Source organism: Heloderma suspectum, chromosome 14, assembly GCF_057233095.1.
Source record: "Heloderma suspectum isolate Gila_16-S chromosome 14, 16-S_ref, whole genome shotgun sequence".
NCBI lineage: Eukaryota > Metazoa > Chordata > Lepidosauria > Squamata > Helodermatidae > Heloderma > Heloderma suspectum.
The window spans coordinates 13,476,430-13,764,787 of record NC_139471.1 but is presented as its reverse complement, the minus strand read 5'-3'; the positions used below and the strand labels follow the sequence as shown (position 1 = coordinate 13,764,787).

The 288,358-nt window shown below is 47.0% G+C and overlaps 3 protein-coding genes across 5 annotated transcripts in view; 2 read left to right on the top strand and 1 right to left on the bottom strand.

Annotated features, from left to right (window-relative positions):
* The window catches only part of WHRN (whirlin), a 132,463-nt gene extending 30,662 nt beyond the window's left edge, over window positions 1–101,801 (top strand). The window contains exons 2-13 of the mRNA XM_084821455.1: window positions 22,489–22,704; window positions 38,872–38,997; window positions 57,229–57,431; window positions 59,508–59,544; window positions 67,420–67,632; window positions 68,865–69,077; window positions 74,174–74,206; window positions 83,966–84,037; window positions 87,045–87,633; window positions 89,890–90,068; window positions 93,336–93,458; window positions 99,745–101,801. Of these exons, the coding sequence (XP_084677581.1) occupies window positions 22,489–22,704; window positions 38,872–38,997; window positions 57,229–57,431; window positions 59,508–59,544; window positions 67,420–67,632; window positions 68,865–69,077; window positions 74,174–74,206; window positions 83,966–84,037; window positions 87,045–87,633; window positions 89,890–90,068; window positions 93,336–93,458; window positions 99,745–99,927 (2,187 nt within the window). The 3' untranslated portion in view covers window positions 99,928–101,801. The remainder of the gene's footprint in view (window positions 1–22,488; window positions 22,705–38,871; window positions 38,998–57,228; window positions 57,432–59,507; window positions 59,545–67,419; window positions 67,633–68,864; window positions 69,078–74,173; window positions 74,207–83,965; window positions 84,038–87,044; window positions 87,634–89,889; window positions 90,069–93,335; window positions 93,459–99,744) is intronic.
* Window positions 101,802–133,425: 31,624 nt separating this feature from the next.
* AKNA (AT-hook transcription factor) lies at window positions 133,426–194,589 on the top strand. Its single transcript, XM_084821029.1, has 22 exons — window positions 133,426–133,652; window positions 142,366–142,891; window positions 144,899–146,103; window positions 148,280–148,354; window positions 152,533–152,689; window positions 153,953–154,125; window positions 159,241–159,300; window positions 160,651–160,778; window positions 161,967–162,189; window positions 163,931–164,085; window positions 169,932–170,111; window positions 173,109–173,400; window positions 175,061–175,167; window positions 176,516–176,736; window positions 177,552–177,705; window positions 180,712–180,882; window positions 181,653–181,762; window positions 182,163–182,276; window positions 184,314–184,454; window positions 187,747–187,866; window positions 188,230–188,404; window positions 190,466–194,589. Exons 2-22 carry the CDS (start codon window positions 142,582–142,584, stop codon window positions 190,761–190,763), a joined length of 4,569 nt encoding a protein of 1,522 aa, XP_084677155.1. The 5' UTR covers window positions 133,426–133,652; window positions 142,366–142,581; the 3' UTR covers window positions 190,764–194,589.
* On the bottom strand, window positions 192,000–274,245 carry LOC146335710 (syntaxin-binding protein 1). Of its 3 annotated transcripts, XM_084821030.1 has the most exons (20): window positions 274,067–274,245; window positions 248,738–248,787; window positions 247,971–248,052; window positions 246,579–246,655; window positions 243,726–243,804; window positions 240,886–240,989; window positions 235,138–235,286; window positions 232,633–232,717; window positions 230,829–230,959; window positions 226,724–226,831; window positions 225,670–225,730; window positions 224,642–224,707; window positions 222,662–222,742; window positions 218,099–218,237; window positions 215,489–215,598; window positions 215,183–215,284; window positions 210,038–210,123; window positions 208,762–208,916; window positions 203,993–204,123; window positions 192,000–200,712 (listed from the first exon to the last, which is right to left on the bottom strand). In XM_084821030.1, exons 1-19 carry the CDS (start codon window positions 274,101–274,103, stop codon window positions 204,014–204,016), a joined length of 1,812 nt encoding a protein of 603 aa, XP_084677156.1. In that variant the 5' UTR covers window positions 274,104–274,245; the 3' UTR covers window positions 192,000–200,712; window positions 203,993–204,013. The 3 variants fall into 3 exon arrangements, with proteins under 3 accessions (XP_084677156.1, XP_084677157.1, XP_084677158.1); XM_084821031.1 differs by lacking the exon at window positions 203,993–204,123; XM_084821032.1 differs by lacking the exons at window positions 203,993–204,123; window positions 208,762–208,916.
* Window positions 274,246–288,358: the final 14,113 nt, after the last annotated feature.

Genomic DNA, 288,358 nt, shown 5'->3' with positions numbered 1-288,358 from the left:
ACTTAGTTAAATTGTGGAATCCACTACCACAAAATCTATTGATGGCCACCAACTTGGATGGCTTTAAAATGAGATAAGACAAATTCTTGGAAGAGAAAGCTATAAATGGCTTTTAGCCATGATGGCTTTGTTATCTCCAGTATCAGAGGCAGTATGCCTATGCACACCAGTTGCTGGGGAACATGGGCGGGAGGATGCTGTTGCATTCGTGTTGTGCTTGTGGACTTCTCATAGGCATCTGGTTGGCCGCTGTGGGAACAGAATGCTGGATTAGATAGGTCTGATCCAGGGCAGTTCTTACCTAGCCAGCCTGATGAAGTCACACACCAGCTGGATTTGGCTATGTGATGACATCATGAAGCCAAGTCAGAGGGAGAACAATGTTTCCTATCCTCACTCTGAACAGGAGAACATTTTCACCCTGTTTTGCAGTAATCATCCCCCACCGAAGCCCAATTATTGCCAAAACAGGAGGACCTGTCAGAGACAGTGGATTTGGTTCGTGAAATACACCCTGCTCAGATTTAGGATCACCCAGGCCTAGAGCTGTCAGAGATATCTGCAACAGAACCAAATGAGTTTGGGTTTCATGAATCAGGGCCATGGATTCCGCAGTGGGCCAGCTTTCCCCCCAATGGGTGGATTCCATGGACTTGCAGACCGGTTTTCTATTTTTTCCAAAAGTTGTGCAAATTTCGTTTTAGAAAAATGAGCAAAAACAACAACAGCAACAACAACCCTGGCCACAAATGTGCATTTCCCCCATAGGCTAAAGTGTGAAAATGCACATGGGGGGATTTGTGCATTTTTGCACATGCAAAATTGTGCAAAAGCGAATTTGTGCAAATTTGGAAACAAAAAACTTGCGATTCCAGCAATGGGTGGATGGCAGAACGAAAGGCACCTGCCAATCCATGGAACACAGACAGGACAGATTTTACACAATCTGTACATCTGTACCCGGACCATATGCAAGTAAATAAACATGTATATGGTACTCTGACTTCATGTGCGTCTAGCATCACCCTGAATAAGGCTACCACCCTGATGCCGCCTGCATGCTAACCATGGTCTCTCAATCACACATCTGAAGGTTTGTTGTGAATGGAACTGTTGGCAGAACAAAGTGACACGCTTTGATTTGTCCCTCTGGGCCTTTATTGTTTAAAATGCAGGGGGGGGGGATCATTATGCGAGAGGATGCATTTACAAATCCCTTTCTCCCAATGGGTAGTGCTCTGGAATCCATTGTGGTTAGATCAAAGGAGATTTTGTGAAGGAACAATATGTTGGGCTGTAGTTAAGGCTGCTTGCATCCCACTGTGAATCATGGAGGCATTGCCACCGACCCGATGAATTGCGCTAAATTGCTCATTTCATTAAGGGTGTGATTAAGCAACTGGGCTGGCTCCATGCAAGAGCGGGTGGCAGTGCAAGGTGGTGGGGGGCTCATCAGGCCACCAGAAAAGCACCCAGTGATTAATAGGCATTGATTTATGGCATCTGCAGTCCTGCAGAGGGAAAATACATCAGCGATATGAAAAAGGCTCTAAGTTCTGTTTCCAAAGAAGGTAGGAACTGTTGGGGAGCAAAGAGGAATGTCAGAGCAAAAGGAAAGAAAGAAAGAAAGAAAGAAAGAAAGAAAGAAAGAAAGAAAGAAAGAAGCCAGAGCAGTACTGAAACTAGAGCAGGAAGAAAGGGTGGGGTTCTGGCACAGTCCGAAGAAAAAAGCAAATTGGGAATCAAAAGGCATGTAACATAATGAGCTGAAAGTTCTAGAGGAGGAGGAGAACTTCCAGATGGAGAATTGAAGGGTTGAATTTCAGGGGACTTCGGGGTGGTGAAACTGTGATTGGGGGTGGTGATTTTTTTTTTAAGAGGTTTGGCGAGGGGCTTCCCATTTGTGGGCGGCATAGATCTTTTTATTTTTAGGCTCTTCTTTTGCCAGCTCTGGGACAAGCAGGAGCCACTATTTTTTGGTTGTGGCTACTGTTCCTGCCCACATCCAGAATGCCTAGAATGATGTAACATGCAGGGAACTTTGGGAAATAGAACATGGCGGCCAGCAGCTGCCTTAGAAAAGCTTTGCTATGACCGTCGTCTCAATAGCAGCAAAAATAATTAGAAATGGAGTGATCTGGTTCCATCCACCGATGCTTAGCTCCTCCCCACCGAAACTCTTCTGAAATTTTGCCACCTGCCCCAGAATTCACCAACCCCGCCCCTCCCATAAAATTCACCAGTCCTCACTGGGGTAGAAAATTCCTGGGAGGGATTTGGGGCTCAATGCTATGGATAGCTACTAATACCATATGTAACGTCGTATTTTCTTATAAGTTTGGGAACAAATAGACATATTTTCAAGATAGCCAATGAGAAGCCAGAGAACAACCAGCAAAGAGGCCACATCAGAGAAGAAGGTTAGGCAGAGAGCAGTGTCATTTTAACTTCTCATGGGTTCTGTGACTGTAGCCTGACACAGGACAGCACACGCTGCTGCTGCATGTTGTCGGTGGGAGAAGAGAAAATTGGAGGCCTGCTGTTGCTGACTGAATGACAGCCTCAGACAGGATTTGGGGAGGGCAGGGGTATAGCTCAGTCACTTCTGCTGGTTTACTTGAGCTGTGTGATCACTGGCAGTACACATGCTTCAGATAAAGATGTTCCCAGGTTCAATTCCAGGCATCTCTAGTTAAGAAGGCATCTTGGATAGCAGGGCTGAAAAAGAGTTCTTCCTCAGAACTCAGAGAGCGGCTGGTAGTCAGAGTTGAAAATACTAGGCTAGACGGACCAATGATCTGAGTTGATCATGGCATCTGGCCCCATCACTTCCTGGCATATGGAAGGGGAAGAAATGGAAGCAGTGACAGATTTTATTTTCTTGGGCTCCAAGATCGCTGCAGACGGTGACTGTAGCCATGAAATTAAAAGACGCTTGCTCCTTGGGAGGAAAGCTACGGCAAACCTAGACAGCATAGTAAGAAGTAGAGACATCACCTTGCCGACAAAGGTCCGTCTAATCAAAACTATGGTTTTCCCAGTAGTAACGTATGGCTGTGAGAGCTGGACTATAAGGAAGGCTGAGCGCTGAAGAATTGATGCTTTTGAACTGTGGTGCTGGAGAAGACTCTTACAAGTCCCCTGGACTGGAAGGAGGTCAAATCAGTCCATCCTAAAGAAATCAACCCTGAGTGCTCATTGGAAGGACAGATACTGACTCTGAAGCTCAAATATTTTGGCCACCTAATGCGAAGAGAAAACTCTCTGGAAAAGACCCTGATGCTGGGAAAGATGGAAGGCAAAAGGAGAAGGGGACGGCAGAGGATGAGATGGCTAGATAGCATCACCGGTGCAATGAATATGAACTTGAGCACACTCCAAGAGAGAGCGGAGGACAGGAAGGCCTGGCGTGCTATGGTCCATGGGGTCACAAAGAGTCAGACATGACTGAACAACAACGTTAGGATGACTTTTTAGGAAGTGCCATAGCAAGGAGGTAGTCCACATGCTTTGCAGGAAGATGTCCCGGTGTCTCGATCATCTCCAGTTAAAAGGGTAGGGAAATTAATAGGCAAGATGGTCTTTATCTTCAAATATTTCAAAGGCTGCTACATAAATGATGGAGCAAATCCATTGTCCCTTGTTCCAGTGAGTAGGACCTGAACCAACAGGTTATAAGAAAGTGGCTTTTGACTAAAACTTAGGAAGAACTTCCTGGCAGTACAAACTGTTCAGCAGTGGAAAGGATGGCATGAGAAGGTATTTGGAGTTCGTTGGAGTTTTTAAGCAGAAGTTGGTGAACTCAGAGATGGATAGTCTGTTTCTGACCTGGCCAGTTTTGCCTGAGTTCATGCATTACATTTTTCTCCCTTTCTCTTAATACTAGAACCCAAGTGGGTCATCCCATGAAGCTGATCATTGGGAGCTTCAGGACAGATAAAATAACTTCTTAACACAGCACAGAGTTAAACTATGGAATTTGCTACCACAAGATGCAGTGATGGCCACCAATTTGGATGGCTTTAAAAGGGGGGTGGACAAATTTCTGGAGGAAAAGGCTATCAGTGGCTACTAGTCCTGATGGCTGTGTGCCACCTCCAGTATCAGAGGCAGCATGCCTGTGTACACCAGTTGCTGGGGAACATGGGCAGGAGGGTGCTGTTTCCCACATGTCCTGCTTGTGGGTTTCCCATCAACAGCTGGTTGGCCACTGTGTGAACAGAATGCTGGACCAAATGGACCCTTGGTCTGATCCAGCATGGCTCTTTTTATGTTCTTATAACTCCGTTCTGTCCCGGTTATGCATCAAAGCTGATTATTTTTAGAGTCATGATTTTTTTTTAAATGTATCTTTTCACAAAATACACATTTTGGTATGCATTTTATCCTAAAGTGGTTAAGACGCCGAACTGCAGACCGGAAGGTCGGCAGGACAGCAGTTCAAGACCCCAGTGCTGCGTGACGGAGTGAGCTCCCGTCTTCAGTCCCAGCTTCTGCCAACCTAGCAGTTCGAAAGCAAGAAATTGAAAGTAGATAAATAGGTACCGCCTCGGCGGGAAAGGTAACAGCGTTCCGTGCACCTCGGTGTTCAGTCATGCCGGCCACATGACCACGGAGGCGTCTTCGGACAGCGCTGGCTCTTCGGCTTAGAAATGGAGATGAGCACCACACCCTAGAGTCGGACATGACTGGTTGGGGACACCTTTACCTTTACATATTATTGTGTGCATTTGAACCTCAAAGACACCTTTTTAATGTTTCTTGAGCTGAGAACTGCATTTCAAAATCCCGAGAACTGTGTAAAATGAAGGGTAACTGAGTTCCACGCATCGAACTAAATCTTGTAGCAATTGGTCTCCCTTTGCACTTGCCCATCTGTTAAAAGGAACTTGCATTAAGGTCACACATTTCATCCCCCTTCCCTTGCTCCCACCTCCTTTTCCACAATGACCAGTTGTTCGGCAGCTTCCCAACTTTTGTGCAGTTTTTTTCCCCATTCTAAAAGGTTGGAATTTCTCTCCTAAGTGAATGACAGTAAGAGCTTTAAGCTAAAATATGCTGGTGTTTGGAATTGTTGCTCTCAGGCTGAAAGAGGTTCAATGCTCCTGCTTTAAAACACACGCTAGCCTGAGTTGCTGGATGGGGATACCATTGGGAGCTTACTCTGGTGATAAAACTGACCAATTAATTATGGCATTAGGTTGGATTCCCTGCTATCGCTGGGTACCCGGCTGGTGAAAGTGTTTATTGACATAAATGAATCTGCATGACGGATGGCAGATGTCAGAGCCACTGATCCTAGCAAATAAAAATGCTGTATTGCAAATCCATTTAATAGAGCCTCAAGCTGCCGACTGTCAGTCTATTCCTATTTATGACATGACAGAGTAAAAGGGAGTCAGAGAAAAGATGCTATTTTAAAAGCATGCACTGTCTTATTTCCTACACCAACTCTCTCTCTCTCTCTTTAATGAGGAAATTTGCTTAAATCATAGTAGACTTGACAGATAATTAAATTATTGCATTTTGAAGAGATCAATAGCCTTCTGAAATCTCTCTAACACCTCTCCTTTTTGGCTCTCATTCCTCCTAATTGGGCATCCTGGCTGTTATAATCTAGCAAAATGCCTGCTACCATGCCAGTGAGGTTGTGGGGTTCAGGGGCCAGGTTGTATGCTGGAAGGACCCCTGATTGGGGGAATGCAGTACATTATTCTACACACAGGTTCATGATGCCCGTCTGCAGGATCTCTGGTGGTGAAAATCTGGGCTCCTAATGTCAGGGGTGGCAGTTTCCCCTTCTTTACCCATGTGTCTCTGCACACCTAGGCTGAATCGACACATGGCAGTGTTACCATTATCATAGTGCAATGATAACTACTGGTGCACATGACCCAGTTCATCATTTTCCCTATAGGAGTTAATTGTCACATAGGGACAAAACAGATGACTTACTGGTGATGAGTGGTATAGAATCATAGAATAGTAGGGTTGGAAGGGGCCTACAAGGCCATCGAGTCCAACCCCCTGCTCAATGCAGGAATCCAGGTCAGACGTCAGAGCATCCCTGACAGATGGCTGTCCAGCCTCGTCTTGAATGCCTCCAGTGTGGGAGAGCCCACCGCCTCCAGAGGGAATTGGTTACCATTATCATAGTGCAATGATAACTACTGGTGCACATGACCCAGTTCATCATTTTCCCCGTAGGAGTTAATTGTCACATAGGGACAAAACAGATGACTTACTGGTGATGAGTGGTATAGAATCATAGAATAGTAGGGTTGGAAGGGGCCTACAAGGCCATCGAGTCCAACCCCCTGCTCAATGCAGGAATCCAGGTCAGAGCATCCCTGACAGATGGCTGTCCAGCCTCATCTTGAATGCCTCCAGTGTGGGAGAGCCCACCACCTCCAGAGGGAATTGGTTCCATTCTCGTACTGCTCTAACAGTCAGGAAGTTTTTCCTGATGTTCAGCTGGAATCTGGCTTCCTGTCACTTGAGCCCATTATTCCATGTCCTGCACACTTTGGGCTATTTTTACTCTGGGCTTGAGAATATTCCAGGGAGGAGGGAGCTGTTTTGATGGCAATATGTATTACTTTGCTTATTTTAAAATGTGGTAAGCCAGCCCTCCTGTTCATTCTGCTGAGTAGGGCACTGGCCAGCTGCCCGAAGGTCCTACTGCTGCTGCCAGGGATACATGAACAGTTCTCCCACCATCTTTATTGATGTTTTCAGCAGAAAGATGACAATTAAATAAACGGGACTGGCAAAACAATAAACGTTGCAAACTGAAATCCATCTGTATCAGTCAACCATCTGTATCATTGGGAAGATCCGATTCACAAAATAAAATATTCAGTTCAACAGAGACCACAGATGGTGAACGTTTGAAAGAAAACAAGAGAAAGAAAAGAGGAAATCACTCCTTCTAATAGCAAACTCAGCTGGTCAGTGCTGACAGGACTGTAGCCAAAATGGGGGCCACTGACAAACAAGAGGGAAATATCATCAGCATGGTTGGGGAACCCCAAGGATTACAGAAGTACCCCCAAAAAAGCTTTTTGGGGGGGAATCTGCAGGGAGCAGGTCTAAAACCCAGAATGCTTTCTAACTGCTGGGGGGAGAGAAACAATGAAAGATGGGGTGGAATGGAATGGAACAGAGTATCATGGAATAGAGCAAGGCTGGCTGGAACACTGAAGAGCAATAGAATAGAATAGAATAGAATAGAATAGAATAGAATAGAATAGAATAGAATAGAATAGAATAGAGCAAGGCTGGCTGGAACACTGAACACTGCTGGCACTCCACACTGCAACATTTTGTTGCAGCTCGCTACATGCATTTTCAATCAAAGGGGCCTCCCACAGCTTGCTTGCTTGCTTTATTTATTTATTTATTTATTTATTACATTTATATCCTGCCTTTTCCCCCTTTTTAAGGAACCCAAGGTGACATACATAATCCTCCTCCTCTACATTTTATTCCGGCAACAACAACCCTGTGAGGTAGGTTGTGCTGAGAGTCTGTTACTGGCCCAAAGTCACCCAGTGAGCTTCCATGGCCAAGTTGGGATTAGAACCTGGATCTCCCAAATCCCAGTCCAACACTTACTTACTTACTTACTTACTTACTTTATTAATTTCATTGCTTTACTGCCCAATAGCCGAAGCTCTCTGGGTGGTTCACAAAAATTAAAACCAAAGAGCACACAATAAAACAATACAAAATATATAAAACATTGAAACCACAGTATAACAGTACAACCAGAATCAAACCTAGCAGCAATGCAGAGATTTAAAATACAGATTTAAAATAGCAAAGATAAAAGTCTAGAAAGCTAAAATGCTAAAATGCCTGGGAAAATAAAAAGGTCTTCACCTGGCACTGGAAGGAATACAATGTAGGTGCCAGGCGAACCTCACTAGGGAGCTCATTCCACAGCTGGGGTGCCACAGCAGAAAAGGCCGTCCTCCTAGTAGCCACCCACCTCGCTTCCTTTGGCAGGGGCTCATGGAGCTTAGTGGTTAGGACTCTGAACTGCAGACCGGAAGGTCAGCAGGACAGCAGTTCGAGACCCGAGTGTTGTGTGATGGAGTGAGCTCCCGTCTTCAGTCCCAGCTTCTGCCAACCTAGCAGTTCGAAAGCAAGAAATTGAAAGTAGATAAATAGGTACCGCTTCGGCGGGAAAGGTAACAGCATTCCGTGCACCTCGGTGTTCAGTCATGCCGGCCACATGACCACGGAGGCATCTTCGGACAGCGCTGGCTCTTCGGCTTAGAAATGGAGATGAGCACCACACCCTAGAGTCGGACACGACTGGTTGGGGACACTTTTACCTTTACCTTTACATTGAGAAGGATCCCTGAAGATGATCTTACGGTCTGGGCAGGCATATATGGGAGGAGGTGATCCTTCAGATAACCTGGTCCCAAGCCGTTTAGGGCCTTGAATGTTAATACCAGCACTTTGAATCAGACCCAGAAATGGATCGGTAGCCAGTGGAGCTGGAAAAGTACTGGCATAATATGAGCTCGTTGGCTAGTCCCAGTTAACAATTTAGCTGCCCTATTTTGGACCAGGTCACACTTTTCATCCCAACATGCTTTCTGGACCAAGCTAAGGGGCTTTCTCTTGGAATCAGCAAAATGCCTTGACAGCTCATCTGTTACATCATCTTGGTGCCTCCCAGGCTTCCCACAGAACACACCAAGGGCGAACTTACACTGCTGGCAAAATCCTTAGAATGACAGCAGCATAAAACTGGAAGGGTCTTCGTAGGGCATCTAGTCCATCCCCCTGTTCGATCCAAGAAATCTAGAGCCATCCAGTGGTGGCTGGTGGTTCCAATTTCGATGGTGCTTCAGGTTTCAGTCAGAACCAGCCAGAATTCTAAAGAAGCTATCCAAGATGCTGAAACTATTATGGGGATATGGGTCAGCAACTTGGATAGCTCCTTTGGAGGTCTGGCTGGTTCTGACTGAAACCCAGAATGAATTCACAGCCCCACCGAAATTGGAGCCACCAGCTTCTGGCAGCAGTGGTCCAGGCTCTCCAGCAAAAGTCTTTTCCACCTGCTACCTGGATCTTTTAACTGGCAATGCCCGGGACTGAACCCAGGACCTTCTGCATACAATGCGTGTGCCCTGCCCCTGAGCTGTGGTCCTGTCCCATACACTCTCCTGCGGTTCTATCAGCTCTCCTACCAGCATATTTACTGTTACTAGATTCTGCTTGCCAGGCCCACAGCCTGCATCAAGGGTAGGCATGGTTGGGCACCTGCCGAAGACCCATGCCTCCACAGGGGCCCACTGACAAGGACCCCCTGGTCTTCCTCTTCCTCTTCATCTGCCTTGTTCTCCTTCTCTTGTTCTGGCCCAGACAACGGTGGTGGTGGTGAGGAAGAAGAGGAGCAGGAAAGAGGAGAAGCAGGAGAAGGAGATGTCACTGCCTATTTATTCACTGGTTCTCTGCCTGTCAAGCAAGCAGGTGGTGGCAATGATGAGAAAGAGGTGGAGGCAGAGCTGTGCGCAAATGTCCTCTTGAAATTCTCCAGCTGACTTAAGGGCAGAGAAATTTGGGGGACAATTTCACTGAATTTCACTCCTCCAGGGAAGGAGAAATTCTCCACAGTTTCTCCCAGGTAAGGCTCCCCATTGGCAGGGCTTGTAGCACAGCTTCTTTCTTCTTTCCTAAGGGTTTTTTTTTTGGGGGGGGGTCTTCGTGCTGCAACAGCATCAACTCTCTTGGCAGGCTGTTCCACAGTTTGCAGTTGCATCCAGCACAATGCAGGTGGGGGCAGTGTGGTGTCCAGCTCCAGGGATGAGGTGGAGTTCATGCTCTGCCAAAATCCGTCCTCCAATTTCCCAAAAGTTTTCTCTCCCGATTCTCTTCCATTGTTCTGCCTCATTCTCAGGTCAGCCTGTAATTTATGTTGAACTGCTTTTTGTGGGGGTTTTGAACTTCATCACAGCCAGCCTCCCAGGCTGCCTGCACACTCTGATCTGAAAAAGGCCCTATGGGACGAATTACCCCATGACCCCTTCTACTGGGCTTCAACTGAAGTGTGGGAAGCTGAGGAGAGATGATTGTACGATGAAAAACAGGACACTTGTGCTCAGTCCTCCACCACCTCCTAAGCACGGTAAGCCCCCAAAACCCAACCCCAACCCAGGAGAATTTCTCTGAAAATTCTTCACCATTGAATTTCTTTTCGAAAGCCATTTCTCTTCTATCAGATTGAATGGCTGGGAAAAAATGGCTGGGAAAAAATGTAGGAGAAATTTCTGGCACAGCGCTAGGAGAAGGAGCAGTTGCAGGTGGTGACCATGGTGGTGAGAAGGTAGACTCACTGAGGGAAGGGGCCCATTGGTGTCATCCACAAAAACCCAGAGCTGGTACTTCCAGGGCCAGCCCAGCCATGAGGCAAAGTAAGTCATCTGCCTCAGGTGGTGCCTGCTGGGGAGGATGGGGAGCAACTGCAGGGTGACCTTTTCTTTGCTCCCTAAGGTAGCCTCCTGTCCTCAGGTGTGGTGGAGGATGCTGTTGTGCAACAAGTGTTGAAGCATCACAGCTGCCAGTCCAGTTGGATTCGATATATGGAGCGGGAGGGCATGCCATCTTGTCCTTCACTTCAGGCAGGAAAATTAACTCGGGCCAGACCTAATGCTTCCTTGGTATGTTAGCAGTAAAAGACCCCTGGCTGGAGGACTCCACATCATTACCCTTGTAGTTAGCCAGAAACTGCCCCCAACAGATCCATTCGCATCCTTTTCTTCTTTTCTTTTTTTTGCAGTTTAGAAGCCAAAAGAGATGAGCTCAGAAGATGGGGAAGGGGGGAATTGGAAGGGTTGATGGCTGCTATATTTGCTCAGGGCGATGTATCTGACACAGTAGAGAAATGTTCTGGGGTCTAGGTGAAATTGCTGCTCTTCCATTTTGGCCTTCTTCTCCTTTAGCAATTGTTCTCTAAGGATATGGAGCACACTGTTCACTGGGTAAGAAAATGAACAGCAGATGTGTCCATTAGTTCTTCTTTTCTTTGTCCACCTTGACAAGTAAAGTATGTTTCTTGCCTTGCCATCACTCTCAGCTGTTCCCTAGTTATCAGTGACTAAAATAGAATCAACAGGAAGTAAGTCGGGGGGCACACAGAGAGAGAGAGAGAGAGATGAATGCAGACAAAGGAGGACATCAGTTGACAACGGATACAGCTCTGCCTAGGTCCTGCATTTGGCTCCTTTTGTCTTGAACCACAAGGCATGAGAGTGGTTGTTCAATCAGATGCGTATCTCTCTCCCTCTAATGTCAAACTCAGATGGTAAGTGCCAACAGCAATGTAGTCAAAATAGGGCCACAGGATGGGCAAATCAGCATATTCAGAGAAAACCCAAGGTTTGCAGAAGTACAAAAAACAATAAAAATAAGGGGAAAATACTGAAGAGGGCAAGGAACAAACAGCCCATTGAGGTCTGAGCATGCTTGGTGGGGGCAGAATGTTGTAGAAGCTAGTAGCTAATGTGACTGGTGAGTGGAAAGTGGGTCACCAGAGGTGGAGCCAAGAACACCTAGCTTGCTACACAACCCTCACAAGTGTAGCCACACAAGTCTTTGTTTACACAGTTCAACCCACCAACCCCACCTCCCAGATATTTCTCCAGAGTAAGAACACAGAGAATACAATTTCCAGTGGAGCCCACTTCTCCAAAATTGAAAGCAAAGGGGTGTGGGAGAGCAAGAAACCCATTCCACACACTGGCAAACTGAGGCAGCAGGCAATTAGAGCCAATGGCCTGGTTCATGGCTCGTCATGTCTCACAAACCCGGCGAGGGTGGTTTGTTGGTGTGGTTAGCAAACCACCAAACCCCGTGGCTTGTTTCAGGATTGTGGGTGGTTTGTTAACCATGCCAACAACCCACCGGGTTCGCATGACATGACAAGCCATGGTGCACCCCTGCTGTGGCTTGCATATGCAAAATGGCAGCCTGTGCATGTCACGGAGCCCTGTGTGAATGAGCCCAGAGTGACCTGATGTGACATGCAGACAGTCCCAATGACTGCAAGAGAGAGTTTGGGCATGGCCCAGCAAGCATTAAACTGAGGAATTTAGGCAGGAATATGTGTTCTAAGGCATTAATTTGCACCACCAAAAGGAAGGAAAGGATTTTTAAGCCCACATGTTCACAACGTGACTGAGATGGCAGTATGCCTATGCTGAGATGGCAATACGCTGACTATACAGCAAAATAAAATGGTACTCAATGAGATTCATTAGTTGAGCCAAACAAAATGGAGGCCAAAACCAGGCCCGAATTTACAAACAGTTCAATGCAGAAATGCCCCACACCTGACAAATTTATCCAGAGTAACAACACAGAAAAAGCAATTTGTGGCAGAGCCCACTTCTACAAGAAAGCCATTTGACACACAGGCAAACGGAGGCAGCAGGCAATTAGAGTCAATGATTGCAAGAGAGGGATATAAGCCACTTTAAGCCATTTTATGATTTTTCCAGGTTCCCAAATGCATTATAAGCCATTTATGATCTATCTGGATTAACACATGCACTATTGGCCAGTTTATGATTTATCTAAATTCCCAAATGCATTATAAGCCATTTTATGACTTCTCTGGACTAGCACATGCATTATAAGCCATTTTATGATTCCTCCGGACTAGCACATGCATTATAAGCCATTTTATGATTTCTCCGGACTAGCACATGCATTATAAGCCATTTTATGACTTCTCAGGACTAGCACATGCATTATAAGCCATTTTATGATTTCTCCAGACTAGCACATGCATTATAAGCCATTTTATGATTTCTCCGGACTAGCACATGCATTATAAGCCATTTTATGATTTCTACAGACTAACACGTGCGTTATAAGACAGTTTGTGATTTTTCCATTCTCACACATGAACTATAAGCTAGTTTGTGCCCTTTTCCATTTATCTCACAAAAATATCAGCTAGACTCACCAGTTGATTATATACCCCTGTCCCCCACCCTGCTGAAATTAATTTACATACCAGGATCGTCCTGGGCTGGGCTGGCTCCTCAAAGTGAATGGAGAAATAGCAAGCAAGCAAACAAGCAAATTATCTCTCTCTCTCTCTCATTCTCCTTTTCCACCACTTTTCCAGCTTTGATTGCCTGGCTTGGCTCAGCCAGTAAGCTAGGTAGCATTGGCCCCATGGGCGACTAACCCGTCACACAGAAGATCCCTTCCCTTGCAGAGGGATGGTTCTTCTCTGATTGGCTATAATTTTCTATAATTATGTATATATGTGTGTGTGTGTGTGTGTGTATAAATTTGCCCTAAGGCAGCTGAATACACCCCACCACTGGCAACCTCAAAAAGCCTTTCCCCTGTGAGGAAAGGCCTTGCACATGCACATACATGAATGTCAGGGTGGAGACTGAGCCAATAGAGACCCAGAGCTGTTCTGATTCTGAGAAGGAACAGTGATCCATGGGAGAGGAGCTCGCTCATCTCTCACCAGCACAGCAGCTGGCAGAGATTCCTCCTGGCAGCATTCCTGGGAGAGATAGTGACCCTGGCAGTGAGAGAGCACTGGAGGAAAGCTTGCTGGACGCTCGGCACAGATGCAGGGAGCGGCGACAGATGGAGGGCGCCGAAAGGAGGCACTCTGCTCATTTGGCCCTAAAACAGCGGTCACATCCCGAGGACCCAAGGGTAAGAGGGAGGATCTCTCCATAGCCCATAAGTTCAGAGTCTTCCTGCACTTCTCCCTCAAATGGGGACCAACTGCCTTGCCTGGAGCTTAGGCTACTCTGCTATCTATCCCCAGTGCACCTCCTTGCTTAGTCGCTAGTGATTAGTATCTGAAAGAGTCATAAAGGAATAAAGCCTTGGAAAGAATCCTCGTCATCTGTGTCCTGAGTTGGCTATTGGAGGGGACTGTAAGAGGCAGCAAGGGCGCTCCTGAGAATGCACAGTTTAAAAAAAGAAGTTGTCAGACTGAGAAAGAAAACTCTCGATGCAGTGGCAGCAGAAAGAGGAGGAGCAGGAGAAGAAGGAGAGCAGCCGGCTTCCAGAAAGGAAAGCCTGTGGCAGCACGGCAAAACATTTTTTTAAAAAGAAAGGAAATAAAGATCGGGCAGGGGGAGGGGCAGTGGAAATTGAATGGAGTATCATGGAAGAGGGCATGTCTAGCTGGCTAGAAATAGGTCCACCTCACACTTTGTTGTAGATCATGTGTGTAACCTGTGGCCCACCAGAAGTTTCTGGGTTTGAACTTGCACCATACGCAGCCAGCAGAGCCAATATCTAGGAATCATGGCAGTTAGGAGTCGAAAAATATCTGGAGAGCTACAGGCTCCCCACCCCTGATTTACACTCTCAGTCAGGAGATGGTTATGATGGCCTTCTTGAGGGGAGAATGTTTTGTAAAAGAGCCTCATTTTTTTTAATGGCCTTCGCATACCACCTTGCCAATACACAGCCATCTCAAGCCCCTTTCATCAGCATGCCTAATTATGTTCTTAAATGCAACGTTCTCTGACAGATAAGCCTCATTGATTCAGAAACGATTCCTGTGCATTTAGATGCTTGCTTAAGTGTTCTGTTGAGAATGGGACAATGAAATGCACTCATTCCCATGAAACTGGCATCATGGATAATAGCACTTCCTGTAACGAGAGAGAGATTTGCACCTCTGCCACCACCACCCCCAGTTATGTAGTGTTATGTGCATCCCACATCCATGAGCTACAAAACATTCCGGGGACAGATGTTCTCTTTCAGGCAGCCGAAGAAACTGCTGAAGAAACCGTCAAGCCTAGTTGGAGCTGTGCTAGGAGACTGGAAGAGGGGAGGTTCCAGAAGTGTGGTCAGACAGGTCCAGGGTCAGATCTAGGATAGGCAGAACCAAGAAATTGACAGCATTGTGGACAGCTCCAAGCTGGCTGGAAACCAGACAAGTTTATCTGTTGCTGTAACAGCTAGCAGACTCAGAATGGGTCTTAAATAGGGTTTTGGCTTCTTTTAAGTCTGGGTTCTCCAGTGTGGGGCCCATGAGCGCCAGTGTGCCCACAGACACCTCCTTTGGTGCCCACCAGGTTTTTGCCCTGCCTTATTTTATTTCTTAAGCGCTAAAAAAAAAAAACGGGGGGGGGGGGAGACTGGCATGCTGCAAAGTGAGATGCTGCCCTCCAGTGCCATCTTTATTGGGGTTAAAAATAATGGCTTTGTCTTTTGGAGCTCAGACCCCCCACCTCTGCCTTGTACTTAAGTTTTTGGACACGTTACTTCTCATTTAATCTCAACAGTTTGCCTTCTGGGAAATGAGTGTTTAGTGACTGGACCTGCCCCCCCCCCCATGGCAGCTACTTTGTGACAGAATACACAGCACCCTTCTGTAATTCCAAATGTTCCTACCAACCAAAAGGGCAGGGGACTCCTGGTTGAGGTTGTTAACTCTGCTCTCACATACACACTGAATGAGATCATCTCCTGCCTGCTCTAGAAGCTTTTGACTGCAATGACATGGAGGCGACTGCAGTGTGATGGTGACTTTGGAGCTGGAGACCTTCAGGTCTGAGGGTGGTAATGTGGCCTCCTGCAGATGGGCTTTTCTGGGGAAGAGGGATCTGAAGATGTAGTGATCTGAAGATGTGGGAACCTTGAAATGTGCTTCTGGAGGCCAGTTGCTCTTTCTGGTCTGAAATCTTCTCTATATTGGAGGCCTCTTTCCGTGAGGAGGGGGAATTGGAGCACTGGATCCTGACAGCGGCGCCATCAGGCTTTGGCTTGCTTTGGTGAAGGGAGCACTGGAGACGCGTAGTGTTATTGTGATGCTGAATTTATTTACGTATGAACAAGTTGGGCGCAAGTGAAGGCGAGCCAGCATGCACACTCCTAGCAGGCAGCAGATCTGCCGCTTCACATCTGATCTCCAGAGAGAGGCACCCTGTGCACAAAATGCCTCCACCCTTCATCCAACCCTCTGCCTTCCTTTCAGTTTCTGTCTCTCCCAAGAAGGCTTTGTTGCTCCACACTGGCGAGAGCTGCTGGGTCTGTGTGCAGCTCCCCCGGGTGGTGAACCACTGCATGGCGGGTGGCTGCTTCTCGGGGGAGTTCTTTCAGGCCATCGACTGACTCCGCCCACCCAGGCAAGCCACTGGACAGGAAGAAGTACACAAGAGCTTCCTGTTTCAGTTGAGTCAGATCAACTTAACCCAGTATTGCCTGCTTCAGCTAGCAATAGTTTTCTAATATCTCGGGCAGGAATTCTTCCATGCCCTGCTGGCTGCCTCAAATCCTTTAGATTCCTGCATTGAGTAGGGGGTTGGACTCGATGGCCTTGTAGGCCCCTTCCAACCCTGTTTTGTTTTTATTCAGTCATTAAGTCGTGTCCGACTCTTCGTGATCCCATGGACCATAGCACGCCAGGCCTTCCTGTCCTCCGCTCTCTACCGAAGTGTGCTCAAGTCCATATTCATTGCATCGGTGATGCTATCTAGCCATCTCATCCTCTGCCGTCCCCTTCTCCTTTTGCCTTCCATCTTTCCCAGCATCAGGGTCTTTTCCAGTGACTTTTTGCATTAGGTGGCCAAAATATTTGAGCTTCAGCTTCAGTATCTGTCCTTCCAATGAGCAGTCAGGGTTGATTTTAGGATGGACTGATTTGACTTCCTTGCAGTCCAGGGGACTCATAAGAGTCTTCTCCAGCACCACAGTTCGAAAGCATCAATTCTTCGGCGCTCAGCCTTCCTTATAGTCCAGCTCTCACAGCCATACATTGCTACTGGGAAAACCATAGCTTTGATTATATGAATCTTTGTCGGCAAGGTGATGTCTCTGCTTCTTACTATGCTGTCTAGGTTTGCCATAGCTTTCCTCCCAAGGAGCAAGTGTCTACTATTCTATAATTCTATGATTCTATGACCTAGAAGTGCCAGGGACTGAACCTGGGCCTTTCTGCATGCACAGCACAGACTCTGCCACTGAGCTATGACCACAACTCTCTGGTGCCTAGTAACTGAGGAAGGGTCTTTCAGGAGCTGCTATATCTGTATGCAGCCCCCCCATGTGATCAGCCACTGAACTGCACTTGGCAGGTTTTCAGTAAAGAATATCCTGGTCCTGACTCTACCCACCCAAGCTAGCTATTGGATCTTCCTAGACAGGAAGGGGTAAGAGAGGGTTTCCTGTTCCAGTCACTGGTGCAGGTAGGGCTTGACCTTGGGGCCTAGGTCCAGAGCCCTGCCGCCCAACACACACACCCCATGACCACGCAGAGAGAAGTAGATGAGGGGGGCGGTCTGACAGAGCCTGTCAGAACTTTAAAGGAGCTATCCAAGGTGGTTTGGCACCTTGGATAGCTCCTTTGGAGTTCTGGCTGCTTTTGACTGAAACCCAGAGCAGATTCACCACCCCATGACATCGGCACCGCCGGCTTCCACTGGCCAGTGGAAAACAGGCCCAGGGCACATGCTGGAGCCCACTAGGGCTGTGGTTGTTTGTCACAGCTTCCTTTTTTCATATATATATATATATATATATATGGTCAGCAGGTGGCCTGGGGGGCAAGCCCATGGCTACAGATGTTCATTTTACTATTTATACTTTAAAAATATACTGTCCATTTCTATCACAAAATGGTACTCGTTACCAAACAAATATGTTTAGCATCAGGACAGCAGGGGCAAAGTCCATTTTATTCCCATAGCCAGGATGGTATAATATAAGTGAGTCTGAAATGTGAGAGTGTACATGGTCAGCGTATTTCTTTCTGTTTTTATCAAGGTTGGCAAACAGTGGTTTTTGTTATTTTTTTCTGCCTGCCTGCCTGCCTGCCTGCCTGCCTGCCTGCCTTCCTTCCTTCCTTCCTTCCTTCCTTCCTTCCTTCCTTCCTCCTTCCTTCCTCTCTCTCTCTCTCTCTCTCTCTCTCTCTTCTTTTCTTTTCTTGGCACCAGCATATCAGAAATGATGTCAGCGGAAGCACTTTGGACAGCTCCTTTGGAGTTCTGACTGGTTCTGACTGAAACTCAGAGCGGATTCACCACCTCACTGACCTTGGAGCCACCAGTAGGGATGCTGGAGAAATTCAAGATGGACTAAAATGAGCTCAGATTTCTAAGAAGCTGACCTGCAGAATCTACTGCAGAGCAACCCCCTCGGGCAGCGTGGGGTCCGTGGACTTTCGGATGACTTTTTTACTTTCCCAATATCTACGCATATAAATTTGTAGGAAAGTACATAAGTTTCTGCTGAGGAAACATTGTATGGAATGGGGGACAATTTGCTAAATGTTACGTACTAAGGTAAATTCTGTAAATACTTACATACATACTTTCGTAATTATTTGTGTATTTTTCCGCATGACAAAAAAAAGAAATTGAATCCATCTGTGGACGGAGGGCAGAACAAAAGGCACCTGACAATCCATGAAACACAGACAGAATGGATTTTACATAGTCCGTACATCCCTAGCCACCAGCCTGCACTGAATGATGTCAAACATGGAATGGCGATGGGGGTGGGGAGAAGAGAGATGTTACTTCTCTGCTTCACAAGCATGGATAACTAAATGGATATCTACACATGGGTATCTAAAGACCATCCACCACCCAATAAGACCATTACATCCATGGTCTAAAATCCCTAGCTATACCACCATTTCCATTTGAGCCTTTGGTCTGAACTAGCATGGCTCTTGGACAAAATTGTAGTCTGTCCACAGCCTTTAACATGGTAGATAAGAATATCCACTATTCTCAGTGTGCCCTTGAATACTGGGGAAGAACAGTATCGCCCTCATGTCCAGCATGTGGGCTTCCCATTGGGGGATGCAGTTGGCCACAAACGGAAGCCGAATGCTAGGACTAGATGGACCTTTGGCCTGATCCAGTATGGCTCTTCTGATGTTCTCATGCTTCTATTGATATCTACAATCCTTACCCTGGGGATATGATGTTTCTCAGCTCCGCTCACCCCAGCTAATAACAGAGGGAATTGATGGATCAGTTTTCTCTGGCAATTAACTTCTCTGCCTATCACTGCAGGCTGAAGTAAGCAAGAAAACAGAGTTTGCAAGGGCTGGAACAGGAGGTTTTTTCCAGTGGAGACTGGTGGCTCTGACATCAGTGGGGCAGTGAATCCACTCCGGGTATCAGTCAGAACCAGTCAAAACTCTGAAGGAGCTATCCAAGGTGCTTTGGTCTGATCCAGCAGGACTCTTCTTATGTTCTTATGACAAGGAATCACCAGACATTGGGACCAGAAAATAGGGACAATGGGAGCTCTTCCAATCCATCTGAAGTAGGTACCCACAAGGGAAGGCCACCCCATGGCCAACTCCATGTGTGGATCAAAGCAGGCCTTGCAAACACAACTGTCCTTTATTGCTGCATAACAAGTCTGGGAAAAACTCCTATGAGCCACTGCAGCTTGTAAACTCTAGAGGTTGGAAACTCCGAAGTATAGCTCAAGGGGTCCAAAATGTGCCAACTTTGAACCACAGCACCCCTTGGCATACGTGACACTCCACTCCACCCTTACAAAGCTCCACCCCCTTGCTGGAAAAAGGTGGATCTTAAAGGACCAACCCCCTGGCCTGAACAGGGGCACTGGGTTATCCGCTCCTTATTTTGAGGACCAAGGTCATGACAGGAATATGCAAACAGGCCAGAAACAAGCCTTCTCAGCCTTCATGGACTCCATGCTTATGGTGATAAAAAGTGGGATCATGGGCAAGACACACCCAATGGGTCCCCTCCATCAGTGAGTCTGCCTTCTCACCACCATTGTCACCAGCTGCTATTGCTCCCCCTTGCTTGCTTGGCATGGAGGGAGCTGGTGAGCAAGTAGGTAATGGCATCTCCTGCTGCTTCTTCTCACCACCACTGTTGTCTGAGACAAAGTGAGAGGAAGGTGAACAAGCAGGTTACCAGAAACTCTCATCAGTGGGTCCCTTCTGGTCTGGGGACTCTCAACAGGTGCCCAACCATGCCTACTCTTGATGCCAGCCCTGTAGCATAGACCTCTGGCTGGTTTCAGAAGGAGATCTTCCACCACTGGAGGCCATCTAGCCCATGTGGGTCCTATTCTATTTGACAGTTGCCACCAAAACTCACTGTGCTCATGAGCGAGACTTGTTGTGTGAGCAGCAGTTGGGAGATACCCCAGGGTTACCTTCCTAACATTAATTTTCTTTTGCCAGGAAATGAGACATCCTGTCATTTGAGATGCACACTGGAAAGTCACAAGGACATCCAGATTTTGTGCCTGGCTGGAGCTCAAGGGCTGTCTTTCAGATGGAAGGGAGGGAGAGGAGGTTGGACATATTGTCAAAATTCTAACTTATGGACTAAGAATATCCACTATGTTCAGTGTACCCTTGAATACTGGGGAGGAATGGTATCACCCTCATGTCCTGTGTGTGGGCTTCCCATGGGGGGATACAGCTGGCCACAAACAGAAGCAGATGCTAGGACTAGAAGGACCTTTGGTCTGATCCAGTATGGCTCTTCTGATGTTCTCATGCTTCCATTGATATCTACAATCCTTACCCTGGGGCTATGATGTTTCTCAGCTCCGCTCACCCCAGCTAATAACAGAGGGAATTGATGGATCAGCTTTCTCTGGCAATTAACTTCTCTGCCTATCACTGCAGGTTGAAGTAAGCAAGAAAACAGAGTTTGCAAAGGCTGGAAGGTTTTTTCCCAGTGGCGGCTGGGGGCTCTGACGCCAGTGGGGCAATAAATCCACTCCGGATTCAATCCAATTCTTACTTCTAGACTAATAATTTTAGATCTCTCGCCCACACACATATCCTCCAATGTTTCACAGGAGAAAGCAATGACGCCCCTGTAACATTTCTATTGTCCACACAATGCTCAGTCCACACTGGGCTGTTTTGGGAGTCCTCCCTACCCTTTGGGGCTTTTCCTGCCATTTTTTCTTTTGTTGCATTTCTGCAAACTGTAGGCTCTGGTGAACCTGCTGATACCTTGTACATGGGTGCTGCTGTGTTGGCTACATAAACCCCGGCGCATCAGAATTTAGTCTGATTTTTATTTATTTATTTATTCATTCATTCATTCATTCATTTCATTTCTATACCACCCAATAGCCGAAGCTCTCTGGGCGATTCACAAAAATTGAAACGGATCCCAGTTAGTTTGATCCAGTGCCCTAGCCAGGACTTCACACTGGCTCATAAACAGTTATCTTTGATCTGATTAAAATCTAAGGACACTCCAACTGACTAGCAATCAGACTTGTACAAAAAGGAAAAATCTAAGCATGTCGGCGACAAAGTTTTAAAGCAACTGAATTTTACAGCCGATTACACTCATAGCACGTTATAAGACTAGCTGGAGATGAGTTCAATTGAGTTTTAGAAGTCAGATTGCTGCTTGAGTATCTTTTTAAATTGTAATAATATTTTTGGTCATATTATTTCCCCCCCAAAATACGTTTTGCTGATTCCTGTGGGATTTGTGCTTTCCGTATTGCGAATGAACTTTTTTTTAATTCCCGATTTATGATTTTTGAAATATTTTTGTGTAATGTGTTTGAAAAGAGCCATTTGTGGGTTTATGAAATTTTCAGAGTGAACAGCTTGCATCCAGAAGACTGAGTGGAAGGAGAAAATGCACTGGGATCCTTCTGCAAACTCTTCCACAACCTAGCGGAAGACTTCTGACAGCACAGGGCTGGAAATGCAAGGATGAGGGTTGCGTTACCTTATGAGAAACTGTATGCGAACAAGGAAGCTGCACTCTGTACCGCAGCCTTACCTAACCTTGTGCCCTCCAGATGTTTTCAACCACAACTCCCAGCATTCCTGACCGTTGGCCATGCTGGCCAGGGCTGATGGGAGTTGAGGTCCAAAACATCTAGACAGCACCGAATTGTGGAAGGCTGCTGTAGCATATAGGCACAAGAAGAAAGAGACATTGTCTACTTCATTGGTCCACTGAGCTCAGTATTGTCTACACTGACAGGCAGTGGTTCTCCAGGGTTTCAGACATGGTTCTTTCCCAGCTTTGCTTCTTCAGGCAAAGCAGGGGCTCTACCACTGAGCTATGGCCTGTTCTCAGATCAGGAACATATGAAGCTTCTTGATACTATGTTAGACCTTCATTGGTCCATCTAGCCAAATATGGTCTATATCAGGGACAGGCAACCTGGTGCCCTCTGGATGATTTGGACTATAACTCCCATAAGCCTGAGATAGCAGGGCCAATGGTCAAGCATTATGGACTGCATCAACCAGCAGCAACTCTCTGGGGTCGTAGACACAAGTCCCTTTCCCAGCCCTCTCAGGTGACACCCTTAGAGCTGGTTATGCAGGAGACTGAACCTGGGAACTCTAGTATGCAAAGCCCCTGCTCCACCACCACACTACAGGTTTGACTGGCATCTAGCTTCCGTTTCAGTTGGCTGGCTCTCACTTTCTTGCTGATGTGGTCCTCTGGCATCAATGTCTTTCTCCACATCTCTTAGGCCCTCAAGGGCTCCAAGAAGCTGAACCTGTCAGTCCACTCAGTGGGGCGCATCCCTGGCGGCTATGTTACCAATCACATCTACACATGGGTGGATCCCCAGGGCCGGAGCATCTCTCCTCCAACAGGCCTGCCGCAGCACCAGAGCAGCTCCCTGCGTGAGGACAGCGAGAAAAGGAGCCACCTCCAGCTTCTGCAGGAAGGAGATGAGAAAAAGGTGAGTGCTGCGGAGACTGGGGGGGATGCATGCAGAGCACCACTGGACCACTGTAGAGCACCTGTTTCTAGTACGATACGTCATTAATCATCAATCATCAATAATTAACAGGATGCACAGAGTGCCAGTTGCTCTGTGTTGCACCATCCATATGACCTTGCTTGCATGCTCAGGTTATCACCTGAGACGCCAGGTCTAGGGTGGGCCTTCCACCCTCAAGTTGCTGCTGGACTACAACTCCCATCATCCATGACTGACTGGGGCTGGTGGGATTTGTAGTCCAAGGAGATCTGGAGGGCCGCAACTTCCCCAGCCCTGCCCTACCCTACACCAGGGGCTGCTGTCATTGGAAGTGAAGTTGTTGACCCTGTAGCTGTCAAGCAATCCCAGGCTCAAGAGCACAGTGTGTTGTTATGGGGTCGGCTACCTCTCCTGCTGCATCGCTGGCAGCAGAGTTTCCCCCTTAGAGACAGCTGGGGTCTATAGGATCCCTGGGACAGACTACTTCTAAACCACATCTGCGCAAGGCCCTCTCTCCCTTTGGAATCAGTCCCTGAAGAAATAAGACATGCCACAAGGCAGTTCCTGTTAATGGTGTCATTGGGATACATTTGGAATACATATTTGTTCAGCACATACTGCTCCCCTCCATTATAAATTGCACGCCATCCTCCCTCCCCCCACAAAAATCCTTCTTTGGCTCAGATTATGGTTCAAGCTGGTGTGCCTCCTTTATGCGCTCTTGAATACTGCAACCATGACAGCTGAGTGCTTCTAATGGACTTAGGTGCTTGGATACTACATGTCCCAGGTGCTCCTTGTGCCTGGGATACTTGCTCAGCTGTGTCCCAGACTCAAGGAGCCCTGGGAGTCCATGTCATTTCTAGCATACTGGATCTCAAGCATGGACTCGGGAGTCTTGGGAAACTATGTTTCCTAGGCACCCTGGAACCCGGGATGCTGCTATGGTAGTGTTCTAGGCACCAGGAAGGCATTTGAACAGAGGCCTCTAGCAAGGTCTTCTCACCACTGCTGCTGTCTCCCCAGCATTGACACCAGGGGCAGGGCAAGAGGGGCACAGGGCAGGGTTTAGGGCAGGGGGTGGGCAGGCAAATGTGGCCCTTGGACTAATTTCAAAAGCTCTCTGCGAGAGACCAGTTCAGACATCTGTCATTCCCCTGGCAGTCTGTTGAGTAGAGAGGAGAGGAGAAAGAAGAGGAGAGGGGAGAGATGGTTGGCCCTGACAGATTACCCCTGAGGGAAGGTGGTCTTGGCAGGAAAAAAAAAGAAGTTGTTCCCTATCTCTGGTTTAGGGCTGCAGAGCTCACCTGGGGGCTTCCAGGAGTGGAGTGGGCTCATTTGGACCCCGTAGAATCCTGACAACATCATAACTGGGAGCACAATGGCTGTGAATTCAGTGTTTTGTTTTGTTTCCAAAATGAGCTGTTTTGAGGGAGGGAGAAAAATGCCTGAGCTGAACTCAGTGTTGCTGTTTTCAAAATGAGCTGTTTCCTATTTTGGGAGTGGGGGGGGAGTGTTCATTTGCCAAGCCCACCTCTTAATCGAGCTGCAGGGAGTTTGCCCATCCCTAGTTCTCATGTTTGTCTAGCTGAGAAAAGGGTGGCAATGGGCCCAGGCTGAAAACTCCTGCATTAAAATGGACGTTTTCCTTTGTGCTGGAGAATGCATCCTTCACCAAACACATCCAGGTCGGTCTCTCTCTCTCTCTCTCTCTCTCTCTCTTTCTCTCTCTCTCTGTTCTTCCCTACAAAGGAGAGGCAGCTCAGAACAACAAAGCTCAGAATCATTGAGAGATGTTTGGTTGTTTTTAGATTAGTCTACTGTTTAACAGAACCCTGGCCATGCTCTTCTCTGATGACATAAAAAAAGAGATCCCTTTGTCTCTTCTCTTTTTTAAAAAAATCTCTGTCAGAGCTTGAAATGCAAACACATCAATGTGCCATCACCCATTCCAAAATAATAATAATAATAATAATAATAATAATAATAATAGGAGGAGGAGGAGGAGGAGGAGGAGGAGGAGGAGGACACTGTGGTCTTCTGGTTAAAAATGTGGGGCTTATTCCAAGGCAAAGCAGGAGTTCATTTTCCTAGAAAGGAAGTGCTTTCTTGCTTGCATGGGCTAATATCCAACATAAGTCCTACTTAGAGTAGACCCATTGAAATGACTGGGATCTAGTTAGTCATAACTAACTTAAGTCCCATTCATTTCAATGGGTCTACTCTAAGTAGGGCTTACACTGGATTTTACCCCTGGTTATATAACTAGCTCAAATTTCTCAGAAGACCACCTTGCAGATTTCTCTCCAAAGATGCTCCTCTTCATCCCTGATTCTTCCTTGCAGCAGCAGCAGCAGCAAAAAATTAGGAAAAGAGAAGGAAGCTGTCCTAATGGTGAGCTGCATCCTTGCAAAACTGTTGAAGAATTTTGGGAGGCTGTTTGAGCACAGCTCTAGTAATATCCTGATCAAGGCTTCTTGAAAATGGGAGTCATTTCTCAGCCTTTGGCACCCAGTATATAGACCCCATTGCAAGGATAGACTGAATTTCAACAGTACTCTGATGACCATTTAATCATCCACTTTTCCTCCCACCTTCCCTCCCTCCCTCTGACTCTCTGTCACACATACCACATTACATTATAGCCATGAATGAGCTCTTATTGATTTGTTTGCTTTCAGTGGCTTGGTAAATTCTGAGCAAAGGTTTTAGAAATGTCAGTGATATTTCCTTCCACTGCAGTCATGTCCCACACTGGAAGAAGGTATCGAGCATTTTTTATTCTGCCTGGGGAAGTGAACTATTTGACTGACTCATACCTAACAATGGAGCAAGGAAGACTCAAAGCTGAATAACATGTTGAAAAATATCACCTTTTGTAGTATAGCCCTCCCAGAACAGATCCCTTGCATAATTTCAAAAAGCACACCTTGCACCTCAGATGAAAGACAGGGATGGAAATCTTCCTTGTATGCTATCTTTCCACAGGCAGGGTTTGTTTGATTTACAGAGTTGCCCAAGAGTAGGTATACAGTATAGTTTATTTGCATTTATTGCATTTATTGCATTGTTTATTACATTTACATTTGTTTAACACTGTTTAATCTCATAAGTGCTCGAAATGTATTCCATCAACGTTGCAACTTTCCTACAACATGTCCTACAACACCTTCACTGGACAGTGCACCCCCCACTGTGACACCTGGCTGGTTCAGTTGAGATGTGATAGTCAAATGAGAATTTCCATCTGCCCAATACACACAGTTATGCCTGTTCATGTGGCCTGACAACTTGAAAGAAGCCTCATCTGACTAGATTATCTTATCAAGAAGGTCTGGTTCATTAGAGATTTGGTTATGCCTCCTCTCACAGAATTGCAACCGACTGTCTGGGTCATCCTCCAGAAGACCAGGTAACAGTCTTGGACGGTACGGCTTCAATTTCAATTTACGCATTAAGCGTTGCAAGGACGTTGTAGGTATGGATAGCTGCTTAGACGCACGTCGTGTGGACTTTTCTGGACTGTTCACAAATGTCAGAGCAACTGTCATCTCATTTTCCTCTGTCATAGACGTCCTAGGATGTCCAGATTTCGGTGCATTAGCCACTGCACCTGTTGCTTCAAATTTATCTCTAATATGATAAATTGTCAGACGTATTGGTGGAGGAGTGTCAGATGCTTTTTGGCGTGCTGTGCGCACCCGCTCGGCATTTTCAGTCTTCCAGTACTGCTTTAGAATCCACTTTCTTTGTTCTTGACTCAAGTTTGCTGCCATCATTCACAATATCAGTAAAAAAAAAAATCAAAACAACTACCTACTTGAGGGCCTCAGTCCCCTCACTCTCTACACTTAACTGATTTAACTGTCACTCCCTGTCACTCCCTCTCCCCAGCTGTCATTCTGACTCCACCCACTCTTCTTCTACTCACACATTCTGTCCCCCTCCCATCAACATTCTAAACAACTGTATACCTACTTTTGGGCCACTTGGTATATTGATGTAGAGATCCCCCACATGCATTCTGAAGTGGTATAGTTCAAGGAAGGCTGTACTATGTAATAGCATTAACTGATCACAGCCCCCAGGGCTCATCCAGATGGCAGCATTCTCCCAGAGGGGTTTATAGGTTTTAACACTGAACCAGAAGCAGTAGAAGAGAAATGGTTAAAACACGGAGATACCGAGTTGCTAGGGAAGGATAGATTCCACAGCAGTCACTGTTTCACCTGTACATTTGGGCTAGCAATGATAAGCACAGAGCTCGTTTTGGTCTGCATGGAGCTGGGGTAGCCTTTATATGAAAGCACCCTCTAATTCAACCATCCTCCAAACCTGGTGCCCTTCATAGAATCATAGAATAGTAGGGTTGGAAGGGGCCTACAAGGCCCTCGAGTCCAACCCCCTGCTCAATGCAGTAATCCAAGTCAGAGCATCCCTGACAGATGGCTGTCCAGCCTTGTCTTGAAGGCCTCCAGTGTGGGAGAGCCCACCACCTCCCCACGTAATTGGTTCCATTGTCGTATGGCTGTTACAGTCAGGACGTTTTTGCTGATGTTCAGCCGGAATCTGGCTTCCTGTGACTTGAGCCCATTATTCCATGTCCTGCACTCTGGGATGATCAAGAAGAGATCCTGGCCTTCTTCTCTGTGACAACTTTTCAAGTCCTTGAAGAGCGCTATCCTGTCTCCCCTCAGTCTTCTCTTCTCAAGGCTAAACATGCCCAGTTCTTTCAGTCTCTCTTCATAGGGCTTTGTTTCCAGTCCCCTGATCTTATTTGTTGCCCTCCTCTGAACTGTCGGACTGGAATTCCCAGCATTCTCAGCCATGATGGGAGTTGCAGTCAAACATATCCGAAGGGCACCAGGTTGGGGAAGGATGCTCCATCTGAAGGGCTCTCCAGTCCAAGTCCATTTTAAAGATAAAGAAACCTAAGAAGGGAGAATGCTTGGAGTGGCCTATTGAGAGCACCCAGATAGCAGACTGACCAGCAACCCTGGTGTCACCTGACTTTATGGACCAGGAGCATTCTGGGCTGTTATGTGAGCATCCCAGCTAGAACGGCCTGCTGTTCCATCATCCAATCAGCAGCCCCAGTGGCTCAGAGAGACAGTGGCTGCAGTACAATGCTACTGATTCGAGACCACAGTGCCTGACACCAGCAATGATGCAGAGCACCTGTGTAATACCACAGAAGTCTCTGCTTTGGGATGAGGAGTATGAAGCAGTACTTAGGCAATTGTGGGGAATACGCATGTGCAACAGCATGCAGCCTTTGGGTCAGCAATGCGAAAACCGCATATCTCACCGGGACTGCCCAAAACACGCAACTTCGGCATGCTGGCAGGTGGGAATAGTGGAACAGGTTGTTTTGCACGAGTGCAAAGAATCTAACATTTCAAAGTTGTTATTTTTTTAAAAAAAAAAAACACCCTCAAAGCTATATGCTTGAAAATGATGATTGTATATATCAAGACATCTGGGCCTCGCTCGTTCATGGGAGCATCAAAATGCAGACCAGATTTCATCTTTCTAGCTCTCGTATAAGCACATTAACAGTTTTGACACTTAGTCATGTACTTAGGCAAGTGTTAGATAGGAGAAATCCAGGGCACGTGTCGTTCGAGTTACTTGATCGCCAGAAAAAGACTGGAAACACGGCTTTGGTTGAATGATGTTTTTGCAAAACTTGGGGACATGACGCCTCCCTCACCATAGGGTATTCCAGAAGCCAAATCACTCCGATGACAGAACAGAAGGATCTGCATGCTCCCCTTTTCCACACTTATTCATTCATCCAAAGATAATTTTAACTTGCCTTTGGGGGCACTCTGCCCTCACAAGGCAGTTTAAATAAAGGTTTAAAGCACACAAAAATAACAATTACAATGAGCAGAGCAATCTTAACCACAAAATGTAAGGTACTGTTGGGTTCATGCCAGCAGGGCAGAAGGAGAGGGGTATTTTTCTTCCCACCACCACCACTTTCTTCTCTGATCCATCCTTCCTTCCTTCCTTCCTTCCTTCCTTCCTTCACTTTTTCTCTCCCCTTGGTTCCAGCGGGAGACAAAATAAGCATGTCAGCTCCAAGACTCCATTTCCATTCCAGGGACATGTCAGTGTTTGGACCCAAAGCTTCCCTCTCTGCCTGCAGTCCTCCATCTCCACACTGAAGAGAGAGATTTGCTAAATCCTATGGCCCATGCATAGGACCATAGGTCCCATAGCTCGACCTTAGGGGAGCTGGGGGTGGCGACGGCCGACAGGAAGCTCTGGCGTGGGCTGGTCCATGAAGTCATGAAGAGTCAGAAGAGACTGAACGAATAAACAACAACATGGCCCATGCAGCACCCTCCTGGGGACCATCGGATTGCATTAACCATTAATTTTAAAAACATGAATTTGAAACCACCAGCAGCTAAAATGCTTCAAGCAGTTTAATCAAATCAAAAGCAGACTAGATTTGCAGGGAGGGTTAAAAAGAGTTTTCAGGGTTTTCCTTAAAAACCAGTCGTGACAAAGCCATACATATTTCCTTGGGAGGGAGTTCAAAAAGTGTGGAGTGCTGGTGATTCCAGTTCCGGAGGGGCTGTGATTCCGTTCAGGATTTTAGTTCCCACCAGCTGAAACTCTAACAGTGCTATCCAAGGTGCTGAACCCTATCCTCAAAATGGGTTTAGCACCTTGTTGTTGTTGTTCAGTCGTTCAGTCGTGTCCGACTCTTCGTGACCCCATGGACCATAGCACGCCAGGCCTTCCTGTCCTGCGCTCTCTCCTGGAGCATGCTTAAGTTTTAGCACCTTGGATAGCACCATTAGAGTTTTGGCTGGTGGTAACTAAAAACCTGAACGGAATCACAGCCTCTCTGGAACTGGAGCCACCAGCCACCACTGGAGCCACCCCTGAGAAGCCCCTGTACACACTTTCCTCCAACCTGATAGCTCTTGCCAGTGGGCCAAAATGCAGAGCCACAGAAGCCTATCTCAGTGCTCAGCCATGCTCAAAGAGACACAAGCGGTCCTTTAGAGAACCTGGTCCCAACCCATTAAACGATGTCAACCAGGGTTAGATTTGATGAGCAGGCTATTGCATTAACAGCCTGGACAATAGGGGAAGCCACACATATGACAGAGTGGAGGGATGGATTTCCATTCCTGTGTTTAGCAACCCACCACCAGCCACCTGCCCTCCCAGCCAGAAGAAGTGGGGCAGGGGATGCTGCACCGCCATCGTTGCCAGCACCAGGGGTATCTGTGCCACCTCGCTTTAGGCAGCAACATGGCTGGGCCTGGGGCTGGCTACACCAGTTTCTGGGGAACATGGGTGAGGTGGGGGCGCTGTTGTGCTCATGCTTGTGGGTGTCCCATGGGCAGCTGGTTGGCCACTGTGTGAACAGAATGCTGGACTAGATGGACCCTTGGTCTGATCCAGCAGGGCTCTTCGTAGGTCCTTATGAGAGAGATCTATTGGCAGCCAGGACAGGATGCAGGACTCAAGCTTGATTTAAAAGTATAAAATCAAAGGCAATTTCAAAAATTATTTTTTAATGGAGCTGGAAGGTTGCCTTTCATCAGCATTCAGAGCAGGGAAAAAGGCCTTGGAGGCAGCCAAAGTTTCTCAGCTGACACTGCTCAGTGAAGTATTAATACCAAGGTGGGCTTGGTTTTGTCAAGCCACAAACCAGCCTTGTTTTGCTGCTTTTGATTGCTACCACAAAAGACACCAGCAGGAGAGTGGCCCAGCAAGAGAACCAAAACATGAGCACAAAATGCAGGAGATTTGAGTCAGTTCCCCAACTATTGCCCTCTAGGGAGAAAGCTCAATGCCGCACTCACAACATGCATCTAAGAGATGGTGGTTCCCTCTTTGTTCTCAGTGTCCCATCCTGCACCACCACCCCTTTCTCCTTGTCATGCCAGTTCTTTAAATTATCCCATGCCTCTGAATTCCATTTTATCCAGCTGTCCTGCTGAGAGGTCCAATACTATCCCAACGCACTTCTGACTTCCTCAGCATGGTTAGAATGGGGCTCTCCCTACCCCATACAGTTTTGACACCTAATCAACTGTTGAATCCATGGAAGCATCCTCCCTCCCTCCCTCCCTCCCTCCCTCCCTCCCTCCCTCTTTCTTTCTTTCTTTCTTTCTTTCTTCTGCTTTTAATTGCACAAAGCATCTTGAAATTAACAAAGACACTTTCAAATAAGTTCTTGAAGAGGAGACTGGGGAGGAGTCTGGGATTCAAGCTGAGAGACAAGGGAAGGGCAACAAAATGCAAAACAGCCCAGCAGTTGAAGGTAGGGTGATTGATCTAATTAGGTTTATGTACTGCTCTATTCCAAGGCCTCAGCGTGCGTCACACAAATCATATCATGAATTATCTGCATCCCCATCCATCCGAAAAACCTTCTATCCTATATTTCAAGTCAAATAGGCCCCCACAGGGCCAGCCTAACCAATAGACAGAATGAGCCCCCACCCAAGCCCACCTTCAGGCAGCTGCTTTGGTATGTCATGAAAGGGCAGCAAATCATTAATGATCAAATACCGCCCCATATGTGGAACTCCCTGCCTCAAGAGGTCACATCATTCTTCCCCAACATGGCAGACTTTAGATGTTTTGGCCTTCAGCTCCCATCAGCCCAAGGCAATATGTCCAATGATCAGGAATGCTGGGAGTTGACTGCACTGTGTGAAAAGATTTTTCTCACACAGTGCACAGTCAAACTATGGAATTCACATCCACAAGATGTAGTGTTGTCTGGCAACCTGGGTGGCTTTAAAGGAGGATTAGACACATTTATGGAGGATGAGGTTAAAAATGGCTATTTATTTATTATTTATTTATTTATTTCTATACCACCCAATAGCCAAAGCTCTGGGCAGTTCACAAAAATTAAAACCAAAGAGTGCTGAATAAAACAATACAAAATATATAAAACTTTAAAACTATAAAACTTTAAAACCACAGTAAACAATAAAACCAGAATAAAACCTAGCAGCAGTGTAGGGATTTAAAATACAGATTTAAAACAGCAAAGCTAAAAGTCTAAAGAGCTCAAATGCTAAAATGCCCGGGAAAATTAAAAAAAAAGTATTCATCTGGCGCTGGAAAGAATACAATGTAGGTGCCAGGTGAACCTCATTAGGGAGCTCATTCCACAACCTGGGTGCCACAGCAGAAAAGGCCCTCCTCCTAGTAGCCACCCGCCTCGCTTCCTTTGGCAGTGGCTCACGGAGAAGGGCTGCTGAGGATGGTCTTAAGGTCCAGGCAGGCACATATGGAAGGAGGCGATCCTTCAGATAACCTGGCCCCAAGCCATTAAGGGCTTTGAATGTTAATACCAGCACTTCGAATTTGGTCCAGAAGTGGACTGGCAGCCAGTGCAGCTGGAAAGTACTGGCATAATATGAGCTCATTGGCCAGCCCTTCGTAGTGACTTGTAGCCTAGTCTCATAGGCTACTAGTCATGGGAGCTAAATATTACCTCCAGGGTCAGAGGCAGTATGTTTCTCACACCAGTTGCTGGGGACCACGAGTGGGGGTGGGTGCGGGCATTGCACTCAGGTTCTGCATATGGGCTTCTCATGTGGACATCTGGTTGGCCACTGTGGGAACAGAATGCCTTTGTTCTGATCCAACATGGCTCTTATGTTCTTTTCTTTTATGTTTATTTTTGTACGGTTTGGAGAATTTAGTAAAATTAAACTTGGAGGACAATTTAGTAAAATTTGGGATATCTTTATATCATCTGTCCATCTATCTATGTATCTATCATCTGGCTTTATATCATCTATCTATCTATCTATCTATCTATCATCTACCTACCTACCTACCTACCTACCCATCCATCCATCTATCATCTACCTACCTACCTACCTATCTATCTATGACGTGTATAATAAAATCATGGTTCTCCATGCAGCTATGTACCCAGTTATGTGATAACATGGCAGGGAAAGGAGCACAGGGAACCAATCATAATGCATTAGCTCTGCAGAAAACTGTAATGGTTTTCAAGGAAGCGGGTGGCAGCGGGAGTCACACAAACATTCACAGACTATTCAGCAATTTCAAAATGAGGACATTTTGCATTGAACATTAAATCTCATGAAGATTTCCTAGCAGTCTGTGTAGAATTTAATCTCAGAGCTGAATACATCAGCGGCACGATTCATGGTCAGAATCATTGACAGAAATGTTCCCTCCATCCATCCTTTCTAGGATGGTATCTGTTGCCTCGTTTCACAGGTGTACTTAGGTGAGAGTGTTAAATCTTGCAAGGCAGGTGTTAAATGGAAGTGTCAGCTGCTGCTGGGGATGGGGGGAGTATACTCCCACCCCACCCCATGAGCTAGAAGGAATGTTTCTGGAATCTGTTAGCATCTGCTCTGGCCCTCCATCCCTCATCACTTTCTGAATCCATCGGCCATGAGCAAATCTTTGTATCCTATGCTGGGGATCTCGCATTGGGAGCCATGGTGTTCAGCTGCTGATTGATTATCCCCCCCCCCTATCACCAGGGCTGTACTATTGATCAGGGAGAGAACTGCAGGCATTTCACACCTGTCCAGGATTTTCTGGGTCTTGGAAATCATGTGATCTCAGAAAGCCGATCCCTGACCACTGCTAACTACAAAACTCCCAGATCAGCACCACTCCCTTAGTCTGGACAGCTCAACCTTGAGAGAGGCCACCAGACTACACCTCTGCACTGCCAGCCTAACCATGCATATTCCTGCCTGCCTGCCTGCCACAGGTACCTATTGGTAGAGGAAGTGCGCTGCAATGGTTGGAGTGTTGGCTTAAAGCAAGGAGATCTACACTGTCAGATTATCAGTTTTGCTATCTGCCACTTGCCTGGGTACTGCATGTACTTACTGGTAGAGCTAGCAGCTAGAGTGCTAGACCGAGACTGTGGAGACATAGATTCAGGGGCACCTGATGACTTCAGTTCCAGAGGGGCTGTGATTCCACTCAGGGTTTTACTTAATACCAGCCAAAACCCTAATGGCACTATCCAAAGTGCTGAACAGCACTATCCAAAGTGCTGAACCCATTCAGCAGATGGGGTTCAGCACCTTTGATAGCACCGTTAGAGTTTTGGCTGGCGGTAAGAAAAACCCTGAATGGAAACACCGCCAGTCTGGAACTGGAGTCACCAGCCACTGCTGCCTAGATTCAGATGTGTGCTGCCTGATTACCTATGTGCCTGGCTGCCACCTGCCTCACACTTGCCTGCCTGCCTCACACAGGTACCTACTGACAGGAGCAGTGTGGTATAGCGGCTAGTGCAGCCTTCATCAACCTGGTTCCCTCCAGATGTGTTGGATTACAACTCTGATCATCCCCAGTTAGACTGACTCCCCTGACCCCTGCCCCCCCTCTCTCTCCCCCTAACCTGCCTGAAATAATTGTTGTGAGGATAAAATGAGAGGGCAGAAAGCCTCTCTCTGCTTGGAGAAAGGGACCCCAAAGACATCAGGGAGAGGCCCACCTCCTGGCATCATCTGGCCCCCAGGCTGGAACATTTCTCCCAACCCTGAGATACAGCATCCTGAGCTCTTGGGAAGAAGGGGAGAGCCATTGGCTCTGAGCACCTGAGACCTTATTAGACATGACAACACCTGTGTCGCCAACATGAATTCTTGGATGTCGGAGAAGTCCAGAATGGGTTCAAATGAGTTTGGATTTATATGAATCCAGCCTATGGATTCTGCAGTGGATGGCTTTTTCCACATCATGTGGATTCTGCACATTTGTGGACCAGTTTTTCACTTTGGGGAAAAGATTTGCACTAATGCCCATTGGCACTAATGTTCATTAGTCCATTAGCACAACTGTGCATTAGTACTAATGTGCACTTGTGCAAATGTGCTAATGCACACTAGTTAACTAATGTACATTTGCACATTTGCACAAGTGCACATTGTGCGAATGTGATTTTACACAAATGAGAATTTGCACTGATGCAAATGCACACACAAAGAATGAAATTCTGGTTTTAAAAAGTCCGATTCTCTCAGTGAGTGGACAACAAAATGAAATATGCTTGACAATCTGCAAAACATGGATGGAACAAATTGAACAAAATCTGTACAACTCTAATTACCACCAATATAGCTTTCCCTCTGAATGGCATAATTTCACCATTAATAAGATCAGAAGTAGCACAGGCATTGAGAAAAGAAAGCATCTCTCCAAAATCAAATCTTTTTACCTCTTCTTCAACTTATCTGCAACTTCAGTTCTGCTATAATGTCTACTGGCTGTGAAACTCCCTAATTAATATGGGATTAATGCACTTCTGTCCCCAGTTTAGCAATAAAGGGTGTCTGTCTCCGTGGTTGCGAGCCTCCTGGAAAAGGTTTCATAATTCTTCCATCCATTTTGCTCAGATAATTGCTCCCCAGCCTAAGGAGAAATAAATTCACTCCTTCGGTTATCTGATTCCTCTGAGCGCCTCGGCTTGGAGCCCACAGACGCGTTTTGTCAATAAGGCATATGCCGTAATATTTAAAGGAGGGGGAGGGAGTTTTTCTCAGTGTCTGCCAAAGCTGTACCAAGCTGGAATTTTAATCGAAATCAGATCTGTGCCTTGGGCTTTCTCTCGAGAGCCTTTGGTATATTAATTTGACTGCAAAAGGCAATTAAAGTATTTGTCATCCCAGCTGGGACTGCAGTCCCCGCATGTCATGATGGAGGACTTGGGAGTTCAGCGACACATATTTGTACTTTAAGTGGAAGACTCAGTTGCTTGAACTACCCTCTGGAGCAGCTTTCCCCAACCTGGTACCCTCCAGATGTTTGGGATGTTAACTCCCATCAGCCCCAGACAGCATGGCAAGTGGGCAGGGATGCTGGGAGTTGTAGTCCAAAACATATGGAGGGTGCCAGCTGGGGAAAGGCTGCTCAACAATTAAGTATGGTTTGCTTACTCATCCTCAGAGCTCTGATTCAAGCAGGTAAATGTCTGAAGGAAATATGACAAGGGAGTGTGCCTGATAGAAATGTAAGAACTGCCTGGAGAGGGTGGAGAAAATAGTTCTCTCCTTCTCTTTCCTTCTTGAAACAGTAGGAGCCATTCTACACTTGCATAGCAGCAAAGTCAGAATTACAGTCCAGTATATCCAGGATGGCTGATAAGAGGAATCAGTTTCCTTCCCTTATTGAGAGCCAGTGTGGTGTAGTGGTGGGAGCTGGGAGATCCAGGTTCTAGTCCCCACTCAGCCGTGGAAGCTCACTGGGTGACTTTGGGCCAGTCACAGACTCTCAGCCCAACCTACCTCACAGGGCTGTTGTTGTGAGGCTAAAATGGAGAGGAGGGGGATCATGTACTTCTGCAAACCATGGGGTTCCCCCAAGCATTCCCAGAACTCCGTCCTGTGTGAGGCGGATTCTGTTTCGGCTACGTAAAGAGTGGCACTGAGAGAAATGAGATTACAATTCATTTGGACAGCCATCTGCCAGGGATACTCTGACTTGGATTCCTGCATTGGGTAGGGGGTTAGACTCAATGGTCTTGTAGACCCCTTCCAACCCTACTGTTCTATGATTCTGTGATTCATGTATTGCTTGCACTGGCTACCTATATGCTTCCAAGCTCAATTCAAGGTGCTGGTAACTTATAAAGCCCTACATGGCTTGGGACCACAATACCTGATGACATGCCTCTCCCAAAACAAACCTTCCTGTACTCTCCATTCAGCATCTAAGGTCCTCCTCCAGGTGCCTCCTCTGAAGGAAGCTTGGAAGGCGGCAACAAGGGAGAGGACTTTCTCAGTGGTGGCCCCTCATCTGTGGAATGAGCTCCCCGACAAGGCCCACCTGGCACGAACATTGTTTGGGTGTCTCTTTTCCCAGGCATTTGGCAGTACGTGCTGAGTTTTAATCAGTCCTGGATGTGCCTTATGTTATGGTTGACTGTTCAAAGTTGTTTTTAGTTTGTGTATACTGTCTGTGTGCTTTTATGTAAATGGCTTTTAAACTTTGTATGTTGTATTTAATAAGTTAATTGATGATGATGACGACGATGATGATAATAATAATGTATAGGATGATTCTTATTTAGATTTCATGTACCCTCACTCTGCAGAGTTTCAAGGGGGCAGGAATAGGTTGCCCAGTGCTGCCCAGTCTCTGTGGATTTCTTGACAATGCTCCATAGCATCTTTTCCCATTTCTTATATACATGATGGTCCTATATTTGGGGGAGATGCTTCCTGAATCATTCATCTCTCCCCCTCTCCCTCTGCTCAGCTGCCTCCCTTTTCCTCTTAGATTAGGAACAGCTCTGCCTAGCGACTGCCTGAAGCATCCAGTGTTTTGATTCCTGCCGCCCTTCCCACCTTGGCTTCCAACTTCAAGGATCCTTTAATGCTGTTATCCTTTGTTGTTTTGTTCAAGGGGGTCCTTGAGGGTCACCTGTGTAGCTACGGCTTCTTTCTCAAGTCTCTGGCTATGAACCGGCTCGGGGAGGAAGGGAAGATGGGGTCAGGTTGCTGCTTACATCAAAACTTGGCATTTTCTTTTTTGTCTGTGATGACAGGTGTTAACACAAGAACAGGTCCTAGAGAACCAGAGTTGGAATAAATCAGAGTGGCATGGATTTTTCTCATTCTGCTTTGCTCTTCTCATGCTGACTTTGCACTTTGCAAAGCACCCTGCACACTTGCGCCATGTGGGGTGACCTATCAGCAGTGGAGTCTGGTGGCTCCGATGTCAGTGAGGCCATGAATCCGCTCCGGGTTTCAGTCAGAACCAGTCAGAACTCTAAAGGAGCTCTCCAAGCTGCGAAGTAATGCACATTCCCATCTAAAAAGGGGGGATAAGATAATTAAGTCCAGAAAGGGGCCCCCATAAGACCATTATGTTCCGAGTCTAAAATTGCCTAAGTAATTTACCTAACACAATTATGCTTGGGTTATCATGCTTCTCCGAAACTTGTGACACAGTTCTCTGATCAAGGCATGCAAATAAAAACGCACCCCCAATATGTTAGGCAATATTGCACACAAGAGGAAAGGTGCTTGCAAAAAATGTGTTTATTCAGGGAAATTGTGTACAGAAATGCATATGCCGGGATGAGGTGGCCAAACTTGTGCTTGAAAAAAATGTGACTGCTAGAGAAAGCAAAACTTCTTTACATGGCAATGTGCATTATTTCATTCCCTTCAAATGGTCTTATGGGCAGGGGCTTTTTAGATGGTAATGTGTATTTCTGCACTTCAAAATATGAAAAAAACAGGCCTACTGAATTTGGGAGGTGTATCAATCTGGAGACCTGATCCACTCAGGGTCCAATTAGAACAGATTCTGGATGAAACAAGACCACTTGTCTAAAAGAATGAATACATTGATTGAATACATGGTTGTAATATGGAGGCAGAATATACACAGTAAATACAGGAGAAAGCTTACATACTCCCCTACATTCAAAATCCCCTCAATGGGTGCTTCCCCTACAGTTTCTGGGCAGGTGGGCACCCTTCCTCCTCCCAAAGTGAGATCAAAGAGCAAACCAGCCTGATGGGTTTTATAGGTGTCTCTCCTCAGTTCCAGAAACTGTCAGGAGAATCAGAGGCTGGGAAATAAATCACTCCTCTCTCAAAAGAAGGGGGACCTCTCCTTCAGTTTCTCACGGGATTATGAAACAACATCCTTAAGAGGCCAATGACTCTTGTTCCCCCTCTCTGACTCCCTAATATGCTGTGTGCAAAGAAGAAATCGACTTCTAGCATGGCCACAAAAAATGCCCAATATACAGGGCTATACAGGTCTCTGTGCACTACAAACGGTGTATCAGATGCTGTGGGAGTTCACACCTGACTCCTTGCCCTTGTTCCAAAACCAAAACCAGTTCAGGAGGCCCCCTGCTTATTCTGCTGAAGGTGTCCTAGACACCTGCCCCAAGTCCTTGCCCGAATGAGACACTGCATTTAGGCCCCCAAAGAAGCATTTCTCTCTCCCTCTCCCTCTGTCTAATTAAACAGAGTAATGAAACCTTATGTAAGGGCGGTCTCTGAATCTTGGTTGTGTGATCAAGACATCACCCAAATCCCAGGGTCTGAACAAGTCACTTCCCTGCAAAGAAATGTGTGCAAGCTGATGGGAGCTCTAAACTTAATCCTTTCTTTCTTGGCACAGGTGAACCTAGTACTGGATGAAGGGCGGTCTCTGGGCCTCATGATCCGAGGAGGAGCTGAATACGCTCTTGGGATTTACATCACGGGGGTAGACAAGGGTTCTGAAGCAGAAAGCACTGGGTTGAAGGTGAGCTCTCTTGTAGTGGAAACTCTTTCCACCTTGTAGTGGAAACTCTGGGACTTAGATGGCACGCAGCAATCTTGCTACGGGTTCTGGCTGCTGTACAATGACCATGTTATGCAGTGGTAGACTCCTCTATGTCTTCTTGGAAAAGAGAGTTAATGTTGGATTAGGGTTACTGGGGATCTGCACTGTTGGTTTCTCTCCTTCCTATTTGTTGTCACCGGAATTATGGCTAGCTAGGTGGCCAAGTCAAATGTAAACCAATAGGGACTAGTGAACTCCACTGACGAGTCCTGGGTATAGTAGCTGCATCACTCCCTCTATTTCCAGTGTCCCGAGGTGAGTGCCAGTTGCATATGTTGCCAAAACAGCACCACCCACACAGAAGATGAGGGTGTTGGCAGGCACAGGGGGATCTCAAGGTTTGCACAGCCTCTGTTTGGCCTGCCTCTAGTAACTGGCTATACGTGTACCTGTGAATCAGTACTGGGGATTGGGGGGGGGGACTTGCAAGTGGACGGAAAGAACCAAAAGCCCCCCAAAGCACTGGTGCACGAGTTCTAGAACTGATTTTAATAATTCTTCCAAGTTAAAACGGAATTCGGGAGAAGTAAAAGCACAGAGCACACCCAAAGAACATACTAGAATGGAACAAGTGGGATCCTGCAACAAAATGTGGCAGTATGAAGTGCTGCTGTTCAGGATCCCAGCATCTCCATTATATTCATCCTCCCCCAGTTTTCTGCCCCCCATCAGCAGTTTTCTGTTTTCCTCCCCACGCGCCCACTCCTCCTTGGCCAGGGAGACTGGTGGGTCCAATGTCAGTGGGGCAGTGAATCCACTCCAGGTTTCAGTCAGAACCAGTAAGAACTCTAAAGGAGCTCTCCAAAGTGCAAAGTTCTGACTGAAACCCAGAGCAGATTCACCGCCCCACTAACATCAGAGCCACCAGCCTCCACTGTATATATATGGCAAATATGCAAAGCAGCTTGGGTAGCTCTTAAGAGTTCTGACTGGTTCTGACTGAAACCCGGAGCAGATTTTCCACCCCACTGACATCGCAGCCACCAGCCTCCATTGCTCCTTGGATTGTTCCAAGGACGTCCGCCACCCCTGCCACCTTTTTACCTAAAGACTTTCCCCCCTAAAGATTTTATTAGTTTTCCAAAACAAGATTAAACAAATCAACAGAAAGAGAGGAAGAGAGACAGAAAGAAAGAATAAAAAGAAAGAAACCTCAGTATGTTTCTTTCTTTTTATTCTTTCTTTTGTTCTGTCTCTCTTCCTCTCTTTCTGTTTAGATAAGTAGATTTAAATCTACTTATTGACAGAGAGTCATACATTTAACATCCATCCATCTTTTCCCTTTGCCTCACAACCCAAAATATGGGTGAGATCCATATGCTGCTTGGAGTTTTTCTTTCTCATTCTTCACCACAATAGATTAAATTTAGTCTTTTTTCCATAGTCTGAGGAAAGACTTTGACACACGCTGCTGTTTATGTCCTTGAATAGTATATAATATCCTGCCATATTTTATAAAAGTCAGATGTTTAGCTAGTTTCAGTTGGTACATCAAGTTTTCTGCCATGGCTATTTACCACAGTTCCATATATCAAAACTTCAATGTTAGAATTTCTACAGTTTTCCAATGTTTACCTATGGCTCTTTGGGCTGCCATCAGCATGAACACAATTAAAGGAGCAATCCTAGGCACGTTTAGATGGAAAAAAATCTTACAACTCCCAGCATGACCCAGCTAGCCATGTTGGCTGGGGCATGCTGGGAGTTGTAGGACATTTTTATATCTAAACATGCATAGGATTGTGCTCTAAGTTCTTGGATGTCACTTTGCATGTTGTTTTTCCCATATTGTTAATCCTGTCAGTGCTGATGTAACATGTATGGTTTGATATGTACCTGACTGGGCTGGTTCACCCTCCCCCCGATGCACAAGTGTGTGTTCTTCCTAAAGATTTTTGGTACTCCTGAAAACCTTGGGGTCCCCCAAGCCCACTGATCCCTCCATTTTGGCATGGGTGGTTCCACTCTAACTACATCAGGAGCAGCTACGGATATACGGATTGTATAAAATCTGTTCCATCTGTGCTTCATGGGTTGTCAGGCACCTTTCATTCCATCATGCTCCCATCAATGGAACTGGGTTTTTTGTTTCCAAATTTGTGCAAATTTGCACCTGCAAAAATGAGCAAATCCCCCCAAGTGCGTATTTTCACACTTTAGCCTATGGGGGAAATGTACATTTTTTGGCTGGGTATTTCTATTTTGCGTATTGGTTCAAAATTTGGTAAAACTCGAAAGCTGGTCTGCAAGTCTACGGAATCCAGCGTACAGAGGAAAAGCCGGTGCACTGCAGCGCATGTGCTTTCATGGGCTGGACGCATGAAAATCTGAACTCATTTCATTCTGTTGAAGATTTCTCCAACATTCCTAGAAGAAGCACACAGATACTTTGCTGTTGGTATATATGATGGGGACAAGAGCTCCTCTGTATCTAATCCCCAGAGTTGGCTTCTTGTGAAGCCTCTCCCCTGGATTCAAAGCTGCCTGCCCGGAAGGTGTATCGACAGTCTCTGCCTGGCACATTTGTTGACAAGATTCTAAGAAGGATTAGCAGTGATGTGTGGAGCAGCCTCCATTCCATTCATTTCAGCCCAAATGTCATGACAATTTTCATGCAACAGAGCCAGAAAGTCATCAGATGCGTCGTCTCCTGAGCTCCCTTTCCCAAATCTTAAGGATGCTGACTTGAATTCAAACCTATTTTTAACTTGTAGCTGCTATCTTTATCTTCCATTTTTGATAATACCAAAATTGAATACAAAGAGAAAAAGTGGGGAGGACAGCTGGGGGGGGGGGTGTCACAAAGTGTTCTCACTACCCAATGGCACTTTTCTGTTTATTTCTTGATCCATGTCTACCTGACCCTTCTACTTCTTCATCTGCCTGAGAGGAAATTGCTTATTTCCTTCCTGGTCCACTCAGTTACCTGTCTTTGTAAAATGACAACCTGTCTGATGCAGGCAGCAGCACATTGGTTTCAGGGAAATGACAGAAAATTATAACTGCAGGCATATGAATAACATGACCTTCTATGAGCAATAGCTTTGACTGATCATTATATTAACCATTGTCTCCCCATCCATCTTTTCTTCTCCATATCAGAAAGGAGGGGGGACGGGAATTCATAAAGATTCTCTTGGTCTAATCTCTCTGACATCCTTTCCCAACCTGGTGCCCACCAGATGTTTTTGAGTACAAATCGCATCATCCTCAGCCAGCCTGGCCAATGGTTAGAGGTGATGGGAGTTGTTGTTCAAAACATCTGGAGGGTGCCAGGCTGAGGAGGGCTTCTCTATGCTCTCTCTCTCTCTCTCTCTCTCTCTTCTTCCACCTGCTCCCTTGAAGTGATTGAGGATGTCTTGCTGTTATGTACAATGCAAACAGTGCCAGAATATGGGTTGCTTTGCAAACTGGGGCTTCTGCTTCCAGATCTTTTATGCTGCTCTCCATCAAGTTATTTTCCTGATTGTCAACCTTGAGTGAATCTGTCCTGCAGCGATTTGTCTGCTGAACAACCTTGAACATCCAAGGGAGGTGGGCTGGATACCTTAGGGTGTGTCCTCGGACTATGGGTGGAGTTGACCAAGCTTTTTGGCCTTCACCATCACTCCACAGGAATGAAAACCTAGTTTTCTCCAATGTGGCCAACTTGTGGCTGAACTTTATTATTTCTAACAGCGGATATAGTTTGCAGGAGGTGAGTTGCAAGCAAGTCACTCATATAGCTCATGAATAAATGTTGCTGATGGAGAAGAGGAAACGGGGGAGGAGAAGCCAGGTTGAACGTTTTCAAATTAAGTTTGGTGGTAGAACATCTGCTTCACATGCAGAAGGTCTCTTAAGGTCAATGTCTGGCATCTCCAGGTAGGATCCTTGCCTGAAATGCTGCTAGAGATGTAACATTTCTGGAAATGTTGAAGCCATGGGGCGGGGGGAAATCCACCCCCCTCTGTTTCAGGGGTAAATTGGAAATTTGGAGGGGGGGAAAAGCAATACTTAGTTTTGGCACGGAAATAAAGAATGGAAAGAATAACTCTGCTGAGAATCTTACAGAGAGGATTAAAAAAAAAATTCCCCATGGCTTCATTATTGCCAGACATTTTACATCTCTAGTCTTTCTATAAAAGTGTTCTTATTACATAGTTTTTAGAAATCATTTTTTTGGGAGGCGGGGGGAGTAAAGGTTGGGTGACAGTATATAAACACCCTGTCCTAAATTCTTCAAGAAAATATTTCATAACCTAAACCTGTTCAATTTTCCCAGGTTTTTTTTTCCCCTAAGGGTCCTTGGAGAAAAAAAATGGGGAAAAATAGTCCCGTCCCCCCCGTATTTTCTGTTTTTTGTTTTGTTTTGTTTTTTTCCAGGGCCTTCACACCTCTATTGGCTGCCTGTCAGTGTGGACAATACTGCCCTAGATTGCATAAGGCACCTCTATATCTTCCTCAGACTGTTAGCTAAATTTGGTGTGGGCGGGAAACTGCCTTCTGTTTTTATTTTTATTTTTATGTTGAATTGGGGGCCAGGACTCACTAGCTGTTGACCCTTTTTATTCTTCTTCTCCTTACCCAGAATGCCCCAGAATGGCTTTCCTGCACCTGCATGTCGAAGGGAACAGTAGAGATGATGGGGTGGGATGGGATGCTCATCCTTCATGGCTGGTTTTGTCATTGAGGAACTCCCGCATTTCACGGAGCACAGACTGAACACCGCTCTGGCAGACTGCTTGTGTGCTTGCCTTTCTCTTTGCCTTACTTCCCACAGTGTCATTTGCTGACTGCAAACAATGCTTCCAAGGATGCACATGAGGGACAGTTCCTGCTGGGTAGCATGGGAGTTGTTGCTTTTCCATGTTCCCTGTGGGAAAAGGACAGATGGTGGGGGGGTTAGTTTCTGCAGCAGAGAGCCAGATCAAGATGTTACAGCACCTGGCTTGGCAGGAGGGAGGTGGGCAAAGGAGACTGTATGGTCCTGTCGAGCTGCTTTTCTGGCTCCTATTGCTGAGCAATTCATTCCTTAGACACACACTGAGTTCTCCTGTGTGTCTTCCCTCCCGGCACCCCTTCCCTCCCGGCACCCCTTCAGACAAGAAGGCCTCGCAAAGGGTTGGTGGAACTTTCTTGTGTTTGGGCCCCAGGAAAGTATAACGAGAACAGCAGCTCTTCTCTTTGGGAATGAAAGTGGATGGTGGAGGCTGGTGGCTCCGGTGTCAGTGGGGCGGTGAATCCTCTCCGGGTTTCACTGCGGACCAGTCAGAATGCTACAGGAGCTATCCAAGGTGTGGAGGCACCTTGGACAGCTCCTTTAGATTTCTGGCTGAAACCCAGATCAAATTGGCCGCCCCACTGACATCGGAGCCGACAGGCCCCCACTGAAAGTGGATCTCACAGGGCCTGAGTGGATCATTAGAAACCAAGGCAGCACTTTGCAGTCTGTCTCAGCTGTGCATTATTAATTGCTACAAGGCCTTTTATAGCATCGCACACTGCTTCGTGTCACTCCACGGCATGAAGTTGCAAAGCAGTGCGATTTCCGTGCTGGGTGGGTCAAAGCTAATGGGGATACCAAGTCTCCCAACACGTCCTCATCCTTTCTCCTTCCTCTCGCCATCCCTAGACCTCTTGTTACAAAAGGATAACAATGCAAAAAAAAAAAAAAATCTAAGGCAATTCATTGAAACTCCATAGCTGTCTTCTTTCCTTTTCTTTTCTTTAAAAAGAAACACACACACCATGAAAATGTAGCACTTCTTAACAGGAAAATGATTTAAAGATTTACAAGGGCAATACCATCCTTTATTTTGTAGGACTACGATGTCGTTTTAGGATATTTATTTGTTTGTTTGTTGCATTTCTATCCTGCCTTTTTTCCTCCAAGGAACCCAAGGTGGCGTACATAATCCTCCTCCTCTCCAATTTATCCTCACAACAACAACCCTGTGAGGTAGGTTGGGCTGAGAGTCTGTGACTGGCCCAGAGTCATCCAGTGAGCTTCCATGGTCAAGTGGGGACTAGGGGCCCATGAAGGATGTCTGTATTCACATGGTCCTAGGCTGCTAATGGCAGTGCAGGCCTAGTTCCGCACTACGTGCAGAAGTTAAACATTTCCCCCACGTCGTGGCATGGGGTATCTAAATGTTTCCTGCCAGCTGCCTCCTCATTAAGGAAGGCTCCCATCTCCACATCTCTATTCCGTATTCATTATTTGGTATAATGGATCTGTCATTTCTCTGTGTTCATGTCTTCTGCAACCTTCCCTCTCCCTCCACTTGCCTTTGCCACCATGTGCTGCTGATGGGTTTCTCTCCCCCAACGCCTCCCCACTTCCTACCACCCTTCTTCTGACCTCTTTTACTTGTATTTTATGCACTGGGAGAGAACTGCGGAGAATCTCATTTGTGGCACACCATCAATGTGAAGGAAGGCCTTATTCCCTTTCCTTTACATAATCGATCACCTGCCCCCCTTTAGGAAACCACCTCCCATAAATTGAGCAAATGTTCTTTATACCTAATTTTTAAAGCAGTGGTGGTTTGCTTAAAAGATGAGTGGAAATTCTCCATTTCGGGCAGGGGAGGGGAGAGTTGTGGGTTTCCAGATGTTGGGCTGCGATTCCCATTACCCGTGACCAGTGGCCATGCTGGCTGGGGCTAATGGGAGTTGGAATTGAACAACATCAGAAGGACCCCCAGGTTCCCTCTTCCTACTTTACTGTCCTTAGGGTTGCCTACTCTGCATCTCACTCTTCCCGAACTGCAGTGTAACTAGAGCCCTATTCAGGCACGACACCCACATGGCTAATCACCATGTGAGCAGGGAGCACATTTCTAAATTTGCATCTATCCATATGCAAATTAGCCTATGTACAAACATAAGAAGAGCCCTGCTGGATCAGACCAAGGGTCCATCTAGTCCAGCACTCTGTTCGCACAGCGGCCAACCAGCTGCCCACAGGAAACCCACAAGCAGGACATGAGTGCAACAGCACCCTCTTGCCCATGTTCCCCAGCAACTGGTCATGTAGGCATACTTCCTCTGATACTAGAGGTAGCATAGAGCCATCAGGACCAATAGGCACTGATACCCTTCTTCTCCAAGAAGTTGTCTAAGCCCCTTTTAAAGCCATCGAAATTGGTGGCCATCACTACATCTTGTGGTAGCAAGTTCCATAGTTTGACTATGTGCTGTGTGAAGAAGGACTTCCTTTTATCTGTCCTGAATCTCCCACCAATCAGCTTCATGGGAGGACCCCTTTGGGTTCCAGTATTATGAGAGAGGGAGCCTTTGAGGGCTTTCAGCAATGTAGAGTGATGGGGTGGGGGGAATCCATTGGACAGTGTTGCTTGGTATAAGAACATAAGAAGAGCTCTGCTTGATCAGGCCAAGGATCCATCTAGTCCAGTATTCTATTCCCACAGTGACCAACCAGCTGCCCATGGGAAACCCACAAGCAGGATATGAGTGCGACAGCACACCCCCCCCCCCGCTGCCCATGTTTCCAAGCAACTGGCATACATAGGCCTGCCTCTGATACTGGAGGTAGCATAGAACCACCAGGACTAGTAGCCATTGATAGCCTTCTCCTCCAGGAATTTATCCAACCCCCTTTTAAAGCCATCTAAATTGATGGCCATCACTACATCTTCTGGTAGCCAGTTCCATAGTTTGACTATGCACTGTGTGAAGAAAGACTTCCTTTTATCTGTCCTGAATCTCCCACCAATCAGCTTCATGGGATGACCCCAGGTTCTAGCATTATGAGACAGGGAGAAAAATATTTCCCTCTCCATTTTCTCCATGCCATGCATAGTTTCGTACACCTCTATCATGTCTCCCCTCACTCTCCTCTGTAAATGTGATGCATTTGTGTCTTCTTTTGTCCTCCCTTCTGGTGATGCATTTCCTCTTCTTTGGCAGTGTCTATGTGGTTTCCACAGGTGTGCCAACTAGATCTGCCCCTTGGCATCCACCTAGGCAGCACAGACATCTGCAAGGAGGGACCCTCTGGGTGTACAGCTGTGTGCACGTAGGCTCCATGACATTGAGAATCCTAGGCACCCAACCTGGTGCCCTCCAAATGTTTTGGACCTCAACTCCCAACAGCCTCAGCCAGCATGGTCAATGGTCAGGAGTGCTGGGGGTTGTAGTGTGAAATGCCTGGAGGGCACCAGGTTGGAGGAAGCTCTGCTATGCCATCAGTCTCCCCATGGTGTGGAAACATTTGGCTATGCAAAGGGTCCCTTCCTGCAGATATTAATGTTTTATGCGTGGAAACCAGGGGCAGGGCTGGTCACACATTGATTGACCAGGTGGCCTCATGCCTGGGTAGGACTTAGGAGGATTTCAAACTTTGATTCTGGTACTGGAGCACACACAGTTTGTCTTAGCTTTCAGGTCATGCTGTTCATTGCATTTGTTTCACACACACACACACACACACACTCACACACACTTACCGATGCACATGTGTTCATTGATAAAATGTGGCAAAAATGGCAGTGTCGTGTACGCATGGTTTTCATGAAGGTGTTTTTTTTGTGCAGTGCTTTACTAATACGTTCAAAAAGCTTATTTATTTACTTATTTCATTTCTATACCTCCCAATAGCCGAAGCTCTCTGGGCGGTTCACAAAAATTAAAACCAAATGGCACACAATAAAACAATTTAAAATATATAGAACATTAAAACCACAATATAACAATACAACCACAATAAAACCGAGCAGCAGTGCAGGAATTTAAAATACAGATTTAAAACAGCAAAGATAAAAGTCTAGAAAGCTAAAATGCTAAAATGCCTGGGAAAATAAAAAGGTCTCCACCTGGCGCTGAAAGGAATACAATGTAGGTGCCAGGCGAACCTCACTAGGGAGCTCATTCCACAGCTGGGGTGCCACAGCAGAAAAGGTCCTCCTCCTTGTAGCCACCCGCCTCACTTCCTTTGGCAGGGGCTCATGGAGAAGGGCTGCTGAGGATGATCTTAAGGTCCGGGCAGGCACATATGGCAGGGAGCGATCCTTCAGATAATCTGGCCCCAAGCTGTTAAGTGCTTTGAATGTTAATACCAGCACTTTGAATTGGGCCCGGAAATGGACTGGCGGCCAGTGCAGCTGGAAAAGTACTGACGTAATATGAGCTCACTGGCCCCTGTTAACAATCTTGCTGCCCTATTTTGGGCCAGATGAAGTTTCTGGACTGTTTTCATACCTTAAGAAAGACTGCCATTGAGTGTTTCTTCCTTGGACAAGCCACTGCTGTCTTCCTGAGCATGGATTCTGTTTTGTAATCTGCGTCTGAATTGCCCAAACCAACCCAGCCAGGAAAGCAGAATGAAAAAGAAAGAAGGAGAGAGAGTGCTTTCAGTGCTTTAGGACTTGGAACAACAATACAATTGCTATTGGCAACCAGTAACACACACCTTGAAGGACCACATCAGTTCACAGAACAGTTCATGGCCACCTGATAATTTGAAGCTCAACAGTTGCATTTTAAAGTACTATCCTTTGGGTTTAAAATGTTATCATCATTGGCACTGGGCTCTAAGGCAGCTGGGCATACACAGCACTTAAAATCCCATCCGAACTGGCTCCAGGGTCAGGGTTCAGTTCTGGGGCAGATCCTTTCTTTTCTTTTTTTTAGTTTTTAAATATGAATACATAAATTTCCCTATATCCATAGCAATGAATACATGTGAAATGCATATATATGAAAAGAGAACTTAGTAGCAATTAAACATAGGCTTCAATGAGAGTGCACCAGTTCATCAAATAAGCACCCCTGTGGAGGTGGTGTCTTTGTGCCATCCATTCAAACGTTGAAAGCGTTATAATGTCCTCAATCCATTGCATTAATGGAGGTGAGCCTTCATCCTTCCAATGTTGTGATATCAGCCTTGTAGCTGTCAAGAGGGTGTGAAGAATCCATTTATGTTGACCCTTCATGCTAAAACATATGTTTAAAGGAAGTATTAGCTGCATTGCACCACCAGCAATTAGCCGAATTAGACATCAGAGACACATTGCAGTGTCCAAAAGACACAGAACAAAAGTTTTGCTGAATAAGACACAGCCTAAGATTCATAGATGAGATAGGTACAGACACCAAAGCGACATTCCACTGACTAGGCAGAAGGGGACAATCCAATTGCATATTCCTGCTTAAAATCCTGTATATAATATTCATTCACCAATAACAAGTATTTATAGACATGGATTGTGGGCCGCTTTTCCTGACCAGTCTCAGTAAGTGAGAGCCAGTATAGTGTAGTGGTGAGAGTGACGGACTGGGAGCCGGGAGATCTGGGTTCTAGTCCCCACTCGGCCATGGAAGCTCACTGGGTGACTTTGGGCCACTCACAGACTCCCAGCCCAACCCACCTCACAGGGTTGTTGTTGTGAGGATAAAACGGAGAGGAGGAGGATAATGTAAGCCACCTTGGGTTCCTTGCAAGAGGAAAAAGGCAGGATATAAAGGAAATAAATAGATGATGATGATGATGAAGATAGATAGATAGATAGATAGATAGATAGATAGAGCTTCCAATAATGACAGAGACTCTGGTGCTGTAAAAACAGCTGGGCCAGTCCTAGATACCAAAAAATGCTGCCATATTGCCATTCAGCCCTAGCTGGCAAATCATATTTGGCACACAAGAGAGAAAAGGACATAAACCCCTGCTCTGGGACAGATCTCACCATTCTTTGTCTAATGACTTGAAAGAGAGACACCAGAGTGAAACTGCTGAACTAGAATGTTTCAGCAAGTTTGACTTTAGCCACTTAGGACTCAATCAAGACTAGGGTTCTTGCTCCCAATTGTTATGGATGATGGTATTGATGATCATTTCTGCCATAATCATTAGCATCATCCACCTTCATTGGAGGAAGGGCAGGATAGAAACATAGTGTTTGTTGCTGCTGCTGTTTTATTATTTAAAATGTATTACGGTGCAGTCCTAAAGCTGTCCAGATACTGGCTGAGGGGCCATGAGATGTGCCTGCTCTGCTCTGCTGGTGGACCAGGATGCCACTGGTGGAATAGGACATATCCTGCCAGAGCATGCACACACACCCCAGTATGTCTGCAGAAAGATTCTCAGGTGTAGATGTCTTGCCAGCAGTATCTCAACAGCATTGGGGTGGAAAATGGGTTTCAACTGTTTTCAATGCGGCTCTCTCCCTAGTAAGTATGTGTAGCCCACATGATGGGAGTTGTAGTCCAACACAAAAGAAGGGCACCAGGTTGGGGAAGGTTGTTGCAACCTGGGCCAGTTTTTTTTCCAGCTGCTTGGCGGGTCGAGACAACTCCCAAGCAAGAAGAATCTACTGGCAACTTTCGTGCGTCAAGGTAGATGAGACAAATAGCGTGAAATGAGAAAAATAGGAACCGAGCAGGGTTTCTTTTAATGGACTTGTGGGGTTCTCAACAACAACAACAAGAACAAACAACTCTCAACACATCTAATCCTTAAAAACAGAGTTATTTAAAGTAACAAATCATTCAGCTCAGAATCAAAGCATTAAAGAAGATAGATCATGGTATGTTCCCCCTGCTTTTAAATGAACAAGAAAAAATCAGTTTAAAAAAATCTGGCTGAATTGAAGTCTGCAGTTAAAGCAGAGACATTTTTAGAGCACGGATGTTATTTATAAAAAGCCATGCGAAAAGGAGACAAGGGAGAGGATGTGATCTCAATTCAGTGCAGCCCCAAAGCAAGACAGGATGTGGTGGGGGAAGCAATGTCAAATTGAAATAATAATAACCATCATATGACTGATTAGTATCACAGTTCCCTACAGTGCCCCAGAAAGCCTTCGGCTACATTGGAAGCACATGCTGTGAAATGAGAGGAAGAGAGAAGGAGAGTTTGGGCTAATTTACTTGTTGATCATTCTGAGTCTCCACATACCAATCCAGCCCACTCTGTATAATTCTGCCCTGAGCTGGTCATGCTAGAGTGTGACAGCATTTTGAAACAGAGTCAATTAATTCATTGCTTGACAGATACAAGTGAGACCTGCAACAAAATGTTGCAGTGTGGAGTGTTCTTGTTGGGGGTTCCATCCAGCCATGTCCTCTTCCAGGATATCCTATTCTATTTCCCTTCCCCCCCCCCCGTTTTTTATTCCCACCACACACCCACACATCCCTTAACAGTCAGTCAGCATTCTGTGGCCAGTAACCATGCTGTTTTTGATGTGTTCCCCTCCGCTTTAGGGCTTTTCCCGGTCTTTTCTTCTTCTTCTGCAAACCATGAGGTTTCCCTGAGCCTAGTGATACCACACTCTCGTGCATAGTTGGTGCCATTTTGGATACGTAAGGATCCTTGCTTTGAGTGTGAGTTCACTATTAGGAGGAAGGGTTGCAAGAGGAGTGAAGTGTGGTGTGGTGTCAAGAGAAGAAAGGGAGAAGAACCATCTGCAGGCTTTCATATAGCTAAATGTATTTCCCTGGTGGACCCACATGGTCAGCTGCAATTTTGAAAAGTTGCTTGATTAATGGCTTTTGATGGCTGGTGGCAACTAGCTATTGCTCACACCCCACCTGCTTGAGTGGCAGATGAAAAGAAACAGTTTTGGGGACTTGGGATATAGCCAATGAAAGCATTTTTGCAGCTGACTGGTGGAGGTGGAGTGTGTGTGGGGGGTCCCAAAGGTGTGCCATTTGCTTTGGGAGGAACTGATGCTGCTCAAAGTCTTGCACTGTCTGTCTGAGGTGCCTGTCTGTCCCCCACCCCACCCAGTTCAACTTGTTTGCTATCACAAAAATGCCAGAAGTCTCCAGTTTGCCTCCCCATGTTCAGCCTACCTCCTGTCAATTTTCCTCACCCCACCCCCCTCATGCCCCATGATTCCTAGAAGGGAGCAGAAGAACACTATGTATAATGCTACTGGGAAGAGTCCAGCCTTTTTCTTTGCAGACCCAGGCTTGGTTTGTTTTGAAATGGCAGCATTCATCCTGCCTCCTGCAATGATTGACTGGATGGCACTAAGCTTGGCAGATGATTTATGGCCCCACTGACTGAGGAAAAGAGCAGCCAGTGCTGAAAGGTTTGCCCTGTCACTCCCCTCCTTCAACAAAAGGAACCCCCTGACACACAGCAAAAGGTCTTTTGGCTCATTGCATTGCCTACAGATAGAGTAGGGGAGCAATGAACAAAAGGGTTTTGGAGTTGTTATGATGTTAGCAGGGAAGGAGGAAGCACCATGTCTTCGGGTCCTTGTCAGGAATGTGTTCATTCTCTGCTCCATCTCCCTTCCCCTCCAAAATCCACCAAGAAGGGGGAGAAAAAAGCAAAGCAATACAGATGGTCTGCATGAACAATGAGAATCAAACCAAATGTCTCCCATTTCTTTGTCCGGTGTTCTGCTGCTGAGATCAAAGCTTCCAAAGAATGTTTTCTTTTAAAAAAAAAAAAAAAATCTGCAAGGACAGTAATAAAATGCAGTGTGGAGAAAACACAGAGAGAGAGAGAGAGAGAGACCCCCCCCTCTCAATCTCTCTCTCGTAATACTAGAACAGCTTTCCCCAACCTGGTGCCCTCCAGATGTAGTGTATTACAATTCCCATCATCCCCAAAGACCACAGTGGGAACGATGTCCGCTGAAGCTGATTGGCGGGAGATTCTGGAGGGAGAACAGAAGGAAGAACTTTGTGCAAAGTGCATTAGGGACTCAACGAAACCCAAGATGTAGTGGCAGCCAGTAGCTTAGATGGCTTTAAAGGGGGATTAAACTAATTTATGGAGATAATGGCTCAGTGGAGACATGAGGCTCAGGGTCACTCTGCCTCTCAGCGGTGGTTGCTGGAGGACAACAACAGGGAGGGCTATTGGCTTCGTGTCCTCCTTATGGGCTCCCTGGAGGCATCTTGGTTGTCGACCCTGTGAATCAGGATGTTCGATGCGATGAACTTCTGGTCTTATCCCAGTGGAGACTGGTGGCTCTGATGTCAGTGGGGTGGTAAGTCCATTCTGGGCTTCAGTCAGAACCAGTTAAAACTCTAACTTCACACCTTAAGAGTTCTGACTGGTTCTGACTGAAACACGGAGTGGAAATAACTGCCGCCCTGGCATCGGATTCACCAGCCTCCACTGATCCTGATGGGTTCGTGCTTGGGAGGGGAGGGGGCAGGACAGAAAACCTGGAAGAAAGAGAGAGAATGGAATGGAATTCCATGTTGCAGCATTTTGTTACAAGCCTTTGTGGATAAGAACATCAGAAGAGCCCTGCTGGATCAGACCAAGGGTCCATCTAGTCCAGCATTCTTTTCCCACGGTGGCCATCCAGCTGCCCACAGGAAACTCAAAAGTAGGACATGAGTACAACAGCACCCTCCCACCTGTGTTCCCCAGCAACAGGTGTACACAGGCTCACTACCACTGATACTGAAGGTAGCACATAGCCATCAGGACTAGTAGCTGCTGATAGCCTTCTCCTCCAGGAATATGTCCACCCCCTTTTAAAGCCATACAAACTGGTGGCCATCACCACATCCTGTGATAGCCACCAACAGGAGATAAGCTGTTCTAAGGTTTTCCCCTCTTGCCATTTCCCAGTGCAAAGTCAGCCTCCCAAGTTGCTGATTAACCCCTGGGGTGGGATGGAGGGAGATACAGGGTTCCTGTGTCTTTCCTCCCATGAGCAGTGGTGGTTGATGACTCCAGTTCCGGAGCGGCAGTAATTCCTTTCAGGGTTTTAGTTACCACCAGCCAGTGCTCTCAAGGCACTGTTCAAGGTGCTGAACCCATTTTGGGGATACGGTTCAGCACCTTTAGACTTTTGGCTGGTGGTACCTAAAACCCTGAATGGAATTACTGCCCCTGCGGAAGTGGATTCACCAACCGCCACTGACTGTGAGTGAAAAAGTGGTGTGTGTGTGTGGGGGGGGGGTGATTTTGAGCTGGAAGGGGCCCAGTCGAGAAATGGTGATGGGGTCCAGTGAAGAAAGGGTGAATCATTCAGGGTTTCAATTTTCCACAGCTAGGCTTGTTACGTCCTGGTTCTATCTATGCAACCTTCTCCCCACCCCTGCAGCCCACAAATTTGTACCTATTCTTGAGTGCATTTTTCAAATGTGCACATTTTTGTATGCAGGCACACATTGACTAAAGCACATCCATGCACATTTTAGAAATGTACAGCGCTTGTTGCTGTTGTTGTTGTTGTTGTTATTTTGCAGAAAACATTGCACTCTCGGGAACGTATAGATTTCTATTTGCAAATTACATTCACATCCATGTTCAGGTCTGTGAGGCAGGCATTAGGCAGTCTCGCATAAAAATGCAAACCCAGCCATTTCTCTCCCACCCCTAGTTAATCACCTTTTCCCCACCTGCCCTAATTCTGTTCCACCTCAGCATGCCCCAGACTGCTTTAGGTTTAAAAATCAATATGAAGGAGGGAACAAAGAAGGAACAATCACAGAGAACTCCACACAGTGTGTAGTTTGAAGTTTAGGTCAAATTGAATTGTGAGGCGCTGGGGGCACAGCGCAAACGTAGGCTGGAGAAAAGGCAGGGGCTGTTACTGCGAACAGTTGGAGAGCCCTGAATGGCATCAGCAGGTGTGGCGAGACACTGAATGTGCAATTCTGGACTTCCACAGAAGTCTAATCAGAATCCCTCCCTGCAATGGAGGCTGGAGGCTTCAAATCCAGTGGGGCAGTGAATCCATTCCAGGTTTCAGTCAGAACCAGTCTGAACTCTAAGGGAACTATCCCAGAGTGTTCCAAGCTGCTTTGCTTCACACCTTGGAGAGCCCCTTTAAGGATTCTGACTGGTTCTGACTGAAACCTGGAGCAGATTCAGCACCTCACTGACTTTGGAGCCCCCAGCCTCCACTGTCCCCCCCCCCCCCGATTTGTCTGTGTGACTCGACTGTGGCCTGAAAGCCTCATTTCCAAGAAGCGAGAGAAGTTCCCAAATGACTATAGTACATTAGCATGTTTATTGATACTTCGAGGAGGCCTTTCTCCATACTCCATCTCTGAAGGTAATACATTTACTATTGACAAATGAGAGAGCCTTCTCTGGAGTGGGGCTGAGACATTAGAATAGCTTCCAATGGGTGGAACGCTCAGTGTCAGCATTGGCCTCTTTTGGGTGCCAGGTTAAAACCATTTTTAAAAATTTACCTGGGAGCTTTCCATATTCAATTTAAATGCTTGTATTTTAGCAGGTTGCAATGGATTATATGTGTCAGGAATGCCCTTGCTGCCTTCTGTAATCCTCAGGTAGCCAGAATCAACATGCAGACAAAAGGGCTCTTTTCCAAGGCTTTATTTCCATTCAGCCTAATGTCACTTACAGATGCGAATTGCCTGAGCCTAAGTGGAAAACTCAAAGGAGCAGCCTACCAGGGGATTCTAGCTTTAGGGAAGCAGTTGGTCTTCGTTTGGAGGAAAAGTACGGCAAGCCCCTGAACTTAAGGAGTAGGAGGGAAAAGTCCACCCCTTTCCCGTGGGGCATCGGGGCGCAGCTGTTGTCATCATGCCAAGTGGGCTGAGCACCTCCTCTCCGTGCCCGCAACCTCCCGCTTGTCTCTGTACCTGTGCCTTGCATCTAGAAGCTCAAGTTGTCCCTCCCTTTTCCCTGCCAGGGTCACTGTCACTCTCAGGAATGTGAGCGGGGGGGGGGCTCTCCCTCCAGCTGCACCTCTGAAAAACAAGCGGGTTCCTCTTCCATGGATTGTATCTCTTCCTAAGGATCAGAACTGCTTTGGGACTCTATGGGCTCAGATCCAACCCTGACATCATGCCTCTCACTGGTAGTGGGTGTGATCTGTTTAGGTTTTCTGTGATCTGTTGTGTCCCTGGGCTCAGAGGCTCAGCAGCTGCCCCCCCCCCAAGGAGGACTCAATGAGCCACTTGCCTTCCCACTTCTGGAAGAAACCTTAGCACCCCTTCATATACCTGCCAATCCTGAGGATGTAGCTGTCCCCTCAACCTCAGTCTCTATGGATGACTTCCCCACACTTCACTTGTTTCCTCAGCCACACAGGAGCTTGAGGCTGCAGAAATAACCATGGGCCTTTAAGGGCTACGCTTGGCATCCCGTGAGGGTGGAGCTTCTAACATTTCTCACCCTGCAAGCCTTCTTAAGGCCTCAGTTGCCTGCAGTCCCTTGCTGGGACAATAGCTCTCCCTATGAGCAAACACTCCAGTCAGTCTGCTGTCCAGGGTCCTGACAGTTCAGACCTTGCTGTGACCCTGCAGGACACCTCTCTATCTGCCACTGAATCATCCAGGAGTAGAGATGCATGGATTTTGTTAAAACAGCTCCAGTACCAGTTCCCCTCTACTCAGCACTAGTTAGGCCTCATCTGGAGTGCTGTGTCCAGTTCTGGGCGCCACACTTTAAGAAGGATGCAGACAAACTGGAGAGGGTTCAGAGGAGGGCATCAAAGATGATCAGGGGACTAGAAACAAAGCCCTATGAGGAGAGGCTGAAAGAACTGGGCATGTTTAGCCTTGAGAAGACTGAGGGGAGATAGGATAGTGCTCTTCAAGGACTTGAAAGGTTCTCACAGAGAGGAAGGCCAGGATCTCTTCTCGATCATCCCAGAGTGCAGGACACGGAATCATGGGCTGAAGTGACAGGAAGCCAGATTCCGGCTGAACATCAGGAAAAACGTCCTGACTGTTAGAGCACTGTGACAATGGAACCCATTACCTAGGGAGGTGGTGGGCTCTCCCACACTGGAGGCATTCAAGATGAAGCTAGACAGCCATCTGTCAGAGATGCTTTGACTTGGATTCCTGCATTGAACAGGGGGTTGGACTTGATGGTCTTATAGCCCCCCCCCATCCCTACTATTCTATGATTCTGTGATCTGTGTTTTGTGGATCGTCAGGCATCTTTTGTTATCTTGTCCTCCCGGTTTTGTTAATGAACAAGCAATAATATCTATTGAACTGTTGGGCTATAGCTCAGTGGCAGAGCACCTCAGTTGCATGGAACAAATCCCAGGTTCAAGCCTCAGCATCACAAGGTAGGTCTGGGGAAGACTCATGTCCAAAGCCCACAAGACTCACTGCCAGTGCTGGATGGACCAATGGTCTAACTCAATGTAAGACAGTTTCCTGTGTACTCATATTGCCTTTTTAAAGGCCTCCAATACCTTCTTCTCCCCTCTTTGTTCACGCTCTCCACAGGTTGGAGACCAGATTCTGGAGGTGAATGGTAAAAGCTTCCTCAGCATCCCCCACGATGAGGCCGTCAAGCTCCTGAAGTCCTCACGTCACCTCATAATGACAGTCAAAGACATTGGGAGGCTACCTCATGCTCGGACCACAGTAGATGAGACCAAGTGGATCGCCAGTTCGCAGATCGGGGAGACTGTGGTCAACCCATTAGGGTTTGTATACCTTAAAATATAGACTAATCAGACTGTTCTCCCTTTGAGAGAGAAAATTGCACCTGTGTCTTAAGTCCCAGCTTGTTAGGAGTCTTGGAGGACTTTTATGTGAACAGAGGGCCTGGTCTCTTAAACGTTGATGTCCACAGGTTTATATTTAAGGTAGGTTTTTTGTTGTTTCTTTTTAAGCAAGACTTCAGGGATGGCATTCACATGCAAATCTTTGAAATCCAGATCCTGGAAATGTTGCAAATTCTTGTACAATACTTCATTTCGGCTGGATCAAGAGGACAAAATTGTGAGTGTGGAAGGAGGGGAACAGTTCCCCTTGCTGATGGGGCAAGCAAGATGCACTCCCTGAGTTGGCAAATTCTGAAGGATGTTTCATGGCCCCTTGCAGTGCAGGAAGAGATAGAGTACTGTGGAGGCCAATCTGACTGGCTATGTAGCACCATGACATCATTTCATTAATTACATGATCCCTGATTGGCTAGGACAGGGGTGAGGAACCTCAGACCAGGTGCCAAACACAGCCCTCCTGGAGGGCAATCTGGCCCTCTGGAGTTTCCCAGATTGCCATGCCTCCTTTCCCTGGCCACACCCCTTTCCCTAACAACTAATCATTTGGTGGTTTCCTGGCTTTTGCATTCTGAAAGGTTGAAATGCCTTCCATTAGGCTTAGTTACTGCCAATGAGAGCTTTCGGCTACAATAGGTTGGTTGGCCGGTTGGCCCCACCACTTTTGCCTTCAGCTCCCAAAAGCTTCTCAAAAATTGTATTCAGCCCTTGGGCTGAAAGTGGTTCCCCACCCCTGGACTAGGACCACATAGTGTGTTACCAAATCCATCTTATATGGGGTGATCAGTCCCACTCAGACCGGGCATCTAAAAAGAGTTGGGGTAATGCGGCTGCACACAAGAGCTCTTCTCATCTGACATTGCTTTATTGATTATGCCAATAGCACATAGAGAATTTGCACTTCAAATCACAGCTATTAGATATCCTAGAAACAGAATTTGGTCCCTAGCCAATCATACTCATCTCTCACTCCAATGGGAGGCCAACCCCACTCAGTGAGACTTTGCTCCAGAGATTATGGGTTCTCAAGGTGTGCCCCTTCCTGATGTTACAGGAACTCTGAATTGGGCTGATCTCAGGCCCACTTTTATATCTGTCAGTCTACAGTCTCCGCATGGCCGTTGACCTGGCATGACCTCAAGATCGGTTTGGCTGTCGACCTCCTATCTATTAATCCACAGTTGCTGCAGTCTCTCACAGACACTGAACCACTGATGCACAAGTCAAGAGATGGTCTTATTGCTGAGGGTGGAATGAGCTAGGATGAGCTGCCCACAGACCTAATTGTTACTCCACAGGATGTTGCAAGGGCTATTTTGAGGATGCTGCGATTGCTGACATGGCAGTGGTGGATCTCACACAGTGAGGGTCTCTTCACCCTGCTTTCAGAAGTGCTTATGGCATGGCTTCTGAGACCCCCTAATACTCCCAGCCTTGCTGGAACCCATCATCATCCATACTACGGGAACCCATTCACTTAAAAACGAATATGAACTATGGATACATAAATGCTGATACGTACACGATAACACACAAAATCAAATGTGACACGCAAAATGCAGTGTGTAGTCTCACAGGCGATAGACTAAAATGGTGCTGGAGAAGCAGGAGAAGAGCAGTGGCTACATAGTATCATGACATCATTTCATTCATTACATAATCCCTGATTGGCTACAATCACATAGTGAGAAAGATGGAAATGGTGCTCGAGAAGCAGCAGAGAAGGAGGAACAAAGTAGCTATAAGCAGTAACTCCCCCTGTAAAAAGTATATTGGGTTTCCAGTGAGTTTTGTTGCTTTTCTTTTTCATGAGTGAAAATTAATTGCAGCCCTAATTTATGGGACAAACCTTGTTATGGCTATAATGAAAATAATGATTCAAAGACACACGGTTTTTTTTTCATATTCAATTTCTTTCAAGACTCAGTAGCTAAGATCTCCATCCACTTTGATTTCCCATCTTCAGCTTGGTGCTAATGATGGCTATCTTCGCTCTAGGGTCTCTGGGCATCCCACGGCAGAGGTGACAGCAAAGGTAAGGAACCTTCAGCCAGGAGAGGTCAAAGGAACACTTTGGAGGTTCTGTTCTGTCCTTCAGATCAAACAGGTTGAGAAACTAGACGCAACCCAGGTCAATTGTCCAATGACAGTTCTGTTCCCAATGGAGATAATTAAGATCTCTCAGCTATATGTGACATTAAAGGTATCTTGGCATCTAAACTGGAATTCAGGTGGGGTGGAACTAGGGATGAAGGAGAAATTAATTTGGTTCACATTTTAATTCGAACTTAACTAATTTCACACTTTCAAACTGATACATGAACCAAAACCCAGTTATCCTTTGAAAATTGCATATCTCTGAATTTTGCAGTGGAAGTCTCTGAAAACTATACATTGGGGGAAAGTGCACATAAAATGAGTACACTAGAGAAAATAGCATTAAAATGCATTGTATTAGGAAAATCATTTGCCAGAAATGTGTATATTAGGGAATATTGCAGACAAAAATGCACGTATTAGAAGAAATGTGTACGGGTTTTCATACACCCTTAAAAGACAAAAAAAAAAAACCCTCAAAGTTCAGGATGATCAAACTTAGAACTGGAAAAAAAAAAAAACTATAAGCAACTGAAAATGACAGATTTGTCCATTCCTAGGTGGAACACAAGGCAGAAAGAACCCAGAATGGGATAAATCCACTAATCCTGGGGTGAGCAATTTTGGAGGGTTGGGGGGACCATGGTTCTGCAGAGAAATGAGGCGTGTGTTTCTCTTGCACCCCATTTGTCTGTAAAGCCAGCAATTCTTAGCTGTACCTGCATGCTTCTCACAAAAGCTCCCCAGTGCTCAGGTTTTCTTCCATCGGGACCGCGCGCAGAGAAGAGAACATCGGCACCGCCATTCAGATGTTTGTCCCCTCACCCGCACTTTGTCAGAAGCTGTCAAAAAAAATCTGCAGTGGTTGGCTGACCCAAGCCTCATGCCCCCAAGCACCACATGGAAAATTCCAAATCACCAGCAGTTTTGGCAGTGTCCAAGCTCTGCTTTCGCAAGGATTTGCCCTTTTAAATGGAAATTGGCCGCTACATCGTGCAGGTGGCACTCGCTGATAAAGAGATTTACAAGGGTCTTTCTTTGGCGAGTTGGGTTTTGCAGTCTGAATGGTTTGCTGGCACTGCTTCTGATGCTGCCTCCCTGGCAAAAGTCTCATTACAAGCTGTTTGCATCCTTAGTATGTCGGGAGGCAGCAAAACTGACGTTGGCCCACTCGCAAAAACATCATCAGGTTTGGAGTCGCTTTGAAGACTCAGGCTGCAATCCTCTCCGCATTTACCCACCTTTTAGAGTAAGCCCCACCTTTTAAAGTATCCTCCTCCCGGGAGACTAACAAAAGCCAATAAAATACATATATTGGGCAATGAAGCATTTAAAAAGGGCCAATAAATTAATGACTAAAGGGGCAATTCAGAGAGCCAGTGTGGTGTAGCAGCTACAGTGTTGGACTGGGAGTTGGGAGATCCGGGTTCTAGTCCCCACTCAGCCATGGAAGCTCACTGGGTGACTTTGGGCCAGTCACAGTCTCTCAGCCCAACTGTCAGGGTGAACACTGAGCCATAGAATCCCAGAGTAGTTCTGATTCTGAGGAAGAGCAGTCACTCCTGGGAGAGGAGTGCGCTCCTCTTTCCCAGGGCCAACAGCTGATGGAGATTCCTCCCACCAGCATTCCTAGCTTAGATAGCAGTCCTGGGAGTGACAGAGCGTGGGAAGCAGACTTGATGGACGCGCGACACCGACGCAGAGAGCGGCACCAAATGGAGGGCGCAGAAAGGAGGCGTAGTGCCCAGTTGGCGCGCAAACAACGGCTGCGCCCAGAGGATCCAAGGGAAAAGGGGAGGAACTCTCCCTAGCCTTTAAGTTCAGGGATCTGCCAGTGATTTCAAACTTTCAAAAATCAAACTGCCAGTGATTTCCCTTTCAAACAGGGACCAACTGTTCCCACTTAGGGCATAGGTACTCTGCTGCTCATATCTAGTTGCTAACGGTAGAGTTGTTAAGTTGTAAAAGAGGAATAAAGCTTTGAAAAGAATCCCTTTGTCTGTGTCTGGACTTGGCTACTGGATTAGACTGAGAGAGGCCTCCAAGGAGCCCTTGACACCAACCTACCTCACAGGGTTGCTGTTGTGAGGATAAAATGGAGAGGAGGAGGAGGATTATGTATGCCACCTTGGGTTCCTTAAGGAGGAAAAAAGGCGGGATACACATGTAATACACAAATAATAAATAATTAATTCTAAAGTCAGCTGGAATCTGGCTGAGGGGAAAGGTCTTGCATCCCTCCACTAGAGGAGACAGAGGTATGCTGGCAGGATGACACTCGGGTCATTGGAAATCCGGGCACACCAGTGGGTAATGCCATGTGTGTGAATTGGGAAACATGTGGAATGTCAGCTGTGGGTATGCAGACACCATGTCCAAAGCCCCCTTGTTTCCCCAAAGTGTCCACAGGGACCCCAGGACTCTACACCAGCCCTGGGACTGCTGAAGTTAATTCCCTCTCATTAGCTACAATGGGGGGAGGGGAGAAGAAGTTGCCCTCCACTTCCCACCCTGTCTGCAGCGAAATGACAGGGCAATGGATGCAGCATTGCTCCATCAGCAGTTCTCTCACCTAGGGATGTTCGGACTGTGTAATGTCTGCTCTCTCTGTGGATCGTCAGGCACCTTTTGTTCCATCATCCGCCCACAGACGGATGCTATTTTTTTTTTTTTTGTCATGCACAAGAGTCTTCGTAAGAGTTTACAGAATTTACCTCAGTACGTAACATTTAGCGTATTGTCCCCCATTCCACTCGACTTTTCCTCGGCAGAAACTTGCGTAACTTCCTACAAATAAATATGTGTAATTTTCAGGAAAGTAAAACAAAAAAAAAATCCGAAAGTTGGCAGACTCCACGCGGCCTGAGGAGGTCACTCCGCAGTGGATTCCACAGGTCAGATTCATAGAAATTCGAGCTCACCTTAGTCGGTCCCGAATTTCTCCAGCATCCCTACTCCCACCCTCGCCACTGCTCTGCCCAACAGCAGCAGTTCACAGATGGAAGACAGTACAAAACCATCAGACATATGCTAAGTGAAACCAACAGGCTTTTAAAATCCATTTAAGAGTCATAAATGAAGGGTTGTTCACACTTCCTGGGGGAGAGAGTTACAGAGATGGCGGGCCACCATTGCAAGGGCCCTGTCCATGTTATCCGCCAATTTGAAGGTGCTTAATGGTAGGCCAGACAACAGGGTCTCCGAGGCTGGTCTTGGGACCCTTACAGGTGAGTACAGGTTCAGCTGGCCCTTCAAGTGACCTTCAAGTGACCCACCACTTGAAAGCTTTAAAGGTCCAAACCAGCACTTCAAAATGAGCCTGGAAGCCAATAGGCGACAAGTGCCATGGAAACCAGAACCTCCCCAGAGAACTAGGACCCCATGATCAAGAAGATCCCCACCCTCAAATGAGAGGGGACCTGACCCATAGGGGAGAGGCCCAAAGCCCAGTATTAGAGCAAAGGCTATGCAAAAATATCCTGTCATTGGCACTCAGCGGTGCAGTGATATATTAGAAGGAGATAGATAGATAGATAGATAGATAGATAGATAGATAGATAGATAGATAGATAGATAGATAGATAGTTGTTCAGTCTTTAAGTCATGTCTGACTCTTTGTGACCCCATGGACCGTAGCATGCCAGGCCTTCCTGTCCTCCACTCTCTCCCGGAGTGTGCTCAAGTCCATATTCATTGCATCAGTGATGCTATCTAGCCATCTCATCCCCTTCTCCTTATGCCTTCAATCTTTCCCAGCATCAGGGTCTTTTCCAGTGACTTTTCTCTTCGCATTAGGTTCTGCCATCTTCTGTGGAGGTGCTGTTTTGGCCATGTATGAATTGTTCTGAACCGCCCAGAGAGCTTCGGCTATTGGGCGGTATAGGAAATAAATAAATAAATAAATGTAAGGATCCACACTCAGAGAATGAGTTTGCTACTGTCTGTCTGCTGCCTGCCACAGGCCTCCAACAAGTGTCCCTCCCCACAAAATTAGGCTGCCACAATTCACCCAGCAGGAGATACAATTATTCCCTGGGAACAGGGCTTACCTATTAGTATATAGGACTCTTTCACAATCAGGCAATAATGATATAGGAGACAGACCTCCCTTGAAGGAACAGTTCCTATGCCATCTTTGCAATACCAGCAGCTCTTTCAGGTTTGTGCTCAGGGAACAAAAGAGAAGGGACCACACTAATAGTGGGGAAAACAATGCCAGAGACAAATCCAATTAGGTCAAATTATAATTTCATGAATAATTCCTGACATGTTCTGAATAACTTTGTCGGAGAAAATTATTCTTCGGTTGTTAAACAGATGCAAAGTTTGTATTTCCTTTCTAAGCATCCCTAATCATTTCTGAGAGTCCCCCAGACCAGTTGCTAGGAAGCAGTGAGGGAAGATGGCTTTGAAAGAGGATAAGATACGTTCACAAAAGAACGGTCTATCGACACCTATAAGCCACGAGGGCTTAATGGAGTCTCCATGCTCAGGGGCAGGCTATCTCTGAATACCAGCTGTTGGGGAGTAAGGTGGCCTTGTATCCTCCTTTATGGAGGGTTGTCCTCTATTTGAAAGGCTGCCCAGTCCAAGTCCAGTTTAAAGATAAAGAATCCAAAGAAGGGAGGGCAGACAGGGCCATTGTCTTTGCTCAGCTACAGGGAGTGCTGAACAGCAAGCTGAGCAACAAGCATCAGTTTTCTGCCAAGAATTCTGGGAGTTGTAGTCCCACCCAAGCTGAACAGAAAAGATGCTTTGCCAAGGACTGGAAGTCACCACTGTGGAAGCCTCTTTCTCCCAAAGTTAGGTTTGGGGTCCTCGGGGTAGGAGAAGGGAGAGAGGGAAGCAGGTGCTACAGGAGTCTTTTTCTTTTTCTGAGCTCTCAAAAAACCTGGACCCCTTTTGGGGTGAAGGGGAAGGATCCTAAAACCAGCATCCTAAAACCAGCAGTTGGCAATTTGTGGCTTCCAGATGTTGTTGGACTGCAAGTCCCGTCAGTCCTGGCCAGCATAGCCAGTGGTGAGGGAACGATGGGAGCTGTCGTCCAACAACATCTGGAGGGCCATAATTTGCCCACCCCTGCCTAAAACAAATTTGCCTGCATTCCAGATCTTTTGGAATCTTGGCCAGCAACGAGGTCTGGATCCATCTTCAATGCCACAGCAACCTCCTGCATCAGCATTGGCTCGCATGATTCTTCTGAAACCCAAAAGATTGCCGAGAGGCCACTCACTCTGAAACCTCTTGAGGGCAATCAGCTTGGTTTTAACTGAGGGGCGCCTTGCAATGACTGCTCCCGGCTTAAGGACCACAGACTCCGCTTGGCAGCCTTCTGCTGATCTCATTCCCATTTGTGGTGCTGATGTGGTTGTTCTGTGTGGTTTTGTTTTTTAAGGTGTCTCCAAGCTTAAGGTGAGGCAAAAAATGATGTGAAGGTTTTCATTTTAAAATGAAGAGGGCTCCCTCAGATACCTGACATTGGAACGCAAACCTTTTGCTTTTAAAATTGGAACAGTGGAGGCTGGTGGCTCCAATTGCATAGAATCATTGAATCATAGAATAGAACGGTTGGAAGGGGCTTCTAAGACCATCAAGTCCAACCCCCTGCTCAATGCAGGATCCAAGTCAAAGCATCCCCGACAGATGGCTGTCCAGTCTCATCTTGAATGCCTCCAGTGTGGGAGAGCCCACCACCTCCAGAGGGAATTGGTTCCGTTGTCGTATTGCTCTAACAGTCAGGACATTTTTCCTGATGTTCAGCTGGAATCTGGCTTCCTGTCACTTGAGCCCATTCTTCTGTGTCCTGCACTCTGGGATGATCAAGAAGAGATCCTGGCCTTCCTCTCTGCGGCAACCTTTCAAGTACTTGAACAGCACTGTCATATGCACAGACCCACCCATTTCAGTGGGTCTGTGCATATATTCTGGGTTTCACTCAGAACCAGCCAGAACTCTAAATGAGCTATCTAAAGTGCTGAACCCTTGTATGCCTCGGCTGTGGGCTGCTAAGGTTTGGAGGTGCCGAGATAATGATAAGCCAGACCCAGGTTTGCTTACAAGGAGACTTTACTGAGTACTTACAGCACACAGGCGTACCCAATGGTTGGATCAGACAGCTTCTCTGAACCCAGAGCCATGGGGCAGAATGGGTTTTATACCATACATGTCAGCAGTGAGGCAGCATGGCAGAAGCAAGCGTTAATTAGCGTTCATTTGCAATTTTCCCAGTATAGACTAACAGTGTTTGTTCAGGAGGAAAACAATCAGAATTTTCCCAGCACAGCCACCTGTAACTAGGCATAAACGTAGCCTCACTTCCCAGGCACATCCCAGGCCCTGAAAAGATACTAGCCTTTGCTAGTATGGAATGTGCTGAGGCCATGCTATCGACCTTTGACTCATCTCACAGGCTCAGAGGCCCACTAGCAAGGAAATTGCATTGATAATGAACCTAAGCCAAGCATTACGGAACTCTAGGCCCCTCTAAAACTACAGATGACTTGGTGATACTCCTGGGGCCATTACACTCCTATTCCCCAAATAGGTTGACTGAAACCCAGAATGGAATCCCCACCAAAATCAGAGCCACCAGCCTCCACTGGTTTGAAATTAATCTGAGATGGGAAGGACGAAGAGATGGTATATTCCAGAGGATGGCTTCCTGTGGGAAAGAGAAGCTGTAGTTTAGTGGGAGAATGGATGTGCTGCATACCAAAGGTCCCAGATTCAATCACCGGGCATCTCAAATTAGAATGAACAAGTAGCAAGTGATGGGAACATGCTCTCTCGCTCTCCTGTGTCAGAAATAAACTCTTCACTATGGTACCTTATGTTCTGCAGCTATCAAAGAGGAATTATGTAACTTTTATGAATGATACAAATGAAGCTATCTTGCACAGTGTCATGTGTTGCAGAATTAATTCTGCAGTGTATATTTAAATTCTCTTTTGCAGAATCTTGTCTGCTACTGCTAGTTATTTTGGGCAGGGTGGGAGGAGATCAGAAACTATACAAGGCACTGAAACCCCACTGTCTAACCACTGGGAATTCTATTTAGGAGGCAACCGTATACTAATTTACTCAGGAATATATCCTCATGGAACTTACTTCTGAGTAGATATGTGTAGGATTGAGCCCGTCGGGCTTCTCCGATGTTTCTAGGAATTAACCAAATGGTTTTAAGCATATCTGCACAACATAGGGGGTCAAAACTTTTTGTTTTTAAAGGAAAGATTCTTACAGTATTTCTTCACAATCATCAGAGCTAGAAACCTGATTTAAAAACAAACAGAAAACAGAAAACAGAAAACAAAAGCTAAACCTCTTAGCTCTATGGCTGAGTGCATGCTTTGCATGCAGAAAGTCCCAGGTTCAATCCCTGGCATCTCCAGTTAAAAAGATGTTGTGAGAGATGCATACGTGTGTTGCAGAAGGTACCATCTTAGGAGTTGACTCCATTTGTGCATTAAAATAAAAAAATGACAATTAATCTGATCTAGTGGAAAGAAGTTTCCTCTGGTATTGCCTACATATTGTATGTTGCTGTTCTTGTATGTCACCTTGGGAGGACATGGCCTTTAAAAGGAGCTTATACATTCTTACAATAAATAATAGATAAGCGATATCCCTATTCTTATAACTGTATGCGTATTGATATATTTATAAGTATGCTTCCTTCTTCAGAAGCATTGCTTCATTCATATGAGTACTGATGGAGAGGATTGGTTAACTGATGGACTTGGGTTTCTGTCTGTATTTGGGTGATGGACCTAATAAATACATTTTCCATCCCTGTTGTTTCTTCTTCACCCAGCCATCCTTTTATAGAGGCCTGGCAGGATCCCAGGTAACCTTGAGCAGTCTGGTGAACCAAAGCCGTGTGATGTTGGAGGAACAAGCACGTCACCTCCTGAACGAGCCTGAGAGAGCCACCATGGGCTACTACCTGGATGAATACAAAGAGAACAACATTCCAGTTGATGCTCTTGTCATGGCTCTCTTTGAACTGCTCAACACTCATGCCAAGGTTAGATAGCAGAGACTTAGAATGGGGTGGGAAGGGCAGGATTAACCAATCAGGGTTTAGGGCTTATCCAGGCAGGGAGCTTCATCTTACCTGACTTTTCAGCATGAGGATTCATTGAAAGCAGGAGAATGGAATTGCATACGCTTGGATCCATTGATCCCATCCCCATCCTTCTATGAGCATTTGGCATAGCCTCTGAAAGAGCCTGTGCACATAAGTTCTGTACATGCAATCAGGGATCCTTTGGTAGGCCAGGTCCCTGATTGTTTGGGCAGAGAATCACCAAAGAATAACCAAGGTCTTCCTGAGCTCCGGCATGTTCCTATATACTTGGTTATTCTTCGGTCCTGACTCCTGGCTTGCTCTTCAGTCTTGACATCTGGTTTATCCTTCAGTGCTGACTTACTCTTTGACCATGCCTACTGGCTGGTCCCATGGATCCGGAATCCCAACTCCTGCCTCACCCCAGACTTCTACCTACAGCCCAGCCCTGACAAGTTTAGAGCTCAGCTCAACTCAACTAGTTACGCAGACTGAGGGGTCCAGCCCAGGTTTAGCACCTGCATAAACCCAGATGGAACCCTACTGGCTCCTCAGAACATCTCATCACCACTGGGCTAAAAGCTGCAGCACACTGTCTGGCCTGCTTCAGGGGTGGAGCTGCAGAGTTCAGGCTAGCACTTCCCTCTCCTTGCAGTCTGTCCTAGAAGTGTGGTGCCTTACAAAACATGAACCTAACCAGTGCTAGTTGAACATGGCTAATGTCAACTAAAGCAGCCTTTAGTTGTGGGAATCAGAAGGAATCAACACTTGCACTGAGTCTTTTTGTGGGGAGGGGGATAGAAAGGTAAGTTTTGAATGTCAAAATCGATGAAACAGCTCATACAGCCCTGCAGTTTGCAGCCATTTGGATGAGTCCTTTAAGAGTGTCCTACTTACCTGGTAAATGCTTGCAGGGTGAGTGTGCAACTGGGTCTTTGCAGGGCTCTGTTTAAAGATACCCATCTAACAAAGGGATATCCTATGAAAGACGTGTGAAGGGATTCCATGTAGCGCAGCCTTCCTCAATCTGCTGCCCTCCAGATGTTTTGGACAACCCCAGTATTACTGATCATTGACCATGCTGCCTGGGGCTGATGGAACTCCTAAACATCTGGAGGGCACCAGGTCGATGAAGGGCTGTGATAGCAGGCCCCATGTCAATACTCAGTCTTGCTGTCTTTGCTCCACAGTTCTCACTCTTATCTGAGGTGAGGGGAGTGATATCTCCTCAAGACCTCGACCGTTTCGACAACCTGGTCTTGAAGAGGGAGATCGAATTCATGAAGGCCCGGCAGCCCTCGGGGACAGGGACAGTTACAGACTCCTACTCCGTGATGTCTTGCAGTGACACCGTCTCTTCCACCGGGAGCCATTTCACTTCCACCACTGTCAGTTCGGCCCGGGTAGGTGTGTTCACCTCTCTGCTCGAGGCCTGACATGTGCCGTGGTTATCCATGTCCTCATGCATGATGCTAAAACAGGAACAGTCCAAGACTTTTTGCTGCCTGTGGTGAAGAACGAGCCAATGCTCACCTTCCCATTCCTGTTTCTTTGATACTGGCTATGGGACAGCATCCCCTGCTGCGCCTGAAGGCAGTGTGCTAGCTTAGGGGGCACAGGGCAAGCGGTATGGTACACAGCTGTCTCCTTTAGCCTTTTGCTGCTACCTCCCAGCATCTGCCACCTAAGACAGGCACCTCATTTTGCCTAATGGTAGGGCCGGCCCTGTGCTAAAAGTGGCCCCTGGTAGCTTTACCTGGCAGTGGCAAGAGCAGCAGTGCACCAGATGGGGGGCGCTGCACTACCACCATTTGAATTTCCCACAGTGCCCCTGGGCAATATTATAACAGGGCCATTGTGGGGAATTAACATAGTAGCTTTGTGCAGCCACCCTAGTGCTGCCCAGTGTGCTGGGAGGGGGAAAAAATGAAGGGGGTGGGGAAGGTGTCAGTGACAGGCCCTGCTGAGGCCCTGGCAACTGCCCAATGATGACAGATAAGAACATCAGAAGAGCCCTGCTGGATCAGACCAAGGGTCCATCTAGTCCAGCATTCTGTTCACACAGTGGCCAACCAGCTGCCCACAGGAAACCCACACGCATGAGCGCAACAGCACCCTCCCACCCATGTTCCCCAGCTACTGGTATACACAGGCATACTGCCTCTGATACTGGAGGATGCACATAGCCATCAGGACTAGTGTCCTACTTACCTGGTAAATTGATAGCCTTTTCCTCCAGGAATTTGTCTAACCCCCTTTTAAAGCCATCCAAGCCGGTGGCCATCGCTACTTCCTGTGGTAGCGAATTCTATACTTTGACTCTGTGCTGTATGAAGAAGTCCTTCCTTTGATCTGTCCAGCATCTCCCACCAGTCAGCTTCATGGGAGGACCCCCTTGGGTTCTAGTATTTTGAGAGAGGGAGAAAAATGTCTCCGTATCCACATTCTCCACATCATCTCCACATTCTCCACATTTTGTAGACCTCTATCATGTCTCCTCTTATCTTCCTTTTGGTAAGGGTAACCACAGATGGTGGCACCAGCCCTGGGGAAAGGATCCTGCTGAGCAACCTCTGGCTTCTTTCCACCAAATCACCCCCCCATCTCCTCCCCCACCCGCTGCACTGTTTTCCGAATGTTTGGTGCAGACCCAAGTTCCCAGACCTGTGTGTTTTCCACGGAATGTCCAGTCTGGCTCTAGAAGTGAGCTTTTCCTAAAACCTTTGTAGGGTAGCTCTGGTAGATATGTAGCAGTGGGGTGGGGGGAGGCCTTTTCAGGCTCCGACCCATTTGTACATAATGTGCACATGGTCACCTGTGCCTGCTGGATCTCCCTCCACCCCCTGTCCCCTTCCAACAGCCTTCTCATAGCGCATAACTGTATAAACCTCTCTCATGTCCCTCTTTAGTTAACTTAACTAATAGTGGGTCTGTGCTGGTGCAGCCACGAGCTTGAGCTCCTCGATGAGATTCTTCTCTCCACGCCTCCCACCTCTTTAAACTGTTTCCGCTCACAACCTTTTCCTCGTTTCTGTGCAATAACACGGGGAAACCTAGACATCTGGGTTTTCGTCTAGCCTCCCTACATCCCCCCACCCCTTCTACCCTCCCAGCAGGCAAGCGTCATTGTTGCAGCATCTCCGAGACCTCAGCCCATGCACCCTCTAATTAAGCAAGCATCATTGTCACAATATCTCCGAGACCTTGCCACACGCACCCTCTAATTAAGTTAGCGCAATCACCTCTAAGTGTGCAGCTTCGAGGCCATGAAATCAATTTTCCGCCCGTAAAGCACCTTTCATCATAAATGCATTAGCAGGCTTGGAGACTGAAAGCCTCTTTTAATCAATGGAGGTGGCTCAGAGGAAGGCATTGCTAAGGGGTGGTAGTGGAGGTGTGTGTGGGGAGGCAGTGTCCTGGAATGTGGGGTGGAGATGAAATGGGGTATGTGGCTGGTGGCTTTCCTGCCTATTCCCAGGGAGAATTCCCCTTCTCTAAGGCCTTTCCCACCCCAGCAGGAAACACCGTCCCCACACACAGGCACGCTGCCGCCACGAGCTTTAAGGCTCAGGTCCAACCCACATTCAGTCCTCTGTCTGCGGGGACACACTTCTTTACAATATCACCTGTATTGTTTCCTTTGTTACCTTCTCCTTACATAGCCAAAAGCAGAGGTCGTTGGATTTGGTTAAACAAATGAACTGTATTAACTGCAGCAGATAAGTTACATGGGAAGCTGCCTTATACTGAGTCCATTTAGCCCAGTATTGCTGACACTGATGGGCTGCGGCTCTCCAGGGTTTCAGGCAGGATTCTTTCCTTGACCTACCTGGAGAAACTGGGGATTGAACTTGGTGTCAGGGTGGAAACTGAACCCAGAGAGCCTCAGAGCAGTTTGGATTCTGAGGAGGAACAGCAATCCATGGGAGGGGAGCCAGCTCATCCCTCATAGGCTCAGCACCTGGCAGAGATTCCTCCTGACAGCATTCCTAAGATAGATAGTGACCCTGGCAGTGAGGGAGTGTGGGAGGGGGGCTTCTTAGATGCTCGACGCAGATGCAAAGAGCGACGAGCGATGGAGGGCGCAGAAAGGAGGCGTAGCGCCTGTTTGGCACGCAAGCAATGGCCGCCTCCCATGGACCCAAGGGAAAGAGGGAGGATCTCTCCCTAGCCCATAAGTTCAGCATCTTCAAGTGACTCTCTTTCAAATGGAGATCAACTGCCTACTTGAAGCTTAGGCCACTCTGTTGTTCATTGCTTAGTCACTGGTGATTAGCATCTGAAAGAGTCATTAAGTTGTAAAAGGATTAAAGCTTTGAAAAGAAATCCTTTCATCTGTGTCTTGAGTTGGCTATTGGAATCTACTGAGAAAGGCTGCCAAGGCGCTCCTGACACTTGGGACCTTTTGCATGCCAAGCATGTGCTCTATCACACTGAGCTATGGCCCCTCCTATTATTATTCAAGTTATTGAATAATAAACCAGTAACTCTTAATGGTTCTATTAATATATGTTCTTTCATACCCAGTACTCTAGATCACACTCTCAAACAATCACTTCACAAATCACCACAGACCTCTCTCCTTCAATTCTCAGTCCTAAAATCTTATCTGTATCCCTATCTCTGATCCCTATCAAGTCATATCCCTGTCTGACTCACACAGCACAGCATACAGTTTATATAACACAACACTTCACCCCACCCCCTTCACTCACACAGCACAGCATACAGTTTATATAGCACAACACTTCACCCCGCCCCCTTCACTCACTCAGCCAATGATCACACATATGCAAATCCACCATTCTTCCTGTCACTCATCCCAGTCTGACCCTGGAGATACTCAGGATAGACATAGACTTATAGCAGGAATACATTATTATACTTACAAACTCAATAGATAGAGATAGAGATAGAGATAGAGATAGAGATGTAACATCACATGGCCCTTTCTCAGAGGTACACTAGAAATATTGCTGGCCCTTTCCATCTCTCCCCATCCCAATATTTGTTTGTTTAGAATGGAAGAACATCCTGTTGGCTCAGAACATTGGTCCATCTAGACCAGCCTCCTGTTTCCCACAGTGGCCAACAAGATGCCACCGAGATGCCCACAAGCAGAACATGAGTGCAGTAAACATCTCCTTCTGTTCTTCCAAGCAGCTGGTCCTCAGTGGCCATATACTGCCTCTGTATGAGGAGGCTGCATGTAGCCATTGTGACTAGTAGATATTGCTACACTGATCCTTCATAAATTGGTCCAATCCCTTTTCAAACAGAATCTAAAGCTAGTGCCCTCGCCAAATCTCATGGCAGTGAGTTCTATCTATTATGTGCCATGTGAAGAAGCATTTCCTTTTTGCCCATCCAGAATCTCCTGCCCGTCAGTTCTGTCAGATGACACACACACACCCCACCCCAGGTTCAAGCATTAAGAGAGATGGAAGGAAAGCATCTCTCCTTCCACTTTCTCCACACCATGCATCATTATTTGTTGGTTGTTCTATACATTTCTGTGCCACCCTTCAGCCAAAATGGATCCCAGCAACAAAAGCATGCAAAGAGCAAAACCATCGATACAATAAACCAAAAACAAATCAAATCACAATTTTTTTAGAAAACAGCAATTCAAAAGCAGCAGCTTCAAACAGTTGCTGTATGAAATACCCATAGTGCTTATTAATTCTTTTTCATGGTGGCACATTCAGAACAAACAGAAAGACTTATTCACACATAGTTAAACGAGATGGTAGGATGGCCACTGGATTAGATGCCTGTAAAGGGGGTTATTCATGGAGGATAAGGCTATGAATACCTACTGGTCATGAGGCTGTGTATTTACCTCCAGCATCAGACACAGTGAGCTTTTGTACACGAGTCATTTATGGTGTGCTTGTTATTCCCTACTCACAGTTGTTTACAGGTTCTTTAGATTACAATGTGACCCCCCATTTTTGCTTCTGTTTGTAAATAGCACTTTTGGCAAGGTTTTTTTTTTTAGAGCAGGGGAAACAGGGTATTATTTCTGATGTTGGAAAGAAAATGTTGTTTTTACTAGTGCATTAGTGCTATTCCGCTATACTGCAGTGCCACCTAGAGGTTATCTAGTGGAAAAGCATGGAATACTCCTCATGTAGTGTTCAGATATCAGTTCTGCCATGAAACTGAAAAGAGATGCAACGGATTAACGGCCTTGTGTAGAAAAGCCCAGTATGTTCCTATTTGCCAGTTGCTGGGGAACATAAGCGGGAGGACACTATTGTCTCGCTAGTGTGTTTTCCATGGGCATCTCATTGACCACTTTGGGAACAGAATGCTGGACAAAATAGGCCTTCAGTCTGATCTAGCAGGGTTCTTCTTGCTCAGCTGATGATGGTGGGGGAGTTGATACACCACATCTGGGGCTTGTATTCCTTGCTTGTTTTACCTAGCTTCTAACCTATTTCTTTTCCCACACCCTTTATTATTATTTTTTAAAATCCTCAATTCATCCTCCCAGGAGCGACTCTTGTGGCTAATTGACCTCATGGAGGTAAGCAACTCTTAATTGGCACTGTTGTGGTTTGGTGTCTGCCAGCGAAGTGTGGGGAGATCTAGCTGGATGGAAACTTAGGGCCAGACTAGATGTGATGTTTGTCATTTAGGGCGCAATCCTATGGCCGCTAGACCATAGCCATAGGATTTTTCATTTTCTGGGAACCAAGCTCGGAGCCAGAGCTCTGAGGTCGGTTCCCAGAAAACCACCTCCCTGTCCCCCTCCACTGCCACCTTGTAGGTGGTGCCATTCGTCCCCAGCTCTGTGCTTGGAAGAGCAGTGTGGAGCGGGGAAAAGGGGGGCATTCCTGGGGGCGGGGAGGGGAGGGGATGGCAGAAGCACCATTACGACTCTTCCTATGTGCCGTCCAGCCTCCCCTCGCCCAAGATCCAAGGTGCCCCAATTAGCCGAAATCGGCTGTCTAGCTGCAAATGCAGGGTCGCCAGAATGCAGAGGAGAAGATACCCTCCGTGTTCTGCCTGCCCTGCATTGGATAGTCGGTTGCCTCTGAGTTCAGAGGTGGCCAAGTATCCCCATAGGATTGTGTCTTTAATGAGCCCTGGTGGACAAGATTTTTTTTAACAAATACCATGCATAGGGGAGAGAGGTTAACCCTTTGCCCCTGCCATAGTCCCAGCTGGAACTGGGGGCGGGGGCTGCACCTGCTATTCCATGTGTGGGGCGGCATCTCCTGAACTCCCACTTCAACAGGTGCATTTATGAACACATTGCCCCCTAAAATTCACACGTGTGTGCCTTTTCTGAGCCGAGAACTGCATCAAACAGAGAAGTGTCTAGTCCAAAGGATAACTGTCTTCTGATCTGTGTATTGGTCTGGAAAGTGCAAATGAAAAATGCACACCAAACAAAATCCCGCAAGTTCCCTCATTTACACCTGAAAAAAAATCGTCTTCTTGCAGACAGCCAGTGTTTCCATGGCATTTTCTTTCTTGCACTGTTGATACCTACAGTGCTATCAATCCCCCCCCCGCCCCCACAAATTGGTGTTTCACTCATTGTATGGTTTACACAGCTGAGGGGTGGAGGGGACAGGCAGGCAGATGTACCTTAAACTGCCCCCTTACTTCTTTCTCTCTGTGCCTGACCACATAGAAACCATGTGGCCAGGCCTTCTCATCACCTCCCCACCTAATGGTTTTTCAGATCACAGGCGGGTCCTGTAAATGGGCCATTAATTGTGTATGGTGATCATTGGCAGCTCATTGCTCAGTCATGGGGCGGCATTGATTTCTAATTGGCCTTAAATGGAACAAGCCTCAAAGGGGACAGTGCAAGAATGTTTCTTCTCTTCCTTGTGTTTTTCCAGCTATGGAATGATGATGCTTGTCGGTTGAAAGATTGACAACGATTTTTTTAAAAACGATTTTGGGACCTCGGAAGCTGCCTTCTGCCGGGTCAGACTGTTAATTTATCTAGCCCGGTATTGTCTGTTTTAACTGGCAGTCACTCTCCATGCCTATTAATAAGCTCACTCTCTTGTATAGGTCAGTGACAGAGCACACACTTTGCATGCAGAAAGTCCTGGGTTCAGGGCCTGACATCGGCACTTAAAAGACCTCTTGTAGTGGTTCCGTGAAAGACTCCTGCCTGAAACCCTGCAGGGCATCTGCCACTCAGTGTTGTCTAGGATTAGACAAGCCGGTGCTCTCCAGATACTTTGGACTACAACACCCATAAGCCCTAGCCAGCTTGTCTAATATCAAGGATTGTAGTCTGAAGTTGTAGTCTGAAACATCTGGACAGTGCCAGGTTGCCAATTATTTTATCAATAGGCAATGTTTCTCTTGGCTATTCAGAGGCAATGAACATACCAGTGGGGGAAGGAAAGAAGTTTATTTACCTAACAAAGGCTAATATAGCAAGAAAAGATCAAGACGATTCATTCAGAGCATACAGCATATGTTCCTTCAGTCACTGGGAACCCCGTATTCTTATCTTATGTTCAGCAAATCAGATAAGAGTGGTGATGAACAGCTCCAAAGGGCTGGCCCATGGTATCTGTCAACTCAGCCCATGGAGAGGTTCTCAGTCTCAAACTTCCCTCTGAGATCTATATTAGTGCTGTGCCAAAAATTTCTCCCACATTTTTTTTGACGGTTCTCATTCAATCTGATAGAAAAGAAATTGCTTTCGAAAAGAAATTCAGAGGAGGAGAAATTTCGGAGAAATTCCCATGGGTTGGGTTTGGGGTTCCTGTGCTTCAAATAGACGTAAGCCAGGCCTGCACAAGAAATCCAGGCATAGATGTAAGCCAGGCCTGCACAAGAAATCCAGGCATAGACGTAAGCCAGGTCTGCGCAAGAAATCCAGGCATAGATGTAAACCAGGCCTGTGCAAGAAATCCAGGCATATTCAAGCGTGGACATAAACCAGGCCTGCGCAAGAAATCCAGGCATGGACGTAAACCAGGCCTGCGCAAGAAATCCAGTCATGGATGTAAGCCAGGCCTGCGCAAGAAATCCAGGTGTGGACGTAAACCAGGCCTGCGCAAGAAATCCAGGTGTGGACGTAAACCAGGCCTGCGCAAGAAATCCAGGCATAGACGCAAGCCAGGCCTGCGCAAGAAATCCAGGCGTGGACGTAAACCAGGCCTGCGCAAGAAATCCAGGCATGGACGTAAACCAGGCCTGCGCAAGAAATCCAGGCATGGACGTAAACCAGGCCTGTGCAAGAAATCCAGGCGTGGACGTAAACCAGGCCTGCGCAAGAAATCCGGGCATGGACGTAAACCAGGCCTGCGCAAGAAATTCAGGCGTGGACGTAAACCAGGCCTGTGCAAGAAATCCAGGTGTGGACGTAAACCAGGCCTGTGCAAGAAATTCAGGCGTGGACGTAAACCAGGCCTGCACAAGAAATCCAGGCGTGGACGTAAGGCAGGCCTGCGCAAGAAATCCAGGCATAGACGTAAACCAGGCCTGCGCAAGAAATTCAGGCGTGGACGTAAACCAGGCCTGTGCAAGAAATCCAGGCGTGGACGTAAACCAGGCCTGCGCAAGAAATCCAGGCATAGATGTAAACCAGGCCTGCGCAAGAAATCCAGGCATGGACGTAAGCCAGGCCTGCGCTAGAAATCCAGGCTTAGACGTAAGCCAGGCCTGCGCTAGAAATCCAGGCTTAGACGTAAGCCAGGCCTGCGCAAGAAATCCAGGCATGGATGTAAGCCAGGCCTGCGCAAGAAATCCAGGCGTGGACGTAAACCAGGCCTGCGCAAGAAATCCAGGCATGGACGTAAACCAGGCCTGCGCAAGAAATCCAGGCATGGACGTAAACCAGGCCTGTGCAAGAAATCCAGGCGTGGACGTAAACCAGGCCTGCGCAAGAAATCCGGGCATGGACGTAAACCAGGCCTGCGCAAGAAATTCAGGCGTGGACGTAAACCAGGCCTGTGCAAGAAATCCAGGTGTGGACGTAAACCAGGCCTGTGCAAGAAATTCAGGCGTGGACGTAAACCAGGCCTGCACAAGAAATCCAGGCGTGGACGTAAGGCAGGCCTGCGCAAGAAATCCAGGCATAGACGTAAACCAGGCCTGCGCAAGAAATTCAGGCGTGGACGTAAACCAGGCCTGTGCAAGAAATCCAGGTGTGGACGTAAACCAGGCCTGCGCAAGAAATCCAGGCATAGATGTAAACCAGGCCTGCGCAAGAAATCCAGGCATGGACGTAAGCCAGGCCTGCGCTAGAAATCCAGGCTTAGACGTAAGCCAGGCCTGCGCTAGAAATCCAGGCTTAGACGTAAGCCAGGCCTGCGCAAGAAATCCAGGCATGGATGTAAGCCAGGCCTGCGCAAGAAATCCAGGCATAGACGTATGCCAGGCCTGCGCAAGAAATCCAGGCGTGGACGTAAACCAGGCCTGCGTTAGAAATCCAGGCATAGACGTAAACCAGGCCTGCGCAAGAAATCCAGGCATAGACAGAAGCCAGGCCTGGGCAAGAAATCCAGGCGTGGACGTAAGCCAGGCCTGCACTAGAAATCCAGGCTTAGACGTAAGCCAGGCCTGCGCTAGAAATCCAGGCTTAGACGTAAGCCAGGCCTGTGGAAGAAATCCAGGCGTGGACGTAAGCCAGGCCTGCGCTAGAAATCCAGGCTTAGACGTAAGCCAGGCCTGTGCAAGAAATCCAGGTGTGGACGTAAGCCAGGCCTGCGTTAGAAATTCAGACTTAGACGTAAGCCAGGCCTGTGCAAGAAATCCAGGTGTGGACGTAAGCTAGGTCTGCGCAAGAAATCCAGGCGCAGACGCAAGCTAGGCTCCCACGTGCTTTTGGAGCACTGAAGAGAACAACTGTGATGCGCCCCAGGCTCCTCGATAGGCAATCTTCCGCATTTCCTCTACACCGTGGTGTAGGTGATGCAGAGTCAGATGGGACAATGGTCTGATTTGGTGCAAGTCAGCTTCCTACGTAACAAAAGCAGTTCTCCGCTGTCACTGACCTACGATCCCTCTGTCCTGGGAGTATCCATTCTGGCCAGCTCTGGCTTAGGCTCTCAGGCAAAGAGTGCCCTCTCTCATCCCTGCAATCAAATGTCTGTTTTAACTGAAGATATGAGGGGTTGCAGTCTGGGACCCTTTGTATGCAAGGCATGTGTTCTACCACCCAGCCAGATCTTTTCATGGAACTAGAAGCATAAAACCAGCTAGGGAGGCAGTTGGACCATTGGATGACAGTGAAGTTAAAAGACAGCTGAAGGACAAGGAGATCGCAGAGAAGCTGAATGAATTCTTTTCATCCTTCTTCACTGCAGAAGATATAGGACAGACACCTGTGCCTGAACTGATGTTTTCAGGAAGGGAGTCTGAGGAACTGGGGCAAATAGCAGTGACAGAAGATGAAGTTCTCAACCTTATTTTTTTTAATACAAAATTTTATTGAATTTCAGTAAGATTAACAAAGCACAGTAAAACAAAACAAAACAAAATAGAAACTAAAATAAAACAAATCAGGTTACATCTTCTTACCATATAGTTATATCTAATGGGTATACAGAGGTCACAGGTAATTCTTATCAGTGCTACGAGATATTTTATCAGAACTATGGTAAACTTTACTGATAAATTGAAAGCAAAAATATCACCAGCCCCAGATGGTATCCATCCTAGAGTTCTCAAAGAACTCAGACATGAAATTGCTGATCTTTTAACCAAAGTATGCAACATGCCCCTAAGATCAGCCTCTATACCAGAGGACTGGAAAATGGCTAATGTAACATCACTTTTCAAAAAGGGATCCAGGGGGGATCCAGGAAATTACAGGCCAGTTAGATTAACGTCTGTTCCTGGTAAATTCGTTGAAGGCATTATGTGAGAGTCAACGCGGGTGCTGAGACGGGAGCCATTTAATATTCTGCTTTTTGCTTAAATGACTACAAATGACAGGAGCCAAAGAGTAGAGCAGAACTGAATAGACGGTGACAGACATTAACGGACTTGTTTTCCCCTGATGCTGGGCCACTGAGCATCCAATTGTCCTTTAAAAAGAGAGTACCTGTCAACATGCAGTCTCAAAAAACCGCATCAGCTCTTCACGGCACAGCACTTTATTTTAAAGGCATTGCAGACAATTCCTAGCCACAGGCTGTTTCCCTTTAATGATGTCTTGTTCTGCTACTGTGAAACAGTCTGCAAAAGAGAAGTTGTGTGCTATATGTATGGGAGGGAAGGAAGGAAGTCACAAAGAACAGGCGGTTTGTATGCAGGAGATGTATCTAGAACTATGCACTAGGAATCATGACAGCCAGTGTGGTGTAGTGGTTCAAGTGTCAGAGTAGGACTGGGAAGACCTGGGTTCAAATCCCCACCCAGCTGTGGCACTCATTGGATGACCTTGATGCAGTCACTCTCTCTCACCCTAACCTACCCCACAAGATGGTTGTGAGGATAAAGGGGGGGGGGACCCATGTATATTCCTCTGAGCTCCTTCAAAGAATGGTGGGTGGAATTTAAGTAAATATTTTAGAACAGGGGAATATGTTTTCCCCAGGTAATGACAGATGCTCTGATCCAGAGGCTGCAATCCTAAATGCCCTTACCAGGGAGTAACCCCGACTGAGCCTGAATGGGGCTTCCCTCTAAGTAAACATGCCTAGCATCGTGATCTAATGTTGTGGTTTGTCTTAACTGTGATTAACTCACTCTGGATCAAAGCTTCTGCTACTACCTGGGGAAACATTCTTATGTGTTAGACGTTCACTTAGATCTAGAACTTGCAAATGGCAGGTGAGGTGGACGACTTGTTTCTTATTCTGAACATTTTGGGGATAGGGTTCAGCACCTTGGATATCTCCTTTAGAGTTCTGACTGGTTCTTGCTGAAACCCAGAGTGGATTCACCTCCTCACTGACATCAGAGCCACCAGCCTCCACTGGTCAAACACTGGCTTTGAGATAACCCTGCAGGAGGAAAAAAAAGTTCAGTGCCACAGGAACCTGACAGTTTCCCTGGCTTCTCAAGAATTAGAGCTAAAAATAAAACACTCCCTGCATAAGTAGGTGGCCTATTTGGCTGATGGGTTTCCAGATCCCAACCATGATACCCTCAACGTTCAGAAGGGAGCTTTTTTATTCTCTCCATGTAAGTTTGGTCTTTTAATAGATCCATGTGGATGTAGGGTTAAATTCTGGCCAGTCAGCATACGGATGACATTTTGGTGAATTCCCCAATGTTAATTAAATCAGCAGGAGGTGTCTGTCTTCTCTGGTTGTTCATTTCTAGCAAACTAGCTCAAAGTGGGCTAGATGAAACAACAATCAAGTGGATCCACAGTTGGCTACAGAATCGGACTCAGAGTACTTATCAATGGGATCTCAAACTGGGGAGACGGAATGAGTGGGGTACCGCAGGGCTCAGTCCTGGGCCCAGTGCTCTTCAACATTTTTATGAATGACTTGGAGGAGGAGGTGCAGGGAATGCTGATCAAATTTGCAGATGACACAAAATTGGGTGCGATAGCTAATAACCTGGAAGACAGAAACAGAATTCAAAGTGATCTTGATAGGCTGGAGCGCTGGGCAGAAAACAACAGAACGAAATTTAATAGGGACAAATGCCAAGTTCTGCACCTAGGAAAAAGAAACCAAATGCACAGTTACAAGATACTTGGCTCAATAACACTACAAGCGAGAAGGATCTTGGAATTGTTGTAGAGAATATGAGCCAACAATGTGATGTGGCTGCAAAAAAGGCAAATGCGATTTTGGGCTGCATTAATAGAAGTAGAGCTTCCAAATCACATGAAGGACTAGTTCCCCTCTCCTCAGCATTGAGCATTGGTTAGGCCTCATCTGGAGTATTGTGTCCAGTTCTGGGTGCCACACTTTAAGAAGGATGCAGACAAACTGGAGAGGGTTCAGAGGAGGGCAACAAAGATGATCAGAGGACTGGAAACAAAGCCCTATGAGGAGGGACTGAAAGAACTGGGCATGTTTAGCCTTGAGAAGAGAAGACTGAGGGGAGATATGATAGCGCTTTTCAAGTACTTGAAAGGTTGTCACAGAGAGGAAGGCCAGGATCTCTTCTCGATCATCCCAGAGTGTAGGACACGGAATCATGGGCTCAAGTGACAGGAAGCCAGATTCCGGCTGAACATCAGGAAAAATGTCAGGAAGGACTGTTAGAGCAGTGTGACAATGGAATGAATTCCCTAGGGAGGTGGTGGACTCTCCCACACCGGAGGTGTTCAAGACGAGGCTGGACAGCCACCTGTCAGGGATGCTCTGACTTGGATTCCTGCATTGAGCAGCGGGTTGGACTCGAGGGTCTTGTAGGCCCCTTCCAACCCTACTATTTTATGTTTCTTTTTCCCCACCCCCCTCCAGTACATACACTTTTCTGATTGACAGTCGCCCTTCTCCCTTGCCTGCTGGAGAGGCGAACTGGCTATTTAACATTTGCTAATTTTTGCTGGGCTCCGCTGATTCCATTGATTCATTCTCAGCCGTATTTTGACATCTGAGACTTGCATTGCGGCTGTAATTATAATTATAAAGTTGTGGGGGGAGGAACATCTGGCACCCATGTACAGCTGAGATGCGCTGATTCAGGGACAGGGAGAGGGTGATGTGGATGGGAGGGGAGGGGAATGCAAAACATGGGCAAGAAGAACATAAAAATGAGTGCTGTGCCGAAAATTCTCCCACATTTTTTTTTTTTGACCATTCTCATTCAATTGGATAGAAGGGAAATTTTCAAAGAGAAACTCAATGGTGAAGAAATTTCAGAGAAACTCTCGTGGGTTGGGCTTGGTAAGGACTTACCTTACTTATGGGGTGGCTGAGAAGTGAGCACAGGTGTCCTGTTTTTCACTGTACAATCATCTCTCTGGCCGGCTGCAGCCTCCTCAGCTTCCCACACTCCAATTAAAGCCCAGTTTAAGGTACCATGAGGCAATTCCTCCCATAGGGCTTTTTCAGATCAGGACATGCAGGCAGCCTGGGAGGCTGGCTGAGATTAAGCTAAGCTCAAAAACACCACAAAAATACATTATAAAGCATCCTGAATGAGGCAGAACAATGCAAGCCTCTTTCACGGGGGGAGAAAACGTCCAGGAAATTGGAGGACAGATTTTGGCAGAGCACTACCTCCACCTCGTCCCTGGAGCCGGACACAACACTGCCCCCACCTGCTTTATGGTGGATGCAAACTGGGGGCCGGCCTGCCAAGACAGTAGATGCTGTTGCAGCACGAAGAGCCTCAAAACCCTTAGGACAAAAGAAAGAACCAGTGCCCCAAGCCCTGCCAATGGGGAGCCCCACCTGGGTGAAACTGCTGAGAAAGCTGAGAATTTCTCCTCCCCCTGGAGAACTTCGGTGAAATTGTCTCCCAGATTTCTCTGCCCACAAGCAAGGTGGAGAATTTCAAGAGTTTCAATTTCATTTGTGCACAGCTGTAATAACAATTACAGGAAGGGCTATAGCTGTCTGTGCTAGAGTACGTGTTTTGCATGCAGAAAGTCCCAGGTTCGATTCCTGGCTTCTCCAGGTAGGGCGAGGAAAGAATCCTGGCTGAAAACCTGGAGAGTCGCTGCCAGTCAGTGTCGACAATACTGGGCTAGATGGACCAAGGGTCTCACTCAGTATAAAGCAGCTTCCTGTGTTCCTGTGTTCCTGTGTACATTGCTGGATCAGGCCATACTCCTTTCGTTACAGCCAGTGACCATCAAGAGGCCTCTGGAAGTTCACAAGCTGAGCATTTATTTGTTATTATGCTTGTATGCTGCCCAACCGTATAAATAGCGCCCTGGGCGAGGAGCGGCTTTGCTGCCCGCCCCATGGTCAGTTTTGCAGGGCCACCCAGAGGATTTATGGGACCTGGTGCAGATGTGATGTCCATCGAGAACGACGTTGCTCTAAACCTTGATCTCTCAGCCACTTTGCTTCAGTTTGCGCAAGCCAAAGTTCGAAAAGCCACATTCTGAGCGGTGGCAGTGCGCTGTGCAACACAGCAGAACCATCACAGGTTTTACTTCCAATATTATTATGTTTTTCTTTTGTAGCAGTTCCTATCTTTTGGTAAATTTCTTTATTTTAGAATATCCATTATTTTTTATCTTTAATGATAACAAAGAAAATATATAATTATGGAGAGCTCCTTTAGAGTTCTGACTGGTTCTGATGAAACCCGGAGTGGATTTGCTGCCCCACTGACATTGGAGCCACCACCTCCACTGTTCCACACTGCAATATTCTGTTGCTGGCCTGATCTCATGTGTAATATAATCGTTCCTTTCCTTCCCTGCTGCTAGAATACATCGGACTTGGAAGGGGGCGGGAATGGAAGCCAAAGCAGTGTCAATGCCCTGCCAGACATCTCCCTGGTAAGATGCGTTCTTGTCTTTCTTTTTCTCCTCCTCAGTAGTACTCCCAGCTCTAGCAGGATCACGAAACGTAATCAGGCTGCCACACAAGACGCAGCAAAGCTGTATGTTTTAACACAGAGAATTAACATAAATTGGTATTTCATTTCCATGAACACAACCGACACTAGGGAGAACATCTGGCATTTATCGCACAATTTTCTTTCTCTTAGACGCATTTTTTACTGACATGGGAGCAGTTTTATTCTGTCCCTAAAAAATCTTCACTGTGGACTAGAGTGTTTATTTAGCCAGATGTTGTGCAGACAATGGAATGGCACAAGCTTGTAATGCACAGGTGCCTTAGTGGCACAGGTAGCATGGTTTTGTGATTCCCATGGATTGCTGAATTTGAGCCAACAATGTGATGTGGCTGCAAAAAAGGCAAATGTTATCTTGGGCTGCATTAATAGAAGTATAGCTTCCAAATCCCGGGAAGTACTGGTTCCCCCTCTGCTCAGCACTGGTTAGGCCTCATCTGGAGTACTGTGTCCAGTTCTGGGCACCACACTTTAAGAAGGATGCAGACAAACTGGAGGGGGTTCAGAGGAGGGCAGCAAAGATGATCAAGGGACTGGAAACAAAGCCCTATGAGGAGAGACTGAAAGAACTGGGCATGAGAAGAGAAGACTGAGGGGTGATAGGATAGCAGTCTTCAAGGACTTGAAAGGTTCTCACAGAGAGGAAGACCAGGATCTCTTCTCGATCCTCCCAGAGTGCAGGACATGGAATCATGGGCTCAAGTGACAGGAAGCCAGATTCCAGCTGAACATCAGGAAAAACATCCTGACTGTTAGAGCAGTACAACAATGGAATGATTCCCTAGGGAGGTGATGGGCTCTCCCACGCTGGAGGCATTCAAGACGAGGCTGGACAGTCACCTGTCAGGGATGCTTTGACTTGGATCCTGCATTGAGCATGGGGTTGGACTTGATGGTCTTATAAGCCCCTTCCAATGCTCCTATTCTATGATTTTATGATTCTGTGGTATGACAGGTGCAGGTAATGGAGTGATCCCCAAAGTAGGTGCCTGCCAAGCAAATACGTTTGGGGAAGGCATTGCACATTTTGGATGCAACCATAAAATAGGCCCCATCTCTGTTTAACTAAACATCTCACCCCGGATGGGTAAGACATTCGTTGGGTTGGAATTTTAATGTGAGTGCTATGAACTTGCACTTCCCAAACCTAAACACAACTGGAATGCAGTTTGGAGTCAAAATCCATACATTTCCATAGTTTGCAAGTGTTGTGCAGAAATTCATACATTTCCAAAACTGTGAGCAGAAAACGTGAACATTTCAAAACATGCACATAAAAAAGTTCTTATCTGGGAAAACATGCAGAAAAATGGCTCTGTCCATTGGAAACATCACTTTTTTCAAAACTGCGCACATTTCCAAAAGTGTGTACAAAAATGCACACAGTAAAAAGGCATACCAAAAATATGCAATTAAAAAATGTTCATGAAAATCCATATGCATTTTCATGTGTATGGTGAGGAGTGGGGGTGGCGGGGAGAGAGAGATAATTCACCATCACATGTGGAGACAAGATGGAACAAAGTGAAGACTGGGGAAAAAAATGAGAACCTGAGCAAAATCGAAGCTTGAGAGATTTGCCCATCCCGACTGGTGCCTGTGTCTGGGAAGCATTCACCTGCTCCCACTTTGGGGATTTAGGCGGGTAGGCCTCCAAAAGTGCAGGCACCCGGGGCAAGGCGTCATTGGATGATCTCAGTATATGAGACATGGGATAGAATTCAGGCATGCTTACTGCAGGTAGCACGAAAGCTCAATGGCCAAACACCTGCTGTGTTTGCAGAAAGTCCCAGGTTTGGTCCCTGGCACGTCCGTTTGCAAGAATCATGTAGCAGGTGGTGAGAAAGGCCTCAGCCTGATATCCCAAAGAGGTGCTGCCAGTCAGAGCAGACCATATTGGGCTGGAGGGGGGGGGGGGCAACTGGCCTGACCTAGTATAATGAAGCTTAATTTGCTAGGGAGGGGCCATAGCTCAATTGGCTGAGCACTTGCTTTGCATCCAGAAGGTTGCAGGTTCAATTGCAATAGCTCCAGCTAAAGGAAGGGGGGCAGTCCAGGGACCAACTACCCCTGCACTGGACCACAGCAAACCTCACTGCCCCTGCTGCTGAAAAAAAAGGGGGGTGCTTAGTCACAGTCTGCCACCGAAACAAGCTCAGTTTGTCTATTCTAAGCCTCTGTAGCTACTATGGGGATGTAGAATTATGGATGAAAAATGGACTCCGCCCTGCTCAGCCTGCCAGAACGGTCCATTCATGCCTCTACTCTTGCGTAAACAGTGGCTTTTCAGCCACCATTTACGTAAAAAACCTTATGCGCAGAATAACGGGCCTCCCCATTTACGCAAAATGGCTCGCTGGGGGACCAGGAGGCCGCACACAGGGGTGGGCAGGGATGGCAGTTCAGCGAGTGCTCGGCGAGCGCAAACGGGGGTGAGTCCATCCATCCTTACATGGAATAGACATGAATAGCTTGAAATTGCCCATGCCAAGCCTCCCTAACATACATAGCCTTCAAATGGACCATTTTACCTTGTTTTCCAGCTACATTTTCCCTTCTCAGCCTCCATGGAATGTAACTATTTAAATTCTTTTTCTAGCAAAAAATAAAATAAAAATAGGAGTGGCAGGGGGTGATGGGGGATGACAGGGGCCCTATTGGGGGGGCAGCACAGGGCACATTTGGCCCATGGGGCACACATTGCCCATCCCTGAGTTAAAGGCTCAGGTCGCAGGTGGAGAGAAAGGCCTTGTCCTGATATCCCCAAGAGCTGCTGCCAGTCAGAGCAGCCCGAAGTGGGCTAGATGGGCCCATGGTACTGCTTGGTCTGAGGCAGCTTCATGACTTCACCACTTTTGGACCTCGAAGACAGGCAGGCGAGCTACGGCCAGACTCTGCAAAACCGTTTTTGTCTCCGGTTTCCTCAGGACGATGTCTCCTCCTTCCCTGAGGGACCTCCTGCCTTCAAGCCTCCGCCTCCCACCTCTTCTCCTCAAACGGCAGCAGTCCCCTCTGCAGGGAAAGGCACCCTCAAGCGGCCGTCTTCCGAATCCTCCCAGTCGGGCCTGTTCTTCGTGGCACCCCGGAACCCCACGCCGCCTCCCAGCCTCTCCGAGAAGGACACGGGCAGCACCGCCTCCTCCTCTACCACCACGTCCTCCACAGAGGATTCCATCGCCAGCACCATCTACGCTTCTGTCTCCCACACCTCCAGAAAGCTCCTGGATGCCCACTTGCTCTTGGTCAACCAGCATCCCATTGGGCCCTTCCCACGAGTCCAGTCACCAACTCGGTTGAAGAATCCCTCTCTGGAGAGCCTTGCAACCGGGCCCCTCCCCAGCCCCAATGCACTTTCCCCTTCCCCTCCGCCCCCTCCATCCCAACCAGCTCCTCCCCCTCCCCATGAGAAGGGCAGCCCAGAGGCCGCGACCGCCCAGCACTTTATCATGGTGGAGGTACATCGGCCCAACAGCGAGCCAGATGTGAACGAAGTGAGGTCTTTGCCCCAAGCCAGAGGTGAGATCGTCTTCTGTAGGCACTGGTGTCCATTTGTTACTTTGCTGCTATATTTATATCCTGCCTCACAGCTCAGACACGTCGATTAAAACACAATGCAATCAATAAAAGGATAAAAAAGCAAAGGGCTGGACTAAAGTCAGCAGGCAGCTAGGGGAATCACAGAAAGGGGGAGGGAACGAAACCAGACCAAATGTTTTGGACAGGACACTGAGATGCCAATAATGAGGGGGCCAATTAGACTGCCTGGCCTAGGGAGTTCCACAGCCGGGTGCCACACTCAAGAAGGCTGGCCGGGGCATGCTGGGAGTTGTAGGGCTTTTTTCTGTCTAAACATGCATAGGGTTGCATCTTACATCATTACATGATGTAAAGCTGTCATCATTACATTAGCAAAGCTGTCTGAGCCGGTGACCGTCATCCCATTCTTGAGGCAATGAAACACATCCATTAGCAGACAAACAGAGGACTCGACTCATTCATATCAATAAAAGGAGGGGTGAAATTTCTGTGCCCACCAACCAAGGGTCTCCAGAGAAGTACCGTCCCTAAAAAGAACCAGCTCCTTTTTTTGTCTGTGTGATGAACTTTGCAAAGCAGATTCATACGTCTGACTCTTCTTCCCCCTGGTGGTGGTGTTTGCTGACTACATCCCCATCTGTTTTTTCTTATAGATGTTTTTAACTTCCTGCTAGGCTGGGGTGGTTCTTTCTTTCTTTCTTTCTTTCTTTCTTTCTTTCTTTCTTTCTTTCTTTCTTTCTTCCTTCCTTCCTTCCTTCCTTCCTTCCTCCCTTCCTTCCTTCCTTCCTTCCTTCCTTCCTTCCTTCCTTCCCACTGTTCTAACACAACAGAAAAGAGGACAGGCCCTAAGATACATAGCATGTCAGAAAGCAACGATCACAGGTGCCAGTGTTCTGTGGTAGAGCACATTCAGTGGTACAGCCCTCACCCGTAGTCCATGGTGGTACAGCCCCAGATGCTATATTATTATCAGGTGAAAAGAAAGAGGCATTCTAACCCAGCCTCATCCCTGACATGCTCATTTTCTAAGCAAAGGGAATTTATTTATTGGGGGGGATGAAAGAGTGATGCCATGTGAAGCCCCACCTGCATTCTGAAGTGGTACAGTCCAGCCTAGAGACGGCTTTGGTGTGTTTGGTTGTTTCTTAAAAAAAAACAACCTCAAGTTCTTTCCATCACATTTATGAAGCAATCTGTGAATTGTGGTAAGTTCTTACCAAAAAAATGGAATAAGACCATTTCTCCCTCATCCACACAGCTCCTTTCGAGTTCTGACTGGTTCTGACTGGAACCTGGAGTGGATTCATCACCCCACTGACATCGGAACCCAGCCTCCACTGCGCTCTTGATCTGATTCAGCAAGGCGCCTCTTACGTTCTTAAAAGCATGACCTACAGTAAAATGTTGCAGCACAGAGTACAGCATCTGTCAGCCATGCCTGCCTCCATTCCGTTTCCCCTCCCACCCAGTTTTCTGAGGGTTTCACTCCCAACAGTCAGCATTTCTTGGCCACTGAGCATGCTCAGTTCTCATTCAGTAATCTCCCCTCCACCCACCCCTTTTAGGATTTGTATTTCCGAAAAAAAAAAATTGTACTTCTGCAAACCAAGGGGTTTTCCTGCGCCTGCTGATATCTCCCTCTTATGTATGCTACGGAAGGCACCATATCAGCAATATTAGCAATGGCACTCATCCCTGAACATCATAAATAAAGGGAATGATAAAAGATTAGATAAAACTTTGGTCTGTCCACAGCCCTTAGCCATGCACACACGCTCTCGCCTGCTGTTCATTTACTCTGCAATGGCATTCCTGCGCTCGCTGCGGAAGCAGGGATTTTATCTCTCTTGACAGGGAGTAATAGGTGGGAGAGGGGAGGGGAAGCTGTGCAATGGCAGTGTGCATCCATGCGCAAGCATTGATGTATATGCGCACTAGAGCCAAGGCACAACTACAGTCTTGAGGAGGGGCTGATTCTGAATCTGTCCACTAACAAATGGTACTAAATACATCTCCATCTCCACAAAACAGGGACAGGGGGGCGCTGAACTTCGGGATCATGTCAGGACAGTCAGTAGATGTTGACAGCTTGCCTAGTGCTAAGTTTGGTTAATTTAGATTCTTGTGCAGGGCGTGATAGAGATCAGAGCTTGTTCTGAATGCTGCGTCTCTCTGTCCCGCCTCATCTCTCTCCTGTGTGGCTTTCCTAACAGCCTTTCTCCCATTGTCACCCAGCTTCCACGCTCTCCCAGCTTTCAGACAGTGGGCAGACCCTCAGCGAGGACAGCGGCGTGGACATTGGAGAAGTGGAGCTCAGCGCCAAAGACAGAAGCCGGCTGCAGGGTGCCATAAAAAGCCGGAGCCCCCAGGAAGCACCAAAGGCTGATGGGCCAGTAGAGGCAGGACCCAAGCCGGTAAGGCACATCCCTGGGCACCGGTTCTAAGCCACCATGTGAAAGCGATGCCTCGCTCAACTTGCTTTCGGCTCTCTTTCAAATTTAGTAGCTGCCTCCAGCTTCAGATTATCTCCAGTGAAGCTGAAACAGCTGTCTAGGGGCCAAACTATAGATGCAGGTCTGTGTCTTGTGAATAGGTGAGCCACCAAATTCTTGCAAACCAGGATGGGCTGGTCGGGGCGGTGGCAGTGGCGGGGGTGGGGGTTAAATGCAGCATGGGCAGACCGGGAAGGGCTGATCTAACATGCGCGTGCGCGCGCGCGCATGTGCACACACACACACACACACACACACACTTTAGCTATTTTTCTTCTGGGGGATGCTAGCAGCTTGAAAGGGATGTGTGGCCAGAGGAAAGGTTCAACACCCTCCACTGGCCATTTATGTGCTTGAAAGACACCTCTCATAGCATCAAGACTTCGCTGTAAAGATTTGGCACACCTTGGCTTGCATCACAGAAGGGAAACAGGCTATGAAGCCATTCCCCACAGCACCTTTTTAGGTGTACACCAAAGATTTTTAGGTGCGCACCTACAATTGTAATGTATGAATGCAACAAATGCGCTCATTGGGCAGCTGAGATTGGCTCCAACTCCGAGATGGGTGCACACTCCATGGTTAACCCGCTGTGTTAATGCTGCTGTGCAGTGTGTGAAGGCACCCTGTGATGTTACAGACATATTATACAGGAGTCTTTCTCCAATAGCAGGATGGAAGCTAGTAGAGGTAAAAGCCCTATATGGTCTGGCCCAGCCTATCTCAAGGAGCGCCTCCAGCAACACCAGACAGGCCGCTCAACAAGATCATCCTCGGATGGCCTTCTTTCTGTCCCATCCACCAGGACAGCTAGGCTGGTGAGGATGAGGGAGAGGGCCTTCTCTGTGGTGGCCCCCACTCTGTGGAACGCCCTCCCTAGGCAACTCCGCCACGCCCCCTCTTTATGAGCTTCCGCCACACATTAAAAACGTGGTTGTTCAGGCAAGCATTTGGGGTGGGTGAAGGTATTTTTAGATGATGTTTTAATGTGTAATTTTACTGTTTAAAATTGTACTGCTGTACATCGCCCAGAGGGGCTGGGTGACTGGCCAGATGGGAGATTAAGAAATTTAATAAATAAATAAACAGACTTGGCCACTAGAAGGCAGCATGGACCATGTTTTTAAGTTCTAAAGGCGGCGTGGCATGGAGCAAGGGAAGAGATGGTTCACACTCTGTTTACTCAAAGGTGATGGCACTGAGAGCATTCTGCACATGCCTAGAAGCACTCTGCTCCTACGGTGTTTGATAGGGTGATGAGACTCTTAGGTTGGGAGTTTTGATCTTTCCAAAATATACCTGAACCGGTGTTTGGAGATGGATCTGGAATGGATGTGGGCAAACAAAATGAGACATAATCCAGATATGACGGAGGTTCTGCAGGTAGGGAAACTGACCAATCTGGACCGAGGAATACATCTGACCGTAGATGGGGCTGAACAACTCTGGAATGATCATGTGCGCAGTTTCGGTGTGCTCCTAGACTCTGCACTAATGGGACACTCAGGTGGCAGTGGTGGCCAGGAGTACTTTTTACCAGCTTAAACTGGTACGCCAACTGCGACCCTATCTGGAGAGGGAGGATCTGGCCTCAGTCATTCACACCATGCTGACATCCAGGCTAGACTACTGTAATGCGCTGTCCATGGGGCTGCCTTTGAAGACAGTTCAGGAATGTCAGTTGGTGCAATATGCAGCCACCTGGATCTAGGTAGAAGCTAGACGATCTGCTCATACGACACCGATACTGCGCCAGCGGCATTGGTTCCCAGTGTGTTTCTGAGCCCAGTTTAAAGTGCTGTTTTTAACTTTTAGGGAGCAATCCTATAGCTGCTAGACAGCGGCTAGATGGCCATAGGATATCTTATATCTTATATAGAGCCGGCGTTCCAAGGTCGGTTCATGGAGAACGGATCTCCCCCCAATTCCGCGCTGCCTCGCAGGCAGCGCGGAACAGCCCCGTCCTCCGTGCTCGCAAGAGGAGCGCAGAGCAGCTGGAAAGGGGCGTGTCAGGGAGTTCCAGGGCGGGGAAGGCGGAAATGTCTGTACGACACATCCAAGCCTCCCCCGCTCTGCCCTCCTGCAGCTAGACAGCTGCAACCGGCGGTCTAGCCAAAAATTCAGGGCAGGAAAAGCACAGAGGGAGTAATCCCCTCCGTGCTTCTCCAGCCCTGCATTGGATAGGCGGTCGCCTCTGAGTTCGGAGGGGACCGCCTATCCCCATAGGATTGCGCTCCTAAAGACTTAAATGCTTTGGGCCCAAGATATTTGGACTGCTTTCTCCTGTACCAGCCTGTCCACACTTTGAGGTCATCAACAGAAGCCCTTCTCACTCGCTCACCACCAAGGGCAATTAGGCTGTTGAGTACAAGGAAGAGGGCCTTTTCAGTGGTGCCCCCACATCTCTGGAATCAACTTCAATCAGGGGCTCATCAGGCCCCTTCTTTGCAGGTCTTCAGGAAGGCCCTGAAGACCCACCTGTTCTTATTGTCTTTCCCATAATCTGTGGGTTGTAGGATATATCGGTGTAATTTGATTTTTATAGTTTTTATAGTATTTTTATTTTATACTTATTGCTTATTTGTATATTTTTTGGTATGGTTTTTATTCCATTCGCTGCCTGAAGAGGGTTTTTACTCTTAAAGGTGGCCTACAAAATGTTTTAATACAAAATAAACACATACATAAATAAATAAATAAAATAGACGGAATCCCAGCAAGGTGCCTCAGAGGGTAATGAACGAGATCGAGCGACATGTTTTAACATGTCCCATCTTGATTTGTTTTCTGTTTTGTTGATGGCTTATTTGCAGTGGAATGTGTTGCCCTCACAAACCTGTGAAAACCTCTTATCCCATTTCCCAGATGGAGAAAACTGAGGCTTTGATCCCAGAGGTACCTACTAGGAAGCAAATCCCATTTTGAGGGTAGTGGGAGATACGTCCAAGTAAAAATACATGGGATCGGGCAGAGAGAGAGAGAGAGAGAGAGAGAGAGAGAGAGAGAGAGGAGGAGGACGAGAGGTGCAAGCAAGAGACAGTGTCATATGCTCAGGAAAGGTTACCCAGCAAGCTGCACATCTTGGTCAGGGGACTGGATCCGGGTGCCTCATGTCCGCCACACCGCTCTCTCTCCAGCCACTGCCCTACCCTCTGGCAAATGCTCTTTTTCTCCCCTGCTCCACCACAGCCAGGCCTCCTGGAGCCCACGTCCCGCCTGATCCGTGTGGCAAAGAGTGCGCCGACGCTGGGCATTGCCATCGAGGGGGGAGCCAACACCCGGCAGCCGCTGCCTCGGATTGTCACGATACAGGTAAGGGAGGTAGAGATTGAGGCCACCAATCACAGGTAATGCCTTCTTGGGGCAACGGCACTGCTAGCCATGGACCTAGGAGAGCTCCTTTAGAGTTCTGACTGGTTTGGATTAAAACCTGGAGCGGATGCCCCACTGACATCGGAGCCAGCAGCCTCCACTGGCTGGCACAAGAAGGCTGCAGGAGCAACCAGTCAGAGCGGAAGTAGCAGCAGCATCTCTGCTCGGACTGGCAAGCCCGAGCAGAGCCCTTCTCACACTAGTAGCGGTGTGCATTGCTGGTCAATTCATTCAAGCCAAGTGAGCAGTGACTACATCGGGAAGCCATTGATCATACACACACACACACACACACCCCGCCACAATCACATCCTCCCCTAGAAGCATTGAGATGAACTGAATGACGATTGCTCGAAGCGGTCCCTGGAAGGGGAGAGGGGAAAAGAACCGGCGAGAGCACAATCCTAGGTATATTTACTCAGAAGGAAGCCCCACTGCGTTCAATGAGACTTGCTCCCTAGTCAATGTGCATAGGAGTGCAGCCAGAGGCAGCATGGTAAGGCGATCAGGCAGCTTGCAAAGAGTCATCCTGTGGCCACATCTCCCCAGCCCTTTCCTGGCAGCCTTAATTCAGTACAAGTAACTGCTGAGGAGGGATAGAATCATAGCATCACAGAATCATAGGGCTGGAAGGGGCCTACAAGACCATGGAGTCCAACCCCCTGCTCAATGCAGGAAGCCTGATTCCCAGGCGGTCTCCCACCCAAGTACTAACCAGGGCTGACCCTGCTTAGCTTCCGAGATCAGACGAGATCAGGCGCATCCAGCCCTTTGCTCATGTCGGAGGACTCTGCAATGGAACCAAATGAATTCGGATTTTCATGAATCTGACTCACAGATTCTGCAGCAGACCAGCTTTTCCCCTGTCAGGTGGATTCTGTGGACCCGTAGACCAATTTGCAAACTTTCCCAAATTTTGAGCAAATTTCGTCATAGAAAAATACACAAAAATTTAAAATCCAGACAAAAATGTGCAGCCCCCCCCCCCCCCGCCGATAAGTTAAACATGAAAATGCACATTTGGGGGAATTTGCGCACTTCTGCACGTGCAAATGTGCGCAACGTGCATTTGCACAAATTCGGAAACGAAAAAACCCTCATTCTGTAGATGGGGGGACGACGGAATGCATGGTGCCTGACAATCCACCAAACAGAGATGGAATGGACTTTACACAACCCATCCATCTCTACTGCTGAGTAAACATGCAGGGCACAATCCTCTGCATACAACAAAGTGCAAATGGCTATTAAGGAGCATATGTGTATAGACAGAATCGTAATCACAATTTCACATATATCGCTTTTCCACAAAAAGTGCCCCAAATGGCTAACGAAACCGCAATTCAAAAACAAAAAGCACAGCGATACATCATTACAGTAGTACATCAATAGTACAATAGTATTTACAGTAATAAATGACTTATGTCACTACTACTAACACTATAACATTTCAAATTAATTACAAAAGAGGCAACACCAAACAATACACTATATTAATTATTACTTTTCAGTAATATGTAAACCAAAAGCAAATAAACTAAATCTTTCCTATGCATTCAGGCTTTAATAAACACTGCAAACAGCTACGCCAGGAAAACAAAATTTTACAAATAGAAAAATGGCAATGCAGCCACCCCAATTTTTGAGGCGACTGTGCCTTTAAATATCCAGGGACACTTTTCGTTGGTTCCATGGGAGGGGACAGGAACGTGGCTGGCGATGGCATTTCCACCAGTGCTGCATTCTGTGTGTGTGTGTGTGTGTGTGTGTGTGTGTGTGTGGAACCTAGGGATGGGAGAACCAGGGAAGCTCAAGCTCACAGAAATTGTCTGTACTTTACTACAATACTCAGCTTGGCTCCCTCCTGTTCCTGTTTGCAACCTGTTTTTTTTAGGTTTGTTCAAATGGGGAAAGTGCACATTTCAAACAGGACTAAAGCATGGAGCTGCACAACTTTAAAATGCACAACTTTAAAAGTTGTGCACTTTAAAAGTTGTGCTTTTTTTTAAGTGCATGTTTTGTGAATGCAAATGCAAGTTTGGGAATTTGCCAACATTTTCAGAGAATGCGTGCTGCCATTCTCATTCACATTTGGGGTTGTGAACAGGGCGTTTTCAAGTGAAACAAACTTCAAATTCTCATACATCCCTAGGCAAAGCAGATGCGAACAGCAGCTTTGGAGGGAGTCCGTTTTTTGTTGGGAGTGCAGTGCAGAGTGAAAGCCATGAACCCCACCTTCCCTGTGTGCTACTGTCTGATCCCTCCCATCCGATTCCCCCCCGTCTGATCCCCCCCGTCTGTTCCCCCCACACGCACCCATAACTGCTCTTTCTTCTTCTTTTTAATAAGACCCATTTAAGACAATCACACGTTTAAAGTTGGGCCCTTAGTTTTATTGTTTTTATCAATTGTTTAGCAAATTTTTTTTTGGCTATTGATGGTAAGCTACGCTGGTCATTTCTGTAAGAAAGAGAATGGCGGGATACACACATACGCACGCGTGCATGCACACACACACACGCATATATATATATATATATATATACACACACACACGCACACACACACATACACACACACACACACAATTTAAAGCCAATCTTGCATTCAGGGAGAGGCTGGCTGTGAAAAGATTAGTCATAACTTTATATATACACATAGTCTCTCTCTCTCTCTCTCTCCTTCTCGGAACTCTTGGGCCTGCAGGCTGAGAATTATTCATCTCTAACCTTTGAGGCGTGCTTCTGACTAATAAGTGACATTAGAGATCATACCTGCTAATTCTTACCCAGCTTCCAAATGCAATTTGTAGATCGAAAGTGGAAGAACGATTTACCTACATTCAACGTCTCATTCTTGATTGGCTTGTTCATTTCTTTGTAACAGTGAAGTGGTGGAGTACCAAGTACCGCTACTTAGTACCGCTACTTGTGGGTACCAAGTACCGCTACTTAGTACCGCTGCTTGTGGAGTACCGGTTGTGGAGTACCGCTGCTTGTGGTACTGACACTCAGAAGAGGTCAGTTTTCTTCAACCTGGTGCCCTCCAGATGACTCAGGTGACAACTCCCAACATTGCTGACCATTGGAGGGCACCAGGGCACCATTGGCCAGGTGGACTAGGGCTGATGGAAGTTGTAGGCCAACAACAACTGGAGGGCCACCAGTTCCCCAGCTCTGACTTATGGTACCCTTGTATTTTTTATTATTTTTGAGCATTCAAGTGGAGTTTATTGGAAGCAAAGAAACTCATATGGCAGTTCGGGAGGGAGGGATGAGTCTATTTTTAGTTGCTTATGTTGAAGCATAAGGACATTGCGTCCAATTTCCACATCAGTCTGCAAACTGTGTTTCTTTCTTTGTTTTTTAAAGCACAACATTTTGCAGTTATTTTTGTATGCAATTTTCTCTAATTAAACATTTTTATATGCAAGTTTCCCTATTATGCACATTTTTGAATGCAATCTCTGAGCCGAGGACTGAATCGCAAAACTCAGAGAAGTGCGTAATCTGAAAGATAACTGCATTCTAATCTGCAGATTAGTCCAGGAAGTGCGTATTAGGTAGCTTCTTTTAAAAAATGTGGACCAGATGAGATTATCCCTGCTAAATTTGCACCTGCTTTCCAACATGAGCTTCGATCCATTCCTTCTTGAGAATGTCTTGATGGCAATGATGCCACAAGATGATGCAGTCATTCCCAGGTAGGAATGCTGGAGAAATCCACTGCAGACTCAAATAAGGCTGGATTCCCAAGAATCCGACCTGCAGCATCCACAACGGACTGGCTCTGCTTACCTCTGCACCCACCAGACTCCACACAGGACAGCTTCCAGGTTTTACAAAGACAAGGTTGCAAATGGCAGCCTTGGGAAATGACAGCCTTGGGACCTTGGGAGAATTTTGGGCGGTGAATTGCTGCTGCTATTATTGTTGTTGTTGTTGTTGTTGTTATTACATTTCTATACCACCCAATAGCCAAAGCTCTCTGGGTGGTTTACAATGGTTAAAAACATTAAAAATAGAGTACACAGACATTAAAAGCCATTTACATAAAAAACACATGAACAGACAATATACACAAATGAAACATCTATCTCAAACAACTTCAAACAAACAGTCTCAAAACAAACAACCATAACCATAAGACATTCCAGGATCGATTAAAACTTATCATATGCCAAATGGCTGGGAGAAGAGAAAGGTCTTAACCTGATGCTGAAAAGATAATAATGTTGGCACCAGGCAGGCCTCATCGAGGAATGATCCATAATTGGGGGCCACCACCAAGAAGGCCCTCTCCCTTGTTGCTGTCTTCCGAGCAAAAAAATAAGTACTTGTAGAGCTGCAATTTATGTAGATGTAAATGTTTTACAGCTGCAAATGTCATAAAATACACAATTCACTGCCATAATTTTCCCAAGGTACTTGAATGGCAGCTGCCATTCGCAGACCTTGCTTTTTTTAAACCGGAAAGGTGCCCTGCAAAATCTGGCAGGCACGCACAAGGCTCTGAGGAAATCCAGTGACCCCAAGCAGCCCGGATTTTCCCCCAGCGGACCCCATCCTGGACCAGACTTCGGGGGGTTCACCCATCCCTATTCCCAAGGGCATTTTGGGGACAGGATTTAAAAAAATATATATTTTAACCGAGAATGGCACTGCGAGTGATGCTCCATCATTCCCATTGGGCCATTCTCAGTCAGGAACTCCACTGATGCAATCTTCTGCCCCCTCATACCTATTGTGGTATATCCCCCTCCCCTGATTATTTTAAAAAAGAAACCTTTTCTGACTTCTGATCACAAAAAACTTCAGAGTCTGTTTCCACACACGTACACCCTGAAATGCTAGAAAAAGCTGGGCAAATGACCACAATTTATATCAAGGATAGGCACCCTGGTGTCCTCCAGATGGTTTGGACTACAACTCCCATACGCCCCAGCCCTCATGGCCAATAGTCAGGGATTGTGGGAGTTGTAGTCCAAAACATATGAACGGCACCTGGCTGCCTACCACTGTTTTATACAGTAGATCTGTGTGGATTTTGATTGTAAGCCGTTTTGGAGCTGGGTTTGGCTTAGGGATGTACGAAAGTTCTGCCACGGATATCGGGGAGGCCGAATGCCAGCGCATTCAGCCCCTCAAAATCGGTGGCGGAATGGCTCGCCACCCCTCCGCCACCCCCCCCGGGATGGGACTTACCTGGGGCGGATCTTCCTGGCGGCGGTGGCTCCGGCAGCGGTTTGGCGGCTGCGGCTGTGGCGGCCGGTCTTCCGACCGGCTGCCGCCGCCACCATTTCCAGGTTTTTGTTTTTTTTAAAAAAAGTGATAGGCTACGTAAAGATTTACATAGCCTATCACGGCTAAATTTAAAAAAACCCACCGTGATAGGCTACGTAAATGTTTACGTAGCCTATCACGGCTGATTAAAAAAAAAAACACGCGCGTACGTAAATGGCGGCGCCCATGGGCGCCGCCATTTGCGTTCCTTATTTTGGCACGTCTTAGTCTACGTAAACATTTACATAGACTAAGACGGCGAAAATAAGGGGAACGCAAATAGCGTAGTGTCTACGCTATTTGCGTTCCCCTTATTTTCGCCGTCTTAGTCTACGTAAATGTTTACGTAGACTAAGACGTGCCAAAATAAGGACCGCAAATGGCGGCGGCCGTGGCCACTACCATTTGCGTACGCGCGTTGTTTTTTTTAAGTCAGCTGTGATAGGCTACATAAACATTTACGTAGCCTATCACGGCTGACTGCAGGGACGCAAACGGCGGCGGCTACAGCTGCTGCCATTTGCGTCCCTGCTAGCCAGCGGCCGGATGTCCGGCTGCTGGCGGAGCCAGCCGGTGGCTCCGCAGAATCGCTGCGGAGCACAGCTGGCCAGCCAGGATTCCGGGGGGGGGAGGAACGGAGCGCCTCCCTCCCCGGCGAGGATTCCGGGGGGAGGGACAGAACGCCTCCCCCCGCACCATCAGCATAATCCCTGAAAGGTAAGTGATTTTCGTACATCCCTAGTCTGGCTAGAAAGCAGGGTGTAAATATAATCAGTGAACAAAATGCTCTTTTGCAAGCCCCTCAGCACTGCCAGGTGAATTACTCCGCCAGGTGAAACGTTTGAGATAGGCTCCTTCGAAACAGCAAAACCCTTGACCATAAATGAGCTCTTTTCATCTCCGTCTTTTCTCCTTCTTCTTTGTTCTCTCCTGACGGACTGCAGAGAGGAGGCTCTGCCCACAACTGCGGGAAGCTGAAGGTGGGTCATGTGATCCTGGAAGTGAACGGCGCAGCCCTACGAGGAAAGGAGCATCGCGAGGCGGCTCACATCATTGCCGAGGCCTTTAAAATGAAGGACAAGGACTATGTTGATTTCCTAGTCACCGAGTTTAATGTCGCACTTTAGGGGTGGGGCAGCTGACAGCCCCAAAGCCAAATGAGAGTGAGAGAGCGAGAGAGAAGGGAAATAGTAGGGGTTTCAAGAGGGCTGACGCACATAGCTTGGCGTCTGTGCACCGTCACACCCTCAGATAACTCCCACGTGAAACCCAGCACCCAAAACACATGCAGGATCTCCTACCAAATAGGCTTTGGGTTGGTGCACCGGCACTCAAGGCAACTGCTCTGCTAAGGTATCCCACCGCTCACACCACCCCAAGACTGATCAGCCTGGCTAGAGAGTCTGAGCAAAGGAATGTGGAGAAGAAACACAGAGAGTTGCTCCTGGTCATCATTCTTTCCATAGATCATCCTCACCTGGTTGGTAAACCATTATTTTAGATGCCCCGTCTCTGCCCCTTTGTGCTTGAATGACTTGTCCAGCCACCCGTCGGAAAGCCTCACCTGCCCTGTCTAGCTCCTCCTTCCCTCCCTTTGCATCTTACGGAAGCACCAACGAGCTGGAAGGGGGAAGAGCCATGTGTTGCCCCAACCCCAAGAGCCAAGCAGTGCTAGGGGATCAGAGAGAGCAGGAATCCCGAGAGGGGCGGCCCATGATGTCAGCATCCCTGCCAATCAGAAGTGTAGTGGCACATTCAGAAGTGCTAGGTCCCTTCCTGACAGTCCCAGCCATGCCCCCTCACAGCCACGCCCCTTCTACGATGGTACAACCTTGTAAGATAACACAGCCTTCAACTGGGATCCAAACACAGTGCAGCTGAGAGTAAGGCGGGGTATTTCAATTGGACGGCTGAGAAAAAAATGCAGGGGTGCTAATCTTTTTCACCCACTCACTCACTCACTCACTCACCTGAAACATTTTAGATTTTCAAAATATGATACTCTGTGGAAGTTCGAAAGCAAGAAATTGCAAGTAGATAAATAGGCACCGCTTCGGCGGGAAAGGTAACAGCGTTCCGTGCACCTCGGTGTTCAGTCATGCCGGCCACATGACCACGGAAGCGTCTTTGGACAGCACTGGCTCTTCGGCTTAGAAATGGAGATGAGCACCACACCCTAGAGTCGGACACGACTGGTTGGGGACACCTTTACCTTTACCATTTATGGAAGCTTCACCCTCTGAACTCAGCCGTCACGGACAGATTCCTTCTCATTTAAACAGCCTCCTTGCACGCTCCCTTAGCGCCCCAGCATTACCCATTAACCTCCCCTAAGCTCCTTCATTATATCCCCCCTGCCAACAGAAATGTCCACACACCCAGCTGGATTGGAACTACATACACACACACACAGACACACACACAATGGTGTAGTGGTAAATTTGGAAATGCAGGAGCTCATTGTGACAGCCTCCAAGGGCAGTCCAAAAATTTCAGGCAGCTATGTCAATCCATATCAACAAACCAGTTCTAGGAGTTTTCATCTCCACCAGGAGAATGTCTTTGGTGAAGCTAATAGGTCTTAATTGCCCGTTCCAGACTAAGTCATCCCAGATACTTTCCATTCCGACATGGAACAGTATATTGTTGCTTGGAAAATTCATTCCCCCCACGGCTACAGTGAGGATCGCAGGTAAGCTCAGAGGGAACAGGGAATTTTGAGGGGGGTGGCAGATGACATCAGAGTCCCCGCTAATGAAAAAGTGCTGGGGCTGCGTCCCTGCAAGAGGATGCACCACTGTAGAAGATGGAAGAACCTCCAGGGGGCGCCACCTCTAATGTGTTGAGATGTAAACTCAGTGACCCACCTGGAGTGAGGTTCCCCCAACCTGTCTTCAAACATTCACAGCCAGCAATGGAGGATGCCTTGTAAATGGCCAGCAGTATCACTGTATTTATATACGAAAGAGCTTGTGCTTTTAATTTTTCAATAAAGCGAACACGTTAGAAAAAGGCGACTGGTGTTTTGTCTGATGGATCCATTTAAAACATTTATGAACCCCTTTTCTATTCAAATGATATTCGATGTGGCTTAATATTCAAAACGGGTTCTCAGGATGCAAGATAGAATTTATTATAAGAAGCCTGACGCATTTTGGCCTTTTTCTTCTTATTTTAGGCCTTCTTCAGGGGGCTGTAACGTAAATGATAATACAATTTACAAATAGGACAACACATAGTTAAAGCATTACTGCAATACAAATTGCCACAGGGGCTAATACATGCATAACATTATTTTAAAAATCATATAAAACCTACTTTATTCCTAAAAATAACAATAAACATACAAAATATTAATAATCAATAATAAATGATTTTTAAATTAATGTTATGCATGTATTAGCCCCTGTGGCAATTCGTATTGCAGTAATGTTTTAACTCTGTGTTGTCCTATTTGTAAATGTTATTACCATTTATGTTACAGCCCCCTGAAGAAGGCCTAAAATAAGAAAAAAAAAGGGCCGAAATGCGTCGGGCTTCTTATAATAATTTCTATCTTGCATCCTGAGAACCCATTTCTCTTCTTTGTGATCTACTTTGGATGCTCACCTCCTTCTGTTTTCTTAATATTCAAAACAGCAGTTGTAAAAACAAACAAAACAGCAGAAACGCTGACTATAAATTGTTCAGATCTTTTCAAATTGAAAGTGTGTGTGGGGGGGAATAACGAAACTGACAGTGACAAAATGGCAGCTTTCAGATACAGGTGGTATAAGCTGTTAAGAAGCATCAAAAGTTGTGGTGAACAGAAAGGTTCCAACTCTTACGCTGTAGCAAGGTGGGCTACATCTGACTCAAACATTTCATTGATCAATCCATGCAAACTCCATGCAGCAAAAGCCTTGGCTTGGAAGATTCACATGAGTGGAAGCAAGTAAGTGTTTCTTTTTAGCTGCCGTTAAATGCATGAAAATGCGCAGTTTATAAAACCAGCTGGAAACGAGGCCCCCAAGACTCCCCCGTGTCCCACCGAACAGAGTTTGGATGAATTGGCCTAAATGTAACTCAGAAATGTAATGCATCGTGAGAGGAAATAAAGCTATGGTAGAAAGAAGATTTGCAAAATAAGGGTGCAATCCTATGGGGATGGGCAACTGCCTATCCAATGCAGGGCAGGAGAAGCACGGAGGGGATCATTCCCTCCACACTTTTCCTGCCCTGTATTTGCAGCTAGACAGCTGATTTCAGCTGTCTAGCCATGGGAAGGTGGAGCAGGGGAGGAGGCTGCCATAGGATGTGTCTCATCGGCATTTCCGCCTTCCCCGCCCTGGAATGCCCCATTTTGGCCGCTCCACACTCCTCTTCCGAACACGGAGCATGGGGCCGTTCCATGCTGCCTGCAAAGCAGCGTGGAAAGGGAAGAAGGTCGGTTCTCTGGGAACTGACCTCAGAGCATGGGCTTCGAGGTCGGTTTCCGGAAAACCACATATCCTATGGCCCTCTGGCTGCTGACTAGTGGCCATAGGATTGCTCCCTCCCGGTCTTAAAAAAACCCACACCTTTATGGAGACATGTTTTATATGCTTAACTGTGCAAAAGCCTTAACTGAGTTTCAAGCAACAAAACCTTAATAACAGCAAACCTAAATATACACTCAGAGAAACAGAAATAAACGTTGACACAATGATGTTTTTTAATGGGAAATAGGAAAACAGAACCACAGTTAATTGAAAGTTCAGGGCCGGCTGTAGGGGTGGGTGAGCTGGGTAATTGCCCTGGGTGCCGAGCTGAAGGGGGGTGGGGAGCTAAGCTGAGATGAGGGGAGATGCCAAGCGGAGCTCAGTGGATGTGGTGTTTTTTTTAATGTACTGTCTGCAGTGAGCCAGGGTGGCAAAAAGCAAGTGACTGCAAGCTTTCTTTCAAGGTTGTGCAGGTTGTTGGGGCACTAAGCACAAAAATGATCTTCCTTCAATTAGCTTGAAAGTATGTTTCTTTTTCAGTTTCCACTTTGATGTCAAAAACTAAGATCATGGCATCTGGCCCCATCACTTCCTGGCATATAGAAGGGGAAGAAATGGAAGCAGTGACAGATTTTATTTTCTTGGGCTCCAAGATCACTGCAGACGGTGACTGTAGCCATGAAATTAAAAGACACTTGCTCCTTGGGAGGAAAGCTATGGCAAACCTAGACAGCATAGTAAGAAGCAGAGACATGACCTTGCTGACAAAGGTCCGCATAATCAAAGCTATGGTTTTCCCAGTAGTAATGTATGGCTGTGAGAGCTGGACTATAAGGAAGGCTGAGCGCCGAAGAATCGATGCTTTCGAACTGTGGTGCTGGAGAAGACTCTTACGAGTCCCCTGGACTGCAAGGAGGCCAGATCAGTCCATCCTAAAGGAAATCAACCCTGAGTGCTCATTGGAAGGACAGATGCTGAAGCTGAAGCTCAAATATTTTGGCCACCTAATGCGAAGAGAAAACTCTCTGGAAAAGACCCTGATGCTGGGAAAGATTGAAGGCGAAAGGAGAAGGGGACGGCAGAAGATGAGATGGCTAGATAGCATCACTGATTCAATAAATATGAACTTGAGCATGCTCCAGGAGAGAGCGGAGGACAGGGAGGCCTGGCGTGCTGTGGTCCATGGGGTCACAAATATTCGGACACGACTGAACGACTGAACAACAACAACGTGCTAGGCAAAAATCAGCGGAACACAGCTTTACCTTGAAGCAACGTTCCTGAGCACTGAGCACCTCAACTACTGTAAACAATAGAAGCACTATATAAATCATAATGAAATAAAGCCGTGAGCTGTAAGCGGTCAGCTGGGTACCTATTTTATTTGTAACCATTCTTTATTATTTTTAAAGATAAAAATAATGGATATTCTAAAATAAAGAATGCTTGCCGAAAGATAGAAACCGCTACAAGACAAAAAGGATATTGGAAGTAAAACCTGTGATGGTTCTGCTGTGTTGCGCAGCACGCTGCCGCCACTCAGAATGTGGCTTTTCGAACTTTGGCTTGTGCAAACTAGCACAGCAGCTGAGAGATCAAGGCTTTGAACGGTGTCGTTCTCGATGGACATCACATCTGCACCAGGTCCCATAAATCCTCTGAGTGGCCTTGCAAAACGGGGGGTGGGGGGAAGCACCAAAGGCACTCCCTCTCCAGGGCACAATTTAGCCTAGGACCAGCCCTGTCGATGTTCATCCCTTTTTGTTTTTCCATAAAATGAAAAACAACCACAATAGAAACAATCAATAACCTGCATAAGCTATTAAACTCTGTGTATTGATTTCCACTCTGTATAAATTGTGTATTAACTCTGTATGAACTCTTATTATTTTTCTAATAAACATAAATATGCGAGAGCCCTGCTTCCTCAAACCCAGGGTCCACCCAGCCCAGAATCCTGACAGTATCTTCCAAGCCACTGGTGGAAGTCCAGAGAGGTAATAGCCTTCCCCTATTATTTGCCTTCCAGGAAGTAGACGACGTAGAACCTCCAGGCTCAGTGGCTGTCTACCTATAAATAAGAACATAAGAAGACCCCTGCTGGATCAGACCAAGGTCCATCTAGTCCAGCATTCTGTTCACACAGTGGCCAATCAGCTGCCCACGGGAAACCCACAAGCAGGACATGAGTGCAAGAGCACCCTCCTGCCCATGTTCCCCAGCAACTGGTGTGCATAAGGTATACTGCCTCTGATACTGGGGGCAGCACATAACCATCAGGACTAGTAGTCATTAGATACCTAATAATACCCAAGGCTCAGTGGCTGGGAACTTTTGCCTCTATGCCCTGTTTGTACAGACTTCCCAGTTGCCTCTAGCTCAGGGGTTGGCAGACTTCAGGCTTGCGTGATCTACTTTGGGTTTTATTAGAACCCTAAGAACCACCAACAGAAGCCTGGTGGAAAATAGTGGCCCAGGCAGGTGGATGTACACTAAGCATTAAGGGGCAGGGTGCCTCTGAGCACATGCTCAACCCAGGAATGTGCCATCGGTATAAAAAGTCTTGTCACATGAAAATCCGCTGCAGTTTTCCCTCAAGCATTCTTTTTCAGCAACCTAGTGTAGAAGCAATGGGTCTTTTCAATTGTTGGTCTCATTAGATAACTGGGAGTCAGAAATCCACGCCCACCTAGTGAAAATCACCCAGAGATCTATTAGTAAAAGATTCTCATCTACCTTCCACCCATCCCAGCTTTAGATGCCCACAGTGGAGCTACCAGCCTCCACTGACATATTGTGGTAGCAAATTCCATAGTTTAATTACACTGGGGGGGGGGGAGTGCAGAAAAAGGCAACTACAATGATCAAGGGGCTGGAGCATCTCCCCTACAAGGGAAGGTTATAACAGACAGGCTTGTTTAGCTTGGAAAAAAGGGGGGTAAGGGGAGACATGATGGAGGCCTCCAAAATTATGTACAGTGTGGAGAAAGTGGATCGGGAGACATTTTTCTCCCTCACTCATCATATTAGAAGCAGGGGTCATCCCATGAAGCTGATTGGTGGGAGATTCAGGACAGATAAAAAGAAGGACTTCACACAGCACGTAGTTAAAACTATGGAACTCCCTGCCATAGGATGTAGTGATGGCCACCCATTTGGATGGCTTTAAAAGGGGTTAGACAAATTCCTGGAGGAGAAGGCCATCAAGGACTACTAGTTCTGACATTCCTAAGCTGCCTCATCATCAGAGGCAATATGCATGTGTAGCCCAGTTGCTGGGGAACATAGGTGGGAGGGCGCCTTTGCACTCGTGTCCTACTTGTGGGTTTCTGGCCACCAGTGGGCTGGCCACTGTGTGAACAAAAGCCTAGACTGGATGGACTCTTGGCCTGATCCAGCACCGCTCTTCTTACATTCTTACATATGCATGGTGGGAAAAAGGACCTCTCTTGCTATGTCCTGATCATCCCACTAAACCATTGCAGTGGTTAATCAGATAATCCCGTTGGGTACTAGTATGATGAGCGAGAGAGACAAACACCTCTGATCCAGTTTCTCCGCACAATTTGTATACCTCTAGCCAGTCTCCCCTTACTCGCCTTTTTCCTAAGCGAAGTAGCCCAACCTTTCCCCACAGGGGAGTTACTCCAGCCCCTGCACCCTTGCCCTTTTTCTGCCCCAGCAGCAAGGCCCACTGAAATCCGTAGGGCTTTTGTTGTTGTTTATTCGCTCAGTCGCTTCCGACTCTTCGTGACTTCATGGGCCAGCCCGCGCCAGAGCGTCCTGTCGGCCGTCGCCACCCCCAGCTCCCCCAAGGTCGAGTCCGTCACCTCCAGAATATCAGCCATCCATCTTGCCCTTGGTCGGCCCCTCTTCCTTTGGCCTTCCACTTTCCCTAGCATCAGCCTCTTCTCCAGGGTAGCCTGTCTTCTCATTACGTGGCCAAAGTATTTCAGTTTTGCCTTTAAGATCATTCCCTCAAGTGAGCAGTCTGGCTTTATTTCCTGGAGTATGGCCTGGTTTGATCTTCTGGCAGTCCAAGGCACTCTCAGAATTTTCGTCCAACACCACAGTTCCAAAGCATCTATCTTCCTTTGCTCAGCCTTCCATGTGGTCCAGCTCTCGCAGCCATAGGTTACTATGGGGAGCCCAGTATAGGTTACCCAAAGGGCTTACACCAGAGGAATCCTCCTGGAATAACAGCATCCCCTCCACCGCCCCCCCCCATTAGCTTCCACGTGAAATAGCCACCTTGGAAAACTCCCACCCCCTAGAAAGAAAGAAAGAAAGAAAGAAAGAAAGAAAGAAAGAAAGACTCTGATTGGCCCGAGCGTCAGCCTGCAGGCAAATAGGGCTCCGCCCCGCTGCCTCCCCCGCTGCCCAACCCTCAAGCCGGGAAAGTCCGACAGCCACTTTCTTGCGCGCCGAAGACAGGCTCCCGCTTTATGCTAACGAGGGCCGGCTCCGATTGGAGGAGCGCCTTGTATTATGCAGATGACCTTGCAAGCTCCTCCCTCTCCTTCATCCCCGGCCATCTGCCTAGCTCAGCATTGGGGAACTATTGTTAGCCGCCAACTTACAACTCCAGGAAATTGGCTAAGCGGGCGCAAGGAGTTGCTTTGGGATTTTGTCTCCCCGCCCACCTTTGCAAGCTGCAGCTGGAGGAAGAGGAGGAGGAACTTTGCAAGGGGGAGAGACCCCCCCCCCGCAAAGCTGATTTATCTGTCCAGGTGAGCAACTGGGTGCGTAGGGGGCTCAATCCAGCGGTACCCCCGGGTTCCTTCCCTTCGCTTTCCATCCTTCTCTCTCTCCTTCCCAAAATTGCTTTTTGTATTTGGATGGTGTGGAGAGAAGGCAAGGGTCTCTCTCTCTCAATCTCGCTCTCTCTCTCTCTCTGCGCCCCCCCCCTAAAAAAAATATCTAGCGAGGCTTTGGTCCTCTTGGTATCAAAAACCTCAACCACTTGTAGAAGCGGGACAAAGCGTGGCCCCAATCTGTCCCCGATTGGGGAGTTTCGCTCTCCTCGTGATGTTCGTTTGGCGACCGTGTCTGACTTCCCAGAACGCAAGGATTTGGTTGCATTTTAAAAAAACGAATGACTCCTTCTTCCCCTCTTTTAAAACGCGCAATCGCTGCCGCATAATGCTATGCCTGCTTATTATTATTATCATCATATTATTATATTTATTCATATCCCGCCTTTTCCCCCATACTGGGACTGCTTACTCGGGAGTAAGCCCTCGCCGTGTTCAGAGGCGGGGGCTGGCTCCCAGGTAAGCGTGCAGGCTTCATGAGGGCTAGGAGCGTGCGCTGTCTCTTGGGTGTGGTGCGTGTGTTTGTGCGTTACTCGGGGCTGGAATCGAACCTGATGTTGCTGTAGCTACATCTTCGAAGGCGGGGGGGGGGGGGGAGGAAGGCATCGCTGGCGGAGAAGTTTTGTTAGTTGCAAGCTTGCTAAGCAACCGAAAGGGACACTCCGGGGCTGGTGAGTTAATCAGCTTGCTTCTCCTTGTAAGAGTGTTAAGACTTCCCTTCTTAACCACAAGGGAAGAGGTGTAGAAAGGAGAGAGAAAGAAGCTGCGTAGTTACTAAGGCTGTGATCCTACACACTTAACTTGGGAGTAAATCCCACTGAACTCAATGGGACTTTTCTTTCTTTTTTTAGTAAGGCTATTGTTCAGAGACACCATGGTGCTGTGGCACGTCGCATGCATATATTGCTTAGCCACAGTGAATGACCCTGGGCTGTGTAGTAGTATTAGCTAAACCAACAGTTCGTGCATAATTACTGTTTCATTTTTGATAAGCAGTTAATGTAGCTAAGAGAGCAATCCTATGTCCCCTAGACAGCATGTGGGGGTCATAGAACACTTCAGATTCCCGGACCCGCAGTCGGACACACCGCGCCGACTTCGGAGCTGGGAATCCGTGCTCCCCTCCCCCCTCGCAGCCACGGCGGACAGAACCGCGTCAGCTGTCTCTCCAGGATCAGAAAAGTGACCTCGGAGATGGAGCAGGGGGGTGTTCCGGGGGAGGGGACTGGGGAGGCTGGGATACAAGCTATCCTGAGTTGCTTCTCCCGCTCTGCTTGGAAGCTTAGATGCATCGGGTGAAGAAGTAATAGAATTATGCCCGGATAATACTATTATCTCAGCATTCCCCAACATGGTGCCTTCCAAATGTTGTAGATGAGACTGTCCTTCAGCCCCAGCCAGCATAGCCGATGGTCTGCGATGATGGGAGATGTAGTCCACATTTTTAGATGTTTTCCGGTGCTTCCAGATGAGGCTTTTATTGTGCAATTGTCCTGCCTCGTTGGCTGAATGGAGTGAGTGTGTGTCTAACCTTCCCATGTTTTCCCACCCTTTCTTCCATCTTTTTTTCTTACCAGCAAAAATCCATTTGGGGGGAAGGATGGAATGGCTGCACAGTGAATGCGCTTTGATCAGCAGTGCTAGGAGCTGTCTATTTGAAAGCACCTTGGCATGGCAACCCAATGCAAGTTTACTGAGAAATAAGTTGCACTGTGTTCAGTGGGGCTGACTCCTAGGTAAGTGTGCATAGGATAGTAGCCAAAGGGACCAATCCTATGCATGTTTAGATAGAGAAAAGTCCTACAACTCCCAGCATTCCCCAGCCAGCCCTTCTTATTTGACTGTATGCATGGCTGGCTGGGGAATGCCAGTTCAGGAATATAAGGAAATATAAGGGAAAGCATGTAGGGTGTATTCTACCCAGTTGCTCACTAGGAAGTATTATTAGTATTATATCAGAAGTATACTTGGCACGTTACAGAATACCAGAGGACGGATCTTTGCTCCACGAAGCTTACAATAAAAAAATTCGGCACAGGAGAAATGGAAGAGGAGGTAAATAGGGAAAAGAATGTTCCATTGTTTCAGTTACATCATATCCTCAGGCGTAGTTGCGGGCATACAACACAATCCTGTATGTGTCTACTTGGCAGTAAGTCTCCTTGACTGCAGCAGGTCAGACTCCCAGGAAAGTGGACATAGAATTGCAACTTTGCAGGTGGGGATGGGAACTGGGCGGGGTGTGTGTGTGTCATAGGAGCCATGGGTTTTGAGGAGGGGCTTGAAGGAATTGAGAGAGGTGATACCAAGCATACGGACAGCAAGGGAGAAAAGGGCAGAGTCTTCTGAGGGACTAGGATACTTTGGGGCAACGGTGAAGCTAAAGAAACAACTATCGCAGTCAGGGATATAAGAGTGGTGTTGTATTTATGCTCTGGCTAGTCTGCTGAGGTTCACCATCCCATAAGGCCCCCTGCTTGCAACATTTCTAGTTGGGGGCCGGGCCACTCAGGTGAGCTTTACTGCTGGGTGGGGATTTGAACCCAGGGCTACCTGGTTCAGATTTACTTTGGAAACACTTGGGGATTTGCACGTACTCACAGGGGGAGGAAGGATTTATTTACTTGGTATGGCAGAGCCCTCCCCTCTCCCACCCCATCCCCTGCTCATGCCTTATCAAAAACTGCTTCTGAAACTCCTTTCAGTATCAAAAGTTGTTTGTCACGAGGCCAGCAAGAGGGGCGGTAGCTAGGGAGGAAATTTTTTTTATCTGAATGGGCATGTGGAACAAATAATGGGATTCTTTGGAGAGTGTTTGACAGCCTTTGAAACATTTTGAGAGGTTGATTGCTGCTAATAGTCCTATTTTACAGACGGGGAAACTGAGGCTGACAAATAGCAGCTTGGAATCTTAGCAGGGTTGCCAACACAGAACAGACCACCCCCGTCTCTGCTTTTAAGCAAGCCTTTTCTCACGGGGTCTCCAGATGTTGGCTACAACTCCCATAATCCCTGACCATTGCCCATGCCGGCTGGGGCTTAGGGGAGTTGTAGTCCAACACATTGGGAGGATACCAGGGTAATAAAGCCGACACCCTGGCTCCACTGGTTTCTAAGATTGTATCATATTTTTCAACCAGCCTGTCCAATTGTTTCGGATTTATTGAAATCTGTCTATGCTTGGTTAATACTCCCCACTTACAGCTGGCTCTTTCTGCCTGCAGTGCACATATTAAGAATATCTGTCCCTTGTAAGAAAGCATGGAAGATGTGGGTATTTTTAAGATGTGAAGGGCCAGATCATTGGCAGCATTGGGAGGAGTAGTGCACGTAGGCTCTGGACTTAATGGCCACCCCCTGTAGATGGTAATGTGCAGTTCTAGGTTTTTGTAGGCCTGTGAATAACACTGGCTCCTCTTCAGCCTGCTTCTTCAGCACCAGCCCTTCCTATTCTTTATTAAGCCCTCGTTTCTGGGGGCCCTCCTCATTTACTCTGCTGAGTGGACACCCAGGCATCTGCCCCTAGGTCCTGTCCTGATGGCGCCGGTGATGGGGCTTCCCTTGAAACGCAAATCGCAGGACTTTGGTCAGCTCCCCCTCCCCGCCCCCCCATTATCCTAAGGCTGCTCAGACTTCCCCGTGGCTGTTGGTGATATTTATACCCCCCCCAGTGTACACGTCAGTTGCATATACAATTAATGTCCCGCCTGGTTTGGCCTGAAGAATCGCCTCTTTTCCTTATGTTTCTTCTGAGGCCCGTTCCCAGTGTCCCTTAACTTAGGAGGGTATCTGCAAGAGCCTTCCCTGTGTTGGCCCCCTTGCAGACTTCCTTCCCTAAGGAGGCCTCCCTGACTCTTCCATAGCTGGCTTTTCTTACATGTGGTTTTTCCGCCTCTCCCTCCTGCCTCCCATGCTCTCCATCCCCCTGAGCTCCTGAAGGCATACAGCTCTAACTGCCCCTAGCGAGATGAGTTGTTCTCCTCCTTTTTGGAAACTCGCCTTCTGATTCTCTGTAGAAGTTGACACTGGTTTTTTGTTTTACTGTTCTGTGGCTCAGCCCTTCCTTCTCAGCAGCCGGAAGTTCATCACAACATAGGACACTGCCAGTGGAGGCTGGTGGCTCCAATGTCAGTGGGGCAGTGAATCTGGGTTCCAGTCAGAACTCTAAAGGAGCTTTGGATAGCTCTTCTGGAGTTCTGACTGAAACCCAGAGCAGATTCACTGCCCCACTGACATCAGAGCCACCAGACTCCACTGGCATCTGTCTCAGTCTGACCCTTGTGGTATAACCGTCCCTCCAGACCAGTACAGCCTACTGTGAAAGGCAGTGGTTCTGCCGGGTCTCGGCAGAGAAAGATCCTTCCTAAACTGGAGATGGCAGGGACTGAACCTGGGACCTTCCACAGGCAAAGCAGGTGCTTTCCCACTGAGATACACTGCCTCCCCCATGAACTGTGACATCACAGCAGCTGACTCAATGTTTTCAGGTGGAGGCTTGCAGTTAAGTTGACTGGAAGTTTTAAAACCTCTTTCTTTCTTGTTTTCTCCTGAAATTTTATTTTATCTTGAAATAAGGTTAACAAAATAAAGGCTACCAAAAGAAGACAATAGGGGGAAAAAAAGCTATGCCAATATATATTTTATATATATATATATATATATATGTGTGTGTGTGTGTGTGTGTGTGTATATATATATATATATATAATCATTTGGGGCTCTTATTTGCCTGTTCCTTCCTTCTTTAAATTGGCATAGTGGTTAGAGTGTTGGACTAGGGACCAGGGAGACGAAGGGTCAAACTCAGCCAGGAAGCTGACTAAGTGACCTTGGGCCAGGGCCGGCCCTACCATTAGGCAGAGTGAGGCTGCAGATGCTGCTAGGGGGCGCAGAGCAGCGGCAAGACAGAGCCGTGTTGCCAAATGGCCTCCTCTGTGTTCCTAAGTCTTCGACAGTCGATGCTGGGAGTGTGTTTGGGGGGGGGGGACTGATGGCAGCCAATCCCCGCCCCCCCGCCTGCCCTGTGTCCCTTGAGTCAGACTGCTGCCATGAGGTGCGGTGCAGAATGCTAACCCATTGCCACTGGTGAAGCAAGATTCAGCCGCCAGTTCATCTTCTCCTTTTCCGCAGGCAGAAAAATGTCTTGGGCCAGCTCTGTGTTGGTCCAGTGTGGCATAAGCCTTGGTTCAAAGATTCTCTCAAACTTTGGTAACTACCGACAACCTGTTTACTGTGCATACAGACAGATTTTTCTTACAACTGGATGCCATCTAGAGGTAGTTCAGTCCTTCACTCTGATATGGGTAGTACAGAATTCTGTTTCTTAAGAAACATTCTCTCAGACGAGATTTGTCTTTTTCCTACCAAGTATTAGCATAACGTACAAGAGTGTATGTATACATAAGTTCAAACACATGAAACATCTAACATCCGTCTTAAACAAGGTCACGTGCATCTGCTAGTTCTCAGTGATACTCAGTATCAAGCTTACCATGTTGACTTTACAGGCAACACATTAAGAAAAGCTGATCTTAAAGGATAGCTTCCACTGATGCGTGTTTTGAGTCTCCTTGGTATACTTTTTGGATGCTAGACGATATGTCTATGCTATTCTTACTACAGTTTATATTTCTTATCCCCAAATTCTAAAGGTAACCTTTCTGCTTTAAATCTTCATATGTCTAAATAAGATTATCGATTTTTGAAGTTTCTTATCGAGATTAATGTGCAGACCAACATACTTATGCAAACATGTTAGCATTCTTTGACATGTTACAGGTAATGTTTCTGACACAAACATATTCCTTGGACATCATCGTGTCTTGTGAGCTTGTTTTTCTGACATATTTACTGTCTGGGATGAGGCCACTTGGTCATTTCTCTGATGGCCCATCTGGCCTTATAGTTTTGTGATGTTACTACTAAGTGAGAGCCGTAACCTTAAATTTAACATTGACGCTTCCTTAATCTGGATTCCTTTTCAATCAGTGAAAGGGTACTAATGATCTATTTCTAATATATAATGGTCTCTCATCTGACAAACCTCAGAGATGAGACTTTTTTTATTACTCCTAGGTCAGAAGACTATACTGGGTGGTATTGGGCAGTGATTTTATTTTCCATAAGTCTCTTGGAGGCATTTGATTATAGAATTTCTTAACTGAGTAGCAGGGGTAAGGCGATGAAAATATGAAAGGTTTGCTTGATCTGCCATGCCAGTCTCTCCGTCATTCTCTCTCAGCCTAACCTACTCTGGAGGGTTGCTGTGTGGAGAAAATGGGCTGGGGGCAAAGAACTGCATGAGCTACTTCGAGTTCCTTGGAAGAAAGTTAGATATAAGTTGTAATAATTAAAACTAATACATAATCGAAGGTATGTCCCTGATGATATACTTCCAGCCTTAATGGGATTGCATAGACTTAGAAGTGTTTCTGTTTGCAATCAAAACCAGAATTTTATCATGGGTTGCTCAGCCAAGAGAGTGTTTTGCGTTTGGTCTAAACTTGAGACTCAGAAGCTCAGATAAGTGGCGCACACTGCGAACCTTGATTTCAGTTCTTAATGCCTGGGGTGACGTGTGTATGTGTATTACTTAGGCTTTGTTCAAATGAATGGCAACCCCTGCAGTCTACCCCAGAGGTTTCCAGATGGTACGCAAACATGTTTGGGAGAAATTATTTAGGACAGAATCCACGTGAAACCCTCTCCCCAGAGCAGTGGTGATGAAACACACACACACACACAAACCCCAAATAATGCAATGTTCATATGAACAGCTGGTTATAGAAGAAAGGAGACATTGTGAGTTATAATGTCCTGGCTTGACAGTTGCAAATGCTGCTACAGTTTCCCCAACCTGGCATCCTTTTGATGTGTTGGGCTGCAGCTCTCACCATCCCTGAGGCTGTGGGTGATGGGAGTTGTAGTCCACACAAATCTGGCAGGCACCATGTTGGAGAAGGCTGGGGCGGTGCTGGGAGGGAGGGACCAAAGCTCTGGCTCAGGAGGTGACAGTTTGATGTGTCCGTGCAGTGTCTGCAGAGGGCTCCTGGCTTGATGGGTGAGTAGCTGATTTTCCTGGTCCCGGGTTCAGTTCCCCACATCTCCAGGTAGCAGGCAGGGCTGGTGAAGGCCTGTGGTTTGCTTGAGACATTACAGAGCTGTGGCTACAAAGGAAGTGAAGAGACAAGAGTAAGAACGGAAAGAATGTGAATAAACTGGTAATCCCCAAACTGGCGCCCTGCAGGTGTGTCAGACTACAGGTCCCATCACCCCAGACAATGATTGTTGCTGGTTGGGTGATGGGAGTTGTAGTCCACCAGCTGCAGAGGGCACCAGGTCGAGGAAGGCTGAAATAAGCATAGTGGGCTGGAACCAGACTAAAGGCACAATTCTAGGCATGTTCAGACCAAAAAAAAAAAAGCCCTACACCTCCCAGCTTTCCCCAGCCACTGCTGGCAGTTGTAGGATGTTTTTCTGTCTAAACATGTGTAGGATTGCACCTGAGGTTAGTTGAACTTCATTCTTCTCATTGAGATCAATAGGGCTTTAGTCGTGACTAACTTGTCCCAATGGGAGGGTTCACACTTAATGCTAACCCATAGCTTTTAGCACTATGTGCACATGCAGAAAGGAACCCAAAAGAACTCTGGGGCTTGTGTGCTCCCCCTTCCCTCGCCTCTCATAGAATCACAGAGTTCGAAGGAACCTCAAAGGTCATCTAGTCAAACCCCCTGGTGATGCAGGAAATGTACTAATGCAGCATCCCTCATAGGTGGCCATACAACCTCTGCTGAAAAACATCTAATGAAGGAGAGTCCACACGCTTCCGAGGCAGGCCGCGTGGCCCAGGATGAGGAATAAAGCAGGATCCAATTCCTGGCTCGTTGTTATGTGCAAACCAGGACTTGTGGTTTAAAATAAACTCTGATCCAACTTTCCCCAACCTGTACCCTCCAGATGTACCAGAATAAAGCTCCCATCATCCACACCCAATGGCTGTGGATGATGAGGGTTGTAGTCTGCCCTATTTGGAGGGCACCAGGTTGGGGGAGGCTGATTTAGTCCATTGCTGAACAAGCCAACTGCAAACCTGGGATTGTTTAGCCAGCTTCTTTTAAAAAACACAAAAACCCAAAGTAACGTTTATTTGTAATGATGATTCCTGGTTTGCGCGTAATGACAAGTCCGGAATCTGCAGAAGTGCAACAGAATCATGGTGTATTCCTTGTCCCGGCCATGCAGGGCAAGGGGAACAAACCCTTGAGTCTTCACGTGCCCTCTTTTCTGTGTGCGCATGCTGAGCCAAACGATGGCTTAGCATTGTGTGTGAAGCCATCCACCGATTTCAGCGGTACCTAGGTTCTACTAACTGAATCTGGATCCAGCCGAGTCACAAGACAGGAGAGAGAGAGTTTCAACTCTGCACTCAGTGTCCTACTTTTCTGTGATTTCATTAATTGACACTGGGCTGTGTTTTGTTTCAAGTTAAATGGTTCTCCGAAGGGAAACTGTGTGCCTTTTTAGCGTTTCTGAAAATGTCAGGAAACGAGCACAAATGAGCCGGCTTTACTGCTCTCATGTGAGAGCTGACCCTCCAGAAATGTGCAGATGTGGGTGGCTTAATGTTTTAGTTCTATATTTAGCATGTAGCGTGTGTTTGTTTCTGTCATGTAAAAAAATCTCATTGAAAAGGGATTCCTTTAAAATGAATGAGAATGTGAAAAGGACAGCCGTGCTGGATCAAATAGCTCTTACCCTAAGGATGTTTCTCCTAATGTTTAGCCAAAATCTGCTTCCTTGCAATTTCCACCCCTTGGTTTTCATCCTGCCCTCTGGAGCGGCGCAGTACAGGTTTGCTCCATTTTCTGTATGTCATCCTTTCAGATATTTGAAGCAGAGCTGTGCGCAAATGGCCTCTTGAAATTCTCCACCTTACCTGTGGGCAGAGAAATTTTGGAGAACATTTCACCAAATTTCTCCAGGGGGAGGAGAAATTCTCAACCGTTTCTCACAGGTAGGGAGGGCTTGTAGCATAGGGGTGTGTGTGTAAGGGGTGGGGGCAGTGTTGTGTCAAGCTCCAGGGATGAGGCAGAGTTCACACTCTGCCAAAATCTGTCCTCTGATTTTCTCCCCCCCCCCCCGCGCCACCATGAAGGAGGCTTCCATTGTTCTGCCTCATTCAGGATGTTTTATAGTTTATTTTTGTGGTGTTTTTGAGCGTACCTAATCGCAGCTACCCTCCCAGGCTGCCTGCGTGCCCTGATCTGAAAAAGCCCAATGGGAGGAATGTCTTCATGGTGCCTTAAACTGGGCTTCAGTTGAAGTGTAGGAAGCTGAGGAGACCACAGGCGGCCAGAGAGATGATTGTACAGTGAAAAACAGGAAACTTATGCTCACTCCTCGGCCCGAGAAAGGTAAGCCCAAGAAACCCAACCCCAACCCAGGAATTTCTCCAAAATTTCTTCCCCACTTAATTTCTTTTCAAAAGCAATTTCTCTTCTCTCAAATTGAATGAGAATGGTTGAAAAAATGTAGGAGAAGTGTTAGGCGCAGTGCTAATTTGAAGACCGCTATCATGTCTCCCATTAATCTCCAGACTCCTCAACTTCCTAGTCACTATCCTGGATATGCTCAAGTTTGTTAAGGTGCAGTCCTATGGAGATAGTCAGATGCCTCCGGACTCGGAGGCGGCCGATGATCCAATGCAGGACGGGAGAAGCATGGAGGGGATCCTCTCCTCTGTGCTCTATCCACCTTGCATTTGCGGCTAGATGGCCAATTTTGGCTGTGTATCTGGGGACGTTGGAGTGGGAGGGGGGGAGGCTGGGCGGCGCATAGGAAGCATCATAACGATGCTTCCGTGGTTCCTTCCCCACCCCCGGGAAGGCCCCCTTTTTACCCGCTCCATCCTGTGGTTGTGAGTGCGGGCACAGGGAAGAACCATTCTGCCTGTGAGGCAGCAGGGGAGGGCTGGGGAGCACAGTTTCTGGGAACCAAAAAACCCTATGGTGTCAGGCACTGCTTGCAGCCATAGGATTGCTCTCCCCATGTCCTTTTTAAAAAGTGGTATCCTCTCCTCTCCTAGACTTAGCCTCCATGAATTTCCATCCTCTTTTTAAAACTATCCAACGCTTCTCTCCCCCCTGCCCGCTTCCTGTGACACTATGTTCTTTTTTAAAATAATGACTCTTCTATCTGAAGAGTATGCTACTTTCTTAACAGGCTGCTCATAGCTTTTCACATTAAAGATCCCCAGTGCGGGGAAAATGGGGTTTCCTTTGGATGGAGTGTGACTGGTTTGAAAATCAAGGTTTTTAGATGGATTATGGTTTGGGATGAAACATGTGGTTTAATGCCGTTAGCTTAAAAAAAAATATTAAATCATGCAGAGATAATGTGTCTGGGTTTTTAAAAAAGCGTTCCTTGCCAAGAAATTACAACCATGTCCTGATGATGTTTCCTTGGAAGTAAGCTGGTCTCAAACAAATGAGACTTAATTCCCAATAAATGCTGTTGAGATCAGGCTGTTGATGAGGTCTAGAAGACTTCTCCAAACACACTTACATACTCACAAAGTATAGGTTTTGGATGGAAATGCTGACATGGGGTTAAGTGATAGGAGACGCAAGCTAAGTGGAGGGGATGTGGTAGGGCAATTCACAACTTTGGAAGATGGTAATTATGGCCTGGGAGAGAGACAGAGAAAGAAAGTTTGCGAGTGCAAGAAGTCTTATCCTCTGTTCAGTGCTGACAGGGCCATTTTCTGCAGGCTTCCAAAGTATGTCAGGGAATTTCTAGGCCAGACTTCCCCAACCTTGTACCCTCCTGGCCATTGGTATGGAACTGGGTATGGTAGCCAGGAGAAAAGAAGACTGATGGGGTATGGGGCATGTTCCCCACCAGTTGCTGGGGAACATGGGAGTGAGGGCGCTCTTGTACTTAAGTCCTGCTTGTGGGCTTCCCACAGGCAGCTGGCTGGTCACTGTGAGAACAGGATGATGGATTAGATAGGCCTTTGGCGTCAGACCCTTTCTGCATGAGGCATTTATTGTGCATTCGTGATTCCTCACTCACTGTAATTTACATGATGTGATGTCTTCATCCTGCAGGGCCTCTCCCATGCTTTGCAAACATTTGCATGGGGGGGGGGGTTGATCGGGGAAAGTCTGTTATATCAGGGAATGGCAGAATGAAACCCTAGTGTAGTTGTGCAATTCTGCTGTACCACAGCACCACCTAGAGGTTATGTAATGGAGCATATAGAAAGGCAAAGAAGGAAAAAAACACACACAGAAAAAATGTGTTGAGGATCCAATCTTAAACCCACAAAGGATCCAGAAGCAGAAGCTTCGGTAAAGTGGCAGGATAAAAGTCTCATGTAGAAAAGCCCTGATTCAGCAGGGCTCTTCTTATGTTCTTATGGGAGACATAATAGTACTCTTCAAATTCCTGAAGGGCTGTCACATAGAAAAGACAAAGACTTGTTCTCAACTGCCTCATAAAGCACAGGTAGATCTAATGAACTTAGGTTATGGAGGTAGCTTTTGGTTGAACGTTAGGAGAAACTTTGTGATGGGCAGAGCTGTTGAACAAAGGAACCAATTAGCTACAGAAGCAGTGAACTGTCCCTCTCTGGAGATCTTCAAGCAGAGACTGTTGGGGATTCTGTAGTTCTGGAATTCCTGCGTCGAGCAGGGGGCTGGACTAGATGGCCTTCAAGGCACCCCCAACAATACTGTACAAAGAAATGCATCATCCCAATTGTGCTATATAGTGGGCCTGGAAGGGAAAATATCCCCCCACCTTTGGATGGATTGCAACTGGTTTAAATCAATGTTTAAAAAATCAACGATGGTGTGGGATTTAATGTGTATGTCACAGCTGCAAGTTATCCCTTTTTTGTTTTATAAATTATACACAGATAGGTAGGTAGGTCTTCCTGGATTTTAAAAATGTCCCTTGCCAAGAAATTGCAACCACATGTCCTGATCTTAAATCCTGTTGAGCTGGAAGCCAACTGGCCTGAAATCAGTGAGACAGACTTCCAAGTCTCTGCAGTCACGACTGGGCGATCCGTCTTCTGAATGTGTGAATTGCAGAACCCTGTGACATCATTTCCCAGATAATGGAGCAGGGAGTGGTGGGAGATTTTAAGAGCCCCATGTGAAAAGCAGGATCAGCGACAGGAATGTCCAGAGACTGACCGTGAGTCATCGCCGTATCATGCCTGCCGACTGTTTTCATGTATCGACAACAGTCCCCATCATCTGGGACCTGTCACAGGTAAATCAGTTTAGAAAATACAGGCTAGTCAGCCCGGATCATAAGATGAGCCCTGCGGGATCAGATCAAAAGTGTATCTAGGCTGACATTTTGTTCCTACAGTAGCCAACCAGTTCCCCACATGTAGACGTGGATGCAGTAAGCCTTCTCCTGTTGTTCCCCAACAACTCGTATTCAGAAGCACATACCGTACCAGTGGTTGTAATTTAGGATGCAATCCTGTGCACGTTTAGACAGAAAAAGGTCCTACTTTTCCCCAAATTCTCCAGTCAGCCACGCTGGCTGGGGAATTCTGGGAGTGGTAGGACTTTTTTCTGTCTAAACATACATAGGATCGTGCCCTTAGAGACATTTCTTACAGGGAACATAGAGAGGGGAGTTCCAGCCCTGGAGGTAATACATGGCCATCATGACTAGTAACAGTTGATGTCTTTCTCCTCCTTGAATTTGTCTAATCCCCTCTTAAAGGTGCGCAAGGTGGTAGCCGTCACTAGATCTTGTGGTAGCAGATTCCATCGTTTAACTCCGCCATGTGTGAAGATGTCCTTCCTTTCATCTGTCCCGAATCTCCTGACAGTCAGCTTCATGGGATGAGCCCACTGGGTTTTATTATTATGAGAGAGGGAGAAAATTGTCTCCCTGTCCATTTTCTCCACACCAGCCATAATTTTGTACACCTGTATTATGACCTGATCCTGGCTAAAACTCATGGTTTCCCAGAGTCTTTAAAACGAAAAAAAAATCCTCCTTCTTCTTTCCTTGCAACTCAGACACAAAAAACATCTGGAAAGGAGGGGGATACGAATGGGGGTTGTGTGTGGGGTGCTGCGTTATCCTGCTAGGATTTCCTCTTTTTTATTTGGTGCCTCTTTGGCTGACACAGAGCTTGGCTGCTTTGTGGAACGCTTGTCTGTGGATGCTGGAGATGGATCTGTGGCTGGGGAAGACAAATAATCAGATTAAGGCAGCCAAGCTGACTTCTCTGAACAGCCTACAAATGGGGGGAAGGAAGGGATTTCCTCTTGCTGGCTTTTTTTTTTTTTTAATCACGCATTGAGGCCAGAGGGAAGAGAGGTTTCTGGGTAGAAACCTTGTGTAGAAATTCACAAGTGTAGAATTTTGTGTAGAAATTCTTGGTAGTTATTTAAAAAAGCTTGGCATGAAACAGGGAACTGAATCAATCTGTATTTTGGTAGTAAGAATTTTACTTGCTTGATAACTGGTGTGCCCCTGATCTGAATGTGAGAAATCAAATGCTGGTGTTTTGGATTGTCTGAACCTGACATTGAGCAAACAATATAGAGAAGGCAGGATAAAAGGTATTTAAAAACTTGGAAGTACTATATAATTTTGTTACACTATTAGAGTAATATAGCATAGTTAGGAACATAAGAAGAGCCCTGCTGGAACAGACCAAGGGTCCATCTAGTCCTGCATTCTGTTCACACAGTGGCCAGCCAGCTGCCCATGGGAAACTCACAAGCAGGACACGACTGCAACAGCACCCTCCTGCCCATGATCCCCAGCAACTGGTGCGCATAGGCATACTGCCTCTGAGACTGGAGGTAGCATAGAGCCATCAGGAACAGTAGCCGCTGATAGCCTTCTCCTCCAGGAATTTGTCTAACCCCCTTTTAAAGCCATCCAAATTGGTGGCCATCACTATGTAGGAAGTTGTCTTATACCAAATCTGGCTCAGAATTGTCTCTATTGACTCATAGCTGCTCTCCAGGGTTTTAGACGGGCATTTTCCTCGTCTTCTCTGGAGTTGCTGGGGACTGAACCTAGGACCTCCTGCATGAAAAGCATGTGTGCTACCACTGAGATGATTATTTATTTAGGGCGCAATCCTATCGGGATAGGTGGCCGCCTCCGAACCCGGAGGTGACCGCCTATCCAATGCAGGGCAGGAGTAGCGCAGAGGGGATCTTCCCCTCCGTGCTTCAGCCGCTCTGCATTCATGGCTAGACAACCGATTTCAGCTGTCTAGCCACGGAAAGTCGGAGCGGGGTGGTGGTGGACGACATATAGGAAGCGTCGGAAAGGCACATCCGCCCGCCCCACCCCTAGGAACACCCTGTTCACGCTGGTCTATGCTCCTCTTATGAGCGTGGAGTGCGGGTGGAGCCCACTTCCATGCTTCCTACGAAGCAGCGTGGGAGCGGGTGGAGGTTGGAACTGACCTATATATCCTATGGCCATCTAGTCGCTGACTAGCGGGCGTAGGATTGCACCCTTCAAGTGTTTTTATCCCGCTCCTCAGCCAAAAAAAGACTCCCGGAGTTGCTTACGTGCAATGAGTAAAACAAGACAGTCCCAGCCCACAGGAAAATAAAGTAGGATGCTAGTCTTCACGGTCCTGAATGAAAAAGTAACATCGGAAGCTGCCTTACACCCGGCAGACCATTGGTCTATCTAGCTCAGTGTTGTCGACACCGCCTGGCAGCAGCTCTCCAGGGTTTCAGGCAGGTCTTTCCTAGCCCTACCTGGAGATGCTGCCAGGGATTTTGAACCAGGGACCTTTGACATATGAAGCACGTGCTTCACCACTGACCATTGCACTGGCACATCTAGGATTCTATTGTCTATTTATTTAATGCTTTGAAACATACAAATGATACTCTCTGATGTGGTGCACTCTTCCTGATCAGCAAGCTGAGGCTGGTATTTTTTTACCCTGTCAGGGCCTCTGGAAAGATGAGTGTGATAACCAATGAGACTAGCATCTGATCACGCAAAAATGCATTGTATGTGAACTGTTAATTACACTGACGATGAGGAAGGTGATGTGCAATGTTTGTGGTGGACCCATTTTTCGATCCAAGCCAGTTTCTCAGAATGGCTCTGGGTCAAATCACAGGTTAGCCCTAGCCTTCCTCAACCTGGCACCCGCCAGATGTTTCGGCCTCAGTGGAGACTGGTGGCTCTGATGTCAGGGGTGGTGAATCAGAACCAGGTTTCACCACCGGGTTTCAGTCAGAACCAGTCAGAACTCTAAAGGAGATATCCAAGGTGCACATCAAGGTTGGAGAAGGCTGATCAAAATCAACTTCTGGTTTGCTTCCAGATTCGTATTCTGGAGAGTCCCAGCCCCTCTGACTACAACATTACGGGGCTATTGTGTTTTATCTGCTGATGTTTGAAGGTTGCTCTGATACTGACAGCAGCTGTGATAAGTCACCCAAAAGCTCTGAAGCAGGAAGCTTTCTGTGCGGTCCCCGCTGCAGTTGCTGTCGAGGCTTGCAAGAAGTGATCCGACTATACCGTTCTGCTGGTATTTTGTTGCTTTTAGTCATGGCCTTCCTTCCTCTTTCCCCATCCACTTTCTCTGTCGCAAGCATTGGCAGTTCTGCTTCCCAGTTTCATTTTTTTTGCATTTTGGTTTGACCCATCTCTGCAGCTTCAGTCCAAGTAGCATTTTACTCCTGTGCTGTCCTTGACGAGAAAACAGGGGGAGATGCCTTAGACCAGGTCAGACTCTTTGTCTATCTAGCCCAGTATTGTCTCCTCCAAGGGGAAGCAGCTCTCAGGAAGAGAGCCGGTCTTTCCCCATTCCCCACAAAAAATCCCAATGAAGACTGAGCATCCTCAGTAGCTACAGAATCCAGTGACTGTTTGAGAGTGATGGGATGGCGTATTGGAGAGCAGCAGAGCAATTCACAGAGTGCTCTACTGTTTACAGAGAAATCAGGAGAGGGGATCTTTGTGCCAGATGTACGGGACAGGGGTTAGCTCAGAGCGGGGCTGGGGAACGTATGGGCCTGGGGAGCATGGGCTGGGGAATGTGTGGATGATGGGAGTTGCAGTGCGACAATACCTGGAGTGCTGCACGTTCCCATCCCTGGTTAAGAGAAATCAACATTCTCTCTCAAAGCCCTAGATCACGGCCAGATCTGTCTCTAGCCATAGAATCACAGAATTTTAGAGTTGGAAGGGATCTTGGAGGTCATCTAGTCCAACCCCCTGTTCAGTGCAGGATCCACAATGCAGGATACACCTACAGCTTCCCTGACAGTCTGCCTATGTTTAATTACATCCAAGATGCTCAGCGTGCATTTGATGAATTCTGGGCCAGGATGCGCATTTGCATCTAACATTTGGGAAGCACCCCAAATAGGAATTGCCAGAAGGATGAACATTCATGCCAGCAGTGTGCATGGATCCCTCCCTGAACGTAATTCCTCAGGCTTCAAGGCAAACTCAAAAGTACTGTGGCACAATCTGATCACAGTTTTGATAGGTTTGTAGGGGGTCTAATCTCTCTCTCTCTCTCTCACCACGCGATGCTCATAGCAAACGGTCCCGGCGTGGATGAAGTTGTGATGGGAACAGAAAGCCAGAGAATTCTCTGTCCCTGATGCCACTGATTACGCAGCAACTGGTTTGTTTCATGAGTGTGTACGTTGAGTGTGCCAAGAGGATGTGATGTGTCTCATGTGAGCAGCAGCTGCAGCACTCCTGCTCTCCACAGAAGGCCCAGCTAAGCCTCCCCTCTCCACAGCTCTCCTGCACCGTCCGTATGTGATAGCAACATCCTTTCTGCAGCTCAAGACTTCCTCTGGCAAAATGGCCCTCTGGTGCTAAGAAATATTTTACTTCAAGGGAGGGGGCAGGAATCTCACAGCTCAGCAAGCAGTCGCCACGTTGAACTTTTGACAGTTTCGTTTCCGAAAATAGTGACGGGGAGGAGAAAGAATGATGATTCTGGCCTCTTCAATCTCATAACGCATGAGAAAGCTCCCAAAGATTACTGGTACTCAGAAAGTTCCCTCCATGATTGTTTTCTCCCCGGCCTGGGGTGGGGGAGAAGCAAGGAGGGTCATTATTAATAAATAAATATGTAATATTCACAATCCATAACTAATAAATACCATTACAAATGAATAAATAATATTTATAAACAAATAAATAATAAACAAATAGTGAATACAATTACAACCATTACATTAATTAATAATAACTACGTATTAGCTATTTATTAAGTGATGGTGACATTTCTGTGTACCTTGTCTTTGTTGCTGTGGAGATACCCTAACCCCCTCTGTTTCCCACATACCCCTAAGTACAGGATTCGATTTTTGAAAATCTAAATAGCTGCTGCTTCTTTTTTTAATGGTAACTGGGATTCTTAGCGATAGGTTTTCTGCCACCACAATTCCGTTCTGTGTCATTTTCTGTGCTCCTGCCAAATCACAGTGTAACTTGGCCAAAAACGTGACTACACCTGCTGGCTTAGTTTGCCCACTTCTTTCATTGGGTACAGCAAACCTCCAGATGTTTTGGACTACCCTTCCTAGCATGCCTGACCATGCTGGCTCAGGCTGATGGGTGTTGAAGTCCCAAACATCTGGCGGGCACCAGGTTGGAGAAAGCTGGCGTTCAACAAGTGGGAGTTAAAAAAAAACCATAAGGGGTCGTGTATTTGGATATAAGGAGGAAGGGGGTAAAGAATAAGAAATGCAGTTAATGCTTCTAATGAGGGTCAATGCCTCCGCACTTGATCTGGAGCGAATCGGCAAATGAAGCGTTTCATGTTGGACACAGTGACCTGCATGCTGGCGTGTATTCAGTGGCTGCTTAGAGGACAGCCAGTGGTGTTGGTCCAAACCCCGGCAAACTTAATTGTATTGCACCAAATTTAACAGGACTAAAGGTTCAGAGACAGAAACTTCCCCCACCCAAGGTTTGGCAAGCATTAAATACAATAATGGTCAGCTTTTTGTAGTGTTTATATAGCTGATTGGTTGATTTTTTTCCCATTTAGCTGGTGCTCTGTCGGTGTTGGTTTGGTTCCTGTTGAATGTTTGTCTGTCACCCCACCGTTAAAAGGCACAGAGCCATGAAAACATGAGGAGAGCCTTCTCGGTGGTGGCTCCCAGGTTCTGGAACTCCCTGATAAGGGAGACCAGGTTGGTTCCCTCTCTGTTGTCCTTACACTGGCAGGCAGAGATGTTTTTTATCCAGGTAGGCCTTTGGCATGTAAGCTGGTCTGCTGGGGTGAACTAGCTGGCTGCTGGCTATGTCTTTTATTCTTGTGTTTCTAATTGTGTTTTTAATTGTGGAAATGGTTCTGGAGGAATTAATGCACTATTGATTGTGCTGTCCACTGCATGCTTGTCCTCAAGATAGTGGTTTTGGTCTCACCTCATGTCACAATGTAGTGGGTGTCCAGTTCTGAATATAATAATCCACCTGCTATCTGATGAGCAGGACTACATCTCTTATCAAGTTGCATTGTATGCAAGCGCAGCAAAGAAAATTAGAGCAAGAACTTTGAATGAGAGGGCCGTCGACTGTAAGAGGGATGCAACGATCTGATCCGACTAAGCTTGTGAGGAATTTTAGTAAGTTTCAAGGTCTGTTTGAAACTTGAGCGTTTTTTTTAGATTGCAAGTGTACTTTTGTCTTATTTTTATCTCCGTGTTCTTATCGGCGATGATTTCACTGTCAGACTTCATCAGAAATTTCAGTAAGATTCGAAGTGTATCCAAAATGCGAAGGTTTTAAGATGTATTTCTAAATGCAAATGGTTTTAAATTAAATGTGTCATTTTCCCCCTTTCATTTTTATTCGTATTTGTATATTACCCTGAAGGATGCCTTTGTGCTTTGTTCTGAGATGGCCCTGTGCCTAAAAGCAGTAGACATATGACGATATTGTGTTTTTTAGCTGATTTGTTTTTTGTTATTTATTCCATTTATAATAGCCCAATAGCTGCCGTTCACTTTTTATGTTATGTTTTAGCCAAGATTTTATTTGAACGCTGTTTTTGGTGGAAAGATGGGAAAGATGCTTTTTTCAAAGAAAGGAACCCTCCTGGAGCGCACAGGAGTGCCATCTAGTCCCGCATCACTAAACCACCATGCTTAGCGAGATGCCTCCAAGTTTCTCACAAGTAGGACACGAAGGCAACCACTTTCTCCCATCACTGCTCTCTAGCCACCAGTCCTTGGAGGCCTACTCCTTCTGAAGCCTGAGGTTGCATGTAGCCATCATGACTAATAGCTTCTCAAGAGTAAAAAGGTGTCCCAGCTTTCTCCAGCCCTGATTGACACCTGCAGATGCCAACTCTGCCAACTGGCTGAGCTTCCATTGCCTATGGTTTATCTCTGCCAGTCACCCTGTTTTTGCTTTGTTTTTGTCTTTTGTCTTGTTTATAAGCTGGGAGATTTTTTTTTAATGGTTTCCTTGGAAAGCATTGCAATAAGCAAGCTAGCCATTCAAGAGGTTGGATTTCCCCGAACATGAGAAATTGATTTTGACCTGTCGTGCCACTTTTATGGGTACCTTTAATTTTATTTCTTCAGTTATTTACAACACTTGCATACCGCTCTGCATCGAAACAGATTCCGGGGCAGTGAACAACAAAAAGATGAAATGATAAAAAGATAAAAAAGATGAAACACGATGTTAGAATTATTCCTTAAAAAAACAGTGCCAATAAAACCGAGGCTGGTCAACCAAGGAAGGCTTCCTAGAAAAGAGCAGTTTTCAGGAGGCGCCGAAAACAACCCAGTGTTGGCACCTACCTGACCTCCAGAGGCAGGGAGTTCCACAGGAAGGGGGCCACCACACCAAAGGCTCTTCTCTGGGTGGACTCCAGTTGGGCCATAGGTCCATGTGGAACCACCAGGAGCATGCCCTCTGATGACCTCAGTGATCGGGCAGGTTGATAGGGGAGAAGGTGCTTTCTATGGTATCCTGTTCCCAAGTTGTTTAGGGCTTTATACACTAGGACCAAAACCTTAAACCTGGCCCGACAGCTAATAAAAAACCTGACTGAGTATGCCTAGGACTTGGACGTTTGGTTATTATTTATTTACAACATTTATATACCGCTCCCCATCTAAAACAGATTCCTGAGCAGTGAACATAAGAGTTAATAAAGAAGATCAAAGATGAAAACACCATATTAAAATGATTAAAAACAGAATGTCAATAAAAACTGTGGCTGATCATTGAAGAAAGGCTTCCTGGAACAGAACAGTTTCCAGGAGGCGCTGGGAGCAACACAGTGTTTGTGCCTGCCTGACCTCCAGGGGCAGGGAACTCCAAAGAAAGGGGGCCACCACACTGAAGGCTCTTCTCCAGTTGGACTTCAGTCGGGCCATGGGTCCGTGTGGAACCACTAGGAGCATGTCCTCTGATGATCTCAGTGACTGGGCTGGTTGGTAAGGGAGAAAGCGCTCTCTTGGGTTATGCAGCTTTTGGCCTGTTATGCAGCTTTTAATCTCTTGTGTTGGAGAAATCTGACCTGTTGGATTTAGGAAAGTAGGAACCAGCCTTATCTAGACTCAGGCTACTGGTCCATCTAACTCAATATTGTTTACACTGACTGGCAGTGTCTCTCCAGGGTGTCAGAAAGCCCTGCCTGGAGAGGCCAGGGATTGAGGATGGAATCTCCCGCATGGAAAACAAGTGTGTGCTCTGCCATTGAGCGATTTCCTTTCGCCTCAAGATAAAGTAAGATTCCAGTCCTCAAGATTCCGGATACAGGGCTGAACTAAATAGAAACATAGCAGACTGCCTTATACTGAGTCACACCATTGGTCTATCTAGCTTAGCATCGTTTACATTGACCGGAAGCGGCTCTCCAGAATTTCGAGCTGAGGTCTTTCCGCTGGAGATGCTAGGGATTAAATTTGGGACCTTCTGCCTGCAAAGCAGGTGCTTTGCCACTGAGCTATGGCTCTTGCATGTAGGTAGTCCCCCCACCCCACCACCAAATTCACAGGTGGCAAAAATGGGGGATGAAGCATTTTGTTGATTTTTCAGGGTGTGTGATTTTTTTTTAATTGTTTTGCAACATTTGGTGCGGGGATGTTTACCATTGGTGGCAGGCAATGGTTTCTTGTCCCATCCCCTTTCTTGCAGGTACCACAAAGAGCCCTGCTGGTACCACCGAAGGCAGCAGCAAAAAGTTAAAAAAAAGTAGAACAGGGGAGGAAGAGAAGCTGTTGCAGTTGGCCCAGAACAGTGAGCCTTGCTTCTGAGTAAACATGCGTAAGATTGTTCCGTAAGCATGATTCAGCCGCCTGCAAACCTTCCAAGAGTAGCTTTAAAAAAATCTAGGAGGCAGATTTGAAGACAAGTTATCAGCATTAGTGAGTGGAAATTTTTGGTTTTGCATGTGTCTTATTTCTTAATATTAGCTCTGCTGCTTCATAGATGGGGCAGACCACGGCTGCAACCGGAGAAGTTGTAAACGGAGAGAGGGAGAGGTCAGCTGCCTCTCTGAGCAGAACAAAATATGGTGGGGGCGAGCTCCTGCAGAAAGACATCAAAATAGGCCTCTCATTGGCACAGAGTCACCTCTTCTCAAAGGCTACTGTGATTCAAGCAGCCGGAGAAAAGAGTACAAGAAAAGCTACACGCTTGGGGCTTGAAGAAGGACAAAAAGGGCAAGTAAAGAGGGACACAGCAAAGGTTTGTAAAGTTAGGTGCAATGTGGAGAAAGTGTCTGGAGCTGTTTTGGGGAGCCTGGGGCCCTCCAGCTATTGTTGAACACCCACTTCCATCAGCTGTAGCCAAGCATGGCCAGTGATCAAGGCTGATGGGAGTTGTTGTCGACGATGGTCATTGTTGTCCAACCATATCTGGAGGGTCACAGGTTTCCCATCCCTGGGCTAGAGAGACCACTAGAGCAGAACTAGAACCACTGGGTGGAAATGGCGAGGAAACAGATTTTGGCTAAATAGTAGGAGAAACATCCTAAGGTCAAGAGTGGTTTGGTAGTGGAGCAGACTGTCCGGGAAAGTAGTGGGCTGTCCTTCACTGGAGGTAGTTAAGCAGAGGCTAATCAGTCATCTATCAGGGATGCTGTAGCTGCATTGCAGATCCTGCACTCAGCAAAGGTTGGTCTAGATGACCTTTGTGGGACCTTCCATCTCTATGATTCCAAGTTTCCCTTCCTTTCTCATAATCCTAGAACTTGGGGTCTGGCCAATGAAATGGATGGGTGGTAGATGCAGGACAGACAAAAGAAAGGAGCGCTTTTCATAAGGCGGGATGAACCTAGGGGAATCGCTGTCACAAGATGTGGTGATGGCCGCTGGCTTAGGCAGTTTTAAAGGGGAATGGACAAAATCATGGAGAAGAGGTATATCGATGTGTCTTAGCCATGGTGGCTAAACGGAGCCTCCATGTTTAGAAGAAGTCTGCCTGAATACCAGCTGCAGGGATGTTTCAGAATGGGAGGGAAGCTATGTGGAAAGCCTGCTGCCCTCTTCTTCTGCTTGTGGGCTCTCCATTGGGGCATCTGGCTGGCCTCTGTGAAGAACAGGTGAACTCCAGCAAAGTAGTGAGATCTCCTTGCAGGGGAAACAGTTACCTGTTGGGTTTCTGCCTGTCATACAGCTTTCAAAGGCACAGAAACTCTGCCTGAAGAAACAGTGGCATCCCTCCCTTATACTAGACTTTTTCCTAGTCTTTAACCAATCGTTATGTTCACGATTACAGTAATTGAAGAATGCTGAAAAGGCAATTATTGTAGCTCTTGGACCTTAAAAGCTGTGGTGTGCAGGTGGCAACCAAAGGCCCCAGTCCAGCCCACCTATGGCCAAATGTGCCCTCCCGGATCAGGAAAATCCTGTCCGGCGTTCTGCTTCCAAGATACCTTAGGAAGCTCACAAGCAAAGTGGGACGGCATCAGGGCCCTCCCCCCCATTTTTCCCCAGCAACTGATACTGAAAGATATACTGCTTTTGCACATGGATGCTTCATGTGGCTAATAACCCTGGATAAACTTCTCGAATATGTCTCTTTCTATTAAAAACAAAAAAAGGGGGGGGGGTTACTGCTGTCATCTCCCCTAACCTGGAACCCTTTTCTACAATCTCAGATGCAAATGCACTCTGTTCATACTCTGACATACTTGCTTCACAAGACTGCAGAACTGAGCTGCAAATTCTAGGGCTGAGCCCTGTCACAGGTTAAGCCTTGCATGGGAGAGGTGTGAGTGAGGCCATCCAGGAGGCATTTGGATGAGCCATCCTTTTGGCATCTCAAGGTTCCTCTCTCTGAGGGCCATTTACCAAATCCTGCTTGTGCTGCGGTCATATTGCTGGCTGTCCCTATTCAGGAACGGCCAAATCCTCCCATGCCCAGCCTACAGGTCGACGCTAAGTCCCAGGGTTGTGCCTATGTCACCGCTCCACTGAAGTGCAGAATAATCACGGAATCCAACTTCAGAACCTCGGCATTCTTCTTCATTTCTTTTTTTTAAAAGGCAAGTTTCTAGACCTTATCATTTTGGAGATACATTCAGAAGTGTTTGTGCCGTGCCTGCCATAACCAAAAGCAATAGCTGAATCAGTCAGTGGCTGATGCAGGGGAAGGCAGGGAACTTAGGTGCCTTGACAGACTCCCTTTTCGGAAAGAGCAAAAACAAAACCAACCCCAACAACAAACTACATCCAATAGTAAATACTGCAAGAAAACATTTTGCATAATAAGAGACATTTTTGATGTTGGCTTGATTCATGCAGGCTGCACAACGATGCTCTTCTGATTGCCGGAGCTTGGCTTACTTTGGCAAAGGGCTTCTGACTGTTGAACCAACACCAGTAGCTGTCTCTGGAACCAATATTTGATGTGCCACAATGAACAGGTGATCATGTTGACCTCCATGCCACTAAACGTTTTTCATGCTGTGTTCTGCAACTTAGTGCTCTCCAGATATGGACTACTGCAGCTCTTATCAGCCCCAACTAGCGTGGCCAATGGTCAGAGGTGATGAGATTTGTAGTCCAAAACATCTGTAACTGCACCAGGTCAGGGAAGGGTCAGTCGGTGGCTGGCCGCCTAGGGCGCTGGGTGGTTGAGTAAGGATTTGAACTTGGATCTCCCTGGCCTTTGTCCAATGCTCTAACCACTGCACCACACTATTTGTACCTTCACACAGACGTTTGACTGAGTTCTCCTCTTCCACCGCCTTGGAGACAGCCAAAAGCAATGAGACATTGATGGAGAGGTTTTCTGTGTGAAAGTCCCTGGAGATGAACGGAAACAGAGTCTCTCTTTAAAAGAGTCTTCGAGTGCGATGATATGCATGTTTATACAGAAAAAGTCCTACAACTCCCAGCATCCCCCAGCCAGCATGGTTTGTAGGGTTTTTTTTCTGTCTAAAAGGATCGCACCCTTTATGCATAGTACTTAGAGCTGTGCCGAACATTTCTCCCACATTTTTTTCGACCATTCTCATTCAGTTTGGTAGGAAAGAAATTGCTCTCAAAAAGCGATTCAAAGGTTAAGAAATTTTGGAGAAATTCTCATGGTTGGGTTTGGGGGTTTTGAGCTTACTTTACTTATGAGGTGGCCATGGAGCTTAATTTACTTATGAGGTGGCCATGGAGTGTACAGAGATTCATTGTACAATAATCTCTGTGGCAACCTGTAGCCTCCTCAGCTTCCCGTACTTCAATTAAAGCCATCCTGAGGAAGACGGCATGAGGCGATTCCTCCCATGGGGCTTTTTCAGATCAGGAAGTGCAGGTGGCCTGGGAGGCTGCAGAGCGATGGAAAGATGTGCGATGGAGAGAGAAAACACACACAGCCCCCTCGGCCCCCTCGCAGGGATTCGGTAAGCTCAAAAACAAAAAACCAACAGAATAAAAATAAAAATTCCGCTTCAGAAAAGTGGAAGCCTCGATATAGCTGATGCTGCTGCCACCTACAAAAGCAGTGCAATAAACCAAAAGACCCCAGGAAAAAAAGAAAGAAGCTGTGCTACTACAACCCCTGTCAATACTGAGCCGTCTCCGTGAGAAACTGTCGGAGAATTTCTCCTGCCCTCGGAGAAATCCGGTGAAATTGTCTCCTCAGTTTCTCTGCCCACAAATAGGCTGGAGAATTTTGAGAGGCCGTTTGCGCACAGCTCTAGCATAGGTATGCCTCTTTAGAAACTCTTGCTTCTGAGCCCTCGATGGGCTGAATGGTTTGGAACAGGCACACATGCGAACAAACAATACCCAAGAAGATCTCGGAGGGGGGGGGCATGTCTGTCTGTCTGTCTCTCTTTAAAAGAGCTTCCTGCTTCTGCTTTTGAGAGACACCAGAGGCGGAAATGTGGGGGAAGAGAGAGGAGAGAGAGACACCCACGGTCTCTTTTGCTTCTGACAGCACAGCCGCTGAAGAGTTTGAGAGAAGCTGGGCTGGAAGCAGACTTCGTAGTGTTAGGGGGGAAAGTCGTCTGTGATGGGAGCTTTCAGGGCTCTGTGGTCCCAGAAGCAGCGAAGGAAAGGTTTCTACAATTGCCTCGTATCTGGGTGTTTCTGCTTGGTTCCTCACCAGCGAGTAAGTCGCTCTGTCTGTCCTCCCAGCCTTTTACTGGCTTTGCTTATTTCGTTTCTGCCTTTTCTCCAAGGAGCGTAAGGTTGAGTTCTCCTCCTCCCTCCACTGCTGCCGTATTTTATCCTCACGACAACCCTGTAAGGTAAATTGGGGAGGGGGGAGGAGACAGAGAGAGTGTATGTCTCATCGGCCCACAATCATCCAGAGAACTTGATAGCTACATTGGGGTTGAAACCTGTCCTTGACCCAGTCTTCCTCCCCCTGGTGCCCTCCAGATGTTTTGGACTTCAAATGGCCTTCATCCCACACTCCATCTCCTACACCACACTGTCTCATTTCCTAATCGTTTCTCGGGTGTCCGGTTGGGCGAGGGCCCACTCAGATATCGGAGTCCTTTCTGCAGAGCTGACGTGCTTGTGGTTTTGCTACGATGCTTTCAGAGCTGGTTCTGCGACACAAGAAAGGGAAGCAGCCGCGAGAAGGGCCCTACAGAGGAAGGGAAGGCAGTATGTGCAAAATGGTCCTGGAAGAGCTTTAAAAAAAGACTGGATGGGTTGCTGGAGGTGGCAAGCAACCTGCTGAGACCTTGTTCCCCTGTCAGGTTCTTGTGAATTTTAGTTTCTAGGCAGCCCTGCCCAGGGGATTCATAGTTGGTAACGTTAAAAATGGTGCACGCACGATAATACTTTGAATTTATAGGTGTAGCTTTTGCGCATTCAAGAGGCATACGTGATCAGAGGGCCTATTCGCACATTACGTGGCAGCAGATCCAAGTTTGCCTCTGTAAACAGAAGAGAATACCACATCCACCCCTCATGCCCTGGCAAATGTACCTGTATGGCACATGTACCTGCTGCATTTAGCCCTTGCACACTGGATTCATACATGCAATATTTGGTGTGTATACTTTTAAACGCATTACATGAAATGGATGGATTGATCACACTGATATCCTGCCTTTTCTCCTCCTCAAGGAACCCAAGGCAGTGCACATAATCCTCCCTCTCTCCGTTTTATCCTCACAACAAACCTGTGAGGTAGGTTGGGCTGAGAAGTCTGTGACTGGCCCACAGTCACCCAGTGAGCTAAGTGGGGGGTTAGAACCCGGGTTCCCCGACTCCTAGTCCAACACTCTAGCCACTACACCACACTGGCTCTCAAATGTATTTATTTATTTATTTATTTGTTTGTTTATTTATTTATTTAATTTCTATACTGCCCAATAGCCGAAGCTCTCTGGGCGGTTTACAACCCATTGTGAAAAATGTACCCATTGTGAAAAGCAGATGGGTGGGGAGGTTGATTCGGATTGGGATCGTGGTGGAGGCAAAGGCTTAAAGCCCATCTCCCCCCATGCCACAGTCTCTATCTGGCTCCCCCCTGCCCCCTGTTTCCACGCTGGCAGTTTTAAAAAATCAGACGCTCAGTGCCAAACATGTGACTGACATCACATCTAGTTTGGGCCTTACATCACATCTAGTGTGCAAAGGACTGCAGCCAGAGCAATGGTGTGTGACGTGTATTAAATGCTTTTGAATCTATTGAGTGTTACTATTTCATTCCCTTAGAAGAAATGGACAAATGGGGCTTAGACATATTAAGACTCAGAAGTTCAAAACAAGTAAACAGGATCTTCTTAATCTAGAAGTCCTTTCATATATGTTAGGTATGAATGAGTGTGCAACTCACATGTGTGACCCTCACAGAGTTGTATTAAGGTAGACATGTTGGCTTCCTGGCCAAACACGTGTGTGCTCTCATTGCATGTGATTATACCCACAAGAGCTCCATGTGAATTTCTTCACATTATTTATTGCTGCAAAGGAATTTTGAAGCGTGTGGCTGGGATAGGATACAGTGGAATTTACTTAGGAGTAAGCATGTATGTAGGCTTGGGCTCCTTGTCACTTTTATACTGCTGCACATTCTGGCTGAACAATCTATATTTACCTCTTCAGGTCTGCCTGAGAATTTTAGTAAATATTGACTTGCAGTTGAACTCTTTCAGTGCTTATGTGATCAGTCTTCATTAATGTGCAGAGGAGCTGAACTCTTATTCGCAAATAATTCTGGTCTGGTTTTTAGTTTCTTGTTTTTGTGCTCAGCTCTTGAAAAGACTGTCTCACACTGACATTTAAATAGTCGTGAATAGAGCAATTAACTGCTAAAAATATTAACTTGCAGTTGAACTCTTGCAAAGCTTATGTGGCCAAGTTTCATTAATGTTCAGAGGAGCTAAACTTTTATTTGCACAGTGCTCTGTTTTGGGTTTTGTGCTCAGCTCTTGCAAAGATTGTCTTCCACTGATATTTAAGAAGCATCAGTGGAGCAATTAAAATGATCCTAATCAGAAAGGAAACAAACCTAACCCCAAAGTGGGTGGGAGAATGTAGGTCAATGTTGTTAGCTGTAATTTATCCACAGAAGTTAAGTTGAATCTCCATTTCTATTTTCCGTATGCTAAGACAGAATGATAAGACAGAAGAGAGAATGTTCAACGTTCCCCTTAGCATTTTCATGAATTAACTCTCTTGCTTTAAGTTATTACATGTGTTCATTCAGCATGCCAGAAGTCTGTCCAGGCCTGCCTTGCCGAGCTGTTGTTTGCCAAGCCATTGGTTAGAACAGTGCCTGAATGTTCTTCCGTTATATCCAGTGCCAGGCATTTTGAGTTTCCCAAATCCAGTAGATTTTTCTTGCTGCAAATTCTGTCAGTGTGGATTTTAATCTGCAATTAAAGCTTTAGTTGTTCCTTTTCTGCCTTTCACTTCCCTGTCCTGGATTGGCTGTCCCCTTCTTAAAATACCCAGTGAGGTCTTGTTTGCAGCCATAGAATGGTTTTGAGTGGCTCTGTTAGGTTTTATTTTAGCTCGAGGTTGCCACGGTGATAGGAGGGACCGCACAAGATGTCGCTGGGGATGCGAAAGAGATTATGGTACTAGATCCGACCTACTCCAGGTAGCATTCTAAAATTTACATGAAGGAACTAAGATGAGGGGGATACAGAGTCACTGTACCTGGCATTCTTTTTCTGCCTGGTGTTGTTTACGCTGTCTACCACCGCTCCAACGAATAGATTCACATTATCTTTTAGGATTCTGGAGTCTCGGCAGCAAAGGTAACATAAAGGTAGGAGAGAAATCAGTTTCTTTAATGGTTGTGTTCAGGTGTAGGATGACTCCCAGAAAACAGGATCTGATGTGAGCACCTGGGAGGGGGGATCTTCAGAAATCTTGTGATTTCTGCAACAGGCTGCTGCTTTTAACATCACAGCAGTTTGTTGAAATTCCTGCCTGCCCAGTACAAATATCCACTTAAGGATACAACAGGGTGTTTGCCATAATTCAGAATAATTTATGAGATGGAAAATCTGGCATTATGATAATCCGCTCTGGCCTTCCCCAACCTGGTGCCCTCCAAATGTTTTGGACTACAGCTCCCATCAGCACCAGCCTGCATGGCCAATTTCAGGCATGATGGGAGTTATAGTCCAAAATATCTGGGGAGCACCAGGTCGCAGAAGGCTGATCCACACTTCCTCTAATACACACACATGAGTGCACACATTTCTCGCTCTTATGGAGGCAAAGGCAGGCTCAAAATTTTGCAGGCCACGCTTGCTGAATCGTCAGGAGCTGGAGCAGAGGGTGGACAAGATTTTGCGGTGGTTGAGAATGGAGCTTCAGAGCCCTGATAGCTCCTTGCTTCTGTCTGTGATGGGTGATAAAAAATCTAGTTTTTTTGTACAGGCTTCAGAATTTGACTGTGGGGAATTTGGGTTCCTTGGTTGCAAAATTGTATTTGTTCAGGCTATGGAGAAAGGGGGTGCATTGTATAGTACCATTATTATTATTATTATTATTATTATTATTATTATTCTCCTCCTCCTCCTCTTGGGAGGGGTGGGGGTGACTTGTGAGGGGTGGGGCTTTAGGGAACATAAAGGGAAGGCAGCGTGCAGGATTACCAGAGCTGAGGTGACACTAGGGATGTCAGAGAAATCCACAGTGGAACCAAATGAGTTCAGATTTTTATGAATCCAACCTGCTGTTTCTGCAGCAGGCTGACGTTTTCCCTGTCAGGCGGATCCCGTGGACTTGCAGACCATTTTTCTAACCTTTGGGAATTTTGTGCTCATTTTGTCATAGAAAAATAGGCAAAAATATCCCTGCTGAAAATGTGCCTTTCCCCCATATGGCAAAGTGTGAAAATGCACATTTTGGGGGGATTTGCTCATTTGGGGGATTTGCGCATTTTTGCATGCGCAAATTTGCGCAAGTGCAAATTTGCGTGAAGTCGGAAACTAAAAAAAAATCTGATTTTTTCGATGGGCGGATGACGGAATGAAAGGTGCCTAACAATCCATGAAACACAGATGGAACGGATTTCACAGAATCTATACATCCCGAGGTGACACTGAGGCAGGGTGTGTGTGCTGCATAAAGAAGAGTTGCACAGGAGAGAGAAATGCAGTACATGCAGTATTATATTGAGAGCACTGAACACACAAGATGACAGTTTCTTAAAAGCCTCCTTGGGCGATGGGGCAAGAGAAAGAAAACAATAGCGAATAATGGAGGGTGAGCGTTAATGGATCCTTCTCAGCCAAGCTAGACTGAAACAGCCCCAGCAGCTGAAAGAGGAACCCAGCAAGGGTGGATGTCTGTCTTACTTTACAGAGGACAGTCCTATATTTGAAGAACTATTAGATGTAGGGAGGGGGAGTTCACACTAAGCACTTTCGAAGCAATGTGCAAACCGAAAGTCAGTTATTCTCTGAAATTCATACTTCTCTGGATATTGCAGTGGAGTTCTCCCATCCTCAAAAATGTGTATGTTAGGGGGAAACGCACACAAAATGCATATATTTGTGAACAGAACATTACAAATGCACTGTAACAGGAAAATTGCTTGCAAAAGATGTGTATATTAGTCAAAACTGTATACAAAAATGCATGTTTTAAGAGTAACACATGCAAAAATGCTTATGAATTTTCACGCACATTTTTAAAAAATAATCTCAGCGTTTGGGACAAACTGAATTTAAGATTAAGAAAATGAGAAACCAAAGCGGTCAGTTTTGTCCACCCCTAGAGAGAGGACAGTTCTCTATTTGAGAAGGTTCTACTGTTAAAAGCAGCCTAAAAATAAGTTTAGATGGACAGATAGATTGGAAGGGTTGTCTGTGCAAATTCGGTTTAAAGATAAAGAACCTCAAGAAAGGAGATACATATTTGCATCTTTACATATATAAATTAGCATATGTAAATGTTATGCAAAGTGGTGTCCTCACTTCCTCATTTTTTGGTGAGTTGCGTTGCCCTTATTTTTTGGTGAGTTGCGTTGCCCCTATTTGCGTTGCCCTTATTTTCGCTGTAGTCTACGTAAATCTTTTACTAGACGTGCCAAAAGAAGGAACGCAAATGGCGGTCCCCATGGGAGCTGCCATTTGCGTACGCGCTTTTTTTTTTTCAAAGTCACCCATGATAGGCTACGTGACGATTTACATAGCCTATCATGGCTGACTTTGGAAATCTAGCCGCGATAGGCTACGTAAATCGTTACGTAGCCTATCATGGGTGTGTGTGTGTGTTTTTGTTTTGCCTTTTTTTTTTGCGGCCGGGTAGACGGGGCGCTTCTACCTGGCCTGAATTTCGCTGGCGAGGGATGGGGCGCCTCCCCCCCGGCCTGAATTTCGGCCGGGCGAGGCAGGGCGCCTCCCCCCCTCGCCTGAACTTTGGGGGGAGAACCGAAGCGCCTCCCCCCCACCGCGAAGCAAGCTTCGAGGACTGGTAAGGGACTTTCGTCCATCCCTAGTTAGGAGAGAGTTTAGGTAGGAAGCGCTTGGGGGATTTGTTTTTCTTTTTTGCCTCAGGTGCCAAAATAACCTGGCTGGCCTTGGGTGCTATGCACCTTGACTTAGAGATGTGGGTTCCATGTCCTCCTCTTCCACCCAGAACTAGCCCAGGATATTTTCCTGCCTGAGATGGAGGACAAAATGGCTCCCCGCACCCCACTTCAGATTCCATGAACAGAATCTAGACTGGAAGTTGAAATTTGCTTGAAGATTGGTGATGGAACAGTGTCCTCTACCACACCTGAGGCCAGCATAGGGGGTGCAGGGCACAGACAGCTCTGTTCTCTAACATCTCCCTGTCACTGTGCGTCCCACAGCATCTGCTGTCTGAAGCAACCGCCTCACTCTGCCTAATGGTAGGGCTGGCCCTGCCTCTGCCTGCCAAATGTCTGGTGCCAGCCATATCCTCTTCCCTAAGCTCAGGGTGAGCTGGAAACCCTAAAAGGCCAAGCACAACCCCATTTGAGTGGACAGAGTCCCTTGTGGGGTCTTGAGGCCCCATCCGCATCTGTCTGAGTGTCATGTGAGGTAGAGAATTGCCCCTGAAGATTGGAGGTCCAGATTCAACACACGCACATAGCCCATTTCGCTGAAGCAACCTCATTGAGAGAACCCAGTAACAGCCCACATGCCTTCAGTCTATGCCCATGACATGGCTTTTGATCAGATTTCATCTGCACCCTTAGATTACACCCAAGTTTTTTGCTGTTGGCATGCATGGGAGCTCATGGTCCCCAACCTGGCGCCCTTCAGATGTGTTAGACTAAAACATCCATCATCCCCAGCCAGCATGGCCAATGGATGATGGGAGTTGTAGCCAACACATCTGGAGGGGGCCCATTTAGGGGAGGCTGTTAATAGTCCGAGTGTGTGTATGCACTAGAAGGGAAGATTTGCAGCAGAGGAAGACGGAAGGGCCCTTAACCATCTCTGGGGACCCTCACCAGTGCCCAATCCTGCCGCCCGCTGATGTGCAGAAGCCCAGACCCAGGTTCAATTAATGCAGTTGTTGTTTTTAATGGACTGTGTGAGTGACGCTTTTGAGTTATTGCCTTGCTTGCTAGCTCTGGAATCAATGGGATTTCTTTCTCTGCTGGAATAAATGGAATCTCTTCCTGAGGCTGGAGAGGAGACACTGTTCTGTTTTCCACTGCTGCTCACTTAACCCACGGTAAATGGCACAGCCTGAGACGGGAATGTCTGTGTGTCTCCAGCTGTACGGGGGGGGGGGGGCAGAAGAGCTGGGGGGGCTGCAGAGAAGGGAGTGGGATCCATTGTACAAACTGCTCTCAGCTGTGGGTGACGTCAGTCGGTGTTCACTGCTTCTTTGAGTTTGAATGAGTTGATTTATGACATTTGTATCCGAAGAACCTCCGGGCACCATACATAAAGTTTCTCCTCCCCCTGCCTTAATTTTCTGCTCACAACAGCCCTGCGAGGTAGGTTAGGCTAACACTGATGACTGTCAGCTCACCCAGTGAGCTTCTGGCTGAGTGGGGATTTGAACCCGGGTCTCCCAGGCCTTAGGCCAATGCTCTACAGTGCCCTACAGATGTTTGAACTATGATTCCCATAAGCCCCAGCCAGCAGAGCTAATGATCAGAGAGCTTTGGCTATGGGGCAGTATAGAATCATAGAATAGTAGGGTTGGAAGGGGCCCACAAGGCCATCGAGTCCAACCCCCCGTATAGAAGTATAATAAATGGGATGAATGAATGAATTCTGCAATATGTGAAGAAGTCCATCCTTTTGTCTCTCCTCAATCTACTACCTGCTAATTTCAATGAGAAAGATGTTTGAACTATGATTCCCACCAGCCCCAGCCAGCATGGCTAATGGTCAGGGACTGTGGGAGTTGCACTCCAAAGCATCTGGGGGACTTATTCTCCTACAATCTGGTAGTGCTGCCTTTTTAAAGTTCCCCTGATCGTCTATTTTATTCTCTCTGGTCGGGGAAAAGCCTCACATCTCTCATGCCTCTAATGTAGAGAAAGCAGTAAAGGAGTGACCCAATCAAATTTATAGCAGGGTCAGGGGGAATGGAGAAAGTGTGGTTAGTCATTACAGTATCGGACTAGGTATGGATAAATCTTTCCATTTCAGTTTCCATTTCTCTCAGTTTCTCATTTTTCCCATTTTAAGTCCGTTTCATCCCATTTCTGCATCACTTCGCAATTTTTTTTGTCTACATAAATATTTGTCAATATTTTCATGCATGTTTCTCCTAGTATTTGCATTTTTGTATGCGGTTTTGCCCAATGTACACATTTTCTTTGCAATCAGTTTTCCTCCATAGGGTGCACTTCTGTACATTGTTCTCACTAACCTGAGCATTTTTGTGCACACGTTTCCCTAATGGACACATTTTTGTGTGTGCACTTTTTGACTGGAGAACTGCATTGCACAATTCGGAAAAGTGCAAACATCAAAGCAGAACTGCATTTCGAATCACATACTGGTTTGGGAAGATTTGCAGTGCGAATCTGCGAATTGGGGAAGTTTGCCTTAAAAAGCAAAGTGGACAAATTCCTCTCCCATCCCTACATCAGGTTGAGAGTAACACCATCAGGTTCTCCAAGGTAAAGTTACAATTCAGGGAGCGTTACCAGCAAATTTGGTCCATCTCGTCCCCTGCTTTGTCCCAATTCTGTCTCTAGAAGGCAGTCTAGGCTACTGTCCCTCTGGATGATGGGCTGTTGGAGCGTATGTCCCAGGCTGCTTTAAGACTTTGCAACCTCTCTCTTTTGAGAAATGTCACTTTTGAATGAAAGTGGTGAAGTGGGATTCTGCTCTGAGAATTGCCTGAGCCAACTTTTCCGACTGCCATTAAATCTCTCTCTTGCCTTTTTCCCTTCTCAGCCTGGGGGCAGGATGTGTGGAGGAACTGAATAAAGCCTGAATCTGACCTATTTTCCCAAGGCACAAACCTCCCCTCTTCGAGCCCTCCCTCCAGCTTCTTGGCAGAAGCCACGATGAAAAGGCGCAAGTGAGGCTCTCCCCCTGCCCTGCTTTTGCCCCGGGAAGTTATTCTGCCACGCTGCACCGCATCAGTCCACTTGCCAGGGACGGCAGGCGATGGCTGGCGCAGCTGGCGATGGTTTGGAATGGCAGCGGCAGCCCCAACAGGAGGAGGAGGCAGAAGAGGAAGATGAGCTTGAGGGATGTGTGGACCGGAATGGAGCCCTGGACTTGTGTCGTTTTGCAGGGAATATGGATCGGTGGGACATCTCTTCCTCCTCCCACGACATCTTGGAGGATGCTGGACTGCTGGAAGAGCTGAAGGACTATCAGGACCCTTTGGCAGAAGACCAACAGGGCTTTGACCTCAGTGAGCTTCAAGATTTTGAATGCACAGGGAAAGCTGACCCTCTTAGTCCCCCACCCGGTGAGTAGCCCAGGGGATCTGGGTGATAGTTTCCCAGGAGTGTTTCTTGCATGAACCTCACTCAACTGAGTGCAGGCTGTGTGATGGACGAATGGGATTCTGAGCAACAGTACCTCCTAGGCAGAGCTGTGTGTATGCTGGAATGCCTCAAAAGCACAGAAAAGCACAGGATTTAGCTTCCCGAGAATTTCTGCTTGTGTTTGTTTGCAAAACAAAAGCACGTTTCTAGCCCTTAAAGCTAAGAAGATCTGCTTAAAATATACGGGCCAGAGAGGTGGCTGGATAAGGTTTTCAGTGGTTGTGGGTGGAGCTTCATGGTATTCACCCCTCCTGTGACCATCAACGCTGGACTGAGTCATGTAAAATGGGAGTGCTTTATGCACATTTTCTCAATTTGCTAAATTTATACAGACGTCAGAAATTCAGCTGCAACTGGTCTGGAATTTGGATTGCCTGCATGCAGAGGGACATGATAGATGTATGTTTATAAACACTGTTCCCCCCTCCCTCTCCCACAATGATAGAACTCAGGGTCCATCCAGTGAAGCTTATGGGCAGGAGGTTCAGGAACAGACAACTGGCAAATACATCTTTGCCCAATATGGAATTAACCTATATGGAATTAACCTATAGAACTTGCGTCCCCATGATCCAGGGAATTAACTGACTTAGGTGGCTTTAAAGGGGGAATTAGGCCACCCATTATCCACGAATTTGTGTCTCAGTATCCACTAGCTGTGGCTAAATGGAGCCTCCACATTCAGGGGCAGTATGCCTTGGAATACCAGTTGCTAGAGGCAACACGGAGAAGGGCTATTGCCTTCCTGCCCTCCCTGGGGGCTTTCCAGAAGTAGCTGGTTGGCCACTGTGGGAGGGTAACCTTGTTAACAACCTTGCGGCCCTATTTTGGACCATCCAAAGTTTCCGAACTGTCTCCTAAGGCAGCCCCACATTGCAGTAATCCAGACAAGAGGTTACCAGAGCATGGATAACTGTAGCCAAGCTATCTCTGTCCAGATAGGATGTAGTTGGTATATCAGCCTAAGCCGATAAAAGGTGCTCTGTGCCATGGAGTCCTCCTGTGCCTCGAGTGACAGCTCTGGATCCAAGAGCACCCCTAAACTATGAACCTGATATTTTAGGGGGAGTGCAGCCCCCTCCAGAACAGGTTGAACACCGCTTAGCCAAGCAGACAAACCACCCAGGAAGACTCCCTGCTAATCAAAAGTCCTCAACTCTGCAAGTCCTGGCTGTGCTACATCACTCCTCCTGAGTGTGATGCAATTCTTCTTGCCAGCCCCATGGTTATGCAGGCAACTGGCTGCCCAGGCAGCTGTGCACACATTGTAGTACATTCAGTAAGTAACCGTCATTCACTTGTGGTTGCCCCCGCCCCCTGGCAATATGCACAGCAGCACCTTTGAGATATAATTCTGAAAGAGTCCCACCTCAGCTCCAAGCTTGCAGTCATATAGAAGACAATATATACAACTTTGCTTAATGAGGAAGGATTTGAAGTCCTTCCCTAGATTTTGACCAAGCTGTGTTACCTTAGATGGGACGACTTCAAATTCCATGTGTTTTAGTCTGGGTGTTATGCTGGCTTTGAACTGAATGTAATATTTTAAAGTCTATAAGGATGCAATCCTATGCATGTTTAGACAGAAAAAAAAGCCCTACAACTCCCAGCATGGCTGGCTGGGGAATGCTGGGAGTTGTCAGACTTTTTTCTGTCTAAACATGCATAGGATTGTGCCCTAAGTTGCTTTGAGCTACATCTGGGGTAGGCAACCTGGTGTCCTCCATATGTTTTGGACTACAGCACCCATCCACCCCAGCCAGTATGGCCAATGGACAGGCATTATGGAAGGTGTAGTCGAAGACATCTGGAGGTCACCAGCTTGCCTACCCATGACCTGTATGATAAAATCAATGTGGGATGTGAATCAATGAAGTATTTATAAGGAGGATGCGATAAAGCCCTTGTTTCCCCCCCATAACACCTAGAGGATGATGGAAGTCTGGAGGACCTAGGTCCAGTTTCCCACTGGCACCATCACGGAGACCAGCAGCTGGGCATCCTGGAAGATGGCGTCAACCGAGGCAGCTCTGAGGGCTTAGAGAAGCAAGAAGGGACGTGGGATGCTGGCAGTGATGCAGAGACCTACCCTGAGCTTTCATACGAGGGCCAGTATGGTTCGGAGTTTAGCGCCAGTCCGGAGGCATTGAAAGATCCCCTTGTTTTATATAAATGCAGCAAATCGTACAGCTTTACCTCAGACGGTGGGGAGGAGGAGTTATCGGAGCACTCCAACCTCAGCCCATCTCCCTCCAGGCCTCCTCCAGAGTGCACCCGCTTGAAAATTGATGTCTTTGACACTCGGAGCTTGTGCAGTGACAGCCAAGAGTTTCCCGATGAAACAGAGCTCACTTCGACCTCAGGAAGAAGCCCAGAGAGTCACCTGCTCAGTTCTCCAGCAGGTTCCACGCAGTGGAGCTGTAGCCCCTTGGACCGCCTGTCCCAAGATTTTCTTCAGAATTCACCCAGCATTGATGCTGAGACCTTCCCAGAATCCTCCCGGGAAGAGAACCTGGGCCAACCCGTGCCAGCTGTTCTCAAAGGGGGCACTGCTGGCACAGCCCGAACAACCCCGTGTTCTCCTTTAACCACGGCTAAGCCCAAGGAGAGACTTCTGAATTCAAACGGGGTGACGGAGATGCCTCACACCCTGAGGCAGCCCGAGAGGGCGCGGGCGTTGAAAGCAGATGTGCCTCGTGGGCTCCCGTCCAAATTCAGCAGGCAGTCAAGATCTCTGAGCCCCCAGCGGACCACAACCCGGAAAAGGGCGGGAGGGCCTGGTTCGCGTGGATCTGTCCAAGCGAGACATTTGAGCCCGGTCACAAGTGACGCCACGCAGTACGGCCGAGGGCAGCTCAACTACCCGCTACCAGATCTGTCCAAAGTGGAACCTCGAGTCAGATTCCCCAGGGACCCCCAAAGCTACCATCCGCCCCGGGGAAGGACTCCCCCTGCCAGATCCAAAGATTCTGGGAAGCCGGTGATCTTCAAGTCTCCGGCCGAGATAGTCCGCGAGGTGTTGCTGAGCAGCGGGGAAGGCTCCTCCACAAAATGCTCAGCTCCCACTGTCTCTGTGATTCCTGAGGAACTGAAATCCCCGAGGCAAGCCACAGAGCTCGTACATCAGCTTCAGGTAAGGTCTTCAGTGTGTATCGTGACATTTCTGAAGCCACGCAGTGACCTAATTTCTCACTGAGCCCAAGAAAGAAAGAATCGACTCAGGATGCTGGACGACGTTTTATTAGTAAAAAAAGCCCGACACATTTCAGCCTCTTTTTTTATATACGTATAAGGCCTTCTTCAAGGGGTTATAAAAACATCTGCAGAGATACTTATTACAAAATGTCTCCTGCTGTAATTTGCTGGTGATCTTCTCAGATAGCGAGCGAGGAAATAAGTCAGGGGGTTGCATGATTGCAACTATTAGATGCTTCTCCATAAAAATTTCCCAGCATATAGACAGTTATCATGTGGGGGAGAAGATTCTTCTCCCTGATGTGCTAGCTTTCAATGTGGAGGGATTTTTTTAAAATGGTATGGAAGAGTATTCTGTTGTGTGAGCCATCTGCCATCTAAAGTGGATCATAGATGTGAATTTGTCACCATGGCGAGATCTAGGCCACCATGTTGGTAACTAAAAAGCTAGCTGGTGTATACACAGTAATCCAAACTCCTGTGTTCTGCACCAACAAAAAGGATCCCGCAACCTGTACAAATGATGCAAATCATGCCAATTTGCTTTTATTTTGCATAATTTTATTGTGCATCAGGGGCAAAGGGTGATGCATGGCGATCGAGCCATGCCCTGAAAATCTTTCTTATGCATGCACACATACCTCACATACACGGTTTCATTTGGCAAAGCCCATGTGCTTCCAGGCCTATTTCACAATCATGAGGTCTAGAAACGTACTCTCTTTTTAAAGCAAGTCAGAGAGAGAGAGAATGAAAAGGAGAGATTCTGTGATCAGAATACACACAGGTAGGCTTGAAGTCTTCCTCAGCTATCTATCTGGCTCCCAGGGTTTCTGTAAACCTCACTATCATCACACCTAGAAACTTGTATTTTTAAAAAACAAATACAGTTGGAGGTTCTCAGGCTGTTGGATGCTGTGCTCACCTGGTGTTGCTAGTCATGGGAATAGAAAATAAGAGCATCAGAAGAGCCGTGCTGGATCAGACCAAGGGTCCATCTAGTCTAGCATTCTGTTCACGCAGTGGCCAACCAGCTGTCGACCAGGAACCCACAAGCAGGACACGAGTGCAACAGCACCCTCCCACCCATGTTCCCCAGCAACTGCTGTACATAGGCTCACTGTCTCTGGTACTGGAGGTGGCACATAGCCATCAAGACTGGTAGCCATTGACAGCCTTCTCCTCCAGGAATTTGTCCAACCCCCTTTGAAAGCCATCCAAATCTGTGGCCATCGCTACATCCTGTCGTCGCGAATTCCATAGTTTAACTATGCGCTGTGTGAAGAAGGACTTCCATTGATCTATCCTGAATCTTCATGGGATGACTCTGGGTTCTAGTATTTTGAGAGAGGGAGAAAAATGTCCCCCTATCCACGTTCTCCACACCATGCATAATTTTGTAGACCTCTATCATGTCTCCCGTTACCCTCCTTTTTCCAAGCTAAACAGTCCCAGCTGTTGTAACCTTCTCTCACAGGGGAGATGCTCCAGCCCCTTGAACATTTTAGTTGCCCTTTTCTGCACTTTTTCCAGCTCTACAATACCTTTTTTTAGGTGTGGTGCCCAGAACTGTGCACCAAGTATTCCAAGTGTGGTTGCACCATAGGGCAGTATGATACTGGCAATTTTATTCTCAGTTCCTTTTCTCTTCATGACTGGAACAGAGACTTTGATATATGTGTGTTTGGCTTTATGTTCTTAGAGGCAGTGGAGGAGTTCTGCCTAGTTCTGACTGAAACCTGGAGCGGATTTACTGCCCCCCCACAACATCGGAGCCATCAGTCTTCAGTGCTTGAGGGACAGATCTGTGTCAACAGCTACTGGCCTTGATAGCAGAATGGAACAGCTATGTCCAGTAGCAGCATACCTCTTCACTCGCAGATGCTGGGAACAAATAACAGGGAAGGCTGCTTACTTTGTGCCCTGCCTGTCGGCTTTCTGGCTGGCTGCTGTGGGAAACATGATGGTAGACTAGATGGTGTGATCCAGAAGGGCTTTTTGTGTGTTCGTATCATTACCCAGCTGGCAGTGGGGATGGCTACAATTCTCAATGGACAAATAAGAATCTAATGTATGTCATCATTCCCCTTCCCGCTTTGTCTCCTTTTTTTCAGGAGGACTACCACAAGCTGCTGACAAAGTATGCCGAAGCTGAGAATACCATTGACCGGCTACGCCTGGGTGCAAAGGTAGGACGCTTCTGGGGTGGCTGAGCACTTTCTTCTGGTGTATTGTCCTCTCTGCTTCTGATGCATTGTGGGTGGATTGTCTCTGGCATGGACAGCTCTTGGCCGTGTGTGCTCAGGTGGCCTTTGGGGAGGGTGCCATCCTAAATGTCACAGCTCAGCGATGGAGCACGTGCTTTGCATGTAGAAAGTCACAGGTTTGACCCCTGCTGGTTGGAGCAGACCAGGGCTGGGCAGATGCGAAGCTTGCTGGAACCCTGAGAGACACCTACCAGAGCCAGGTACAAAAAAGAGGTCCTGGCAGGTGGGCAAACGCTAAGCCAAAGCGGCACCCGCAGGCACCGAAAGAAGCTTTTAATTTTTCCCATTGTCTTAGGATTTGTATGAAATGCATACAGCTTTCTAGCAATTATATATGAGCCTCAACAAAAGTGGACCAAATATCCCCACAAGTATCCATTTTAAGGTGGTGTCTCTCACCGAGCTCCCATTTTACGTAAAAAGAGCAGCTCGGTCTTCTTCGTAAATCCCCGTTTACACAAATGGCAGCCGTAAAGTAGCCGTTTATGTAAGATTACAGGCATAAATGGACCATTTACTCCTGCAATCGTGCATAAATGGCCCTTTTACAGCCTCCATTTGCATAAATGGCACTTTACGAAATGTCTATGTGAATTTTTATGTAAAATGGCAGTCTGGTGGACCAGCAGGGACCTCTGTGCTTGCCCAGCTCAATGTGTGCCAAGTTGGGCAAGCCCGGTAGTCCATGGACTGGAGTCCAGGAGACCAAGTGGTGTGGGGACGCCACCCTGCTCTCAGACTCCTGCAACATCCCTAGCCAATATGCCACCCTTTCAGGTATTGAAAGCGTTGTAAGGTCGTCAATCCATTGCATTATAGGAGGTGAGCGTTTATCCTTCCCATTTTGTAATAGCAATCTTTTAGCTCTCAAAAAGGTGCAGAGAATCCATTTACCCTGACCGTTTGTTAATTTCCATGGAGCAGGTAAATAATTTAAAAGAGCGTGTACATCAGTGAATATCAAAAGACTGTTCCAGTACAACATTTATCCATGTAATAACCTCCACCCAAAAAGAAACAACTACAGGTCATTGCCAAAACGTATGTTCAATAGAAGCATTAGCTGTACTGCACTGCCAGCAATTAGCTGAATTAGAAAATCCTTTATGAAAGAGACGTTGTGGTGTCCAACAGACACAAAACAGAACTTTTTGCTGAATAAGATGCAGCCCAAGATCTATAGAGGCGAAAGGGAGATGCCAAAGCAGCGACCCACTGATTAGGCAATCGGTGGTGGTGCCCAGAGCAGTTTCTCAAATTCCCAAGTGTGCCCATGAATCTGAAAAGGTTGGGGATCCCTGCACTAAGCATTAAGGAACGGGGTGCCTCTGAGCACATGTTGAAGCCCAGGAGTTTGTGATCAGTACCAGAACCAAGCTCACAAGACCCTTCACATAAACATCTATCCTAGTTTCCCCCCAAGTGTTTTTCAGCAACCTAATTTAATAAGGCAAAAAAGTATTTAGGGTTGCTATTGTTAGACAAGTGGGAGTCAGAAATTCTTGACGATCTACTACGAATTCCCCAGAGATTGTCAAATAGATCCCGACCTCCCTTCTGTCCTGCTATAGAGTAGACCATACTAGGTTAGATGGACCACTGCTCTGTCTCATCATTTCAGATGTGCATAAGCCTAGCCTAAGGCATAGAGGCATTGTGGTGTAGTGGTTAGAGCAGGGGTGGAGAACTTGTGGCCCTCCAGATGTTGTTTGACTACAGTTACACCATCCCTTACCGCTGACTGTGGTTGATGGGAGTAGGAGTAATGACATCTGGAGTCTCCCCATTCCTGGGTTAGCGTGTCAGGGAGACTCTGGTACAGATCTTGCTCTGCTGTGAAGCTCACTGGATGAGTGACCATGGGTCAGCCACTCTCTCTCAGCCTGAACAGGGCTGTTGTGAGGATAAAAGGACATAAACGTGTATGCCACCTTGAGCATTTCGGAAGGTCGGGAATAAAAGTATAATGAATAATAAACAATACTTCTTAAGGAGACAGCTGACCTGTATCGGGGCTGTACCATTTCAGACTCACATGATGCAATTCTCCCCTGTACAAAAATTAAAAAAAAATCCCTACACAATACAACAATGGAACCAATTGCCTGGGGAGGTGGTGGGCTCTCCCACACTGGAGGCATTCAAGATGAGGCTGGACAGCCACCTGTCAGAGATGCTCTGACTTGGATTCCTGCACTGAGCAGGGGGTTGGACTCGCTGGTCTCATAGGCCCCTTCCAACCCTACGATTCTATGATTCTATGCACATGCTCAGAGGAACCTAATCATTCCTTCAAAAGCTCCCAGGGATGACAGCAGCTTTTTTTATTTACTTAAAACATTGATATGCTGTTTACTATTCGAAAGGAAAGCACAAAGCTGTTCACAGAGCTTTTGAAAACAACAATTCTGGGACTGATTTCTGCCTCCTGATTAAGCCAGAGCAAGGGACATCTCAGCTCTGCGCAGCTCCAGCCCTACTATTAGGCAGAGTGGGGCAACCAGCTGAGTGAGCAGATGCTGGGGGGAGGGGTGGCAGCAGCAGCCACTCCCAGATGTTCCTATCCTCCTGAACTGGAATTGGTGATGCTTGGTTGTTGCTAACCTGGGTTGGCTGGCTCTTGCCGAGTTGCTTTCTCCCAGCATGTTGAGAAAGCCCCTGCCTGAGTGAGCAGGCAGAAAGGCAGCTAGGTCCAAGCCATGCGCTCCAGCAAGTCATCATGCATGCAGATGGTTTGCTCTGCTTGTGTAGGGATGTATGGAGTGTGTGAAATCCATTCCATCTGTGTTTCGCGGATTGTCAGGCGCCTTTCATTCCGTCCTCGGCCCATCACCAAAATCAGATTTTTTTTCGTTTCTGAATTTGCACAAATTCGCACATGCAGAAACGCACAAGTTCCCCCAAATGCGCATTTTCATGCTTTACCCTATGTGGGAAATGTGCATTTTTGGCTGGGGTTTTTAATTTTGCGTATTTTTCTATGACGGAATTTGCGCAAAATTCACAGAGGTCAGAAAACCAGTCCGCAAGCCTCCCGACAGGGGAAAAGCTGATCCGCTGCAGAATCTGTGGGTCAGATTCATAAAAATCCAAACTCATTTGCTTCCGTTGCGGATTTCACCGACATCCCTGTGCTCTTGTGTCCCATGCTGCTGCTGCTTCACAGCATCTTTCTCGGTGAGTAACAAGCAGGCTCCAGGCAGAGCTGAGCGCGAACAGCATTAAGGCATTGGAGGCAGGGCCGGTGTTAAGGTTGTGCCTGGCCAGGCACCTGCCCAGGGTCCACACCCCGGCAGAAGGCCCATGGACAAGAGCCCCCGGACCTGCTCCTCCTCTCCACCCTGGCACCCTGTTTGTTCCCTTGCCCCTCGCTGTGGCCCCGACAACAGAGGTGGTGAGAATGGAGGAGGAGGAGATGCCATGGCCTGCATGCTCACTGGCTCTCTGCCTGGCCAGTCAGCAGGTGGTCTCAATGATGAGGAAGAGGAGGAGGACTGGGTACCAATGCGGGTGAGAAGGTAGATTGAGCGGAGGGGGGAGGTTTGTTGTGCTGTCCTGCCCAAGGACCCTCCAAAACCTGGAACCAGAACTGGTTGGAGGACAGAGCTGAGTGTGCCATGCAGCATGTCCTATATGACGCCCCCCCCCGCCACCCCACAAGCAAGCCGGCTGCCCTCGGGTACAGTGGAAGATAGAGCCCCAGTGCCCCAACACTAATGTCTGAGTAAAGACAAGATCAGCCTCAGATGGCCTTCTCTCTGTCCCATCAGCCAGGACAGCTAGGCTCATGAGGACAAGGGAGAGGGCCTTCTCTGTGGTGGCCCCCACTCTGTGGAACTCCCTCCCTAGGGAACTCTGCCATGCCCCCTCTTTAATGAGCTTCCACCATGCATTAAAAACATGGTTGTTCAGGTAGGCCTTTGGGGTGGGTTAAGGTATTTTTGGAAATCTGATGTTTTTAGTGTAGTATTTTATTGTTTTAAATTCTTTTTTTGTACATCACCCAGAATGGCTGGGTGACCAGCCAGATGGACGATTAATACAATTAATTAATTAATTAATAATATTAAACGTCATCTTGCATTCTGTCTGCCTCTCAGGTGCGTCTGTACTCTGACCCTCCGAAGCCCAGCCATGGGGTACAGATGGGGACGGTAACTCAGGCTTCCAAGGTCATAACCTTTAGCATCCCTCAAGTACGGTCAGTGAAGGTCTCAGGAAGGCCCGGCCCAGCAGTGGATGCTGTTCGGAATCCAGGTAGGTCTAAGAGATCTACACACCATCCTCCTTCCTATCTTCTTAAGCAGCAACATTGTTTTCTAGGACATTCATTTAAGGAAAGACGATAAGGTTTGGGTGAGTAATTTATTGGCTGGATCTCAAACGTCAATCAGTAAAATATCGCAGCTCCCTCCCTACCACCCCCCCACCCCCCAAATGCCATCACATGATGAATGGTTTAGGGAGGGGAATTGGTGTATTTATTATTTCTTTATTTTATTTTTATTTATCACTTGTACATGTGGCACCTGTAAAGCAGGTTCAATAGGTGTCACACAATCATTTTAAAATAAAGCAATAATGCAATCAAATGCAAACGAAGATCGAAAAGTTCAGCAATACAAAACCAACATGATACAAATACAGATGCAAATACAAAAGCCCAACCTGGTAAAAATGCAATGCAAAGTTGGTAAAATATGGTAAAACAATGAGGAGCTGAAACCAGGCCTGGGAATAAAATGGGAGATAAAACTGCCAACATGTCATAGGGCTTACCGTTATGTCAAAATTGTTGGCAATTTTGAAATTGTGAGATCGTCAGGACAATGCATTATTATTGCATGAAAATTAAAATGGCTTTAATTTGACATTCCCCAGAGAATTTGGGTTAGTGGGCAACTAACAAACACAAAAAATAAATCATTCAGTATTGGTGGGGATGGGGCAGGAATGCAGTACTTGCAGTTCAAGATTTCCAAAGTATACATTTAGAAATCTTGTCGATTTGATAATAACGTCGGTTAGTCATTGTAGGTTTTAAAAATGAATTATTTGCTCTTTCAGCGAAGTATTAATGACTCCTTCATATTTTGTTTTCCTTAGCTTGTGTGCTATTTTTGTATCCGTCATTCCAATGTACTTCATGTTAAGTGGTGGGAAAAGAGAAAATAAAACCAAACAACCCCATGAAGACTGAGCATGCTCAGCGGGCAAGAAATGCTGACGGATGGTTGGGGAGAAAAAGGGAAAACAGGGAATGGAGTGGAGTGTTCTCGAAAAGCACATGACTGGCTGGAACCCTGTACAGGAGCACTCCACACTGCAAGCGTTTGTTCCAGGTTCCACTTGTCTCTTCTAAATGCAAGTGATCTGGAACTGGCTCCGTGATCCCATACAAAGGAAATCTCTCTGTTTTCCCCCCTGAGCAGCTCACCTGGAGAAGATCTTACTAGTTTTAGTGATCCCAGTTCATAGATAACAAGGGTTTTGTTTGTTTGTTGTCTGCTTTAATTTCAGGACTTCCTGGACAGCAGGCAACGACCTCCACCTTTCACGATTCCACAGGTGCTGGCATTCCCAAAGCAGATGGAGTTTCTGGAGCAGATGGCGTCACCTCTGCAGAAAAACCCTTCTTGGGAGATGAGTTGACACAGATGTTGGCTGCCCAAACAAGGAAATTTCAGGTTCAGGCAAGTTGGAGCCAGCAACCAATGGGGAATGGAGGTGGTGCGAAAGAATTGAATCCCCCTCAAATTGGGAGAGCGGGGTACAAGTTCAGCAGGGAATTCCCATTTAGGGTGGCATCTGGTGGAGCTTATCCCACAGTTAATCTGTAACAACTCAAGCCACCCCAATAAAAAAAATTGCATTAGTCTTTAAGTTACCATGCAACTTAAAAAAAAATTCAGGTGGAAAATAGCTCAGTCTATGCATCATACAGAATAAGGTTTCAGAGTTCTAGACTGCTTTAGCCTGCAAGTGCCGATTCAACAATTTTTGAATTGTTTCCTGCATGTAGTAAACTAGAAGTGTAAGGAGAGAGCAATCCTAAACCTCTCTAATATTCTCATTTTCTACATGCAAGGAGATTGGTTGGTTGATTACTTCAGCAAGCATGTGGGATGCTATAGATTCCTGTATTGGGCATTGGGTTGGTCTAGATAACCTCTGAGGTCTATTTTAACTCTAAAATCCTATGGTTCCAAAAATTAGCACATCAGAGAGAGATTTAGCACAGCCCTCTCTCTGATGTCCTAGTTCAGAGTTGGGCAGATTTCAGGCTTGTGGGAGCTATTTTGCTTTTTTACTAAAACCTCAAGGTCTACCCACCAGAGCCAGTTACAAAATGGTGGCTCAGGGAGCAGAGTCAGTTAACTATCATCAGTTATGAAGCATACACAGGAATATATACAGATTTAAGCTAGCAAAGATCAGAAATTTTTTAATGAGCTTCCACCACGCACTGAAAACTTGGTTATTCAGGCAGGCATTTGGGGTGGGTTAGGGTATTTTTAAATAATGTTTAATGTGTAATTTTACTGTTTTAAATTGTACTGTTGTACATTGCCCAGAGTGGGCAGGTGACCAGCCAGATGGGCGATTAAGAAGGTAGGTAGGTAGGTAGGTAGGTAGGTAGATAGATAGATAGATAGATAGATAGATAGATAGATAGATAGATAGAATATCACAACACCATAAAATTGGCCAGCAGAGCTGAACAAAGACCTGGTCGGGGGGAAACAAAAACAATTAGTACTCCTGCTTTACAGATGGGGAACATACTAAGTCTGAAAGATGAGCAATTAGCACAAGGCCATCCATGGCAGAAGGTTTTTTCTTTCTTTCTTGCAACATTACTTGCTGTCATTAAAGTACTGGGAGTTCCAAAAAACCCTTGGAGATCTACGGCAAATCAGCCAGAGATCTTCAAGTACATTATCTGCCTGCTCCTGCTCTAGTTTTCTATGTGCAAAAAAATTGGTAGCTGGGGAACATTCAAAAACATGAGTCCTTCCCAGGAAATAAACACACACACACACACACACACACACACACACTGAATTCTCTGAACATGCCCAATTTCTTGTGCAAGATCAACTTGTCAGATGCAGTGCTATCATTTTCTAGTTGGGGGGAAATCATTTTGACCCCATCTTGGTTCACTGTTTCCTGGAATGACCAAAGTAGAAATTATTCTCTGGCTTATCCAAATGCAACAGCTCCAGATCAGCATTTGTTCTTATTACTGAACGTAACTTTATGTACTAAAATTGTTGTCTTCTCCCTGATCATGTAAATTAAGTAATAAATACATCCTTTGGATGACTGGAACTAATGGAAGCACAAGACGTGACTGAAAATGAATGCACTGCATTTGAGAAGTTTGTTAAATAGAGTTGTGCAAAACAGGAAGACAAGAAGGATGTCAATGTAGTTTTGTTGTTGTTGTTCAGTCTTTAAGTCGTGTCCGACTCTTTGTGACCCCGTAAAACCTAAGTCTTAGTGAAATGGATGTGACTGTGAAACTTTTTTTTTCATTTTTTTTTTTCCAGCAAGGGCAACCCTTCTCAACCTTCAGCCTTCCTCCTAATTTCTGTTTCCAGAGTAATCACTGCCCCCTTCCTCCACTGGCAATCTGAGGTGTTACAGCCCAGAATCTCAGCTCCTTACTCTGCATAACAGCTGCATGGGATTCAAAAAAAGCTGGGTGGGGTGGGTTACAAAAGTCAGGGGCATGCTGATAGGGCAGGAGTGATGTTTCCCCCTTCTCAGAAGCTGTGATGGAGGAGAGGTGGGAAATATCTTTTCCCTTTAGGTTTGGAGAATCAGCACAGTTTTGGTAAACCAGTGGTATGTTACAAGTCAGTTCAGCTTGGGGTAGCACGCATGAGAATGAGGGGGAACATTATAGAAAGGCTGTGTGATCTGCAACAAAATTTTGCACTCTGTGAGTGAAATGGTCTCCCATCCAGATGTGGCTTTGCTCAAGAGAGTGTGTGGTCTTCTGGTTTGGGAGGTAGTGGGTAGGGACATTATGATAAATTAGTTTCAGTTCATTTCTGATCAGGATTTACCCAGCTCGCACCTTTTGGATCCAACACAGACTCAGACACAGTCTGCAGTTGAAGTCCATCTATTTTCGAGTTTGCAGTGTGATTCACAGACACACCCCTTTCTTTCAACAGCACATGTACACTTGAAAAAAGCGTATGAAAAAATGCATACTTTTGGAAAATGCGCACAGATACGCTTTAATTGGTGGGAGAAGAATGCATACATTTCAAAGATGTGCACAATTGATGCATACGATTGGAAAAATGCACTTCATGCGAAAAGAAACAAATAAAGCTCATTATCTGATACGTACTCAAGTCAGAATGGAATTTGGAGAACTTTGGCAAGCTCATATTTTGCTGATTCGCACATCCCTCATGGTGGGGTTGGACCAGATTGGAGGTCGTTTGCTTTTCATATAGCGCAGCCCATAATGATCCCTCTGCTCATAGCAATTGCATTATCTCTCTTTTTTTTCTTCTTCTTCTTCATCAAATGCTCATTATCCTTACTAGCTTAAGAAACACACCTGCACCCTTTCAAGATCTCAGTTGATATATGGGGCTTCTCTTAAATATCAGCCCCCATTTTATATCTCAGCCCTTGCGAAACTAATGTACACACCCGCTTGCTTTAATCGATTCGCGGTAACAATGGAATCATAGTGGAGAGAAAGGGAGACAAGTGGGTTCATTTTGTCGTGCTTGTTTGGCCGCTAATTGGGCATGGAACCCAATTAGTGCTAATGTTTCAATTAGCACTGTCAAGATGGCATGTAAAAAGGGGAGGGGATTGCTGCTGAAGAAACCAAGCTTAATTGTAGACACTGTTAGGAGTCAGGTGGGTATTTTCGCTGGCTGTTTTTCACCCAGTCTCTTGACACCATGACCAGCTGTTGATCTTTGCACCATGTCTTCTTTGTCATTTATTTATTTTATTTCAGGGATCTGTGCTCTAAGTGGTCTTGCAAAGAATTTAAAATCACCATAAAACACATTAAAGCAACTCCACAATATATTAGGGGTGGGACTGTCACTCAGTGCTAGAGCCCCTGCTTTGCATGCAGATGGTCCCAGGTTCAATCCCCAGCATCTCCAGGTAGGGCTAGGAAAGATTCCTGCCTGAAACCCCGGAGAGCTGCTGTTAGTATTGTGACAATTGTATTGTGCCTATACAGTATTGTGCCGAGAATACTAGGCCAGGTAAAGCAATGGTCTGACCCCTATAAGGCAGTTCCCTATGTAAAAGAGCCATGTAAATGTGGTCAGCAGAAATAAAGACAACCACAAAGCAATGTAAAGGCTTCTCTTTCTGTTTTGCAGCCTTAGTTTTAATTTTTTTATGTTTGCGGTTTCTTAATTAACATCTCCTTTACATTATGTATTCAGTAAAGGTGATCTTTATTTTTATTTTTTAAAGCAATTTACAGAAGATAAATTGGTAACTTGGCAAAGATATACGCATTCTCCAACACAGTCTTGTAGGTTGTTAATTCCACTCTTCCCCAATCCACACATCTGTGCTAGGTTAAAAAGTTGTTTTATTGTTCTTAGCCTTGGTACTTGGTGAATGTTTGAAAGCAGTTTCTCCATATAGAATACATTTTTGTGCATGCTTTTCCTTAGCAAACTCAGTTCATTATTTGCGAATGACATCCCAGAATTTGGAAAATTATGGGCATCACTGTATAACTGCATTGTGGTTCACATGTAGGCTCAGGAAATGCCAGACTGGGAAGTTTGCATTGAAATGCAACAAAGCACATTTCTCACCCATTGTGCAGCCAAGTGCCACCACCACATAACCCTTCCTCCTCACCCACTAGTCACCTGGGGGCACCTGAAGCAGTTGCTGAAAATCTTAGAGTATGGACAGGCACCTGTGGACATGAGCCATCCCTCAGGTGTCCCAGTCCCAAGGGCTTTGAAGTTCAAAACCAGCACTTTGAATCTATCCCAGAAATGAACTCGGATCCAGTGCAGCTGATGAAGCACAGGTATCACACAATCATTGGGTTGTATACAATGTTAGTCCTACTTTGAGTAGACCCATTGAAATGAATGGGACTTATATTAGTCATGATGGTTCTACTCTAAGTAGGACTAACATTAGATATGACCCGTAACACCCACTTAACAGCCTTGCAGTTGCATTTTTAAGGAACTGCAGTTTCTGAATTGTCTTCAAAGGCAGCCCCATGTATAATGCATTACAGGAGTCTATTCTGAAGGTTACCAGGGCACGGATCGTCGACAGCATTACATGCCCTGCCTTAATGACCCCAATAATAACGATGGGTTGTTTCCGCAATCTATAATCCTTTTGTTAAATAGAGGCAGGCAAAGTCACGGTCGTGCTCAGCGTTAGAAATATTAAAACTCTACACCTAGGTGATCCAAATTCTGTTTAAACATCTCCCTTAAAAAAAAAAAAAACTAAACTAAACAGGAGAGTCTTAAAGCAAAAGCATTATTAAACCAGAGCATTTCAACACTGTATTCACCCAGATGGTTTTAAGATAAGGTCCAAATACTGGGCAGTTATTGAGAGAAGGTGTTTTGTTTTTTAAAGGTGGGGGCTATGCAAATGGAAACTGTAGGCTGATACTTTATTATGAAAACTGTGGGGGGGGGGAAGCCAGGGGATAGAGGAGAAAAAGGTGGACTTCAGAATGGATGGTGGAGGGCTGGTATTTCTGGCATTTACAATAGGCAAGGTGTCAATAAAGTGTTCTGCATGTTTTTCTTTAGGTGGAATCGTTGAGGGAGTTAATTCAGACTGGGAAGCTGACACCTCAGGACCAGCTAAAGGTACCACAGGCCTTTTCTGTCTGCTTGAATGAATGTAGCTCCTTTTCTGAGTAGATCCTGTGGTTTGCAGGAAATATTGAATGGAGGAGGTAGATGAGGAGGAGGATTGGGAAAGGACCAGAAGAGGAAGGGCTCAGCTCGCTGGTGGTCAATCTGGGGGGATCCCCCTCCCACACACATATCACAGCTCACCCTATTCAGCAAGGTCTCCTATGTAACATTTTAAGGGGACCGGAGGGGCTCCCATGGGAAGGAGGAGGCAGGGAAGTCCCATTTCCACGAGAGCATTTGATCCAGCATAAATCTGGATCCAATCTATTATTATCCATTGGATCCAATCCATTATTATTCAGTGGGATCTGCAACAGAATGTTGCAGTATGGAGGGCTTCTGTTCAGTGTTTGACCTGCTCCAGTCCATTCTCCCACCGACCTTGTTTTTCATTTCTTCCTCCAACAGTGAATCAGCATTCCATGGTAACTGAGCATGTGCAGTCTGTATTGGGCTGTTTTTTTCTCCTAAATGTTATGCTTCTGCACACGTTGGGGTTTCTCAAAGCCTACTGATAACTCACTGTTGTGCATGGGTGTTTCCACTTTGGCTACATAAGCAACGGCACTCACATCTTGAACACTGGAAATAGAGGGAATGATGTTTGTTATTAACCGGTGAGAACTTGTCTTCCAGGCACAATTCAAGGAACTAATTCTGACTGATAAACCTCAAACAATTCGGGGCATTCCTACTTGACAGGCAATCTAAGCATTCCAAAAAAGCTTGTGTGGGATCCCATGTTTAAATGCTGCCCATCTTTGTGTGTGGAAAGCTAGCATGTCAGGGAAAAGGGCTCTAGATTAATATTTGACAGCATCTTGAAGAACACTCAGAAATTAACCTCTTTTAGCACATGGCTTAAATAGAAACATAACCATAGAACCATAGAATCATAGGGCTGGAAGGGGCCTACAAGACCATCGAGTCCAGCCCCCTGTTCAGTGCAGGAAGCCTGATTCCCAGGCGGTCTCCCATCCAAGTACTTACCAGGGCTGATGCTGCTTAGCGTCCAACATCAGACAAGGTCGGGCGCATCCAGCCCTTTGCTCGCCATGTGTAAGCAACATCCATGTGAAAACTTCACCATGGGAGAATGGCTGGGAGAATTCACCACAAGGTGTTTCTCATATCATTTGCATAGTAGCGGAAATGCAGTCTTGTTGCAGCAGCACCAGAGTAGAGTTTTTCAAATTTAAGGATGCCGCCCGTGACTGTAATTGTCCCATCCCATTCCAGTGATGGGACAATTGGTCACTCAGAATTCTCTGCCTCTTCCAATATCGCTGTCCACTGTAGGGGTTTGCAAGGCTAAAGGAAGCCCAAGATGCTCTAGAGCAGGCGTACCTGCAGGCCCGAGATGAGCACCGGCAGCTGCAGAACCACCAGAAACCTGTGGGAGTGCTGGGAGACTTTGACCCCAATCGGTACGTATGTAGCACACAGGCTGATCATGCTAGAAGGGATCTCCCAAAGTCGTCATAAGGAGAGACCGAAAAAGGTTCGTGGATGAAGAAGCAGAACACACCAATTGTAATGGTTAGTCTTTCAGCGGATTCATTCCTAGCATGCCAGTGGGGCCAGGCCTGTGTCATATCAAGTACCTTCAGCCCACCCTCTTTTTGGAGAGGGAGGTGGGACTGCTTTTGAGCATCCCATCTGATAATAGCATAGGAAGAGTCCTGCAGGATCAGACCAAAGGCCTATTTCATCCAGCATCCTGGATGAGGCAATGCCAAGACACTTGGGGCATTTTTTTGCGGGGGGGGGGATAAAGGCAGGGGACAGGATAGGATGCATGATGTGGGGAAGCTAAATAGAGACTCTCCCCCCTCCTCTTCTGATAGCACTAGAGCTCAGGGTGACTCAATGAAATTGTTGTAGGCCTCAAACCTTCACACCAAGCATTTGTTTTGAGTACCAGAACTGAATGGAGCTCACAGTCCTTCCATGCACAAATCCACAGCTGGTTACCGCAACCTTCCTTTGTTTCAGCAGTATAATTTAGGGCAGGGTGATGGTGGGGAGACATTTTGTTGCTGCTGTTGTTAAATAATAGAAGTGAGAAGTCCTTGCTGATCCACTGCGGATCACCCAGAGATCTACCAGTAGACCCAGATCTGCCTTCTAACTTAACTTCTGAAATGAATTGTCACAAGATATGAAGATGGTCACTAGCGCAGATGGGGATTAGAGAAATTCATGGAGGAGGGTCTGTCAATGGCTATCAGCATGGTAGCGAAGTGAAACCTCCACCTTTAGAGGCAGTATACCTGTAAGTACCAGATGCTGGGGGCAACAAGAAGGAGGGCTAATGCCTTGATACCCTGGTTGTGGGCATCCCAGAAGCATCCAGCTGGCCACTGAGGGGAAAAAGAGTGCTGGTCTACGTGGACCATCTAGTCTGATCCATAGGCTTGTCTTACATTCTTAAACTTCAGCTGTTCCTCTTTCACTTTCCCCCCATGTATTTTCTCCCCATGTATTTTTTTCCCCTCCAGAAGGGAATGGTTGTGGAATTAGGTGATGCTAATTGAGACTGTTGAGTTGGCTTGCTCCGTGGGATGTCACTGCCTCAGCCTCCTCTTCTCTTTGTTGTGCCGGCGGTTTTCCAGAGCGGTGGAAGGAGAGATCTTCCAACTGGAGATGCGCTTGGAGGAGCTGAAGGAGGGGATCGAATGGGCTGCATGGAACCAGCCAGCTGCTCGGGACAGCTCCGAGGCAACCGCTGTCGCATGTCCCCTACCTTTCCCGACACTTGTTTCCAAAGCACAGATGGGATCACCGACGCCATCTCTTCAAGCCCCAATCCCAGCCGTCCGCACACCCTACCCTGAGGTTGAATGCCATGCTATTACTTTTACAGTCTTTTCTTGAGTGAGGGAGTGGTCGAAAGGATTTCTTATAAAGGGAATTGTAGAACCATAGAGCTGGAAGAGATCTTGGAGGTCACCTAGTCACTGCAAGCACACAGCCATGTGCTGTGTTATCTGCATCCATTACATCGAGAGGCCTACACCATTCTGAGGCAATTGAAATCTTGGCCTATCAGATCAAAAGTCTTGGGCCCAAGTTTGAGTGGCCTTTGGTAAAGTGCCCTCTGGTGGTGGCCTCTTCCTATGTGGGTGAGTCCTCGGGGACTTAGCTAGTGGTAGCAGCCAGGTAAAACCGGGGGGGGGGGCTGCCATTTTAATTTCCCAGAATGCACCGCCTTCCTTGGAACAATGCTATGTCAGGGGCATTGTAGGAGATTAAAATGGCTCTTGTTGGAACCAGCCACTCAATGGTGATCCTGCTCAATGCAAGAATCTTGCAAGGACAGAATCCATGACCGATGGCTGTCTGGCCTCTAGGGATGTTGGAGAAATCCACAATGGAACCAAATGGGTTTGGATTTTTATGAATCAGACTGGTGGATTCCACAGTGGACCAGCTTCCCCACTGTTGGGTGGATTCTGCAGACTTGCAGACTGTTTTTTTTCTAACTTTCCCGAATTTTGCGCAAATTTTGGGGTGGCAAAATACACAAAATAAAAGAACCTGGGCAAAAATGTGCATTTCCCCCATAGGCTAAAGCATGAAAATGCACCTTTGAGGGGAACCTGCACATTTTTGCAAGTTTTAAAATGCGCATTTGCATAAATATCAATGTGTGCACATTCGGGAACGAAAAAGAAATCCGATTGACAGAGCAGGTTTTATACAATCCATAAATCCCTGCTAGCCACAGACTAAATGTCCCCGGTGAAGGAAAGCCCTGCACTTCCCAAGGCAGTCTGTTCTTCTGCCAAACAGCTCTTACCTTTAGGACGTTTCTCTTAAGTTTCAGCCAAGATTTCCTTTCTTGCCATTTCCACCCATTCCTTAGCTTTAGAGGTCTCCTCCCAATGCTGACACATGCACACCCTGATCAGGACTCCAAGATGGTGGCACTTAAATAAATACCTGCCTAGCACCGTTCAGGGTTTCTCATTCATGCGATTGCTTGCTAGGCCCCCTTCCCCTTTGTGGTCACGAAGACCCCACCATGCAACCGTCTGAAAAGGGATGCTCATCAGCTCCCGTCATGAACGCGTGCGTTTCTAAATGATGGGGGGAACCTACGTGCAGAGAGGAGACTCCCTGGTACAACATGCGTTCCCCAATGTTTCTGGTGGGCAGAGCCAATGGGCATGGCTCTGTCTTCCCCCACGTGATTATGCTTTCATGGAAGAGCCTGAAGGAGGGCTCCTGTCTAACTATGGTGATGATCAGTAGCTGGTGGATCAGGCCAATTCTGGTCACTCCAGTTCCCAACCCCTTTCCCTCAAGTATATTTAATCTCTCCAATTATTTATAGGATGTACCTTATCTGGGTCTTCTGTGTGCACCAGTACTCCAGACTGATTCTCACTGGCCATTTGCCGATGTGCCCTAGCACAACTCTAATTTCTGTTTCATTTCAAAAATAAGACAATAAAAACGTCTACGGTGTTACACCGTTTGCCACATTTTTGCTTCTTTTTTCCCCCTTGGAGAGGAATTTAGGGAGGCTTACTTTTGGCGCAGGCCTCACAGGTCTTTGCTGTTTGCTTTTCAGGCCCCTGTTCCCAAGAACGGCCACTGTCGAGCCCAGACGGATGCGGACATGAGCTCTGTCAGCGATGAGACCGAGGAGGAAGGAGGAGGCCTCCCGGAGCCCCTTCAACTCATGCGGCTCCAAGTGGAGAAGGACTTGGATCACCTCCTGGACCAGTAAGTGAATGAGTTTTGCGCATGTCGAGGTGAATAATTTGCACAGGTGCAATCCATGTAGCACACATGTGCAAATGCCTTCTTTTTTTTAGTCTGGTGTGATGTGCATTCTATGGTGTGCAGAAAGTTATATCAGGCACAGAAATCCCCCCCCCAACACACACACACACACACACACACACACACACACACACTCTTGCACACAAGCTGCAAAAGTAGAGGGGAGATTTTGGTGATTTTCATGGGCGTAAGAGGTGACATTCGCCCGCAGAGCCACGGAGCTTTTCCCTCACTAGGATGCCCTGGAGACAGTGTCGTTATCTGTCTGTTTCATTTTCAGACAACAAACACTGTCATTTGTCATCTTGTAAATGGATGAAATCAATCCATATTGCCATTAAGGCCTTGTGCTGTGTTATCTGCATCCGTTCAGTCAGTGATGGAGGGTTAAGATGATGCCATTTTGAGGCAATTGAAATCTTGGCCTATCAGATCAAGAGGCTTGGGCACAAGTTTGAGGGGCCCTGGTTAAGGCTCCCTCTGGTGGTGGGCCTCTTCCTAGGTGGGTGAGCCCTGGGGGACTTAGCTGGTGGTAGCAGTCAGGGAAAATAGGGAGGCTGCCATTTTAATTTCCCAGAATGCACCTCCTCCTTCGGAATGATGCTATGTCAGGGGCATTCCGGGAAATTAAAATGGCAGTTACCAGACCCAGCCACTCAGTGCTGATGGGAGCACCAGAAATATATTTTTGAAGGGGGCCCAGGATAGGCACCCATGAAAGGCACTGGGCCCCCGTCAGCTGTGCAAGGATACCACATGCTGGCCCCAGGCCTTCTCAGGATATATTGAATTGTTCAAATATTCCAGCAGTATGCACCATGGGCTAAACTGGGGAGAATAACCAAACATCCTAGCAACAGCTCCCTTTTCTGTCAACGTTTGTTTGTTTATTACGTTATTTATATCCTTCAGGATAGAAATCCTTTCGAAGTAACCTCAAAAGGCACTTTTAAAAAACACAATACACAATATCAACATATAACACATGAGTTTGGAATGTATGCAGTTCACAGCTTGCCTCACCGTTGGCTATACTGGCTAGTTGCCATCCAACAAAGGCTACGAGTTCCCACCCCTGATAGAATAAGTCATCAGGACTTCCCAGGGGACAGCTGTTGACAGCTGGCTCTGTGGGAGGGAAAGGACAGTCCAGCTGGACAGAGCAGGCAACAAGGCAGTCTAATGTTATACTGACCTCAGCCTCAAAAATTCTTACAACTCTGGGGGGATAGAAATACATGTGTTGTTGTCAAATTGGTCTAATACCCCCCACCCCCACCCCCAAGTGGTTGACTCCAGCTAATAATTTCTGATCACGATTCTCAGATTACAGATAAGGTGGTTTTGTGCAGCTGCAAAGTTTTAGTAAAATAATACTGTTCCGCCAGCCTGATACTCTGGGGTTATCTTAGGTCTCTGTTTCAATTTTTGTGTCATCATGTATGCCAGGGGCCCTCAGTGCAGCACCTGTGAGCACCATGGCACCCCCAGGACCCCCAGTGGTGCCCACAAAACTCTCCCCTCCCTGCCCCCTTCACAAAAATTGTTTGAAGAAAAGCCTTGGAAAATGTTGGGGCAATCTTTCTCTCCCTTTCTAGCCTCTAGCCTTTCTAGCCTCTAGCTGCCAGCCTCTAGCCTCACTATTCCCCACTCCTCTTTAGCTTACTGTTTGCTCCCTAATAGCTTCTAGCCTTGCTCTTTCTCTCCCCTCTACCCCATTGCCTTGCTATTTCCCCCTCTCTCCCTCCCAGTCTTTAGCCTTGCTCTTTCTCTCCCCTCTCCTGCTTTGCGTTGCTTTTCCCCTTCCCTCCCAGCCTCTAGCCTCACTATGCCCCCCTCCTCTTTAGCTTCTGTTTCCTCCCTCCCAGCCTCTGGCCTTGCTCTTTCTCTCCCCTGTACCCCATTGCCTTGCTATTTCCCCCTCTCTCCCAGCTTCTAGCCTCGCTATTCCCCCCTCCTCTTTAGCTTACTGTTTTTTCACAAGGCTAAAAGATACGACGTTGGAAGATGAGCCCCTCAGGTCAGAAGGTGTCCAAAATACTACTGGGGAAGAGCAGAGGGAATTTCCAAATAGCACCAGAAAGAGTGAAGCGGCTGGGCCAAAGCCGAAAGGACACTCAGCTGTGGATGTGTCTGGTGGTGAAAAGAAAGTCTGATGCTGTAAAGAACAATATTGTTTAGGAACCTGGAATGTAAGATCAATGAATCAAGGCAAGCGGGAGGTGGTCAGACATGAGATGGCAAGATTGAACATCGACATCTTGGGAATCAGCGAACTAAAATGGACAGGCATGGGCGAATTTAATTCAGGCGACCATTATATCTACTACTGTGGGCAACAATCCCTTAGATGGAGTAGCACTCATAGTCAACAAAAGGGTGGGAAAAGCAGGACTGGGGTACAGTCTCAAAAATGATAGAATGATCTCAGTATGAATCCAAGGCAAACCATCCAACATCACAGTAATTCAAGTCTATGCCCCAACCACTGATGCCGAAGAAGCTGAGGTTGATCTGTTCTATGAAGACCTACGACACCTTCTAGAACTAACACCAAAAAAAGATGTCCTTTTCATCATAGGGGATTGGAATGCTAAAGTAAGAAGTCAAGAAATCACCGGGATAACAGGCAAGCATGTCCTTGATGTACAAAATGAAGCAGGACAAAAGCTAATAGAGTTTTGCCAAGAGAACACGCTGATCATAGCAAACACTCTTTTCCAACAGCACAAGAGGCGACTCTACACATGGACGTCACCAGATGGTCAATATCGAAAACAGATTGATGATGTCCTTTGCAACCAAAGGTGGAGAAGCTCTATACAGTCAGTCAAAACAAGACCTGGAGCTGACTGTGGCTCAGATCATGAGCTTCTTATCGCAAAATCGGCTGAAATTGAAGAATGTAGGGAAAACCACTAAACCATTCAGGTATGACCTAGAACATATCCCTTATGAATATACAGTGGAGGTGAGGAATAGATTTAAGGGATTAGACCCGATAGAGTGCTTGAGGAACTATGGATGGAGATCCGTAACATTGTTCAGGAGGCAGCAACTCAATCCATCCCAAAGAAAAAGAAATGCAAGAAAGCAAAGTGGCTGTCTGATGAGGCTTTACAAGTAGCCGAGGAAAGAAGGAAAGCGAAAAGCAGGGGAGAAAGGGGAAGATATACCCAACTGAATGCAGATTTCCAGAGAATAGCAAGGAGAGACAAGAAGGCCTTCTTAAATGAACAATGCAAAGAAATCGAGGAAAACAATAGTATGGGAAAGACTAGAGATCTCTTCAAGAAAATTGGAGATATCAAGGGAAAGTTTTGTGCAAAGACGGGCATGATAAAGGACAAAGAAGGCAGGGACCTAACAGAAGCAGATGAGATTAAGAACAGGTGGAAAGAATACACAGAAGAATTATACAGGAAAGATCTTAACGTCCCTGATAGCCATGATAGTGTGGTCACTGAACTTGAGCCAGTCATCCTCGAGAGTGAAGTCAAGTGGGCCTTAGCAAGCATTACTAACAACAAAGCTAGCGGAGATGACAGTATTCCAGCTGAGCTATTTAAAATCCTAAAAGATGATGCTGTTAAAGTGCTGCACTCAATATGCCAACAAATTTGGAACACTCAACAATAGCCACAAGACTGGAAAAGGTCAGTTTACATTCCAATTCCAAAGAAGGGCAATGCCAAAGAGTGTTCAAACTACCGTACAATTGTGCTCATTTCACTTGCCAGCAAGGTGATGCTCAAAATCCTACAAGCTAGGCTTCAGCAGCATGTGAACCGAGAACTACCAGAAGTACAAGCTGGGTTTCGAAGAGGCAGAAGAACTAGAGATCAAATCACCAACATTCACTGGATCATGGAGAAAGCAAGAGAATTCCAGAAAAGCGTCTATTTCTGCTTCATTGACTATGCTAAAGCCTTTGATTGTGTGGATCACAACAAACTGTGGCAAATTCTTAAAGAGATGGGAGTACCAGACCACCTTACCTGTCTCCTGAGAAAGCTGTATGAGGGACAAGAAGCAACAGTAAGAACCGGACATGGAACAACCGATTGGTTTAAAATTGGGCAAGGAGTACAACAAGGCTATATATTGTCATCCTGCTTATTTAACTTATATGCAGATTACATCATGAGAAACGCCGGGTTGGATGAATCACAGGTCGGAATTAAGATTGCTGGGAGAATTATCAACAACCTCAGATACGCAGATGATACCACCCTAATGGCAGAAAGCAAAGAGGATCTAAAGAGCCTCTTGTTGAGGGTGAAAGAGGAGAGTGCAAAAGCTGGTTTGAAACTCAACATTAAAAAACTAAGATCATGGCATCCGGCCCCATCACTTCCTGGCATATAGAAGGGGAAGAAATGGAAGCAGTGACAGAAGAAATGGAAGCGGTGACTGTAGCCATGAAATTAAAAGACGCTTGCTCCTTGGGAGGAAAGCTATGGCACACCTAGACAGCATACTAAGAAGCAGAGACATCACCTTGCCGATAAAAGTCCGTCTAATCAAAGCTATGGTTTTCCCAGTAGTAATGTATGGCTGTGAGAGCTGGACTATAAGGAAGGCTGAGCGCCGAAGAATTGATGCTTTTGAACTGTGGTGCTGGAGAAGACTCTTACGAGTCCCCTGGACTGCAAGGAGGTCAAATCAATCAGTCCTAAAGGAAATCAACCCTGAGTGCTCATTGGAAGGACAGATCCTGAAGCTGAAGCTCAGATACTTTGGCCACCTAATGCGAAGAGAAAACTCCGTGGAAAAGACCCTGATGCTGGGAAATATTGAAGGCAAAAGGAGAAGGGGACGGCAAAGGATGAGATGGCTAGATAGTATCACTGATGCAATGAATATGAACTTGAGCACACTGCGGGAGAGAGCGGAGGACAGGAAGGCCTGGTGTGCTATGGTCCATGGGGTCACGAAGAGTCGGGCACAACTTAACTACTGAACAATAACAAGTTTCTATTCTTGCTCTTTCTCTCCCCTTGACACCATTGCCTTGCTATTTCCCCCTCCATCCGGGCCCCCACGGCAGCCATTATGTGACTAGCCACATCCTCCATGGGAGCCATTTTGTGGTGGTGCCCACAGCAGTTTCTCAAATTCCTCAATGTGCCCACAGGTCCAAAAAGGTTGGGTGTAATGTTGTGTGTAAATGTCGTACGTGTAAGGTGCTGATTGGTGATTGTAATAACATTTATCTATCTGTCTAATAATATGGCTACTCCATTTGGTACCAGCTATGGTTTCCAGAGCACTCTTCAAAGGGGCAGCCCCATGTCGCAGTAGTCCAAGTCTGGCTGTCACCCATTCTGCCCATAATACCTTCATTTCGGCCCTCCTGCTTTTTGTGTGTGCCCAGTTTTTCACTGGAGCACCAGAGACCCTCTGCAACTCTAGCCTGCTATAGTCTGCAAGTGAACACTTCAGACCCTCTGCAAAGCAGCCAGATCAGACCTGTGTTAATGGATGGGGATAAAAATGGGGAAAATCCAAAATGGAGGAGGAGATGTTGGGGGCAGAAGCAGGACAGACAGGCAGGCGGATTGGGTCCTACAGAGACAGTCAGAGAGCCATGCAATCCTGCAATGGTGCAAACTCTGCCCACTTTTGACTCCACCCACCATCAGATATGACCTCCCCCAATTGACTTTTCCTATGGGTCAACAACCCAACAACCCTACATGGGGGAGGGAAAGATTTCCCCAAGGTCAGGAAGCAACAGAGGCTGATCTGCTTAACCAGTTGACCAATTCATCTCTTGTCCCCAGCTATAGCAGCTTCAGGTCTTTGCCAGCGGCCATGAGCTTGGAACAGCTGCATTCCAGCAGGCAGAACATCTCCGCAGAGGAAACAGATGGGGCAGCCACTAAGGGTGCTGGGACAAAGGATGGCTCCCTCCAGATGGTGTCTAAAGATAAGAAGACCGCTCTTATCTCCTCCCGTTTGAAGTAAGTCTTCTAGAAGAAGAAACTGTACATCAGCCATACCCTGGAATACCCAAGGCACTGACTCCACCAGTAACAGTGTTCCCCTGACATGTGTGAGCCAATGTAATGTAGTGGGTAGTGTTAGACTTTGCCTGGGGAGACCAAGGTTCAAATCCCCCTTTCACAATAAAATTCGTTGTGTGACATGAGTCAAGCAAGTCTTTTGCAGCCTAACATAATACACAAGGAGACATGAGAAGCTTTGAAGGGGGTGAGGGATCATGGGATCTACATCTCCCATGAACCCCAGTTTCCTTAGATGCTCTGCACATGCTCAGGAGCATCAAAGATGCTTGTGGAACCTGCAGATCAGGACCCCTCCCCCAAAGGCATGTCTCCATACACCAGTGTATTTTCCTTTAGAAACAGACTTTTTTAAACATGTTTTCTTTTTTCGAAAGCAAGATAAGACATTAGATAGCTAAGAAGAAAGCATGCAATCAAAAATGTAAACTGAAAGGCATAATAGGAAAAAGTTGGGGTTTTGCATTAAGGTACTGCCAGTTAGTTAAGTGAGGTCTGTGGGTAGGGGAACAAGGAAAAGAGCAACTGACTTACAGTAACTATAACAGATTAAGGGTTGGATCCAGGTTCTGCTTTCTGTGAGAGAAAGGGCTCTAGTTGAGGAAGGTCCTTCCATCCAATTTTTGGTGATTCCCCCCTTCCCCGCAAACCACAGCTCACTTCATTCAGAAGGGTCTCCTCACTCTCTGGGTTACATTTTCAGGGGGGTTCTGGGGCTGCCATGGGAAGGAGAGGGCAAATAAGTTCACCTCTGCCAACATAGTTGATCCACTGTAAATCTGGATCCAGCTTAATAAAGATATACACATTTGTATTCCAGAGGAACACAGCTTGCTCGAGGGAAGAGCTTTTCAGGATTAATTATACACCAGTATTAAAAAGTAAAATGGTAATTTGGCTCAAAGAGATTATAACTTTTACTTATTATATTGATATCCTAACCTTCCTCCACATTATTCAGGGTGGGGTACGTGGTCCCCACCTTCCATTCTGCTCAACAACCCTGTTATGTTAGGTTAGATTAAAAGAGAGAGACAGAGACTGGCCCAGTGTCACCCAGCCGAGGTTCATAGCTGCGGGGGGATTTGAACTCAGGTCTGCACAGGCTGTATTTGGAGTACTGTGTCCATTTTTGGGAACCACATTTTAAGGTGGACACTGAAAAACTGGAGCACATCCAGAGGAGGACAACTTGGATGGTGAAGGGTCTAGAAATGAATTCCTATGAGGAATGATTGAAACTGAGCAGGGTATGTTTAGCCTGGAGAAAAGAAGATGAAGGGGGAAACATGATAGTGGGCTTCAAAGATCTGAAAGGCCATCATGCAGAAGATGGAGCAGACTTGTTTTCTATGGCTCTGTTGTTTTCAGTGGGTGAAAATCACAGGGAAACAGGTTTTGCTTTGGGAGGTGGTGGGCTCTCCTTTTGCTGGAAGTTTTTAAGCAGAGGGTAGACAGCCATCTATCAGGGATGCTTTAGTTTCAAGATTCTGCATTGTCAATCCTGTACTAAGCAGGAGTGGGGGTGGACTAGTTGACCTCCAGCGCACCTTCCCATTTTAAAATTCTATTATTCCTATCCTGGTCTGACGTTCTGACCGCTACACTGCACCATACTGGCTCGCAAAGACTGTCGGGAGACATTGGCGGAGACACTGCCATGGACATGCCAAGATGTGACTAAAATTAGAAGTGGGGTTTGCTTTTCTAGCCGTGCCTGTTCTGTGGAGTCAGCCCACCAAACAAACATGCCTTTGCATTCTCTCTCTTCCTTCCCCAGAGTAGGACAAAGCTTGCTTTCTTTCTTTCTTTCTTTCTTTCTTTCTTTCTTTCTTTCTTTCTTTTTGCTTTTTGGGACTGTTTTTTTGCACCGCTTGCTAGTCTGAGCTGGCAGGAAAGATGTGGAGGGAGGAACTATGGGAGCAGAATATGGGAGAGGCTGAAAAGAGGAGGAGGGGAGGAATTTGACGGGAAGGAAATGAAAGCTCAGCCTGGAATCTTAAGGGCTGTGGGGGTGGCCGTGAGAGCCAAGTATCAAAGGCTCGCTCTTTTTCTTTCTTCACATGTTGTTTGCTGGAGGCCTGAGGCGGACCGTTTTTCCATCTGATGATCAGGTTTATAACTCTTCCCCTCCCTCCCTTCTTCTGCAAAGGCCTCAAGGACCCCCTTTGCTGGTCAGGCTCATGAAAACACAGCTCTGATTTACAGAGGTTGGAATTCACGGGCCTCCGCATCCCTCACAGGGGATCTGGCAGGGACAGCCTCTCAGGGGCTTGTTAGAAATCCTTCCAGGTTTGGGTCCTTTGCCACTGGAGCTCTTGGAAGACCCCTGGACAGGGCTAAAAATAATAACCACAACAACTTTGCTCCCATCAAATGTGGGAAGCATATGCAAGGGTGCGGAACTGTGGCGTGGGGACTGGGGAGAAATTCAAGAGGAAGGCCAGGAGAAGGACCTTAATTTGGTGGAGGGACCCAAATTAAGAGCCAGGCTGCAGCTTTCTGGTTAATTTTCTTAAATTTCTATCTTTCTGGCAGGGCTCCTGTACCATTTATTTATTTATTTATTTATTCATTCATTCATTCATTACATTTATTTTTTACATTTCTCTATGGCCCAACAGCCAAACTAGAACTACTATCTTGGCTGCCCCTTGGTTTGAGGACACTGTATTGGCTTCTAAGAGCCATTAGCTTGTTGCAACATCAGTTGTTTCCTTGGAACTTCCCAAGAGATAGCCTCAAATCAGGGGCAGCCCTGAAAGAGAGAGGCCATTGAGAGCAAAGCCTTGTGGGTAAACATTTCCCAGAATGCTTCCGGTGCCCTACTTTGTCTTCTTCAAAGCATTGGAACGTCTTTGACCCAAATCTCTTTTTTGGGAAGCTGCAGAAGCTTTGAGGTTCTGAAGTCTGTGTTTTCCCCATTTCTGATAGGGAGCCCCAAGAAAGGGAACCTCCTGGAAGGGCTCCTGTTGGAAAGCTACCAGGAAAGCCCCAGCAGGTGCCCTGTCAAATCCACAGCGTGCCCCCTTCCCGGGTGGAGGGGTCCGTTCCTCAGGAGCCAGCTGAGAAAAGGAGGCCCTCTGCTGCAGTTCATAAGGCAACCTCCAGGAGGCAACAGGAGCTGCTCTCACCCCACAGCAGCATGGCCAGTGTTGCTGGCAGCACTTTTTCTGAACACGTAGCCCAGAAGTCTTTCCAGAAGACCAACACGGCCATGCCCGAGGTAAGTGTTGCTTGGTGTGGTTGGCACTCATGGCATTGCCACTAGGGATGTACGGGTTGTGTAAAATCCATTCTGTCTGTGTTTCGCAGATTTGTCAAGCTCCTTTTGTTCCATCGTCCGCTAATCAAAAGACTCAGATTTCTTCCCACTTCTGAATTTTTCACAAATTTGCGTTTCTGCACATGCAAATTTGTGCAAATTTGCGCTTGCAAAAATGTGCACATCCCCCCAAATGCACATTTTCATGCTTTGGCCTATGTAGAAATGCACATTTTCAGCCATTTTTTTAAAAATGTGTATTTTTCTGTTACTGAATTTGCACAAAATTGCAGAAGGTTAGGAAAATGGTTCACAAGTCCATGGAATCTGCCCGACAGGGGGAAAGCCAGTGCACTGCAGAATCTGTGGTCAGATTCATAAAAATTTGAACTCATTTTGTTCCATTGAGGATTTCTCCGACATCCCTAATTGGCACTGCTTCTTAATAAATTGGGGTGTTTAGGAATTCTGTCACAGATTCAGGTGTTTCCAGTGCTGACAGGTTCCACAATCTGAGAAATTTAACAGTGTGGCCCCACCAGATAAAGGGTTGATCTCAGGTCCTTAGTAATACTGTTGTCAGGAGCCTTGGCAAATTCCAGTTCCCGGGTATCTTTGCCTGGGGACATTCCAGTTGGTAAGGCTTTAGAGCAGTAGCTCCCAACCCAGAGGCTGTTGGACTTCAAGTCCCATCATGCCCAGACAGCATAGCCAGTGGTCGGGGAGGATAGGACTTGCAGTCCAATGACATCTGGGGACCCAAGGTTGGGAAACACTGCTCGAAGTCTAACGAAGGCCCAAGGAGCTGGTGTGTGTCGCCCCCACCCCTTGGTGGAAGGTTTGCTTGGGGAAAAGAGCTTGGGGTGGGCTTTATTATGTTCCCATTGGACATGATCAGGAGCACGATGACAGCTGGAGGTTGGACCAGGACAAGTTTTGAAATGAGCTCATTTGGGCACGGTACAAATCAATTCCAAATTAGCTCATTTTAGGACAACCCATTCCGAATCTATACCAGGGGAGGGGCATCTTCCCTGCCACTGCTTGTGACCCATGAAGCTGGAAAACATTTGTCTATTGTCAGCCAAACCTACCTCGCAAGGTTGGTGTGAGGATCAAATGGGTGGGAAACCATGGGCTCTCTCCCAAGTTGCTTGAAGGTAACGGCATGATAAAAACATAATAGGTCAGTATAGAGCCAGTGTGGTGTAGTGGTTAGAGTGTTGGACTGGGAGCCAGGAGATCTAGGTTCTAGTCCCCACTCAGCCATGGAAGCTCACTGGGTGACTTTGGGCCAGTCATAGACTCTCAGCGCAACCTACCTCACAGGGTTGTTGTTGTGAGGATGAAATGGAGAGGAGGAGGATTATGTACGCCAGCTTGGGTTCCTCAAAGAGGAAAAAAGGTGGGATATAAATGTAATAAATAAATAAAATATAGCACTTTCATTGCTGTCATCACAATACTTTTGGGCAAGAGTCCATGCACGCATCTGGCTCCAGGTGTCAAATCTTCAAGAGATGAAGAGAAATCCAAGTCACAAACATGTATGTGAGAATTGCCCCAGAAATTGTTGGATGATGCCAGCAGTGCTTAGGTCAGCCTCTTCCCTCCATTGCAGGATCCGCGCATTGTGTCCCCAGAGACGGACAGTGGATTTGTTGGGTCAGAAGCCAGCAGGGTCTCCCCTTTGGCACAGATGCCAAAGCATCGGTCATCCCACTTCAGGTATGGAAACTTCCCTTCTCTCCTGTCCTCTCATCCTTATTTTCTCTTCTACCTTTTCTACCTCCTCCCTCTCTCTCTCTCTCTCTCTCTCTCCCCCCCTTGCCCAGATCTTCCTTCCTTCCTCTCCCATTCTTTTGCCCATCTTCTTTATTTCCCTTCCTACTTCTTTTCTTTCTCCCCTTGCTTTTCTTTCATTCCTTTCTCCCATTTTCTCTCTCTCTTTCCCTTCCTACTTCCTTCCTTTCTTCCTTCCTTCCTTTCTTTCCCTTCCTACCACATTCTTTCTCTCTTTCACCCGCCTTTTCCTCTGAACTGCATAAATCCTGCAATTGTGTCCCCCTTTGAGGTGATGATAAACAGGGGGAAATATATGTGAGATATCTGAAGACAAAATTAATTAAGTCAGGAATTATCAGAAGATACAACAATATTTGGGGAGAGAAAAAGAATGAGGGAGGATCTGGAACAAGAAGTCAACAAATTGATGCAAGCTTTGAAGCTTTAAAAAAATGTTGGAAGATCTGATTGTGGATCTCCTGAATTATGTTTGTTTTAGCCCTTCAGTGGCTTAAAACAAAGAATAAGGTTGCAATCGTATATTCAGTTATGTGGGAGTCCACTCCACTGAACCAAATGGAATTTGTTTCTAACTAGACTTGTATAGGATTGCATTGTTAGGCAAATTAATGAAGGATAGATGTATTGCAGATTTTTAGCCTGGATGGCCAGAAATAAAACCTTCAGAGGCAGTATCATTTCCTTTATTTCTAATATCCAGGTTGTGGGTGCCACTCATGCGGTCAAAATCGTATCACCCATGCACATGAAGGAGGTATCAGCAGGCTTGGGGAAACCCCAGGATTTACAGAATTTCAAAAAATATATATTTAGAACAAAAAATCCTAAGGGGAGAGGGGCAAAACAGTATGTTCGGTGGCCACAGTATACTACAGTCAAAGGGAGCGGGGAGAAACAGCAAATATGGGCAGAGGAGACTGGAATGGAGTAACTTGGAAGGGGGTGTGGCTGGCTAGCTGGCTGGAACACTGAACAGGAACACTCTGTGCTTCAAGATTTTCTTACAAGCCCCACTTGTTATACTACTGAATAGTACATGCTAACGACAACTGAAAAAGGGGATAGCTATGAACTTAATCTGGTTATAAGTCTCTCTGAGGAACCTGTTAGGACAAAGCTTTTGGGGGGCCTGACCAGCCCTGACAATCCTTGGGTTCTTATATGGGGTGAATTAGGTGGGGCAATGCTTGGGAAGGCTGGGAGGGAACACACAGCTAAGCAGGAGCTTGAAGACCCACTTGGCGATGCCACGTCTCTGTCTTGTGTCCAGGTCCTGCAGCACGCTGGGAAAACCAGCCGTGGATGACGCGGCCCTCCAGCCAGTGCTGCCGCAGAAGCTGCCTGTGGTGATGGACTTGTTGCCCAGGCACATGGCACCAGAGAGCGGTGCCCAGAGGCACAGCCTGGCCAAAGGACTCCCCTTGCGAATTAGCTCCCCTCCCAGGTGGAGAAACAGCCTCGCCAATGAGATGGAGCCAAGCATGGACAGCTGTGAGTTCCTTGCTTTGAGTGAGTGAGAAGCCCCGTTTCACGCTCCCCACCAGCTTCAGCTGTCCAAAGGTCTCCTGCTCCCTCAAGCATCTGCTGCCCCTTATGCCTGCCTCCCAGAATGCCTCTCGGTGATGCCCCCCCCTCTTTCTTCTTTCAAATACTCCCCTCACCCTCTTACCCTTTCTAGGAAGGTTTTGGCACCATCTTTGTCACCAGCTGTGCAATGGCAGCTTGTGACTCCGGTTACGGAGGGGCGGTGAGTCCATTCAGGGTTTTAGTTACCACCAGCCAGAACTCTAACGGTGCTATCCACAGCACCAAACCCATTTGGGGGATAAGGTTCAGCACCTTCAATAGCACCTTTAGAGTTTGGGCTGGCAGTAAGTAAACCCAGAATGGAATCACCGCCCCTCTGGGACTGGAGTCGCCGGCCGCCACTGCCTCTGTGGGGTGGGTGGCTGACATAACCGCATTTTCTTGCCCTCTTTTTCCAGATCCCTCCCCTCCTTCTGTTATCTCCCCTGAGGGAGAAATTTTTTGTCAGAGAAGGGAAGGGGGACGGGAAGGGGAAGAGAAAAAGAAGGGGAGCGTGTGAGGGAGCGCATGGCGGCAGAGAGAGAAAAGGGGGCGGCAGAGAAAATGGGATGGCCCCACCCACTGCAAGCTCTGCCCCCACCCACTTTGGGCTTCCATGCACCACTGGCTCTCCCCCCCTGCCCCGCCCCTGAAATGCGGCCCTCGACATTGAACACGTTCCCCACCCTTGCTCTAACATGCAAACCTTCACTGTCTGCCTCTGTCTCCCTTTTCACCAGCTCACACCGACTCAGAGGCCGAGGTGCATGGTGAGCTTGCCACGGACAATACTGCCCCTGATGAGATGAGACCTTCGCCGAGTTCCTCTGCCGCTTCCCTCTCCCTGACCCAAACGCGCTGCTCCAGCCTCCTTGACTCCCGCTTAGAGCGAGAGTAAGTGTGCCCTTGGGTGGGGGAATGGTTGACCATTCACTGGGTAGGCCGGAGTGGGCAGACATCAAGCTCAAGGGATCTCTTTGGTATTAGAACTCTGAGATCCACCCACCAGAGCCTGGGGCAAAAGAATGAAAGAATTCTGGGCCCAAGAATGCGTTTTGAGCACCAGCACTGAATAGAGCTCACAATCCTTCTGCACTGTTACCAAATATGCTCCTTTAGACACATGTACAAACCTGATGACTTTTAGGGGTGAAGAGGGGTCACAGTACAAGCCTCCCAGTGGGGTCGCCACAGCGTTAGCCTGCCGCAACCAAAACTGTGGAAAATCTAATTTAAAGGTTCATAGCTTTGTTGCAGCATAACTTTTCAGGGACTACAGTCCATTTTATCAGAGTCCCTCTCCATTTAAAGAACATTTGTCTTTAAGTTGCCAACCCTTAAACCAGATTCATAGAATAGTAGGGTTGGAAGGGGCCTACAAGGCCATCGATTCTATTAGTGCTGTGCTGAAAATTTATCCCACATTTTTTTCAACCATTCTCATTCAATTTGATAGAAGAGAAATTGCTGTCGAAAAGAAATTCAACGGTGCAGAAATTTCAGAGACATTTTCATGGGTTGGGCTTGGGTTTCTTGGGCTTACCTTAATTAGGAGATGGCTGAGGAATGAGCACAAGCGTCCTGTCTTTCATTGTACAATCATCTCTCTGGCAGCCTGTAGCCACCTGAGCTTCCCACACTTCAATTAAAGCCCAGTTTAAGGCACCATGAGGTAATTCCTCCATAGGGCTTTTTTCAGATCAGGACATGCGGGCAGCCTGGGAGGCTGGTTGTGATTAAGTAAGCTCAAACACAACGCAAAAAGCAATTCAACATAAATTCCAAGCTGTCCTGAGAATGAGGCAGAACAATCGAAGAGAGTCGGGAGAGAAAACTTTCCGGAAATTGGAGGACGGATTTTGGCAGAGCATGAACTCCACCTCAACCCTGGAGCAACACCCAACCCTGCCCCCACCTGCATTGTGGTGGATGCAGACTGGGAGCTGGCCTGCCAAGACAGTTGATGCTGTTGCAGCACGAAAACCCCCAAAACCTTTACCAAAAAAGAAAGAAGCTGTGCTGCAATGAGGAGCCCTACCCATGAGAAACTGATGAGAATTTCTCCTCCCCTCTGGAGAACATTGGTGAAATTGTCTCCCAAATTTCTCTGCCCACGAGTCAGGTGGAGAATGTCAAGAGGCCATTTGTGCACAGCTCTAGATTCTATGCCAAAGGTAATGGGCCACCACTGGTTTCCCTGGGCCTCTGGTGGTGTTGCTGTGCCCCGTAGGCCTTTCCTCTTGGGCCAAGGGCAGTAAACATTGCCAAGGATGCCGTTGCTAAGACACCGCTGCCTCTGATGCAACCAGGAAACAAGAATTGTGTTCCAGAATAAGGACATGTCTTTGGATATGGAGAGGGACTGGAAAGTTTGCTGAAGCTCCCGGGGGGATCAGGGGGTGGGTGCACACTATGTCACCTCAAAATGCCTCCACTGTGTGCACGCACACACACACTCGGCCCCATACAATTCTGTGAATCAGGCAGGGCAGTTTCACAAGAGAAGCCTCATCTGGAAGCAGCCAAAGATAACAAAAGCATCAGATAGTATTCAGCACTTCCGGACAAACCTAAAATTCACTTCCAATGTTTTATTGCATCTGTATTACTCCACCACCTTCTGAGATCTAATCATATATGTCATGGTCATGATATTCGCCATATCCCATATTTTTACTAGCCCCCAAAGTACTGGGGTGGCTGGGTGGAGGGAGCATGTCTCCTCTTTCTTCTAAATCCTCCCTCTTCCCCTACCACAGCCCTTCCTCTCCTTTTCTGGAATGTTCTTCAAAGTAAAGAGGTGGTGGCGGGGGAAACCTGGTACAGTTCCTTCAGGGCAAGGAAACTTCAGAAGGCAGCATTTTAACTCTTTTTTTTTTTTAGGAGTACGTTCTCTAAGCTCTGGCAAGCCTGCATTTGACTAGCAGTTTGGGAACTCGACAGCACGCTTAGGAGTTAACTCCAGTGGTCAAAGCATTCCATCTGCACCTGGTTGCACTTTGCAGTTAAATGTGTAAGAACCGTAAACAAGAGGGCCTCCCCGAGAAGTGAGGGCAGCTAGGAATCCCCAACTCCCTCATCTGGCTGATCTGCCCCTGAAATGGTTCAAAATCTTATTCCAAGTTTCATTAGCAGAGCTACCATGATTTCATAGGGATACATAAACAGCACCAAAAAGCACAGGTTGTGGTTGTACTTGCAGAGGAAGTGAGAATCTTGACTTTTTTCAAATACATACATACATACAGGACAAGCTCCTAGTCCTTATGGTTGAGAAGACATATTTATGTATTGTATTATATTTATTGTTTGATGGTTTATGTATTGTATTATATTTATGTATTATGGTTGAGAAGACGTATTTATGTATTGTATTATATTTATACCACCCAGTAGCCGAAGCTTTCTGGGTGGTTCACAATAAGTACTATTTAGAAGTGTGGGGACTGCACCGGTCGGAAACTGCAGAAACTGGGCAGTTTCCATAACACTTCCAGTGGTTTGGGGGTTTGTACCACACTTCATGGGTTTGTATGACTCCCACGACTAGCAAAACCAGAATGAAATTATGCAGAAAAGTTGTAAAATAATGCTTTTGCATAAGGGAGAACATACATGTTCGTTCGGTTTGCGTAGTGTGTACAGTTTGTTGATATTTTTTCCTTCCTTTTTTCGGATTTGGGTAGCCAGATACAGATTGTAACAATACAGCTCTGTTCGCTACCTTTTTTGTGAACCGCCCAGAGAGCTTCGGCTATTGGGCGGTATAGGAATGGAATGGAATGGGATGGATGGATGGATGGATGGATGAATAAAATACCTATTATGATTACCAGTTGTAGTGGCCATCCCTGTTTTTAACTGATCCTGCATGGTTTTATTTTCTTGTCCCCAATCCAGCCAGGCCATTGCGGCTTTGCAGAACGAAGTCTTACAGCTGAGGCAAAGTCTAGAAGAGACCCTCCACTGGCCCTCCGGTCACCCAAAGCTGTCATCTTCCCCGTGTGCCACTAGGCTCCAGATGACATCCCATGGCTGTGCCCGCTTCTCCAGAAGTACCAGTCCGATGGGGTAAGCGATGGATGGGGCCGGCTTTGGGGGCCCCTGGGCAAACTGCTCTTTAGTGGTGTCCTTTCTCTGTCGCTGGCTCCTGGTGGGCTCACCTGGTGGGGGCAGTGGGCGACAGCAGTGGGCATCAGTGCTCCGAGCAATGCAGGGCAGCCTCCACTGTAATTTCCCACAATGCTGTGACATCACTTTATTTCCCAGAATGCCCCTGGCATCACTCCAGGGCATGGTGGGAAATTCAGTTAGACTCAGCTGCTCCATGCTGCTTGGAATGCCAGGCTTGGGGGTGGGGGGGGGAATTAAAGGGAAGCCCAGAGCAGATGTTCTCTCTGTTGCCATCTGCTGCCCACATCATGTGACAGATGCCAGCTTTGAGTACCCACAGCATACTACAGGTTTCTTCAGGGGAAGTCATGACAGATAAAACTAGTATAAACTTGTAGTGTGGATAGGACCCATAGACTGAGCTGGTTCTCTGGGAATGACACAGGAAGAACGTAATAGCGGTGATCAAAATGGCTCACGGGAGGCAGATTTGCAGGGGACAGAGTGGGGGGTTGTAGTGGAAAAACAGAGGGCAGGTGAAGCACCCTCCTTGCCCACCACATCTCCCCTTTAAATTGCCCCAGCCACTGCCCCCAACCCCTCACCACTTTGCAGGGTGGGGGCACAGGATTCTCAGCCCTGGGTTTGGTCATGTAGGGAATGATGCATTGTGCATAAACTGATTCCCCATATCCCAGGTCTGACTGCTTCCCCATCTCATCCCCTAGCAAAACCAGAAAAAGCACGGTTGAATCCAAGGATCCAGCTCTGGCAATCAAACCCGAAGGGCAGGCGAGGAGGCTGTTGCTCCCCCGAGATGGGACTCAGCAGGATCTCCGTAAGTCACGGATTTTTTTCTGTGGTGTATATTAGTCTAGTTTGGTGGTGCAAGGAGCTCCAACTCAGGGTGTGTACAGATGAGCCTTTAAACAGGATTTGCTGTTGCGGCTCCTGTTCTGCAGTGCAAGTCCGGTGTCTCCTACCCCTCCAGCTTCATGACGCAAGTGATCATGATGTCACATGGGAACTAGCCAGTCGGTGCTGTGCATAGCCCGCTTCTGCTCCAAACTGGCAGTGCTCATTTCCTGAGCATGATCCCGGACTAGGAATTTGTACACCTGTACACAACACTGTGAGTGCTTTTCCGTGGTGTCTCAGCCACTCAGAGAACATCTGACTCTATGCATGCATAACCCAGTCTGAGGAGCTGCAGTATCCCCTCCTCTCTTTGTTTCCAGCCCCTTCAGAGTTGGACTCCTCCCTGCTGAAGCCCCAGAAAGGAAGGCACCGGGAAGCCACTGCTTCTAGGATGAAACCCCTGAACCAGCCCATCTTCCAAGGGCCTTACACAGGTGAGGAAAGGTCATCCGAGCCTACTGTGTGTCTACCAACCTGATACTCCGAGATGGCTCTGAGAGGTAGCAGCAGGTTGGACAAGTAAGGCTGGGACAATCTTCTCTACTGTCAAAACTGTGGTCCAAATATAGGGCGTTGGGAGCAGAGCCTGCCTCCTCCCCCCCTTTTGCATTTTGGGGGTGGGAGCGATTTTCTGGGAGAATTAATGGAGCTCCCTTGGCTGGCTAGTGGCCTGCTATTTTCCCCCATGTCTGAGAGGCATTTTGGTGTGGAGAGGAATGGTGACCTCCAGTGGCAAAACAGCAAATGGGGATGTGAAATTGGGGGCGGGGGCAGGGGTTGTACACTGTGCTGTGCATCCAAACCTCTGGGACCCTCCTCTGAGGGAGGCTCGGAGGGCTGCAACAAGCAAGAGGGCCTTCTTGGTGGTGGCCCCCCATTTATGGAATGGTCTCCCTGATGAGGCCCTGGCACCAACATAGTCATCTTTTTTGTGCCAGGTTAAAACTGCCCTCTACTCTCAGGCATTTGGCAGCATCTAATGAGTCTCTTTGATTGTCTCCGGGTGATTGTTTTAGATATATGTTGTTGCTGTGTGTGCTGTCTGTTTTATGTCCTTACATGAATGGTTGTATACTTTATATGAAGTATTTCCATCGTTTTTAATTTTTGAGAACTGCCCAGAGAGCTCTGGTTATGGGGCAGTGTAGAAATATGATAAATGAAATTAAATGAATTTTGGCCAAGCCTTATGGGCCAGTATCAAAGATGGAAATGCAGCATTTGCATCCGCAATGGTGGAATGATCAGCTGATGGAGGCAAACCTCGGGGCTGCAACAGGGCTGCTCCTGCCATTAGACAGAGTGTGGCAGATGCTGGGAAGCAGCAGCAAGGGGATGGAGCTGTGGGCCATGCAGCTTCCCCTGCTGCCTTCAGGTGTGCTGGAGGAGGAGGCCACCCTACGGTCAGTGATGAAGAAAGAATCAGCTGCCAATCCAGTTGGCTTTTCAGATATGGAATGGGAACGGGTGCCATTGCTTTGCCTTGCAGCAGTGTATTTTGGGTTGGTCCTGGGCTGCAGCCAAGATGGTACTATCCTTTCTGCTGCTTAGAACAGCTGTTTTCTCTCCCCCTTGCCAGGCAACTCTAGGATATGAAGTCTTGTGGGGGCAGAGGAGGTGTCAGGAGCACTCTGGCGGCTTCTCCCAGTAGATTCCAATAGCCAACTCAAGACGCAGATGAAAGGATTTCTTTTCAAAGTTTTAATCCTTTTACAACTTAATGACTCTTTCAGATGCTAATCACCAGCGACTAAGGCAAGGAACAGCAGGGTGGCCTAAGCTTCAGGTAGTCAGTTGATCCCAGTTTGAAAGAGAGTCACTTAGACCCAGAACTTATGGGCTAGGGAGAGATCCTCCCTCTTTCCCTTGGGTCCATGGGAGGTGGCCGTTGCTTGCATGCCAAACGGGCACTACGCCTCCTTTCCGTGCCCTCCATCGCTCGTCACTCTTTGTGTCTGCGTCGAGCATCTAAGAAGCCCCTCTCCCGCATTCCCTCACTACCTGGGTCACTATCTATCTCTGGAATGCTGGCAGGAGGAATCTCTGCCAGGTGCTGAGCCTGTGAGGGATGAGCTGGCCCCTCTCCCACGGATAGCTGTTCCTCCGCAGAATCCGAACTGCTCTGAGGCTCTCTGGGCTCAGTTTCCACCCTGACAGGAGGTCCCTAACTAGAGAATCTTCAGCACCCTTGCCGTAAGACAGTTCCCAGAGTTTGTCAGGTGGGTGGTGGGACTGTCAAACTAGCATAAAAGAGAGATATGAGCTTGTAGCGAAGACATGCTTAGGGGGCAGCACAGCATGAGTCCCTCCCATCTACCTGAACCATAACATTCCTTCATGACCTCTCTGCAAACAGCTGATTTGTGCAATTTCCTCCCCCCATTGAGCTGGATCAAGACCCACATCCACCGAGCCATTTGGTCATGGCCAGGAGTGCCTGTCACGTTTCTTTTTTGGTTTTGATTCCGTAGGGACGCGGTACCCCTTTTCGACCCTGGAGCCCCGAGAACCAGTGGCCCCCGACTGCTCTACTCCCTGCTCCCGTCGCCAAGATGTCAAGTCGCGGCTCGGAGAAGTATCAACGAATGAGCCGGACGTCAAGGAGACCAAAGGTGTCAATCCACCAGAGTGGGCTGGTTATGGCTTGTGGACAGTAGATTGCATTTGTTCATAGGCAGTAACATCTGGAAAGGAGACAGCCGCCATCACCTGGCGGTAGAACACACACCTTTCGCCCAGGTTCAATCCTTGCTTCTCTAGTGCAGAGTGAAAATCTCACAAGGCTTCGTTCCCCTTAATGCCAAACCCAATGATCCCATACCAGACCTCTCCGACCCAGCACCCTCCAGATGGGTCAGACTACAACTGTCTGGGGATGATGGGAGTTGTTGGAGAAGGCTGTCCTACACAATCTGGAACACAGAGTAGGATAGTATTCCTAATGCCCAGAACAACAGAATAAGCAGCCCAGCTTCAGAGAGCAGGATGAAACTCCAAATCAGCAGATCTCCCCACTCACATTAACCTGTTGGCAGAGTTCACACAGCTAGATGGTTTGTACAAGCACATGTGAAAATCATCAGCTGATGGCGATCATAACTTTTCCCGTGATTTCTGTTTTTCACAATGCTGGTGCTTAGCAACAGCTGAGCAACAGGAGAGGTGGAAAGCTACAGGAACGATTTCCCTCAGTTAAATGTTAACTAATACCTGGCTTATTTCTAGGTTCTTAAATATTAGGACTTCCAAGCAATTCTAATTTAAATGCATTGATATAGTGTTGGGAGTTGCTGCAAGATTAGTCTGAGCTAGGTAACAAGGTAAAAAGTAAAAAAGAAGAAGAGGAAAACCTTGAAAAACCTTGAAGCGGATGCTTTTTAAGGAAGGAAATGAATTTTTAAAAGTGAGACATAGCTTTTCCTTATTAAATTTGTAACAGTGTAATCCTAAATATGCTTGCTCAGGAGTAAGGCCCTCTGTTTTCAATGGGACTTACTCCCATGTAAGTATGTCTAGGATTGCAATCCAGCAGTCCAATCCTATGGGCCAAGGGACCATAGGAAAGATTGGATCTCCCCCTCTGAGGTTGGAAGGGGGATCTGAACAACAACCCCGCTGCCATGCCCCTGTGGAAAGTTCCATGGCCATCACTCTTCCAGAGTCCAAAGGGGGAAAGGGAGAGGATGGGGGTGGCATGGGCCGAGTGGGCTCCCAACCACTCCCCCAATCTGGAACAAACTTTACACCAGCCCTGTTGCTGGTGTAAAGAATTCCCCTCCCATTTCAAGTGAACGCTGCTCCTTCCTCAGTTCTGCCCTGCCATAGGAGGCCAAAGGGTGTTGGATATTTCAGACGCTCCCCCTTAAGCAATAGAGTTGCCCTCTAAGTTAATGACTACTTATTAGAAGGAAAGGCCACCTATAATATTTTCTTATTTATGGCCTTCCAAAGTCTGTCTTTCATTAGCTGCTTTCCGGTCTGGGTTTTGTATACTAACTGGGATGGGGATAATGGGGGATGGACTCCCCTTTCCCAACCCCTCAGTTTGAGTTGGAATTGGGTTTGGTAAACCAAGGTATTTGACAAAAGAAACAGAAATAGGTCCTGAGCCCAATTCCAGCCTCGTTGCCCAAATGTCATCAGGAGTGTGACAGTGTCTGAACACCTCCCACCCCAGAAGGCTGCCCTGCCAGTCCTTTCTACTGATTTAGCCATGGCAGTTTAGGATGTACTGCAAGCCTTTCTCCATGGTGAACCTGGGAAATGCCATTTTATTTGTTTGTTTGTTTATTTATTAAATTTTTTAATCGCCCATCTGGCCAGTCACCCGGCCACTCTGGGTGATGTACAGCAATACAAACAGTTTTAAAACAATGAAATTCCACATTACAACATCGCATTTCTAAAAATACCCTCACCCATCCGCAATGCCTGCCTGAACAACCACATTTTCTATGCGTGGCGGAAGCTCATTAAAGAGGGGGCATAGCGGAGTTCCCTAGGGAGGGAGTTCCACAGAGTGGGGGCCACCACAGAGAAGGCCCTCTCCCTCGTCCTCACCAACCTAGCTGTCCTAGCTGATGGGACAGAGAGACGGCCGTCCAAGACTGATCTTGTTGAGCAGCCTGTCTAGTGCTGCTGGAGGCGCTCCTTAAGATAGGCTGGGCCGGAACCATATAGGGTTTTAAAGGTCAAAACCAACACCTTGAATTTGGCCCGGAAAACAACTGGTCACCAGTGCAACTCCTTCAGCACTGGAGTGATGTGATCACGCCGGCAGCTGCCTTTAATCAGGCGAGCCGCCGTGTTCTGTACCAGCTGCAGCTTCCGAACCGTCTTCAAGGGTAACCCCACGCTGAGCACATTACAGTAGTCTAGACGAGAGGATACCAGGGCATGTACTACTATTTTCCCATGGTTCCCATGTCCTTTCAATATAGTGACCAGAGGAGCTGGCCCTAGGCTCTCTGGCCTCTGGAGCACCGTCAGAGTAGTGTTCCAGGTATCAGGCAGGGAGGCCTTCCTGCTGCCACCACCATCAGAACAGGAAGGCAGGAATGAGGCCTGAGGAAGATTTCTTCTCCGGCTGGGATTGCAAGCAACTGTTACGAAGGGGTGAGGTTTGTATTCTGAATCTGGAAATTATAAACCTCATAGGTGATGGATGGATAATCAGGCCAACCTTGGTGTAGCACAGCCTTCCCCATTCCGGTGCCCTCCAGATATTTTGGACTATAGCTGCCAGCACTGCCAACCGTTGGCCATGCTGGCTAGAACTGATGGGAGCTGAAGACTGAAACATCTGGAGGGCACCAGGTTGGGCGTGGCTGATGTAGAGGATGAGATTAGATTAGGCTACTTTGCACTTGTAGCTAGGTGCAAGTTTGTTGTCAGGCTTACTGAAATAATTGGCCACAATCCATAGAAAGGTAGTTCTGACTTATATCCCAGTCCTGAAGGCACCGTGTGAATGTTCTAAAAGTTCAGTATACAGATGTAGCTTTCTGTATATTGCACTTCTAGAACATTCACACAGTGCTTCCAAAACCGGGATATAAGTTAGTCACAGCTACCTTTCTATGGATTGTGGCCAATTATTTCAGGAATCCTGACACCAACCTTGTAAGATAGAGGAGTATCATTCTAAATTGCAGATGAAGAGGGGTATGTGCTGAGACTGAGAGTGGGGCGGGGGTGTTGCCCAAAACCATCTAAAGTGTTCTGTGCTGAGATGAGAATCAAACCAGGGACTTTCCAGTTGGTTCACAGTTCAGTATCTTAGCTGCTTTACAACATTCGCTCAAGTGGCTTTTTGATCCCCCCCCCCCAGGGTATGATTTGGGTTCTTTGTTCTAGGGCCAAGGATGGAGCATCTGTGTACTGATTACCTTTGTCCCTTTTTAGGCTGCGACTGCCCAAGGGATTCATTCACACTCCCCCAGCACAGCACTCAAAAGAAGACTGAAGCACCATCATGCCTCCTGTGCGACAATACCAGGAACCCCAAGAACAAAACTGTGCATGGTAAGAGAACATTTGACAAGGTGAAGACAGAGGTGAAATTTGAGAAGTGAAGACAGAGGTGAAATTTGAGAAGTGAAGACAGAGGTGAAATTTGAGAAGTGAAGACAGAGACTATTCTATGTGCGGTGGGAATCCTCTTGACACACATTCTTTGCCCTAAAACCAAGCCTGGTGTCTGGGACCTCTCACTGTGTGAGGTCATTTTGGGCAAAATCTGCCTGTTCTCTCAGGCTGCGTCCTCAGAGCTTTGTTTACAAGGTTCAAATTATCCTAAAGGCAATCGAATAGGAGAGGGGGAGCCTTGTCTCTCTGTCTTTTGTGTATCAACTCTACCTGTTTTCTCATTCCCCACCCCCACCCCAGGGGTAGATCATGGCAGAGAGACTGCCCCAGCACAAAGCACCGGAATGCAACAGAAACTTGGCAGCTATCATCAGCCACAGCAGCCTGGCCTCTGCTATTTGGCAGTCCCATCACCAGCTACCTCGATCGGTTTCATCCCCACGATTCCCTTGGCATATCCTCTGTCGCCTGTAATGTAAGAATGGCTCAGCTGCTTTTGATCAGAGAGAATTCTTGGAAATACAGGTTTTCCTTTACAGCTTGACTATCTCACCGTAGCTATTCCAATAAACATTTATTTGTTTATTTACTTAGGGCACAATGCTATGCCCATTTAGAAACAAAAAGCCTACAACTCCCAGCACTCCCCAGCCAGTATGGCTGGCTGGGGAATGCTGGGAGTTGTAGGACTTTTTTTCTGTTTAAATGTGCATAGGGTTGCACCCTTACTTCCTTAAGTTATACGCAGCCTTTCAGGGCAAGCATTCCCAAGATGGCATACAATAAAATAAAAATAAAACCAAATAAAACTGCATCATAAATTATGAATAAATAGCTGCAATAAAAGCGCCAATAAAAGCCAGCAACTGATCAGTCAAAGGCCTGGCAAAACATGAAGATCTTCATGGCCTGCTTAAAACTCTGAAGTGAGGGAGCCAACCCAAGTTCTCTGGGGAGAGAGTTCCAGAGATGTAGGGCCACCACTAAAAAGGCCATGCCCTTGGTACCCCCCAGTCATAGCGACGGGCCAGTGAGCAGGGCCTCTGCGGTCAAACGCAGGGACTGGCTAGGCTCATAAGAGTGTAAGCAGGCATTCTCAATCCTCATTGGGCAGCTGCTTTGGGTATGAGGGGAGGGGCTGTCCAAAGATGTAGCCAGTGAGGATTCCATGGCTCAGTAGCCACAGAATGTTGAGTGTCAGTAGGAGAAGAAAAAGAACGGGGTGGTCTGGAGGAAGTGGGATGCTCTGCTCAAACTGCTTACAAATTATAGCAGCCGCACAGAAGCTGAGGCCCTTGAGATGTTGCTGGATGACAACTCCCATGCTCCTCAACCATGCTGACTGGGCTAATGGGAGTTGGTGTCTGCAAACATTTAGAGAGGCCATAGGTTTCTAATATCCTGGAGGACAGCGTGGCTGCCTGATGGGCAGGAACCCTGAAGAAGAGCACTCCCGCTGGGAGGTGAGGATACGCTGCAACATTTTGTTGCAGGGCCCATTTGTCATACTTAATAGCCATTAACAGACTGCCCCCCCCTCCAGAAATTCATGCCATCTTTTTTTTCCCCATTTTGAACCTCCTGCCGATCTGTTTCATGCAGCACGTGAGCGCAAGCTGTAACACAAGCCTTCCCTAACCAGGTGCCTTCCAGAGGTTTTCGACTCCCTGACCATTGTTCAAGCCAGATGAGGCTGATGGGGATTGTAGTCCAAAGCATCTGGAGGGCACTACATTGGAGAAAACTGTTCCAGTATCATGAGTGGGGTGGGACCTGTCTCCTTTCTTTTGCATGATGCGATTGCAGAATATGCACCACCTCTACCATTTCCGCCTGCTGAACTCTGCACACTGGATATCATCTTCTATCTGCCCCTGTGGCTGGGTGGGCAGGGAACTGCTCTGTGGAGCGCACAGTGTGGGTTCTGGCTCCTGCCAGCTCCTTTTCTTTGGGGAAGGATCATAGCTCAGTGGAAAAGCGCAGAATGACTGGGTTCGCACAACACACTAACCCAAACTCAGTGGTTGAACCATGGGCTGGTTATTGAACTGTGGGTTAGCGTGTTGTCTGAACTCAGGACATTTTCTACAGGGTGGCTTGTTAACCATGCAGCATGGCTTATCTTTCTCGAACAACCCGCCTTGAGAAGCCATGGTTTGTTGCTGGGTTCAGGGTGGTTCACAAGCCACCCTACCTGGTTCACACACCACCCTGCGGCAAATGTCCTGTGTTCAGACAGCATGCTAACCTGTGTTCAACAAACAACTCCCATTTCAACAACAACCCACACTCAACCACTGAGCGTGGTTAGCATGTTGTGCGAACAGCCCCAATGTCAGAGGTTCAATCCCTGCATTCCTCAGTTAAAAGGATAATATAACAAGTGACGGAGATGTCCTTCTCTATCTGAGACCTGGGGAGCCCCTCTGTATCAAAGCAGGCAGTGCCGGGCTAGGCAGATGGTCTCACCTAGTACAAGGGACCTTTTTCTGGGTAGAACTTTATTGAGTCCCCCCATTTACTTCCTCCTTGCCAGTTATTGTCCTCCACCAGCAGCTACCTCCACCTCCACCCCAGTTGGTCATCCCATTTCCAACTCCAGCAGGCATCAGGACACAGAGCTGAAGACCTGGGCTTCTTGGCAGCGCCCACGAGGAGGTCACCGCTGCTCCCCAACCCTTGAGGATGACGGCAGCCTCCACGACCTGAACTGGGCTCTGAGCCGTGCTGTGGAAGCCGCCAAAGACATGAAGTTTACCGCCAAGCGGATGAGCCGGTCTCTGACTTGGGAACTGAATAAAGCAAGGAGTCTGCGGGGTTCCTGCCTCTTCTAACAAGAGAGGAGTCGCAAGAAAAAAGCAAAGTGAGAGGACCAGTGTGCAGGGGAAGAGTAATATTGTTGGGACATTCCCAGTGCTTGTGGCAATACCGTAGCCCCTTAATTTGGGGGGTCTCCCTCAGTAGCATTCTCAGGTGCCCAAGAGAGTCCCAAACATCATGGGACTTCCCAAACCTGAGCTTGAGAGGGTCTAGAGAAGAGGTTGCCTCCCACCTACCCTTCCCTCAAGTGCGCTCCACTGAAGTCAGCAAAATTTAGGAAAAAGCTTCCTGCACTTTTGTTCCTGCCCTGCTTGGACAAGTGACATCACTTCCTGTTTCTTGAAGTCACCACTTCTGCCCTTGCTTTGTGCTTCTTCCCAGAGATGGAAGGATGACCTCTGGCAGCTTTGGGAACAAGTCATGAAGCTGAGTTGTGTTTATAGGGAAGGGATGCAGAAAGAAAAAGTAATACTAAGTGCTGTTACTGTTTTTGAAATATAGACATTGGGGACTGGGGCATTGTCTTAACTTGGATCAGGGTCCTGTGAATCCTTATGAAAACCCTAGATCTTCCAGCCCTGGATGTCTTCATCCATTCCTCTTCCAACAGCTTTGCTCTTTCCTCACCTCAACTGTTATTTTGCCTTCAGTCTTAAAACTCCTTTGTTAGCTCATCGGCAGAAGGTTGTACATGATCTCTCAAGGAACAAAGACATCTCCTGTTGCACTGAGGGGATGAATGGGGCATTTGCCTCTTCTTCGCTGCTTTGGTCAGGAATCCAGAAAACATGAAGGAACATTTTAAGGCCCCTGTGATTGACCGGGAACCATCGCTGCTTCTGCCGTAGAACAATTTCTACCTTAGCATGCTTCTTCTCCTAGGAAAGCCATCTTGAGAATAAGCCCCAGTTAACAGCTGATCCTCCTACAGCAAGGCCTGCCTCTTCCATGCTGTTGATCAATCAATATTCTTCATTGTAAATCTATTTGAAGGTACCGCCACATCAGATGGACAGAATGGATTGGGTTGAATGTCACCAAGAAGCTGAATCAGCCGTAAGAACTTTTGAGTCAGCTCTCTCAAAGGGATGACATCCCGTCCTACTGTGGCAACACCTACCTCAGGTCTCGTGTGTGTGTGTGTGTGTGTGTGTGAGAGAGAGAGAGACAGACAGACAGACAGACAGACAGATTTTGCAAAGGGAGATGGTGGTGGACCATTTTTAGAGAGATGTATTTTTTCTGAACGATGTTTCTATTCTTTGCACATGTCATTCCAATTGTTGTTTGGTTTAGGGTTAAGGAAAAGAAATGAGGGATGGGCTTTGTTTCAGCCCTCTATCTCTTGTTTCCAAGGGCTGCAGAACCTGTTTTGCCAGAATTCAAATTCTTTGTGCCCATTATGGGTTGTTTTTTAATCTTCTAAGGGTGCAATCCTGTCCTAGACTATTCAATGCAGGGCAGGAGAAGCACAGAGGGGATCGTCCCCTCTGTGCTTCCCCTGCCTTGCATTTGCAGCTAGACAGACGATTTCAGCTGTCTAGCCACAGGAAGGCAGAGCAGGGGAGGAGGTGCCGGACGACACATGGGATGTGTTGTGCCAGCATTTCCGCCTTTCCCGCCCTGGAACGCCCCATTTTGGCCTCTCCGCGCTCCTCTTCTGAGCGTGGAGCTGTTCCGCGCTGCTTGCAAGGCAGCACGGAAGCTGGGGCGCGGGGAGGTTGGTTCTCCAGGAACTGACCTCAGAGCACGAGCTCCGAGGCCAGTTCCCGGAAACCCACATATCCTATGACCACCTAACCACTGACTAGCGGCCATAGGATTAGGCTCTAAACCACTTATGACCTTGGAGTGTCCAACTTCCCATATGCATTTGCCAAGAGAATGCAGCAGTCAGGGCCAAGCAGGTGTAGAAGTTATTTAGCAGGAAATGTAAGGCACATTTTGCCAGTGATCATCACAGAGTTTTGATCAACATTGAGACACCCAAAGTAGAATATCACCTCTTGATAAGACATGCTGTCCTTCCAGCTACCACCATCATTGCTTGATGAGGCAGGTCCCCTATTACATCTCTCATCAGACAATAGACTGTTTCTTTAAACCATTAAACAAATTCCTCCAAGGAAGACCAGTGAAACGTATCTAGAATGATCTGTTAAATCAGGGGTGGGCATCAGGTAGATAGATAGATCTCCCAGTGATTTGCAGTCGATTGGGAAGGATTTCTGGCTCTCAATTATTTAACAACAGCATTGACAAAATGGTTCTCCTCCAGCCCTAAGCTGTAGTGCAGAAATGAGGAAACCTTGGGGGGTAAACAGGAGTGGATTTTTGCATGGAAGGACTGTGACCTCGGTTCAGTTCCAGTCTGGAAAACACATTCCTGAGCTTGGAATCCTTTAGAGACAGAGTACTTGTCTTTTGCAACAGGCTGCGCTTGGTCAATCTCAGGGGTTCAAGAACCCCTTTCCAAGGAGTTCTCACAAGCCTGAAGTCTACCCACCCCTGTATTAAATAAGTACTTCATAAATAAAGACTGCTGCATTCTGTGTGGGTTTTAGTGGAACTCCCTTTTCTTACTGTCCACCATCCATCCATCCATCCAACAGCCTCCTAAGCTGTCATCTCAATTCTGTTGATGCCTTGAGTGCCTTAAAAGCGTCAAAACACACAGCAAAGACAGTGTGGGGAAGGAAGGTGTTTCCACATACAATGACACACAGGAGTTCCATTTTATTACTGGTAGTTTTAACGACAAACATTAACTTTTAAAGCTCATCCCCTCCCCAAGCCCTCTATGTTATTGAGAGGGAACAATATTGTTTACCGCAAGAAGGGTAGGGCGCACGCTCATCACTGAGGACAGCTCAGTGCCAATTTCAGCAGCATGTCCGTGTTTTGGTGCCTCCATGAGATCTAGAAGAGCTGAACCTGGCCTGCCATCTTTTTTGCTCCAAAAAAGACTACAGAAGGCCATGCTTCCTGGGGCTGATGGGATTTGATGTCCAAAACATCTGGGGAAAGTTGCTCTAGGGCCAGTCCAAACCAAAAGGGCTCGACACCACTTGCAAATGGGCTGATGGCGCAATTGTATGGTGGGAGAGGAAGAAGCCGAGATGGAGGGACTGTCAAAACTCTCAAGCCCTGCTGAGCTCATCCCAACAGGCGGTGGGTGGCGTTCTGTGATTTTCTCTTCTTGTAGCTGTTTTTCACCTCCAGTGTTCCCCTCTCTCTCTCTTTTTTTTTTCTTTTTGGCTTATTTATTCCCACACACACAAATTGAGAGCAAAACATAAAATACTCTGTCTTATGTAATATAATTGATTTCAGAGATTAAGGGCTATAACCATTGCATTTGGGGAACTTTCCTTGGATTTCCATTGGTCCGAATAGAAGGAGAAATATTGATGCTAGTTTTAGAGGTTGCATATTCTCCTCCCACCCAATCCAGGAGCTTATCGGGGGAACAGGACAGCTTTGGATCTAAAGCTTTCCCACGTTTGTTCCCAGTCCAGCTCCTTTTTGTCGTTACCACTGTCAGAGCACCAAGGGCAGCTGAGTTTCTGGACCTACAACAAGGAGGCTTGTAGTCCTCTGCCCTTGGACCTCCCTCTATGGCCCCTGGAACACCCTTCCAGGAATCATAGCGTCGCAGCCTTAATTTGGAGTGTTTAGGGGTAGAAAATGTTAATTTTCATAGAATCAGAGTTGGAAGGGACCTTGGAGATCATCTAGTCCAACGCCCTGCTCAATGCATGTGTAGACATATACACACAGGTGAATTGGAACTGCAGCCTGATTAAAGAAATGTTATTGATTCGCCTATAGCTTCAAGTTGTTTATGGGAAAAAGCAGCATATTTCCTTTGAAGTTAGATCATGCATAGCAGGCATCGTTTCAGAAGAGGTATTCTCCCCTGCCCCCACCAGTGTGTATGAGAGAAAGGAGAATGCATCTTTTTTTTATAGGGACTGGGTACGTCAATAAAAAGCCTGCATGTGTGTGATATGTAGACTAAGTGGCCCAATTAATTGGGGACACCTTTTTTCGCCAATTAAAAAATGTTTTAATTTATTAGAGCTAATCGTTTAAGCATTGCAGCCCTAAATGTGAATGCAGGAAGCATCCTTATATTAAAGCAGGTGATCATTCTATCTAGGCCCGGTGGTGCTTACTCTGCCTAGCACCAACCCTAATCTCAGGCCTAAGGTGATGCCTAAGGGTCTTATTTCTGAGTAAACATTCTTAGGATTGCACAGTGCAATGGCCATGCTGGCTGGGAATGATGGAAGTTGTAGTCCAACACACCTGTAAGATACCAGGTTGGGGAAGGCTACCTTTAGCCAGTCACAAATAAATTTTGTAACCCAGGCTGTGTGTTTGCAGGGTATGTGTGTGTTTTGTTAGAGCTATGACAAAACTGTGAAAGGGGCATGGGGTTAGCATTCTCAGCATCCTTTTTTTCTTACTGAAATAGCATCATGTTTGGAGAAATCTAGTGCATAAGAGTGTTTTTGCTAAATAAATGATTTTTGGTGCATGTTTGGTCTTGCTTTTAAAAAATTTCAAAAGCTAAAAAAACTTTACATAGAGAGTGTGTGCACAAGTATATAAGAATGGTCTTGTTGGTTAAGATGAGGGATGTATGGAGTGTGTAAAATCTGTTTCCTCTGTGTTTCGCAGATTATCAGGCACCTTTTGTTCCATCATCTGCCCATCAACGGAATTGGATTTTTTTAGTTACCAAATTTGCACACATTTGCATCTGCACAAATAAGGCATTTGTGCAAATTTGCACATGTAGAAATGTGCAAATTCTCCCCTAGTGCACATTTTCACACTTGGGAGAAATGCACATTTCTGGCTGGTTTTTTTTATTGCATATTTTTCTACGATGAAACGACCCCTTCATTACCCTGACATACCCATGTTAGACTCTACACCAGTCAACGTGACAGTATAATTAACTCCCTCGGATTGGATGCAATGGGAGAGGATAGAAATGGCCATCTACTCACACATACACCAAAGTAGCAGGAGTTAGAAAATGGTGGGAGCTTTTCTATGGATCACACATACACACACTCGCAGTGAATCGCTCTGTTTATAGCTCTTGTTCGTCCACATTTAGAAGTATAGAGAACCCTTACTTCTACAGCACGGGTGCAGAACTGTTTTATGGTGGGTACCAAATCACCGCCACTGCACCAGGACCTCCACAGGCTCAGTGATGTCAGTGGGTGGGGCTATGGGTCTGAGGCTGCTATTTACACAACAAAAAATATTGGTCACCTTTAGTTTGGCCCTCAGGGATGATTAAGAAGTATACTATGAATCGCCAGTGGCCAACGACCCACATTTTTAAGAAACAGCATCCTAGTCCAAGAAGAGTTGGAGTTGACTTTGTGAGGTAGGCACCCATGTATTCAAGAAGGAGGAGGCTGGGTGGAAAACACTCTGAACACTGCGAGTGACCTGTTAAATTATGCCCCACTTACCATCCTCCCTGCAACCCACCGGTCTCAGTCAATCCTCTTTTACTTCATTGGACAGGACAGCAAATCTTTATTGACTCCAAGTGCTTTTAAAGTACAGAAGAACAGCTATACAGAGATGACACATTTGTGCTTCGACAGTTCCAAACATTGAAGGTTCAAGAATTAAAATGATTTCCGCAACAGAACTTTTCATATTTTTTCCTCCTTTTGATAAAGTATCATTTTAATATAAATAACTGATAGAAACAACAAAAACATAACAATCTAAATAAAAAAAGGAGACCCTGAAGCAGTTGCAATGCTAAATTTAAAAAAGGGGGATGCAGGGAAGAAAAAAAATGGGGGTGGCTGACGAAACAGTTACCAGTGCAAAATGAACACAGCCTTTGCCCTAAGAATATATTATAATATGGGCAAGGGAGTAGAGGTAAATGGACCACAAGTACAGTAGTAAATAGGAAGAGGTTTTTTCATCTTCTCTCCACTGAGATATTCTAGGACAGCCTTACCCAACCTACCCCGTCCCATGTATTGGGACTATAATTCCTATTTTCCTGTGGCATGATGGGAGTTATATTCCAATATATCTGGGGGGGGCACCAATTTGGGGAAGTTTGTTCTAGGAAGAGAAGGTAATGCCCTGGGATAGATAGGTGGGGAACAACCAAAGATAGCAAGAGAACAAAAGAAGCATTTCCCTTAAAAATATTTTAAAAAATAAAATTACAGTAAGCTAATGCAGAGCAATGTAAAAAGGACCAATTTCACCACTTTACTCCAAGCCTGCAATGACAGCACGAAACACAATTATTGAATTCATATACATCCAGTCTGCAGTGTGGGGGGTCAAAGAGGAGATTCATAAAGGGAAGGAGGGGATTTTTGGTGCCTGCCACAGCCAGCGACATTTCACTACTGGATGACGATGGCAAAAAGAAAAAGGAACCCATAAGGTACAAGGCAAAACCCAATCAAGAGAAATTGCATTATTAGCAGTTGGGGAGAGGGGATGAAAGGATCCAATCAAAGTCAAGCTTTTAACTCTATGTTTTTAAATTCCACACTTTGACCAGGATAGTTAAACCACACACTTAAATCCTTGCGTTTTGAATGTAATGGGATGTAGCAGTATTTTGACTGGGCTGTTATTCGGTTTTTGGTACCTTTTCATTTTTTTCTCCCAAATCCACTTTCCTACCTTTATTTTGATACCAATACCAAAAAAGGCTCTCATTCATTTTATTTCATTTTTACCATCCTGACAAGACAGGGAGAAAGAAATTGGCCACAATCCAATCCAGAGCTGAGTGTGCCTTTAAGCCCATTTTAAAGCAGCAGGCTTAAGCATGCTAGGTTGGATCCACATAAATGTCAGTGGGACTTATTTTAGTCTTGAATCATGACTTCACTTGTCCCGTTGATTTCAAGGGCCCTACTCTAAGCATGGCTAAATCGTGTGTGATGGATTGTGACCAAATTGGAGGTTTGCAGGGGCTCCAATAGAAGAAGTAAAAAGAGCAATAAAGGTATTGAAGATTACTGGCAAAACATGCCCTCCAAGCTAACTGTATTACTTTCTGCAAGCATCTCAGTTTCTCTTTCCCCATCTCTTGCTATTCGGGGCAGCGATCCTTCGTTATTCTTTTGAATCTGTTCCCCTTCCTGGCAATTTTCAAGGCTTCTTTGCCTTTCAACACTGCAACATCAACAGCAACTGCCGCCACCCACAAAACCTTCAACTCAGTGAAATGGGAGGCCCCCCCAAAACGTGCTTGCAGCCTTCCACAAGTTCAACATCATGCAATCACCAAAGCACCCTTTCACAGCAGTGTGGGGGGAAAGGACCGGTCACTGAACTCTCCATCACTGACAACAAAAGCCCATTTTCAATCGGACCATCCTGCAAGCTTCTCTTAGATACGCAAAGCAAGTATGGGCCACCATTAATTCCTGGAAGTCAGCTGGCATCCTTCCTTGCCCAAACAGACTTCAAAGGCTCCAACATGCTGATTTGGCATCACCCATTTCTGCTCAGCAGCCTCAGGGAGAGGTTGGAGATAAGACTATAGCACTGTGGGGAGCAGTGGTTTGAGAACACACATCTGTTCCTTTCGACCTGCTGCTGTCAAATAGGTGGGAAACGTTTTTGACGTAATACGGAAAACCGCCGACCCTGTGGAACAGATGCAAGTGTGCCGCCTCGGTGCATCGTGATCCCTCTTTTAAACTACCCTCTCAGAACACAAACAAAACACAGTTGCTTCTCTACAGAGTCAGTGCTGTAGCTATCTACAGACAGAAAGAAGAAGAATCTTCCCCTTGCAACATGGTCTACTGTTCCACCTCTCCCCCAGGTAGACAGTTTCCGCCATGCATGGGTGTGCGTACATCGGCCCTGTCTCTCACCTCTCTCCATGTGCTACTTGCCCGCAGGAACAGAGGGAGCAAGAGAGCAAAGTAAGAAACAAGCCGTCTACACTACAAAGTCTACTGTTTTATATTAGGCGAAAAGGAGCTCCCTCCAAACAATCCAGGAATCATCATTTCAAGAGAGGTTTGCTCTGGGCCAGCCTTCCCCAGATGTGTTAGACTACAAGTCCCATCATGCTGGGCAGGGATGGCGCAAGTTGCAGTCCAACACCAGGATGAGGAAGCCTGCCACAGAGGCTAGCACTCCCCTCTCACCAAACTACAATTCCCAGGATCCAATAGGGGAATGGATGGAGGACTGGCTCTTAAACCTGGAGAAGTCTGTCATGAGGCTACGCTTTAGCCGCCTGTTGCCTTACGCTATCACAGGCTGGAAAAGCTTGGCACCCTCGCAGACCCTGCCCAATTTCCCATCCCCTTCCTGCCAATCTCCAGAAGGTGAAATCAGAGACAGTATGGTGTAGTGGTTAGACCACAGGACTTTAGCCCAAGGTGAATTCGAACTTTAATTGTATTCGTTTTAATTTTTGGAAGCCACCTTGTGTCCCAGTACTGGGGAAAAGGCGAGGTATAAATAATATAATTATAACAACAACGACAACTCAGGTCTTATCATTATCTCTCAGCCTAACCTTCCACTATAACAGGCCGGAAAAGCTTGGAGCCCTCACAGACCCTGCCAAGTTGACCCCCCCTTCCAATCCCCTTCTTGCCATTCTCCAGAACGTGATATCAGAGATAATGGTGTAGTGGTTAGACTGTTGGACTTAAGGCCTGGGTTCAAATCCACTTTGGGCTGGTCACTATCTCTCAGCCTAACCTTCCTCACAAGATTGTTGAGAGCATAAAATTTCCAAGTGCTACTCGGAGGAAGGCTGGGATTAAAAATCTCATCAATCAGTGGCAGGATTCAGAAATAAAGTGACCCCCCCCCCCGTTGTTGTTGTTTTGCACCAGTGCTAAACTGAGAATCCAAGAACACTCATTTGCTAACTTCCTCTGGCCAACTCTGGAAAACCATAAGTGGGCACCCTAAATGTGGGTGAGATGATTGATAGATAGATAGATAGATAGATAGATAGATAGATAGATAGATCGATCTAGCTAGCAATGGTCCTTTGTGTGGATGGGAGCGGGGGCACAAGTCCTAAGGAAGGCTGGTTCAGAGATGTGGAATTGCAAACACAACTGCATTTAACATATTCCTTCAAAAGTGGGGGCAGGAAGCAACCAAAGAAAACCCAGTGAAAACGCCTTCCAGAAGCCAACCACCTACACACTGATGAACTCAAGGAATACAAAAGCAAGACGACACTCCCAACAACAGCAGAGCCAGTGCAGGGGGCGGGGGGATGGGGGAGAAAAAGGGACAAATTACAGTATTTCCAAAACGCAAGCAAATTCCAACGCATAGGAAAGAACATTCACAGTTTGCATCTGAGGTTAGGTACAAGATCACATAGCCATAAATATAAGTCACGAGCATTCATCCATCCAGGCAGAGGAAGAAAAAATAAAATGAAAAATACATTATTTAAAAAATAATCAGCATCACTGTACAATCGCCAAGGACAAAGCGATGGGTTCTTCGGAGATGGGAGTTTGGTTTTTGCCGTTTATTTCATCAGATACATACGGAGATATCTATATTACAGAATAGATTATTGTTTTTCCCCCTTTAGACACAATGCATTTTTTTTTTGTTGTTGTTCCTGTCTTATTTACCTTTGCTTCAAATGGAGGGCAAAGGAGCTGGGAGGGAAGGGAAGGAGAAGTTCCACCAAAACACAAGAAGAGGGCAGAAATGGATCCATGGCCAGCAAATTAAACTTGGACAGCAGAGCCAGGAAAATGGGAGACACAGAGGTCATGTCGCTACTTTTGGGGTGGTGAGGGGAATAAAGAGGGAGGGACTGTGTGTGTGTGGGTTGGTGGGTTTTGTTTGTTTTTTAACTGCTGCTTTCTTCCTCCGTTTTATTCAGTTTCTTCAGCGTGTCCAGCAGTTTCTGTGGGGTGAGGATATGGGTGGAGCCTGCAAAGGGGTGGGAAGGGAGGGGAAGACAAGAAAGAGTTATTAGATTTCTGATAGGTTTATCAGAAAATGGGGAGGGGGAGATTAGCAGTCTAAAGGGAGTGGGCTTAAGTGACCCAGGATGGGGAGTTTGGGGGAAGGGGGCTGTCCCACCCATTACCTGAGCAAACTTACCCAGATGCCCCACTCACAACCACTCAAGGTAACAGTTATGTTCTCAAAGTGTAAGATCCTTTCAAGAGATTGGGGCGAAAATGGGGCGAAAATGGTCACCAACACCCACAGGATTGCACATGCGAGTGCCCCAGTAAGACAGAGAAACGGGCATGGTAATATGGAGGGAGGATTTGTGGGTCCCTTAATGTGTGACCCCTCCATGCAGGTGTAAAATATCACTGTGGAGGTGGAGGGGGAGTCCACCTTTGCCACTGGGCATCTTACCTGTCATGGGACAGCACACCAACTTGTTTTATTTTTATTTGGAAGAAATGCTTGCAAAATGTAAGCCTATGGAACTACAATTACACCTAGTGCAGAACAACAAAAACAGGTAAGGAAATCAAAATTGAAACCAAAACAAAAAATATCACATGGAGACCTTTCCGAGAAGTGCAGTGAAGGAATGAGGCATGGGGTGTGCAGTTTGCTGGGGGTTCATGGATGCCGGTGTCGAGCGCGGAGAGAGAAGTGATTGTGTGGATCATGAGCCCACGCATGCAGTGGTGAGGGGCGGGCCTTTTGGAGGAAGGACTGCCCCTTCCCCTCCCCCTCTGGGGAAGGAGGGAAGAGCCAAATTAAAATAGTATCATCTGTACTTGAAAATGTGCATTGTTTTGAGATATGGAGAAGAGGGTGGAAGGTGTTGAACAAGAAACATATTGCCAGAAGCCAGACTTTTCAGCACACCTGGACAAAATCTGCATTGCTGAAGATACGAAGGACACACACACAAAACCCATCATGGTAATTTGGATTTGCTTTGTGGTGGGGGGATGCGGGGATGAAATTCCCTTCTGGGGGCACCCAGTGGCAGCCATAGGGCTATTTTCCCTTACCAGTCAGTAGAGGACCATACAGTTGAGAAGAGGGAGGGAAAACCGTGGAAGAGATGGACAGCCTACATTACCCAGTACTAAGTCAAAAAGACATGGTTGGCTGTGACACTCAAAGAACGCAGAGGGTCCTCGCCCTAGCTCTGCGGCCCTATGGTATCATGGCAACTGTGCTCAGTGCAACACCGGAATTGTCCCTCGGGGTGGCTTACAAAACACCCCATGTGCCATTAACCCCACAGAGCTCCTTTTGAGCGGGGCATTAGGCTCCAATCCTATACACACTCAGGTGTAAGACCCATGGAACTCAACAGGATGTACTTCTGAGCAGACATGGATAGGACTGCAGCACAAGACTGCACTGGCATCTCTACTTAAAAAAAAAAACCCAAAATGATCACAGATGGCAAAGCTGAGATAAGCTTCTGCCCAGAATCTTGAAGAGCATCTAACAGACCATCGAGAGAGGCTAAATGGACCAAAGGCAGCAGCTCACCCCTTCACCATAAAACAAGGATCTTTGGCCAAAGGAGCAAGCGACAAAAACTGATGGCCCCTTAGAGGGGATTGTCTGCTATCCCCCCGCCAGACCCCCTGCCACAACTGTCTTTAAGTACGTGCCCTTCTCCCCTTCCCCTTGCCTGACATCGCATTTCATGTCAGCCGTAAGGAGATCTGGTCTACCCAACCAGCAGAACAGGCTGTACCATTTCAATTTGCAGGTGTGTGACCTCTAATATGATGAGGCAAGCCGAAAGGAGGCATTCCAGGAAAGGAGACATTCCAGGAAAGGAGGCATTCCAGATACAAAACAGAGGACCTCCCTCAACTGTTGCGAATGGAACTCCCATGCCAATCGCGCTCGGCCAAGGATGCTTCAGAATATGGTCACACAACCTGTTTACACCACTGGTTTACTGCTGGTTATCTCACACTACTGCTGCTAGCGGGCCCCACATCCCACACGGCCTGGAGTTTTGCCCTCTTGTGCACCCTCACTCCTGAATTGTCATGGCGGCCTTCGCCAACTCAATGCCGTCCAGACGTTTTGGATGACAACTCTGAGCATTCCTGACCATTGCCCATGCTGGCTGAGGCTGCTTGGGGAGGAAGTCCAAAACATCTGGAGGACACCAGGTTGGGGAAGCCTGGGCAAAGTTTTCTGACTCTCAAACTGTTTGACAGTAACAATGAAATTACTTTCCCCATCCAAAATTCAGCTCCTGAAATGAAGGAAGCTTGGAGTACCTAGGAGGGGACTTCTGTGTGAAAGGACTGTGAGCTCAGTTCCGTTCTGGTAGCCAACACTGATTCTTAGCCTCAAAGGCACCCTGTTCTTTGATTCTAAGTGTTATCCTTCTGCATCTGGCTCTGGTTGGTGGGGCTTGGGATTCTAGTAAAACTCGAAGTTGATCCGACAGGCCTGATATCTACCCATACCTGGTACAGACCACCAGAGATCACACAGGAGGAGATGGCCAATAAAATTCCAAAATGTTTCCAAATGGATTTGCTCCCAGCCAAGGAACTTTGAGGACCACAGTTTGGTGAAGGCCCACTGTGTTGTGCAAAACCAAATTCTTGGGTGCAGACAATGGCTCAGGAGTGACTGATGCTGCAAGAGGGCTGAAGCTAAGCAAGTGTCGGCTGGGTCAGTCCTGTGGATGGGAGACCATGACAACCACCACGGTAAAATAAAAACCCCAATAATTCCCAACACCTGTACAAAGCTACAATTCCCAAACATCCTTGGGGGGCGGGTGGGGGGCCGAGGGAAGCGATGACATTAAAACCCAGCCTCAAACCCCCAGTGTAGGGCTGTGGTGACAAACAGAAGCTTCCAAGGTAAATGCACGAGGCGGCATTTCGTCAGGCCAAAGGGATGTTTCCCCACTGCCCCGTTTCAGGTTAAAGATGACGACAATTCAGAAATGGGTAGCTGTTCAGATGGCAAGTTCTGGCTAAAAGAGATTCATGGTATAGGATTTGATGGAAGCAGCGTTGGGCACATTTTCAAAATTGTAGTTGTAAAAACCGCAAGCATTTTCTCATCCAAAGAACCCAAAAACGGAAAAAAGAAAAAAAAGAAAGAGAGAGAGAGAAAAGGAGGCGGGGAGAGACAGGGAGAGAGAGAGAGAGAGAGAGAGAGAGAGAAAGACGTGATGTAAGAATCAAAGAAGCCCTTCCGAGGGAGAAAGAGTTTCTTTTCTGTAGTAAGCTGCTTTTACTTTTTTTGCTTTCTTTGGCTCTCATTCCATTGTTGGAGCCTTCTCCTCAAAAGTTACCCTAGTGGAATCTCTGAAGTCGGGGTGCCTCAGATCCATGAGAAATTTGTTGGGAGTAAGAATGTGAGTAGAACCTGTGAGAGAACAGAGTGTGGACTGACTCCTTGCACAGAAAAAAAAAAACAGTCAGAAGGAACATGCTCCCCAAAAAAGAAGATTTAAAGGCCTTACGTATTTCATATCATCAGAGGTTATCGGTACAAAAGCCAGTGAAGATGTGTGAAGAAGCCAATGAGAGACAGACACTCACCAAGAGACAAAGAGAAACAGACCACGATGGATGGACGGACAGTCGGGGAAGTATTGTTACAGCATGCACAGAAATGCAATAGAGAAGGCTGGGTTTTGGCAGTCACCGTCGGGCCTCCGTGAACTGTGTTTGCAGCACAGATCTGTTTGGAGCTCAGGGCCAAACTAGACATCATATTTGGCTCCTAATTTGCCCTTGCGTCACTGATTTTTTTAAAAAGAAATAGCTGGAAATTGGGTGTCGGGGAAGAAACCGGATGGGGACTCTGGCATGAGAGAAGGAAGGGCTTTGAGCCTTGGTCCCCACCATGAAATCATCCCACCCCACTTTCCTCCCATTACAGATAGCAGGCACAAGGGGGGGTTGATTCTGATCAGGGCCACAGCAAGGTCAAAGAGTTGAAGTCCCCCTCCCTCCATGTCATGATTCCAATCTGGCTTTCCCCCACGCCACGCAGGCCAGCTATTTTGTTTTTAAAAACCAACTATGCAAGGGCAGGCCGCATGACAATGTCACATCTACGTTTCATCCTTGGATGCGTGGCTTTGGGGGCATCCAAGCACTGCATCCCCCCTTGCACAATTCCCATTCTCAGCTTTCCCAAATCTGATGCCCCCCAGATATGCACATCTGGAGGGTTCCAGGTTGTGGAAAGGTATCCTCAGGGAGGTGGGGGTAAAAACCTCTACTCAAGGTCCTGATCAAGCCCTCCTACAGGTGCTTAAAAAAAATCGCTGGACAGGTTGCATTTAACAGGACATATCGTTTGGTCAGATGTTTATAGCAGCTGCATAGCCAGTAGAAATCAACAGGAGAAGCTTTTACCTGTATGAATGCCTGGTGATATGTATGTATGTATGTATTTATGTATTTCCTGCCTATTTTCCTCCTTAAGGAAGCCAAGGCAGCATACACAACCCTCCTCCTCGTCTCCATTTTGTCGTCAGAACAACCCTGCGAGGTGGGTTGGGCTGAGAGTCTGTGACTGGCCCAAAGTCACCCAGTGAGCTTCCATGGCTGAGCGGGGACTAGAACCCGGATCTCTCAACCCCCAGTCCAACACTCTAGCCATCACACCATGGTGGCTCTCTCCCATTTGGCGATAGGAAAACCATGACCAGCTGCTGTCTGCCCACCATGCCTCTGTTAAAGATATATCATCTCTCTAGCAGTCAGGTTCAGCAGTGTTAAACATCCCAGTTTCAGGTGGCAATTATAGTCCGCTATTTCTTGAAAGTGAGATCGAGGACTTCCCTAAGTCACTCCTGTATCTGCCAGTACTGGCAACCATCTTGTCTAAGGGTGGACTAGAGTGTTGGACCAGGAGCCAGGAGATCCGGGTTCTAGTCCCCACTCAGCCACGGAAGCTCACTGGGTGACTTTGGGCCAGTCACAGACTCTCAGCCCAACCCACCTCACAGGGTTGTTGTTGTGAGGATAAAATGGAGGAGGACTACGTACGCCGCCTTGGGTTCCTTAAGGTGGAAAAAAGGCAGGATATAAATGAAATAAATAAATAAATAAATAAATAAATAAATAAATAGTAAAATGCACAGGAATGACAGAACAAGCCCTTCTCAAGTCTTGGGGCGGAGAGAGGCATCAGGGTCTGGGAGGCGGAGGGCATTTCTCCCAGAAAGCTGAAGGCAGTTTGAAAGAAGGATTGGGGCTCATGGTGTATACATTTGTCCCAATTTTGCCTCTAGTAAAACAGCCTACACAAGCTTTCATTTCAGGGCTGTTCACATGATACAACAGCTCACTATGGGTTATTTCTTTAACCCATAGCGAGGCTGCAATTCAGACAACCCTTCTTGTCTGACAGCCGTTTTTGTCACCCAATTTCTCCTGCCTGGATTAGTTTTTGATGGCTGGCTCTTGTTACAGCAGTGTTTTACTTTGTGTGTGTGTGTGGTTTTTTTTTTTTAATGGTTATGATGCTTCATCTATTGCTGCTCTTGTCTGTAGTGTTCTCCGGTTTTAATTCCATTTTGTTTCCAGTCACTCACAAGCCGCTTCAGAGACCGAGAATTGACACGGCAACGCTGACGTGAATGCATAAAAGAAATCGGGCTGGTCCAACATTGTGGGAGGCCCGGAGGCGGAATGCTGCCACCCTGAAAGAGTGCGAGGTAGCGCCTTGACAAACATTAAGAAACACCCGTGCAGCTCTCACAGACTGCAGAGCGGAAAAATGCATTGTTAAACGTCAGAAGCTACATTTGAGAAGTTACCCGCCACATACACACAGATGCGTGCGTGCGCACGCGTGCACGCACACACACATGTACACAGAGGGGGGGAGAGGGGGGAGAGAGGAGGGGGAGAGAGGGGGGAGAGAGGAGGAGGGAGAGGGAGGAGGGAGGAGGGAGAGGGAGGAGGCAAGAGTGATGTAACACGGCTGACCAGATATATGAGATGTGAGGTGGAAAGAGAAAGAGGGGTAAGTGTCACAGGGGAAAGCAAGCAGGGGAAAAATCCAGTGAGCAGATGAGTGTGAGAGCCAGACATCAGGGTTGCGACCAAGGTAAGCTTGGTGTTACAGGGAGCAGCTGACGGAGGTGTCAGCCATCAGGACAAGGAAGGCCAATATACAAGGTCTGAGCACAAAAAGGCCTTCCAGTGCCTCTGTTATTAAGGCTACCCCAGTTCCCATAAGCCACTACAGGCCTTTATCTGATCGGTGCAATTAACCTGGGTTCCTGGGCTGTAAAGCTGGGCTGGAGTTATGGGGGAGGGGGGTTGCACTTTAGGGGATTGGGGTGAAAATGCCCCCACCCCAAAGATCAAATCAATCTCTGGGGTGGAAAGAAAATTCTAAAATCTTTCTGGATGGTGGGGTCTTTGCATTGTCGTTGCAATAGGACATTCTGAGCTTCTCCACACCGGGTATTTTATCTCACAACTTTACTGGGGCTGCTGCTTCCGGATTCTTTGCAGGATTAAGGTCGGCTCCTTCACACACACACTTCCTCTTTATCTGCAATTTCTATATGTTTCATTATACAGCCGCTAGAGGGCGCTGCTGTTAGGGCGCAATTCCCTCTTTACATGGACAAATTCAATTCAGGGTTTTTATCGCCTCATCTCTGTTCCAAATAAAGCCACGGAAATGGACGGACAGCACGGGAGAGGCACTGGAGGCTGATGAGGTCATGTAAAGGACACACAACCTTCCATGAGCAACCGATCTCAATACCGGGATAACAGCCCCGTCGGCAGAAGCCCCCTCTTAAGGAAGTTAGAATGCTGCTGGGCTGCTGCAGGCAGCCAAGACAATGCTTGGAGTGACAGCAGGGCATTTTTCTTCCACAAAAAGAAAGCCAGCCCTCAGCCACCTCACTTTTCTTAAAGGTAAGACTCAAAAGAAGCCTGAGAATTTCACCTGACTGCCCACCACCGAAAATTGCCAAATATCTCACACACACTTTCGTGGAAGGCCAATGCTCCTGTGAAAGGCGGATATTCAGTTCAGCACTGTGCAAGTGAGGACTCACACAACTGAACGCTGCTCTATATATAAAATGATGTCACTGCATGCAGAAAATTAGCATGTCAGGGTTAGTTCAAGGCTAGCCTCCCCCCAAGATGCTAGTTTGCTACTTGCAGGGATAAGTGTGTGTGTTCAGTCACATGAGCCCCCATGCACAGTCAGATATAGACCAGCCCAGGCGGAAAAGCTCAATGAGAATAAAGCTAAAATCACATCATGAAGTGGGGCTGCTTTTCCTGCCTATTGTTTCCTTCACCTACTACAGGGCAGAAACATTGCCCCCTGACCTATACGTATACTATACACATGGGGGTAGGAATCTGGGAACATAACCACAGGTTCTGTCGCATAATGTTTGATGCAACACTGAACCCACAGATGTCAGGGGACAAGAAGATGGCCGGGTCCAGGAGATGCTGGTAGGGCCGTCTCCCTGGCAGAAATCAACAAGAACAGTATTACCATCATGCCAGAGATTATGGGATGTATAATTGGGGCGCCCTACCAAGTGGGAAGGGATGCTCCACTGAGGCGTCAGACCATGTCTACTGCCACAGGCCCTGGGGGGTGGGAGGGAAAGGGTCAGCGGCAGTGGGCGCTCGATGTGCAATTTGAGCAGGCCCAGCTCGCAACCAGGCCCTGCTCACGAGAGGTCAAAACAGGGGTGCTCCCTTTCACACACACCCTGCCAATGGCGCTGCAGCACAGTCCCCTGCATGAGGACTAGTGTGCTGTAGAAAATAATAACGGTTGTAAAAGTTGCGGCTATGTAGCAGGGGCAAGGTGAGGGCAGAGCGGACTTCGTGGAGAGCTTTCCGGAAGAGTCATCCGGAGACTGGATTTTGCCACAGTCGGGGCAGGTTGTGAGGGGGAAGCGAGGCGGGGAGAAAGGTGGAAACAAAGACGTGCCACATGGAGCCAGCGAACGTGAGGCGGGGCAAAGTCCAACTCCGCCCACCACGGACTCACCTATTAGCACCTCCCACTTCCCACTGGCTTGCGAGACCTCATAGGCGCAGCGCATCTCGCTCAGGCCCACGCCCCCCAGGATGAAAATGATGAGGCGGGGGCCACTCCTGTACTCCCCAGGGGCCTTGTTCTTGTGCCAGTGGCCATAGCGGGCACTGGATTCCGGGAAGAGGAGGAAGGGAGAAGGAAAAAGAAGAAGAGACCATGCAGAAGTTCGACTCACTTTGATTCACAGAATTGTTTCTTTGACTGTTATGTACATTCTTGGTTCATCGCTGTCCTAAGCTGCACAACGCTTGTCACATGCAACCAAAACCTCGTTGTACTGCGATCTCTCGTTTACAGCTTCCTGTGAAGAAGCCATCTTATGGACGGCCAATAAATGACCCTTCCCATATAAATCTCTGGATATACCTCAGGGGTGGGGAACCTGTGGCCCTCCAGAGAGACGACAACTCCCATCAGCCCAAGCCAGCATGGCCCACCCCCGATATACATACATTAACCCAGCCTTCCCCGACCCGGTGCCTTCCAGGCGTTTTGGACAACCGCCAGGATCCCTGACCCCTGGCCATGCTGGCTGAGGCTGATGGGAGCTGAAGTCCAAAACATCAGGGGGACTCAGTTTGGGGAAGGCTCTATTGTTATCCTTACATCAATTCAGTAAAGTAGGCCAGTGTTTCTGTTCCTCATATTGCAGAGGAGGGAACCTGAGGCCGAGAGAGAGCGGTTTGCCTAAGGCCTCTGTGTCCTGGCAGACGCAAGACCGAACGGGGGGGGGGGCGTTCCAATTCATAGCTCTGTGTGTGGGGCTTTGATGCAAAAATAGGGTGGGCCATTGGCCATGCTGGCTGGAAAGGGTGGAAGCTCTAGTCCAACGCCAGGTTGCCCTCAGACACGACGATGACTTCCCGCCCTTCTGACTGCAGAAATATTCTGCTACACACCTGCTTGATCCAGATGAGAAAAACACTGTCTTTCCCTCTGCAGCAGCCTTTAAAGCCCCCTTGGCAATCATGCATCCCTCCTCCACACCCAGTTTACCTGGATTCGTTCCAAGTACACCAGAGTTAACTGAACCATGCTGCAGTGCGCTGCAGTGCCCCCAGCAGCAATTCCCTGAATACTTTAGTTGCTTTAAGCTGTGCTTTTGTACAAAAGAACCACAACCCAGGATGGGCTGGGGGTGCAATAAAATAGGGGGAAGGAGCAGCCCAAGGTATGCCTTATGGCTAGTGCTGCCCCCCGAATATGAGGTGAGATGGGTTCTTCCTACCTGACAGCTGTAGTGCTGAAGGAGGCCGAGGAACGGGTGGAGATGTAAGGGTAGTGCTTGGTGTCTAGCTTATCCTCAATGGCATCCTGGAAAGAGAAGAGCAAGAGGCCGGTGTCAGGGTTGTCTCTGAGCCCATAGAGTCGCAAGACAGCTCTGATTCTGAGGAGGAGATACAATTTGTGGGGAAGGAACTCTTTCAGACTTCAGAGGCGCAGCTGGAGGGGGACCCCCCCCACTCACATCCCTGGGAGCGACAGTGACCCAGGCATGGAAAGGGAGGGACAACTTGAGCTTTTAGACGCAAGGCGCAGGCACAAGTGAGAGATTGCAGGAGCCGAGCTGAGGTGCTCAGCCCGATTGGCTCGACATCAACAGCTGCGCCCAGAGGCCCCACAGGAGAGGGGGAGATCTTCCCCTCCCACCCCTTAAGTTCAGAGAGTTGCCACATTTTTCCCAAATGGAGATCAACTGACATCCTAACCCTTAGAAACCCCTAGATGGCTGTTCCTTTGTAGTTCCTCTGAGTCTCAGGCAATTAGCATCTGTATGCTTCATTAGGATGAATGGAATTAAAGCCTTGGAAAGCAGCCCTTTTGTCTGAGTGTTGATTCTGGCTATTGGAGGATTCAACAGGCAACAGGGGCATCCTGACAGCCGGCCCTTTGGGAGCAGTTCTGCATGTGTCCCAGCCAGCTTGCTCCAACAACCTTCCCCTCGGAGCCTCGCCGGCAGTCTTTGAGTGCTTCCATAGGCAGAGCTTTGGGTGTGTCAGACATATGTTAAAAAGAGGCCCACAGTGGAAGGGCTTGGAATGCTCTTCTTAATGTACACACAGCTGCAACACAGCAAGGGTCAGAATGCTGCTATTTGCTCCTCGCCACTGGGTGCTCAAACCTGCAGCCCAGCTCTGGCATTTTACCTCTCTGTTCCCACTGCAAGCAGTAATAAGAACATCAGAAGAGCCCTGCTGGATCAGACCAAGGGTCCATCTAGTCCAGCATTCTGTTCGCACAGTGGCCAACCAGCTGCCCATGGGAAACCTACAAGCAGGACACGAGGGGAACAGCACCCTCCCATCCATGCTCCCCAGCAACTGGTATACATAGGCATACTGCCTCTGATTACTGGAGGTAGCACAGAGGCATCAGGACTAGTAGCCACTGATAGCCTTCTTCTCCAGGAATTTGTCTAACTCCCTTTTAAAGCCATCCAAATTGGTGGCTGTCACTACATCACGTGGACGTCAATTCCATAGTTTGACTCTGCGCTGTGTGAAGAAGCCCTCCCTTTGATCTGTCCTGAATCTCCCACCAATCAGCTTCATGAGATGATCCCCTTGGGTTCTAGTGTTATGAGAGAGGGAGAAAAATGTCTCCCTATCCACATTCGCCACACCATGTATAATTTTGTACACCTCTTTCATCTCTCCCCTTACCCTCCTTTTTTCCAAGCTAAAAATTCCCATCTGTTGTATGCTTCTCTCATAGGGGAGATGCTCCAGCCCCATGATCATCTTAGTTGCCCTTTTCCGCACTTTTCCCAGCTCTAAAAAGTCTCTTTTTTTAGGTGTGTTGACCAGAACTGGACACAGTGTCCCAAGTGTGGCCGCACCCTAGATTTGTATAGGGGCAGTATGATATTGGCAGTTTTATTCTCAATTCCTTTCCTAATTATGCCTAACATGGAGTTTGCCTTTTTACAGCAGCCGCATGCTGGGTTGACATCTCCATCGAGCTGTCCACCACAACCCCCAGATCTGTAGTTAGGCCTGGGCCTTGGGGTTAAAGTTCATGGCCCTGCAGCTACCAGAGCCCCTCAAGAGACCACCCAGAGAGCAGCAAGTGGGAAAGACAGCAGAAGCAAACTCCAAGTCATGATGGTGCTATGATCTGAGTGCAAAATGCAAAACTGCACACGCTCAGGGCATTTTTATTTTTAAATCAGAGTTGTCAAACAGCTTTGTTGTTATTGTTCTAACATATCAGGAATGTAAAAGGAGTTGTAAAGCATAGAATGGTGGGGCAGGGGCAAAAAGAAATGTTAGTTGCATGCTTCACAACTGAAGTAATACCAGGTGGCCCAAAAGTAGGTATGCAGTTGTTTAGAATGTTGATGGGAGGGGGAGAGAATGTGTGAGTAGATGTGTGGGTGGAGTCAGAATGACAGTTGGGAAGAGTGAGTGACAGGGAGTGACAGTTAAATCAGTTAAGTGTAGAGAGTGAGGGGAGTGAGGCCCTTAAGTAGGCATACAGTTGTTTAGTTTTTGCTATTTTCTCCCACATGTTACACAATGTTGTAGTGCCACAACTCAGAACCAGGGCTAACTTTGCCGAACTGCTCTTCCAACAAGATGGGGCACCTCCTCATTATGCTTTTGCAGTAAGGGACTATCTTGACAACACCTTCCCACAGCACTGGATCGGAGGACGTGGTAGCATTGAATGGCCACCACGTTCACCCGACTTAACACCAATGGACTTCTTTTGGGGGGGCATAGTAAAGAATAAGGTTTTTGAGAGGAATCCCCAGACAGTGGACAAATTAAAAGAGTTCATCTTGGAAGCATTTATGGACGTTAATGGAATACATTTTGAGCACTTACAAGATTAAACAGCGTTAAACAAATGTAAATGTAATAAACAATGTAATAAAATGCAAATAAACTATACCGTATACCTACGTTTGGGCCACTCTGTATACAGCGGCCATCTAAAGGGGAAGGGGTTCATAAGACCATTAAATCCAGAGTCAAAAATTACCCAGCTATAACACTGACTGCAAGCCTGGCAGAGCTCTGTGGCTCAAGGGCGCCATCAGGGCTGCAATACCAGCCTGCCCGAGGGCACCACCAGCAGACCCCAGCAAGGGCCAATCCTGGTCCCTATAAAGCTCTACTTGCTCCCCAGTCTGAACTTTTTATCTCTTGTGCGAGAACGCTGCTGCTGCCCTGGATCTTGGCCCAACGAAAGGGTGGCCTAATTTTGGGGGTCCCGAGAAAGAGAGAGAGAGAGAGAGAAGGTCCATCAGAGAAATTCAGAACAAAGAAGTATTCAGATTCCTTGGGAGCCAAACGACACATTGCATTAATATTGTAGCCTGTAGCTGAGGGTTAGGTTTTTCTAATGTAGGCACATGCAGCCCCGATTCCGATCAGGACCACCATGCACTGGGAGGGGAGGATTAGACCTTTTCCTCCATGGGGGGAGGGGGCATTAATAAAATGGGGAAAAGCCTCCGTTGATGCCAATGGAGAATTTTTTTCTTATGTTAATCTCCCTCACACGCACACACACACACACACAGCAGGGGATTTCGGAAAGCAAAAAGTTTAATCCTCCCCTCTCGGTGTGCAGTGGTTCCAATCCAACACAGAGCTGTGTGTCCTGACGCTAGAGTAAAGAAAAAGTGAACCCCCAGCTACATGCTACGCGATTAGTGTAAGATGCACAGTCTTCTGTGCCTCAGAACTTGACCTTGGCCTGCCCTTAATAATGCACCCACTACTGCCCCCCCTTTGTTCTGCATTTTCCTACTCTGGAGTCCAACCCCTGCCTGTTTTGAACCATATTCCTGCCTCTGCCCTGCTTCGACTGACAACCAGCCCCCATCCCAGATTCTGGAACCCAGTGGTCCTGCATTGCTGCAAATTCCACCCACGTTGGGCTCTGGCCCCACCCACTTTTGACTCGGGTCCAACCATCATGAGCCCTGGACCCCAATGGACTTGTCTTGTGGGTCAATGCCCCTTCACAGGAAAAAAAGTCTAGTGCCTGGCTCACTCGGGCCTGACACCCTGAAGCCAAAGCGTCTGAAACAGAAACAGTATAATCTCATTGCAGGCAACCTTCTGCCAGGTGATTCGCAGTGGCCACTGTAGAATGGATGGATTTAAAGAAAAAAAAAGGATTAGACAAATGTGTTAATTTGGTCATGTTTAACTTCAGAACCTATATAATTTCCTTAAATAAACAAGCCCTGAACAAGATACCTGAGAGAGTGCCTCCTTCTTTACCAACCTGCCTGGTCACTGAAGACATCAGAGAGCAGATCCCTGGTGGTTCCACATGGACCCATGGCCCGGTTGGAGTCCAGCAGGAAAAGAGCCTTCAGTGTGGTGCCCCCCTTCCTGTGGAATTCCCTGCCTTTGGAGGTCAGGCAGGCACCAATATTGTGTTGCTTCCGGCACCTCCTGAAGACATTGCTATTTCAAGAGTGAGCAGCCGCGGTTTATTAAATCCAATCTTATTGGAATTTGTCATTTAAAAAAATGTTTTAACTGTTTTAGCCTGGTTTTTTATTCTTTTATCTTTGTTGTTCACCACTCTGAAATCTTCTGATGTGGAGCGGTATATAAATATTGTAAATAAATAAAGCATTTAAAAGATTTCAATTTACTTTTTTGCCTGTGGCGATGTTTGCCTGTTCAGACTTAGCTTGGTTACCCACCAGAGTGTTTAGAGCCCAATTGGGCTAGGTTCTGAGCTTAAACAGGCCTGAATTAACAAAATGCAGAGAGGGAATATAACTTGATCAATAGTTCAGTCACAATTGCTAGAAAAAGAAAAAGAAAAGCTTCCATATTTGGTGGCTGCAAGTGTTTATTTATTCTGTATTTGTCTGTAGGTTTATAACCCCACCTTCGGACTTTAATAAAATCCATAAGGCAGCTTACATTAAAAAAAAGAAAAACAACTAGTATTTTTAAAAATAAAAACTACCACAGATATAACAAAGCAAAACAGAGTAGTAATAAACCAGGGAAGTTACTATAGATCAAAGGCCTGTGGAATGTTTTAAAAAGAGTCTTTACATGATCCAGCACCAGAAGAATGCCTCCAGAGAGGGAATTTAACAAATGGGGGTGCCACCACCAAGTAGGCACTGTCCCTGGACAACCTGCTGAACCTCAGAAAGTGGGGCCACCCAGACCAGAGCCTCAGACAATGATCTCTGAATCCCAGGGAAAAACAGAGCAGTTGCCTCCCTCATGCCCCTATTTGTGAAGGTCATAGGAGTAGCTGGGATGGCCACAGGTGGAGTCAGAATGCTGGGTTAGATGGAGCTGTGCTCTGATCCATCAAGGCAATCTCTCATGCATTTATGTCCTTAGGAAGATATGCCCCTTCCCCAACTCCAGATCCTCACCTCCATGATGTCCTTGACCACTGGGGTCCATCGGGAGAGCTGGTAGGTCTGCTCGCTGATACGCTCCTTCCGTTCTGGTTTGCTTCTGCGGCGTAAGGTGGACTGAGCACAAGGGAGACAAAACACAGGAGGGCATTGGTACACAAAACACTCGCCTGGGATTTGGCTGGATTGAACCCTAAATGGGTTCTTTCTCGCCCTCTCGGGCACCTTGTGGACAGGCTGCCTACGAGCTCAGATTCTAGACAGTACTCACAGCCCTTTAAACAAAAGAAGTCCAGAGACCAGGTTAGAAGAAGGACTTACGTCTGTGATGATGGGTACTCCGAGGTGGGCCATGTTGGTGATGATTTCGCTGTCTTCGGGTGGGATCTGCGCGTGCTGGATCAGCTTGTTTAGGTTCTCCTCGGTGATGCCTGGAGAGGGGTGAGGGAACCCCACAAGAGAGGCCATTTCACAAACAGTAAAGGTTTGAAGTGCATTCACAAATGGTGGTGTTGGGGTGAATTTTGAGCTCATATGCAGGAGGAAGAGAGGGAGAAAGGGTTCTTGGGTGCATGTGAATGTCTGTATGTGTGTATAGTGTGTGTGTGTACGTGTACGCACCCATATATATATTAGTGCTGTGCTAAAAATTTCTCCCACATTTTTTTCGACCATCCTCATTCAATCTGATAGAAAAGAAATTGCTTTCAAAAAGAAATTCCAAGGAGGAGAAATTTCGGAGAAATTCTCAGGGTTGGGTTTGGGGTTCTTGTGCTTACCTTACTTACGAGGTGGCTGAGGAGGGTGCCTGAGTCTCCTGTCTGTCATTGTACAATAATCTCTGTGGCAGCCCGTAGCCTCCTCGGCTACCCGCACTTCAGTTAAAGCCATCCTGAGGCCATTCCTCCCATGGGGCTTTTTCAGTTCAGGGAGTGCAGGTGGCTTGGGAGGCTGCAGAGCAATGCAACAATGTGTAATAGGATGCTGGGTGAAACAGATCTTTGGCCTGAAAACACACACGGCACCCTCGGCCACCTCGCAGGGATTAGGTAAGCTCAAAAATACCACCAAAAGAAATTCAAAATTCTGCCTCAGAAGCGTGGAAGCCTCAATGCAGTTGATGCTGTTGTCACTTATGGAAACAGTGCAATAAACCAAAAACCCTGAGGAAGAAAGAAAGAAGCTGTGCTACAAACCCTGCCAATGGTGAGCCCTACCTGTCAGAAACTGATGGAGAATTTCTCCTCCTCTAGGAGCAATTCAGTGAAATTGTCCCCCCAGTTTCTCTGCCCACATATAGGCCGGAGAATTCTGAGAGGCCCTTTGCTCACAGCTCATATATGAGAAAGACACAGAAAGACTAACAGAGTATTAAAATATATTTTAAGCTAAACGTTTGGATTCCGCCCTCATCAGTAGTAGTGGTGTTAACAGCTATATATGTGTGTGTCAAATGAAATACTCTTTATTACAGTCATTTAGACCTGTTCAAGTTAAAGTACACTCACAATTATACAAATATCAGCACACCGACTACGATTTCTTCAATTTAATTAATACAGTTGTACTCTTGTACACATGGTGATTAAGAAGAAATTAGCCACCTGTTCAATGAGATGTGGGATTTTATCCGAGAGACAGTTGATTACCAGTCTTTCATTTGAAAGACCTGGCAGGGGAGACACCTTGATCATGAAGGAGGTTCGGATAAACCAAGTCACTCAAGGAAGGCCTCCTGAAATAACAATGTCTTCAGGAGGCCGCAGAAGCAACACAACGTTGGCACCTGCCTGACCTCCATAGGTAGGGAGTTCCATAGGAAGGGGGCCACCACGCTGAAGGCTCTTTTCGAGGTGGACTCCAGTTGGGCCATGGGTCCGACTGAAAGTTGGACTGTAAGACTTTCTCCCAGTGTTTTTCTCTTTTATCGTTCATGGAGGGGAAGGATAAAAACATATCTCTATGACACCCCACATGAAATTAGGGTGAGGATCTAGGGATGTACGAAAGTTCCGCCACGGATCTCGGGGAGGCCGAATGCCAGCGCATTCAGCCCCCAGAAATCGGTGGCGGAATGGCCTGCCCCCCCTGCCCCCCCCGGGATGAGACTTACCTTGGGCGGATCTTCCTGGCAGCAGCAGCTCCGACGGCGGTTCGGCGGCAGCGGCTGCAGCAGCTGGTCTTCTGACTGGCTGCCACCACTGCCATTTCCAGTTAAAAAAAAAAAATGTGATAGGCTATGTAAAGATTTACGTAGCCTATCACAGCTAGGTTTTTTTTTTAAAAAAAGTGATAGGCTACGTAAATGTTTACATAGCCTATCACGGCTGACTTTAAAAACAAAACAAAACACGCGCGTATGCAAATGGCGGCAGCCATGGCCGCCGCCATTTGCGTTCCTTATTTTGGCACGTCTTAGTCTACGTAAACATTTACGTAGACTAAGACGGCGAAAATAAGGGGAACGCAAATAGTGTAGCTACGCTATTTGCGTTCCCCTTATTTTCGCTGTCTTAGTCTATGTAAATGTTTACGTAGACTAAGACGTACCAAAATAAGGAACGCAAATGGCGGCGGCCATGGCCGCCGCCATTTGCGTACACGCGTGTTCTTTTTTCTTTAAGTCAGCCGTGATAGGCTACGTAAACATTTACGTAGCCTATCATGGCTGACTGCAGGGACGCAAACGGCGGTGGCTATGGCCGCCGCCATTTACGTCCCTGCTAGCCAGCGGCCGGATGTCCGGCTGCTGGTAGGGCCGGCCAGGATTCCAGGGGGGGGAGGAATGGATCGCCTCCCCCCCCATCCAGGATTCCGGGGGGAGGGACGGAGCGCCTCCCCCCCCCACCATCAGCATAATCCGCGAAAGGTAAGTGATTTTCGTACATCCCTATGAGGATCACAGGTACCCCAACCTAACGCATCTCCTACCATTCTTGAGGAAGATATAGAGCAGGATGATACGGATCTTGTCATAGGTGCTGACATTCGCATCAAGCAGGATTGGGACAATGGCTCGCATGGGGTCCTTGATTTTCTCTCCCTCTGCATCTGTGCCCATGGCCAGGTCCTGGAGGGGAGATAACATCCATCAGCACTTACCCACCTTGGCCCCACAGGACTGGCCCTCCTCTCCCAGCTGATGTCAATCAGGGAGGGAGCAGGTAAGGCAATGCTATATAGTTAACCTTTTTCATTGAGGACAGGAAAAGCCTGCATTAAAGAGACATTAAAAACAACACTCCCTCCATAGAATCATAGAATAGTAGGGCTGGTAGTAGGGCTGGAAGGTGCCTACAAGGCCATCGAGTCCAACCCCCTGCTCAATGCAGGAATCCAAGTCAGAGAATCCCTGACAGATGGCTGTCCGGCCTCGTCTTGTCAAGTATGTACCTAATGTTGGACATGCACTTTTTTTTTTTTTTAATTTTCGGTGGACATGCCCCTTAGCACAAACAGATGGTGGGAGTTGTAGCCCAACACATCTGGAAGGTGCCAGATATGGGAAAGGTTGATACAAAGTAATAGGAAATCATTTAAACCGAGTCCCTATGATTTTTTGTTATGCTTACACAAACTCTCTGGAGTTCAAGCATTTAGCAGACAACGCTTTGACAACACAAATGAAGATACAAATAAGTATGTCTGGTTGAGTAGGAAAAGTATGACCTTCATGATACTGCAATGATGGCTAAGTTCTCATAGACTGAAAAGGGAGACAATCCTGCCCCCCCTCCCCATATTGAGAATTACTGACCTTTTATTAAAAGGAAGACAAAAACGTGTGCACTTGTAAATATTGAATACAGGTGGGACCTGCAGCAAAAATGTTGCAGTGTGGAGTGCTCCAATTCAAGGTTGCAGCCGGCCAGGCTCTCTCTCAGGATACTCCATTCCATCTCCTGATTTTTTAAAAAAATTGTGTTTGGGGAGGAGGGGGGTTTCCATTAAAAAAAAAAGCACCTCTGCAAGCCTTGAGGTTCCTCCCCCCACCTGCCCTGCTCCTGCTGATACTTGCCTTTGTGTATGTGAATAGTGGTGCCGTTCCCTGTGTAAAGATCTACACCTGACTTGGATTCCTGCACTGAGCAGGGGGTTGGACTCGATGGTCTTGTAGGCCCCTTCCAACCCTACTGTTCTATGATTCTATGATCTGCAGAACTGAGTTCGCTTTTACAATGTAGAACAGCCTTTTCCAACTTGGTGCTCTCCAGATCACTGTTGTAGCACAGGCAGAGCTGGCAAATAGCAGGGATGCTGTATCATCCACCATCCCGCTCCCCCCAAATTACCTGTTCCCTTTACATTTAGCTGCAATCCTCTTAATAGCTGGAAGGCCGGGGGGGGGGGGGGAGATTCTTTCTAGCAACCATAGATTGCTCATTGTTGTAAGGCAAAGTATTTTGTTGTTATGTCACACTTTATTTCTATGCCGCCTTTGAGCCAAAAGGCCCCCAAAGCAGCTCACAAAAATATACAAATAAAATATTCAAACGATATGTGAAATACAAGTTTAAGGCAGAAATATCACAACCACCATTTAAAACCAAACAAAAAACAAACAGATAAAGCCCTAAGCCCAAACATACCTTCTACATAACCAAAAGCAAAAATGAGTGTTGTGCTGAAAACGTCTCCATTTTTTCGACCATTCTCAATCAATTGGATAGAAGAGAAAAGAACTTTGATGGTGAAGAAATTTCAGAGAAATTCTCCTGGGTTGGGTTTGGGTTTCTTGGGCTTACTTACTTAGGGGGTGGCCAAGGAGTGAGCACAAGTGTCCTGTCTTTCATTTTACAATCATCTCTCTGGCAGCCGGCAGCCTCCTCAGCTTCCTACACTTCAACTGAAGCCCAGTGGAAGGGCTCATGGGGTAATTCCTCCCACGGGGCTTTTTCAGACCAGGAAGTGGAGGCAGCTTGGGAGGCTAGCTGTGATTCGGTAAGCTCAAACACACCATCAAAAGAAATTCAACATAAATTACAGGCTGTCCTGAGAATGAGGCCGAACAATGGACGCCCCTTTCATGGGGGAAGAAAACTTTCTGGAAACTGGAGGACAGATTTTGGCAAAGCTCTAACTCCTCCTCAGCCCTGGAGCTTGACACAACACTGCCCCCTCAAAGACCTGAATTGTGGTGGATGCAAAATGGGGTCAGCCTGCCAACACAGGTGATGCTGTTGCAGCATGAAAACCCGCCCAACCCTTGCCAAAAATGAAAGAAGCTGTGCTACAAGCCCTGCCAATGGGGAGCCCTCCCTGTGAGAAACTGCTGAGAATTTCTCCTTCCCCTGGAGAAATTTGGTGAAATTGTTTCCTAGATTTCTCTGCCCACAAATAAGGTGGAGAATTTTGAGAGGCCATCTGCACACAGCTCTGTTCAAAACTTGCTCTGACTCCACACACAGCTGTCCCCCCTGAATGCCATGCCAACATGGACTGCCTTGTTTGACCATAACTTGAACCTGCTCTACCAGGCCTTGCATTGCTTGACCCCGCTTTGTGTCACCTGGCTCTCATTGCTGTGAACCCCTCATTTGGACCAGAATCCTTGTTCTATCATCAACTGGAGTGGAACACAAGGATGAGTTCCCCAAACATTAACTTATCGATCTTCCATGACAACTGCTCCTGTTTTCCACCATCCCCTTCAGCTGATGGATCAGGATTCCTTCCGATACGGCCCTCCCCACATAATTGAAAAATGCAATTCAGTGTTGTTTGGCCTTCCTTAGAGCAAATTAAATCTACCTTTAATTAAATCTACCTTTAACCCATCAGCAAAAATGCCAGAGGAGAGCTGAAATAATCCATGGCTCCTTTTAAGGTTTCCCAGGCAGGGGAAGGGACAGAGCAGATGATGGGGGGAAAATTGCCTTTGTTGGAATAGCATCTCTCTCCTGAAGCAATGCCTCCCAAGCTGCAGCTCCACTCTTGCTTTTGAAGTCTCCAGGTAAGGGGTGGGTGGGAGAACAGGTAGAATAGCTCACCCTTGACAGAACAGCACCTCTCCCCTGAAGCGGCACCTTTGGGGTGGCTTAGACTTGAATGGGAAATTAAGACCCCATCAGCTTCATAAAAGACCTGTTCCTGGTGGAGATGGAACTGGTAGAACTGGTTTGTTGATATGGTAGAATTGGTTTGCAGACACAGCTGCCTGCAATTTGGGGGCTCTCCTCGGGGGTGTGGCTTTGGGGCCTGTCATGGTGCATTTGCACCATGACGCCACTGCTCCAGATAGTTTGTCCTTCAACTCCCATTAGCCCCTAGCCAGCATGGGCAGGGGTCAGGAATGATGGGATATGTAGTCCAAAACATCTGGAGCGCATTCAGTTGGCGAAAGATGATGTAGAATGATATGTTAATAGAGCTGTGCCCATGTGCTTCCATTCTACCCTTCTGCATCAGAAGGGCAGGCTAGACAGCAAGGCTGCCTTCATCCACCCGCCTGGGACCAACCACCATTTTGGTTCCGGCCCTCCCTGCTTGCGGTCAAAGATAAAAGCCCAGATCCCCATTTTATGTAATTTTTGTTTCATCTTGAGGGCTTTTTAAAGTTGAAAAGCGGGCCAAAAAAGAAGACGACCCAAAATAGATGACGCAGACACACAGCAAACGACTGTGTGTGTTTTCTGTTGAACAATGACGGGTGCAATCCTATGCATGTTTAGACAGAAAAAAAGTCCTACAATGTCCAGCATTGTAGCTGGGGCATGGCTGGCTGGGGAACACTGGGAGTTGTAAGCCTTTTTCTGTCTATGCATGCATAGGATTGCACCCTAAATGTAAAAGAAAACCTTCTCCATCTTACTTGACGCCTCTCGCAACCGCCCACGCATCAGCCGGGATACGTAAAAGACTTCAGGCTGCCAGGAAAGGGACCTAGCTTGGCTCAGTCAGAAACCAGAAGCCTACTGAAGGGCAATCTGGAGGATGACACACCCTGCTGCTACGTACCCCCCCACACACCTTTCACGGATTCAGGTTTTTACAACAATAGTACACCATGTACCACGTTTGAGGTGCCCTACCTCTTGGGGGGTGCAGGGAGGGGGAGAAGCCATTGGAAGGCTTCTTAAATCAATGCAGATAAAGCCCTGATACTCTGGAGGGAGAGGCTTTGGTACACATATTTCCCTTTTGGTGGACGCCACACCTATCGTCATTTTCCTGTAATTTACGTAGTTCTCTTTATTTTATTCATACGGAACGTTAAAACAGAAACGCAAAAGGTGACCCAGCAAGAACACACTCCATTCTTGAAGGACAACGGAGAAACGCAGCCTTTGGCAACATTGCTACCTGTTTCCGAGACTGCTGCTGAGGTCTGCCAAATTCTGCGATGATTTATAGAGGGGAGCAGGGGAGATGCCAAAGTGCTGACGGAACAGCACGGGCTTTCTGTAACGTCCTTTCATTAGCACAACCTGCCTGCCTGCACGCACGCGGATGCACACACAGCCTCCTGAGCAGTGTTTGCTCAAGCCAACTTACCTGTTCAACTCGGCAGAGCTTGTCGACAGTGCCTTGGTAGTGTTTCATACAGTCTTCAGCCAGGTGGAGGTGAGTGGAATACTACAGAGACACAGAAACAGCACATTGCTCGTTCTTACCAAGGGCACTGAATCTCTTTCAGCCTGAGGGGCGCATTACGTTTCAGAGAAGCTCCCGGGGGCCGCGTTCCAGTGGTGGGTGGAGCCCAAAGCAAAGGGAAGCAGCCAAATGCAGAAGGGGTGGGGCCAAAGGCAAAAAGGGCGGCCCCCAAAATACCAGCGTATGTTCCTTAAAGCTATTACTGCCAGTAACTCATGCTTTGAAGAGGCATTTCAGTTAGCGCTGTGCCAAAAAGTTCTCCCACATGGTTTCTGACCGTTCTCATTCCATTTGATAGGAAAGAAATGGCTTTTGAAAAGAAATTCAAAGGAGGAGAAATTTCGGAGAAATTCTCCTGGGCTGTGTGCGGGGTTCTTGTGCTTACCTTACTCATGCGGTGGCTGAGCAGCGTGTGCGTGAGTGTCCTGCCTGTCATTGTACAGTCATCTCTGCGGCTGCCTGCAGCCTCCTCAGCTTCCCACACTTCAGTTAAAGCCATCATGAGGAAGACGTCCTGACGCCATTCCTCCCATGGGGCTTTTTCAGTTCAGGAAGTGCAGGTGGCCTGGGAGGCTGCAGAGCAATGGAGAGATGTTTAGCAGAGAGAGAAGACACACACAGCACCCCCGGCCACCTCGCAATGAGTAGGTAAGCTCAAAAATAGCACCCAGAGACATTCAAAATTCTGCCTCAGGAAAGTGGAAGCCTCAACACAGTTGTTGCTGTTGCCACTTGCAGGAGCAGTGCAATAAACCAAAAACCCTGAGGAAAAAGAGGAAAGAAGCTTTGCTGCACCCCCTGCCAACGCTGAGCTCTATCTGTTAGAAACTGCTGGAGAATTTCTCCTCCCCTAGGAGAAATTTTGATGAAACTGTCCCCCCACTTTCCACAAATAGGCTGGAGAATTTTGAGAGGCCACTTATGCACAGCTCTAATTTCAGTCTTTCGGAATGGGGGAAGAACTGCACAAATGCCGAACCATCTGTGGTCAGAGGAAGGGGGGAACCCCAGAGGTCTGGATTGGGACCCCAGGCGGGTTGGATTTGGCTCTCAGGTCTGCAGTTCTGCACCCGGTACAATATATACACAAGCAGGACCTGCAACAAAACACTACCCTGTGGACTGCTCCCGTTCAGTGTTCCAGCAGGCCAGCCATGTCTTCTTTACGGATGCTCCATTCCGTCTCCCTCCCAGCAGATGTTTCTGTCTCCCACTACCCCCGCAGCAGACATGCAGCATTCTACGGCCACTGGGCATGCTCAGCCCTCACTGGGTACCATTTTGGCTAAAAAAGAGAGCAGCACTCAGAGAAGTGAGTTCGCTATTAGAATATATACATGATTAAATTTATACCCCTACGCTTTCCTTCGAGGAGCTCAACACAGTGTCAGTGCTTCTCCCCCCACCTTATTGTATCTGCACAACAACCCTGTGAGGTAGGATAGGCCAAGAGAGACCAAGATGAGAGCCAGTGTGGTGTAGTGGCCAGAGTGTTGGACTGGGAGCCGGGAGATCCGGGTTCTAGTCCCCACTCGGCCATGGAAGCTCACTCACTGGGTGACTTTGGGCCAGTCACACACCCTCAGCCCAGCCTATCTCACAGAGTTGTTGTTGTGAGGCTAAAATGGAGAGGAGGAGGATTATGTAAGCCGCCTTGGGCTCCTTAAAGAGAAAAAAAAGCGGGATAAAAATGTAATAAATAAGTAAGTAAGTAAGTAATAAATAAGATCACCCGGTAAGCTGTACAGCTGCCTGGGGATTTGAACCTAACTCTCTCTGCAGCCCTAGTCCAAAACTCAAATTGCTGCTGTGCACAGGATGTCCTGGGTAAGCCTTTGTTCTAAAAGGGCAGCTGAGACATTTTCCATCTGCAGAACGTACCTTACTGAGTTCCTTCTGATACTGGGGCATCTTCTTCAGCATCTGGGAGAGGTCCCTCATGGTCGTCTGCAAGTCACAAACAGAGAATCAGAACCAGCAACATGCCTTGTTTCCAACAGTTGGAGACAGAACTGTAGACCACACGGGCCTCCGGTTTGATCCCAGCAAGGTAGTTCTTACGCTCCTGTGGGTGGGCAGGTTTTATTCTTGTTTTGTTTTGTTTTTTAAATCTTACTGGCCAAATCTGATCAGATCAAGGTGGCTCTCGGAAAGTTAGGAATCATAGAATAGTAGGGTTGGAAGGGGCCTATAAGACCATCGAATCCAGCCCTTAGACAGGAGCTACGTAGATCGCCATCTTTACAAACTATGGAAGAGCTTCCACACGTTGTGTCGTTCATTCCCTCAGCCAGCCTCCACCAGCTATTATTTACAGCCTCCCACCCCACCTCTGTCGTCAGACTCTCATTCCAGGTTTCCTTTGCTCAAAACCAGGGCTCACCACAAAACTAATAAAAAAAATCAAATAACTTCTGGCCTGCTGACTAGTGCAGCACACTATAAAGGCAAAAGAAGGGTGGGGTGGGGGGCCCAAGTTACAATTAAAAGCTGCCAGATATGCCCTTTTCCAGGATACTCCATTGAATTTCTCCTGCTCCAATCCCTATTTTCACATCCCCCTCCCCAACAGTCGGATTTCGGTGCTCACTGGGTATGCTCTGTCACCACTGGGCTGTTTGGAGTTTCCCCTCTCTGATGGGGTGGTGGCAGTTGTTTTCGCTTAACATTTTTTGGTGGGGAAGGGTTCCCACAAACCTGCTGATAGCTCCCCCCTTTTTTGTGTGGGCAGATTCATTGTGGCTACATAAGGATCCACACTCAGAGAAGGAGCCATTATCTAGATTATTTATATATTTCTGTGGTTTTGAATGTTTGTAAAACATTCTTCCTCTCTCCCTCTTGCTCCCACTTCTAGTCCTCTGATCAACCTGAGGCCGCCCAACATGCGGTTCTAAGCCGAACCTCACCTTTTCGCCTGTGTTCATCCTTTTACTGGAAGAGAAGTCCTTCAGAGAGCGGGTGACCTCCCTGGAAACAGAATGAGCACCAAGAAAGTCAGGAATACTTTCAGCCCAGCTGAATCCATCTCCGTTTTCCCAGAGTGCAAGGCTCTAGCCGTTGGGGGATTTCACAGGGGCCAGGAAGACTGACAAGCTCTTTCCCGAAACGTTTCACTGAATACTTACATGTGCACACACAGGGGTCAGAAGCCAACACAGGAAGTTAAGCCTACATAAGCCTATCGAATCTGTTGGTCTTATAAACACATTGTCCTGGCATAGCATAGTAGCTAAAAGACAAAGCTACAAGTCAGGAAGTCCAGGGTTTGAATCTCACCTCTGCCATGAGCCCAAGAGGTGGTCTTAGGCCAACCACTCACTCTCAACCTCAACGTCTCCTCCATTTGAAGTAAGGGGATGGGAATACCAGCATACCTTACAGGGTCATCGTAAGGATTACAACTAGACAATGCATGTGGATTGCTTTGAACTCTTGAAAATGCCATACAAATGTTAGGTCCTATTAATTAAATTATTGTGTTACATTAAATATATATTTTAATGAGATAATGTAATATTCTATAACATTCCATTAAAATATATTAGTGTGTGTGTGTGTGTGTATGTGTATATAATAGTGTGTGTGTGTGTGTGTGTGTATACACACACACACACACGGGGGGGAGCCTTTTACTGGTAGAGAGATGAGAGAAAAATACAGTCTGCATCCAGGGAGAAGTAAATGTCATTTCCTGGGTGTTTGGCACTTTAATTCATTCAAGGTTTAATGCCTTTTAATCAATTCAATACACTTTAAATCCTACCAGAGAGCTTGTATATGGGGTTTGTGGCCTTGCATCATTTTATGACACACACACACCTCCCATTGTTCCTCCCCTCCCCTAATATTTCTAGGAAAATGCCCAGAAATCTTCTTCACCAACAGGAAAAACCGCCAGAGTGCTGCGTGCCGGACAGAGTTATCCGGGCCCCATGGTGAGGCTGGAAGAAGAGCTCTTACTGGGACACCTCGGCAATGTGCTTGTGGCGCAAGGTGACCCAGAGGTCATCGTCCTCATCCAGCAGAACCTCCTTGACCCGAGCCTCCCCAATGCCACTTGTCTCATACCTACAGAGAGAGAGAGAGAGAGAGAGAGAGAGAAGGTGGCTTCACACAGGCAGGCAAGGGCCACATTGTCTTAGTTATTTTGAGAAAGGTCATCCTAAGAATTTTTGAGCTGGATGGGGCTGCGGAGGAGGTCATGTAGTCCAACCCCTTGCTCAATGCAGGAATCCTGGTGATACATGTATTTGCCACAGCAAGCATCAGCTCAGAAAAAGCATCCCCTCCTCCTGTGTGTGCAAGAAAGGGGAATGCCTTGTCTCAGATGGTGCTTGCCTCCCGGCTGTTTTTATAAGCATTTGCATTTCATAGAATCATAGAATCACAGAATAGTCGGGTTGGAAGGGGCCTATAAGACCATCGAGTCCAGCCCCCTGCTCAGTGCAGAAATCCAAGTCAGAGCATCCCTGACAGATGGCTGTCCAGCCTCATCTTGAATGCCTTCAGTGTGGGAGAGCCCACCACCTCCCTAGGTAATCAGTTCCACTGCTGTATTGCTCTAACAGTCAGGAAGTTTGAAAAACTAAGTTCTGTTTCTAAAAGAGATCTGGATCCATTTCTATCGGGCTTTCAGCCAGGATACAGGACTGAGACTGCTTCAGTCACCTGGGTGGATGACCTACGTTGAGAACTGGATGGGGGCAATGCGGCCCTCCTAGTTCTCCTGTTCCTCTCAGAAGATTTCAGTACCATTGACCGTGGGGACTTTCTGGGCTCCTGGCAGGGCTGGGCCTTGGAGGAACCTTGCCATAGCTCTGGTCCTTCCTGTCAGGTCATATCCAGAAGATGGTGTTGGGGGACTATTGTTTGACACCACCACTGTTCATCTATGATGAACCACGGGGTTCTGTCCCATCCCGAAAGTTATTTAACATCCACATGAAACCAGTGCTGTGCGCAAATGGCCTCTTGACGTTCTCTACCTGACTTGTGGGCAGAGAAATCTGAGACACAATTTCACCGAATTCATCCAGGGGGAGGAGAAATTCTCAATCGTTTCTCCCAGGTAGGGCTCCCCATGGGCAGGGCTTGGAGCACAGCTTCTTTCTGTTTTCCTAAGGGTTTGGGGGGTCTTCGTGCTGCAACAGCATCACCTGTCCTGGCAGGCCGGCCCCCAGTTTGCGTTCCACTGCAGCGCAGGTGGGGGCAGTGTTGTGTCCGGCTCCAGGGACGAGGTGGAGTTCGTGCTCTGCCAAAAATCTGTCCTCCCATTTCCTGAAAGTTTTCTCCCCCCATGAAAGAGGCTCCCCTTGTTCTGCCTCATTCAGGATGCTTTATAATTTATTTTTGTGGCATTTTTGAGCTTACCTAATCACAGCTAGCCTCCCAGGTTACCTGCACATCCTGATCCGAAAAAGCCCTATGGGAGGAATGACCTCAGGGTGCCTTAAACTGGGCTTTAATTGAAATTTCTTTTCGAAAGCAACTTCTCTTCTATCCAACTGAATGAGAACGGTCGAAAAAAGCGTGGGATACATTTTCGGCACAGCACTACACGAAACCGCCGGAAGAGGTCATCTGGAAGTTTGGAGTGAGATGCCATCAATGAGCTGTTGACACTCAGCTCTATGTCTTGTTGTTACCTGACTCCAAGGGAGCAGTCAACACCCTTGAATGTTGCCAGGGTTCGATAATGAGGTGTATGAGCTCAGGTTAAATGCACAAAAGACAGAGGTGGGATTGGTCAGCAGAAAGTGTGACTCAGGGACTGGGATTCAACTTGTTCTGGATAGGGTCACGCTGCCCCTGAACAACTGAATTTGTCGCTTGCGAGTACTCCTGGATCCTACACTGGTCAGTGTGGCAGCAGTGGCAAGGAGAACATTTGCACAACTACGTCTGTTGCATCAGCCGCAGCCTATCCTGTCTCAATCTGATCTGGCAACAGTTATCCATGCCTTGGTTACGTCAAGATGAGACCACTGCAAGACACTCTGTGCTTTAATTGATGCAAAATGTGGCAGCTAGGCTGCCAACCAGCGCAAAGTATCGTGATCATATCACACCAATTCTGGAAGATCTGCACTGGTTGCCAAGTGTTTCCCTGGCTCAGTTCAAGGTGTTGGTTTCAGCCTTTAAAGCCCTAAATGGCTTAGGGCCTGGGTATCTGAGGAACCACCTATCTCAGTATGAACCTGCTCAGTTATTAAGATCAGGAGGAGAGGACCTGTAGAAGACACCTATGCTTACAGAAGCCAACTTGTTGAGCACACGGGAAAGGGCTTTCTCCTGTGTTGTTCACAAACTCTGGAATGCATTTGCTTCGGGGTTGCAATGGGTCCCTGCTCTCTCTGCATTCAGGAAGGGGGTTAAGAGTAAGACGCATCTTTTTTATTGGGGCTTTCAACATTGTCGTTATGGTTTTTAAGGTTGTTTTTAACATTTTACTATCTCTTTATGATCTTTGTTTTCTCCAGTTTTGTAAACCACCTTGGTTGGTTCCAGAAAGGCAGCATAGAAATGCAATAAATACATACATACATACTAAAACTCTGCTGTTCAGTTGATTGGGGACAGCTTTTTCAGTCAATTGAAATATATCCATCTGTTAGATTAACACTCTTGATCGACAAAAAGAAGCAACCGTGATTTATCAGTTACACATTGCAGCCCCTATACTACAGCAGCCCCTGTTAGAAATTCTAACCCCCCAACCTCTTTTGTCAGAGTTTTCGTTTCGCCCCCATCCCCTACGGAATGCCCAAAATGGAAGAATCAAAGTGTCTGTCACAGAGCTAGTTTTTATTCTTACATCAATTTCACTAGGTGACTTCAAAAGGTTATTGGGTTGGATCGCGGATCTGCGTTCCACGAAAGGAAGGGCTCCATTCGCAGAAGGTCCATCGACCCTAATTTTGGGGAACCCTTTCTCCCCCGACATACCACAGCTCACCCCATTCAACAGTGTCTCCTGACTGTGCAGCATTTCTAGAGGACTGGAGTGCAGGGACTGGGGGGAGTCCACTTCCATTAGTACAGTTGATCCAGCATAAAACTGGATCCAGTCCTTAATGTTATGGGAACAGGGGCCTGGAACAAGCACGCAGCTAAAAATGGGAGCTGATTTCAAGGGGAAAGACAGTAATGTGTGTGTGTGCATGTGTGTCTATATGGTATACCTACATGTATATGTAGTGGAGGTGGGTGGCTCTGATGTCAATGGGGTTGACCCGCTCTAGATTTCAGTCCAAACTCTAAAGGAGCTTTCTGTCAGATCTGGATCATCCTTTCCCTTCACAATCAACACCACAATAGACAAAGCTTCAGGCTAATACAACTTTAATTTGCCAGAGCCTAGTCTCTCTACAAATGCAGATTAAAGGAAAACTCTCAGGCTGCTCCCAGGCTCTAAACAACTAATTAACAATCTCTAAGCAGAGGAGATGAGCCAGAGGGAGAGAAAGTCGCCGGCCGTTTGTGGTATAAACCGCTTGGGCAAGCTAGCTTTGCAGTGATGCCCTTCCCTTAGGGCAGCTCCCTCCCTATGTTGGCTTCTAAGTGTGGCTATCTAGGCAGAGCATCTGAGCCATGCCAACTTTTCCCGCTTTGTGTCATGCCCTAGCATCTTTCAAGTCACACCCCTCTTCCTCCTCCTCCTCCTCGGAAACTTGCATTCTCATGGAGGAGGGAGGGGCAGGGACTCAGTCGGGGCCATCTGTTGGCCAAGGTCTTGGGAGGACTCTCTTCCAGTGTTTTGGCTCACTAGGGATGGTCCCTCCCCTGGCCTCCGATCTACCTGCTGCTCCAACTCTGATTCAGAATTGGCACTGTCAGACATCTCCAGGCATTTGGACTCTTCCCTGACACTACCCAAGCTGCAAAGCACCTTGGAAAGCTCCTTTAGAGTTTTGACTGAAGCCTGAAGCAGATTCACCATCCCACTGACATTGCAGCCAATCGCCTCCACTGTGTATATGGATACCCACCCACACAGGCACAGCTGAACTTATTCTGATGTGACAGCTAGGAACTGAAACCAACCGTGTAAATTAATGGCCCTTACTTGTAGACGTCATTCTCAATTGGCAGGAGATCATAGCTCATGGCTTGGAAAGTCAGTTCATGCAACACTGGGGAGCTGGGGTCGAAGCCGCGGTCTAGGATGATGAGTTGGGAACGAGCTTTGTCCGGACCCTGGATGAGAAGGGGGAAAAAAAAACCTCAGACAGACTGTCCTCTTTGCCTCTAAGAGATCATACAGCTTATTTCCCATCAGCTGGAAGGCTGGGCATCTCTTTTTAAGGCGTATGCCTGCACCACAGCTTTTCGACCATGCATGCAGCCCTTTCGCCTTCCCTTCAGGCGAGCCCACAAACCAGGAAGTCTTCAATTAAATATAGCTTCCAGTTTCATCGGAACTTTGGATCCATTTGGAACAAGCCAGTATATTAAACACACTTCAAATTGGCTTGTTTTGAACCTGGTAACTCTCATTTCTCCAGTTTGGACAAACTGGGAAACTACAGCCGACGGAAGATTTCCTGGTTTGCCAGCTTGCATGACAGGAGGAGCAAAGGGGGTGCAGGTGTAGCCAAAAAAGCCCAAGATACAATTGCCCAATTCTCCCAGTATGGGCTGAATGACAAGTGATGCTCCCTGACACAAGTGTTTTCCCAAGCATTTGCTTTTTTTTCTTCTTCAACAAATGGAGCCATGGATGTTGCAACCTCGAGTGTTGAATGAGCACAGGGTGGGGGAGGGAAGAAATGAACTTTCCCCTTTCCCCTCCTAAAGCACCACTTGTCCCCCTCCAGCCACTTTTCCTTCTTTGTGAGGGAGAAGATACAAGTGTGTTTCATGGAAAACAAAATAATTATTTAAATAAATAAATAAATAAATAAATAAAGGCCACACAACTGAGTGTCATTTGGCCCACTCGGCGGTTGCAAACTGGTTTGATTTCCACGATCACCAACAAAACAAAAGCCTTGTCATGAACCATTCTGGAGAGAAGTTCACCGCCTCTAATGACAACAGCAACAGCAAAAGGGTGCCTGGGTCACAATCGGGAATTCTGTTAGTGCACCGTCCACTCCACTGCGTGACATTCTGCCTTCCTAAGAAAGCTGGGGTGGTCTCAGCACTGGTGTTGGACTCTCCAGGGTTTGTGTTGCTGGGGGTCTTTTAACGTTCATGTAGAGACTGCCCTGGCTGAAAATGGCATGGCTTCCTTGGCAACCATGGGATGGTCTCAACTGTATTCTGGCCCTATGCTCTGAATGTTCCACAAGCAGAATAGCAGGATAACAGCAGCAAAAATGATACTAGTAGTAACAGCAGCAGTAGTAATTACTACTAAATTATTATTATTACTACTACCTATTCTTACTACTACTACTATAATACTATTGTAGAGGTAGTATTCTTGTTACTATTACTACTATTGCTGTAGAGGTAGTACTAATAGTATTAATATAATAATAATGATAGCAGTAATAATTACTACTATATTATAGTAGTAGTAATTATTACTGCTATTATTATATTAATACTATTAGTACTACCTCTATAGTAATAGTAGTAACAGTAATGAAAATAACCATGTTGCCTCTGATACCCCCAGGTTATCCAGCATGAGTTGAGAGATCATGCCATTTTCCCCAGACTTGTCTAGGATGCCCAGAGGGTTCTGTGGGACTAGAATGATAGAGCCATGGGCACGTTGAGGGGTTGGCTAGTGCTGGGCCTTTCATGAAGGACTGAAGTTCATCTGCCCCACCCTCCCTGGTTAAGGAATAGCCGGGGTATCTCCAAAATCCCAGAGTCAGGTACATGATTCACTCTGCTACACTGAAGGCCTCGCTCACCTCACCCATAGTTGGGTCATCAGCCTTGTACGCATCCAGTTTATCCTGAATCAGCTGGGACAGCATGGCGTTGTCTTTGTAATCCCTGCCGAAAAGTGGGAAAGGGGACACAAGTGTTCTTTAAAGACAGAAATGGCTTCTCCGTCTTACAAAGGCTTTCGATGATGTTAAGTCAGGACACAGAACAGACCCACAAACACAACAGATCAGCTCGCTTTAAGAAGATATGAGCTACACTGCTGAACCAGACCAGGATTCCTCTCCCCAGTCTCTCATTATCCTGCAGCATCCAGCCAGGGGCCTCCAGAAAGCTCACATCTAGCACAGGAAGGAGAGTACATTCCCCAGTTCATCCAGATGTTCCATCTGCCATGGCTACCACTGATAAACCCATCCTCCATTAATTACACTGGTGTCCAAATAACTGGGAATAGGGCAGAAGCCCTTGGGAAGATTCCATGTCTGCTCTTGGAACTGAAATTCGATGCAGAGTGCATCAGGATGAAGGAGGAAACGAAAAGAAAACCACCACCACCTCTTCTGCTGTTGAGCCACCACCATCATTTCCCCTTCCAATCAACAAAGGGAAGGTGGGGAGGGCACTTGGGAGCCCAGCACTGGGTTCAAGCAACACATTAACCCATACTCAGTGGTTGAGTGTATTCATTTTGGGGTGAACGGGGGAGAAATCCATTCATTTCAGGGTCGGTATGAGGGGAGCCTGGTCAAGGAAGGAAGGAAGCTTGGAGTAACCAGGAATGGTTTTGTGTGTGGAAGAACCATAAGTTTTGTTCAATTCTGGTGCTCTAAACAAATTCCTCGGCTCGGAATTATTTAATTCCAAGTGTCCGTCTTTTGCGCCAGGTTCCAGCTGGTGGATCTCGGGGTACCAGTAAAAAACAGTAACAAAATAAAACCAAGATAAGATTCTTCAGGTCTGAAGTACGTTCATCTCTGGTAGGTGGCTGTAAAAGGGGCCAAAATCAGTCAGCCAGAACCAGTCAGAACTCTGAAGGAGTCCAAAATGGCCACGATACAATTTTGGCACCAGGCGAATATCTTTGCCAACTCCCTTCCCCTGACAGCTTTCTAATCCTCTGTACCTGCTTGGAGTCTTTTAAAAACTATTCTGCTGACTGCAGTTATATTGCTCATTTAATACCATGGTGTTTTTATTTTCTTGGTGCAACAATTTTGTCGTCGTGTGTTTTCATTAGTTTTATTCTCATATTCACTTTCCGTAAGCCACTTTAGGAATCTGCTGAAGGGTGGCATATAAATCGAATAAATACATGAAAATATTATTTCATACAATCATAGAGTTGGAAGGGGGCTTGGAGGTCATCTAGGCCAACCCCCTGCTGAGTGCAGGATCTAGAATAGCTCCTTTAGAGTTCTGACCAAAACCTGGAGCGGATTCACTGCCCCACTGACATCGGAGCCACCAGCCTCCACTGACATTCCTGGAGGTGCAGAGGTCTGTCAATGGCTATCAGCCATGATGGCTAGATAAGCCTCCATGTCCAGAGACAGAGCTTCCTGCAGGGGCATCAATGTGTGAGAGAGCTATTCTGTCATGGGCTTCCCTGGAAACATTAGGGTGGCCACTGTGGGAAATAGGATGCTGGGTGAAACAGATCTTTGGCCTGATCCAACAAGGCCATTCTCCTTAGAGCAGTGCACAAACGGCCTCTCAAAATTCTCCAGCCTATTTGTGGGCAGAGAAATTGTGGGGGACAATTTCATCACATTTCTCCTAGAGGAGGAGAAATTCTCCAACCCTGTCTCACAAATAGGGCTCGCCACTGGCAGGGGTCGTAGCACAGGTTCTTTCTTTTTTCCTCAGGGTTTTTGGTTCATTGCGCTGCTCCTGCAAATGGCAACAGCATCAACCGTGGTGAGGCGTCCACTTTTTTGAGGCAGAATTTTGAATTTCTTTGGGTGGTATTTTTGAGCTTACCTAATCCCTGCGAGGTGGCCAAGGGTGCCGTGTGTGTTTTCAGGCCAAAGATCCGTTTCACCCAGCATCCTATTACACATCGTTCCATTGCTCTGCAGCCTCCCAGGCCACCTGCACTCCCTCAGCTGAAAGAGCCCCATGGGAGGAATGGCCTCACGACGTCTTCCTCAGGATGGCTTTAAAGTGTGGGAAGCCGAGGAGGCTACAGGCTGCCACAGAGATGTCTGTACAATGACAGGACACTCATGCACCCACCTCACAAGTAAGATAAGCAGAAAACCCCCAAACCCAACCCATGAGAATTTCTCCTCCTTTGCATTTCTTTTCGAAAGCAATTTCTTTCCTATCAAATTGAACGAGAATGGTCGAAAAAATGTGGGAGAACCTTTTGGCCCAGCACTAGTTCTCCTCCCAATTGTTTCCAAGATGAGTCTAAAAGAGATCTGAATGTGGCCACGGAACAAAATAAATTTCTGTGTGTGTGCGAGGTTTGGTTCCAGGGTTCAGGCTGCTTCTTGAAGCTCGCTGTCCAGGAGCCAACTCACCCTCTGTATCGGACGGCCGGGTATTCCTTCAGAGTGGCACACAGGGTGGCGATCTGTTCCGCCAGGCGCTCCAAGATCGGGTTCTTCATCTGGGCCTTGTGGGGGCTGTAGAAGCTCTGGAAAGAGTCAGCGGAGTCCAAGGAGTAAACCTATAGTGGGCATCAGAAGAACAGGGGAAGATGAGGAGCAGAGATGGATGGGATTATTTAGTAATCATGTCGGCTGTCAGAAAGGCTATTAGCAAGGTAAAAACAAAAGGCCAAACAGAATGAGTGTTCACCAGTCCCACGTTCACACAGGGCTATCTTATAACGATAAAAGGAGACCCCACCTTTCTTCAGTGAAAGAAAGGAAGCAGTTTGACTCACAAATATTCTTGCATATAAAATGCAGGCACAGGGTAGAGTTTCAAAAAGTTTGTTTAGCCCATTTTGTGTTCTATCACAGCAGCAGGAGCAAAAAACAAAAGTGCTCCCAGCAATGGTGGAGGCTGGGCGGGGAGCGGGGAGGACCCAAAGGAAGAAATCACAGGAAACCACACTGTAGGCTATAGAGATGCTAAGGCTGGCTGTGGTCAAAATTCCCATGAACTAACGGCAGCACTGCCCCCTTCCAGTAACTTACAGACGAGGTTGCAATATTCCCAACAGAGATGTTGAGACCAAGATGCTTTTGATTTGAAAGAGTAGGGAGCAAGTACAGGAGCCAGCAAGCCCTCCCTGCAAGTTTGGCCCATGATGGAGTTTGGGGACCACAGGTACAATTGCAGGCTACCAGGCTTACCTGCAAGCCAATTTAACTGAAACCGCTATTGAGGTCATTCAACAGTGATAGAAACAAACTCTTGACATTTATTCATACATTATATTATTTGATGCACCCACCCCGATGTCCCTTCCCCCCACAGCTTTTTAATCCTCTGTACTTGCTTGGCATCTCTTTAAAAATATTCTGTTGACTGCTCCTACACTGCTCATTTAGTACTGCTGTGTTTTAATTTTCCTGCTGTAATGTTTTTTTCATCGTGTGTTTTAATTTGTTTTATTCTCATCTTAACTTTTTCTAAGCCACTTTAGGAATCTGCTGAAGGGTGCCATATAAATCAAATAAATACATGGAAATATAATTTCATATAATCACAGAGTTGGAAGGGACCTTGGAGGTCATCTAGGCCAACCCCCGCTGAGTGCAGGACCTGCAATGCAAGATCCCTGACAGATGGCCCTCCGGCCTACCCTCAGTGAAGGCTGGTGGCTCTGATGTCACTGGAGGGGTGAATCCACTCCCAGTTTCAGTCAGAACCAGACAGAACTCTAAAGGAGCTATCCAAGGTGCTTTAGAGTTCTGACTGAAAGCTGAAGTGGATTCATCACCCCACTGATATCAGAGCCACCAGTCTCCACTGCTATGCTAAATATCTCTAGCGACACAGAGCCCACCACCTCCTGAGGAAGACTGTTTCGCTGTTGAACAGCTGTCGCCCTTAGGAAGTTTCGCCTAATGTTTAGCTGAAATCCGCTGCCCTGCAATTTCCACCCACTAGTCTTGTCCTGCTTTCTGGAGCAACTGTTCCGTTCCATCTTCTGCATGATAAGCAATGGCACTCGCTCACTTGGTTCACACGATCACCACAGAGCACCACGGCTTATTTAAGCCATGGTAGGTTGTGGCTCATGCCGGCCGCCATTTTGAATTTCCAAGCCGTGGCACACACACACCATGGCTTGTTGTATCGTGCAAACCTAGGCATAGGGATGCTGGAGAAATTTGAGCTCAGATTTCCAAGAATCCGACCTACAGAATCCACTGCGGAGCGACCCCCTCAGGCCGCGCCAAGTCCGTGGACTTTGGGATTTTTTTTTTTTTAATTTTCCCAAAATGTACACATATTTATTCATAGGAAAATACACAAGTTGCTGCAAAGGAAAACTTGAATGGAATGGGGACAATATACTAAATGTTGCGTACTGAAGTAAATTGTTATGAAAACTTTTACATAATCATTTGTGTATTTTTCCACATGGCGAAAGAAATAATAATTCGCATCCGTCTGGGAGCGGATGGAACAAAAGGTGCTTGATAGTCCATGAAAACCAGACAGAGAGGATTTTACACAGTCTGTCCATCCCTACCTGGGCGTTGTGGGTTATGCTTTCAGTGGGGTGTTGTAGAGTTCTGCGAGGGTTGTTTAACCCCACAGTGCCTGGGTTCACACACAACAAGCCACGGTGTGTGCGTGCCGTGGCTTGCATATTCAAAATAGCAGCCACCACGAATCATGAAGCCCCGTGGGTTAATTAACCCATGGTGACTTGTCATGACATGTGAACAGGCCCACTACCCGAACATTGGAAGTAAAAGGAATGAGCTTCAAATGCCTATCATATATTTAATAACTGTAGTTAGAAATAATTTTCAAGACAATAGAAATCTAATATGACATCTAAAAACATAGACTAGTTGATAAAGATAGCAGATATCGCAGCTTAACCCTGTTTTGGACTACAGTGCCAATCATCCCTGACTGGAGCTGATGGGAGTTGTAGTCCAAAACATCTGGCAGGCAGCACGTTGAGGGAGGCTGGGATACAGTGTTTACAGCGAAATTCACTATTATCAAAAGTAAAACAGTAATTTTGCACGATGTGTGAATTATAACAACTAGTGATAGGAGTATCTCAATATGTGACTAACACAGTTTATTCCATATTTTAACTTATTATGGCCAAGGAATACTGAACTAAAGGAAATGCAACATGCAAAATGGATTAAAAACACCACGTAAAATAGTTTCTATCACGTTTTAATATTTATATTAAGACAGTATCTCTTTTATTTTTCCCTTCTGTATTTCTGTATCTATTCTCATGATATACGATCAACTTTGTAATGAGAGCGTAGGAAATATTTTTAAAAGGAAAAAGGAAATAGGTGATAACATTAGCAGGTATGAGTGTGTGTGAGTATGTAAAGCTGTTTGCTCCATTTACGCCCCCGCCCTCCTGGTCGGCCATCAGCAGCTCAGCTACGAGGCAATGCCACTCCCGAGCGACAATAGGTTGCTTTTGGAGGGCGTGTTTGTCCAGAGAAAAGCAACCTGTTCGGTATTTATGGCTTTGCACGCACGCCTGCCATCTGTCCCCAGTCACATCCCCCACCTCTCACCCCAAGACAGGAGGGGCGGTTGTGTAGCAGATGGCCGAGGGGCTTTTTTCATCACTCATTGGACACCACCCAAGATTGGCCAAGGAACCAGCCAATGGTAGAAGGGAGAGCATAGAATGAGGGTGTGAGGCTGGCGGGCCGGGGGGGGTGGAGTAGGACTGCTAAGTCCACAACAGAGGATCAGTAGCAAGAAACAAATCAAAGATGACAAGCCCGAGAGGGCAGGAAGGGGCAGGGGGAGACAACTTCCTTGCCCAGAAAGAGATTAATCTCTTATTAATCTAGTCTCTCAATTGTGAGCTGTTACATAATCCCATAATCCTCCCCTTTCTGTGCAGGCTTGCACAACTTGAAAGACACGCAGTGAAGCTCTTAGCCAAGCATGCTCACCCACCCGCCCACCCCAAACTCTATTCCTGATTCTCTGTGAGGCTCCCAGGAAGAAAAAACAACAACAGAACATAGAAATTATCTCACCGATTTGTACAAGAAGTGCAGAGCCTCTTAAAGACAGACGGTGTGGTGTAGTGGTTAGAGTGTTAGGCGAAGAGTGGTGAAAGCTGGGTTCAAACCCACCAGTTGGCCAAAGCACACTGGGCAGCCATAAGAGAGTCACTGGCCACCTTCAGACGTAAATAATAAGCTAAGCTAACAAGGAAGCAAAAGCTCGCTGTTGACATACAAACCCAGGCTGTCCTAAGAAACTGGAATCCAAAGCCAGGGTTTGAAGGTAGTTTCCCATTCCTGGATTCTTGGGACAGAGACAAGACCAATCCCAGTTCGGACATCAAAGGATGCTTTTGGTTTCTGGAGAGTTTAGCCACTCCCACTCATGGGAGGAGCCAAGCAGAGGTGTTCAGGTACCACCAGCATGCTCCTCATGACTGAAAAGCCATAATTTTCACCAATGCTGGCTTATTGTTACGTCTGAAGGCAGCCAATTTCCCTCAGCCTAACCTACATCACAGGGTTGTTGTAAGGATAAATTGTGGGGGACTTGCACATGCCTTTCTGATCAATTTGGAGGGGGGAGAGGTAAGAGTCATAATAATCTATGGTGGCACAGTTAACCTACCTTCATCAGAAAAGACAAAGCACAGGGGTGCATGATTTGTTTATTTGAAAAAATAGTTTCCTGCCCTACAACAGAAATATTTCTGTCCCCATGGTAGGTAATGGACAATCATACACTGTGGTAATACACTAAAAATTAATGATCAAATCAGTCACCTAGAAGGGTTCAGTTACCCCCCTCTCTTTTAAGCTTTGGACGAGTGCCTAGGACCTTTTTATTTCACCAAGCTTATGGTGGAGGTACAAATGTATGGATGGTGTAAAATCCATTCTGTCTGTGCTTTGCAAATTGTCAGGCGCCTTTTGTTTGGTCATCTGCCCATCGCCAGAACTGGATTGGTTTTGTTTCCGAATTTGCGCACATTCAAATTTGTGCAAATGTGTATTTGCGCAATTTTGCATGTGCGAAAATGCACAAACTCCTCCAAATGCACATTTTCACACTTCAACCTATGGGGGAAAATGCACAGTTTTGCTGGGTTATTTTTAATTTTGTGTATTCTTCTACAACAAAATTTGCACACAATTCGGGAAAGTTAGAAAACTGGCCTGCAAGTCTGCAGAATCCACCCAACAGGGGAAAGCCGGCCTGCTGTGGAATCGCAGGTTGAATTCACGGAGATCTGAACTCATTTGGGTCTGTTGCGGATTTCTCTGACATCCCTAGGTGCAGGCTACTATCCTCCTTGCCCATTTTTATGCTGAACTGTTTGATCTGTTGTTGTTGTTGCTTTTTCTCTGTGTTTAACGTATGAAACCCATTGCAGTAAGTTCTAATGGTGCCCTCAGAAGCAATGGAGAACAAGCCTGCTCCATCATCCGCAATGAGGGCCCTTCAAATATTTGAAGACCACTACCCATGTCTCCCCTTCACCATCTCTTCTCCAGGCTAAACATACCCAGCTCTTTCAACTGCTCCTCAGGTCAGATACATCAACACAGCTGGATGATAAAAGCAACAGCCTTTCCAGATGACGGGCTCATTGAACTAGAAAAGCACCATGCTTACCCAGTTGCTGCACAGGATTGAACCATTCCACCCCCCCCCCCCGGCACTTGAATTGTAGGGAATATCACCTGGGGGTGGGGGAAAGATTAGTTCTGCAGGAGAACTTTGCATGCAGAAGTTTCCAGGCTGAACCCCTGCTTTCTCCAATTAAAAAAAGGTTCTGGTAGTAGGTGGTGGGTAGAGCTTTGTCCAAGAGCTTGGCGAGCGTCTCCCAGTCAGAGGACACAATCAGCTGGGTTCAATCAGGGCTGGAGAACTGGCAGCCCTATGGATGATGCTGGACTGTAACTCCCATCAGCCATGCTGGCCAGGGATGATGGGAACTGGAGTCCAGCAGCAGCCAGTGGGCCACAACTTCTTCAATCCTGGGCTATACGGACAAATAGTCTGACCTGGTGTAAGGGCAGAACGTTTTGCATGCGAAGCACGGATTCTTACTACTGAGTGGTGGTCACGCCCCAGTAAGGTTGCCCCCCCTTCTCCCCCACTTGCAGACTCACCTGCGACTCGTAGGGCAGAAAAGCAATGTTGATTTCTGTGAGGGTTTTGATGACTTTCGCCGCACGGGATTTGACCAGCTCGTTGAACAAGGAATCGGGGCAAGCTGAAAAGGGGTGAAGACACCCACTGCAGTCAGACACGGATCCAAAACCATGTGGGTGCCCCAACGAAGGCAGTAAGACATGAGAGCACTCCTCCTCTCACTCGCTTGCTCAATCACTCAGACACGCAAAAGGATCAATATAGGGAGAGATAGAATCATAAAGTTGGATAGGACCTTGAAGGTCATCTAGTCCAACCCCCCTGTTCCATGCAGGATCTGCCATGCAGGGTGCAAGTTCAGTTTCTCTGACAGATGCCTCTGCTTAAATATCTCCAGCGGAGAGCCCACCACTGCCTGGGGCAGCCTGCTTTGCTGAACACCTCTGACCCTTAGGAATGTCTTCTAATGTTTAGCCAAAACCTGCTAATGGCAATTCCCCTCCCTTGGTTCTAGTCCCACCCTCTGGAGCAACAGAAAACAAATCTGCTCCATCTTCTGCATGACACCCCTTCAGGTATGTGAAGACTGCAACCTTATCTCCCCTTCATCTTCTCTTCTACAGGCTAAACAGTACCTAGATGTAAACACCTATGCTGACTTCTAATTAGCAGACAAATTTTCGGATAAGAGTTAGTTAACTTGACTGGGCAAAAACACTGGCATGGCAATGTGAGGGGAAGGCAATTGTTTTGGAAAATAAAAAGGGCCATTGTATACATTATGATCAGAATTCTGGGCTGTACTATTAAAGAATACAGTTGGGAGTATAAAAGGGAACCATGTCTTTAAATGCATCCTTACGCAGAAATCTCCCTACATGTAGTGAACTCAAACTACAGGGAAAAGGCTACACTAAACTTCTCTGCCTGACATGCTCACCTTTTACATGCAGGGAGGGTGTCTCAGTTCTGATTAAACTTTTTTTTTTTTAAGGGAGCATTCAAAAACGTGACAACCAAACAGACTTCTGCACTGAAGTGGTACAATCTAGAACTCTGCCATCCAAACCCTACCATCTCATTTTGCTCAGCATGTAGATCGACTCTGATCTAAACGATATTCTTTCTTTTTCATGACCTATTTGTTTAAATGTAACATTTTGAAACAAATAAAAAGGGGTAAAAATAACTCATTCCATTTTTATGACAGAACTGAAACACTGAAGAACTTGAGAACAGACGTATATGCAGTTGCAGGTGACGAAATTATCAGAATCAAGTAAGTCTTAAGGAGCGCCTCCAGCAACACCAGACAGGCCGCTTAACAAGATCAGCCTCGGATGGCCTTCTCTCTGTCCCATCAGCCAGGACAGCTAGACTGGTGGGGACGAGGGAGAGGGCCTTCTCTGTGGTGGCCCCCACTCTGTGGAACTCCCTCCCTAGGGAACTCCGTCATGCCCCCTCTTTAATGAGCTTCCGTCGTGCATTAAAAACGTGGTTGTTCAGGCAGGCATTTGGGGTGGGTTAGGGTATTTTTTTAAAAAAATTATGGTAGAATTTTATTGTTTTAAATTGTTTTGTGGTGTGTTGTACATCGCCCAGAGTGGCTGGGTGACCAGCCAGATGGGCGATTAATACATTTAATAAATAAATAAATAAATAAATAAATAAATATAATTCCCTTAATATTTAGCATTACAACACAATGGGCTGGTTTGGATGCAAACCATAGTTTAAGAACAGGCCAGCTGGGCTGGCATGCTCTCTCCCTATCTGATGCAACTGCATGGAGTTTGGAAGCCTTTTGCTTCCATTTTTTATTAATAACTTGCTGTGTCATGCAAACCCAGATGAAACATGTTTAATGTTAACTATGGTTAGCTGGGACAAGCCAGCTTCAAACCACAGTTTATGAAGCTGGCTTGTTCCCACTAATCATAGTTAAGATTAATTGCAGATTGTCTGGGTTTGGACTACACAGCAAACTGTGGTTCATCTAAAATCTAAGTGAAAGCGTCCGTTCTCCTCGCAGCCACGCCAGAGGAGGAGAGGGGTGGGGGGAGTGCACGACTTCAGGAGGGAGAGGACAGGTTAGTTCTCGTAATTCTACACCATTTTTTAGCATTACATCTGAGCATGGCCAATATGGGAAAGAGAGTTCTTTCTAATGATGATCAAACCCCCGTTTCTTCAATTGCAACAAGCTTGTCTGTAAAATTACTAAAAATGATGGCAAAACGAAGAGATTTCAAATGCCCAGATCTTAAGTACGTAGACTTGACAAAGAAGTAGGGTCTCACTATTTCTTTCTGGGAAAATCCCTTTGCATATCGAAGGATATGCAAAGAATATTCACGTAGTGCTTCCAAGTGTGCAAAAATGTTTCACATGGTATCATCTAGCTGTAATCCCAAATGACAACAATCCCAAATGACAACACTAGTAATCAATATTATTATATCCCACATTGTACACTGGGGGTGGGGGAAGTGAGGCTGAGAAGGAGTGGCTTGCCTAAGGCAAGCTAGCAAGTTCATGGCAGAGTCAAGATTCAGTTGAAGGGCTTCCTGGCTCGTAGGTCATTCTCTTAGCCACTACGCCGACACCAGCGCCCTATGGAATTGTATTCTCCAGCCTATGAGGCTCAGTATTGTTCGGTGCCACACTGCAGACGTTGAAACCTATAAATCAGGGATGGGGAACTCCAGCTCCCATCATTCCTGAACATTGGCAGTGCTTGTTGGGGCTTATGGGAGTTGGAGTCCACCGACATCTGGAAGACTAAAGGTTCCCCACTATAACTATCAGTTATGGAAGGAAGGAGGGAAGGAGGGAAGGAAGTTTCCAGCATACTTACAGTCAGTGAAGAAGACATGGGCAGCTCGATACTTGGCATTTGGGGGTTCCTTGAAGTCACCGATGAGAGACTCGACAGACTGTGAGTAATAAGGAGGGGGAGGAGAATGTAATATTTCAGTTTATTTGTCATCAGCCATGTGAAGATTTGGATGGAAATGAGTCATTTAGGGAGCAATCCTATGGCCGCTAGTCAGTGGCTAGATGGCTATAGGATATGTGGTTTGGGGGAAACCGACCTCGGAACCTGTGCTCTGAGGTCGGTTCTCGTAGAACCAACCTTCCCCCCCCCATTCCACGCAGTCTCGCAGGCAGTACAGAACAGCCCCGTGCTTGGAAGAGGAGCATGGAGCGGCCAAAATGGGGTGTTCCGGGGGCGTTCTGGGGGTGGGGAAGGCGGAAATGCCAGTACGACACATCCTATGCATCATCCAGCAGCCACCTTCCCGTGGCTAGACAGCCGAAATCAGCTTAGCCGCAAGTGCAGGGTAGCTGAAGCGTGCCGGGGATGATCCCCTTCATGCTTCTCCTGCCCCAAGTTTGGAGGCGGCCACCTATCCCTATAGGACTGCGCCCTTAAACTGTTTTCCAAAGTATTTCTTTCCCTCCTTTCTGGATCCTTCAGAATGGTTCTGTCCAATGCTCAAAGTTCTAACTAACCACCATCATAGGAGTGCGGAGTGGGGCGGTGGGGGGGGGGAGAGGATTTTCTCCAAGGTCAGATTGCTTAGTGAGCCATCTTTGTTTTGGCTTTCTCCTCCCCCATCCATGCCCCACCGCCAGACTTGAACCTCTTGGTTCACGTGAAATGGTTCTCTGTCTTTGGACAGTTTCCTCCCGAAAAGGAACAGGTGACTCTGTGAAGTTCAGCTTCATTCACTTTCCCATTTCCAACCTTGCATTTGTTCCTGCATTGGTTTGCAGCATTGCCATTCTTTCAAAGGCCACCTGCACATCAATGCATAGGTGTTTTCCTGCACCTTTCTCCAAACACATTTTTGGCAAGCAATTCTGCCCCCAAGAGAATGCGTCTCTGCACATGATTTTCACGAACGCAGGCATTCTTGCATGTATTTTTTTAATCAGAGAACTACGTGGCAACATTTGGGGAAAGGGTGAATATCGAAGTATAACTGCATTTCAGATCACATCTTGGTTTGGGCAGGGTAGATTAGGTCAGTTCACTTTAAAAGACAAACTGAACAAATGTATCCCTCAATTCCCAGCCCCAAAGCACAATTCTACTGGTTGGGAGGGGGCCATAAGGAAGCCCTCCCCAATCTGGCACCCTCCAGATGTTTGGGACTTCAACTCCTATCAACTCAAGCCAGCAGGACCAATGGTCAGGAATGCTGAGAGTTGTAGTCCAAAACATCTGGAGGGCACCAGCTTGGGGGAGGCAGGAATAAGGGGTTTCTAAGTATACCGCACAGCAGTAGAGGAAGGGCCCATAGAACACTGTTGTCAGGAGCGCCCTAGCTGCCTCTTGCAGTCCCCACCAATAGCAAACTCAGGACACAGACGACGACGATTCTTTCTGAGACTTTATTCCGTTATGACTCCTTCAGATACTAATCACTAGTGACTAAGCAAGGTACAGCACTGGGGAAAGATAGTAGAGTAGCCTAAGCTCCAGGTAAGGCAGTTGGTCCCCGTTTGAAGGAGAACCACGGGAAGACCCTGAACTTATGGCCTAGGGAGAGATCCTCCCTCTCTCCCTTGAGTCCTCAGGACGCGACCATTGTTTGCACACCAAACGAGCACTACACCTCCTTTTGGCAACCTCCATCTGTCGTCGCTCCCTGCATCTACGTCGAGCATCCAGCAAGCCTCCCTCCAGCGCTCTCTCACTGCCAGGGTCACTATCTATCCCAGGAATGCTGGCAGGAGGAATCTCTGCCAGCTGCTGTGCTTCTGAGAGATGAGTGAGCTCCTGTCCCACGGATTGCTGTTCCTCCTCAGAATCAGAACTGCTCTGGGGCTCTATGGGCTCAGTTTCCACCCTGACAACAGTTAGAGCACATAGTCCCATGTTCAGTCCATAGCAGTGGAGACTGGTGGCTCCCACGTCCGCTCCAGGTTTCAGTCAACTCTGAAGGACCTACCCAAGGTGCTTTGTAAAGCACCTTGGATAGCTCTTCTGGAGTTCGGACCAGTTCTGACTGAAGCCTGGAGCGGATTCACCGCCCCACTGATGTCTGAGCCACCAGCCTCTGCCAGCTCCATCCCCAATTGGGTTTTAGACAGGCAGTGAAACCCATACTGTTTTGTTGGGCCTTTGGCTTTGGCTTTCGTTGGGCCTTTGGCTTTTGGCCTTTGGCTTTTGTTGGGCCTTTGACTTTCTGACTGAAGCCCGGAGTGGATTCACTACCCCACTAATGTCCAAACAACCAGCCTCCGCTGGCTCCATCTCCAATTGGGTTTTAGAGAGGCAATGAAAACCATACTGCTTTGTTGGGCCTTTGGCTTTCGTTGGGCTTTTGGCTTTTGGCCTTTGGCTTTCGTTGGGCCTTTGACTTTCTGACTGAAGCCCGGAGCGGATTCACTGCCCCACTGATGTCCGAGCAACCAGCCTCCACTGGCTCCATCCCCAACTGGGTTTTAGACAGGCAGTGAAAACCGTACTGCTTCATTGGGCCTTCGGCTTTTAAAATGGGTTTGGCATGTGTCGACTGGAGAGCTCCGACGGGCAGAAAAGGGATGAATACATACTTTTAATAAATAAAGCAGACGACTCACTGCCCACTCGCAAATATTTGTGGATTTCAAACCATGGTGCACCATGAACATTCCAACCCTCACTGCCCACTCACATCCACACTTCTGCGCAATTCTGTGCCGGCAAGAAGCCTACCTTCTCCGACGGGGTGATGAGGTACACAGCCTCCAGACTTGGCAGCGGCTCTCGGCGCTTGTTGATGTCTTCCACGACTGGACCAGGCAGCACACACACACACAAAAGAGGCGACATAGGAGAGTGAAAACACAACAGGTACCAAGAAGGTCGCAAGCCCAGCAACTCCACAATTGGTCATTCGCTTTCGCTCCTCTCTGGCCATCAGAGGACTACCTGTGCAAGTAGGAAACTGCCTTTGCCCCATTGCTCTCCGCCCCACATAGCCAGAGCCAGGGGCTGATGGGGGCTGGGCAGTTGCTGGAGCTCTGGCTTGTTAAGGGGCCCACCTGCCAGGCATTGGGGGGGGGGAATCTTTGAGGATTTCCCCAAGAAGGGGAAATTAAGAGACAGAGTGCCAGACTAGATGTGACTTTTATCACATAGGTAGGTGTCGCATAGCTGTTTTTTCTTTGCCCAACTGTTGACATGAGGGTGGGAGGGAAGCCAGCCAACAAAATCGGGACTATGGCGACGAGGGAGGGGGGCTTTAATCTTTTGCCTTCTGCTGCAGTCCCAATGAGGCCCAACACGCTCAGTTGCATTGGGAGGGGAAATGCCCATTGGAGCACATGGAAGCTTTTTGTTCCAGTGCAAACAGCAGATGCAGGGGACTTAATCCAGACTGGAAACGCTGGGGGGGGGGAGAGTAAAAGCCCCCCTACCCCCACACTACAGTCGTGATCTGGCTCCCACTCTCCCCAACACACACACAGGCTATTGTTTTTTAAAAAAAAAACACAGCGACACAATGCCAAACGGCGTGATACAAGTTACACCGAGTCTGGTCCAGAAATAACTCCGTAGATGTAAACGTGGATGTATTGGCTCCAGGAGCGTAGCCAAGTCATTTGTAGCGTTAGAGGGGCCTAGAGATCCATAACGCTTGCTTAAGTTCATTGTTGGTGCAATTCCCACGCTAGTAAGCCTCTGAGCATGCGCAGATGAGTCAAAAGGCCGATAACAGCCTTCTCAGTGCATTCCTTGCTAATGAGGAGAGTCTTTATCTCTGATGTGCCTGGGAAGCAAAGTCTGTTTACAGGTGGCTGTGCCTGAGAACCAAACACTTCTAGCCTATGCTGAGAATGGAGGCTAGGGGCGCGTCTGCTGAAACGCTGCTTATTGCTAACCTGTAGAGTATAAGACCCATTGGACCCAGTGGCTCGGGGTTCAGAGAAGCTGTCTGATCCAACCATTGGGCATGCTTGTGTGCTGTAAGTTACCCAATAAAGTCCTCCTTGTAAGCAAACCTTTGAGTCTGATTCATCACTATCTTGGCCCTTCTAACCTAAGAGTTCAACGCCCACGGCCGGGGCGACACAGTGGGAAGGGATCTCCAAACGCTGCACTCACTTGTTATCCCCTCGGTCATGATGTCAGTCATTTTACAGCAGGAAGAGAGCATGCGCATGCTGAGCTGATCTACCACCAGCACCTGCGAAAGACGAGGAGCAGAGAGAAAGATCACACAAGACTTCCCGATGTGAGGCTTGGATGGAATTTGCCCAAGGCAGCCCGTCAGATATTTTGGACTACAACTCCCAGTACTCCTGACAATGGGCTATGCTGGAGGTGGCTGATGAGAGTGCAAGTCCAAACCCTCTGGAGAGCACCAGGTTGTTAAGAGAAGCCTGGCCTAAAATATGGCCCTCCTTCCCACCGAAATGGCTCAGAGGAAATGAACATGATGGAGCGCCCAGCAGGCGCTCCAGTGCATCAAGAGACCTTTTTCAGCAACACAACTGGAAAGCCCTTTCCTCCTGGAAGCCCTTTGGATTTGGTGCTCCAATACGGCATGCACATAATCAAAGCATTGCACCCCCACCCCCGCAAAAAAAACCCCCCAAGGACTAGAAACTTAGAGGTTCCATTCTTTGGTTTTGCTTCCATTGAAGTGGTTTCTCAGGATGCCAAATCCTGCATCAGGTCTTGTATGACAATTCTGTGGGATGCACACATCCTGCATCTACCAAGAGACCACACTGAACTCATCCTTCTCCAGTAAAGCGGGACAAAACTGCAGGTGCTTAGTCAAAAACTGGGCACAACATAACCGCCTATGAATGCACGTGTGTGCTGATGCCCGCCAGCCCGCAATCTATTCTGATCAAGCCTCTCACCTTCCATTCTCCCTTCTTCTTCACCTTCTTTATCACATCGGCCATAATTTCTGCAAAAAAAGAAAAGTGGGGTTCAGGGGAAAAAACAACAATCACTCCATGACTTCTTCACAACCCCATGGATGGGATCCATCTCCCGTTCTTTCACCTCACTGATGTTGTCTCCTCCCAAAATAGGGTGGCCATGTGTCCTACCTTACAGAGGACGCTCCTCATTTTGAAGGGCTCTCAGAGGACAGCCCTCTCTTTGAAGTCGCCCTCTGTTTGAAACCCTGTCGAGTCCAAAGCCGGATTAAAGAGAGGACGGGAAGGCCTGGCATGCCTTCCATGGGGTCACGAAGAGTCAGACATGACTTAACAACTGAGCAACAACAACCATAGGAAGGGAGACCAGAGGCCTGGATGTTGCCCATCCAGTTAGCGCCTGGACAGTGGGCTGAGAAGCAGGAACTCGGGAGGTCAGCTGGTCATGGTTTTCCCCATTATGGTGAGATATATTCTATTTCTGCTTAAATTAAATTAGTGCTGTGCCAAAAATTTCTCCCACATTTTTTCGACCATTCTCCTTCAGTTGGATAGAAGAGAAATTGCTTTCGAAAAGGAATTCAATAGTAAAAAAAATTCAGATAAATTCTCATGGGTTGGGGCTTGGGTTCCTTGGGCTTACCTTACTTAGGAGGTGGGCAGGGAGTGAGCACAAGCGTCCTGTTTTTCATTGTACAATCATCCCCCTGGCAGCCGGCAGCCTCCTCAGCTTCCTACACTTCAATTGAAGCCCAGTTTAAGGCACCATGGAGGTAATTCCTCCTATAGGGCTTTTTAAGATCAGGATGTGCAGGCAGCCTGGGAGGCTGGCTGTGCTTAGGTAAGCTCAAAAACACCAGAAAAGTAAATTCTAAAACATCCTGAATGAGGCAGAACAAGGGAAGTCTCCTTTCATGGGGGGAGAAAATTCAGGAAATTAGAGGACAGATTTTGGCTCAGCACTGACTCCACCTCATCCCTGGAGTCAGACACAACACTGCCCCCACCTGCATTGCAGTGGATGCAAACGGGGGGCCGGCCTGCCAAGACAGTCAATGCTGTTGCAGCACGAAACCCCCAAACCCCTTAGGAAAAAAGAAAGACGCTGTGCTATGAGCCCTACCAACGGGGATCCCTAGCTGGGAGAAACTGGATACTTTCTCCTCGTGCTGGAGAAACTGGGTGAAATTGTCTCCTAAATTTCTCTGCCCACAAGTAAGGTGGAGAATTTCAAGAGGGCGTCTGCGCACAGCTCTAGTCTAAACGATGTAGTAATTCTCCAAATTTTAATCTACATGTATCAATTAGCACATACTTATTATACGCAAGGAGGCATCCTCTTTTTTGGCATTGTATAAGTGGCCACCCTACCCCCAAAGCAGGTTTTGGCCTAATTCTCACAGTGGTTGCAAAGCGGCGATTGGAGCCTCCAATCTGGTGCCTGTGGGCACCAATGTACCCACAAACACCTTCTTTTTATGTCCACCAGGTTCCCTGCCACTCCTGACTTTTAAAAGAAATGATAAAACGTATTTCTTGTTAACCAGGAGGCTGTAATCATGCACAGAAAACCTCTGCCTCCTGTGAAATGCGTATTTTGTTGTGTTTCGAGTTGGTGAATATGTGACTTGGCATTTGGGGTCTGTGTTAAAAAATATCTAATGGCCTGCGATACCTAACCTCGACAGAGAACGTACATTATAAATTTAGGAACAGAGGCGGAGATCTTTTTTGTGCCATGTAGGTTTGCTTCGATGTTGTTTGCAAAAATTCATTCTTTGATATCCCCACCGGCACCCCTACTACGCACAGGGGAAGATATGGTGCAAATCCTGCAGTGTCAGTGCAAAGCATCTTGGTGGTGGGTGTTTTTTTCTTCTCCTCCCACCTCCAGTAATATCCCAGCTCTGCCTTCTCTCTCCCTCTCCACCATAAAGCAAGTGCAACAAAATTGAGGGGTGGGAAGATGGGAATGCTTTTGTAGTCTCCAGTGTGACATTGACTAGTCATTAGAATGAATGCATGTAACTGAATCTTTTTCTTGATTGTAAGCAGGTCCCCCCTGCCTTTCAAAATGCAAATTTGGTTTCTTCATACGTGATTGCTCTGATTTGAGGAAGGGGGGGGGCATTTGGGGCTTCAACTCTACTTCTGCCTTGTACTCAGTTCCTTGACCAATTTACTTGTCTCTGAGACTCATAGTTTGCCTTCTGTGAAAAAAGCTGCTGGTGTAGAAAACTGTGGGTTCAAGAGTGGCTTGTGTGTGTGTTTTGGAGCTCAACCCCCACTTTTGCCTTGTGTTTAAGCTCTTGGGCAATTTGCTTCTCTTTTAGCCTCACCAATTTGCCTTTTGAGAAACTGGGCCATGTGTTTTGTGATGGGTCATGGCCACCATGGCAGCCATTTTATGAGAGCACCCACAACACTCTCTCGGCATTTCAAATGTGCTTACGAGCCCCCAAAGTACCATGTGAGACTGCAGGTGGGGCTTACATGACCAAATGCTCCTTTGTACAACAAAAAATCCTGCATGAAGAAAGCAAGCATTTCAGGGGGAAAGATTCCAGGCTGCCCTTCTCTCCTGAAATGCTAGTTTTCCAAGGACAGGGATTTGTTGTTCATCATCATATTTATTAGTCAGGCATCCATAATACGAAAAACAGAACAAACACAGCCATGTTCAGAGTATGAGCACAGCTTAGCTTGCCACCTTTAGATCTAGTTTTAATAGCCATGTTCAAAACCTTGGCAACTGTTAAAGTTACATTGGTATCCAAACAGAAAGCGAGCAAAAATCCGTCAGAGTGGTAGGATGGGGAAAGCATTCAACCCTACAGTGGCCACGTTCACATGGAACATCAAGCCAAATTCTGGCAAACTCTGGTCTTGGTGTCCGGCATCGGTAATTGATGGTATGAGCTTGGGGTCCTCCTGGATCAATCATTGTCATTGGAGGCTCAGGTGGTCTCCGTGGCATGGAGTGCCTTCTACCGGCTTCAGCCGATAGCCCAGGTGCAACCCTATCTGGATGGGGATACCCTAGGATCAGTGCTCTATGCTGCGGTAACCTCTAGGTTAGGTTACTGCAATGCATTGTGTGTTGGGCTGCCTTTGAAGATGGTTCAGCAACTGCACCTACTGCAAAATTCTGCAACCAGGCCATTGACTGGGACTAGGGCAATGTGAACATATGAGTCCACTCCTGGTTCACCTGCACTGGTTCCCAATTTGGCCCAGAAACAACTTCACCCAGATCCAAAGGACTGGTTTTAGCCTACAAAACCCTACATGGCTCAGGACCCCAATATCTCAAAGATGACCTCTCCATCTATGAAACGGTCTCTGAGGTTGGCTTCAGAGGCCCTTCTCTGTGGGCTCCCTCTAAGAGAAGCTTGCAGGGTGGGTGGGTGGGCAGGGCAGCAGTTTGGGAATGGGCCTTTTCTGTCTTAGCCCCACATTTCTGGAACACTCTCCCCAGGGAAGCTTATCAGGTGTCGACACTCATCTTTTCGGCGTCAAAGACATACTTATTTTCCTGGGCTTCTGGACATTAGTGATGGTCAAAGTGATGTGGCTAATTCTGTGGCATTCATCTAGGCTGAGAGGGGGGTGGGTGGGGAGATCTTGTGTCGTGTGAACGAACACTTTTCATACTTTCTGATTACGTTTTTATAATGTTTATTTTATTTTTTTTATTGGGCTGACTATGGCTTACATGCATCGATTTTGAGAGTGTTGGACTGGGAGTCGGGAGATCCGGGTTCCAGTCCCCACTCGGCCATGGAGGCTCCCTGGGTGACTTTGGGCCAGTCACAGACTCTCAGCCCAACCTACCTCACAGGGTTGTTGTCGTGAGGATAAAATGGAGAGGAGGAGGGGAGAATGCAAGCCGCCTTGGGTTCCTTGCAAGAGGGAAAAAGGCGGGATAGAAATGCAATAAATAAATATTCATTACGGATTTCTGTATTGAGGTGTGTAAGTCATTTTGAGACTTTTTGCACTAAGAAGTGACACATACAATTCATCATCATCAGAAAGCAGCCCGTTTGCTCCTGCTTTGCTCCTCCCACCAATACAAGCTGCTAATCTAATCAGGAATTATTTGTTTGGCATCTTGTCCATACAGGAGATCCTTGCTTATTGCCCCCAAACAAACCAGAATTTGTAAGCCAAGAACATACCCTGGTTTAAGAATCCTGGCTTGTGAAAGGAGCAACAAGCCAGCATCCCAGGTCGAGATGACATGTTAGCAAATGATTTCTGGGTTCTTTAGCAGCTCACAGGAGGAGCCGAGTGAAATCAGGCAGTTTGTATGCTAGGTTTCGGCAGAGTCCTGGCTTACCAGTCTGTGTGAGCATAGTGTATCAGAACCGGGAATGTCGGAGAAATCCACAATGGAACCAAATGAGTTCAGATTTCCATGAATCTGACTGGCGGATTCTGCAGCGGACCGGCTTTCCCCCCGTTGGGTGGTTTCTGCTGACTGGCGGAACTTTTTTTTTTTTTAATTTTCCAAAATGTTGTGATTGAAAAAATATGCAAAATAAAAAAAAATCTGGCCCAAACTGTGCATTTCCCCCATAGCATGAAAACACGCATTTGGTGGAATTTGTGCATTTCCGCATGCATGAATTTGCACATATGCACATCCATTCAAACGTGAATTTGCATACATTTGGAACCTAACACCCCCCCACCGATTCCGTCGATGGGCGGACAACAGAACGAAAGGCACCTGACAATCCGCGAAACACAGACGGAACAGATTTTACACAATCCATACATCACTAATTAGAATTCAAGATTAACCTTCCCAGTGGCATTGCCTTGGTAATTAGAGGACAGAATGCCCCCATGGGAAGGATATTACTTCATCACATAGCATTGCTCCCAGAAGGATTTGGGGGAGGGGGGAGGCGGCTTCACCCATGATTCCTGTGTTGCAAGGGTTGTTTAAAACATTAACAAGATAAATTATATACTGCTAGGTTTTATTTTTGTTGGCTCTCCTCTTGAGGGATGATGATCAGAAAGCAGAATATGCATTTATCCAATATACTGATAGTGAAGCCATTCGAGTATAGATTCGAATGTAACCAAAATAGCACCAACCACACACAAGCAGGACGTATTAGCATGCGCGGTGTTACCCCAAACTTTTCGGAAGTACAAAACTATAGAGGGAAACCCCCAAAGGGGAATGAAAACATACCTCAAAGAGAACTGAGCATGCTCAGTGGGCACAGAAAGATGACTGGGGAAGCAGGACATGAAATATCTTGAAAGAAGGCATGCCTAAGTGGCTGGCACCCTGAACAGGAGCATGCCACATTGCGACATTTTGCTCGTAAATAATAAAACAAACCCTGCTCCTGCCTACATAAGACTGATCCTGGTTTTTAAATTAAGATTTTAGGCAGCATTTAAACCACAGTTTCCTGGTTTGGAGCACATTGGGAAATGTGATTTAACAAATCAGCAAGCCAGACATGCACGAGTTGAGGAAAGGGAGTGGGGAGTTTATGGCTCATTCCCACTCCAACTGACCAAAGTACAGTTGAGCAGCAGTGAGGGATGATGGGAACTGCAGTTGAACAACATCTGGAGGGCGACATATTCCCCATCCCTGACTTAAAGTGTGGTAAGTGCTGCAGAGAAAATTATAAACACAAAACTGCAATTCGTTTACCCAAGAGCTAAAAATCTATGTATCAGTGAGAACAAAATTAAGGAGGAGGACAGAATTCTAGAAATAAGGAAAAGCAAGTGAGAAAGGAGACAACAACGGGAAGAAGGAATCCACAGTACAGCATGCTCTACCTAAATGTGGCATCATCATTTACGTTGAGCTCAGCTGACGCTGGCTGCCAGTACACCAACTCTCTCCTCCTCAGAAAGAGGCCTCTAATCTGACACATGGAGACAGACATGAGTGCCTCATTTAGAAACAAGAACCGAGTGGCTCCAGGCAACTGCTTGTAATCCAAAGCAAATCGTATTTTGCCTCTCCATTTATGGATGGCTTATGCAAGCAGAGGTGACAAACCCCAGCACGCTGGGCCTCTGTATACCTAACTCACATTCCACTTCCACCTTCCAGGTTTTTTTTTGGGGGGGGGGAGCCTTTAGCAGGATGCCAGGGTGCTTCCAGATGAGCCTTTTATGGTGTATCTCCCTGCCCCATTCACAGAATTTCAAAGGGGGTCCAGACAACATCCATCTGCCATTTGTAGCCCTCCCATATTTTCCTGCTGCTTCCTCCATCTTTTTCCCTTACCAGAAAAAAGAAAAATCCATGGAGGAGGAAAAGACGGAAGAGCTCCACGTTTGCCCTTCGATTGGTAGTGCTGGGAGCTCTCCACCTCGAAATACCGCTAGCTTCCAAGGAACATTTGTTCCTGCAAAACCACATTTGGAATTGTCACTCTGGAGATGGCAGACATAGGATGGCAGCCCACGAGAATTCTTCTAGAAAGATCCATAAAGAGGATAACGGATTCCCAATAACTCTTGTTCTTTCCAGATCCTTCTGGAAGAATCCACATGGATATTCAATTAATAATACGTTATTAGTTGAGGTAAGGAAAATAAATGTGTTTGCCTTAAATAATAAATACTTGTTCCCATGGTTTTTAATGTTCCTTTTAGTGTTTTACTCAGTTTTTATTTGATTACTGGTTTTGTTTTGGTTTTTGTGCACCCTCTTGGATGATTTCCAGAAAAATGGCATAGAAATACCATAAATAAATAATCCCCTCGCCCCAAACAAAATATTTGTACCAGCTTGGGGCTCATTCTAAACTTATCTTGTAGAGGCAAACATCGACACAAGAAGAAGCCCAGTTGCTCTCTTCCACAGCAGTGCCATTACCATCACCATGTTTTGGGGGGCCTCCACAGCTCTCTATGAATTTCACCTCAGTAAACTCCCTCAGTGTCCACATGATGTGCAATACATTTTGGTTTCACTTTTAAAAGCTTCCACTTGTGTTTCTTCCAACAAATACGTTCTCAGACAAAAGGAGGAAACCCTTCCCCGCTCCCTTGCAGGGAGAGCGGCAGGCATTTCCCGTAACACCGTGTCGCAAACCTTCTTTCTGCTTGCTTCATCGGGCTCGGTAAGAGAAGCATCAGGCCCTGAACCACAGGCTTGTGTCAACTTCCTCTCCGCTGGGCCTGGTCTCCACAGGGAGCAGAATGAGGTAGAAGGGTGGACCATACCTCCTCGGATTGCAGGTGGACACACACATATCATTTTTTTAAAATCGTTCCCCCACATGTTTTTAAAATCTCCTTGTGAGTAGAACACACATCAGGGAGAAACCAGCAGATTGAAGCTGCACCATTCTATCACCTTGTTCTGCCAAACGTGCTCTTCCTAGCTTCCAATGAAGCCAGGAAAGAGCTAAAACAAAATTCACCACCGTACGTCGTCCATTTCTGGTTCAGCAGCTCTTCTGTATTAAGACGTTGCCAGGAGCTGTGCAGAAGTGCTGGGTTACAGCTCTCCCAAGAACTGCTCTGACTGTGGAGAGGTTCCATAGCCCAGTGGTAAAACACTGGTTTTGTGTACAGAAGGTCACAGGTTCGATCCCTGGCATCTCCAGTCCATGGAGAAGACCTCTCTCTTTCTACCAGAAGTAGAAGACCACCTCTCCCTATCTACCAGCTGTGCAAGTGGCTGGGTTACAGCTCTCCCCAAAACTGCTCTGACTATGGAGATCACACGTTCATGTGGTCAAGTGCCCTTGGCCATGATCCAATGAACAGGGTAACTGATAATTTCTGGGAGGAGCTGCTCTCCTACTTCTACATCACAGCTGCTTCCTAGTTCCTCACCTGTTCAAACTCTCTCACACACACACCTGGAGAGTAGGACAGAAGCATCACTTCCTCAAAGCCCCCACAATAATCTTTCTCTGTGCTAGAGGCTGGGGAGGGAGCAGGGAAGAGAGAAATACACCATACGACTTTCCTCATCCCAGAGAAAATCCAGCGCACCATCTCCTCGCTAAGGAAGGTGAGCCAGGAAAAGAGGCGCGTAGAGAAACAGTTATGCTCCCGGGGTTCGGAGCACCACAAGGGTGGTGTTCCAACCCTCTTGTCCTGGCCCAGTAAGGGCAGGATTGGCAGCTACCTGTAACACTTCTGTGCAGGCCTTTTTGGCAATGCAGAGAGACATGCTTCCTGTACACTGGGAAACAGCCAGCAGACAGGCAAGTTATCTGAAAGGCTGAACCAACATGGATGTTTCTGGCAAGCCCAGGTGGGCATCTCCCACTCCCGACATCCCTTCCCACCCCTTCTTGCTGCAAAGAAAGGCAAGCCGTGAACAAGACAGGCACACCGGCAAAAGGACTGTGGGACCCTGGGTGTCCAGAAAGGCAAGAGGAACCAGGGCGGCTCCAGCTTTTAGGGGGCCCTGGCAAAGTGCCATCAGGTGGGCCCCTTTTTCCATCTGTGGCAGGCCGTGATGGGTTCATCCAGCGGGGGCAGCAGCCATCCTCCAAGAAGCAACAGCCAGGCAGCTGGGTCTGGTCCCCCTGATTTCCCACAATGCCCATGACACAGCATCCCTCCGAGGGTGGCCATTTACACATGGCTAACAAGGAGGACACGCATTAGCAAAGAAGAGGACAAAAAGAGGTCATGCATCTGCATATCATTGGCACGTGCTAATGTATTTGTATAGATGCAAATTTAGAAATGAGGGCTATAATTTAAAACAGAAATACAACACATTTCACTATAGTGCTGCTAACTGTTGCTGAGCAAATCTAGGCTCCCCTTCCTGATGGTTCTTTAACTTCAAACCAGCCCTGGACTGGGGAGCCCTTCAAAGAGAGGATGGCTTCAAAACAGTGGAGGCTGGTGGCTCCGATGTCAGTGGGGCAGTGAATCCACTCCGGGTTTCAGTCAGGGCCAGCCAGAACACCAGTGTGGTATGGAGTGTTAAACTGGGAGTCGGGAGATCCGGGTTCTAGCGCCCACTCGGCCATGGAAGCTCGCTGGGTGACTTTGGGCCAGTCACACACTCTCAGCCCAGCCTACCTCACAGGGTTGTTGTTGTGAGGATAAAATGGAGAGAAGAAGGATTATGTACACCACCTTGGGTTCCTTCAGGAGGAAAAAAAAAAGGCGGGATATAAATGTAATAAATAAATAATAAATAAAATAAGATAAAGGAGCTGTCCAGCTCCTTTAGAGTTCTGACTGGTCCTGACGGAAACCCAGAGTGAATTCACCACCCCACTGACATCGGAACCACCAGCCTCCACTGCTTCAGAATAGAGGGCAATCTTCTGAGAGCCCTTCAAATAAAGGATCGCCCTCTGTAACAGAGGGCACCTGGCCACCCTCCAGAGCATTGTGGGAGATAAAAGGTTGACGATACCAAACTGCCCAGTTCTGTTTGAAGCACTGGATCAGGATGTTGTTGTTTTTTTAAGGAGGGGGAGGCATGCAGAAAGCAGGTGCCAGAGGGGGGCCCTACCAGGCCAATGGAAGCCCAGCAGCTACCCAAGGATAACAGGTGCTGGTCCTGGACAGGAAGTTGGAAGACAGACCAAGATAACAAACCCTAGAGGAAATGAGAAGTCAAGTCAGCCGCCCACTCAATTATGGCTTCCTCTCATAGGCTTCCCTGACAGATAGATTCATAGAATAGGAGGGCTGGAAGGGGCCCACAAAACCATCGAGTCCAACCCCCTGCTCAATGCAGGAATCCAGGGCAGAGCATCCCTGAAAGATGGCTGTCCAGCCTCGTCTTGAATGCCTCCAGTGTGGGAGAGCCCACCGCCTCCCGAGGGAATGGGTTCCCCAACCATGTCCCAGGGGTGGGATGAAACCTCCTGGAGGCATCAAGACATCTTACGTCCAACACAGGTTGATGGGCGCTTTCCTCTTTCCAAATGTGCATGGACGTTTAGGCTGCAAACAGTGCAAGATGCTGTGGGCTTGATTCAGAAGTGCTGCTAGGTTTAAGGGGCCCTTCACTAAGCCCCCCTCCCCCTGCTTCTCCCTCGCCCCTCAGTGTCTCTCTGCCCCTGTACACCCTTGCACCACAGAGGTGTAGGATAGTGTGATTTCCCCGTCATGGGCCTGCCACCTTCACGCAGCCTTTTGATTCAGTGCCAGAAGTTTGGGGCTGCGCATCACCTTTGTTATTCATCTCTTTACCACGGGCAAAATCTTGCATAAAGGTTAAAGGAGGGATAAGGCAACTTGCGGCCCTCCAGGTGTTTTGGCCTACAACTCCCATCATCCTCACCACTGATGATGCTGGCTAGGCATGATGGGAGTTGCAGGCCAAAACATCTGGAGGGCCACCATTTGCCCACCCCAGATATAAAGGTTTATAATCAGGGTGGGGATATTCTAGATGACTGGAGCAGACTCCAAAGAGCTAGCCCAGCAGCAGGCAGTACAGTGTAATGGCTACAGCTGGAATGAAGCATTACATGGGAAACGCGGAGCTGCTGACACTTCATTTCTCTCATACTGCAGATGTAAGTGGGGACAGGGGCATAGGCCAACGAGAATAGGTAAGCCCCCAACCACCCTGCCCCTTCTCCTCTGCTAGTGCTCCCCCTTCCAGCCCTTAGAACAGGGGTCCCCAAACTTTCTGGACCCATGGGCACATTTGGGAATTTCAAAAACTACCGTGGGCACCTCCACAAAATGGCTCCTGTGAAGGATGTGGCCAGTCACCTAACAGCTGCCATAGGGGCCTGGCTAGACAAGAGGTGGGTGAGGGAAGAGAAGTGGCAAGGCTTGAGGCTGGGAAATGCATCGAGTTGCATCGTGCCCCCCCCAGTCTTCTTTTATTCATGCAGACCATTCCCCTTTATGCGCTTGCTCTCCCCTCTCCCAGCCTCTATCCCTGCTATTTCTCTCCCTCAACCCCTTTCCTCACTATTTCTCTCCCTTCCCTGTTCCGAGCTGCCTTCTTTCTCTCCCTTCCTACCTCCTAGCCTTGCTCTTTCTCTCCCCTTTATCTTGCTGTTTCTCTCCATTCCCAGCCTCTAGCCTTGCTATTTATCTCCCCCGACCCCTTCCCTATTTATCTCCCTTACCTATTCCTAGCCATCTTCTTTCTCTCCCTTCCTAGCCCCTAGCCTTGCTCTTTCTCTCCCACTCACCCCTTTATCTTGCTGTTTCTCTCCACTCACAGCCCCTAGCCCACTATTTCTCCCTCCCACCTCTTTCCCTCACTGTTTCTCCCCCCTCCTAGCCTCTAGCCTCACTCTCCCCTCTACCCTTTTGCCTTCCTTTCTCTTCCTGCCCACTGAACAGTTGATCAGCAGCTGGAACAGGAAGGAGAACCAAGCACCCCCATGTTTTGCAATTTATTCAAAAGACATTTGAATAAATGTGAATAAATGGCAGGAAGAGCTTTGCGGGCACCAGTGGAAGTGTCCGCAGGCGCCATGTTGGGGACCCCTGCCCTAGATTGCCCAGGCCTTCTGACCTCAGAGCAGCTAAGCCAATGGCAACTAACGGGGATGCGACGATATGAGCTGTCGAGGCCCCTCTGTTGCCTGCAGTCTGCCAAAATGAATGCTAGTCTTACACATTATTAGACACAGAGCAGCAATTGGGCTTGTTAGTTCTACAAGATATGCATCTTTAAGCAACAGCATCCTAGGTGCCAATACATGGACTGTAGGAATATGCGACATGGCACCCTCCACCCCCAGCCACCATGACTGATGCTAAGGCAGCTGTAGTCCAAAACATCTGGAGGGCACCCTTGGCTTACAAGCTATGACGGACAGGAGATTGGCGGAAGAGGGTGGGGTAGGTGTGAAACAGTATTGGAGGGGGTGCCGCAGGGCTTCCCAGGGTCAGCCTGATTGACTTGACTTCCAGGGGAGAGGCAAAGGGAAGGGACGGACTGCATGGACAAGTGTCAAACCCCCTAGCCATCACAGAATCAGAGTCGGAATGGATCGTGGAGGTCACTCTCATGCAACCGGATGCTCTGATTTGCTCTCCCACACTGGAGGCATTCAAGATGGAGCTGGACAGCCACTTGTCAAGAACGCTCTGACTTGGATTCCTGCATTGAGCAGGGGGCTGGACTCAATGGTCTTATGGGCCCCTTCCAGCCCAACTATATGATGATTCTCGGGGGGTGCAAGGGGGGCTGAGGTAAGACAATGTTCTTGTTTATTCCCATGTTTTAAAAAGTACCATCCATGACAGGACAAGCAGAGTGTCTTCAAAAGCAACCCTTTCAGGGCAAATGCATAGAAATGAAGGGAGAAGAAGAGAGGAAGGGGACAAGGAGAAAAGGGATAGATCCAATTCCTCTGCAGCAGACATGATCTGGCCCCATCAGCCGTCTCTCTTGCAGTGCTGTTGATCCTCCGAGCTGCACTGCAGCAACGCTCAAAGCCTCCCTGTTTGCTTTCAGCTCAGGAGTGCCTAATAAAAAACCAAGCCGAGGGGAGGGAGGTTCCAGGGGGATGAAGAGGGGGCTATTTGCCTGGGAATTGGGAGGGGGTCCTTTAAACAGCTTACACACGCACGCACACAACTGGGAGGGGGCACTGAAAAGGCTTCCTTCTTCCAGACACCGATTTATTTTTTTAATATGTGAAAGGAGCTTCCCCCCCCCCTTTTAAAAAAGCAGGGAGAGCAACCTTTTCCTCAACATCCTGCAGGAGAAACACCTTGACCTTGAGAGGGGAAGGAACTAGAGAGCAGCCTGATACTGGGTCAATATGAAACAACCCTAGGGCCAGCCCTGACATTAGGCAAAGTGAGACAGCTGCCACCTTGTGCAGCAGATGTTGAGGTGTAGGGAGTGGCTGTGAGGTGATGGAGAACAGAGCTATAGGTGCTATGAAACTAGGCCTGTGACCACCTAAGCTACCCTTCTGTCCATTACCCATCCCCAGTTGTTCTTTCCCCCCATCTCCAGTAGACATTCAGCATTCTTTGGTCACGGAGCATGTTAATCTTCATTGGGGTGGGATTGCCCCCTTAGACTGGTATCTCTAAAGGGTTTTTTTAGGTACTTATGAGCACTCCGTAGTTCCCCACAGCACAACACCTCCCTTTTGTGTCTTGATTACGGTCAAAACAGGACCAACCCATCAGCATTGAGTTCGCTACTGGAGGGAGTTCGCTACTGGAGAGAGTCATGTTGCACAGGGGTGCCACAGAGAATATCTTCCCTTTGAGGATTGGAGCACAAAAGCCTTGGATGGGTGGATGTTTGTTTCTTAAAACATCTGCTTATTTACAAATGTGCAGCTTGAGCAGGGCTTACGTGGGAGCAGGAGCAAATACACACGTTTGCAGCAACATCAGGTTAGTCCTCCTAAACTGCTGCTTTCCTGTTGATCTACACTTTTAGTGACGCTGTAGAATCCCTCTGGAACTGTACCATTTCAGGCTGAGGTGCTTCTCACATTAAAAACAAAAACAAAACAACAACAACAAGTAGGACCTGCAATGAAATGCTGCAGCGTGGAGCACTTCTATCCAGTGTTCCAGTTAGCCAGCCATGCCTTCCATTACGACACACCATTCCATTCCCCAGCATTCTGTGGATTATAAACACTTTCAGTTCTCTTTTGGCTGGGTTTTTTTTTGGGGGGGGGGTCTCCCTGTAAGGGAGGTTTCCCCCTAAAGATTTTTTTGTACTCATAAAACCTTGGGGTTCCCCTGTGCCTGCTTATATCTCCCTCTTGTATCTGAATGGGGCCATTTTCGCTTTGCAAGCAATGGCACTCATGCCTGAACACTGGAAACAGAGGGACGGATAGACTGATTGCAGTTTGATTTCTGGGTGGTGTACAGGCAAATTAAAAACATAAAATGCAAGCAACAAACAAGGATAAGAACAGCACATAATAAAACCAAGAGAAAGAAATAGCAAAGGGTAAAAACAAAGCATTACATAAAACCGAAGTAAAATGGTGTGGAGGTCTAAAAACAGTTTGCAAAATGCATTTACTGGGCACTGGAATGACCAAGGTTTTCACAAGTACAAAAACAAAAGAAGTGGGACACAGTGGGACACCACACCCTCACCAAAACCCCAGGCAATTGGCCTGCTTACACTCAACAGACACACAATGCTGTGGGAATGAAATGGTGTCTCATAACAAAGGGCATGGCTGGCTGGCTAGAACTGAACAGGAGTACTCCACACTGCAATACTTTGTTGCAGGTTCCACTTGTTTTCTTGTTATTAATGTGAAAACATGTAATACTTTAAATATATATACTTAAAGGTAGTGAGGATGTAACACTACTGTATAGTCAGGCGATAGCTTGGCACATAATGAAGTTCAGCCAGTGTTTGTAGGCTCTTTCTCTATAACCATGAGGACTAGATGCTTCCTTCACAGAAATGCCCAGTTTTTCAAGATACCAAATTCTACACCCCATACTGGCTCCTCTATTTGTGTAATGACATGATGGAACCATAGAACATATGCAGTCCACCTCCAGACACGGGTGTTTTTGTTGAAGCAAGCCAAACTCATGCCCGGCACATCTACACCAGTCACATAGCCACATCAAAAGATGCATTCAGTGATCCTTGAATGCACCTTTTCCTCTATCACAGAACTAAGACCCCTCTCAGCACTGACTGCACAAGTAGCTATGAGACTCATGGCTTAACACAGGGGAAGGCAACCTGGTGCCCTCCAGCTGTTTTGGACTACAACTTCCAAAAGCCCAGCTAGCACAGCCAGTGGTCAGGGATCATGGGAATTGTTGTGCTAAGCATCTGGAGGACACTAGGTTGTCCACCCCTGTCTTACTGCATCTCTGCCTTAGAATCATGAATACAGTCATTTTATAGATGCATATTCTTCACGCCCAGAGGGCTGCCGTCTACCCTGTTCTATTATGGCATAGTTAAGGATCTGTATACTGTTTGAACTTATTGTATTTGTGACAACTTCTGGCTAAGTGATAATGAGTTGACTGATGGCTCATTTATCGATATAACCCAAGTTCGAGAAACGACAACAAAAAGTATATTGTAGAGTAGGGGAAAAGTGCACAAAAGGGCAACGGAGGGAGCAATCCTATGGCTGCTAATTAGCGGCTAGGTGGCCATAGGATATGTTGGTTTCTGGGAACTGACCTTCCCCTCCCTTCCCATGCTGCCTTGCAGGCAGCTCAGAACAGCCTAGAGCTCAGAAGAGGAGTGTGGAGCAGTGAAAACGGGGAGTTCCAGGGCGGGGAAGGTAGAAATGCTGGTGCGACACATCCTGTGTCATCCAGCAGCGGCTTCCCCCACTCCACCTTCCCGCGGCTAGGCAGCTGAAATCGGGTGTCTAGCCGTAAATGCAGGACAGGTGAAGCACGGAGGGAACGATCCCCTCCACGCTTCACCTGCCCTGAATTGGATAGACGGTCACCTCCAAGTTCGGAGGCGGACGCCTATCCCCATAGGATTGCGCCCTAAAATGATCAAGGGCCTGGAGCAACTCCCATATGAGGAAAGGTTACAACATCTGGGACTGTTCAGCTTAGGGAAAAGGCAACTGAGAAGAACTCTTTTGTTTTTACTCATAGGCAAATTTAAACTGTTTTTAATCCATTGATTATAACACATACGATTAACCGGCTATGATGTCTATTAACTGTGCAGCAGCCCTAATTCCAGTAGGTCTTATTTGGCCGCCAGATTCACAGCACTAATCGGGGATCTTTGCACACCCATCTTGAGAAACTGACTGATCCCGTGGTAAGTTAGTGAGTTACACATGACCCCGCCTCTTTCGCTACCAAAACCCTAATTACAGTCTGGATCCAAGACTTCCGCTAACACTCCTACGGGAATCAGCACCCAAGGGGAAGAAAGAACGAACAAACGAAAGAAAACAAACACCACAAATATGTCATTCAGATACATAAATCCTCTTTTTAAATTCCACAGCCACTCTTACAGCAACTGCCTTTTATCAAGGAAGGCTTTTATCAAACAAGTCAGTCGGTGGTGAGGAAAAGTGCAGAGATGTCGGTGGCCAGCACTGAAAGGGAGGAAATAACCACATCCCAGAGACGACAAAATATCAGGAAGCTGCAGCTGGAGGGAGCCGTCTCAGAGTCAAGGCCCCCCAAAGATAAACACAGGCGGAGGTCAAAACGTCTCCATGGAGCCCTCGTGGAACCACAAGAGTGTTGACCGCAAAGGAGATTTCGCAACAGGATACACAAAGGCGATTGCAGGAGAGAAAGTGAGCACACTAAGGAAAGCGTCAACTCGTGCTATGTTCACCTCACCAAAACAAACTGACCCTGAAGATACCAAAGCCGGCTACTGAACGCTGGCCTAATGGCCGCCTTCATTCCGACACCACTTCTCGGCCTAATTCCAGGAGCCCAAACTCGGTACAATAAAGACACATCATCTGCATTATTCATTGTTCCCCAACCTGGTGCCCTCCAGATGGTTTTGGACTTCAACTCCTCTCAGCCTCAGCCAGCATGACCAATGTTTAGGAATGCTGGGAATTGGAGTCCAAGACCTCTGGAGGCACCAGGCTGAGGAACTCTGGGAATGCTTCTTTTTTGAAACAGGAGTAACAGAGGAGCCTAATATGGATTAGACCCACAATGCAAGGAAGTTGACCCCTTGTGACACTTTCCCATTGAAAACCCTGCCCATGCAAACAGACCCAACTGCTGCAACAACGCTTTCCAAGGGGTAAATCGCAGCTTTGGTGGGGAAAGACTATTTTCAGTGCAGACCCAGTGCTGGGGAAAGCGTCAAAAATAGAGCTGTGGGCATAAGCGGCCTCTCAAAATTCTCGAGCCTGTTTGTGAGCAGAGAAATTGGGGAGACAATTTCGCCACCTTTCTGCTAGGGGAGAAGAAATTCTCCAGCAGTTTCTCACACATAGGGCTCGCTAGTGGCAGGGGTTGTAGCACAGGTTCTTTTCTCCTCAGGGTTTTTGGTTTACGGCACTGCTCCTGCTAGTGGCAACAGCACCCACTGTGTCGAGGCTTCCACTTTTCTGCGGCAGAATTTTGGATTTTGTTTGGTTTTTGAGCTTACCTAATCCCTGCGAGGGGGCCGTGTGTGTTTTCTTTTCCCGTTCCACATCTTCCCATTGCTCTGCAGCATCCCAGGCCACCTGCACTTCCTGAACTGAAAGAGGCCCATGGGAGGAATGGCCTCATGATGTCTTCCTCAGGATGGCTTTAACTGAAGTGTGGGAAGCCAAGGAGGCTGCAGGCTGCCACAGAGATTATTGTACGATGACAGACAGGTCACTCGCGCACCCTGCTCAGCCACCTCCTAAGTAAGGTAACCACTAGAACCCCAAACCCAATGCATGAGAATTTCTCCAAAATTTCTCCTCCTCTGAATTGCTTTTTAGAAGCCATTTCTTTTCTATCAAATTGAATGTCAATGGTCGAGAACAATATCAGAGACATTTTCATCACAGCACTAGTTAAAAACATTCCATCTGCATGCCAGGGTCCCAGTCTGGATCAGGCCATCCTGCAGGTGTGATTTAAAAGGAATACCAGCCCATGAGACAAACAATGAGGTGTTTTGACACCAAGTCATATTTGGCCTCTCCTGAAGCAGTAAACCTGTGTCTGGCTTGCACCTCTTTGAACTGTAGGCAAGGACTCCCAGGATGGAATGGTCCATGCAGGGGAAATCCCATGCGTAAAAAGGTAGCATGTCAGAGGGAAGGCTAGGATAGAATGCTTCTTCCTAAGGTGCTAGCTTTCCACATGCAAGGTGTTCATACTATTTTAATTTTTGGATGGGGGAGGATTCAGTTACGCAACTCCTACCAGCAGTCAGAAGCAATATAGCCTGGACACAAATTTACCCTCTCTGTGAGAACTAGGCTGCTGTCCAAAATCAGGTCGGGGCATCAGGTAAAGCTCAGTTTGAGCCAAGGCTCAGCCTTGACAAAGTATTATTTAGAGTTAGTGCCGAACGCAGCAGTTTGGCTATTATCCGGAGCTGCCCCTTTTCAGCATGTAACTCCTTTGCTGAGGGAACAGCACTGGCTGCTCATTCGCTACTGGGCCAAGTTTAAGGTTTTGGTACTAGTGTGCAAAGCCCTAAACAACTTGGGACCAGGATACTTGAGAGGGCGCCTTCTCCCTTACCAACCTGCCCAGTCATTGAGGTCATCTGAGGGCCTTCTCCTGGTGGTTCCACATGGACCTATGGCCTGACTGGAGTCCACCTGGAGAAGAGCCTTCAGTGTGGTGGCTCCCATCCTATGGAACTCCCTGCCTCTGGAGGTGAGGCAGGCACCAACACTGGGTTGCTTTTGGCGCCTCCTGGAAACAGCTCTTTTCCAGGAAGCCTCCCATGGTTGACCAGCCTCGGTTTTATTGGCACTCTGTTTTTTAAAGAATAATCTTGATATCATGTTTCTTCTTTTTACCATTTGTTCATTTTATCTCTTGCTGTTCACTACTCCTGAATCTGTTTAGATGTGGAACCGTATACAACTGTTATAAATAATACATACAAAAACAACAGTGCCTCTGGGCATGTTAGGGGAACAAAAACCTCACCACTAGGTAATCTCCAACCACCATTCATCCCTGGGGCAGTGGGGCAGTTAGGTCATTTCAGACTCTGGATGTAATGGTCTAACAAGGCAGCCCTGCCCTGTCTGGAGGCACGCCTACTCATTCTGCTGAGTGAAGCCCTGCATGTCTGCCCCAAAGTCCTTGCCGTGATGGCAACGCTTCTCTGGGATTATGGGGCAAAGTTTACAGGTATGAGGATGTCACCTACAGGTCAGCTTTAGCCTCAGAACCTTTTGGTTTAAAAATTAAAAGCACAGGGTCGGGTATTTTCTAGTGTAGGCCGTTCACCATGGAATTTGTTTTCTCCAAGTGTCTGCCTTTGCAAAGTCCTTCACGCTGTTTTAATAAGTGCCCAAGGGCTTAAAAAAAAAGATTCCTCTCCAACCCTTCCATGCCCTACTATAACTAAGCTTGTGTGCATGGAACTGGAATAATGGCATATTCCTCCGTTTACCTCTGCCTCCACTTCCCCTCTTGTTTCTTGTGATGAACGTTAGATTGCAAACTCTTTGGCAAAGGGACTCATTAAAGCCCCCTACATCAGCAGTAGGCAACCTTTCTGGGCCTGTAGGCACATTTGGCAATTTGAGAAACTGTCCTGGGCACTGCCACAAAATGGCTGCCATGGAAGGCATGGCTAGTCACTGTGGAACCCACAGGCTTTTATGGAAAATGAAGTTGGCAGCTGCTGGACTCTCTCATTTCACTTGGAACCAATCCCAGCTGGTAGTAAGAAAATGTGTTAATACTTTGTTGTTTTTTAGAGGGGGGGGGCTCTTGGTGGGGGCCAAGAAAGGTGTCCAAGGGTGTATTGGAACCATGTTGCCTTCCAAGACCTATACACTGACGGTGTAATAATACGTTTGATGTCTGCATGAGAGCCCAGAATTGGCTCTTTGGTGCAGACATCAACAACCTTAGAATCTGAAGTTTATATTTTCACTGTATGTGTAAATCTCACTTAGTATTTTGTAACCCAATCTAAGGGTGGGAGGGGATTGTTGTATAGTTTTGCATTTTGTATAACATAATTTAAAAAAAATTAAGAAATACAGAAGATATTAGAGAATGTGCAGGGTGTTTTGCAGAGGTCTGAGACTCTGAATTAGATCTGTTTCCTTAAAATAAAGACAATTTTTTAAAATAAAGGGAGAGGAGAGAAACAATCTCAGAATATGTTATTTTACTATTTAAAAAAATAAAAAGAGTTACTAGCCCTTATGGAGGCAGAGAGAAGCTTCAGAAGTTTTTGTGAACTACCCAGAGAGCTTCGGGCATTGGGCAATATAGAAATGAAATAAATGAGTGGGCAAATGGTCCCTATGAAGCCTCCAAAGCCAGAGACAGGCTGAGGAAGATGATCAGCAAATAGGATGCCAAAGAGACCAATGTTCTCAAAAATAAGCCCATCTGCAACTCTTCCCCCCGCCCCATCATAACAAAGCTTGACTTTTCGGTATAGAAAGATTGGTAGCGTATAGACACACAGGCCTAAGTAAGACTACTAGCAGAAACCGAGACAACATGGCGGAAGACCCTGGACAAGATATTGATGGACTGGGTTTCCCCAGTCTTGGGCCATGTCTGGTTTGGTAGGAAGAACAGTGGCATTCTGCCCCATGGTGCTACTATTGTCAGAACAAATTCAGACACACATGTGTTATGTTAAGACCAGTCAGCACAAAGGCGAATCTCTAATAAAAGCCATCTCGTAGACAGGAGGGATGCTAGATTTGGTGCATAGGTCCCAAGGGTGGTCATGGCCACAACAGTAAGACCGTAAGAGAGCCCTGCTGGATCAGACCAAGGGTCCATCTAGTCAGAGAATCATAGGGTTGGAAGGGGCCTACAAGACCATTGAGTCCGACCCCCTGCTCAGTGCAGGAAGCCTGATTTCCAGGCGGTCTCCCATCCAAGTACTAACCAGGGCTGACCCTGCTTAGCTGACGAGATCAGGCACATCCAGCCCTTTGCTCATCCAGCATTCTGTTCACAAAGCGACTAACCAGCTGCCTGTAGAAGACTCACAAGTAGGACATGAATGCAAGAGCACCTTCCCACTCATGTTCCCCAGCGACTGGTGCACAAAGGCATACAGCCTCGAATAGTGGAGGCGATATATAACCATCAGGACTAGTAGCCATTGAGAGCCTTCTCCTCCATTAATGTGTCCAATCCCTTTTAAAGCCATCCAAATTGGTGGCCATCCCTACATCTTGTGGTAGCGAATTCCATAGTTTGACTGTGCGCTGTGTGAAGAAGCCCTTCCTTTTATCTGCCCTGAATCTCCCACCAATCAGCCTCATGGGATGGCCCCACTGGGTTCTTGTATTATGAAAGTGGGAGGAAAATGTGACCCTGTTCTTCACACCATGCATAATTTTGTATACCTCTGTCATGTCTCCTTGTACTTGCCTTTTTCTAAGCTAAACAGTCCCAGATGTAACCTTTAGGGGAGTCGCTCCAACCCTTTGATGATTTGAGTTGCACTTTTCTGCATTTTTTCCTATTCTACAATATCCTTTTTGAGGTATGATGACCGGAGCGGTACACAATATTCCAAATGTGGTTGCATAATAGATTTCTATCAGGGCAGTATGATCTTTCCTTCCACCAATCGAAGAGTCTCTCCAAAAGGATGTTCTGTACACATCAGGCTTGAAAAGACAAAAAGAGTGTGCTTCTTTGTGCAACGTATAATTAACCTATGGAATTCCCTGCCACTTGCTGTGTTAATGGCCAGTGGTTTAGATGTCTTTAAAAAGGGATTAGAGAGACTGATTGCAGAGAAACAAGGAGATCTACCAAAGGCCAACCGTTCAGCTATATTACCAGGGCCAGCTCTACCATAACATGGGCTCATGTACCCACATAAGAGCCAGGGTGGAAAACAGGCCACTGGACTGGATGAGCATTTGGTTATGATCCAGCAGAGCTCTGGCTATGGCCATAATCAAAGGCCCTGGAACCATATTCCAAATCATCATGGCACATTGGAAGAGGCAGCAGTAGGGCCCTGATATATTTCATGTGCCTGTGGCCCTCCAGATGTTGTTGGTCAGGAATGCTAGGAGTTGTAGTCCATTGACCATGCTGGCTGTGGCTGATGGGAGTCGATGTCCAAAACCATCTAGAGAACACCAGGTTGGGAAGGATGAGAGAATGGATCCCAGATGAATATTTCTGGGAAGGGCATTGCATAATCAAGGAGCCACTCCACATAAAGCTCTGTACCCAGTTGCCAGCCAAGGCATTGCCTGAAGACACATGAGGCAGCCACCTTGCTGAAGCTAAGCAGGTCTGGGTCCGGTCAGTGCTTGGAGGGGAGACCACCTGGGAACCACATGCACCTGCCTTGAGTTCCACAATGGAAGAAAGGTGGGATGTAAATAAATAAGGACAAAAATAAATAAAATAAATAAATAAATAAATAAATAAGGACAAAATTCAGGATGGGCCTGATGATCTTTCAAATCATTTTAAAGGGTAGACCCAGACTACCTAGCTATTATCTTAAGGTCACAGTATTTAAATTTTTAATTTTGTTAGATTATCAGAAAGTATATAAAATTAGAAAGATCTATCAGTTTATTTTGTTTATTTTAATCAAAACATGATATATAAACACACCCCAATAAATAGATGGCAGCAGGCTTCAGAGCCCCCCAGATATTTTGTTATATGTTTTGTTTGGCTGACCTCTTGGCCTGGAGGCTTGATGGACAATGCAATGGAACCACAATTTGACATAACATGTTGGGCTAAATTGCTGAATTGACGGTTTGTTCAGTCTGCTGAAGCGCAGAAAAGTCAGTCATTTAGCAGCAAGAGAAGGATACTGTATTGCAGCGTATCTGTGGGAGCTTTCCTTCATCTTGAGTTAGAATTCCACCCCCCAATCTAGCTTACAAAGGAGGATGCACCCAGGTGATCATCTCATTAAATAGGTGGCTTTATACAGGTATCAAGCAGATGATCCGCTATTATACACGTGTCACCTGCCTATAAAAAAACACTTTTGAGACATCTTTTTAAAAAGCCTTGTTAAGAGAACTCCCTAGAACAGGGTTGTCAAGTCTGCTTAATTTTCACATCACACGATAATACCAACAAAAACCATATTGCTGTCCTCCTTTTATTCTGAGTAAGGTTATTTGTTTCTACTGCAACAGCATGGAAGAGAAATGTGTAACAGAGCTAGATGTCACGAAACACAGACACTTGGCCAACACTTCCCACATTGCCCTGATCCAATCACGGGCTGGATCCAGTTTTAGCTCTACTTAAAGCAAACCCATCAAAATCAATAGGATTATGGTAGTTATGTCCCATTGATTTTACTCTGCCTACCCTACACATGACCAAATCTGGATCCAGGTCGAGGTTTCTTAGGTGCCCTACTATACTGTTTGCACATCCTACTGATGGTTATTTTTCAGCAAGATGGAATGAAACACGCACACAAAAGGCTCTCTGTTTTCGTTCCACCCTCTCCAAATATAAATCTTGCAGCATAAAAGCAGGAGGCCAATTCCATCCTGCCTTGCAGAAAAAGAATGGTGTTGGAGTGAGAAACTATCACACTTGTTCCCTAGCAGCACCTGATCTCCTGATCTCTGAGCTTCTGGAAATAAAAACACACAACCCTGATGCAGAAATGCCAATCAGCTCTCTGGACAGGTGATTTAATGGAACAAAGCAGGCCATAAATCTAAGAGGATCATTTCTCCTCCAGTACCCAGCCAATGCCAAGTCACACCATCACACACCAGCTCCAACCCAGCCTCATCTGACTGCAGCATTGAGCCTGTGTCATAACATGGAAGATGCAGCCTTGTACATCCTGAAATGTATAAAAGCTACCCCTGCTTTCCATTTCAATCTCTTCTCCATCTACAATTTTGCGCCTCCCATTTCAAAGAAGAAGCCAAAAAAAGTATTAACCTGTTAAATTTTAAGAAAAACCACTGATATATTCTTCTGGACAACACTGCCTTTGAAATATGGCTTATCTCTAACTGCTGGAGACAGCAAAGGGATTTAAAGAAGCCATAGCAACAGAACTCTGCTAAAAGTAGCCACTATTTTATAGTCGGGACTATTTATTTATGTGTGTACCTAAAAGAAGTTAAAAGACACTGTTTCGTTGTCCGCATGCAAGAAGGTTATACTTTGGTGATGGATTACCTGGTATGTAGAAGCATATTAGTATGTAGTTAAAACACTGATTTTTTTTCCCTTTAAAAAAACCTAATAATTTTGTAATATAAGCAAGGCAACCTCCCTATCTCTGGGGACAGACACACAGCTGCCTGAATGTACTTTAAAATGCATAGATCAACCCCCAAAGCAGGGGACCAAAAATAGCATTTCTGTTCCGTGTGCAAAGCCCCCCCACCCTTTCCTCAAATCAAAGCAATCACATATGAAGAAACCAAATTCACATTTTGAAAGGGGAAGGGGGGAACCTGCTTACAATCAAGAAAAAGATTCAGTTACATGCATCCATTCTCATGACTAGTCAATGTCACACTGGAGACTACAAAAGCACTCCCCTCTTCCCACCCCTCAGGTTTGTTGCACTTGCTTTATGGTGGAGAGGGAGAGGGAGAAAGAAGGCAGAGCATATTATTGGAGGTGGGAGGAGAAAAAAACAACCACCAAGATGCTTTGCACTGACACTGCAGGATTGGCACCATATCTTCCCCTGTGCGTAGTAGTGTGTGTGTGTGGGGGGGGGGGGGGATATCAAAGAATGATTTTTTGCAAACGACATGGAAACAAACCTACATGGCACAAAAACGAGCTCGGCCTTTGTTCCTAAATTTATAATGTGTATTCTCTGTCGAGGTTAGGTATCACAGGCCATTCGTTATTTCTTAACACTGAGAAATCTGTACGCGGAAACACCATCCTTCTCCCTCCATTGATACACGTACAGTGGATATATTTCATTTCATATGCACTAATTTAAACAAGGGAAACGCTACGTGGCTTTTTCTCTCTCGCCCCCACCCCCTCCATTTAAAGACAAGGCGAGGGTCGAAAGCAAGGGGGGGGGACTCAAGAACACCCCCCCATGCTTTTGCTGCTCCCCCCCCTCCACACAAGCACACTGCAGAAAAATGCCAGCAGCATCCCTCCCCCGCACTCCCCCAAGAAAACAGCAGAGACGGCTTAGATTTGTCCCCCCACCCCCGCCGCCTTTGGATTTGCTACTGCTCAGACAAGCTCTCCTCCTTACTCCCCGACCCCACTCCCATCCTAAGCCCAACCAAGGCTGTTGACGATTTCTGGCTAGAAAGTGTCGGGACTTCATTTCTCTGCTATAGTTCTTCTTCTCCCTGCCTGGATCCGCCACCCCGCTCCCCTCCCCGCTTTTCCGTTGCATCCGCCATAACAAGAATATTATGTCTTTCTTTAAACCCAACAATACGAAAAAGAGCTGCTTAATGGTCGTCGGGGGCTCGGGGTCTTTCATTTAAGGGGAGAGGCGAGGGCTTTATTTCCCCTAACGCGACGCCCTACCATCCGCCACCCTCCCCCAGGACTTTCTGCAGACGGACAAAATCTCTTCCAGCGTTGCAACTCCCCCGCCTCGATCTCGAAAGCTCGCTCCAGCAACCATTCTTGCAATCGGGGAGGGGGGGCAGCCATCGGGGAAACGGGGGGGGGGAAGGAATCCCCCTCCTCATTAAATCAAAGAGGTGGGGGGGGAGGAAGAGAGATTAAAGAGAAAAATAAGTTGACTCTTACTTTCGCCCACCACAGCCTTAAGGCCAGCGGGTGCCATGATGCCCCTCTTGGGGGGGGGGGGAGCCGGGGGCCCCTCTCGCTTCTTTTCTTTCCCTGTCTCTGCTGCTGCTGCTGTTTCCCGCTGCTGCTTCGCTCAGATCCTTGCACACTGCTCTCCGACTCGTTTCTCAGCTGACTGCAAAGGGAAAGGGAGGAGGGGAGGCGGAGGCGGTCCAGGCAGGGCGTGGTCGGATTGTGATGCTGGCAGCTGATGCTGATGCAGGGAGGCTGGAGGTGCCGAGGCGACGTCACGCCCGGCCGGGCCAATCAGCGAGCCGCCTGCTCAGCATCCACCGCCTGGCCTGCGGCTCTGCCATGGCCGGGTCCGTTAAGGGGAGGAGCTGACAGCTGCACACACACACACACACACACACACATATATATATATATAATCGTCGCCTCAGCTGCTGATCGCGTGTGTGAGCGCCAGTAAAAGTGCAACACAGGGTTCCCCCAAAGAGAGAGCTCGTCGCACTAACAAGCCAAAGGCATTCTACCCTTTCCCAACCTGGGGCTGTCCAGATGTTTGGGGCTTCAGCTCCTATGAGCCCCAGCTGGCGTAGCCGGTCCGGAGGGGGCAAAGGCCAGATCCGCACCTGGTGTCAGAGCATTACGATGCCATCGTGGTAACGCCGCATCCCTCTTGTGCATTAGCGCCTCGCAGGACGCACGGTGACATTTGTTGCGGTATTTGGGATAAGGTGGAATAAAAAGCAGGAAGTAACGCTACAACAGTGGTGCATTGAATATGTGATGTGCCCCAACAGTTATTAGTGCACTTCAATACCGTTATAAAGCAGTAGTGTAGATCTAACCTAAGTTGGGGGAAGCTGCTTTTCCTCCTTAATGGTTCCCCCTGCCCCACTGGTAAGAAAAAAGACAGAAGCAGCACTGGGAAAAGCACAGGAGGGCTACAAAGTGAATGAGGCAGTACAATTGCACAATAAAAGCCTCGTCTGGAAATACCCCATGCCTGTAGGATATACTTAAGATATTTTACTAGAAGAACCCCCTCAGTGATGTCACTGAGCTCATCAGAGGGCATGTCCTGGTGGTTCCATGTGGACCCATGGCCCAGCTGGAGCCTATCAGGAAAAGAGCCTTCAGTGTGATGACCCCATTCCTGTGGAACTCCCTGCCTTTGGAGGTCAGGCAGGCGCCAACCTTGTGTTGTTTTCAGTGCCTCCTGAAGACGTTATTTCAAGAGGCTTTGAGTGACCAGCCACAGTTTATTAAGTTCAGAATTTATTTTAATTGTTTTAATATGGTGTTTTATTCTTGTATCTTTGTTGTTCACAGCACCAAAATCTTATATATGTGTGTGTGTGTGTGTGTGTATATATATATATATATATATATATATATATATGTTTAATAAATAAACTCCCGAGATCCACCAAGTGGAACATGGGGCAACAGACACATGCTAAGAATGAATCCATAACCCCTATTAGTGAACTACCTTTAAAGGTCTCAAAAATGTACATGCTTTTGAGAGCTCTGGAAGATGTTTGCTATTTGTGTGACTTAGAATTAAGGCATTCTGAGCCTAGGGATTTTATTATTTATTGCATTTATTGCATTTATATACTGGCCAATAGCTGGAGCTTTCTTGGCCAAAATTTGTCTGGAGAACCGGAACTGAAGAGTTCACAGTCCTCCCACATAAAAATCCACTCCTGGTTACTGTAAGATTCTTTTCCTTCTTAATTTCAGCAATATAATTTGGGGCACTGAGCAATGGCGGTAGTCATTTTGTTGCTCATATTGTTAAATAATACTCTTATTTACTAATACTGTGTCAGAAATCTTTGACAAATCTACTGCAAATCACCCAGACATCTATCAGTAGATTCAGCTCTGGCTGTGAGAGCTGGACTATAAGGAAGGCTGAGCGCCGAAGAATTGATGCTTTCGAACTGTGGTGCTGGAGAAGACTCTTACGAGTCCCCTGGACTGCAAGGAGGTCAAATCAGTCCATCCTAAAGGAAATCAACCCTGAGTGCTCATTGGAAGGACAGACACTGAAGCTGAAGCTCAAATATTTTGGCCACCTAATGCGAAAAGAAAACTCTCTGGAAAAGACCCTGATGCTGGGAAAGACTGAAGGCAAAAGGAGAAGGGGACGGCAGAGGACGAGATGGCTAGATAGCATCACCGATGCAATGAATATGGACTTGAGCACGCTCCGGGAGAGAGTGCAGGACAGGAAGGCCCGGCATGCTATGATCCATGGGGTCACGAAGAGTCGGACACGACTGAACGACTGAACAACAGCAACAACAACACTGACAAACAGCAGCTGTCCAGGGTTTCAGACAGAGCTCTTTCCCAGTTTTATCTGAAGATGCAGAGACTGAACCTCAGACCTTCGGCTGACAAAGCATGTGCTCTACCAGTGAGCTCTTGTTCTTCATCTGAAAACAAAGATTCCAGTCTTCACAGTTCTGAATAAATTTATTTATGTATTACATTTGTATCCCACCCAATAGCTGAAGCTCTCTGGGCGGTTCACAACAATTAAAGCCATAAGATACATAATGAAATACATTATAAAATGTAAACAGTTAAAACTACAATATAAACGTACAAGCCACAATAAAACCTAGCAACAGTGCAGAGATTTAAAATGCAGTAACAGATTTAAAACAACCGAGCTAAAAGGACTAAAATGCCTGGGGAAATAAAAAGGTCTTCACCTGACACCAGAGAGAGTACAACGTAGGTGACAGGCAAGCCTTTTGGGGAAGCTCATTCCACAGCTGGGGTGCCACAACAGAAAAGGTCCTGGATAAAGGACTGGATTACATAGGAACACAGGAAGCCTCTGTATATGGAGTCACACTATTGAATCATCCACTATTGTCTAAACAAGGATTAGACAACCTTTTTGGACTATGGGAACATTTGGCAATGTGAGAAATTGGAGGATTATGTACACCGCCTTGGGTTCCTTGGAGGGAAAAAAGCCAGGATATCAATGCAATAAATAAATAAATAAATTCCCCTGGGCACTACTACAAAATGGCCTCCATGGGAGGTGTGACAAAGGACAAGCAACTTACTCAAAAGACTGAGTACAAGGCAGAAGTAGAATCTGAGCATTGAGCAACTCTTTTGAACCCACAATTTTCAGCACTAACAAAGCCTATTTCGCAGCAAAATGTGTTAATCTTTTTTTTAAAAGGGGGGGTAAGGCATCTTGGTGGGCGCCAAGAAACGTGTCTGGGGGTGCATTGGTGCCTACGGGCACTGCATTGCTTACCCCTGTCCAAAACCCACTAATAGCAGCTCTTTTACAGCCCTGCTACCTAAGATACTAATCAAGAATTGACCCCAGGGCTTCCAGTTTAAAAAGCACCTGCTCTACCAATGACCGGTGGTTTGGGATCATGGAAGTTGTAGTCCAAAGCATCTGGAAGACACCATAGTGGGGAAGACTGAAATATTTTCACTCATATTTATACTTGCTGCGCACGGCCATCTAAAGTGGAGGCCCATAAGATCATGTGCAAACCTATGCACATTTAGAGAGAAAAAGGGCCTACAACTCCCAGCATGGGGCAAGCTGGGAGTTGTAAGCCTTTTTTCTGTCTAAACGTGCCCCCTAAGTCCAGCATCTAAAATGACCTAGCTGCACAGTGGTCATCGGAGGAGTGCACTGCAACAGTTAACGTCAGTAGTATAAGTAGTAAAATGGGCTGAAGTGACAGGAAGCCAGATTCCAGCTGAACATCAGGAAAAACCTCCTGACTGTTAGAGCAGTACGACAATGGAACCAATGACCTAGGGAGGTGGTGGGCTCTCCCACACTGGAGACATTCAAGACAAGACTGGACAGCCACCTGTCAGGGACGCTCTGACTTGGATTCCTGCATTGAGCAGGGGGTTGGACTTGATGGCCTTGTAGGCCCCTTCTAACCATACTATTCTATGATTCTATGATTCTGTGAAGTACAGGAAAAAGCAGGGCCAGGTTTGAAGCCCCCCTGGCAAAGTGCCCTTGGTGGGCCCCCATCTGCCTTCAGTGTCCCCGCTGGTGGGGTTACTTATGGGAGTGGGCAGCGTGATGGTTCTTTATAGGACAATCTGATATAGGTATTGGACAAATTCCAGCAGACACTGGTAAACGGTACTAATATTTATCAATGGTAAGAGAATTACAATTTTTATGAACATTAACCACAAAGCTAGAAATACTCTAATATCCCTGCAACCTCTAATAACCCTTTAACTATTGCAACAGTTCACTTTCTGACTTTTTTTGTCATTGGAGATCTGTATCTTGTTCTTTTAGACAGTTGATGATCTGTGTCTGTCTCGTTCTTTAGCTGCAGGCCTCCCAATCTACTTGCTCTCATGGTCATTCTGTCCCTTGTCATTCTCTCTGCATCCAGTTCTTCACTGTCCACAGTCCAAAACCAGTTTTGTCCCAATCTTACTGGCCAACTCAGCTCCCTCCTCAACCGATCTGGCTAACCTCCCCTCCTTCTTTCCAACCACCTCTTAACAGTCCCACGTCCTCCTTCCCAACACTCCATTATTGCCACAAACAGCAGCAGCCATACGGCTGCTGTGATCCACCTACCAATTTGATCCACCTACCAATGTGGAATGGCTCCAGGGCATTGTGGGTGATTGAAAATGGTAGCTACCCAGCCTCCCCCTCTGCTTCTCCGTACGTCGGGGTCCAGAGGATAGGGCAGATGGGCATCACAAGAAGAAGTGTCAGTGCTGTGTCTGTTGGGCCTGGCTGGGTTCCAAGACAGCTGGCTGAGGATGCTGGATGTCAACAGTGTATGTGGGAAAAAGACAAAGGTAATGTTTTCAAGCAAACAGGAGAGCTCACAGATGATGTTTAGCATTGTGTGTAACGTGAGAACAAGCCAACAAACGGGTGCAAAAGTGGGAACACAGTATACTCGGACTGCACACAGCGGTGTACACATTTATTTCAGTCAAAACAACCCTGTGCAGCCCTGCTCAGTAAAGTCAAAAGTAAAAGTTACTCACAAAAAAGCCGGCGACCTAAACAGCAGTGTCACCTGCAAACTGGAAATAGCTTTCAACTTGAGGGCTACCTTATTTACAGCAAAAACTCTCTCTATATATCTAGTCAGAAGTATTCTCATCAAGTTCAATGGGTCTTAGGTTATTCGGTCAATTAGCAGTCACTGAGTTAGTTCCTTTGGGTTCTTCAGCTTCTGTGATTAATTGGATGATGGGAAAAAGTTCTGTTTTGACTCACAAAAAATTAATTATACTGATGAGCTCTCCAGCAAATCTTGGCATCGCTCAGTGAAGGAAGGCCCAGCAAATCCAGCACTGAAACAATGTTTGTTTGTTTTTAAAATCCAACAACTTTGCACTTTACCATTCTGCATAAACTAAATGTAAATGAGTTAGAAGTGGTATGAAAAGACACCAATTTATGAACATCTGGGCACCTTTTTTGATATGCAGATAATAATATTGATGACTCTAGCGTGGAAATCTGTAGGAATGAAATGTATAGGTCTGTTGTGAGGATATAATAGGAGAGGAAGTACCGTGAGTGCTTTGGATGGGATAGAAATTAAATAAACAAATATACAAACAAAAGATATGACCTGTAGGTTAACACAAACAACAGTGGATGAGTGATGGATTGGGGCTTTCTGTGTTTTCCTCCTTCCTCCATGTTAATTACTCCCTCTGTTTCCATTGTTCAGGCTGTGTGTGCATAGGTTTATTATAACCAAAATGGCACCACCAACACACAAAAGTAGGATTGGAGGAACACTGAGTTTTGCAGAAGTACAAAACATCTTTAGAGAAGACCCCCCCCTTCCAAGCGGGGGGTGGGGAACCACGACAGTCAAATGAGGATTGAGTGTGCTCAGTGGGCACAAAATGCTGACTGACTTGCGGGCAGGGACAGAAAACCTGGGCAGGGGGCTGGTAATGGACTGGACAGAGTCCTGAACATTGCAACATTTTGTTGCAGGTCTGCCTTGTTTTGTCATATTTTATTGATGCTTTCCTGTTGGGTGAAGCATTATGGGGCTTATAGCAATATAGCAACAGCACTTTCTGAAATTGTGTGTGTATAAGATGATAAGAAGAGCCATGCTGGTTCAGACCAAGGTCCATCTAGTCCCGCATTCTGTTCATACAGCAGCCAACCAGCTGTTGCCAGGAAACCCACAAGCAGGATACGAGTGCAACTGCACCCTCCTGCCCACGTTCCCCAGCAACTGGTGTACATAGGCTCACTGCTACTGGTACTGGAGGTAGCATAGAGCCATCAGGACTAGTAGCCATTGCTAGCCTTCTCCTCCAGGAATTTGGCAGTTTTATTTTCAATTCTTTTCCTAATTACGCCTAACATGGAATTTTCCTTTTTCACAACACTGAAAAACACTGGGTTGACATTTTCATCAAGCTGACCACAACCCCAAGATCTCTTTCTTGGGGGAGGGGGGTGCATAGATGTATTTGTGTGTGTGTGTGTGTGTGTGTGTGTGTGTGTGTGTGTGTGTAGCTAGCCAGGGCTATGCAATGCCCCTGACACACACCCATCATCACTTTGATTCACACTAGGCCTCCCTCCACCCCAAAGCACACACATTTCCACCAACCTACACAAGTTCCCTTCGCGTTCGCATATTAAAAAAACCCTGTGTTAATCTAAAATAACTACCACCCTCTAGTGGCCTAGAATTGACACACTGTCTTAGATATGCCAGAGGAGAAAGGGTGATGTGTGAGATAAACCGAGGACTGCCAGATGCAAGAGAGGAAAAAGGGGCTTGTGCACCTTTAGTAGTTGTATAGAAGAGGGATTTTCAGCAGGTCTAGCTTGTCTTGGCAGCTATGCTTCCTAACATTCCCTCTTCGGCACAACTATTAAAGGTGCAAAAGCCCCCTCTTCCTTTCTTGCATCTGGCCATCCTAGGTACAGCCTATGCAAACTGATCTTGTATGTACCCTTGGCTCCCAATAAACGTGGTGCCCTTCAGGTGTGTTGGACTACAAGTTCTGTCATCTACAGCCAATAGCATGCTGGCTCAGGATGATGGGAGTTGCAGTCAAAAACATATAGAGGGCACTGGATTGGGGAATGCTGATCTACTGCAAAGAAAAAGATGCAAATTAACACATGCATGTAGGGATGTGACTATGAACTTGACTAACTGCTCAGTCTTATACATGTCTGCTCAGAGGTAAGTCTCACTGAGATCAATGGGGCTTACTCCCCTGTAAGTGGGTATAAGGATCGATATCTCTCTCTCTCTCAGAAATATATATATATATATTTCTGACTAGACAATCCAAAAAAAGCAACAAAGAATAACACATTTTAACAAGATTAACAAAAACAGGGGTGAGCAGAAGGTAGACCTCCAGACCTTTTGGACTTCAACTCCCAGAAGCCTCTCTTGAATGGCCAATAGTCAGGAATGCTGGAAGGTGAAGTCCTAAACATCTGGAAATCTACCTTCTACCCAGCCCTGCTAAATTAAAAAATAAAAAGATCAGTTTATATTCCACAATATATTGCATAATGTACAAATTATTCAGCTTGTAATGATTTTCATTCTCTTTCCAAGTAATCCCTCCAAAATGAAATGTGACATATTGGCAGTCTCAACAAAGAAAGGTCTTTGTGCACCTAAGATAGGAACGGAGACAAAGTTTCAGTAAATAAATCTTATTTTGACAACCCTCTAACTATCCTGTCTTGGTGTGTTAATTTCTCTATCAGAGCAATTTAGAATCATAGTGTCATAGGTTTGGAAGGGGCCTACAAGACCATCGAGTCCAACCCCTTGTGGTCTCCTATCCAAGTACTAACCAGGGCTGACCCTGCTTAGCTTCCGAGATCAGACGAGATCAGCCCTTTGCTCGACTTCATAGAATCATAGGGTTGGAAGGGGCCTACAAGACAATCAAGTCCAATCCCCTGCTCAGTGCAGGAACCCTGATTCCCAGGTGGTCTCCCACCCAAGTACTAACCAGGGCTGACCCTGCTTAGCTGCCGAGATCAGAAGCATCCTTCTGTCTTAAAGGGCTTTAAAAATGTATGTGTTGACGTGGTTTGCATGTCACCTGAACCCCCATGAGTGGATTTCCCCATGTTGGAGAAAATCTTGTTGGGGTGGCCGCTGCCATTTTGAATATTCGAGCTGCAGTGGAGGCGCGTGGGAGAACCCGGCGAGGGTGGGTTGTTGGGGGACTTGACAAGCCACCCACAACCGTAAAACAGCCCATGGGTTCTGGGTGGCTTGTCAAGCACCCCAACAACCCACCCTCACCGGGTTCACACGTAGCGACAAGCTGCAGTTTGCATGTCATGGCAAGCAAGGGCAGACTTGGATGGCTGCTGGGCTTTTGAAATTTCCACTTTGCTTCAGGATGCAGCATCAGGTCAGTTGCTGCAAAGGCGGAGCAGACTGCAGCTGCCTGCGGGCTGTCTGCTGCATCCATCTCCTTTGGCTGAGAAATGAATCAAAAAGGCAGGGAGGCTGAGGGCCAAGACAGGAGCTGGCAGAGACAGGATGCTTAAGTAGAAGGCCCAGTAAAGTTTCCCTAAGGTTGATGGTGGATATCTCGCCCAGGAGTTTCAGCAGCCCCAATCATCAGAGGAAACGATCCCCAAACCGGAACCATCATCTGCTATTCAGTGTGTGAGAGTTTCAGAGAACAAGCAGGAGCTGTGTGGGATTCTCCTGTTCACGGTTCCAGCCAGCCAGCCATGCCCTCCCTCACCATACTCCATTCCATTTCCCTGTCCCACCCCATTTTCTGTTCCTCTCCCCACAACAGTCAGCTGAGAGCATGTTCAGCTCTCATTGGGCTGTTTTGGGGGAGGGGGTTCTCTTACCATTTTTAGGATTTCCCCCTCCCATATTTGTTGTACTTCTGCAAATCTTGGGGTTCCTAAAGCCTGAAGAAGGCTCTCTTTTGTGCATGGGTGGTGCATTGGCATTCATATCTAAGCGCTGGCACTCACGCACGAACATCAGAAGTAGACAGAATTGTGCTGCAACAGAGCCGGCTACTAGTGGAGCCTGGCTGTGCCCTCTACCACAGCTCTAGAGAAAATATTTGGGTAGATACATTTTTGGAATGCTCGAAGGCATGGTGTGACTGAGCAGAGAATGAGCCATTGTGGTGCAGGCAACAGAGCAGTAGAATGACGGAGATTCCGGTTCAAAACCCTACTTAGACATGACTAGCAATTTCGAGCGAATCAACTTCTCTCCAACTAATCTACCTGTCAGGGTTGTTGTGAGGATAAAAAACAGGAAGACAACCATATCCGCTGCCCTGAACTCCTTGGAGGAAGACAAGATAGTAGCTCCCCATAATAGCAAACTCAGGTGGGGGGTGCTAACAAAAATGGAGACAAAGCCCAAGATTTGCACTTATTGTGAGTGTGTGTGTGTGTACCCCTCTCCCAAAAAGTTTAATTGCTCAATTGGGATTTTCCCTGTGCCACTGCCATATCCGAGCTTCCTCTCTTTTCATAGTTGTGTAGAAGAGAGAATTTTGGAAGGTGCAGCTTCTCTAACTCCTCCTGCTGTACGATATGACAAGGTGGAATTTCAGTTTTTGTTCATCTCTTGAGAGGACGGGAGACCTCTCTCCTGCTGTTTCCCCCCTACCGTTAATGAAAATCCTCCTCCTCTTACTCCCCATTTTTTCATTATAATTTTTTATTCTGTTTCCCAATACAATAAATAAAGACAGGTACAATATTTCAACTCAACACATATGTGTTACCAAATACTGATTGATTGATTGATTGATTGATTTAGCTATAGTTGCTAAACCATCTGGCTGGTACCTATTCTAATTGATAAATGGTATCCAACTTTTTTTTTTGGGGGGGGGAGTCTGGATGGAGTTCAATCTTCCCTCCCTTAGCAACTCATAACTTGTTATTTTATTCATCACCATGGCAGTCCAAATCTTCTTTTTCCATTCTGCCAAAAACAGTATTCATGTTGATGACTAAGCTTTTGCTAAGGGGATGCTTGCAGCTATTAACATAAAATTCACCATCACTGCTAAATCTCTAAGGATCTGATCTTTAATATCACCATAATATCACCCAGGGGTATATAGTTGTTGGGAACAATTGCAATTCATAGCCTGTAATTTCTCTGATGTTGTTTATTGTCTTCTTTCAATATTCCTTAACAGGATTATCTCAATGCCATCACATATGGGCAAAAGTTCCACTTCCAGCACCTATCTGTTACTGCTGGGAACATCCTAGAGATGCTGGATGGTGTATAATACCACATATACAGTATATTATTTTATAGAAGCTTTCTCTAGAAGTCACATCTCGTACATCCCTACAAATTTTTGACCAGACATATTTCCATTGCTCCTCTGAGATTATGCTAAATTCTCTTTCCCACATCTGTTCCATTATCATGTATCTCTCTCTACTAATATTTTATATACATTGGACAATAACCTTTTCTGTATGTTCGAGCTCAATAACTTCTCAAATGAAGTATGAGGACTAGCTGGGTCTATTCCCCTGAGGGAAAGCAAGAGCCAAATAGAGCTCAGTTGTGCAACTGGGTAATTTAGGCTCTGGATTTAATGGTTTTACAGCATGGGCAGGTAAACTGGTGCCCTCCAGATGTTTTGGACTACAACTCCCATAATCCCTGGTCATTGACTATGCTGGCTGGGGTTTATGGAAGTTGTAGTCCAAATCCTCTGGGGAGCACCAGGTTTGCCTACCTTTGTGCCCCACCCCTCTTTAGATGGTAATGTGTTGAGTTTCAAACCAGCTTTTGCACTCTCCACTTTCACCCTCAACAACAGGCTCTTTAGATCCTCTTCATTTTCTGCCATTAGGGTGGTATTGTCTGCGTATTTGAGGGTGTTGATAATTTTCCTGGCAATCTTAATTCCGACCTGTGATTCATCCAACTCAACATTAAAAAAACTAAGATCATGGCATCTGGCCCCATCACTTCCTGGCATATAGAAGGGGAAGAAATGGAAGCAGTGACAGATGTTATTTTCTTGGGCTCCAAGATCACTGCAGACGGTGACTGTAGCCATGAAATTAAAAGACGTTTGCTCCTTGGGAGGAAAGCTATGGCAAACCTAGACAGCATAGTAAGAAGCAGAGACATCACCTTGCCGACAAAGGTCCGTCTAATCAAAGCTATGGTTTTCCCAGTAGTAATGTATGGCTGTGAGAGTGGAATATAAGGAAGGCTGAGCGCCGAAGAATTGATGCTTTCGAACTGTGGTGCTGGAGAAGACTCTTACGAGTCCCCTGGACTGCAAGGAGGTCAAATCAGTCCATCCTAAAGGAAATCAACCCTGAGTGCTCATTGGAAGGACAGATACTGAAGCTGAAGCTCAAATATTTTGGCCACCTAATGCGAAGAGAAAAGTCCCTGGAAAAGTCCCTGATGCTGGGAAAGATTGAAGGCAAAAGGAGAAGGGGACTGCAGAGGATGAGATGGCTAGATAGCATCACCGATGCAATGAATATGAACTTGAGCACACTGCGGGAGAGAGCGGAGGACAGGAAGGTCTGGTGTGCTATGGTCCATGGGGTCACGAAGAGTCGGACACAACGACTGAACAACAACTCTGCATATAAGTTAAATAAGCAGGGCGACAATACACAGCCTTGTCGTACTCCTTTCTCAATTTTGAACCAATTGGTTATTCCATGTCTGGTTCTTATTGTTGCTTCTTGACCCTTGTACAGGTTTCTCAGGAGACAGGTAAGGTGGTCTGGTACTCCCATCTCTTTAAGAATATGCCATAGGTTGTTGTGATCCACACAATCAAAGGCTTTAGCGTAGTCAATGAAGCAGAAATAGACGTTTTTCTGGAATTCTCTAGCTTTCTCCATGATCCAGCAAATGTTGGTGATTTGATCTCTAGTTCCTCTGCCTCTTTGAAACCCAGCTTGTACTTCCAGTAGTTCTCAGTTCACATACTGCTGAAGCCTAGCTTGTAGGATTTTGAGCATAACCTTGCTGGCATATCAAATGAGTGCAATTGTACTCTAGTTTGAACACTCTTTGGCATTGCCCTTCTTTGGAATTGGAATGTAAACTGACCTTTTCCAGTCTTGTGGCCACTGTTGAGTGTTCCAAATTTGTTGGCATATTGAGTGCAGCACTTTAATAATCTTTTAGGATTTTAAATAGCTCAGCTGGAATACTGTCATCTCCGCTAGCTTTGTTGTTACTAATGCTTCCTAAGGCCCACTTGACTTCACTCTCTAGGATGTCCGGGTCAAATTCAGTGAGCGCACTATCATGGCTATCAGGGACATTCAGATCTTTCCTGTATAGTTCTTCTGTGTATTCTTTCCACCTCTTCTTAATCTCATCTGCTTCTGTTAGGTCCCTGCCTTCTTTGTCCTTTATCATGCCCGTCTTTGCACAAAATGTTCCCTTGAGATCTCCGATTTTCTTGAAGAGATCTCTAGTCTTTCCCATTCTATTGTTTTCCTCGATTTCTTTGCATTGTTCATTTAAGAAGACCTTCTTGTCTCTCCTTGCTATTATCTGGAAATCTGCATTCAGTTGGATATATCTTCCCCTTTCTCCCTTGCTTTTCACTTCTTTCGTCAGCTACTTCTAAAGCCTCATCAGACAGCCACTTTGCTTTCTTGCATTTCTTTTTCTTTGGGATGGATTTAGTTGCTGCCTCCTGAACAATGTTACAATAAAACCAAGCGCCTTGGATAGCTCCTTTAGAGTTCTGACCAGTTCTGATTGAAACCCAGAGTAGACTCACTGCCCCACAGACATCAGAGCCACCAGCCTGCACTGTTAATGTCTGTTGCTTCATTTACTTCAATATGTGGGTTAATAACTGGGGGAATGTTCAGATTTTTTTGTCTTCTTGTTTACCCATTTTAAAAATAAATTTATCAGCTGCCATTCAGGCAGGAATCCCTGTCCAAATGACTGGAGACAGTGAGTGGCTGGATGGGGAGGAATAAGCTGAAGCTGAACCCTGACAAGACCAAGGTACTTTTGGTGGGAGACAAAAGAAGGCTGGGGGACGTTGACCTGATGTTGAATGGGGTATGGCTACCCTTGAAAGACCAGGTCTGCAGCCTGGGGGTCATTTTGGACTCCCAGCTGTCCATGGAGGTTCAGGTGTCAGCTGTGAGCCGGATCGCGCTGTATCAACTCCATCTGATACGGCGGCTGCGCCCCTTCCTTCCCAACCATCTGCTCCCATTGGTAGTACATACCCTGGTCTCCGCTCGTCTAGACTACTGTAATGCGCTCTGCGTGGGGTTACCCTTGAAGACGGTTCGGAAGCTGCAGCTGGTATAGAACGTGGCGGCTCGCCTGATTAAAGGCATAGATCTGGCGAGATCACATCACTCCAGTGCTGAAGGAGTTGCATTGGTTACCAGTTGTTTTCCAGGCCAAATTCAAGGTGTTGGTTTTGACCTTTAAACCCCTATATGGTTCCGGCCCAGCCTATCTTAAGGAGCGCCTCCAGCAACACCAGACAGGCCGCTTAACAAGATCAGCCTCGGATGGCCTTCTGTCTGTCCCATCAGCCAGGAGAGCTAGACTGGTGGGGATGAGGGAGAGGGCCTTTTCTGTGGTGTCCCCCACTCTGTGGAACTCCCTCCCTAGGGAACTCTGCCATGCCCCCTCTTTAATGAGCTTCCGCCATGCATTAAAAACATGGTTGTTCAGGCAGGTATTTGGGGTGGGTGAGGGTATTTTAGAAAACGTTTCTATTGTAGAATTTTATTGTTTTAAACTGTTTTATTATATACTTTGCACCTCGCCCAGAGTGGCTGGGTGCCCAGCCAGATGGGCGATTAATAAATAAATAAATAAATATGCCCTCTCCCCAGACAGCATACGAGGTTTGTTTTTAAACAGCAGGGCAATTAAAAAAACAAACTTCATAATGCCTAAAACAGCAGCAAGATTTAAAAAAACACACACACCAAACAAATGAACTACACCCCGTGCAACCCTACCTATGTCTACTCAGAGACATACATCCCATTGAGTTCACCTGCTATGGGCAAGCCAATTATCTCCATGAGGTCTGGGGGCATGATAATCCAAAATATATGACGGGCACCGGGTTGCCTACCCTGGAAACGGAGACTGCGCACGGCAAATAGGAGCAATATTGCAGGATTAGAACCAGCCCTGCCAGCGTTCCTGCCAGCTGCTACAGATGTTGCATCTGGGCTTGCCGAGCAAAGCATCCTGGGAGCTGCAG

Excerpts from the sequence above, each read along its gene's own strand:
- AKNA (XM_084821029.1), top strand. The coding sequence starts at position 142,582 with ATGGCTGGCGCAGCTGGCGATGGTTTGGAATGGCAGCGGCAGCCCCAA. Across the intron at positions 154,126-159,240 it reads CAAGGAAATTTCAGGTTCAG|GTGGAATCGTTGAGGGAGTT; the intron begins GCAAGTTGGAGC and ends GTTTTTCTTTAG. Across the intron at positions 187,867-188,229 it reads CAAGAACAAAACTGTGCATG|GGGTAGATCATGGCAGAGAG; the intron begins GTAAGAGAACAT and ends CCCCCACCCCAG.
- LOC146335710 (XM_084821030.1), bottom strand. The coding sequence starts at position 274,103 with ATGGCACCCGCTGGCCTTAAGGCTGTGGTGGGCGAAA. Across the intron at positions 232,718-235,137 it reads CCGGCCGTCCGATACAGAGG|GGATTACAAAGACAACGCCA; the intron begins GTGAGTTGGCTC and ends ACTTTTCGGCAG. Across the intron at positions 222,743-224,641 it reads ATCAGAAGGAACTCAGTAAG|TATTCCACTCACCTCCACCT; the intron begins GTACGTTCTGCA and ends GTGTCTCTGTAG.